At 37.8% G+C, this 227,502-nt stretch overlaps 9 protein-coding genes and 1 long non-coding RNA gene across 25 annotated transcripts; 5 read left to right on the forward strand and 5 right to left on the reverse strand.

Moving 5' to 3' along the window:
- The first annotated feature begins 25,947 nt into the window (after positions 1–25,947).
- On the forward strand, positions 25,948–40,363 carry VCAM1 (vascular cell adhesion molecule 1). Of its 3 annotated transcripts, none has more exons than XM_053985068.1 (8): positions 25,948–25,997; positions 27,583–27,673; positions 33,568–33,846; positions 34,527–34,844; positions 35,069–35,341; positions 35,954–36,220; positions 36,642–36,908; positions 39,386–40,363. In XM_053985068.1, the coding sequence occupies exons 3-8, from the start codon at positions 33,582–33,584 to the stop codon at positions 39,544–39,546; spliced, it is 1,551 nt and encodes a 516-aa protein (XP_053841043.1). In that variant the 5' UTR covers positions 25,948–25,997; positions 27,583–27,673; positions 33,568–33,581; the 3' UTR covers positions 39,547–40,363. The 3 variants fall into 3 exon arrangements, with proteins under 3 accessions (XP_053841043.1, XP_053841044.1, XP_053841042.1); XM_053985069.1 differs by lacking the exon at positions 25,948–25,997 and adding an exon at positions 27,088–27,145; XM_053985067.1 differs by lacking the exons at positions 25,948–25,997; positions 27,583–27,673 and adding an exon at positions 32,658–32,847.
- A 19,627-nt stretch (positions 40,364–59,990) lies between these two features.
- RTCA (RNA 3'-terminal phosphate cyclase) lies at positions 59,991–67,738 on the reverse strand. The gene is made up of 11 exons (XM_053985670.1): positions 67,532–67,738; positions 67,333–67,433; positions 66,301–66,444; positions 65,415–65,538; positions 64,879–64,937; positions 64,218–64,359; positions 62,958–63,082; positions 62,766–62,824; positions 62,100–62,194; positions 60,940–61,044; positions 59,991–60,580 (listed from the first exon to the last, which is right to left on the reverse strand). Exons 1-11 carry the CDS (start codon positions 67,574–67,576, stop codon positions 60,482–60,484), a joined length of 1,098 nt encoding a protein of 365 aa, XP_053841645.1. The 5' UTR covers positions 67,577–67,738; the 3' UTR covers positions 59,991–60,481.
- A 912-nt stretch (positions 67,739–68,650) lies between these two features.
- On the forward strand, positions 68,651–81,456 carry DBT (dihydrolipoamide branched chain transacylase E2). 3 transcript variants are annotated; one of them, XM_053985675.1, is made up of 12 exons: positions 70,906–71,021; positions 71,711–71,775; positions 72,745–72,868; positions 73,041–73,116; positions 74,013–74,194; positions 74,541–74,668; positions 75,400–75,643; positions 76,437–76,603; positions 77,381–77,458; positions 78,495–78,686; positions 78,834–78,905; positions 79,761–81,456. In XM_053985675.1, exons 2-12 carry the CDS (start codon positions 71,713–71,715, stop codon positions 79,926–79,928), a joined length of 1,494 nt encoding a protein of 497 aa, XP_053841650.1. In that variant the 5' UTR covers positions 70,906–71,021; positions 71,711–71,712; the 3' UTR covers positions 79,929–81,456. The 3 variants fall into 3 exon arrangements, with proteins under 3 accessions (XP_053841652.1, XP_053841650.1, XP_053841651.1); XM_053985677.1 differs by lacking the exons at positions 70,906–71,021; positions 71,711–71,775 and adding an exon at positions 68,651–68,706; XM_053985676.1 differs by lacking the exon at positions 70,906–71,021 and having other exon boundaries at positions 71,698–71,775.
- A 1,181-nt stretch (positions 81,457–82,637) lies between these two features.
- On the forward strand, positions 82,638–92,678 carry LRRC39 (leucine rich repeat containing 39). Its single transcript, XM_053984625.1, has 10 exons — positions 82,638–82,683; positions 83,604–83,677; positions 84,826–85,012; positions 85,869–85,974; positions 87,334–87,490; positions 88,039–88,175; positions 89,622–89,767; positions 90,143–90,295; positions 91,343–91,482; positions 92,501–92,678. The coding sequence occupies exons 3-10, from the start codon at positions 84,888–84,890 to the stop codon at positions 92,554–92,556; spliced, it is 1,020 nt and encodes a 339-aa protein (XP_053840600.1). The 5' UTR covers positions 82,638–82,683; positions 83,604–83,677; positions 84,826–84,887; the 3' UTR covers positions 92,557–92,678.
- Positions 92,679–92,774: 96 nt separating this feature from the next.
- TRMT13 (tRNA methyltransferase 13 homolog) lies at positions 92,775–98,429 on the reverse strand. 2 transcript variants are annotated; one of them, XM_053984621.1, is made up of 11 exons: positions 98,280–98,429; positions 97,924–97,970; positions 97,781–97,847; positions 96,919–96,981; positions 96,727–96,796; positions 96,196–96,302; positions 95,729–95,896; positions 95,380–95,452; positions 94,645–94,719; positions 93,356–93,770; positions 92,775–93,043 (listed from the first exon to the last, which is right to left on the reverse strand). In XM_053984621.1, exons 1-11 carry the CDS (start codon positions 98,427–98,429, stop codon positions 92,848–92,850), a joined length of 1,431 nt encoding a protein of 476 aa, XP_053840596.1. In that variant the 3' UTR covers positions 92,775–92,847. The 2 variants fall into 2 exon arrangements, with proteins under 2 accessions (XP_053840596.1, XP_053840595.1); XM_053984620.1 differs by having other exon boundaries at positions 92,991–93,077.
- A 20-nt stretch (positions 98,430–98,449) lies between these two features.
- On the forward strand, positions 98,450–111,455 carry SASS6 (SAS-6 centriolar assembly protein). Of its 2 annotated transcripts, XM_053984612.1 has the most exons (18): positions 98,450–98,528; positions 99,483–99,543; positions 101,113–101,192; positions 102,400–102,504; positions 102,804–102,975; positions 103,907–103,984; positions 104,965–105,084; positions 105,173–105,364; positions 105,569–105,763; positions 106,110–106,199; positions 106,291–106,470; positions 107,081–107,162; positions 107,540–107,649; positions 108,481–108,603; positions 108,958–109,046; positions 109,498–109,589; positions 109,676–109,778; positions 110,974–111,455. In XM_053984612.1, exons 1-17 carry the CDS (start codon positions 98,461–98,463, stop codon positions 109,762–109,764), a joined length of 1,926 nt encoding a protein of 641 aa, XP_053840587.1. In that variant the 5' UTR covers positions 98,450–98,460; the 3' UTR covers positions 109,765–109,778; positions 110,974–111,455. The 2 variants fall into 2 exon arrangements, with proteins under 2 accessions (XP_053840587.1, XP_053840585.1); XM_053984610.1 differs by having other exon boundaries at positions 109,676–111,455.
- On the reverse strand, positions 111,434–125,660 carry MFSD14A (major facilitator superfamily domain containing 14A). The gene is made up of 12 exons (XM_053984618.1): positions 125,431–125,660; positions 120,022–120,117; positions 118,954–119,016; positions 118,269–118,396; positions 117,091–117,205; positions 115,793–116,011; positions 115,387–115,500; positions 114,854–114,925; positions 114,270–114,382; positions 114,017–114,114; positions 113,327–113,490; positions 111,434–112,762 (listed from the first exon to the last, which is right to left on the reverse strand). The coding sequence occupies exons 1-12, from the start codon at positions 125,515–125,517 to the stop codon at positions 112,556–112,558; spliced, it is 1,476 nt and encodes a 491-aa protein (XP_053840593.1). The 5' UTR covers positions 125,518–125,660; the 3' UTR covers positions 111,434–112,555.
- A 5,567-nt stretch (positions 125,661–131,227) lies between these two features.
- Positions 131,228–151,554, reverse strand: SLC35A3 (solute carrier family 35 member A3). 3 transcript variants are annotated; one of them, XM_053984623.1, is made up of 8 exons: positions 151,488–151,554; positions 141,668–141,872; positions 140,663–140,817; positions 140,450–140,572; positions 139,177–139,348; positions 135,998–136,116; positions 135,356–135,489; positions 131,228–133,323 (listed from the first exon to the last, which is right to left on the reverse strand). In XM_053984623.1, the coding sequence occupies exons 2-8, from the start codon at positions 141,852–141,854 to the stop codon at positions 133,233–133,235; spliced, it is 981 nt and encodes a 326-aa protein (XP_053840598.1). In that variant the 5' UTR covers positions 141,855–141,872; positions 151,488–151,554; the 3' UTR covers positions 131,228–133,232. The 3 variants fall into 3 exon arrangements, with proteins under 3 accessions (XP_053840598.1, XP_053840599.1, XP_053840597.1); XM_053984624.1 differs by having other exon boundaries at positions 151,459–151,526; XM_053984622.1 differs by lacking the exon at positions 151,488–151,554 and adding an exon at positions 147,531–147,687.
- LOC128811210 (uncharacterized) lies at positions 147,999–154,555 on the forward strand. The gene is made up of 3 exons (XR_008438267.1): positions 147,999–148,309; positions 149,883–150,049; positions 154,492–154,555. It is a non-coding gene; the product is annotated as an uncharacterized LOC128811210 (long non-coding RNA).
- On the reverse strand, positions 152,088–226,997 carry LOC128811200 (hornerin-like). Of its 8 annotated transcripts, none has more exons than XM_053984603.1 (75): positions 226,881–226,997; positions 226,041–226,192; positions 198,723–198,918; positions 196,407–196,543; positions 196,048–196,139; positions 194,926–195,034; positions 194,267–194,293; positions 193,865–193,900; positions 193,056–193,100; positions 192,031–192,072; positions 191,830–191,871; positions 191,273–191,311; positions 190,451–190,486; positions 189,767–189,805; positions 189,110–189,127; positions 188,541–188,576; positions 187,102–187,143; positions 186,114–186,143; positions 185,849–185,884; positions 185,494–185,538; positions 185,153–185,182; positions 184,837–184,872; positions 183,591–183,626; positions 183,236–183,280; positions 182,879–182,908; positions 182,563–182,598; positions 182,124–182,168; positions 180,860–180,892; positions 179,380–179,400; positions 179,102–179,140; positions 178,941–178,979; positions 178,725–178,760; positions 178,565–178,600; positions 178,167–178,214; positions 177,547–177,576; positions 176,303–176,338; positions 175,621–175,662; positions 175,359–175,400; positions 174,440–174,478; positions 173,895–173,936; positions 171,471–171,512; positions 171,330–171,368; positions 170,888–170,929; positions 170,748–170,786; positions 170,365–170,406; positions 170,224–170,262; positions 169,782–169,823; positions 169,642–169,680; positions 169,471–169,515; positions 168,981–169,022; positions 168,322–168,360; positions 167,272–167,310; positions 166,543–166,581; positions 166,255–166,293; positions 165,931–165,969; positions 165,622–165,660; positions 164,930–164,959; positions 163,459–163,500; positions 162,902–162,940; positions 162,054–162,092; positions 161,759–161,797; positions 161,368–161,406; positions 160,965–161,003; positions 160,363–160,401; positions 159,883–159,921; positions 159,497–159,532; positions 158,741–158,770; positions 157,765–157,800; positions 157,271–157,306; positions 156,195–156,233; positions 155,735–155,773; positions 154,517–154,555; positions 153,924–153,962; positions 153,641–153,670; positions 152,088–153,253 (listed from the first exon to the last, which is right to left on the reverse strand). In XM_053984603.1, exons 3-75 carry the CDS (start codon positions 198,916–198,918, stop codon positions 153,155–153,157), a joined length of 3,201 nt encoding a protein of 1,066 aa, XP_053840578.1. In that variant the 5' UTR covers positions 226,041–226,192; positions 226,881–226,997; the 3' UTR covers positions 152,088–153,154. The 8 variants fall into 8 exon arrangements, with proteins under 8 accessions (XP_053840578.1, XP_053840577.1, XP_053840584.1 ...); XM_053984602.1 differs by having other exon boundaries at positions 178,941–178,982; XM_053984609.1 differs by lacking the exon at positions 198,723–198,918 and having other exon boundaries at positions 178,941–178,982.
- Between the last annotated feature and the right edge of the window lie 505 nt (positions 226,998–227,502).

A 227,502-nucleotide genomic window follows, 5' to 3' on the forward strand; every position in this document is an offset into this window, starting at 1 on the left:
GCTGTTGTTCTCATGGTGATGATACTTAGTGCTGTGTTTGCCTTCTGGCACAAACGTCTGCAAGAAGGTAGCTGTTTTCTGAATCCGTGGGCATCCACAAGCAGTATCACCTAAGTTGTGCTGTCTCGAGAAGAATGGACCCATGGCAACTTTGTCACAACAAGAGTGTGTTGCATTGGGTGACACAAACTTAGAGCTCTCATGAGGATAGTTTAATGATGGGATAATAACAAGGAAAAGACACACATGATAGGTAATAATATTAAAGGCCCTTTGGCCATATTTTATAATGCCCCACATACTTTGCTTGCTTTACCTACTGGAGTGTGAGTTTCCACAGACAATGCTTTAAGAGAAAGGGAATAATTTAAATTTTTTCCCAAGACTAAGACCTGTAAGGTATCTGTGATACAATGATGTATCTAAAAGTCCCATACCAATACTTTGTTCCCTGGCATAAATATTCTCCATAATCACAGAAGATTCTTGTTAAGGTCAGGATTTGAAAAACACAAAGAATGAAGGCCTCAAAAGGATTTTTTTTTAATTGACATCCAGAAAATGTATGAACATCTTGAAAACCGCTTTAGCCACTTGCAAGCACCTGTGGTAAAGTAAAATAAGTCTCCTTGAGTCTGAATTTTACAGAAAGCTTCTTCCTTCATACTGGAGACAGTATTCCTCTGAGTAATGGCACCAGAAAGATGTGGAGGACCAGCAAGGAAATATTGAACATATAAGATATGCAAGATTTATTTTATTAACACTGTGCACATACCTTGGAGAGTGAAGGAGCCACTATATCCTTGTTGTAATATCTCATCCTAATCACAGTGGCTGTGCTTTAGCTGTCTTTGTGTAGCAAATGGAGAAGGAAAACTGCTTCAACCTCATCTATCCCAATACTGGAAAATACGCTGGTTCACTTCCAAAATAAAGTTCAACCAAGGGCCACCTGACCAGGGTAAGACCCTGTTCAACTACAAAATAGCCCTTAAGCTGGAACCCACAGAAGAATGCATATTGCATCTCCCACCATGGCTAAAGGAACTCAAGACGCTTGGTAAAGCTCATTACTGGGCCCATAAGCAAAAAAAAAAAAAAAAAAAAAAAATCCAACTCTAAAAGAAAATAATTAGACAATGCCTCTCCCCTGCTTTTGGCTATGGAACACGTTAGTCTGAAATTAAAGCAATAACATGTTTCCAAATTCAATGTCCAAACCATCAGATAACTGGAACTTCTGGGCTTCTTCTCTTGTAAAATAGCATGCAAGTTAAATCTGAAATGCCTGTATTTTATATAGACCACGTTTAAAATGCAAACATGTATAAAAATGCTATGATGTACAAGACTCTAGACAGCTATCCTTATGCTATGCATCAATTCCAGAAAACAACTGGAAATCCCTTGGAAAGTTTGATGTAATTACATCTGACTGTAAATCTTTGACTGTTTTAATATACTCAGGTGACCTAAATAACATTACATAGAAAAAAGAATGAATTTAAAGTAATTAAGAAAGACTATTTGTCTCAAGATCAGTTTCTCTGAGAAATTACTGCTCTGAAAAGTCCTGTATGCCTTGTTCTACAGCCATAATCTTTGTATTTCCACATTGTAAATACTCCATGGTAAATTGCAATGGAAGCTCGGCTTGGCTCAAGTTCTCCTGGCTCTGTGGTACTGCTTCTTGGTTAAGGAAATGGATTTCATTCTGTTTTTGTCATTCTATGCTTTAATTTACAGGTGATTTATGTGTCCTCTGCTAATTTAATGGTGACTTTTCTTCAATGTGAATTTCTGTCATGCTCAAACAACTAATTTACCTACACAATTGCCCTTTCAAATGTCTCAACCAAACACTCTTTCAAGAGGTGTAAACAAAGATGGTGGAAAATCCTGTCAGCAATTCAAATGAGGTTTGCTTGAACTGAGTTGCTCCTTTCCTCTGGTGTTGTGCCAAGCAAGTTGTCTGAGCATGGCCTGAAGCTGCCCTTCCTAGACTGGCTGGCATTGACATGTGTTAGCTGGCTTCATGTGCTCTAGATGGGAGGTGAGAGCTCATTAAAGCGTTGAATTTATGATGCAGTAGTGATACAGCAGTACAGATCAGCCATGATGTTCACGTGCAATCGTTGCCTATTCCTTTGCTATTTTCTCAGGGCTTCTGGAAGCAAGGGCACGTAGGAGTTAGTAACAGCCTGGATGAATTGTGGTCAGTTGCACTGATGTGCTTGAAAAGTGCCATTTGGTATATTATGGCCCAAATAAATCTGCCACTCAGTTTGTGAATTGCTCATGCAGAAATACATGTGGGACCTGCTTTTTGAAAGTAAAATTGTCATGCCTCAAAATAATGCCCTGAGGCATGGGTTATTTGTGAAAATTGCTTGTAGAGGGTGTTCCTGAAGTTAGAGTTTGGATTCAATCTTTTGAAGTCACCCTTAATTCAAAGTAGTTCTAAAAAACTGTAGAGATGCTTTGTGGAATTAGGTAGCTACAGCAATATGAGTCTCCACCAAAACTGGGCAATCATTGTCCTCAAAATAGGTGTGTAAAAAAAGTACAGGCAGCAAGGTGAAGCTGGGGAATTATGACAAGGGGAGATGAAGAAGGCAGGACAGGGGCACTAACAGTTTGATCCTGAGAAACAGCACAGAGAAAAATCTGAAAGCCAGAAGAGGCCTGGGATTATGATAAAATTAACCATCTCAAATTCTTTGATTCTTTGTATATGAGGAAATACGATTCTATGCTTTTCTTAATAAATAAAAACATGCACTTGTATTCTCAACTTCTTCCTTTAACAAAGCATTCCATACACCAGCAAATTTTCTTTAAACTCTGAAATCAAAAAAGGTATGAGTTGCAGAAGCAGTCTTGTGGAGACTGCATTCAACAGCAGTGCTGGACTGACAAGCAGAGATAACATCTTAGCTAACCTCCAGATTCAGTCAACCATAAGCACATTGTGAACCTTTTTTTTCTAACTACCAAGTTGATGCTATTTTTAAAAAAACCCACATGCAGATTATTTTCAAATGAAGACATTTAAGTGTAGCATTTCATTAAAGAAAAAAGTGACAACATATACTTTAGCTTTCTATTTAATCTTAAATCACATAACTAGATTATTGCAATATTCTTTAAATTCAGAAGTCCCTTTCTCAAATGGCAGCGAAAATAGCTTTTCTCGTGACTGCTTAACTTCTAAGAAAGCTACTTTTTTTTGCTCTTTTATGTCAATCCTTCCCATGCACTGTCATCATTTTACCAGGGTAATAGTCTATTTTCTTTCCTTCTCTTTCCCTTTCTTCAGTATCTTCTGTAATTTTCTTCACTGAGGGAAAAGTTCTTGATTCTGCTGATCAGGGCACAACTGCTTGAGCAGAATAAGTTTTGGGAGACAGTTGTAAACTAAGACTAAAGAAATGATGGACAAATCCCACATACTTAAATTTCTATTTAGAGTGCATAGGTATTGAAGTTGGGTTTTACTGTGCAGAGCAGTGGACAAATCCTTTGTCTATATTTACAGATACTTGCATTTGAGTAAGGTTGTGTAAAAAAAGGGTAATATGAAAAAAAATTCAAAAATAGTTTGAAGGCTGGAGAAAAAAACCTTTTTGGCTCAAAAGTTCAATCGTCGTAACTTAAAGGTGACATCATTACAGAATAAGCACATTTATGCAGGTATTCAAAGCAGTCTGTTACCATACATGGTGATCTAATGATCTCTTCTGGTGTGGAAAACACGACCTTACAGGAAAAGAGCGCTGCTTGAAGAGCGTGGGCCACCTTGCCTGTTTATTGCCGAGGAGTTCAGTATGGTCAGGGTCCCTGTGCAGTCTGCCCTACACCGAGTCTGGATGGACATTCATGAAAATAAAGAACTGGAAACTATCCCGAGAAAAAACATTTGTGGCTGCTTTCTTGCCTGAAGCTTTGGGTTTCTGAAGAGGCATAATAACCACTCCAGGAAGGTTAACTGTTTGGAGTTCAGGGAAAACTGTAGGATGTCTAACCTGCAACCCCAGACGTCAGGCTTGTCATCAGTTCAGAGCCAAGCTTCTGGGAGTTGTTCAGGAGGAAGGCAAACTGCCAGCTGGAAGGGGAGCTCAAGCCAATCAAGGGAGCTCTGTAGCACCTTAGACTTCACCATGCTGAACTTATCCTCTTGTAAGACAATGGGTTGAAATAATGAATAATAAAAATGTGCCTCTGCCAAAATTTTTCAGCATCCTTTAAATGTCTCTCTTTTTTTTGTACTTTTGTGAGATTCATTCCTGCTTCCAAAGTTTTCCTGCTGCTCTAGAATTGACAGCTGATGAAAAGCATAATTAGTATTAATTACTAAAGAAACACAAAGGAAGGAAGAATGAATCTCATCCTTACTGGACAGAATCATCTCTGGTGGTTCAAGAGCCAAGGCACACAGAACAAGAACAGAGCTGCTGTTATTGAAAAGCTTCACTTAAGACCAAAGATGCCTTGTGTTCAGGCTGTCTTCAGCTGCTGTGTGGCAGTCTGAGGGCAGAATTAAAAACACAGCTATGCTTCAGGCAAGAGCTGCATCCCTCCTGATCTGTTCTGAAGCTGATGATGTGATGGAGGTGTAATGTTAGTTGCAAAGCAGCAAAGTGAGCATTAGCAACAGAGGAAAACTGTGAAAGGGAGAGCTTGAAAGACAAAGATGATGAATTGAAAAACAGTCAGTTTTATAAAACATTGTGCAAACTTTGCTTCATGTATGTTCCATATCCTCTGTGTTTTCTTCTGACCCCTTTGTCTGCCTTGCCTCTGTGTACCACAGTGCTAAGATAGCCAGTTTCTTCTCAGCCTGGAACCTCTGATACTGAGTATAGCCAGTTTCTTCTCAGCCTGGAACCTCTGACACTGAGTTTGATGTAATTTCATTAAACACTGTTCCTGTGATTCTCTATAAACTTTGCATCTTCCATTCTAAGGTTCAGTGAGATGGCTGTAGCAGTGTTGTCGCTGTGGAGACAGGAGCACCAAGGTTTGAACAGAATTAGTAACCAGAAATATTGTGAAGATATGTGAGTAGTGCTGCTTCATATCTATGTTTGAGTATTACTCCTTTGTCTTTGGTTGCATTTCACCCATGGCCATCTACACATACTGGAATAGCTTCATTTCAGGAGTGTCCTTTTCCACAAAAATATCTCTTTCAATTAATCCTGTTTTATAAAGGTAGGGATAAAATCTTGCAGGATTTGAAATGTTCAGCCATATTAGCTCCTCCAGTGAGTATAATTGTCCCTCTTTCATTCATCAGAGCATCTCTCCTTACTGTAGGTTACTTTTTCTCAGTTGGTGGCATTATTTCTCTAGGACAGATTAAATGAAAGAGTTGGTAGGTTGCAACATGGGGAAAAAAATAGCCAGCCTCACTATTGCTTCTATTTGATTTCAACAATGACATTTTTATACCTTTCACAATGGCTACTAGTTTGTTGTTTTGTTTTTTTTTTTTTTTATATGCTAATTAAATCAAGGCAGTAGAACTATTGTGATAAAAATAGAGGTAAATAGAAATATAAAAAACTATTCATTGTATATAAAGAGTAAATATAAGCTCTCGGAATTTCACAGCAGATATCTTGCTGGGCTCTTTGTTATTTAATGTAACTTATGTACATATGAATAGGATTAGGACAGTCACATGCAGATTTAACAAATGATGGCTCTGAGCTGAATTAAAGGCATGAATTAATTTTCTTTTATCTCATGCATCGTCAAATATTGCTGTCTACTGATTATCTATATAATACCTGTCACCTGATAGCAACCACGGTCGTTATGGTAATGTCAAGATTATAATTATAGTTCCTTCTGCAATGTAGTCATACTATGCTAAAAAAATCCTTGAGATGATAGTGTCCCTTGCTTGGTATCAGCCCAAACACAAATACATTTTGAGACTGAGGGGAAGATATTTTGGTACTAAGTTATTAACGTTCAAGAATTATGTACTTACATGTACATACATGTGTATTTAATTACAAAATATGTAGCCTTTTGAACTATGGCTTTATTTCATTTCAGATAGACAAAACTTGTCAGAACTTCATACCCCTTCACGAGCATCCCTTTGGCTGAGTTTGGGAATTTAGGAATGTTTTAAAAATGGAGTTATTGCTCAGAGAAATCTTCTTTGTTGGGCAGCATGCGTCAGAGCGGTAGATGAGCCCATACTCTTTTGTAGTAGAGCACGTGGTGCCCCAGGTGTTCTGGCTGCTCCTCCCAAAGTCTCTGTAGTGCCAGGAGCTGGTGAGCCCTAATGCCCAGAAGCTGATCTGGAGATCAGGACTCCTGGGAGACACAAGACTCCACAAGGTTGTGGGTGGAAGAGAGATTGTGGCTTCCCAGAGAATAAAATACGTCTGATTTCTGTAGAATGTATGGCACAACTCTGAGAAAAAAAAAAATTAAGTCATTATCTGATAGCTTATGCAAATTTTATTAATTCAGTTGGCCTAATTTATTTTCGATTTCAGAGACAATTTAAATTTAATTATAAAGAAAAAGTATTGATTCATAAGTATACAAATGTATAAACAATCTATTCCCAAATGTAAAAAAGGTTCTAGGAAAAGCATATTGAGGAATCTGTGTGAAAGCAAATTGTGGAGCAAATAATTCAGAATAAAAACCCACTACATGTAAAACTAAGAGTATTGTAGTCATTATCTCATTTAGTGCCATCTAACACTATAAATATTATGTTAACCTAATGAATAAAAAAGGTGATTATATGTTATTCTTATCTGTAATCTGAAAGCAATTGTGATCAACTTAATCAGGGTTGAATGGCCCATATAAGTTTATATCTGTAAATGAGATACCTATAGAAATACTGAAGTGTTCTTTTGTTTCTTATTCTTATCACTTACACAGTACTATACTGAAATACTATATTGAAATTTCTGTTAATTGATTTTGGGAACAAAGTTGGTGAACAGTTGTCATATAAATATTTGGTCATATTTTTACATCAATATTTGGTTTCAAACAGAAGTGTACAAAGCTGTTTATGTGCCAGCCATTCTTGGGCTGGCATAGGTACCTATTGTATAAATAATTTTATTCAGATAGTCTATGGACAAGCTTTTGGCAAGAATGTCCATAAAAACATTCAGTGATGCCAAGGCTGTCTGTAGCTGTTAACCAAGGGTGTCTGATGCTGGTGGAAGCTGTCACAGTACAGACAGCTGTGTCTGTCAGCTCTTTGGGAACAGGAAGGCAGCTGAGCTACAGCTGCTCTTTTACAGGGGCCAGCCAACATTCTGAGTTGTTCTCCCTTATACAAGGCCATTGCAAAAGGCCCCATCTCCTGCATCTCTCTAAGAGCTGCACATTTATACCATCTTTACATTCAGTAGCTCATTTATCCTCATCTCTTTGCAGACTTAAGGTGGTTTATGTGGAAAGGAATAAGACCAATGTAATCTTAATTAATTTGTTAATTATTTAGGGATTAAGGCCTTAATATACCCTGATCATTTAAGAAGTTTGGTTGATTAGTAGGATATAATGAAAAATCTTTATCTTGACATTAATTCTGAAATTAATATTTGAAGATTTAGCTGTTTTCCTGTTAGGTATTAACAGCATTAAACACTTGGCATTCCAGTAGCAAGAAGTTCATGTAATGGTGCCACTGGAGGAGCAAACCATACTCATGGGACACAGCAGGAAATATCTATCCATCCCTCCTGGTAGTAACAAGCACAGCAGTGAATTAGAAAGAAAGATTAAGCAAACTAGAATGGATCTTGTGTAGTCCAGCAGAAACTGCCAAGGATAGGAGTCAGACCCAGACCTGGAAAAGACTTTTTCTGTTCTACCACTGCAGCTCTTATACTCTATTTAAAGGGACTGGATTCGTTTTATGCTTGCATAAAGTTAGGTCCTGCTTATATTGCAAAGGCAAATGAAACCCAGGCATCTTTGAGTGGATCTCAGATTACATATGTGTGCAAGAAAGTCCATTACCCTCCCACCACATCATGTGAAGGGAAAGATACTTTTTCTAGCCTTTTTCCTTTCTAGGCATCTCAAGGAATGTTCCAAGTCTCTTCAAATTTTGCTCCTTTGAAAGCAGAGATTTTTCTGTAAGAAACAAATGCCTTCAGCAATATGCAAGGATTTAGCCACGTTGTCTTTGCTGTCCTGTGAAGTGTGTATTAGTATTGGTATGGTGCCAGAGCTTTTCCAAAGGCATTGGTAGCTTGTCTAGAGCATCAGTAAGGATCTTGATTTTCCCATTTTGAAGGGAAGCAATAAGACCTTTGCCAAAGGAAAATACATGCTTTTTTCTCACTTTTGGATTATCAAAGAGGGGTTTATTGTCAGGCTGCCATAATTCAGCTGTATATCTAGATAAATAGCCAACTAACTTGACAATTCTATTAAGATTGCTCCCTGGCCCTTCTTTTGCTTCATCACTCAACTGTGTTCCACACATGGAATTACTGAGGTCAGGAAAAGAGAAGCTAGATGGCACTATGGTCCAAAGGGTCATGCTGCTGGTGAGCAGGGTGAAGCTGTGCGAGTTATCTGGTCTAAAAAGCCTCTAGAATTCAATAAATATCAGCAAAAACAGGGTCAGAATTTTTGGAGTGGAATTAGGGAGAGAACAATTACTTACCTTTTGTGTTTTATAGCACAAACAGACCTAAGCATATAAATATGAAAAAGAAAGCAGATGTAAAATGGCTTTAAGATTGCCTACACAGATAAAGCTGTGAGAAGTAGTTTATGCATCATTGCCTTAACATAACTGAAACATATTTGTGATTTTTAAACATATGCTCAGATATTTCTGTTTATATACATTATTATTTATGGAAGTAGATAAGCTATGTACCACATGTGTGCAATTACAGAAAATCAACATACTCATCTGATTTGGTCCAGCAACCTAGCGGGGAAAAATAATGCACCCTGAAGCACTCATTAAACCTTCCTTTAATGACTTTAAGGGTAGAGGTAAAGGGGCCTACACTACCAAAGTATACATTTCATTCAAGCAAATATCTGGGCTAGTTATTGTAAGACACTAGTTAAGTTGTCTTTATATACATATATTTTCACTATTATATGTCAGTTTCTATAATCTCTACTTTTTACTATTTTTTAGTTAACAAATATATGTAATTCATCCATTTGAAACGAAAGTCAGATAAGAATATATTAATATAGTTTTTATTAAAATTGCAAGGCAAACTAAAGCCTTTACCTAACCAGTAATTGCTACTTAAGAGCACAAGTAGGCAGTTTAAGCTTAAGAACTCCTTAGAAAAACATCAACGTTATTAAAACACAAAAGAAATAAACAAAAACATCTGGAAGCTCTGGAAGTCTGCTCAAGTAGACAGTTTAAGCTTAAGAATTGCATAGGAGAATGTCAAAGTTGTTAAAACACAAAACAAATAAACAAAACATCTGTGAGCTTTGGAAGTCTGGGGAGGTCTTAATTTATAATTATTTTAAAGTCTCAACATTTGAAAGTAAATAGAACCCTGTCAGAGAAACAACTTTGCATCTGTAGTAAAGCCAGCCTCTAGGCTTTTTCATTTATATCTTTTGCTTATGCAGTGAAGGGGTCTGCACTGCAGCATGCCATGTTTGAACCAAGGTCTTTTACTAAAGAAATAGTCCCTTTTTTTAGAGGAGTTCAATAGTTGAGATGAGGTAGTGCTGTACAAATTACACAAATGTGCATCTGTCATGAAAGAGATACAAAAATTAACTGATTTAGTAGGATTTTATCATGGCAGAAGGTAGCAAAAAAATACCATATTGTTCCTTCAGAGTTCAGTATATCATTAATGTGACGGGAAGAGGTATGGATGAGCATGAAAATAATTTGGAAATGCTAGGAAATCTTCAAGGTTAGTAGTTGCTAGGAAAACACTTGCAGAACTTCTGCAAGCAAAATCCAGCAAAGAAAGGATGAGCAAGATGACTTTAAAAGCTTAATACAATTACAGAATTTTAATGCTTACAAATTTGCAAGCCAGCATATGAACGTCAGCAAAGCAAATTCATAGAACTGTAAGCCTACAAGGACAGTGTTAAGGAACAAGCAGGTAAACAAATAGGGCAAAGAAGTTGGAACAAAGAGGAGAAAATGGGATCAGAAGAAATGGGAGAGCAAGACACCTCCTTGGAAGTGAAAATGAGATAATGGACGTAGTCAACACTGTCAAGAAAACAGGAAGTTTATTGAAGAAGTTTCAGGAGAGGCTAGAAGAGAAGGAATCATCTGTGGACAGATGGGCACAGTGGACAGAGGGCACACTGGAGGAAGTTCAGAGGTTTGTAGAAAGAGTGCAGAGAGGTAGGTGTGTATTAATTTGGGAAGTGGGATTGCAAATTTGAAGAACCTAGTAGAAGGCTATTAGAACAACCAGTAGTAGCAAAACAAATATCCTTTAGGTTAGCAAATAGCAAAAAAAATCAGTTACTTTTAACATGGCAATCTGTTTAAAAATAAGAAAAAAAAGAAATTAATTTCACAGCATTTTTTTTTACATCTTCCTCCCATTTCAAAAAATACTGAATTTGCCAGCTCCTGCTTTATTGTGTATTTGGTGATTCTAAAGTCCTTTTTAACTCCTGTATTTAGTATTAGTATACTAGAAGGATGTACTTGAAGTTTAAATGGGGAAAATGATGCTTCCCAAGAGATGGAAAACATAAAAGGCCTCCATCAACAAAATGGTGAAGAGGTGGGATTTAGGAATAAAATTCAGAGGAAATGATAACCACGTCTTTCCCTTCTATCACCAACATGTGAAAAATTCTCATTTCTGTTAACACCTTTCAGAGACAACACCTACTTGCTGCTCTGCCCATTTGCATTGAATACAGAGATTCTGTGGATAACCCAGGAAGGGGAGCACCATCCAGTGAGTGCTACCATTCCTCCAACTTATATTCAGACATGGCAGATCATGAGCCTTGTCCTTAGTTAACCATAGATTTCTGCTGCTTCATAAAAAAATGCCTTAATTTGTAATGTCTTTAGGAATCACACTTTTTTTCCTTAGTGGGGACTGGACCATGCAGTTTACCATTTGGTTCTGGAGAACTGACTACAGGTTTTGGCATTCAAAAACCTAAGAAATACAGGCAGGCTGATATAGTACTTGTAGGGCTGGGAGTTTTGCTTTGTGCTGCTTCAGCAACAAGGAGCAGGACTGTCTGACCTGGCAATGTTTCTGTGTTTTTCTTTTTTTTCTTTTTGTCATTCAAGTGCTTTCCCCCTAGAATTCAAGGAAACTCATATTTTGTTTTTTCTGATGATGTGTCAAATCCTTTTAAAGTAGTGTGGATGTTGGCTGAACCTTCTGCAGGTTCAGTCTATAGTGGCTAAACTGAATGGAAGCCAAGGAGTTCTCTAATGTCTATTATAAGTCAAGGGTCATGTTGTATATGGAGCAAAATACATCTATAGTGACAGGAAGCAGAGTTTTCCCTATGTTTTAAATAAACAATAGCAAGTCCAAATTCTAGTTATTGGTGATAGGAAGATCTTTTTGTTCTGTGAGATTTCTGTTTCCTGTGACACTCTATAAGGTACATCTCCTTCACGTTTGCTGGCATTATTTGTGTTTTCTAAATGTGTGATACAGCACATTCTTAAAAATAACTGTCAACTTTGTATTTGTTTTCAAGAAAGTGCTGATACTAAATAAAGTACTAATTTTGGATTGCAGCAATAGCCATTCAATAGGCACAGTCAGCAAGAAATCCAGCATGACTGTTTTTGGATTTAGTGTCATAGGTTAACTGAAGATAGCATGAGTTGATAAATTTAATGTACTTTGAATCTGTGAATGTGTTTAAAAAGATGTTCTAAACATTAATATTTTTAAGCTGCTTATCACTCATTGAAACTGCTTATTTTACTTCACTATCCTTGTATTAATTTATTCACAAGATGGTTCATCAAAGCAGTGTATTTTAAGGGCCATATGTTTATAAAATACTAAAAGTACCAGGATAGTTAAATTTTGGCTGGTGACTGTTCACAGGAAGTCCAAGCAGGGTCTATGAAATAGGCCTAGAGCCTTGTGAGTCTTCTAGCAGAAGACAGACAGTACATGGAAGCATTAACATTTCTTGAAGTTGTTAATTGCTCTGAATAAATTAACGGTTATTTATTACAATTAAGATAATTTCTTGTAAATACCAGGAGTGCATTAGAAATATACTGCATTCTAATGGGATGTTGAATAGGCTCTTTTTTTTTACAGTGTATTGATTTGAAGAACAGATCAGAATTTGAGGTGATTATTATGAATACATTTATACTGCAATAGTCACTTGAAAATCACTCCTCTGCCATAAAAATTACTTTCTGGTAAATTAATTTGTTTAACATCCTTGGAAGGTGCCAAGTCAGTTATGTTTATTTCAATCATCTGTAAGTATATGCTGCTGTATAGCATTGCAAAGTGCATGACAAATTCCCAGTGCTGGTTCAGCGTTTCCAGAGACACCCGAAGCTGGTTGCCCTAATTCAGGTGCACGGTGTCTCCCCGGCTGCCTGTTGAGGAAGGCAGGTGGAGCACACAGTAAGAGCTGAGGCTGAAAGACCATTTCTCTGCTTACCTCAGTTTGGGATTCAAACCCAAACCTGCGACTGCATTTGCAGTTAAGGGACAGATTGTGGAAAGACACACATCCTCCTTTTCATCTCCTGTTGCAACTGCTAATATTGCTGTAATAATTTATGTGGAGTGACCCCCGTCTGCCTGCCCAAGCACTGAATGCAGCTTTCCCAAAGTTCCTCACCCACGAGCCGCCTTCCTTCCAGGACCCACAGTGTGGGGGAAGGACAGAGATTTCAGCTTGCCTCTCACTCTGTTTTTTTTGCTTTTCTTCTCTCTGTTTTCTCTCTGAGTGTAAGGTTTGACTGGTACTGAAGTTCTAAGCTGCAGTATTTTTATTATCAGCAGGAATGTCTAAAAGCAACTTGCTCCAGCACAGGTGAGGACTAAAGAAAAAGATGAGAATGTTCATAACTGGTGTAACAAGCCAGAGGAAAGAGCCCTGCCTCCCTGTGCCTGGTCTGGCTGCAGCATTTGCTGGAAGCAGGAGTTAATTTGACCATGTACATTCCTTTTCTTTTTCCTTCAGTTCTAGTCAAGTCTTGTGAAATACAAAAGTTATTCCAACATAAGTTAAAGAAGGGACTAATATCTAACAGAGATTAAGTTTTTGCTGAGAAAGAATAGTTATAAGCAGGAAATTCTGGAACCATAGGGGCCCCTACAGATCCTCACAAAATATGCAGAATGCAAGAAGATTTTTTCCATATTCATAAACATTGAACTCCATCCATGACTATGATATTAATTTTATATAAAATATTTTTAAGTAATAATGGTTGTGAAGGGGATTTCCACTTCCTCTTTTGCAAAGGTATTTCCACAGATTTCAAACCCTCATTAAACAGTGTCTGCTTTAGTACATACATACAAAACATGTTCAGAACTATTACAATGTGATTGCTGTAGTAAAAGTTTGTTAGAGATTTTTTACACAAAACCTGTAAGCCTCTGGGTTCATTGCTGAATGATCTGCCAACTACAGGGATGGTTTCTTGCATTTTTATGCCTTCATTTACAATTCTTATTTAATGACAGTAAGGATTCTTTTAGCAAAACATTTAAACATGTATGAGGCTTCTATTACGTAGTTAACTGGAACTAATACCCTCTACTGATGTTATGTATATATTTCAGTATTTTGCACAACTAATAATCAGAAATACATACCTGTGAAGTAACATCTAATTTTTTTTTTTTCAGTTTTGAGGTTGTGTGGTGTTCTGAGAGCCTGCGCTGAACTTTGTATCAAGAGTATTTTTTTAATCCTATCTTGTTTTGTTTCATTTCACAAATTCTACGTTTTATCCAATTTTTTTCTTTTTCCTTTATTCTCCTGGAGTAGGTTTCAGTTTCGATATATCAGAAATTTTTTTCTGAGTCCTAAGTAGGTGGGGGCATTCCAACAGATAACTGAAAGAAAGAATAGTAGGAAATCTTAATTAATTGTACTGATTTTGTACAAATGAAATAACTGAGTGACAGAGCAGGAACTAGGTGGGAAAAGAACAATAGTGTGAGCACACAATACTAAGTATTTGGAAGAAAGGAGTTGGAGAATTTAGCTAGTACTGGAAGTTACAGGACATGAAAGAGGTTAAATGCCTGCAAATATGTCTGTTATAAAATATCTTACAGTTCAAGTAGTTTTAATTATCAGGGCAACTGCAGACTACATTCAGTAGTTCCTGGAAGCATTAAGGGCTTGTGAAAATGTAGTCACCTGAGTGATCTTGCTAACTTTTTCCAGGTGCTGGTGAGGAAATGTTTGCAAAGGCATAAGAGAGGTGTTCAGCATACTGAATGAGAGATTGGCTGTAATTCAAAGTGTAAGAAACGGACTTTTGGAAAGGCATATTGGAAAGGAAATAAGAACATTTAGCATGTGATTTTGAGAGGACTGGAAAAAGTCCCAAGAGCAAGTATGGTGATAGGAAATGTGAGAACTGTCAGTGTAGAAGAGAGTCTTTAAAGAAAATAAAAGCAGTTTTGAGGTTACCCTCTGATTGACTGGGAAGACAAAATAAATATGCAAAGGAAAAGTGGGTGTGCTGAAACTAATGTATAAAGATGCAGGTGATTTCATAATGAAGAAGATAGTCAATCTGAACTACCGAAAATAAGATGAAAAGCTAATGACCAGAAAGAAGAATTTCAAAATAACTCCTAATTTACTGATAGCTGAAAAGACGTTGAAAGAGGAGAGCGCAGGTACTTAAGAGATGATACTGCAAGAGAGGTTCAGAAATTTTATATACTTGCTGTGACTTTAAATGCTAGCATTTGTAATTGTTCTACCACGGGAGAATAGTCAGAGTTTTGTATTTTATATGTTTGTAAAGACAGAATGTCAGAACAAGTTACCTTATTCAGCACATTGTCTTCACCATTCTAGGTTATTGTTGTTTGCATGGACAAAAGTGCCCAACAGTTGCAGAGAACCAGAGGATGCTGGGCCCATGATAACCAAGAAGGAATTACAGACATGTGATAGTGAAGGAGGAAATATTTTAAGTTCCTTTGAGTTGGAGAACAGTTTTGTCTATCTGGAGATCTAGATGCTTGTGAGAACATTGTGTAGATACTTCTCAAACAGTAGAATGTAAATTGTTTCAGTGCTTTGCACAGCTGTGCTTCCCCAGTTTTGACCTCACCAAAGAAACTCGGGGCATTTGCCATTGCAGTACTGCAAAACTTCTTGGCAGAGAGGGAGCTTCCTAAGGGTGCATTTGTCGTTGTAGCTATCTTCTCATAAGGTACAGGGGTTTTACATGTTTGTGCTCATTAGATATTTATACTGTGACTTCCTATTCTCCACTGCATCAGTGGAGACCACTGCCATACTTGGAAGGAATTTGCACAACATCAGACTGTCCAAGAGGAGAAGAACAAAAGGAAATTATTGTACATAAAATCATGTATATTGTAAACATGGTAAAAGGTAGGCTCTTATTTTTGTCACTGTATAATGTAGCCTATTGTTCATGGGACATCTAGCTGGCAATGATTGGTACCACAACTTGTTGCAGCAGAAGAGTCTAACGTGAGCAAAGTTTTGCCTCATAGCATAGATTCATCTGAGTTTGAACATGGAGATAACAGTAATCACAGAGTCATGAAGGTTGGAAAATATCTCCAAGATGAAATCTAACCTTTGGATATTCTGAAGCTTTTGAAATCTCCAGAGCATATACTTTTGTGTATTTATTGTAATCTTTTTATGGTGAAAAATATAAAGTTATCTGATATTAAAGAGGCCAAATATCAGTACTTTTTCCCTGTTGTAACTCCATACTACAAGTGTTACATCACACAAAATCCCCCACAGTTAGGAATCACTGTTGAATCTAAATTCTGCAGGAGGTTTTTCTCTCCATGGTCCAATTGTTGTTCTTTGCTTGATGAGCTCTCTGGATGGATTTTTAATGGTTAATTTTAAGATTTTCTTTCAGGAGCCCAGAGGAGCCTGTGCTGTGGAGGGGCTCACAGCAGGCACTGCTGGCTGCTTGAGTTCAGGCACCTGGGTTCTCCACAGGTGCTGGGCTGTTAGCTGTGAGTCCCTCCTCATCCAAGCTTCATTATTCTCAGATTTATTGTTTTATAAGATGGCCTGTAACAGAACAGTTCTTTATCAGGCCCGTTTCTAAAAAATGAGTGCTTTCTTTGTGTAACCAAAGGACTCCACAGCTGTGCTGTTCCAGCCGCAGTCTCTGCTCAGGGATGTCATTTCCCTTGAGCTGTCTGGAATTTAGGTTCACTTAGTATAGCAAAACATGGGAACTGCTGTCAAGGGAAATTGCTGTGAGGATCTTGGTCTTGCTTGGTGTTCTTTCCTTGTAGAAGTGGTTGTGGATGTGGGAAACGGCACAAAATGGATGTTACTTCTCATGTAAAAAAAGTTTAGAAGCTGGGTATGGCCTAAGGCTGTTTTTTTCTGTAGCTCTGTTATTATGTCTTCTTTTTTTAGTCTGTAATCTCAAAGCATTTCCTCACAATCATGAGGATATTATAGCAATTCCTATTAGTAACAGGATTTAAAAACCTTCTCCTCCCTTGCAGCTTATTCAGAGGATAATAGATGTACTGAATTCAGTATGTGTTTATATTGTACCTAGGCCAACATACTTGACGTAGATCATCAAAACATGCAAGACAACTGCCACTGATTAATTTATTGCTGTTTTCTACCCACTTCTCTGGAGCACCTCAACTCTATTAACTTCGATTGCCTAAGTTAAGCACCTGAATTTTCAGAGTAATGAACATTCCTTACTACTTTAATTAGGCAAATGACAGTGTTCAGTAACTTTAGGTGAGACAAAATGGAGGTACAAAGAGTCTCCTTTACAGTCCAACGCCTCGCTTGTTACCACAATCAATTTATCTCTTCTAGTATAGAAACAGAAGGTTTCCTGGGGGAAAAAATGTATGTGGGAACATACTAATATTCATATTCATATATTATATATAAATATAAATGTATATGTATACATATATACATATATTCATATTCATATAACATATTCAGTTATATTCTTTCCCTTTTTATAGCTTGTCGATTTGCAACCTTAATAGCAATTTTAAATAAAATATCTCATTGCAAAAACTTCTTTATAGCATGTCATACTGACAGAGACCATGGGAATGCAGCTCCAGCAGACCAGCTGTGCTGTTGAGCTGCAATGTAGGTGCATTTAGGACTATCCTGGTGCAAGCAAGAGCTGAGACAGGTTTATTTGTTCTGAAGGATTGATGGAGGGTGTGTGTGGTATATACACCATACTTGGCTAATAATTCCATTTGGAAATAACTGAAGTTTTTGGTAAAAAAAAAAATTAAAAGTAAAAGATCACAGAGTTGTGAGTATTTTAAGGAACATCTTAAAATAAGGAATGTCAACTATATGTTTTTGGATACAGGATATTAAAAATTATTTTGTAAGGGTAGCATTTATACCATGACATCTACTGGGGACTTTGCTATGACCAGTCTGTTCTTCATGAAATTTGCTAAAATACTGGTGATAAAGTTTTCAAACTTTTAAAAGGTTGAATGGGCAAGAACTGTAAAACACATTTTCTGCTGTATTTGTAAAATATGGATGTACACAGGCATTAATGTGTGTAGTAAATAATCATGACTCAAAGCTTAACAGATTGAAAAAAAAATTAAAATATCAAAAGGGACGTCAAGTATTTTCAGATTTTATCTAGGACATGATTCTGTAGTGATTTTTAAGGATGTTAGTAGTATGGAAAATTTACACAATCAAGTGGAGTTAATCTAAATTGCCAGAGGTTATCTCAAAGCCAAAAAGCCAAAAGCCAAAAAGCCTTTATGGGAAAAATACAATAATTCCCATCAATGTGCTTTATTTCATGGACTGTAAAGATAATGAGTGAGGACTGGTGAGGCTTTGTATTTTCTGAACAATTTTTTTTTTTTAAATTTTTATTTTTTTTAGGAAGTTTGGAGGTTTCATGAATGTCTGAAAATCGGATCAGTGCAGTAATGTAGGAGTGCAGGTCTAAGTGGATTTCATGCTGTTTCAGCCTGGACTTTGAAAACTATTGCTTGAGATTTCAGGGAAGAACTAATACACTAAGCAAATGAAGAGATTCTAGAGAAATTCTTATTTTACATCTTTATTTAGAGAATTCGTATTTTACAAGAAAAAAAAAATCTGAGGTAATTTGAAAGTCTTCTAAGATCTTTGGCATAACCTGGAAGGGCAGTACTTCCTAAACATCTATTCTCCAGGTTTCTTAGAAACGTGATTCAGTCTCTTTTTATCCAAGAGAGAAAATGGGCTGGAACAGAGATATGCCTTGGAAGGGACCCTGAGATGGATTTTGTTTAATCAAATGATGTCAATACAGATTTGACTATGTAATTTTTTTTTGTTTCTACATATAGCTATTGATGTGGGAGTTTCTAAGAAAGTGTTTTGATCAATAGTCATCTTCTCTAGAACAAGTTTGGAAGTACAAAGCACTTCCATTTTATTAACAGTATTTGATCCATGACTAATTGCTTTTATCCTGTGAAGCTGTGTTTCTGTAAATGTATCTTTATGGTTTTAATGAGTGCTTTTAAAGTCTATAACTAACCCTATAGCTATACGAACAAATTCTTCAAGAACTAAAAGATGAGTTTAGTTCAATGGTTCAATTTCCTTTTTTTGTGTGTGCTTTTAAGGCTTTTAGTTATTCCTGTAGGATCTCAGAAACATGAGGTATCCCACAGTGAAAATGAGAAGACAGGTTCTTATCTCAAGAAAGTTGACGCCAGGTTCTAGTTTGGCTTGTAACAGTGGTCAGTTTGGACAGACTTCACAGCTGGATGAAAGCTTAATTTCAGTGACAGATTTACAAACAGGATGTAGGGGCTGTTATGAGATGAGCTGCATTAAAGCAAATCTTTTAGCATTTAGCATCAGTAGCTAGATTTTAAAAAACAGGAAACCATTTCAGGGTGGAGACTGCAGAAGCACCTAATGTTCTTTAACATAATTGTGTGAATGCCTGTGTTTCTGTAACCATAGGTTTCTGTAACGGAGTTGGAGTTTATTATTTCAGATGGAAGGTCCTCCCTCCCTTTGCTCCCTAAAAGGCTGCATGTAAAAAAATTTAGAGGGGAACTTCCACTGACCTATTGCATTGTATTGTTTTTTCCTAGCAAAGGCTGCTTTTCTCGGCAGTCATTCATAATTTTGAAGTCCTTCCAAAGGAAGGCAAGGCTCTTTGAATTGGTCTAAAAGAATCAAAATTCAATAGCTAGTGCTAATCCTTGCCAATAATTTTCTGAAGTTATTTAAAATTATGAACTTTGAATACCTATTTGGCACAATTTACAGGGCCCTCATTAAGAAAGACTGATGGATGTTGTATGGCCAAATCATTCTGGTCACACATTTCTCCACAGAGAAGCAAATAAGAAATTTCAGTGCCTCTCAACTGCCTCGATTTTCCCTGAAATTAACACAATCTCTATTATTATTATTATTATTATTATTATTATTATTATTATTATCTCCGATGCTTTACTACATGACAATGCTGATAGACATTTATAAAAATATGACTAGAATATAAACTAAAAGACCCCAGCTATAATAATATTATAAGAAATTGAATGTTTTACACAAGGAGAAAAGTCAGCCAGGATATTGAAAGCAATTGGGTACCTGGATCAGGGAGATGAATTCTGTGTTCTGTTGGAGAACACACATGACAGTTATGTCAAAATCAAAAAAAGAAATGGGTGAATATTTATTGGTTTTCAAATAAAAATATTTTTCAACCATTTCTTAAAGAGAACTGAAATTGGGAATGACTTCCCTAATTGTTGGAATATGGATTTTATGTGCCCTGTAGGGAATACAGTACTTTTGAAGATTGATGTATGTTGTAGATGTCAGTGAACCCAATGGGAAGAATGATGATGTCTGACTCCAGTTCAGAAGGCTGAATGATTGCTTTATTATAATTATGCTATAATACATTAATATACTGTATAAAAGAGGGTACTAAAAACTACATGCTACTTTCTCTAACTAGCCTATCTAACTAACTCACAACTGGTGACCTTCTCTCGACAGTCCAGACACAGGTGGATCTGACTGGCCATCAGGGCCAAACAATCCACCATGATCCAACCAAGCATTTGCTCTAGTTAAGCAATTCTCCAAACACATTGCACAAGAGAAGAAACAAGGAGCAGAAATAGAAATTGTTTTCTCTTTCATTTCTCTCTGTGCACCTCAATGAAAAATCCTGAGAGAGAGAGAGAAATGTGCTTGGCACAGATGTAGTTCAGTATATAGATACATTTGAGTTGCCTAGAAGGATTCCAATAGAAGGAAGTCTTTTCTCTCCTTTTGCTACTACAGATAAGTCTTAAACTTTCCTGTGTAGTTCAATCACAATGTTTCAATTTCCTTTGAGCTTATTAGACAAGTCAAATGACAGTTTCCATCAGAAAGAGTAGTCCTCAGCCTCTACTTGTATGCATGCAAACAACTTGGTGATATTGGCATGCACCTGCAAATTGAGAAAAACATTTTTAAATTAACTGAGATTTAAATATATCTGAGATTATTTAAGCTATAAATTCCCTGTTGTATGGAGAATAGGACTAATAAATTAATTGTTAAAATGAGTCTTAATCATGACAAAATAGATGCAGATATAGCATTTTTGTGGCACCAGAAAACAAATTTGTGTTTATGTACCTTTAATAAAGGTAGCGTACAGAAGACATTTTCAAGAGTAATCTGCAGTATATACATAAATCGCTAAATAAACCTTAAATTCCTTTTTTTAAAAAAAATGTCTTTTTATCTGCCTTTCTATAACTTATTTCAATTTAAGGTCAAATGTAAAGGTCACAGACTAAATACAGGCAGTTCAAATGCTATAAATATCACAGCATGGATGAAATGAAGAAGATTATTTTTTTAATTTGAAGATTAGCATGAACTGTGATTTAATAAGTAAGAATTCCTCTCATTTCCAGTTAATGTTTTGTATTTCCTTGATTTAAGTATGCTGTGATTCCGGAAACTGATACGGTCTGATTATATGATAATTTGTAGGTGGGAAACTTTTGTAAAGTTTCTTCCTGTCTTCAGAGATAAAATGTTCAAATTAGACAAATTTATATGCACCAGTATTTACCAGTGTTTGTATGCATTGTTCATTCTGAATGGACACTGACTTCTAAAACAATTCTGTGGTTTTTCACTGTAGAAGGAATAATTGCAGAAAAGTGAGACAAGCTAAAGAAGGAAGTCATACCTCAAATAAGGAGACATAATCTCAGCAAATAAGGACATTATTTAAAGAACTGCATGGTGAACTTTGCCAGTTATGAGCAGTCTTCATCTTCTGCTGAAGCCACTGCTGTTGACTATTGCTGTAAGTTAGACATTGGGCCTACAGTAAAGGCAAATGTGGGAAATGATCTGTTCCTCAGGCAGATTTTGCCAGAGCACACTCTAGTCTTGCATTTCTGTTGTGAGAATGATGGGTATCTGTCCAGGTGGCCAGCTTTGGCAGGATAATAAATCGATGTTCTTTCTTCTCTGTCCCAGAGGAAGTGTGGAGGAGGGAAAACATCTTCCTTCCAGAGGATATTTGCCTTTGCCATAGTGATAGAAAAAGCTGATGAATAAATCAGCCAGAAAAAAACAAAAACAAAACAAAAAAACAGAAGGGTCAGAAAACTTATGGCAAAGGAAAAAACAGTGAGAATACTGTATATGTCAGGATTCTGGTTGCCATTTCATAAACAACCTTCTTCCTATTTTTGTGTAATTTACTTTAACATCCTGTTTCTTTCTTTATCCCATGTGTGACTTTGGGATTTTGAAAAGGGCTGAAGCCTTAGAAAGGTTTTGTTTATTGTCTATTGGGAGAAGGTGGAGTTTTCTCTGCTAAAATCGAGAAATGTTTAAAGAGAGATAATAGATGCTGCTATAATAAAAATGCCAACTTCCTCCCAAGAGGAGAATGGAAAGAAACATCACAGAAAGAAAAGTGATTTTGATTATATGTATTTACTATTTAATATATTTCATTTGAAACAACTTTGCATTTTGAGATCAATTTTGACATGATTTTCAAGCTGTTTTACAAAGCCAACCTCCACTCTTCAAGTAAGGATATGTATTCTTGTGATAAAGTTTGCAAAATTTTGTGCTGTGGCACAGCCAGCCTTCTGAACTACATCCATGCTTTGCCCTTGAACCCTGGGCTGAGTGGCCCAGCATAGCAAGAGCTCTATAAATTGTCCTGTTCCTCATGACTTCAGTTACACCAATCTGTGCTTGCAAAGAAGCAAGCAAAGCAGCTTCCTAGCCTTTCAGTCATTCCAGTTTGCAGTGTTAGTAAATGTGGTGCTTTCAGGATTAAAAATTATTGAGTAAGTCATTACACAGCTGAAGAGGACAGTGCAAAATCTAATAGGGTATCTTGAAGATTCTCTGTTTGAGTCCCTTGAGCTTTAGACTAGGCCAGAAAGCAAACCTAAGAAGGTGATACGATTAATTTGGGGAAATCTTATGGTTTACAGGTGGGTGCCAACAGGCAGCTCTGTCCACTTGTAGTGCAAAGTCAGCCGATGGTGACACAGCCAAACTGTGGTAACGGGACTGGGATGGCCTGGGAGCAGTGCACTGGCAGGCAGCAACAGCTGTGGGACAGTTCCAAACTTTGACAGAGGCTCTGTGCAATGCTGGGATGCTAAGAAGAGCTCAGTTGATAGAGTTCAGTGGCATTCTCGATTCATAAATGACAGAGATTATTTTGAAGTTGCAGGAGAAAAAGGTTTTGCAGTAGTAGTGTGAGAGGAGAGTAAAGCCGCAGAGCTGGTTTTAGAGAGGCAGAACAGGTGATTCCTAGTTCTAATTGAAATAGTGTTAATACTATTCATTTCTATTTTTCTATGCTGTTTAGGATAAGTTTTAAAAGGCTGCAAGCTTTAGAAAAACATCTGTAAATTTGTATTTCCAAATCTCTTAAATATTTCTCAAATTTCATTTGCTCATCGGATTTTTCTTGTATTGAATTATTATTTCTTGTATTGAATGTATCAGACCCAATGCAGAGACCATTTCTCTCTGAGTGATGTGTAAGCAATTGTATGACTTGTGCTTCCACCATTCTCAAGATTTTAACTTTTAATCTGCTTTTAGCCTGTGTCAGGGATGGGATCCTGGCTTGCAAAATTCTGACTCATCCACTGTAGGTATATTCTGTCCATCTCCATCTCTTTGTAACAACACACTCATGAGCACGTCCAAACAGGATTTCAGTCCCAAGACTGGAAATGGGGAAATAGGAGTGAGATCTCAGGTGCTAGCCAGCTTCTGGACTATTTTCCATGATTCCTACCCAGGTTTAGAGGAATATTGAATTAACTAGAAAAACATTCTTTGTCCTGCAAAAGCAGACCATTCTGTCAAATACTTTGGTGTACAGTTGTGTTTCTTTTAATATACGCTGGAAAAGATAATAAGCAAATAGTTCTAAATGTAAGGGAGAAACAGCAGCAGCACTTAATTATGAAAAAGTTTCCTTTTGGCAAAAGTAGTTAAAAAGTATAACCTCCAATGCAAAACATGTAATGTGTTTTGTAATATGTGGAAATAATAAGAGAATGGGAATATTCTCTATAATATTTTTTATCTTAACTCTATGTGCTACCACCACTTGTCCTTTTATTTGAGCTACTTCATAAGAAAAAATTTCTTGAAATACTTGAGATACTAAAGCAAGACTATTTAATAATGTTTTCAGAATTTTCCTTAATACCTACTTCCCATATACCATTTTTTCTGGTTTTTGTTCTTTTATCTATTTGCATTAATTATTGTGTTTTGTGGAGCAATTGTGATTCCTGTTTTTTTAAGAAAGATTTTAAGTTTTAACATAAAAAGAACTTATGATATTTAAAAGAGATTGTTTTAACATTCTTTGAAATAGCCTCTTAATATGTGGACCTGGAAATTTTACAAATGAATTTGTGACAGAGTCTGACATTCATGCACACCTTGACTAGTAAGTTTCTCAGAGAAGAACCTGTGAAATTTATCTCTGTATAAAGCACCGTTACATTGGCAGGAATGGCAGATTTCATTTCTCTTTAACAGCACGAATTTAAAGCTGCCTTGGGCTCCTGGGTAGTTCCTGCATATTCATATGGGAAGCATCAAGCTGCTCTCACTGTTCCTGAACACTTCTGTGTGTTGTAAACCCAGATGTGACAATCCAGGCTACACTCGCTTTCCCTGCAGGCTCTTGACATTCCACGAGCTCCGAAGAGCTCTTTGAATAATGCAGAGGTCTTGCTTTTGAGACACAGCCAGCAATTACAGCCAAGGTGAAACTGAAGTTCCAATCCCATATCAAGTTAGGCTTGCACTGTGTTTAACCCTCAGTGACTTTAAGGAGTTACTATGAAATTGTTGCAACTGATGTTACTCCATAATCATGAGATTACCAAGAAGTCACAGATGACGTCTCACTTGGTTTTATGCCCTATTTCTTCTAATTAGATCCTGACAGGATTTCCAGTTATTCACAATGGTTTGCTTTACAGCTATGTGCCAGAAAAGTGCTATTTACACTCAAGTCCCATAGGTAACTGTGTTTGCCAGTCAAAACACTAATGTGGTTGTCTGAGTTTTTGCTTTAATTTTCTGTCTAAAACAGACCTGGAAGGATAAACTGAATCTTAAATGGCACATTATAGAAATCCTTATGAAAATGGCTTAGTGCCATGATATGAAATGCATTCATTGAAACATTAGATTTTGTTAGGAAGAGTAAGAAAATGAAAGATCAAGGTAAGTTTACAGGTGATTCACAAAACCAAAACTAACTTCACAAGGAATGTTGTGCAGGATTGTCATCTCCTCAATTATTCATCTTTATAACTGTCTGCAGCTTTAATCTAAATTAGTATCATTTATCAACTGTACAATCCTTTAAAAAACTTAGAAAGTAGTTGTTTCTTTTATTAGAAAAGGAATATAGTGAGCTAGTAGGAACTAGTAAAGAGTGCAGATTAATTTAGTAATTGCTTTCTTCCTGGGTAGGTATGGAGTTTTGAACATATACACTGCTTACTTTTCAATCTTGTGATAAATTTCTCTTCATTCTTGTAATCATTCTGTACTATAGACTTCACCTGAAAATATATCCTCCTTTAAGTTAAATGTGCAAATCTTGTAGTAATCTTTAAATATAATTTTTATTTATTAATTTTCCAATTAATGAATTAGAAAAATAAATTTAAAGTAAATATTCCCATTAACAAATAAAATATGCAGGATAAAGTGAAACAATTTTTATTAAATTGTCTGAGATCCTAAATTGCTGATAGACTATATTTGCTATGTAACAGCATATTTTGTGAAACCATGAGCTACAGCAGGATCCATATGCTGCCCTTAGAGGTAAAATGAAAATCTCTTCATGCCACAAAAATTCAATAGTCATGGCACAAGAGAGCTGAGAGTGCAAGAAAGGCAAAGTCAGCAGCTGGATCTTGGTGCCATAGCAGGTGAATCAGTATAATAAATCACTTACAGTCTGATGGGTTTATATCAAACACTTTAAATCAATAAGAGAGAATTCCTAGAGTGCATTTCTTTTTAGTGGGAGATGTTTGTATTACATTCATTCAAATAATCTAGGAGACTCGGTGTAAGATGATTTGCTTAAAATCTTAATGAATTCATCCTCATACATCTTGGGAAGTTCCTGTGCCTGGACCCTGATGGTCTTGCAGATCCACGTCACCATGCTGCTGAGATCCTGAGTACTGAAAGGCACTACAGAGGTAAGATTAATCTTGAGCTCATGAGCCTATGAGAACTTAACTGGTTGATCCTTGATCCACAGAAGGATTCAACACTACTTTTGAAACATTTATGTCTTCTTTATCTGTTGAAAACTGTGGATTGCACAGGATTGTTCCCTTTCCCATGCGGATGTCCCAGCTTCCAAGTGAAAGTCCTGGCAGTAGGTGCATGATCATCCCACTTAGTCAATGGTGATTTCATTCAGCTCCAGGTTTGCCTGGAGCTGAGCTCTTGAAAGAGAGCTGCCAATATCCATTCCTCATGGCATGGAGCTGACTATAGTAAGAAATTAAGTCAAACAATGCAACATTTTTCCCACCAAGAGGGTCATTAAGCCATCGGTTACTTATAATTTGGTATTCACATACAGTTCTTGGGAAATTTCAGGAGAGATCCTTGGCTAAGAAGTATCAGAATGTTGGAAGTCAGGTATTTCTCGAACTAATTCAGTACAGACTTTTATCCTGCCTGAGAGCAATTTCAAACATGTGACACATTTCTCAAGTTGCCTCTCTTATCACGAGAGAGTAACATGGTCTGTGATAAAAGGTGACACAGCTATGAAAGTCATTCTTGCTCAGTTGTCTATATCAGACTACAGGGGCCGAGGCTTTGATGCCTAGCCAAGTAATTGTCTGGGAAGGGGAAATAAATTCCAGTAACTCTCATCTTTTTTACCCTTGCTTGTTGAGAAAAATTCAGCTGCTTATGGTTTTTATCACTTAGCCACTCCTACTTTGTCATATTCCTTTTGTGGAAGTGTTAATAAACAAAGCAGTTAAGATGATACCTAATTGTTTGGGGAAAAAAAAAGAAAAGAGAGAAATAGTCCAAGTGACAAAACAGCATGTTTTTTATTTAGGGTAGAGCACATTCAAGAGACCAAAGTGGGGTGCTAGGCCCTTAATAGAGTTGCAGCTTGTTTCAAGCATTACTTGATTTATCAGTATGTGTACAGGCACACAAACATACGTATTTTGCTACTGAAAAATGCTTTCTCTTGAATACATGTCATTTTGGCTTGATGGAAGTAAAAATTGGTTCATTCCCAGTTGTTTCTATTTGGATGGTCAGTTTCTTCAGGACTTCAGTCTACTTCTAGAGAGGGGAAGGTGACAAAATCTAGGTAAAAGAGAGATTTCATTTGTGTGTATCTTTAAAAAAAAAATAAACTGAGTGATCCCTGTAATTCTTACCTATATGGAAGATTTAAAAATTATGAATCTTGAATCCTGCAAAGTTAATTCATTTAATTACTTTCTGACATCTGTGTAATATTTCTACCTGTTAGTGAGCCAGTCCACTCAGGGACAACAAAGATAACATTTCTATAACACAAGGCAGCAGAAACACCCAGCCAAGCACAGTATTTCTGAATATAAACCATTGTAAGAGAATAAAAAAGAATATATTCTGGAAGATAAATTGAAGGGTAGTCCATTAGTAGCAGGGCAGTTTTCAGTAGCCTGTGTAGGAGAATCCAAGTTCTGCATTTCTTGCAGGTGGAATGGTCTGGTTTAGATCTTGCTTTCATCATTCACCTTTTTCTTTCTTGGTCCATAGGGACATGCATGTACCTCATCACTGAAGAGCAGGAAGGATGCGGGAAAGAGGGAAGTGACTGATGAACAAGTGTATTGCAGAGCTGCTGCTGGTGAGTAACAAGAAAGCTTGGTCAAAAAGTTCTCCACCACTGTCTTGATAAACTTCTTCTGGCCATATGAAATACAGGCTTTAATAAAGGACACAACAAGATTTAATTGTATTAGAATTTCCTGTGGAATGTTGGGGGAATTATGTAACTTCCTCATATTCCTTCTTAAATGTTTTCATCTGACGTTACCTTGCCATATCCTAAGTTCTAGCTATCATCTGCATTTTGACCCAAAGCCCACTCTATTTTTTCACTCTGTCCATTTTGAATGAGTTTTGTTTGGGGTTTTTTTGTTGTTTTCTCCAGTGAGAACAAATTATTTTGATATGCCTTGGTATATTCAGATCAAAATAAAAGTGAATCTGAAGTCTTACCTCAGAATTCCCAAAGAGATTTTGAATTCTCCAAAGCTTATATTTGAATTTTACTCTTGTTATACACTAGATAATGTTTCAGGAGGGAAACTTCTTTTTACCTATGTCACTATGAAGACAACAGGAGCTCAGCTATCCAAACTAATAAAGTTTGGCTTTGAATACAGAATTTGGTACTTCAAGTATGTGGATTTCAAGGCTATCCAACAGTTTCATTTTTAGATCCAGCACTATTAAAATCATACTTTCAGTTTTTTAGAAATAAAGTTTGGAATTTCCACAGCATGTTTTTTGCCAGTAACAGAAGACTAAGATAAAAAGTAGGGACTTTTTTCTCTAGTGGCTTTTATTTATTATTAGATGAAATTTTTGTTCTTTCTGTGAAGTGGACAATGCTTCCGAATAGAAGAAAATAAGAGAATAGCTATTCTGTAGTCTACTCAAGTTATCACACTTCTGTATTATTTTATCTGGCACCTTTGTGGATTCTGGTTGCCTTCAGACTAACCAGACAGGAAGTGTTCTAACTGAGAAGCTGGTGCCTGAGAAAGATAATGGAGGATGTAGATGCATTTCTTTTTGCATATGGTATTTAAGAAATTCCAGAAAAGGAAAAGAAGCAGATGATAAAACTTTCTTAAGATGTTTCTTTTTCTTTTTCTTCTTGCAATAGATGACAAGTTAGATGTGGAGTACAATTGTGAGGTGTGATGTGGGTTACAGGGTAATGCGTTGGTGTTCTTTTTGTAGTTAGGTACAAAGTTACAATTCCTGAAACAGACACAACCCTTTAAATAGATATGCATGTAGATCTCATCCTTCCCATCCGGAGATGAAAATTATAGGGAGTCAGTGATGCTCTCCTCCCCCTCTTGGCGCTATACAGAGGTTGTATTATTGTCAGGTGGTGAGAAAGCAGGTGGAGGGGGCCAGGAGAAGCAAAGTTTTGGGGAAGCTTTGGGAACCAAAAATGCAGGTGCTCTGAGGAAGAAGACAGTGCATAACCCATAGAGCAGGCTATTGAAGTTGCTGAGAACTGAAAATGTTGAGGCTGGCAGATCATTTTCTGCTTTATTAGCCATGTAATCAGCAGCCTTCATACATGTCCTCCAGCTTCATGCTTTTTCAGTTACTTTATCAAGATATGACCATATTAAAGGCATTACCTTGCATGTGGTGCCTGAAGGGCATTCCTTCTTTGCTGATGTGAGTTTTGCCTCTGAGATTAGTTCTCATTTGAGTTACAGCACAGTCCTCTGGCTCTTTTTCTTGAGGCATGATCATCCTGCAGAGGTATCAGACACTCTTTGCATGGGGTGGAAGTTTTTCATCCCAGCTGCTTCTGTAAAGCATCTGAAACTCTGAGGCTTTCTTTACTCAGAGCCCCAGTGCACATCCCAAGAATATCTTTCCTGAGATGTGTGAGGGCTGCAGTTTGAATGGGGGACCTAAGTATGGACTTGCTGTAACACCTCTTTGATATGAGGCTAAAGAACTGTTGAGTCAGACTTTGCTGCATCCTATTACCGGAATGTCAGATCAGATGAGTTTCTTTGTACCTTCTTTTTTCTTGTATTTCTTCTGTCAAAAGGTCAGAGGAAATTTCTCTCTCTTCACCATAGGTCCTTGGCCAAAAATCACAAAACCAGTGGTGAAGGTTTTAAGAATCCAGATTCTGCAAAAGGTTAGGTTTCCAGTTTCTCCTAATAGCCTCCATGAGACAGGAGGAGAAAATGCAGGAAAAAGTATATAAACATTGGATAACTAACATGTTGAATAACGTGCATTTTGTTCAAATAGTTCATTAAGATTTCAATAACTTGTTATCTCTTTTGCTTAGAGGAAGCTAATATAGGTATTTAATAGGATTGCAGAAGTAGGAGTTAAAGCAAATGATTAGCACAGTTCTGAAATGGTATCTTTTCTTAAATTCCAGACAAGTCTGATGTAAACTTTAGTTTCCTGAAGGACACTTGTATTTTCTTATGCCAGGCCGAAAATTGCGTTCAGTATTTCCAAACTCCGTTTTACAACACATAATGGTTTTATCTTTGTTTGTCCATCAAAGCCTTAGAAGTCTCTTTTGATTACTAGATGTACTGAAAAACATGTAGTTACATCCCAGTGCTTAATTCTTTCATTTTTTTTGCCTTTAGTAATATTCTTGTAATACTTGTTTCATTCCAGTCCTCATTACACTCTGCATGTGTCCAGATTTCTTCCAGTTGGTACTATAATACGTATCTCACTGTGGATGTAGATGCATCCTCTATTTTTACCTCCAGCATCCTCCTCTGTGCTGTTTGAATAAAAAATCAGATTATCTGAACTCTCAAGGTCAAGTGCTAAAACTTGTCAGCTGATCTCTGTTTGTTTACAGACAGAACAGACAGTTGTGAAAATAACCCTACTTGGTGCCCATCTTCCTATTTTGAGGTTGATGCTGAGGGTAGTAGGAGCAACAGAAATGTACATATTCTATTTAAAATACAAAGAAGGCTTACACTTGAAGTTGTTTAAAGAGAAAGTTTTTTAAAACTTTTCAAATTTTTGGCAGATTTGTACTTCCTTTTGTAATATTTATTGGCTAACTCTGCTCTTACCTGCACCGTCTGAGTTGAATTTGTCTGATCACTCAGTATAGTAATCCCTCTGGTAAGGATCCAGCTCCAGTGAAGTTAATGGCAGCTGCCCAGTTTAATTTACTGAGACCAGGATCAGAGTTATTTCCTATTTCATGTTATCTGATAAAGGACTTGATTAAAACTTTTCCAGTATGCAGAATAGCCTCCTATGTTTAATTTTTTTCCGTTTAGAAACTGATTTCCCAGAAACAAGGAAATACTGCCCTTTCTCCTTCAGCTTAGCTTCTGATGATTATTTAAGCAGTCCAAGCAAAGAGTTTCATTTTTTGCTTTTCTCTGACTACGATTTAAAAGTAATTATTTGCAACTTAAGTGAGAGAGTACACTTTCCTGCAACAAGACCATTTTCTATGCATTAAAATCACATTGTGTAGATGTGTTATTTCCTATCCTGGATAGCTCTTGGATTTTTGGATTTGATAGCAGTACTTCCAGAACAGTACTCTGCTTGCATTTTGTGTGTTTTGTTCTTCCTCCTCCTTCTCCACCTCCTTCTCTGCCTTCTCCTTCTTCTCCTTTTCCTTCTCCTCTAACAAAAAAAAAAAAAAAAAATATGATGGTGATAATAAAAAAAATATTATGGTAGAATCCACTGTAGCAATTTCATTGAATTTTAGTTTTGGTTAGGCATTTCTAGATGCTTCAGATTTCCCTGTTTTATTGCCTTCCGGGTAATTCTTGGATTGTCTTGGGGTGGTTTTTTTAATTTGTTGTTGTTGTTGTTGTTGTTGTTGTTGTTGTTGTTGTTGTTGTCGTCCCCAGCTCCCTCAGCTGCTCCTGGTGAGATCTGTGCTCCAGCCCCTTCCCCAGCTCCGCTGCCCTTCCCCGGCCTGGCTCCAGCCCCTCAGTGTCTCCCCTGAGGTGATGGGCCCACAGCTGGGCACAGCTCTCGAGGTGTGGCCTCACCAGTGCCGAGTACAGGGGCACAATCACTGCCCTGCTCCTGCTGGCCACACTATTCCTGATACAGGCCACGATGCCCCTGGCCTTCTTGGCCACCTGGGCACACGCTGGGTCACGTTCAGCTGCTGTCAACCAGCACTCTCAGGCTTTTTCCCACTGGGCAGCTTTCCAGCCACTCTTCCCCAAGCCTGTAGTGCTGTAGCCTGTTGTGAGCTAAGAGCAGGACCTGACACCTCACTGTACTGAACCTCATCCAATTGGCCTCAGTGAATTTATCCAGCCTGTCCAGACCCCTCTGTACTCTGTACCGGAGTTACTTAAGTAGTTGAATGAATAAAAAACTGAGATTTAGAAACCTTTATCCATTCTTTGCATTCACAGCATTTTCCAACTGAAAATTAAACACTGAAAACATTATTTTACTTTTTTTCCTAACATCGCTGCCATATTAGCCAGCAAGAGTTGTCCTCAGAAATATTCCAAACTGGATTTGTATATCCACTGTAAAGTGGCATTGGGAATATTAATTCATTCCATTAATTTGAAGAGTATGAGCCTGATTCAAGCTGATGAACTCAGATCTCCAGACTTCTGTTATCTGATCTTATTCTTCATTTTTAGAGATCAAAAATACTTAGGAACATGAGTAACAACACCTCTTAAACTGGTAGCAGTTTTCAAATGAAATACTGAGTCATGTAATGTTATTTACAGAGCTGAGCATTGTTAGAACTGTTCTGAAGACTCAATCCCAACAAAAATATTTTCATTAAAAGCAAAATTGAATAACTTTTTGTCTGAGATATAGTTGCATTCAATTACTTGAACTTACACACATTCTTTCATTTTATCAGTTGTTTGCAGGATCAGATCTGAAACAGATTTTTTCAAATGTTGTAGGCACTGTATTTACAAGTGTTACTATTAATTTTCCTGAGCTATCACAACAGCAGCAGAGGGCGCTGAGCCAACGGACACCGCCCGATATGGGTTTCTTCCTCCCTGCTCTGGACGGGGAAGTCCAGGGATTTCCCACTCTGCACCAAGGAGAGAGAGCCTTTATAAAGAGCAAGCTGGAGCTCTTGTAATAAACTGTTGCAGAGCAGCAAGATCTCACAGCGCTTCTTCACAGAAAACAGAAAGCAAACTTTTGAATTTACTTTCTTTACCCAGTAACAGCCATTACAAATGTTTAAAGAGATGGGAAGAACAAGCCAGGCTGTGCTAGTAATTCTGTGTGTGTTAAGGACTGGTAAGTTGGGGAAGGTGGGGGTTGGTGGTGCTTTTTAAATTTTTTTTAACTTTGTTAAGTGTAAACTGACCTAAAATTTGCTGTTTGATCTTTATTTCTCTTTTCTCCAATTACCTTTTCATTTCAGTGAATGCAACTGTCAATTAAGTAGCTCTGTCAAAATGTCAGGAAGCTTTTTTTTGACATTTACTTTGAGCTTTTCTGTGCTCTGCAATGACTCAGTCGTTTTCCTATTGAGTTTGCTAAAAGACAGTCTAGGAGACAACTGCAGTATATCACTGGATGCTTGATTTTTTACTCACTCCTGACAGTAGTAGGCAAATTTGGTACTAAATGTCCTGTTGAAAGTGTTTCTGCTGTTGTCTTTGCTATCTACCTGCTACCTCTCCCCTCAAATGTTACAAAGTTTTAGAACCAGATCCACCTGACAAAAAAAATTATATTGTGCCAATGCATTTATTTAAATTTGGTTGATGCCATTTTATACATGAAAACTGTCAATCATCTGAGTCTGTATTGTCTTTGACAAAAAATAGCAATGTTTATGGGGTGTTTTGAATATGTAAACCACTGTATGAGCTTTGTTAGTTTAACTTCCACACAACCATAAAGTAAAGAAATGAGGCATAAAGACCCTCATGTCACAGTAGAACATGAGAAGAAATAGGAAGATAAAAGTTGAGAAAGCTGCTGAACTGATGTGTGTTTTCTCTTTTGTAGTTAAAGCTTTTGAAATGGAAATTATACCTGCTGAAAGAATTGTGGCACAGATTGGAAGCACACTCATGCTCACGTGCAATACTACTGGCTGTGCATCACCAAGTTTTTCCTGGAGAACACAGATGGACAGCCCCCTTGGAGGAAAAGTCAGGAACCACAGGACATATTCTACATTGACTATGAATCCAGTTAGCATTGTGAATTCTCATTCTTATCTTTGTACTGTCATATGTGATGAGAGAGAGAAAAAGGAGAAGAGTGTCAAAGTTGAACTTTACTGTAAGTAAAAATGTAAAATTCTCTTTAAATAGTACATATTGATAGAAAACCCAAGAGTTGTTTTAGATATTGTGGTTACCAGTTAACTTTTAATTCTAGGATAATGAGTGTTATAGCTCAACATATACTTCCTTCTGAGATTCCTTTATATGTCTGTTCAGGACACTTTCTTAGACCTTTTCTGCTTAGCTTTCTGCATTGAAGATTGTATGTACTAGTATTATTTATTCTTATTTTGGTAATTCTTGAAAGCCAAAACATACACTGCCTGAATGCATTCCCAGAGCTGGGGGAATAAAAATCAAAACTTTTGTAGTTTGCAAGAGAATAATTCAGATGTCTAAACCTACCAGCACAGAAAACAGGATAGCACTAGTGTATAGATTGCTCTGAATGCCTATAGTTAAGCAGCTGTATCACTGCCTAGGTGCCATGCTGAATCTTACTTATCTTTTGTGGTCATGTTTCAAAAATTGTAGAAATAAACTTCCTGTTAGTATATGAACTGCTTATAAAGGACCTGTAGGTCTTCAGATCAAGATATGTCTTGTAATAATGTTGATAGAATGTCATGTTTTGAGCACCTCTAAACTCAAGATATTTGGTGTCTGGATCTTGCTGTTATGTTGACCCTACTGTTCATGTCTGCTAGTCTAAAGAAATTGATTTTATTCTTTTAGCTTTCCCCAGTGATCCTATCATTGAGATCAGCCCATCCTTAGTTGCTGGAGAACCAGCCACTGTCATCTGTAAAATTCCTGATGTGTATCCTTCTGATCACCTGGAAGTTTTCCTAAAGAAAGATGAACATGTTCTTCATGAGAAATATTTTTTGGAAGATGACAGCACAAATACAGAGACCAAAACTGTGACATATACATTTCATCCCATGGCTGAAGATGCTGGGAAAGAGATCACCTGTGTGGCCAGGCTACCAATTGATGATATGGATTTTGAGCCCAAAGAAAGAACATCTTCTCAGAAACTTAATGCAAATTGTAAGTATTTTTGTACAAGGGCTTTGGCTAGTTTAGCTTTCAAAGTTGCAAGCAAAACATCTTACTAAGTCTGGAAAAATTGTCCCACTGTGCTACTGGGATACATATTTTTCATTTTCTTCTTGGTATTCTGTGACATGTACCTCTAGAAAAGCTAGTGTTAGAGATGTGCATGTCATTCTTCATTTACATACTGATCTTGTCTTCTTTTTGTTCTCTTACAGTTGGTCCACAAAATACTGTCATTACTGCATCTCCAGGCAACTCAGCAATGGAAGGAGAATCTCTGAACCTCACTTGTGTGACTCAGAGTAACCCGCCAGCACAAATAGTTTGGAGTAAATATTTGGCTGAAGAAAGTATCCAGCATCTGATAAAAAACAATGTTCTTTCTATTCCCCATGTCCATTTCAATGATTCAGGACTGTACATCTGTGAAGTAATTAATCTGGTAACTAATAAAACAGAGAAAGCAACTGTGGACATTATTATACAAGGTACAAATCTGTTTGAGTTTCACTTGTATTATCCAGTTCCTAACTGGCTGAACTCTGTTAGGTTGGAGGATGCTGAAACACTGAAAATTAGGAAAATATGGGGCTTTCCTTGCTACATATTCAGGATTCAGCTTCAATTTAAGGCTGTTCCTCATGCACTGTAATTTTTCTTTCTATATTTAATTTTCAGCTAATTCTCTCAGTACTGCTGTTGTATGTGCACATTTCAATACATTTCCCCACAATGCAACACTAAAAGTCACAAAAGAGTCTGAGAAAGTGGTGGGGACACACACTGTTATTTCTGTAACACGCATACCAATTTCACAGGGACATCAGTCTCCTCTTTGAACTAGTAGTTTTAGTCATTAGTATTAAATTTAATAGGCATTTAATGGTAAAACTGTTTTGGACATAATAATATTATTGTTGTAATATTTTGTGATTGATTGATTGACTGCTACTGTTTTGACTGAGCCAAAAGTCTTAGATTGAGTCTGGGATCAAAACCAAAATAAACAGATTCTTGAGCTAGCAATTCCTCTTTCTTAAAACCTTCTCCATCTTTTGTACCTTTGCATTACTCTAACAGCCTTTGCTTTTGCCATGCAGGTGCTCCAGTCATTACAAAACTCTCCATTGAACCTTCTACAACAGTTCAGGAAGGAGAAAATGTTTCCATACAATGTTCTGCTGAAAGTAACCCTCCTCCCAAGATTATTTTAAGGAGAAAATCTGACAATGCAGACATAGAGTCTTACAGTGCCAGGAGTATTCTTCATCTTCCATCTGTGATGTTCCAAAATGGAGGAGACTATGAATGTGTAGCAGAAAATAAGTTTGGGAACAGTAAAAGTGAAATCACACTTAATGTCAAATGTAAGTATGTGTAAAGTTTTCCTAGTCATTAAAAATAATTAGTTAGTTCTTCAGTGATAAATATAACCAAATTAAACAAAACCCTCTGAGAACAAAGAATCATCATAGTCCTCTGCTTTTCCCTAAGAAAGGAGCAGTGCTGATGAACAAAACAAAGTCATGAAATCTTTAATGTAATGACAGTCTTTAGTTCAGATTTGAATGAGTGAGAAACTGATCTACATGGTTAGAAGTATTTGGTTAGAATGTCTAGGCCATGGAGGGTTTGTACAGAAACTCTGATAACATGTGCTTTACTTTTGTTTTGAGAATGAAAAAGAGATTAGCTTTGGGAGGGTGACAATCTAGTATCCAATAAGACATGTTGGATCCATCTCTAAAAAAATTCAGTGATGATTAACTATAGGACTCTTCCTTTCAGATGGACCAAAGAATACAATGATCACTGTTTTCCCTACTGCTGCTCTTAAAGAAGGAGAAACTGTGACAATGAAATGTACTAGTTCTGGTAATCCAGCTCCTGTGATCTCCTGGAAGAAAAAGAAGGCCACCGGAGAGTCTGAGAAAATTTCTAAAAATGCAACTATAACTATAGAGAACTTGAAAAGTCAAGATCTGGGGCTTTATGAATGTGAAGCTTATAATCAATTTGGCAAGGAAGAAAAAGCTGTGAAATTATATATTCAAGGTTTGTAGAACAAGATGGAAAACAAGTTTTTTGATTTATGTATTTTAGGTCCAGATCTTCTTCTTGAAGAATGAGGTAATTGTGTCTTTGATGTCAATGGAGTTAAAAGGTGGCTCTAATGTCACTAAGTGATTTAGGAAGCTTTAAACAATGAAGCGTGAAGTCTGCCTGAATACAGATAGATTGTGAAAAGTTCTTTAGTCGATGGGGCTTCCATCACTCCTTCCAATTGCCAAGTGAATGCGTGAGGGAAAGAAGGCATGCAGTGCCTGGAAGGAAATATCCTTCTAAGCAGGCCTCAGTGGATATCTGCATAGGAAAGATTCAAGGAGACAGTACATGCTGAAGCTCCTCTATGGAAGCAGCTCCTTGCTTCTTCCCTAAGCTTCAACTCTGTGTCCTGCTCTTACAAGCTGCATTTAAGCTACAAGAAATGCTGATTCCTCAGCTTAGACGGAATGATAGCAAGGTTTCATTTTCAATAGTAATAAGACTTCTCTGCTTTAGCTCTGCTGCTTCTGCCTATTGCATAGCAACAGTGTCTTGCTTAGGGATCACTTCTGCCACCAATTCAGCTCTCTTCCCTGTTCTTTACTATTTTTATAGCTGCACCAAAGAATACACTTTTGATTTCCCTCTCAAGCAAAGCGAAACAAGGACAAAGTGTTACTATTCCTTGCATATCTGCAGATGTTGCATCTCTTAGGACTAGTCTGTAAAAGAAAGTTGGTGATGCATTCACAACCCTTGAAACAGTAGATAGCAAATATACAACAGGCAGGGTTCAGCTAAGGGATGCAGGAAAATACACATGCATACCATTAATGAACTGGGGGAGCAGTCTCAGCACATAGTACTTATGTCAAAGGTTAGTTAATATAACTGCTGTGCAGAGTTCATACTAGGATTTGTTTTACACAGAGTGACATCTTCAGTATCATTAAGAATGAATTGTCTTTAAAAAACCTGACATGAGTTGCACAGGTTCTTGTCAAAGTGATAGGGTCTTAATGCTAATGAAAACTCCAAAATAGCAGATGCATAAAATAATTGCTTCTTCAAATTTTTTTCGTATTTCCACTTCATCTTTTGAAAACAGGATATAAAATTGCAGAACCTTGTGAAAAAGAAATACAGTTCTAGGACTCCTTTCTTTACCTTTTCTATTTCTTTTCTGCTGAAAGGGGACATCAGCCTCTGGGTTTGTTGGTCTGTGCCCTTTCATGAACTCAAACAAACAAACCATGAATTTGAAATAAGAAAAGGAGTCTCCATATAATGTAAAACTTATGCAACATACTCTATCAATTGATAAAATGTTCTTTTTGCCAGCTGCTGTTGGCTTCAGTGGATAGCTGGTGACAGAGCAGTGTCTAAAGCTACAGGCTCAACTACTACAGTGGGCCCATTAACTGGATTAGAATTTTGCATGTAAAAGCTGCTGATGCCTCATGTGTTTTGCTTCTGTTTGTTGCTAAATCCTACCTTGAATTTCTTTTCAGTTCCTCTCCAAAATATTACTGTGTTAGTATATCCATCAGAAAATGTTCAAGAAGTAGAAAATATCACTGTTACATGTAGCACATACACCCTCAGAGATGGTCCTGAAAAAAAAGCCCTTCAGGAGAAATTATTCTGCTGTCAGTGAATGGAAATTTTATACTCTGCAGTGTCACCAAAAATTATACACACATATATGTCCTTCATATTTTCATTAAGGTTGGAACATTACAGAGATTGAGATAGCTGTTGTATGTAGCTGGGTCTATTGCCTTAAACATATTTTGTTTGTTATTTTTAGTGAAATTTGTGTCAAGGTGAGCGCAACTAGTTAATAGCTGTGCCTTGCATGACAGTACTGTTGTTAACCTGAAAAAAAAAGCCTCACCCAAAATCAAACCAAACAACCTGGTCAGAATAAGCTGTATTTTAACCTCCTTTCAGTGTGCCTGTCATTGTCTCTCTTACCCGAGTTGGTGTGGTAGCTTTAAGGAAAGGGCCACAAAAAGGTGATTCCCAGCTGCATTTCTGTCCACATGCATGGACAGTGAGACTAATCCAGGGAAGGTTGTGTTTCACAAAAAATATAAATATTTAGCTTTTAAAACATGGTCTTCCCCTTGAAGGATGAATTTCAGGAGGTTGAAACATACCCAACTGTTTGCTGGGTATAAGATGTGGTATTCCTCTTGCATTCTTGGTGAATTTCATGGTATTCTTCATTGTAGATGATATCAGATAGGTTTGAACTTGCATGGACCAATTCAAGATCAAGATAGTGGCTAGGAATTAAAGTATGTAATATGAAGTTCTAAAGAAAAAAATGTAAGGAAAACACAAAAAGTATGCTTGGTGCATGAAAACAGAAATATGTTTCAAATGAAGGTCATTAATAACACTGCTTTTACAGTGATGCCCATGTATCTGTTTCAAACAATATTTACGCTTTTTTTTTCTCCTTTTGTCTCCATTTTCAGCAAGATTGGAAGAACCAGATCAGATGATACCATTGATTATTGCATTCTCATCTGTAGCAGCAGTAGCGGTACCTGCAGTTGCAATTTTGATCTATGTGTCAAGACAAGCAAAGATCAATGGATCCTACAGTCTTGTAAAAGCACTCAGGTTGAAAGTGTGATCATGTGAATACGAGTCTTTAGTTGATAATAAGCACATTTATTTATTGCTGTGACTGGTTCTACTCTTCAGTAACATATGGTAACAAACAAGTGACTTAAGAACAGCACAATGTGATAGCAAATGGGCTTATTTTCATGTTTTGATAAGTGTTTTGGTATTTAAATTAAAGGAAGAGCTAGAATCCTGAACTAGAAATTGGTAAATCATTTCTGTGTTGCAGCATTCTGAACGAAGAGTTCTGTGGAGAACTAGGTTTGTACATAGTGTATAATTTGTGTTATGAATATGTTCAACTAAATACCAGTTTGTAAAACTGAAGTCTAATTGCAACTGTACAGAGAAATTTTGTTAATTCAAATATATAAATCAATATTGCTTGAGCTGATCAGATGATTTTTATTTTGTATTATTCTGCAGCATGAATGTTTTTTAATATAATTTGTCTGGTTGTGGTAATGTTTGGAAAACGTTCTCTTTTGACTGATATTGCCATAAATTCTGTACCTTCAGTGAAGTTACACAATCACTGGGCTATGCATTTCTAACAAATTTAAATTAATTTAAGCCTTTCAGGCTCATTTGTAAAACATTTTATTTTAAATATTATTCAAAAAATGTCTGGGGTTATAATCTAGTAAGTTCTAGGAATGCTAACGTATTCTTGCTGGCTTCAATCATTCTCAGATCAATGTCAGAATTCCGTTATTTTGTGATGAGCCAAATCAGACCTTTCTTGTAAAATATCAACGGATTGTAAAAATGCTTTACAGATATCCACTGCAAAATAAAACTATGAGTAGATTTCTTTGACTAAATCCCCCTAGTGATGCATGTTTAAGATTATGCCAGAATACACATTACTGTGGAAGGAAGTTGTCCTTGGCAGCAGCAGTTGTGGGTGTCATGGGAAAGACACAAACAAGGCCAGCAGCCACAAGGCATAGGCAGGGGGCACAGGCAAAATCTGTGCACCTCAGCGATGGTGGGTGAGTTGGTTCCTGAAGAAATGCCCTTCCCAAGCTCCTCACTGAAAATCTAAACCACATGCTTGACAATTTTCCTTTTAACAGAGAGCCGGTGTTTGCATGCTTCACTCTGGTTAGTGCCTCTTTCACCACACACTTTCCAGAGCTGGCAAAATGGCTGTGAAAATAGTGAACTTCTGGTGCAGAAGCAAAGATGGAGGGAAGGAGAGGTGGAATTTGATATTTTTCCTCCTTACCTCCCTTCTCCTGACCAGCAGTGGTGCTTTGACTGATCTGGGTGTTGATGTTCAGCACCGAAGGCAAAGTTGTGGGAGATGCAGGCTCTGTGGCTGAGATGTTGAATGCTGATGCACTGTGGCCTGATCCACTGTGCTAGGCAAGGAAGGTGGGCCTGGCTCCTCCAGGCTTGCACACAAGAAGCTCAAGCAGAGATATGTGAAAAGAATATGTTTTTACATTATACACATGGTGACAACTGCTGCCAACAGCAATGCAAATGCAGGTGCTAGCTCTGGGATGAGGCTAGTTCTGGGATGAGGCAGTGGTGCACTTCTTCCATATTTTTTCATAGTGTGTTCAGCAGTGTTTTGTGCACAGTAAATCAGTTCATCCAGTCTATCTAGATTGGAAAGGGAGGCTTGGAAAGTGGGGGTGTAGCAGAAAAATGGGAGAGCAGTGTGGACTTGGCTTGGAGAAATGTGAGCATGCAGTAGGAGGGTGAAGAAAAGATTGAAGACAGAGGAGGAGGAGAGCTTTGACAGGCCCATGACATAAATTTCTTGGAGGTGGTGCCAGGCATATTTATTCAGAATAATGTCAGGCCTGTCTCAGTGCTGTCTTGTGAATAAACCAGAAAGTATGATTTTTTCCACTGTGCAAAACTTTGGTGCACACACATTTTGCCTAATCAGTGAGGTTCTGGTGTCTGTATTGCAGGAAGGACAGCTAGGAAAGATACAGGGAAGGAGGATTGGAAAACAGGGCAAATGAAAATGCCTGGGACTTTCCAGTTTGGAGAGAGAATGCTGAAGGAGGAGGGGTTCTGACTGATGTTTTCCAAATTGTGAAAGCAGTTGATAGCAAACAACAGATGCAAAACTGTTTGCTAAATTATGCAATACCAGAACTACAGGAAAAACTAAGGAGAAAGTGTTTTAATAAAAATAATAGAACGGTACTTTTTTACAGGGTGAATATTAATCTACTGAAAGCTGCTGCAGAAGGGTCAGGGGGATAACAATATCAATTGGTTCAAAAGCAGAATGGAAAAAATAATGGGCTAAAGGTCCATAAAAAAAACCCAAAAGGGAGTAGACAGAAATGTACTGTACAACATTCCTTATTCAATGGCCATTGATGCTGAGCAATCCTCAGGATATATACCAGAGAAAGTGGCCAGTATATGACATCCTGAAATAGTGTCTTTCACTGCTGTAGACATCCTGGGGTTGGTGTGTTACTGGTGAGACCCACCAAGGTATGCCTTGCCTTCTTACTCCTCCTGTGAGCAGCCTTGGGCCAGATCTTGCAGAAGGGGCATAAAAGTGTGCTGGTTTTCCCCCTCCTGTGGATTGAAAAGATGAAAGATGAGTGGGAGAGAAATAGGAGCTACCTTGCAACAGAGCTTTGGTGCTTGAGTAGTCTTTACTGGAAATTCCTCCACAAGTTTCCAGTATTCTTGCAGCTGTTGGTTTTGTCAGTATTTCTGATACAGAGAGAGATGTTAATGTCCACATGGCTTGTCTGCCCTCTCAGGACCTCCATTAAGGTATTAAGTGACTTAAGTCAATAGGAATTGCTGCTTGATTTCAACAAGGGCCAACCTTCCCCCCCGAAATATTAAGTGAATGGATAGAATTTCTAGTGCCCCTTTTAGGAGAGGTTGCTCTTGTGTTGGCAGTGAGCTTCCCAGCAGTGAAATCACACAGGAGGTCTTGCCAGGGGATTTCCTGCCCTACTGTCTGACTCTCGGTATTTTCCAGGGAACTTCATGATATCAGTACAAGCTTGTCCTATGAAGGTTTAAAGTTCACAGTCAAATAACTTCTCTTTTTATTTAAAACTACAGAAGGAATATTGCTTCTCCTTATACAGTTTCTCATCAAGAAACTTGCAGAGCCTCTGCCCTGGCAAAAAGTCATGAACAGCAGCTCCAGCCCAGCAAGTGTTTTCAGAGCTGCCTGGAGGTCTAGGTAAGAATCCCTGCCACAGGGCTGTCTTTATGATTAAGAAAGTGGTCTGTAAAGCAAAGAGCTGACAGGCCTTCTCAGGCTTTCTCTATAAAGTCACTTCACATGTTATAGATTTGCATTTTCCCCTGTCAGATCTTTTCTCAAGCATAGCTTTGTCTTTTCCTCTTCAGGAGTTTAGCCCAAAAATACAACTGGGCAATGCTCACATGAGTCCAGATTTTAACAGGTGGTGGCAAATTCTCACTCCCTGAAGTCAGTTCAGGATGTATTCTTTCATGAAAAGCTCAAACAGGAAAAGATACTTATCTTAAATATCTCCATGAATGCTTTCAAATAATTTTTTAGGTATACTGAAGGGGACAGTTAATATATGCCATGAGAGAGGTGCTGTTATCTGCTGGAGGTAACACTGGTGGTTTTGCATTTGAAGGGGCAGGCTCCTCCCTGTTTTCTGGGACTAGCAGGGCCTGACCAGGATATTTAAGGCCAAATGATGATCTGGAGTCTCTGAATGGGGCAGGCCATTCAGCTCCATGGACTTACTGCTGTGCTGGACCACATGATTTCTTTAATCAGCGTGTGCTCCGTGTAAGGGATCTGATCTGGAAGTTCCTCACAGACAGTATGCAATTGTCCTTGGTTATCAGTGGTGTATACATGGCCTACTTCCTAATCCAATTTTTCTCTCCTTTTACACCATTCTCCCCAAATGATAATTGCATGCTGTAATCAAATCATCTCTTATTTCTTTGATAAACTAAAGACGTAGGGCTGTTGGAAGCCTACATTTATCAGGCCTTTTCTACAGCAGAAAATAATCCTTGTAGTTTCTACTAAATCCCCTCTAGAGCTACAAATACCTTTTAACATGAGGCAAAAAAACTTTGTCAAAGCAACCAGTCTGACTTTTACCTAGACAATTCAACTTAGCAATCAAAACCTGACAGAGTTTTTGACACTATACTCAGTTTGAAGATCACTTCACATTTAAGAAAGAAGTGAGAGAAGTGGTTATATCAGGGAAACTCCCTCTCTTGTTCCATTGTCTGTTGTGAAGCTCAACAGTCTTTAAGCCTCACAATCTTTTGGGATCCACATGCTACATGAATATTATGTTACCAGAAATATGGAAATTCTTGTGAAAAGAGTGATGCTCCCAGGCATCTTAGTAGTATTTTGTTCCAAGTACCCACCAGGCACAAAAGCGGGGGACCTCCTGCCTGTCCCCTCTACCTGAGGATTCCTTCTGGTGCTGCTGAAGTACACAGAATAGCCAAATGTGTGGCTGTGAGATACAGGGCTGGGAAGTTCCCCTTGTTTATGAAGTCCTTGGTTCCTCTCAGTGGTTCTGCTATGTTTAAAGTTCATTGCAAATGAAACAAGAAAAACAGTTTTTTGACAGGTTGAAAATTTACCCTTTAAGGGCACCTTTTACTTTTTGCAATGCAAAGAAATTGGGACATTTAAATCTGAAGATTATTTTTTTTTAAAGGCAAACATATATTTTATAAATAGATGTGATAGGGGGGTCTGGGACTCAGTGCTTATGTGACTTGAAGGAGGGCAACAATTACTTATTTTTAATTGCAGTAATAAACACTACATCCATGTGTTAAAAGAGACAGGAGCATATGAAGAAAGTAAGATCATTTACTGTAATCCTCTTTGTTATGCGTGACTGTAAAAACTAAAATGTTCTGTCCTAATGCTGCTGGTTTTTTCCTCTTAAATATTTTTCCTTTCCTTTTTGAATGAGAGGCATATATGGGACATCTGCTCTCAGCAGCTGAAATAAATGGTAGCATATGATGTTCCAACACAGATGTCATGTCTTGAACACTCCCACGCATTTCCAACTGTTATATTTCATGTTGTTCTTTCGTATTTATTGGAGATTTCCAGTGATGGAGACTATCAGTTTTTACAGTGATGTAACTTTGAGACACTGTTACTAGTTGAGCCACAGAGCCTCTTTGCTAGTCAAACCTGGTTAAACTAGCTTTTTGCTAGTCAAACCCAGATTAAACTACCTTTTTACATTCCCAGGCACTTTGTGTACAGGGCAGAAAACAGCACTTGAGCCTTTGGCACCACTGCTAACATGCAGCTGAATAGAGAACTTCAGAGCATAGTGCTGTGATATTTACTTGATTTTCAACTAATGTGCTCAAACAACAAAATATTACCACAAATGGTGCATTTATTTATTATTGCTTGTTTCAATATCAAAAATACATATAAAATGGAGTTAAAACACAACGGCATTCAGTTTTTTAAATGACATTGAAAATATATCTACTATTTCTTCTGTTGATTTCCTGTTCAACTAAAACTGAATATTTTGTCTCTTCATTTATATCCAAGCATCAAAACAGATAAGTGAGGTAAGACAGCATGATTCTTCACTGTTGAATAATCATTCAGGCACTCATATCTGAAAACCATGCAGAAATAAATATTTTAGTGAGCTAATTTAGATTTTTGTAGATAAGCTCTGGGAAAAAGGAAAGAAAATTTCCTTCTTACAAACAAAATGAAGTTCCAGCACTACATTGTTGTTGAGGCTTTTGTTCTAGTTCATAATCACAATGGTCTTGGTGCTGATAACAGAGCAGGGATGGAGCAGATAGCAAGATTTTGTTTGTATTGATTAAAGATCACTTCTTTTGGGAAATTGTGACAATGTTGGCATAAGTCACTTTTCCCAAGTTGTCTGAGGGGAACTAAAAAGCAAGAACATAGCAGAATCAGGCTCTGCTTGCTTTGTCTGACAGCCAAAAAAGTGGTGTATCTGTAGAAGCAGATAAAGAAATTAAAAGAATGCAGGATAATGTATTTCCACATCTAAAGGTAATTTTCTAGGCTAAAATTCTGTGTTCAAAACACAAATGTACTGAAATATCCCATTTATTTTATTGTATGTATAAACCTTTTGCCAGAACTTAATTCTTCCCTCTCTTGTTTTCTGTTTAGTAGTGTTTGTAATAGCAAGCAGTTGAAGATCACTCTTTACCTGTAGACTGTATGTGATTATTCCTGTTTTCCTTACTGTGTCTAGCTCACTGTTAATTCAATAAAATGAGAAGCTGTAAACCTCCAATATTCTCATCTTCAAACATGAAAATCTACTTTATAAAAGCTGTTGTGCTTTTTAATTAGCAAAGTCCTCTTGCTGCAAAAATGAGAGACAGGTGAGTAGATGTGAGTTATGATCAAGGCACCTGTTCAGCCTTGGGCTTGATTTAATAGGGAAGAGCAGATAAATTCTTTGTGAGATTACTGCTGAATCACCCACAAGGTTTCTGCAGTCTTTTATGGATGCATATGCATAATTTTTGAATCAGACCATATTAAGAAGGTAACAAGATAATTGTAGAAAGACTCAGTGAAAGGGAAATGATGTTCATTATGATGTAGAGCATAAGAATGACCACACTATGTCAAGCCAAGGCTTTTAACCAGCAGCAGGTAAAACTGAATGCCTAAAAATGCTGTAAAATCAACAAGCATGGTAATATGCTCTCTAAATGCACTCCCAGCCTCTAGCTCCTTTGAAGCTCAGAGTTTCCTGAGTCAGAGTTTTCTTCACTGCATTTAGTAACATGCAAGGGGGTTGTTTTCTGTTCATTTTGTCACTTGAAATTGTGTAAATCCATAGCATGCACAATATCCTTGTTTTCAAGAGAAGAAGCACTGCTTTGCTGATTTTGATATTTATGCTGTTATGTTTGGGAGCTTTTGAAATTTCTGCCTTACACTGTTTTGGTTTATGTTCTTTTCAAAATGGAAGAAAGTGGGAGAAAGTTTGAGCCGTCTTTCAACACTGAGCTATCTAGATTTCTAGATAATGTCTGGGACACGAGAGAATGCAGTGTGAAGAACTCTGCACAGCATTGCCACAAGCTGTCAACAGCAGGAGAGAGGGATCTGGCAGTGATCCCACAACCTAGCTGGAGAGCTGAATGTTCAAGACATATTAAGAAGTAATTCTGCATACAATTTATATTGACAATTACTGTATTTAACATGGTACAGGTGAGTAATCAATTGCTTTCATATTTGATGAACTCTCACTTAGATATTTAATATTCAAATACAATGAAGCAGGGGATGGCTGTGACAGCTATGTTCAGGACTAGCAGGAGCAAGGCCAGCCACCACACCTGCTCTTGTTCTTTGCAAACAAAGTGAAAGCCCTTCCAATCCACAAAAACCCTGGGAAAAATTTTGAGGTAGGTAACTGGGATAGGAGAGACTAATGTTTTTGGTATGTAAAAAATCTGGACCAGAGAGTACTAATGAATTGCTGATGAATTGTTAAATGTCCACTCTTATTTTAATAAGAGTAATAATAAAGCATGGTAAAGACTATAAAACAGGTGAGAGAAATATTTGGATTCTTACTGAATTGGTAGAACAGTTTTAAAAACTTCTAGAATTTTGTAAAAGAATGTTTACATAGGTATTGTTTCACTGTTAATGACAAAAATTTAATTTCAAGGTAGCATTTTGTACAATTTATCAAAATGAATATGTGAAACAATAGGCCAATAGCATGAAGCACAGATGAAACAAGAGATTCTTTTGTTGGAGCCTCTGAAGAGTGTGTAATCAGAGCTCAAGTCTATGACACTTGAAAAGAAAAACTGTCAGTTCTGAACCACCAGATTAACATCCTTGCCTGTACTTAAAAGATGAATACCTCTTTTCAGTTATCTTTCCTGCAGTTGAACTGTCAAGAACAGACATCTTGAAAGCATGTTTTTTGAGTGTCTTAAAAGAGCCATCCTCGGGATGGAAAGAGTCAGAAGTCTGCAGTCTAAAGGAATGTAGTGCGGTGCACCTTCTAGGTCACCCTGAGATTATGGCCCAAATACAAATTGTACAAACAAGTATCTTAAATTTCATTTAATAGGCTTGGCCAACCTAATTCTTGATAATTTGATTTCCAAACATTCAAGAGGTCACAAATAGACTGAGTTAAAGCATGACTTTTTCAAAAATACGTTGATGGCAGGTTTAAAAAGCAACGTATGAGAAATTTTGTGGCAAATGCAGTCCTATTTTTCTGTGCCATTTAATCTGTTTTGCAATTTGAAGTTTTTAAGATGCAGATATATCTAAGTACTGAGGCTAGGTAGAAGGGAGAAGTGTGTTTCTGGACTGACTGAAGCCTTTCAATATCCCTCCAGTCATCAGAGATTAGAGAGAACACAGAGCCGGTTCCTTCTCAAAGGTGAACAAAAGACAAGGGGATATGGCCAAAACATGTGACAAGGGAAGTTCCAGTTGTACGTGAGCAATGAATACATGGTGAGGGTGGTTCAGCAGCCAAAACAGGACCTCAGCAACTGTAGGACCTCTGCCCTTGGGGGTTTTTGCAATTCAGCTGGAAAAGACCATGATCAGTCTAACTGTAAAGTTTGCCCTGCTTTCAGTGAAACACAGGACTTGATGATCTCCTGTGATCATCCCTGCCTGAATTTTTCTGTAACTATCCATGACAGAGGCTTCTATGAGATACCATTGTTTTTTTGATAAGGAGCAATGTAATTCCTATACAAGATCAGATGAAATATATTCAGACACTGATCTTTGGCAATAAGCAGCAACCAAAGTTTCACTGGAGGATGCAAGAAACATCCCTGAAGATAGATTTAGGACCAGCTGCTTCTACAGTATTAAGGTGGGGTTTTTTTCACCTGATATATATTGCCTAAATGCAGGCATAAGATTCAGTCTATCTTCCAAATCATGGCATAGTCATAAGTCTAAAAGTCCAGTCATTTCATGACTCCTTTTTAAGTGCTCTCCCAATTACTTCCTGTGGACAAGAGTTGCAAAGTTTAATAAGACACTTTGTAAACAGTATTTCCTTTGATAGGTTTAAAATACTTCTCCTTTTTGTCATTTTGTTTCTGAATAATGTCATCCTCTCTAAAACCTCTAGTGTAGTGTCACCTTTCATAAGCACATATCAGTGTAGTACTTTATATTCCAAATGAAGCTTCATCATTTACTTACCTTAAAGGAGCTATAATGTTTCTTGGATTGTTCTGCATCTTATTCCTTGCATTGCAATATTTTTGGGATATTGTTGTCTGGAGCTGACATGGCCTGGCTGATATTCATAGTTTCCAATCCCAATCACCCACAGTAAGCCAAAAAGAGGGTCTGCTTACAGAAAACTAATTTCTCACCCACCTCTCCCTTTTTTCTTTTCTTCTGGGTTTGTTTTTGATTGGATCAGATCCTGAATTGAAATTGCTATATGATCTTGTATTTATTTAGGCTAGTGCAGCCAAGGCAGAGGTGGTGACTATCAGGATGGAGACAGAGCCATCTCTTCTGCTCTTGCATCAGTTGAAAGTGTCTGTGACCAGTTGCTCCTGCTAGCTGACCTTTTTTAACCATAGAAGCACACTCAGCAGAGACTTCTACTGCACCTAGAGCAGTGATTTTTAATTGCCTGCTTATTAATAACTTCATCTAAATGGTCATTGTTCAACACGTCGGCAAAAACTTCCTGTAGAAAGGAAGTGGAAAGCAGTTGGCTGCTCTCTGGAAGTCTTTGATATTTATAAAGCCTGACCTGGATTTTCCAACTAAGTTGACTGAAAAATATTTTCCATTTCCCAGAGGAGTTTCAGTGTATTTGATAACCACATTTAGGATTTCCTTTAGAGTATCCTTGATTGAAAAGCATATGCAAGTAAACCTCTATCCCCAGAAAGAGTTTAAGATTGCCTTAACATTCTTTTAAGTGCAAAGACCTGTACTAAAGATTAATGAGACTGTCAGAGATCACACAGGATACAGCATTCAGCCCCTACAAAGGAAGATGTGATGATGGACTAGATCTCTCCCACAATTGCCCTGCAGTGCTTTGTAGCCATATCCCTTTTCAGCTTGTTGCAAATGGCATTTAGGATCAGCCATCCATAGATCACCAATATCACCAAAAGCCCATGAAAGCATAATTTGCTCAACATGAAAAGTTCTAAGAAGCTTTGCTATAAGGCAAGGTCAGAATGTTCTGGTTTTAATAAATAAGCATTGAGTAAAAGAGGTTTTCACTTCTTGTTCAGTATTAGTTACAGAAAATACCTCTTCTGCTCCTTTCCTGTTTGAAAATTCTCACTTGTACATCTGCTCTGAATTACAGTTGTGTGACCATTTCAGTCACATCCCATGAACTCCAGTGCTTCCCTGTGTTACTGGTGTAACACCTCTTCAGTGACTTCCACCTCAGCAACTGTATTAGCCAAGAGCCCAGTTGGGTGAAACAACAGGACACCAGCACAAACCCAGGGCTTGTGAACCACCCACCGTGGTGGTTCAGTGTCCACTGCCCCTGGAGAAGGGCTGCAGTCTGCAACCAGGACCTTTTGCTGAGGAACCCAGGGAGCAGATACAGTGCTGTAGATGAATGGGTGCTCTGAGCTGCTTTCAGCAGTTTTGCTGTACAAGTGATATATATTGGTATGTCAGCATCTTCCCAGCATTGTTTTGAAACAGCAAGTTGGTTAAGAACACATTTTGTTCCCGTTGTCTTGTATTATCACTCACTTGCTCAACAACAAAAAAATGCCAAAACCCCCAAAACTTTATGTCAAAATCCATGAGTTGAGCACATAAATCTGCAAATAGTTGCTGTTTATCTTCCTACTGTCTTGTCATAAAGAAATTGCTTAGGAAATAACTTTCCATGATAGTCTAGACTCAGCTGCTTTACACACATATCTGTGTAACATCAACATTCGTGTTGACCAACAGCAGTGCCTTTTTAGAGGAGCATAACTACAGTGTGTTCTGCCAGCCATCCATGCAGCTATTTCATCCCCTGACCTGAATGTGGGTGTTTGTCACCACCACGGACACTACTACTATTTGCTTCTAAGATGAAAGGGGGAAATAATGTCTCTATCTGCATGCAGTTGTAAAGCTGTGCCAGAGTAGGTTTTGCTCTGCTTATTACTTCTGCTGAGGCAGAAGAGTGCTCTTCCTCATATGGTGGTAATTTTAGTGCAGGCTAGATAAAGCATACGTAAAAGTAAAATGCTGGGAAAGAGACTATTCTGAACTTTGAACACATTTTCTTTAATCTCTTATTTCTGGGCTTTTTGTGGATATTGCGTATCTTGGTTTAACTGAAGGTCAGTTTATGCATCATGCATTATTGCATTTATGTGAGAAATTATGCATTATTTATGCATTATTGCATTTATGTGAGAAAAATCAGTCTTGTTCTTTTCCTGGATGAAGTTTGGAAACCTCAGGAATCTCATGCAAGCAATTTTGTGAAATTTCCATCCCAGCCTCCCAGCAGTTTAGATGAAGTCTTAGTCATATTCTGAAGAATATTCTGCCACTTAAACAAGGAGTACTAAAAGAAAAACACCCTTCTTTCAAGGATGTCTGTTGTCTATGGGCCAATAACTTATTTTGCTAAGGACTGAAAGGTAACTGCAAGCCCTCACAAATGTCCATGTATACAATGGGGATCCATTTTTGCTAGAATGGTATTTGACTGACTTCACTTTTTAGCTTCCTTGAGCCAGATCTCCCAGATAATTCATGCTGCCTACACATTAAATCTCACTTTGTCTAAGTTGGGTGAGCCAAGAACTTACCAGGAGGAGTGACTCAGACATGGGGATAGCCTGGTTCCCATGAAAGTCTATCCCTCTAGGCTCTGAGAGTGCAGCTGGCTCCAGGAACTTGACCATAAACATAGGCTCAGCTACAACATTATATGCACGAGCTTAATTTGCCTCAGTTTCATGTGATTTAAATAACAAATTGTTTGATGCACAAAACCCCAACCGAGCTCTGTAGGAGCATGTGTCTCTCTTCTATTTATGCAGAAAAACTGTGAATCTGATAATCCAGCATTCCTTCTATTTCGTAAGATGTCACGAACCACCATTTCTGCAGCTGTCTCTGCAGGCAGAGGCTGGTGCTGCATTTACTGGAACTGAGCCTCTGCACATTTGCACTGTAGGAGGGGCTTCCACACGTGCCCTTGAATGTTTTCTGCATCTCCAATTGTGCTTCTCAGGAAGTAAAGTGGTTTCACAAGGACCAAGGTTAGCTGGTGCCAGACTGTGCTGCTAATTCTGTAGTTTAACAGTACTTTAACATTGTAATGCTTCTCTAAGTAGATGTGAATGTGAGAGGAAGGGGGGAAAGGGAAATGAGGAAACTGGAAAGCAGGAGAGAAGATGAGAAATATACATAAAACAGGAAAGAAATTAACTTGAAAGCAGAACATGGAAAATAAAAATAGAAGCAGAAAGGGAAATTAAGAAAAAAAAAAAAAAAGAAGCAAAAAAGACAATTTAAAAAAAACCCTGATTCTATTTGTCATAAGTACTTGGCTCAGCTGCAACTGAGTCTGCAAGATGGAGACACTGATAGCCTGCAGTGCAGGAAATGGGCATTGCTCACTTCTTCACAGGCTCACATGCTACAACGAACGAACAAAAGAAAGAAAGAGAAGCTTAGATAATTAGGGTAATTTAAACCTGCTAGGTGTCAGAAAATTTGTAATATGTCATGAGATCCTATGGAAAATTGTGCACTTTTTGATGAGGTTTTCTTACTTTCTTCTGCTGAATTTTGTCCTTATTTCTCTTACCCATATTACACATCCAGGGAAGCAGTGGATCTCAGAAACAGCTTGTTTGTGATTTACTGGAAACATGAATTTCATGCACTCACATGTGGGACAAGAAGCTTTAAATAAAAATTGTTAGATTGTGGTGTCTGGCTCTGAGACAAATTTCTGGACAATGGGAGCCTTGGTTTGTGCTCCCAGGCTCACTGTGCAGCCCATGAGTAGTGGGGCAGGGAACCATCCAAACTGAGCCTAAGTGGGCAAGTTCAAACTTCTGTTCACCCTGCAGGAATGTCATTCCTTCTGTTTGTGATCCTGTATTGTGGGGGACCAACAGCCTTTTGATCAGAATGCTACAGTAGTCATTTAACAGTCAGAACAAGAGGTGGTAGGGTTTTCTTCTTTTCACAATATGTGTATTAAAGCATCTCCCAGGAAGTAAAAGACTCACATGTTAACTTCTTCCTCTGCCAGAATGGATTTAACTACCTTTCCCTCCAAACTGCAACATCACTAGCTGTCCAATTTGCTGTGGGACAGAGCCTCTCCTTTTATTATGCATGATAACCAGGATGACTGGGGTGTTCATATGGGAGAAACTTTCATTGGTTCTGTTTCAGGATCATTAAATAATCATTGGATAAAACACCTACTTTCTGTCTAAATATGAGCTTGGGCTTGACTCTTGACTAAATGGCAAAGCATTCTTTTACAGAGTACATATTAAATAATAAACAGGATACAGGAATCTGGCTTGCAGTCAGAGGACATAAATCTTGTCCTGGAGGTCAACATCCTATGAGACGGAAGCAAACAAATCTATCTAAAAGCACAGTTTAAAAACTTTTTGTGCTGACTGACCAAACTATGTTAAAAGGAAGTTAGTTCACCATCACATTGACCTTTTCCTCTGTGAAGGTGGCTATCATTGATTCTGTTACATTAATTTCTCACTGCAAGCACAAAGGGTTAATATAGAAAGTATTTTAGTTTAGTATTTGGCTTTTGTACTATCTTAACCCATTCTAAATAGTCTATTTCATTTTTACTAATTAAAGCTGTCTTCATTTTTACAGGTTTTACAACTGATTTAAAAAAAAAAAGGCAAGAAAACTTAAATATATCCTCAATTTCAGAGGAGCTGAGCACACTGGAAAAATTGTAAACTTCAGTGGGAATACAAAGAGCCACTTCTGGAATCAAGACTTCATACAGGTATGTAAATATTCTCAACTTTACCTGGCAGGAGGCTCTGTCCTATTGAAGGAGATAAACTTCTAATCCAATTAACTGTTTTTCTCCAGAAGTCCATCAAGTTTGAAAATATTTTTCCAGTTGTAATTAATAAGGTGAAAGAAATCAGCACATTTAAATGTTTCCATGAGATGGCTGCATAGGTATTTTCCTTTCCCTTCAACAAAATCAGCAGCTTAAATGGATTTTTTGTAGTTGTTTTTTGAAATAATTCCATTTTAGAACTGAAAAAGAGATAAAGGAGAAAAAAAAAAAAAGCACTAGAATTAAGAGGTATTTTCAAATGCTTTTGAAAGCAGAGACTTCTACATTTTGGAATGGAAAGAGGAAAAAAACCCAGCAGTGGTAATATTAAGAATGTTTCAGCCAAGTACTCAACAGTGTGTAGCAAGACCACTGGTAAAACAGAGGAGCTGAAGTTCAAAGCCCAGAGCTATGATGTGGGGAATATGTGGGGATAAAAAGATGAAAGGTTTCAATATACAGAAGGCCCAAGATTTGCTGGTCTTTACAAAATGTAATTAATTTTTAAGTCCTATTTTGAGTTCATCCAGTTCAGCTTAGTTTACAGAGTCTTTCTTTATAGTTTTACATCTGATAATTTGATTATGAAAATGAACTCTCCCACATAGCAGAGAATGCTAGCAATCCTATTCTGATAAGAGGTATTTATACAGCACCACCAAGTCACTTTAACATAAGGGGGCCATGTGCTTATCCTCATTTCTGATGACGAGTCCACTGTAGCTATCTAAGATTTGTCAGCACTTGTTGATATTCCCTGTTCTGTCAGGGTGAGTGCTTTCCAGTGCTGCTTCAGAGCACAACTTTGACTTACTTGGATATTCTGTGAATTTAATTGCTGTGAATTGAGACTCTTTCTTTGTGCTTGCAGCTTAGAATAGAGAGGTGCTGATAGAGAACCTTACTTTTAACCTATCTTTGATCAGGGAGAAAAGAAAAATCTAAGGAATCTTGAGAAACAGAGCAGGGGAAGAAAGGACGAACTTGTGTAAAAAGCAATGTAGATGGTAAATTTTCATGGCCAAAAGGTATATTGAGTGAGCATAAAACATTTGCTGTAAAGTATTTCTTAGCAAGCCATTTCAGCAAAGTAGAATTCAAAATCATAGTTGTCTGTGGAGTATTTGGGGGAGATGATGGTAGAACAAAAGTTATGGAAATGACATTTAGACTCACTGCTTACTCTCCCTTCCTTTCTTTCCAAATGATATAATCTAATAACCATTTTAATTTATGTCTATAGCCCAAGTTCCATCTTCAGTTAAAAAATGTAAATTCTCATAGTCATGGTTTCATCATTATAAAAGCAAATGTTTCCTATTATATTACAATGAAGCCTTGATTGCTGTTTCTAAAACCCAGTATACTGGAATTTGTCTTAGTCTGCACAGACATTTTCTGTACCGTTCTGTTAAAAAGTGAATGCTTTACTCATCAGATTTTTTTAATGGAATGCAATACCAATATAAGAAAGAAGGAACAGAAGCCTGACTTTGTTCTGATGCTACAAACATTAATAGCTGAGAAAACATATCATCTACTAGAGCATTTCTGGATTACAAGAGTTGGATAAACTTCAAGTCAGTTGGCGTTGTATAAATTAGAAGAGTGCAATGCATGTAGAATTCCATTTATAGAATGATTTTCATATGAAAAAAATCATTAAACCCTCTCAGAAATTGTCTTTTTATATAGGAATCATTTATCTGGTAATGAAAGTCTAAAGTAGCTAGAAAGATATTTCTGGAAGGAGAGAAAGAAAAATAACATTAGATGTTTACTGAGCTAATATTTGTTCTTTTTATGGATCTTTGAAAACTTGTATGGTGTGACATAAAATGTCTAAAATTCAATCCTAAAGAAGTTTTATGTGAAAAAAAAGATTCAGTTATTATTTGAAAGTGTGATTTTCAGATAAGAGTTCCTTGTTCTAGCAGATGTCCTATCATTATGGGATCCCAAATACTTTGGATTTGGAAAGCATTGCACAGGAAGCCTCCTGGGCAGAGAGACAGTTGGGTGGGACAAAAATTCAAAGTCACACAGCCTGCACTGGGATGTTCTCCATATGTGCACTCCACAAGAGCTTTTAGCTTTTAAGTGCACTTATCAGTAGGCTTCCTAAGCCTTGAACTTTGGTCTTCTGGGCAATAGAAAATCTGGGATTAAAAAAAAAATCTGGGTCTGCCCAAGTTTACGCAGGACTGCGTTCTCACTTGTTTTACCTGCCTTTATTGACTTTTCTGCAGTCAAATATTAGGGAAGCACTTTTCAGCTGACCTATTTTAATTCATTATTAGACAATGATATTTCTATTCTCTCCAATCACCAACAGATTTGATGTCTGTTTTTGCAGTCACTTCTTTTGAATTAAAGATGTAGCTCTAATTAAAAAATTTCTTCATTGTTCCCATTCTAAACATTTTGTGTTGGCAATTTTTTCCTGCACCTTTGTTTAGTGTCGTGTTTTATTTAACCTCTGGTTGATTTCAGCATTGTCACTTACAGATAACCTGTGCTGGAATATTTTAGAGAATTCTTCCACACTATGTTTGGATAATCATTAGTTGCCGGATAGGGATTTCAGGATCATAGGATGAGGTGGGAAGGGATCACAGGTGGGCTCTGCTCAAAACTGCTGCACAATGCAGGGTGAGGCCTGAGCTCAAGCTGGGTTAGTCAGGGCTCTGGCCAGCCTGAGCATCTCTCATTTCTGTTCCTTACCCTCTGCCACACACCATGGGCCTGACTCCATCTCCTCCCTCACTCCTGTGCTGGCCTTTTGCTGGTAGGTCTGAGCCCATTCCCTCCCCAGGCTGAGCGAGTCCCCTTCTCTCAGCCCCTCCTCACAGAGCTCCAGCCCCAGAGCAGCTTCACCACTGGTGTTCCCCTTGGATGGAGGGGCCCAAAACTGGATGCAGTGGTCCCAACATGGGCTAGAAAATAGTGAATATGTCACTAACGTTTCAGTGACCAGAACGAAACGCCCAGGATCAGAAGAGGGAACGGTCACCAGACAATCTAAGGGCATGAAAGGAGAAAAGGTTCAGAAATATCCTTTTTGAAAGGAACAGAGTTCAGTCAGAACCAGAGTGCAGTATTTCCTGGAGAAAGTTTTGTAACTGGCTGCATATAATGCCTGTATTATTTGTCTTGCAACTCCAGTCCCCACATACCTGAGTGCAGTGCCTCTGATCATTGCATTCATCCAAACACAGTTCTCTTTCATGCAAGTACACCAGAGACACACAGTTGGAGAGGATTTATCCCATTTCCTTGGTACATAGAACTTCTGAGTCATTGCCACTACTTGTTTGAGCAGTACTAAATGTAAGCATCTTAGTTGTATCTGTACACCCACACAGAAGTTTTTATATAAGATTCAAATGTGCCTCATTAACATAAGAAAACCCAGTGCATATTTGTGGAGCAGGTGCAAGCAATGTCTCATCTCTTCCTGAACAAAAGGTTAATACATTCTCACAAGTGACTTAATCCAACCTTATAGTTAAAAAATTTGTGATTGTAAATGGATAAAAATGAAAGCTAAAAAGCTTCAAGTAATGCCCTGTAAATATCAGTTAATATTCAAAAAGGACAGGATGATTAAAAAAAAGAGAAGTTACACCAGTAACTACCAACAATAAATTTGCACACACTGTAATAATTTTAAGAATTATTTATGCTGTAAAATTTAAGCTTAAATACATACAGCATGTGCAATGTAGGAGTGTGAAGTAACAAGGTCTGCAGCTCGTGTTTTGACTTGTAGATTTAAAATCAAGTGAATTGAAAGTAAATGTAAGCCTGGAGGATTTAAGTTTTATGGTGCAGAACTCCATTGAAAAGGGAAGGCAGGAATCTGGTAGAATATGAATTATACCAGTAGTCCCAAATTAATTTTATGGTTTTTATCATCTCAGTTCAAATTTGTTTGAGTATATATGTAATGAAGATTAATTATGACATATAGAAAAAGAAGAGGAATTACAATAAGCATTTCCTGGTAAGAGATTACCATGAGGTGACAGGATGTGAACTGGGCCTGGGTAACAAAATTCTGTGTGTGTGTATGTGTATAGCAGGGGGTAACAATTATATGGGGAATTTAATCCCATTGAGGAGTAAAACCTACTAGTGGGTGACTCTCATCTAAAGATTTTCTAATCCCGAGGAGAAAAAGGTTGCATGTAAATCCTTGTCAAATCAGCTCCAGCTTCCTCCAGTGCAGGAAGCAAAGCAGGGATGGCTTAGGGGACAGCCCTCACAGTGACAAGGCAAGCAAGGAAGGGGCAGCTCTGCAACCTCTCCCCTGCCCACTGCTGGCCCTGAGGTTGGGTCACAAGGAGCAAGGGATGGGTGCTGGACCAGGCCTGCCAGAAAACCAGCAAGGACTGCCAGTTAGTAATGACAGCTGCTCTTTGTAACAGACCTCAGGAGTGGAGCTCAGGGAGCAGCAGCAAGAGGTGTCAGGGCTGCTGAGCTGTTCTTTATTGCATATTTACCAACAGGAGGTTTATTTCTGGTGATGCCTTAAGTTTTAGCTTTCATGTTTTCCAGATTCAGTACTGCATTAGTATATAACTCTAAACTTCATATAAAGTGTCAGCAAGTTCTCTTCAGAGTTTAGTGAAACAAAACAATCCTTTTCCAGCCTGAGAACCAAGGACAGCGTTGGAGCTTCAGGCCCAAAAGTATAAACAACAATGAATTGAGGAGAGCAGTGTGGGAGAATGGGACTTCATAACCTAAACTGTAATGGGACAATTAACCCCAATACATAAATGGACCAAAACATAAAAGTGTGAAAACTCGTGGTCCATCTTGAGTGGAGCCACAGCTGGGCTCTTGTACTGCCGAAGGTGTAGCCTTTGGAGGCCTTTTTAATGAACACCTACTTTAATTCCTTTAACTCTGGCTAGCCTCTGTTCTAGGTATCCTCTCAAGGCATCGCTGGTAACCTGGGTTTGTCAATCTTTGTTAAATGTGTTGGCTGAGCATTTATCTATTTTTCTATGTCTGGAAGACAAATTGCACTTCAATTTTTCATGGTATTGTTTTGTTCAACTGAATTTTGTTTTATTTAGTGATTTTTTTTTATATTTTTTAAACTTTCATTGGTAACAAAGTCTGCACATTTAAAAACCAAGTCAAGTATATTAATCTTTTGAATACCGAAAACAGGTAAAGGTCCATTCAAATATGGTTTATAAGAGCTTCTTTTTCTTAAGCACAGATAGCAACTTCTTTGGGATTTTCTTTCAAGGTTTTTTTTTTAATACATTCAAAATTCTTCAAAAAGGAAACAGTGATATTCATTAACAGCACATACACAGCACAGCTGCGTAACTCAGAGAAGTGCTCTTCCAAGGATGTCGAGTCAGTGTCCCAAAAATACTTCAGCGGGTAACTATTGCCCCCTTCAGACTACTCCCAGTACCAGAGAAAAATAATTAGTTAGAAGTTAATAGCATTCCTTTGCACTAAGGGAAAAACCCTAAGAAGAAAGATATTGTTAAGTAGATAGTTGGTGAACTTTTTTGGATATTACCAAAGGTTTTTCCCAGTATTAGAAATGTACAGTAATGCATTAAGTAAGTAATTATCTTAATTAGTACAGCGAACAATACCTCAAGTTACATCTTTAGCAGTTAGATTCAGTAGTCACAACTGAGGAAAAAAAATCTTAGAGCAATGACTGCAGGATGGGCTGGGAAACTTGAAAATCAGTTCAAGCTTCCAGAGTGCATTTATACACTTTTGGTTAAGTGATTCCAACTCCGTGATTGGAGCCCATATGCAAAACAAATTGTGCCCTATTTCCCCTTTCACCTTCCTTCTACTCCAGAGAAAGTTTTTGGAGCACGATCAACACCAGCCTGGTAGAAGTTCTTCTTTACTTAATCCCAAGATAGTGGATAACACACCTGGATTTTATATGCCTACATAAATTGTGTGTATTTACAGTGCTCCATGTCCATACACATAGGTACTGTGTGTCTATATGTGTGTTCAACAGCACCCTAATCTCAGCTGAAATTAAGTACTCCCTTCAAAAAGAACGCCACCTCAGTGAAAATGTAGCCTCAGTTAGTATGCTAAGTGACAAGGACAGCTGTAGCTAGAAAATAAAATCATATCATGGACTTAATTCTTGGTGTCTGGGCTGTAATGTGGTACATTGATTTAGCTTGCCTGAGCATTGATTATAAAATAGATGAAAAAAAGAAGATTTAAAAGATTATCTTATGCATTGAGTCTTCTTTCTGTAGGGAGAAAAAGAAACTATGCTGCTGAAAAGTTATTTTGTATCCACCTTTCCCAAGCACAATCTGCTGAGATAACAGCAAATATAAATACCAGCCTGTTACAGCATGATACTGCTTTATTATTTAGCAAATGGCTAAGGAAGAACAGCAATACAGATTTCATGGCGCATTTCATTCCATGTACCTCATAACATAAAGGTTTCCAGAGAACAAAACTTACAGTTTTTAAAAGTGAAAGAAATACTGAACTAAAATAGTTATTTTCTACTTAGGTAAACTTCAAAGCCTCTAACTGAAGCTCTTGCATACATACAGTATATGCTATTTGCTGTCCTGTTGCTACTCATTTTGCTGCAAATAGTAAAAAAAACCAAAATAAAGTTTTCATTTTTCACATGACAGATTTTCACCATACCAAGGAAAAGCTTGACATCAATCTTCAAGTTAAATCACTCTGATGTGACAGAAGGCTCCTCCTCTTCAGGCAGATTATACATCCAATGAAGTGTAGTGCAATATATCACTGAGGTATGTTGAGTGTTGCTTTTGGCAGCTTGCTGCCTTTTCTTTCCTTTTGTTTTTTTTAACACTATAAGTTTGGGTTTATCATCCCCATTCCTTGGCACTCAATGATATAGGTATCATTACCAGGGTCTTCCTCTTCTGATTTTGTCACAGTAAATTTGGCCTAAAAGAGGATTAGAAATATATCACTAATTAAATTATCACATACAGTGGTTTAAATATTGAATATCTGATGTACAATAATTGTATTGCCACATGTTTATGTTTATTACAGCTTTGGCAGATTTAATTCAAAAAACCATTTAAATAAACATGGTAAAAATATCTAACCATTCTAAAAACCTTTAACTCTAGAGTATGCTCACTTTCTACAGGAAAACTCACAGGTAAATACTATAGCAATTGTTTTATCAGTGCCTGTCCTCCATGATCAAATTAAGCTCACACTGTCTGATGAACTGTACATTGCTAAGTTACTGGAAGAAAACTGAAAGGTAAAACTTCCTGAATGTTTGGACTCACCTTTGTTAGCTGCTCTGCAAAGTGTATAGCTGTTTGAGTATGAAGTGTAATTGGTCCACTTTTCACTCTAGACACTCCCTTTGCTAATGCCATAAAAATGATCAGCTGAAAGGGAGGGAAAGTAATTAAGTCATTCTTCAGATTCTAGGAACTTATTGATTTAAAAAAACCCAACTAAAACATGCAAAATGTCTGCAAATACAAAAATTTTGTCTTCCAAGTTTCATAAAAGTTCATGAAGCTGAGTTTGAAGAGTGATCCATGGCTCCAGAAATTTGGAGACTGCTACTGTAACGCCTATTACAGGAGGGCTACTTTTCCACAGTAGCCCCTGAATTCCTGTTACTACATTTAACTTTGCTCTCCCCCACTTTATTGCCCCAAAATTCCCCCAAGTCATGTTAGACTCCAGATTAGTAGTTTACCTATATGGAGAGAAACTCAGGAAGAGGTACTTCAATTCTAACACTTCCTGATCACATATTCACCAGACAGACATCCAAAAACCTTTGATTTGACTTAAAAATATCACTATAATAAGAATACTGCAAGGTGTGATTAACTCTGTGCAGTTCCCATACACAGTGACTCTGGTTGTGGCTTGTTCCCATCAATGGTACTTGCATGCTTTGAAAAAAGTAGGCTGAGTCCTAGACCCAAACACTTATTATACTACATAATATTAATGTGTGCACATAATATTAATGTGTGCTAAGAGCTAGCATCATCCTAGCTAAACGAGCCCAAGATTCTTATCAGTGGAGGGCCTTCATTCTCAAAGGAAATTAGGGGAGCAAGATAAGTGGGAGCATGTCCTAGATATTCTCTACTATTCCCTTAGTATCATTCTATACATGTAAGGAGGGAGCTATTATCTCTGCACTACATGGAATGCCAAATAGAAGCAAATTCCTGCCTCTTTCTTCCATACTTACTGAGGCTTAGAGAAAGGCAAAATCTGAGGGTGTTGATGCAATGCTAAAAGCATTCATGGTTCCTAAAAACAGTGTGTAATTTGCTAATTCTAGTGATGTTGTGACTACACATCTCTGAGATTACTAACATCTTGTTCCTTCCCTATTCAGATCTATATTGTTTACAAGTAGCGCATGCCTGTTCTTGCTACTTCAACTTCATGTAAACACATGTAGGAACCTTACTTGGTCTTGCAGAGAATCATCCACAGTTCCACCATGTTTAAGATTCTGAAGCAGCCTCTCAGCTGCTTCAATGCCAACCTTGTCAGCATTCTTTCCTAAGAGAGAAATCAGAAAGCTGAAAATTACTATTTAAAGTTTTAAAAGCAAAAAAAAAAAAACCAACCCAGAAGACAACCCTAGAAATTGTCAACTTTTCAGATCTTATTTTCTTTAAACCTAATGCTCTTGACTCGAATGTCTGCTTAAAAAACCCTTCCTATCTTATGCACATTTATAGTTCATACTTCCTAAGCAGTGGAAAGAAAGTAGCCTCATTTAATCAGAAAAACATTTGATTCAAATAATTTAAAGTCAAGATCACTTCCATTCATTTTAATCTAGACTCACTCTTGAGCAAAAACTTCAAATGTAAAACACAAAGTCTACGTTCCTAAAGTTCAGAAATACTTCCAGTGATTCTCTGTTCTGATACAAGTTAACAGTTCCGTAATTTTTGTAAATTTCCATTCACTATGTTTTAAATCTGCTAATTTCTGTTGTCCTTTATTTCTAAAAGCATATATTTAAAAATTAAACATCAGAGCATCAGATCGTTAAACAGATGATACTTCAGATTCCTATTTGTTATTGGTATATTAAGTCTCAAAGAATTCATGGAATTCTTACCTCTCTTGCCAAGTGATGACCCAGCTAACAAACAACCTGTTGAGGTCTCTGCAACAATACTAAGCAGAAAAGCAAAAATAATTCAAATCAAAATCACTCATATTACAGTTTATTTTCCAGATATGTAATCAAGATCTAGCTAATTCACCTACAAGATTAGAGGTAACAATAGAAAGCTTGGACTCATCTTACATTATTCCACTTCCAGTCCCAACAGCTTGATCATCAGGTTCTCTGACAGGTTGAATGTTAATGTAAAGGTCTCTGATTTCTCTTCTGATGCATCTCACTGCTGCTGCTGACATGTCTTTTGCCAGCTAACAAGACAAGACATAAACCCAGTAACTAAATTATGTAATATAGCAATACTTTTTCTTCATAAATTCAATTATTACAGTTAATCCCTGAATAAAGGGGCTACTTCATTAATTAGAAAAACAAAGGATTGTTATAAACCCCTACAAGCAAGAACTGAACGTGATTTTTTTCTGAAAGTTTTTCTACAAACTTAAGGTAACATTAAATCCTGTACAAATGACAGTTATAGAAATGTATGTAGAAACTTCAATATCAATAGAAATTCAAGAACTTTTCTTCATTCATAAAGGAAAAAGATTTTATTTCAGTCTTCTTGCAAAACATTCGATTCTAAAAATAACGCACCCCAAAACCAAGTGTAAAACCCCCCCACAATTATTATGTACAGAATGTACTCTGTAAGAGAGAATACATAAAATAACAATTTTACCTTACAAGCAAAGGGGGACATAAGAAGTTTACCCCATTCCTGTGATCTAATCATAGCTATATTCATGGGTTTGGAGATTTTAAGACAAAAACAAACAGTCCACAGCTTTTCAAAAAGTAACTCAGCTTCTCCTCTTCCTTCCTCTACTAATTCCTAGCCTGTATGTGAGAAGGAACCTTAAGGAGATCCCAGCACTCAGAACAGGAAGAATAGAAGAAGGAGATATAAAGGAGCAAATTTCTCTCCTTTTTATTTTTGGCTAAACCTACCCTTAACTTGTTCTAATACCCTTAGTAATGGTTGAAAAACTTGTTGTAGACTGGCCTCCACCTATTACAGTGCTCATAAATTTATGAACAAGGGCCCTAATTTCAGATTTAAAATAATCCACATGAATATGAAAAATATGTAATTCAGATATAAGATATCCTTCAATATATGCCGAAGACTTTTGAATTGTCCTATGAAAGATGAGTATTGGTTCTCATTTCCTGTTTTAGCTTTACACTGCTGTGCAATGAATGAATTTTAGGTATGTCCAATATAATATTCTACAGCCTGAATAATTAAAACCATTTAATAAGGTTACTTAGGTTGTGTAAGACTGCAAAAGACAGGAGAGTAGAGGAATGTTGAGCAGATTGCATGCAATTTTCTATAGCTACATAAAGTTGGATGCTACCAGAGCCATAATAAGCACTTACTTTGATAGGCAGTGCTCCAGCAACAAATGCCCTTCCATGAATCTTTGTCACTGTGCCACGTTCTGTTAAGTTTATTGGGCTCAGCTCTTTGACTGGAGACATCTGGACTACAACTTCACCACCCCCTTGAGGATAGTAGCCCCTGTTTAGAAACAGTCATTGGATATAATTAAATGCAATGATCACAAGGAGACCAAGAAAAGGGCCAGGGGGCTCTTCATATATTTCACTATACATTTTTATGTTCCCTGTTACTGTACATACAAATTTTCTTGATGTGTGCCTTAGAAACCCTTATAATGGAATTAGGCTCTTTAACAGTAATCCTCTGTAATTCACATCTTATTAAATTCCTAACCCCAACCTAACTGGCTCCTTGGAAAAAGCTCAGTGATGCACTGCCTATTCAGCATGCCCTCCCCTCAGGGGAGCCAACAGGAAACATTACACAGCAGCTGTAGACTCAGCAACGAAAAAAAAAGACAGCAAAGAATCCTATCCCATTCATCATATGGTGACAGTACACACAGGGGCAGCTAATGCAGATTAGTTCATGTATTATAAATTCACTGCTCAGTTTGATTGAGAGCCCCTTGTGTGTGCCTCTGCTCACACACAGCTTCCGTAAGGCCCAGTTCTGCTGCACGGCTCCACAACTCACCTCCTTTTTATGTCACAATTAAATGTGAAATTGAACTTTTCAACTATTGGCTTGAAAACCTGAAAAACAAACATATAAGAATTAATTCATTTTGCATTGATAATTTTCCACTATTTAATGAATTCTTAGAATAAAAAAAGAAAGCTCAACACAAAAATTTCAGTTGCATTATTAAAAAAAAAATAGCCAGTCTCATCCATATAGCTTATTTGACATTCCTTAAACTTCATTCTCAATGTCACTTTGTGTAAAAGGATTTTCTTACAGAAAAAAGAAGAGTAATTCACAGCACTTCTAAAAAAAGAATACATTTTAAGTGAAATTTTCTGTAGTAACTAAAACCAAAGAGACTATTTGCCTTTTGGGAAATTCCATGAAACACTGGTTTCTCTCTACATGCACTTCACTAATAGTGTTATATTCCATGCCTAATTCCATAATCACAAATAGACTTGCAGTAAGAGCAACAGAGAACAGCAGTTACATTGCATGCATATTGAAGGAAGATGCACCAAGGCAAAGGAATTTCTCCCTACCATGACTGTGTAGTCTATCTGAGGAGCCATCTCCGCATTAGTCCCCCCTTTTAAATGAAGCTCTGATGGGGAGGCAGCAAACAGCACACAGGGCATTGCTACCTGCATCAGTAGGCACACACTCCTAAAAGCAATTGTAAGACACTCAAATGTCATCCATTCATAATCCACAGAATTGCATAGAATCATTATATATCAAAGGCAAATGACGCTCTAGAACATTTACTTTTGTATTTTATTTTTAAAATTATCTATAAACTTATTAGTCTTAAAAGATACTACTTTAAAACTTCATGTCCTTAGCAAGCCTAAATATGAACGTTTTCATTTCACAATAATTGCATCTTTAATAGTTCTGTTTGAAATAAAGTTATTTCTCTTCCTTAATATATTGATGGGACCATGAAAACTGTGTTTAGGTAGCAGAAAAGGCTTAGGCAGCAGTAACACTTTAATACAAGGATGGAATATGTTCCCATTTCCAAAAGACCAATATGACATACTGTGCTACTATGAATGTAAGTAAAACATCAAAATTTACCTTATTATATGGCAATTATTTCAGACCTCATGCATGTGAGATACTTATCTCATTTAATGCATTTGGTCAGGTATGTAACACACTAATCTGAGGAAATTGCACCTGAATTTTTAAAGACATGGCCAACTGCTTTTTTCATAACATGAAGCAAGCATTCAGTTTTTATATAAATCATACTTTTAAACTCCACATATACTTCATGCATATCCTGCTTATACTATAGGTTCTTTGGTCATATAAATCTGGCTCAGGCCACACATATCCTGAGTCATAAATGTTCTTTCCACTCCCGCAATCTATTGTGGTAATTTTAAAGTTATCAGAAGCTGGTGTACAAAGACATACCCTGCTGTTTTTGTATCTGCTATGTGGGTTCCACCTTTGATCTTCCCAGGAGTGAAGGTTATTTCTGTTGAGCCAATTTCTCCACCATTCAGCTTCCCATCACACAAATCTCGAATGATCTCCAATCCAGACAGATGCTGAGGTCTTAGAGTGACAATACACAGTTAAAGACACATACAAGTAGACTACATGCTCATGTTACATTAAAACAACCACTAAACACCAACTAAAAAACTACAACTCCAAATTTCATATCAGACATGGATCAGAAATTCACTCTGGTTGCTACAGTACTTCTGAGTTCACAGGAGCCAAAGGAGCAGCATTCAGGCCATACTGGGATATGCAGGATTCTGGTATCCTTTCCACTAGAGTGGGCCCAAGAGATAGCTGAGATACAAGAGCAGCCGCTTGTCCTAATGTGATAAATGCTTGGACAGAAATGCAGTGGGATAACGATGGCAATACTGGCTGAGCCAGAACCGGTTGCAGTGCTACAAGAGAGTTAACAGGTTTGCTATGTACTTATCTTATGCTTGTTTCCATTTGTTAGGGTAATTTAAATAGGAAATACACCAACTGGTCTTAACAGTGGAAATACACTAACTGTAGCAACACTAGGATAAGCACTAACTGTTCTTAACACCGTACGCTCGGTAAGCTGGGTTTTGCTCAGGCATTACATGGGTGTGTTCCCTGTTTCAAACCGTGCTCCACTCAGCACCTGTGGAACCATTTCCGAGGCAGCGCCCGGGACGCGCCCTCACCCGCCCCGCCTGCGGCCCGGGGCGGGACCCACGCTGAGGGCACCGCCGAGAGAACCGAGCCCGCTTCATGCCGCAGCGTTCCCCCTCGCTCCTTGTGAGCCACAGACGGGATTTTCCAGTAAAAAGACTCTTTTAAAGCAATGGAAACACAAATGTTTCAGACGAGAGCAGCCGAGGCCTTGCGCGGCCGTGCCCCAGCCCGGGAGGGCCCCACACGCCGTAAGTGACGGCTGAGCGCCCCGGGACCGCCTGGAGAGGGTCTCACCTGAGGCCGGGCTGGCTCCGCCCGGCGCGGATCCGGCGCACCCGCAGCGGCAGCCCCAGCAGGCAGCTCAGCGCCGTGGACACCCGCAGGATCTGCCCGCCCTGCACGGAGAAACAGCGCTCGTCAGGCGCTACGGCACTTCCCGGCCAGCCCGTACAGCTGACCGGGGCCAGGTAAGGCGCGGCCCGCTGGCGCTCACCCCCTCCATGATCCCGCCGTCTATCTCCACCCTGTCTCCGTCCATGGCTGGCGATGAGCGGTGTCTCTCGCAGAGGCCGCGCCGATGGGATCCCGGCGGGGCCCTAAACACGGCGAGCCCTCGGCGAAGCAGCCCCGGGGCCAGGAGCGCTTGACGGCGGCGGCGCGCCCGGGATGCTGCGGTACCGGTGCGGGGGGCGGGCGGCGGTGCCGGGCAGGCGCAGAGCGGAGGCGCCGCCCTGCCCGCCCGCCGGGGGTTGGTCGGGGCGGCTCCGCTGCGGGGAGGAGCAGCCGGGGGGCCCGGCACTCAGGCAGGGGGCCGGAGTAGGTCCATTGTCCCTGCGGTACTGACCGCGTCCCGCAGGAGGCAATGCCTTTCCCCTGTCCTGAGGGCTGGAGCGGTAACAACCGCGGCACCTGGGAGATCAGAGCTATGGCTACAGCGCTGCGGCCGGACTGCTGCCCCCCTAGTTACGAGCTAGTTTCCTCAGAATCACAGAATGAATTAGGTTGTAAAAGATCTCTGAGATTATCAAGTCTAGTCTATAAGCGAATACCACCATGCCAACCAGACCATGGCACTAATTACCATGTCCAGTCTTTTCCTTAAACACGTCTGTAGTTGGTATAACCACCGCCTTCCTGGGCAGCCCGTTCCAATGTCTAATCACCCTTTCTGTGAAGAGAGTCTTCCTAATGTTCAACGTAAACCTTCCATGGTGAATCTTAAGAAAGACTATGCCCTGTCACTCGTCACCTGGGAGAAGAGGTCGACCCCCAGCTGGCTACAATCACCTTTCACGCAGAACCACAGACACGGGCGTGTTAGTCTGGCAGGCGCGCTCGGTACTTTATTACACGTGTATGGGGAACGGCCGGGCTCTTCGCGCTTGCCCTTCCCGCTACTGCGCCCGGGGAAGCCGCATGCCGCGCACCGCCACCCGCGGCTCGGGCCCGGGAGCCCCCGCACAGGGAGCGCCCTCGCGGTCCCTCCCGTGGGTGTGTGGGCTCCGAGCGCCGCCCGCGCCCCGCCGCCCCCGCCCGCTCCTGGTTGGCTGTGGCGGCGCGGCCGCCGCCGGTTGGCTGTGCCGGGGGTGTGTGCGGGGCCGTTCCGCCCGGGGTAAGATGGCGGCCGTGACCGCGCTGAGGAGCAGCTGCCGAGCCGCGGGGCGCCTGGTAAGGGGAGCGGGGACCCCGCGGGCGGCGGCGCTCCCGGCCGGCCGGGGAGGGAGCGATAACTCGTGGCATCCCCGAGCCCTGTTCCAACCGTCCGATGGGCACACAGCGCGCACCGCGCCTCTGCAAACGCGACGCGCTCCCGGACCCGTCGCCTCGGCGGTGTCCGGGGCCGGGCAGCGCCTCAGCTCCCTCCCCGCTGTGCGCTCCCCGTGCTCCGCGCAGGTGACCGAGTCCCCGGCCGTGCCTGGGACCGCCCGCCCCGCGCTGCACAGGGACCCCCAGAAGTGGCACCCTCTGCCCCGCGCTGCCCGTGCCCATGCTCCCTGTGAAAGAAACGTGTGCCTTTCTGTAACAAGACAGTGACATCCTCCTCTTCTTTTATTTCTAAGTCATCCCGTTATTGCTTTACCTATGCGTTGCTCTGCCATCACCGCTTCTCCGCCCACGCATCAGCTCCCTTTGCATACCGCATCTGCACGGAGACGGTGTGGATACACGCACAAAAAAGGGAAACGTATTTCTTTGAATCCTAGGAGCCTTGATACTTGAAAAGTAGTTGAGATACCTTACCATAAGAAGTGAATCTACTTGGTTGCCTTTTTGAGATACTCACAATTTCATGGCCATAGACTTAGTTCATGCTTTCTTCTGTCTTGTACTATAGTCTTCTTGCTATTGTGAAGAGCGTTGGTTTCCTATTATGTCACCCCTATTTTGTGGGATGTTAGAGAAGAAATAATTTTTGAAATTTAGAGACAAAATTAAGGATCAGTTCCAGTTTCTAGTATGTTTTTCTCTTAATAATTCATATTGTAATTTTAAAGCATAATGATGAGGAAGTTTTAAATGATACTTTTGTAATCCTGTTTTCAGCCAGTAACTTAGAAATATTTATAAATAATTTTACTAATTAAGAGCATTGAAAATAGCACTTTCTTTTGAGTTGTATTTCTAACCTTCTACTCTTAAATCCAGAGGGAGATTCTGGTAAGATGAAAACACTCATCTTATCTATGTGCATGCTGAACTACGAATTGGCTGGTTTATAGTGTGTGTTTCCTGCAAGCACGTTTTGAATCTGAGCCAGGGGCCTTTGTGTGAAGTGGCGGGGAAATGGCAGATACCTGGACACTGGGACATGTGCCAGGTATTTAGATGAGGGATAGCATTGGATTAAAACACATTACCAGGGATGTTGCTTTAGTACATAGGTAACTATATACTTGGAAATATAGAATATGTATGCAAAACACATTCAGTGTGGGGAAATGTTCATTAAAATGACTCAGTGGGACAGAAGTCAAAAGAGTGCAGCAGGGCAATATCCTTTAATGCAAAGTCATTGCCTGTGAGCATGAACTGTTCAATTTGACTTGGAAATTTAGTGTTACTCCATCAGGTAATCAGTTCTCTGCAGGCTGCTTAAAAATATTTTGGTCTGAGGCCAGCATACATTTTCAGGATCAGTGGTAATTTAGAAAACCAGAGTTGGCTTGTTCTTAAGGAAACAACCAAAGCTGAACCGGAGAGGGAAGGCAGTTCTCCCCCTGAGTGCACTCAGCTCCCCCCTTGGCTGGGGTCAGACCGCGGCTCTGTCAGCCAGGCTGGTGTGGCCTCAGTCCCAGCGAGGGATTGAGTGGGCCCTCAGCTCCTTTTTGCCAGAGTCATTCTGCACACTGGAGACTTGCACAGGAAAGGTGTTACCTTGCTGTGGCAGTGTTGCCTTTAAATTGCTGTTTAGTTTAACAGTAGCCACATTAACAAGCTTAGTACTAGCAGTTATGTTTGGGGTTTACTGATAGATTTTTCCAGACATCAAAATATGTATGATGGGTATGCTATGGATATTAGAGCTAATTTTGTTTTTTATGTGCCATTTTTATTTCCTTGTTTGGCATTACACAAGTATTATGGTGATTAAATGCTGAAATTGTAAGCACAGTCTCCTTGTTTAATGGATTATAATTTTTTCCTTGTTGGTAAGGAACACTGCTCTGTGAAGAGATTGTGTTCTGTATTATTACTTTAACATACTAGCACGCAAGCTTTTTGGTAGAGAATGTGCAAAACTGAAAACCAGAAAGACTTTGGTTTAAAAAATGCAGTAGTTTTGAATTATTCCTTCAGATATAATATGAAGCAGCATGGTAACTCTTCAATAACAACACCAGTCTCTTTTTTTGGCAGTGACATTACTAATTCATTACCTGCATTGGTAACTAAAGGTTAAAAACCACATGGAAATCATTGTGAAACTTCACATTTAGAAATAGTTCAGAGATTTGATGTGCTCCTTGTGATCATCTTCACAGGTAAATACTGAATGTTTTTCATTTAGGGTCATATAAAGAGAGAAGAGAGTTTTTGTAAGTTTGTGATAAAAAAGTTTAGTTTAACAATTTTTTTCAGTAACATTTCAGTAGCCTTCAACTGGGAAGAAACCCAGAATTAAAAATAGAAGAAAAATAGGATTGTGAAGATGTACAGTATATAACAGTTTTGTAATTAAATGTGAACTTTAAATGCATTCCTAAAGTACAACTTTTCATAGCTTAAAATTGCCATGTTACCTGATTGTTAAATATGGAAAATTGTTTAGAGGACTAATGAAAAGATTTTTCTATTTGCTTGTTATAGGAATTAGAAAAAAATATTCTAGATCAGTAGGTACCATCTTAGTGGCAGGCAACTGAAAGGTAACTCAAATTATATAACTTTGTTGTGTCCATCATGATAAACTGTGTGGTATAAATATTTGTTCCTTAAAGAAGGAGGATATTGAATATAGCTTGCAGTGCTGGGTTAAATAATACAGAAAATGAGTACATTGTCAGGTCAGAATTGTATGGCCTGCTGAATAATGTACTTTTTAAACAGCGAAAAGTGATAGCAAATAGTTGAACAGTTTGGGGTGTGGGGAGGGAAACAAGAAGTTTCATATGCTCTGTAATTACTGAAAGGATTTTTTAAACAAGAAGTTAAAATGAACTTTCCCATGCAGGTATGCTGTTTTCTGGCTCCTCTAAGAAGATAATTTCTAAATTTTACAGTTTTGAGCTACTTGAGGTACTTTGAGCTACTTGAGGTACATTGTAGCACCTGAATTCTTTTCGTATCTCTAAATTAGTTAGAGATAGTATCTACAGAGAAATTGTTATTTTTATAAATTTTACAGCACTCTTAAGGCAACATAACACCAGAATTACATGAAATTTAGTAAATTTTACTGGATAAGAATGTGTCTGAACTAACTTGTGTTGAGATTAATAAAATACCTGTTTATGTCAATGCAAGCACTACCAGCTTTGCTTATGATCACAATCATGACTGATTACAAGAGGCTTTAAAGCTTAAAGTTTTGTCTAAAGAATCTTTCAGAAAATTCTGTAGACCCTTTAAAGTTGATTTCTGGATAAATATAATTGTAACCATAAAAGAAAACCATCTCATGGCCAGTTCTTACAAAATATCATTGAAGCTGATTTGAGATTATGTTTACTTGAAGATGATTGCCTCCTATATAGGAACAAAAATGAAAGGGCAACTCTGGGCCCTCTGGTGTGAATTTCCTTTCTGATTAGTACTTCAGATCAACCTCTATTGGGATAAATATGCTGGTTTTCCATGCAGTCTAGGGAAACCTTCCAGCATTCATCCTGGATAGGAATATTTCAGATGTCTGATATGGTTGATAGTGTGTGTGCTTTTTGTGTGCCTGTCCTGATTAAGCTAGCTCCTGAGAGAAACAATAGCAATGAATCACTCGCCAAATCCTGTCATGATTTCTGTTAATTGGTTATGTCACTGTGGCTTTGATCTCCCCATGTGTTGTGTTAGTGAAAGAAGTTAAAAACTGGCGAAGCTTTGGCTAATGTAAAGGTTACTGTATGTTCAAGAATGTATTCAGGGTAATTGTGTTCCATAAGAACTTCTCTTCTATGGACTAGAATGAAACTATTTTAGTATGACTGTTACATGGGGAATATTAAATGAGCTCTCCCTCCATTGTATTAACCCTTGAGATTTTCTCCCCAGGTTTGCATTCATCGCGTTAGATCGTGCAGCAGCATTCGCTTTATAAAATCAAAGTATGTGTGCGTGTTTGACAAATCTGCCCTCAAGTTTAGTCATCAACAGCGATTACTCAGAACATCTGCTGGTAATCCTTTTCATAATAAAATAATTTCTTTTATTTTGCTATTTTATGAGTGTTATGTTAGAGGTTTGCATATGGCTGGTATGTAGATTATTTCTGATGCATTCAGATTTTTCTGTCTGGTAGCTTGTATTTAATATTAAACTTGCTGTATTTTCTTATTGTCTGTTTCAAGTTTCATGTGGCCAAATTGTCCAGTTTAAGCTTTCTGACATTGGAGAAGGAATTACAGAGGTGACTGTAAAAGAATGGTAAGCTCTGCTTTCCTGGAAATACACTAAGAAATCAGCAGGTAGTTTAACAGCTTTATCTGTATGATCAATGAGTTATGTGAGAATACTTTTTGGGTTACTAGTGAAGTTTCTCAGGTTTCATTTTGCACATTTTAAAACCTTGTACATACTGAGCTTTTTATTTTGTTTGTTTGCAGTCTCATATATTTGTGAGTGGAAAAATTGGAAGGAATGGGATGCACCTGTATATAGGCTTCCCCTTCACTGATTGATGTTTTTTAAGTTCAGGAGGCCTGTTTTTTGTTATGTTTACTTAGACTTACTTAGCTTTAGAAACTTTACTTAGTTTCAGAAACAAGTGGCTAGTCTAAAGAATCCACATAATTTTATCCTGTACCCCTCCTCTATTGCTTTTAGTAAAGGATTTGAACTTCTGAATTGTTTGTAAAAAGCCAGTGATGAATGAATTAAACAAAATCAAAGTGTACCATGAAGGAAGGCAGTGTTGAAAGGCCCTTTTTCTTTGTACAAATACCTCTCTTTGCATGGAAGACAGTGTTCCCTACTATCCATTTCCTTTCTGAAACTGATAGTATATTGACAAGTTGAAACCAACAACTTCCTTGCATTCAGATTAAGCTGGGTTCATTCTTATTTTTAGGTGCTTTATAATCTGACGGGAAAACTCTGCTTCACTAAAATAAATGTAATATATGTGTCATGATATTCATAAACATTTTGTCATTTCACCCAACAAAGAGTTCTGTGGCAGTCAGACAAAATAGCAAACATATCCAGTATGTAGAATTTGTTTTCTCATCTGGAATGCACTTCCGTGTTGTGGGACGTATATTACTGAACTTACCAAAGGAATACACAGAACAGGTTTTTACACTGACTGTCTTTCCTCCCAGGTACATAAAGGAAGGTGACAGCGTGTCTCAGTTTGACAGCATCTGTGAGGTGCAGAGTGATAAAGCCTCTGTTACTATCACCAGTCGTTACGATGGTGTCATCAGAAAACTCCATTACAGCATAGATGATATTGCTTTTGTTGGAAAACCACTAGTGGACATTGAAATTGATGCTTCAAAAGGTATTGTAAGCCATTTTTTTTCTCATGCATATTTTATGTTTGTTGTCATAAAACAATCAGTGGCAGAGAAGCTTACTTTTTCCTCCTGAAAATCTTCAAAGATTTTTTCCCTTTATAAAGTCAAGAAATTTGAATAGAGAAAGCTGTGATATTTATTAAAGTTTAAAATCTCCTAGACATTTCCTCTTGAATATTTAGCTTAAGCAGCAGCCTTTAGCAAGCTGTGTTCCCATCCACATTATCTCAAAGTAAATTGTAAAAACTTCAGCTGTCACAGAATGGTTGAGGTTGGAATTTAACAAATGCCTATAATGTAGTAAAGTTAATTTTTTCTTTTTGTTTGCAGGTGTTGCCTCAGAAGAAGATGTTGTTGAAACACCTCCTATGTCTCATGAAGAGCACACTCACCAAGAGATAAAAGGTCACAAAACATTAGCAACCCCTGCAGTTCGTCGCTTGGCCATGGAGAACAATGTAGGTTTGCTGAATAAGGTCCTGCTACATTTTACCCAGCTTTTATATGGCAGTTTGACTGACTAGAAGAGCACTGATCTAGAGGAAACACTTGTTTTCAAATACATTTTCCATGTGTGAGAACTGCTGTAAAAATGAAGAGGGCTGTGCTTTCTGATGATTATGGTGGATGGAAAAAGAATTACTGGGCTGAAAAGAGAGCTAGGAGGCTTTAGGGTGAAGACTGAGAAAACCTTTCTAGAATGAAAATAAGAAACTGTCAGAGGAGATTCCTGAGACTCTCTACAGAGAAAGTAGGAGGGAAAAAAAAACAAACAAAAACCTTGTTTTGCTTTTCAGATTTGTATTAGAGGAGGGGATACTAGGTGATGTTTTACATGCCTTTTTTCCCTATGAATATTCCATTGGTTTTGAAAGCTCATGATGCATTTTTAGGAGAGAATTAAATGACAAATAGCTTTTCTCAAATGAATATTTCACTATTGATCCTGTGAGGTAATTAGGAGGTTAATACTATTCATAATTCCTCCTTGAAGTATGCATTCAGATACCTAGTGGGACTTTTGGATGATTTGAACTATGTTGAATACCTAATGAACTATAGAAAGGAGCAGAAAACTGCAAATATGTTGGATCAGAAATGGGAATAATTTTTAACCATAGCTTGCAATATAAGGTATTTTTATGTTGCTGTAAAACTAAAGTGTCACTGCTTGTTATGTGATTTTCAGATTAAATTGAGTGAAGTTGTTGGGACAGGAAAGGATAATAGAATCCTTAAAGAAGATATACTCAACTACTTGGCCAAACAAACAGGAGCTATTTTGCCTCCATCACCAAAGGCTGAAATTGTCCCACCTCAGCGGAAAGCAGAGGCTCTGCCAGCTGCTCCAAAGGACAAAGCACGCAAGATCCCTGTACCTATTTCCAGACCCATTGCATTTGCAGGAAAAGATAAAACTGAACCTGTAACAGGTAAATCATGAAATACAAAGTCTTGAGACCATGGTCACAGTAGACTACCAGTACCTGTTGCTCTGTGCTCTGTTAGTAGCTGGTTCCTTTTGATGGGAGTGTGTGTTTCATGTGGTTGTTACTCAGGTGAGCATTTAAGAAAACACTCTCTGTAAGAAGCATCTCTGCTGAAATTATTTTATGAAATATTTGCTCATGTTTTGGTTGGATGGAGTTGGGCTGCAAGTTGTACTTGCTCATTCTTCAAGTGTATGTTGAAACAGGTAGGAATTCTAAACATGGATTTGTCATGGGAGGAATCATTATGCAATTAGTGGCAAAGTGCAGTGAATTTAAGGGTTTATCAGTGCTGAGTAAAAGCATACTGCACTATTATGTGAGTAGCATTCACACCTGTTATGGAGAACAGTGCCATAAAAGACACTGAGGTAACAAAAAATCACATTAAAAGGGGAAGATTAAAAGTTTTTTGCTTGCCTTCCAAGCAGGGTTTATTTGGAGAGGCTGGAAAGTGTAATGCAGATTATCATATTATGATTTCAAATTTATACATACATAGGAGAGAGATGCAGTAATATAATCTGAAGTATTACAGTCATCAAAATTGAGTTTTATGAACTGAATAATTCAGTAAGTGCTCTTCACCCTGTTGTTCTTTGGTTATGCTTTCGTTTGGTGTTTGTATGTTGTGTAATTTGGTTAATGGAAACAGATGAAATTTCTATTAATATACTGTCCATAACTTCACAGAAGCTCATTTTGTTGGTTTAAGAAGACAATGAATATTTTCCAGGTTTTCAGAAGGCCATGGTAAAGACTATGAGTGCAGCCCTAAAGATCCCCCACTTTGGTTATTCTGATGAGATTGATTTGACTCAACTCGTTCAGCTGCGAGAAGAGCTGAAACCTCTAGCTGAAATCCGTGGAGTTAAACTTTCCTTTATGCCTTTCTTCATAAAGGTGAGGCATGCAGCAGAGCCTTGTGTGGAGTACTTACAGAGGTTTTACCAAAATCTGTTAAATGATTGTTGTAAGTTTGGAGCACCTCTCTTATCATCTGAGTTATGGCAGATCACAGGAAAACTGGTTTTTTGTTTATTGAGCCACTTATCAATTTACAATTGGAATTGCAGCTAGAGTTATGTAATGTCATTGAAATTTTTTGAAATATTAATGGGAAAGGATAGAGTGCCTTTAGCATAATTTAATATGGAGGCTAATTTAAATAAAATGATATCCTTTTCTCCCCTCAAAGTTGTATGCAGGAGTTGCTTACTAAATACAGCACTTTCCATGTAAAAAAGATAAATAGGGAAAATGTGACTGAAGTGGCTTTTTACGTAAAATACATTTTATGTTGACAGCTTATATTAATGTCTGGTTAATGGTGTTTGAATTGCACAAAACAAGTTTTCAAAATTGTCTGTGTTTTTTGAGCTCATATGAAATGCATCATTGTTCTTGTTGGTGTTATTATTATAATTTTTGTATTGCTGATGAATCCCTTAGGTCACTGACTGTGTTCCCTTCTGTTGTTCAGAAAAGCAGGCACTTGCACTCATGTGCAGTGAATGTACAGACTAATCTGGTAATGCTATTGCACTCAGAGTGCTACCTCAACACTCATTCCATATTGTTATTAATCTAAATTTTCTCTTACTATTAGTTCTTTTCCATGGAGCTCTCTGCTTATAAAATATAAAAATCTATTTTGTTTTCTTTTATTATATTTAACAGGCAGCCTCTCTGGGATTGCTGCAGTATCCCATTCTTAATGCTTCTTTGGATGAGAACTGTCAAAATGTCACATATAAGGTTTGTAAACGATGGATGAATGTTGTGAGCAGAAAGTGAAAAGTAATGTCTAACAGGGGCCTTTTAGAATGTCTGAGCTAATTATAAGAACTAAAATTATGGTGTTGTGCAGGATAATAATTTGTGTGTTCAGATTCTGAGATCTAGATTTGATTTATTGTTAATCTTATTTCAGTAGTTTGTTAGGTAAGAGTCACTTTATTGTTCAGACTTGCCTCAAAAATGCATATTAATTTCCTATTTTTCACCTGAATATGGGCCAAGCTTTTAAAATGAGACTATTTCAAATATAATACAACAATTTTTGGTTTTTTTTGTGCACAGTTGTTCAACTGTTCCAACACTCAAGCCTTATATATTAAAGTACAGTCTTGATAAAAGTTATATAGTTTTTATACAAGCTGCTGGATTGGTAATTCTGGGAAGCAAGTATCTATTTTCTTAAGTGATGTGTACTTGCACCTTGCAGTACATACTTTTTTTGTGCTGTTTTATAAATATCTCTCAGAATCCTTATATTCCTTTCAAAAAATGAAAAGCAAATGATCTCAGTGATAAGAGTGTTAGCTAAGGTCATCTGTAATGGAAATGGAACATGGGAGTCTCCCTTTGCAGAGAAACTGCATAGTTCATGATTGAAAATTTGTGGTGTTTTTAGATGACTATACACACACCAGATACCTTTGTTTCTTCTTTTTAATTTCTGTGTTCTCCTCAAAATATGCTATTTATGTTTTGTTATACATATGGCCATTCTAAAGTGCAGTGTTTTCAATGTGAAGTTGATTCCAGGACTTTGTATTCTCTGAAGGTGGAATTGTCAACATCAAGTTACAGTTTGCAGATGTGAGGCTAATTTAAATAAAATTATATCCTTTTCTCCCCTCAAAGTTGTATGCAGGAGTTGCTTACTAAATACAGCACTTTCCATGTAAAAAAGATAAATAGGGAAAATGTGACTGAAGTGGCTTTTTATGTAAAATACATTTTATGTTGACAGCTTATATTAATGTCTGGTTAATGGCACTTGCTACAGGCTTCACACAACATTGGAGTTGCAATGGACACAGAGCAAGGTTTAATTGTCCCAAATGTGAAAAATGTTCAAGTCTGCAGTGTGTTTGATATTGCTGTGGAATTAAATCGCCTCCAGTCCTTGGGCTCTGCAGGCCAACTGGGAACAAGTGACCTGACTGGGGGAACATTCACCCTTTCAAATATTGGCACAGTAAGTACAGGGAAAATGAGAGCTGCTTCTGAAATGCAGCTTTACTGAAGTTTAATATGTGAAGAACAAAGTCTGTAGCAATTAATTCAAGAGGCAATCTGCTTAAAAAAAGTTGTTAAATAATATCCCTGCCTTTTTGTTTTCTAGATTGGTGGCACTTATGCCAAACCAGTGATACTACCTCCTGAAGTAGCTATTGGAGCACTTGGAAAGATACAGGTATATTAACTTTATCTCAGTGATGAGAGTGTTAGCTAAGGTCATCTTAATGGAAATGGAAAATGGAGTCTGCCTTTGTTGCAGAGAAAATGCATAGCTCATGACTGAAAAGTTTGTGGTGTTTTTAAATGACTATGCACACACCAAATGTTTAATTAGAAGTCTCTTACACCAAAGGTTCATATTTGTTTTCTAGAATCCTGTTATATTTCTCTCACATCTGTGTTTAGCCTTCAGGTTAGTAAGAAACAATATAAATACAGTTTTACAAGTTTTGCAACATGGTGATAGCAATTTTGCGATCAGCAGGGAGAAAACTTGAGAAATATTATGAAAATGAATTTTAATTTCATAAGCCAGGTAGCTGAATCCATACAGAATTTTGGATGCAAAGGCATTTTTATATTTTCTGAATCTCAGGCTTTAATTCTTTAGTACAGACGTTGGAGCTCAGTGCTGGAAATAAAATTAGTATTAAATGAAATTACTTCAATGTTCTTCCTCTGTGCATTTTTTAGAGGTGCTTTAAGGAAACTGCCACTTTGAGAACTAAGAGTAAAATAAACTATTCAGGAAGAAACTTTAGAGTCAGGAAAAGCTTTTACTACTTCAGTATTTCCATGATGGTGGAAATAGGCTCTGACGGTTTATTATGCAGGCTTGCAATATATTCTACTCCACAGCACAAACAGTAATGGAAAGGTCTTGATTTTTAGCATGGTGCTGCTGCTGTCTGTCTAATTCAGCAAAATGTTTTAATTTAGATCAACAAATTAGCAAGAACAAAAAAAGCAGATTTGCTAATATAAGTATTTAATTTAATAATTCTGGTTTTGTCCTTCCTCTGATTTTTAGGTTCTTCCTCGGTTTAATAGCAAAGGTGAAGTAGTTAAAGCACAAATAATGAATGTGAGTTGGTCAGCTGATCATCGCATCATTGATGGAGCTACCATGGCCCGGTTTTCTAACTTGTGGAAATCTTACTTGGAGAACCCTGCTTTGATGCTGCTGGACCTTAAATAAATGAAACCATGGCTAGAATATGCCTTTAAACTGTGGATTGGACTGAATAGTTATAAAAGCTGTCTCTGCTAACATGTGCCCTTTGCTACGTGCATTATATAATAATGTTATGTGGTTGAAAGTTCTCAACAGCTGATATCAGTCTCAATTAGTTGTTGCTTCTTTAATTTTGTATTGCTGTAATTTCATCTACAGCAGACTGTCAAACTGAGTAGGTCACATATTCTGAATATGGTGGTGGTGGAATGTCTTTATTTTGCCTTTTATAATAAGAATGATTGTCAGGCTGGTGTGACTGAGTGCCACTGCTCTACACCTGCAGTATTTAGAATCTGAAGGGAAATAGTGGAGGGGACTACTCATAGTTCTTCTATTTTGGACACATAAATTTATTTTAACAAATAATATCTGAATTCCTAAAAGGGATCATGCAAAAATCATATACAAATAAAATGCCTTTAATGCTTCTTCCGTAAGATGTCCAGAGAGCTTTTTGTTGTTTAACTGAGTAAACCTCTTAAGTCTTTTGCTAGTCCACTTTTTCTGGCAATTACTTGCACAGGTACTCTTTATCAAACTATAAATGAAGAGGCCATATTTATTCAAATGCTTACTGACAACACTGATTGATAACTATCAAGGCCTTAATTCTCTCTAGAATATCCTATATTTTTAAAGGCTGAAAGTAGTTTCAGCCCTTAACGCTTTCCAGTTGTTTTTGATGCTTTCTGCATCTGTCTGTTAAAATGAAAGGAGAAAGAAAGAAAGAGAAAACAAAATAAAAAAGAAGGATCTTGTTTTATTATTCTGTCATTAGGTAAGCCTGACAGTAAGCTGCTGATGATCTAAAAGCTTGGATTCTGTTATTGATAATCAGATCCTAGAATCTGATAGGTTAATCAGATTCTACAAAGAATGGATGTTAAAATATACTGTGAGATAAGGACTTCTTCTTAAACTCAGATACAAGGCACATAATGAATAGGTTCAAGTTAATGCCTTTAGAACAGGAAACTTATGTGGCTTTAAGGTAAAATAAACAGATCATGAAGATTGCACTGCTGATTTAATGGGAGATCTGAAGAAAACTGTTGGATACAAATACCTTCTAAACACATAAGTTTCACACAGACATGAGAAAAAACAGATACATAGCCTTAAAAATGAATTTGCAATGCACAAAATGGACATTTTCTCCTTTTTTTAGATATATCAAAAACAGGAGCATTCTTCAAAATGGTAGACCAAAGTTGTCTATTGCATTTAGCTGTGAAGATGTGAGACAGGCTACCAGAGGTAGAATCCCTGCTATCCATGATGCTGAGACTGAATAAGAGAAAAGCTGGTAATGTACAAAGGGGAGCGTGGTGCATCCATGTAAGGTGCTATTAATATTTCTATTGTGGTATAAGGGTCTTTTATATAAAAGTCATTTCTTGCAAAGTTTGACTGTTATATCATGCTTATCACCTATTTCATTTTTATCAGATTTATTTATTCCTAATAAAAAATGTAAAGCCACAAAATACTGGTTTTTCTATTTGTGAATTTTATGCAGGCAATCCTATATGGGTGACTCAAACTCTTTCTTCTTGCCTTAAAAAACCTCCTGTACTCAAGGCTACCAGAAGAACACAGCCTAATGCCTACTTTCCTACACGTATATTGTTGTGGTAAGGGTTTAGTCTAAAGGCTTAGGATATTTTTAAATCTGATGATCATTGAGGAAATAGAAGTGTATGAAAAAAAGCAATAAAATTACTTTGAAATACTTAAGACAGAATCAAGGAGAAGACTGAAAGCTAAAGTACTTAGTGTCTTTTTAAGTAGGTAATGGTATTCATGTATTTAGTTGTTTGGGGATTGGAGAGGGTTCTTTGCTATAAAGTTCTGTGTGGTAGAGTTATAACCAAATTAATGATACTTTAAAAATTTCACCTTCACATTTTATACTCCAGTTCAATTGGTTAGAACTATCCAGTTTTATGGCTTCTGCCTCAAATAGTGACCTTGTAGCTATTGTTGTCTCTGTTCCCATTTGTTTGAAGTAAAAGATTCTGACAGACTTGTTCTCCTTTTATCTTCTCCAAAGGCTATTTGAAGAAATAGAATGTTAAATATGTTTCATAATTGGAACCACGAGAAGGGGTGAGTAATAACCCCTCTGCACATCCTGGTAAAGATTACTTTTCTGTCTGAACTTTGAAAATTTGCAGTAAAATTCTTCAGCAAGAGAATTCTTCAGCATTGGCAAAAGTAATGAGTATAGTACTCAGTGATGTAATACCTTTTCTCATCTGTTTAGTAAGTGTTGCTGTTTAATAGCACTTTAAAGCTCAGTTAAAGAGAAACATTACTAAAGGAAGCCGTAATTTTTAATTCAATACTGGCCTTTATGTCTAATTGTCATTTTTAATTCAAAACAAACTTATTGTGTAGCATAACAATATTCCTTTGTTCTTCTTTGTTCACAATTTCTGATAATGGGAGTCCAGTTTAGGGGAGCCCAGTCACACTCAGCAAACTGGGAAGACTTCAACAGGGGTAAATGCTTAGGGGGGGTTGCAAAAGTGCCTCATGTGATGCCTTCTATTCTCAGCATAGGTTAAAATTAGAACTAGACTGACATTGCATTGGAGTCTGAGTGAGAGTTTTAAATGGCTTTGGTAATGCAGACAAGATTCATAATTTATCTCTGCTCTTGTCCAGAAAGCAATGAGTCACAGAAAATCCTTGGAAACACCAAATAATTAAGGTAAGTTGTTGTTAAACTCTGATGCTTGGAGGTGAAGTTGGGAGAGCTGATTACTTGGGAGTGAATTTGCAGTTGTTTTACAGCTACACTTGGGAATTCACTTCTGAATTGTTGGCTGTGATGGCAAGATTATTATGGTTTTTATTTTCTTGATGAATAACAAGATCTAAGAACAAGACCTTTTTGAGGGAATCCTGTTATATAATGAAATCCTGAAAATAGCCATATTTTTAGGTCCTTTGATATTTCATGGTTCTAAGGCAGTATTTGTTGAATGATATGCAAAAGAGAGTTGTCCAGAGTAAGCTTTACTAGAAATAAGTATTGGTTTGACTGTATAGTATGATACTGGGTTTGGTAGTACAACTATTAACAAATGTCTCTTTTCTGCATAATTTATATAAAAAGGTTTCTAGTTTTCTACCTAAAAGGGCTTGTAGTTCAAAAAATATCTTTAAACAACAAGAAATGATAGATTAGTTAATCACTTGATCTCAATAGAAATATAATCCTGGAAAAAATCAGGCAATTTGAATTGTAACCACTAACTGGAGCAAAGAACCTCATGCATACATAGCATTACTGTTGCATGTTGAGATGGGGACTGGGAAGGATAGTTACTGTGACCACTGAAAGAGAAGCTAATCCTTCAAACTAGTAAATGTGATCACATTTATGTGGGGGAGGGAAAAAGTATACAGTGCTATCTTTACAGGAAAAAAATCCAGTTCCTCTGTAGGAGCCCAAAGGCCAGACTGCACTGCCACGCTGGGGTTAGTAATCATTTGTGTCACTTGTCAAATCCTGCCATTTATCCTTAACAAACAGAGAACACATAAGAGTCATAAATATTAATGTATTAGACCAGATTCTTCTTTATTGAAGCTTTATAATTTGATTTTGTGCTGTCTTTACAACAGGTGGCAATCCTGATGTTTTACATTTCATTCGCCTACACATTTTAACTTGATTTCAGTATAAGCAGACTTTACAAGTAAGTATATTAGCAAAAGACATAGTAAACATAAAATAGAATGATTGACAGTTTGAACACAAAAATAGTCACTAAGCAATTGTGGCTTATCCATGCCACACAAAATTATAACAGAAAAAAGTATGAAAGTAAAGATTGGTTCTAAAAGACAGACCTGCAGCAATTATTGTGGGAAATATATGTATGAAAAGACATGAAATTCCTCTTTTGTTGTAACCTACTTGCTTGTTCGGAAGAAAGTTATCCTTACTTTCTTTAGTTTAAGGCATATATAGGACATTTTTCTTACTTGCCACTACAAGTATCAGTAAAAAGTTAGAAGGGGAGCATTCAGATCATCAGTGTTCAGAGTACACTGCTGCTGGTTTGAAGTTTAGCCCTGTAAGCTTATCTGAATATCAGTATCTTGGCTCCTGTAATGGCAATAAAAATGATTTTTAGAGGGATGCAGTTATTAGGATGAGTGAGTATCCTATTTTGCCTCTCTTCAGGACAATATGTATTAATTATCTCACTAAAGGATACACTATTTCTAAACTTTAGACTGAGTTTAATTTCACATGTCAATTCTGATACTCAGTAGGGATACACAAACATTCAAAGAGAAATCAGAAGAATTTAAATGCATTTTCCTAAAGGTAATGCATTGCTAACTATAAAATGCATTGTAATGAGTTAAGCTATGAAGAAAATGAATGCAAATAAAGTATACTAATTAATTCCCAGGAACAGTTCAGTTTCTATAAAGTGCAAAACTCCTTTTGTGACAAGTATTTATATCAGGTAGGTGTCAGAATGCAGGTATCAGAATTGAACTGCCTTAGATTGCAGGTGACAGTTTAATGCCTTCCTGGGATGGGAGCAAATGCTCAAATCTGCTTTTAATAATTATGGTCAACACTTAGCCTACCATTGAAGGAACTGAGAGAAGCAGTTGTTCACTGAATAAGAGGGCAGAGATTGCAAAAATACCATTTCTTGCTATAATAAAATTTAACTAGGTGCAATGATCTATTTTTATAAAGAGAAAGCAGTGGATAAAATCCTGTCAGTTCTTTATATTAAGTCATTTGATAACATAGTGAAGTGGGTATTGCAGTATGTTATTTTACATGTCACTGTCTCCATCTGGTAACCCATACCTGAAGTGGTGCATTGGGCCTGAAATTCAGTCAAATTCCTGCAAGCAAATCTGAACATGTAAAGGATCATGGCCGAAACTGCAGTTTGCCTGGGAACATTCTCTGCTGTGAAGACACTCTGGGAAGTGAGAATACACAAGATAAATGAAGAATTACAGAAAGAAAAGGAATTCAGGCAGAGGTCTGCAGGAAGGTAGGTAAATTGTAACTCCTTAAGTGTGTGTAAAGCTAGATCGTATGTTACATTTCATTGGACTGTAATTGGTTTCTTCAAACTCATGCAGACTCTAATTCCTTAGTTGTTACTCCAGCAGGATTCCCAGTGATTAGAATTTATCTAGTGTCTGTGATAAAAATATTAGTATATGGATTAAATTCCCTAAACTCAGATACTAAAATCCTCTGCTCTGTAAATATTCTAACCAGTGAAGATTTGTTATGCTTTCTTCTCCATTGAGGTATTAACAGGGTTGCTTGGTCTTCTGTCTGGCCAGCAATTTTATGAAATTTTAAGTGATTTAGGATTCTATTTTTGGTACTCTTAATTTATCAGATGTATTTGAAGTGGAACAACAAATTCAAAAGTTACTCATGGAGAATATAAGCAGAAATCAAGAGAATGACCTTGTCATAATTCTTGTTTAAGTCCCCTTTGGAAAGCAAGCTAAAAGAAGCTGATTGATCTATTTTCTTACACCTATATGAGGTAGACTGGAAGGCTTTCATTTTAGGAATCTGCTTGAAAATGTGCTTTAGAACTTAATTCCATATGACTTTATATTCTGTGGCCCTGCTGCAACATGGTGAAAGTGAATGATGTCCTCCTTCTGAATGTAAATTTGAAGATCCATAAAATAGAATTCCTGTAAATTACCTCAGCCAAACATTAAGGGCTTTTCTTCTCTCCAACTGATAGTATGTTAACATCCAGATAAAATTAATGTTCTTTGACAATAAGGTGTTTGTCTCTTTTTCCAGAAAATAGATAGGATAGTAATTATTAGTTGTATTCATTGTGGCAGCACTGGCAGATCTTTTTTCCCTTGTAGGCTACTGCTTGTCTGGGAGGAGAGAGCTGCTTTAGCAAAGCTCAAAGAAAAAGTTATTAATGAAGGTGGAAGAGCAATTTTAAGGATAGAGGAAGAAGAATGGAAGGTAGTGTTGATAGGAATGAATGCTGCTTGTGTTGAATGACTGATGCATTAGAAAACTAATATTTACAACTTTACACTTACAGTGTATTTGTGTTTACTATTTGTGTTCTATTAACTGCTCACTGTGCTTTGCTAACAGTGAATTAGGACACACTGTTGTGAGTGTAAAAGAAAGTTGGGTGTTTTTTAGTCCTGAATATTAAGCATTACTCTGCAAAAGCAAAGCCCAAAAGACTTTTCTGCATTAGAAATTATTTTCACTGCAGAGTATGATTTTCAGTATGTAAATTCTCATTTAACATTCACACACCAGAACTACTGAAATGTATCAAGATGAAAACCCTCTGTGTTTGGGTGCATGTTTATTTGTTGTTTATTTTCTCTTTCTAAGAGTGAAAATGAGCCAGTAGATTCCCAGGACACTATTACTGTTGTTTCTCATGTGCAGAGCTAATCTGCTGTTAATACTAGCAGAGTGAAATCAATGCTCAGAGCCATGCAGAAATGCACTGACTAGCTCCTAGAAAGGGATGAGAATTAGTTTGTATTGAGGTCAGTGAGAACATGGCAGCCAGACCCAGCCATACTCTGGTGGTCTGCAGGCCAGTGGTCCTTGTTCAGAGCTCTTTGCATAGAGACAGCGTTGTTTTTTATCCCTCAGCTCTTCTGTTCTCAGCTGCTCACTGTTTTTATTAACAGAATAGGAAATAGAATTTAGATCGCCCTTTCTGTGCAACAGTCTGTTTAGAGCAGTTTCATCTTCACTTATATGGATTAAAAAAAAATAAAAAAAAATAAACAAAAACAAGCCTGAAACTTGTCAATGACAGTAGTGCAGGTATCTAAATCCTGGGAGCCAAAAGAGGGCAAGTTCAATCTGTGATCAGAATGACAACCCACACTGGTGTTCCCTTTAGGATCATGGAATCATGGACTATGCTGAGTTCATTGAGTTGAACTCCTGGCTTTGCACAGCACCATCTCTAAGAGTCACACCATGTGCCTGAGAACATTGTCCAAACACTTCTTGAACTCTGTCAGGCTTGGTGCTGTGACCACGGCCCTGGGGAGCCTGTTCCACTGCCCAACCACCCCCTGGGGGAAGAACCTTTTCCTAATATATTGATGTAAACCTTTATAAAATGTAAACCTTTTCCTAATATGTATGATATTAAAATCATATCAGTTATGCTTGCTACTTCTAGCATATTTTAGAAAACAGTTATCAGGATTCATTTTGTAACCTACATGTTACAGTATAGTTTAAGAAAAAGGACAGACTGTTAGTGTTTCAAATCAAACTTCTGCCTCAGCCCATATTCTAAGTTGAATTTCTTCTGGATTGTATTTCCTGTTGTAGACATTACCTTCATGCTTATTGAAACTAATCCATCTCCAGGAATGGCAGCTTCACAGAACTAGTTTGCAGAAAATTCCTCAGTTTATTGGAAGATTTCACAGCCTTGTTGTTCTGGATCTATCCCGGAACTCAATTGAAAGTGTACCTAAAGAAATTGGTGAGCTGTGCTTTCTTTTATTTTAAGCTGCTTTTCTAAAAAAATTGATCTCGCACAAAAGTACCATTTTTGTGCCTTTTGCTTGTCTAACAATCCTATTGGGTAGTAAGAAAACAGATTATTTAAATCTCACAGTGAGATAGAGATCTCCAAACTGTAAATTCCCTGTAAACTAAAAATGGGGCTGGATGGAAGAGACCTATCTCTATGAAAGGTCCCCATGACAAAAAAAGGACCTGCTTGTACAGCAGACATCAGAATGCAGCTAGCAACGTGATACTGGAAAACAGACTTCATGTTCTGAGTCCATGGCAGGAGTAGCCTAGTCACAATTTTTTGGTTTTGGGTTTTTCCTTGGAGCACTCAACTAGATTGCAGTCCTGTACCAAAGAGTCCTGAGATGCTGGTATTTGCAGTTTGGTAATTTGCTTGTTCTGTTTTGTGAGAACACAGAGCATTTTTCTAACAGTAAAAGGATAAGGCAAAACAAATACTATTGTGCTTCAAGTAGAATAAACATGAACATTTCTCCTTTGTGCTCTCTGCAGGCCAGCTGACCAGCCTCCAAGAGCTGCTTCTCAGTTACAACAGAATAAAATCTATTCCTAAGGAAATAAGTAACTGCATCAGTCTGGAAAGATTGGAGCTGGCTGTCAACAGAAGTATCTGTGATCTTCCTCCTCAGGTTTTGGCAGACTGTTTAGTTTTGTTTAATGCATATTTTGAATTTATCCAAAGCCAATTATCATTACGTGTTGCATTTCTGTTTTCAGATTTGCTGTGAAGCTGTGATTTCACAGTACTCCACACTGATGTGAACAACCTTTCCATGACTGGTCAAACCAAAGCCACATGTGAAGCACATACATACACCTGAGTAGCTGAAGCAGCCAGTCTTTATTTTGGCCAGATAAATGACTTGGCAGTGCATAGAGGGCAGTGACACACTCCATATCAATTTGTTTAGGCTTGATATCATCACTGATTTACCCCCCTAAGAATCTGATGCCTCAGCACAGAGAAGTTCCCTTTTATGGTTGAGAGTACAAATTCATACCATATGCCAGGAGACAGCTGTAAGCATCTTTACCAGAACATATAGATCTGAAAAGGGGTTGTGTGATTTATACAACTGCCTTTGCAGAGGTGAACAATTGTTGTTCTCAAATGTTTAAAACAATTATGAGAGAATGAAAACAACTACTTACCTACTATTGAACTTCAATTGGAACAGACCAAAATGTGAGAGACCTGCATCTGTAACTATTAGTCTCTTAGAGATGACAAGTATGTAACTATATTTACTTGTTTTAATTTATTTAAAAAAACCGGTCATGGCAATAGTTGACACCAATCAGTGTCTTGAAAACTGAGTGAGTCCAAATAGCAAAAACATTGAATCTTCAAATGGAAATGTACACTATTAACCGAAATGCAGAATTTACAAAATCTATGTGGATCCAGGTTGCAGGGTGTAACATAGAAAGTTCATAGTTATGTCCAGTGGAGACTGCGGTGATGTGAACATTGGGAAGCTTTGGTTATGTACACTTGAGTGGCACTCAGTGTTTAGACAACTGCACCAGATCTGCTATAAAACATCTTTGTACCACTTGAACATTGCAACAGCACCTAAATGCATGATTCATTCAAAGGACTTAGGTGCTGTGATACTGTGTTGCTTTTTTAGAATGTCTTGCCAGGGTAGTAGACGTCACAGGCATGGAAGGTGTCATGGTTCACTGCAAAATACAATCCTTGCAATTTGATACATAAAAATCTAAATATTCTACTAACAAAAAATGGCATATTGCATGGAGTATGAAATTCTAAGGACAGTGCTGTCTTTAACATTCTCTTCCTTGAGGCTTGGGGCATATCTGTATTGTAATCAGCAGTAATAGCACTCACTACTGGGTGGTAGGTAAAGTTCTGCTGCCTTATCAGTTCCCAACCTATCTACCTTCCAGGCAAAACTGTTACTGTCAGGTACAATCAGCTACTGGAACTCAAAACCATTCTGTGTTTACTGGCTCCAAAATGTGTTGTAATGTTTCTCAACATTACTAAATTACTGCTGTGCAGCTGCAGCAGCTACACCAAGTTGCATTAAATCTCCCCTTCTTTTCAGCTCAGTGATTTAAAGAAGCTGTCACACATAGATTTGTGCATGAATCAGTTTACTGCCATCCCTTCAGCTCTCCTCAACATGCCAAATCTAGAATGGTTAGATATGGGGGGAAACAAACTCCAGGAGCTTCCTGATGCAATTGACAGGTAAATACAGCTCAAAGCTCATCTTAGTCTCAATTCCACTGCATTGAAATTCTAATTAATAAACACTACTTCAAAAGATAATTTTTATGTTAACCTCACTCCAAAGTCAAGATTTTATCAGCCCTAATGTGATGTTTTGGATAAGCTGGAATAATCCATTTAATTAACAATAAATTCAGTATCAACTATAAGGTTAAATATTTATTGTCAATCACATTTTTGAACAGAGATTAGGTGATTATCTTGGATATGGGGTTTCCTTTGAGACTTGTTGCATTATGAGTCCTTTATGTGGCTGAAAAAATTATTTATAGTAACGACTGAGAGGATTAATTCAATCAATCTTGATTTACTGCACAAATACCTATTTTTCAGAATGGAAAACCTCCACACTTTATGGCTCCAAAGGAATGAAATAAACTCTTTGCCAGAAACCATTGGTAATATGAAAAATCTTAGTACTCTTGTTCTTAGCAACAACAAACTTAAGGATATTCCAGCTTGTATGAAGGACATGACAAATCTGAGGTAAGAAAAAGCACCAGTAATATAATTGAAAATAACTAGAAAATACTTTTTAAAGCCCCCCTTGAGTTGTAGATCATAGAGTGATACTAAGGGAGAGGAAAAGGCATTACCACAGTTGTACAGATGGATACAATAAATCAGCATAATTACACAGATTCACAACAATTAAGGATCTGGTGAAGTAAGCTTTGTGTAGTGAAACTTAGTTAAAGAAGTAAATTACGATAGCTACAATCTCACATGAAAAGTAGACCATAATACATTTTCCTATTTCATAGCCTTCCCACTATAAGTGCCCTTTGATATCACACTCTAAAGGCAAGAGCTCACAGAAAAATGTGGCAGGCATTAAAATGACAAAAAGTAGAACTTTGCCATTGAGAATTCGAGCATTCAGAATTAAACAAAATTTATTAGGTTTAAGGAAATGGATGAAACTGTCATGTACTTGATATGAAAAATAAAAAATAACGTAAATTCTTAATTGGTAGAATTTGAATTACTCCTCAGTATACTGTGACAGAAACTTCCCTGTTGTTAGCATTTTCATTTGGATGATTGGATGCTGGCTGTTTTAGAGAAAGAATTCTAGTCTGCATAAACCATGCCTAGCCCAGGAAGACAATTCCTGTTCTCAGCTCTTTTGGAAGAACCTCCTTAACTAAATATGTACAAGCATAGGCCCAAGGATGGAACAAGAATAGAGACACAGGACTGGCTCCTGCCTTGCAAAGCTGGGAGGAGCCACTTGCACTGTTCTCATCCGCTCACCTGTTTGTGAAAGCTCAATACATCTCACACTGGGGTCAGAAACTGAAGACAAAATGATGAGGACCACAATGTTTTTTCCCACCACAATCAGTTACTATTTTAAAGCATCTTCTTAGCTTACTTAATACTACTGATAGAGTGGTGACTTTAGTATAACAAGAACTTAATTTCCTTTTGCTTAAAATAGTATTTGAGAAATCTTAATTCAGTTTCAAAAGAATTATTTTCTCTGGGCAAAACTTACTGCAAGATTAACTTTTTCTGGTGAATTCCTAGATTTGTCAACTTCAGAGACAACCCACTGGAGCTAGAGGTAACACTCCCTCCGTGTGAGAACACAGATGAGGAGGAGCAACAGGAAATGTTTGGCATTGACTTCATGCACATGTATATCCAGGAATCACTCAAGAAAGCAGGTATGGCTTTTTTATTAATTCTGGTCTCTCCACAATACAGCGAGGAAGAGAAGGATAAACTGGATAAATAAAATCTAGGATATTTATAAAAATGAAACATGAATAATCTTCTTAATAAATGAGTAATGTAAAAAAAAAAATCTGTAAACAGGCTGTTACTGAGGACAGGGACACTTTTAACAGGAGTTGGCACCGAAGGTTTCCAACAAACAGCATAGATTTTGGTAGGAACATACTGGAACCATGGAGCACTGTATTAAATGTGCCTGAGTTACCTACACCATAGATAAAAAGAAGCTGATGGCTGTCTTTTGTATTTGCAATTTAATCAGTTTATACAGTGAAGGTCTTCTAGCATCCTTTAATTTATGAAGCTCAACTTTTCCTATTTTTGGATGTTGTCCAGATGGTAGTTCCAGAGGAAGATTAAGGGGGAAATGTCTATGTTCCCAAGATACATCTTTTAGCAATGAACTATCAAAACCTGATAAACAGATGTTTCTCACAACTTGCTTTCCCTGACACAAAATACAGTCACTTAAACAAAACACCCCCAGTTTCATCCCATTTCTAAAACATTACAAAAATTTGCTGTTGTCTCCGGGGCAACAGTTTTAATGTTGCAGTAGGAGACCCAAATAAGCACTTTGGAACTGATTTTCAGTTGGCAGCTGTTACTTGCAGTGAGCACTTCACTGCAGATATAAAATGTTCTCTCTGATCTTCATTCTATGTTTTGTGAAGGCTTAAAAAAATGAATGTAATGTTCTTGATTTAGAACACTAAGACAGCTTTTTTCTTATCAATATTTCATGAATGAATTATCAAATTAGCAAAAATATATCAAGATGACACTTCAGACATAAGTTTTCTTTCTGAGTAGATTCTCTAGCAGCACAGGCTGATCAAAGTACTTAGGCCTACTTAAATATTTTAAGAAGAAATACAAAGCTATTCTGAACTTCAAAGTGAGAATAAAGTGTGTCAACTTCTCTTATTTTAACCTATTGTCTTTCAGGAAATGTGGAAAGTTGTACTTCTGATTCTCCTCCTGTCATGAATCCTAATGAATAAAGAATGTAACTGTGAATGGAAGAAAATATCAAGTACATTTCTTCACAGCAAAGAGGCTACAACAGGTTTCAAATATTCTTAGGGATTTTATTTTTCCACTGATGAGAACTGATTTGCGTATTTGTAATTCCCAGTGAAACTGGAAAGTATAAGACCTTTTCTTGGGTACAGGAAAGATGATAAAAGTTGTTTTTTTTTTTTTGTAAGAAATTAATTAGTTTTTAAAAAAAAAACCCAGATGAGTTTTAGAGGGTTTGGTTTTTTCCCTACCAATTCCAAATCTATCTCCTGTCATATAGTTGGCTCTGGTATCAAAGAAGGCTTTGGGACAGCTGTCAACAGGACATTCTCCAAGGACACAGCAGACTCTGTATAATACTGCAGTGCAGCCTTGTATCCTTGCTGCTGTAAATACTCCATCCGTCCGTGATCAATCAGCCGTTTGCAGAGGCAACCGATCTCCTTCCGCTCCTCAGCACTCAGTATCCTGCTTCCAGATAAAGGAAGGAAGCAATGACAAGCTGTCAGAAAATAGTTTTGGTAATTAACATTAGTAGTTAAGCTTAGAAAAATCACCAAAATCATTTTAAGTTCATTTCAGTCAGGTAAGCATGACTATTGAAATATTTTGAAATGTACATCCATGAAAATCCTATTTTTAAAGTAAAATATCTCTATAAGTTTAGTAATTAAATATTTCTGCAAAATTAGTCCTTTTGAGGACCCAAAACAATTTGATGTGCCACTATACATAGCTTTTCTGCTGGAGTCCATTTGCTAGGAAAAAAAATCTACATACCCTTGTAAAGTATCAGAACCACTTGCTGTCCTGCTGAGTGTGTGCTCATGTTCTTCTGTGTCATTAGTTTGATCTTCACTGTCTTCACTTGTAGAAGTTTTGCTTGTGGTTTCTTGCATGCCACAAGTGGCCCAACTACTCATTCTCTGAAAATAATGGAATTCTACTGGTCCCAGTCCTACTGATTTAAAGAACTCTCTGCCTACATAATGTGTCCAGTCACACTTGTGATGGCAACACAGAGCAATAACAATTCCAGCTACAGGTTTACGGTCTTCTGTGGTGCTTTCATTACCAGCAGATTTGTGAGGAGCCAGCTCTGTCTGAGCAGCCCTGCAGCGTTTTGGTGCAGGCTCTTCATCTTCTCCATCACAGCAAGTGGTGTAACTTTCAACCAAGCATCTCAAAGCAAGATCTGAGAAGGAACAAATACATCCCCCACAACAAAAAATATCCATGACATTATTTATACAGGCTGTATCGTGGTTGGGAATGTGCTTCCCACAAAGAAAAATAAAATTACACATCACAAAGTAAGCCAAAAAGCAAGTTCAATGATAACTAAAAATTACAAACATGCTTTGAAAACATGAAAACCCTAAATGTGGTTTCCCTGGAGCTTCTAAGAGCTTATCCTCTGAAATATTTGTTCTGCAAAAGTGAATTTAAAATAGTTTGGTTAAAAAATTGGCATATTGTAGGAGAATCTCCTCTCTGTAAAACACATGAGTATTTGCTCTAAAAGTTTGATATTTAGGACACAATCTATTAAATATGCACATGTACTTTTTAAATGCTTAACTTTGTCATCTTTGTCATGCTACATATAAAGGTGCCATATTTGAGATATCTTTCTCTACACAGTAGCCATATAACATTAGAAAAACTGTATTAGTTTAAAGTTATCAGGACAGAAACACAATCTTATTTGTGTTTGAGTTACATATTCAGACAGCCAATAAAATTTTAGAAAGAAAATTGTTTCAAAGAAGAAGCAAGTGTGCTAAAAAAAGTACTCTCAAATATATGACCCATGCCACCACACACTGTTCTCTGTTCTAATCTATTAAAGCCAAGAAGGGCTTCACTTCTGCCTAAAGTATCCTTACATCTATTATCCTTTTACTATTCCACTGGATTCTAGAGATATTTAGAATATAATTACTGTGTTCACCAAAAAAGGTTTAGAGGGCAAGAACAGCTTAAAAGGACAATTTGGAAGATCAGTGCATTCACAGTGTAAGGTTTATATCCTGACTTTCTGCAGTTCACACATCTGTAATTCATACCTGTTGCAGCACCACACAAATGCTTCCCAATTCCTACCACTGGTAGTTTTTTCTTCTCCAAGATAGGTACCTTATCTGGAGGGAAAAAAAAAACAACAACCAACAAACCCCCATCCAATCCACAACTACCCCAGCACCTCTGTTTTTTCTGAATCATATAATTACAGCACACCTAGAAATAAATGTTTGCCTTAACTAAAAATGCATTGATTGGCACATTTTGTTGAGACAAATTAAAAGAATAGGATGCAGTGGCTGGGAAGCATATTTAACCATTTCAGCCTTTCTATACTGCCTGTAAAAGGTAAATATGACATTAATGCATCTCCTGCTGACAGGTGCTCCCACGAATTCTGTAGTATTGATGGTGCATCACTTATGTGTAGAATTAAGCAAAACAAACAATGCAAGCATGTTTAATTCTGCAAGTGCTAAAAAACATTCAAAATGTATTTGTTTTGGTACTTTCTCACCTATAATGATGTCCTATGAGTGTATAAAGAGTAGAAAACTTTAAGACTCCACTTGAAGTATGTGTGTATCTATGTATATTCACACATGCCTGTGTGTACATATGTGTATACATACAGCATCAACATGTCCAAGCAACCACTGAGAATAATCCTCAGAACCAAGTACATTTAAGCATGTTACACACAAACTGACTGGAACCCCAATTCAAAATTTAAAAATAAGCCTCTCTTTCAGAATGACACAGGCCAAGAAGGAACTTACTTAAACATAAGTGCTGAATGTCTACTTGAAGCCTCTCAAATATAGAATCTCTCCTTTTGTGTTTTCCATCCACCTGTTTAAACAGAACAAGAGATTGCATAGGGCTGGCCACTAATAACTGTAATTTTGCTCCAGGTATTAATGTTAGACTTCTTTTCTTGTCAAATCAACATCTGTGAATTTCCAACATTAAACATCAGGATTTTTTTCTAATAAATTTGCTATTGGTGAAGTATGGAATGTATAACTTGTAAAATTTAAATGTATTGAGGATAAAAAATAAACACTAACAGCTTCAATGGCAATGGTTTAAAAATTATACTTTACTAATGTAACAATATCCTCTTACCTTGAATCTTGTGGTTGCCCTTTCCACAAGCAAAAACTGAACATTTTCAACATTCTCTAAGGCAATATCAACCCAATGAGACAGCTTTCCTCGCCCAGCTCCAAACTCAACAAAACACCTTCCTGGACCAAGTAAATGCAATTTTTCCATGTTACCTAAAATAGAAGCCTACAAACATCAAAAGATTATTTGTGAACCAAGAAAAATATATACCATTTGTTTTCTAATGCCTTATAGAAAAATTATTCCTTCACTGAACTGCAGAAGACTTTTTTAAGCTTTCCTTTCATTTAGGGATTAGGGAGAAGATGATGTGTGTACAGAGGAAAGGGATTATATCTTCTGTTTTACCATATCAGATTTCCTCTGTGGGAAGCAACTGGAATTATGCACCCAGTCACTCAAATTTACAGCAGCACAATTCCATGTCCGACCTCCTCTATAGTTATTAGTAAATCAGATCAAACCTGTTGTTTCAGGTGTTTGAAAGCAGATTCCCCATTCTTTGGGTCACTTAAGGCTTCTTGTAAAGCTTGGTGGGACAGTATTTGTTCCTTAAGATGAAGTTCCAGGCCTGGAGGCAAATGCAAAACTTTTAGGTATAGCTTTGAGTTTCCAAGGGTTCCTAGTTTGTAACAGATATAATTACAATTGTGACATGAGCTCAGTTTGTAGCACTAATAAAACAGTCTGCTGGGAGTGCAAATCTATCATCATATGTTTATAACAGATATATTACCTGTAGTGATATCTGAGTGAGAAAAAAAAAAGAAAAACAAAAGGAAGGAACACAGGATTGGAGTTTTATCATTCTTTCAATCTAGTTTACTTTTTGGAGTAAAATTTAGCTATTGGAGATCTACCTGATAATTATTTTAGATGTATTTTATGGCACCTATCTCACATTTTTAAAGGTATCTAACAACAAAAATAACAATGAAATATTTAATCAATTCGATTTAAAACATCTTATTTTTAATATTTAGTATTAAGCTCACCATTGCTTGCTTTTTTCAGCTTGATAATTAAATTCTGCAGCTCTTCAAGAGATAAAGAAGATAGAGGACCCTTTTTAAGGAAAAAAAGTAACACAAATAAATGTGAGACCTTTGAAATTTTCTGTATCTTTGTAGTCATAAATTGCAACATGTAATGTAAGGACTGAACCTAAAACCAAATAATGTACTCACTTGTTTTTCTGGTATTTCTGCTACATCTTTTAAACCAGCATTAATATCTTGAACAAAGTAGACCTTAAAGAAAAAAAAAAAAAAAAAAGACAACCAAAAGAAAATAAGTTTTATTCAGTTAATTACCAGGAAGCAAATAGCTAAATTCTTTAGTATTCTTATGGTAAGGTATGTAGCAATGGGAATCCACTGCAAAGTAAGAATTTCCAAGTAATTTTCCTTCCTATAGTCTGATCCTGAATCCCAGCCAGGAATGACTCTTCTGACACAGTGTTACAAGATTGAACATGTTCATAAGAGTGAAGCAGCCAGGGTTTACTAGACAGATTCCAGAGACCATTTTCAGGTTTCCCAGGGAATACTAAAGGTGCAATTCTAATAAGACAGAAAGGCAGGCAACAAAGAAGCCATCCTCTGCTTTCTTGAAAGAGCTGTTTAAACACATGTCCTGTTGCTTCTCTCAGCAGCTGCCAGCCAAGCTTTCTGTGGCTCACTGCCAGCCTGACTGGAGTGGGCATTTGGCTGGGATACCCAGAGCAGGTTTTGCTTTCCCAGGACAAGCTCTCACCCAGCCTCTGAAATGAATGGCATTGTGAGAGCCTCTTCCCTGGCTGTGTTTCTGAGAAAAATGAATTCAACATTTTTATTTGTAACCAGGAACTGAAAAAGTGTACCAAATTACAATGAGAAGGGTCAGACAATATGAGGGGACTGGAATGTGAGTTGCATTTCAGCAGTAGTGCTTTGCTAGACCTGCTGCCCTGCAGCTCACAGCTGCTGTCAGCACAGAAAATTCTCTGCAGGACTGTAATGTTTTAGGTCTTAAATCCGAGAGGGAGTGCTGAAATGATACTGCACTTACAGGCTTTGGCTTCTCTCTTGAGTTACATTTTTTTAAATGCTTTTGTAGTTGGTCTTCATATACAGTGCTAAAAGCCAAATGGAGAGAAAAGTAAGTATCATGTGAATACTGACAAAGAAGGGGAAAAGCATTTACATACTCACTGTTTTGGATCAAGAGGGCACGGAATTCTTTTTCTGTCATTTTGTTCCTAGTTAGAAAAGTTTAAGAAAACACTTCAGCGTGCATTCAGTGTTGTGTTTTAAAGAAGCTGTTGAGGGGCATCAGCTTCATAAAACATCTATTCAGAATGAGTTAGTTAATCGGAACAGAGAAACAGAGACGAGAACTGAATACTTGACTGGATCTTAAAAGAATAAACCCCTAATGTAAGGTCAGGGCTACTGCTGGGCTGAAGCGAGTGCCCGGCACAGAGGCTCAAGGGAGGCACAGGCGCTGCCACGAGAGCGGGGCCACCCCGCGCCCGCCCTCCCTCCCGGCCCGAGAAGGGTCCCTGCACCTCCTCGTGCCCGTGCTCGCCGCAGAAGCGCCTGCCGGGCGCCGGGATCATCCTGCAGAAGCGCCTCTTCCTCAGCACGAAGTGAGCGCAGCGCCCCGGCTCCGGCTCCGGCGCCGCCATCGCCGCTCCCGGCGGCCCCCGCGCCGCCATATTGCGGCCCCTCCCCGCGGGCCGGAGCAAGATGGCGGCGGAGCGGATCTTCGACCGGGCGGTGTCGGTGCGAGTGCGGGGCTGCGGCTGCGAGGAGCGGTGAGTGCGGGCCGGCTGCGCGGGAGCCTCTCTGCGCTCCTCAGAGGGGCTGCGAGCCACAGGCGCTTTCCTCCTGCCTGCTCTCAGCGCCGCTGGGCAGCGCTCTGCGGCGCTGCGCTTTGGCGTTGCTGGCCTCGGCACCCTCGGGGTGAGGGAGGGACCGGGTCTGGCGAGGCCTGGGGCAGCCGGCGAGGGCCGGGCGGTTGCCGTGGGTGCCTCGCCGAGGGAGTGAAGCCGGCGGGGTGCCGGCAGCGGGGGGAACTCGCACCGGGGGCGGAGGCGACCGGAGGGCCGGGCGGCTGCCGGGCCCGCGCGGTGTTTGGCGTCTCCCGGGCCTCAGCGTTGCCCTCCCGCCGCTCCCTCCGCACCGCGGCCTCAGGCCAGGGACCCGCGGGTTTGAGCCACCTGCGCGAGGGTGCGCACGGCGGTGGTGTCTGGGAAAGGCCAGACATTCCCTGTGTGAAGCGTCTCTTCAAAATAGGATGAATTTCGGCACTACGGATCCTGTCTGAGTTAGACAGTGTGAGAAGGCACGGAAAGGCTGATGTCTGTGGTGTGCGTTGTAGTATAAGTGACTTAGTACTCGATAAGAAATCATTGAAGGCAAGGTAGCACTGTATAAATGATTGTCAGGAGTTTGAGCAGTCGTTAATAAATTTCAACAGGCTTCTACAAAAGCTCTAGTTTCTGGACAAAGTTTCAAAACTTCTGCCTCGCTATTTAAAGTCTGGTGGATAACAAGCAAGCAGTAAAAAAAAAACCAGCTCTGCCTGAGGAGCTGCAGTGACTGAAACTCTTACATTTTAAGTGTAGTCATTCGTGGGAACTTTCTTAATGTTTCTGCCTAATTTTTATTTTTGAGATGTCATTGGTTCCTTTAATGAAGCTGTGAACACATGTTATTTGGAGAATGTTTTCTTGATTTATTATTTAGCTTCATGTTTTTGTACACAGGAGATTAAATGTTCGAGTGAATATTGAACTACTGTCAACTTCTAATCCTGTTCATAAAAAGGTTTGTAAATAAATCATATTTCTGTCATTCATTAGGCATTATCTGAATTTCATTTTATGCAAGTATAAGTAGAAAAAGGAAAAGCAAAGTGGGATTTTAGTGTTTGCCGTTTGACCTTTATTTTTTATACAATTTTTGGAGTAACTTAGTTGGTTTGGTATTGTGGTTTTCCACCCATCCCCTCAGCCTTTTCTAGCCCTCTATTTTAGTTTGGCTGTTGATGGGTCTTAGCAAGCTTGCATATTAAAAGTATTTGGAGATGCTCAGGGGAACATGAGTTGGAGCTTAGGAGTACCTTTAGTTCAAGGTTCTAAATTGGGAGTAAAAAAAATAATCTTTCTCAAGGAAAATGACAATGAGACCATTAGTGGAGATTTTGTCGTCTCTTCTGTTGTATGTCTGATTTGTCACCAAAGTGTTCATCCTCCCAGCATGATGTTAAGATAGGTCATGGGTTGGTTATGGTGTTGTTGTGTAAAGATTTGTTTGTATAGGACCACAGCAGGTTTTGGTCAGACTCTGCTGCTGGTGGCAGTGATAATGGTGCTTCCCTCTGAGCAGAAGCAGCTCAGTTAGAAGTGTGTGCTGACCTGTGTCAGGAGGAGCCTGCAAACTGGAAATGCAGTTGAGTCCATCAGGGAGTGAGCAGATCTTCCAATGCTTCATCAGCTAATGGGACATCACACCAAGCAGGCATTTTATCCCACCCCAGCTTGGGCTAGCATTCATTTTAACTGTCTGTGTGTGTAAATCCCTGAGTTTGTTTATGCAGTTCCAGCTGAGAGTTTTGTTGTTGTTACTGGCACCTGAATTACTGAAAAAAGTTTCAGTTATGTTTGTGTACAGTGCAGTGTCACACTTCATTATGTTGAAGTGTGATACTTTACTTTTGTACCTCTGCTAGGGGATATCCTTGCCACAGGGGTGAGCCTTGTTCCAGGAGCAGCTGCCTGAGCCCAGTGTACTGCATAACCCCATCCCTGGAATTGAAGGCTTAATGCTTATGGAGAGGGCAGGTTTTCCAAAACACTGTGTACACCTCCAGTGAACAAACGAGTGTCTGTTTCAAAGCTAAGCAGCATAATCCTGCTGTTTGCCAGATGGGATTCAGCTGTATCCAGTCTGCACAGCTCTGTATTCAAGTGTAGAAAAGCAGCTGGTGGTTTCATAAACTTCAGGAGCAGTGTGCTCTGAAAGACTTCCAGTTATGGGAGTGATGTATTACTAAACCATGAACAGTGGACTGCTAGTGCTACACTTATTTCATGAGGGGGAAAACAGAGCAAATAACTTTTTCTCTGAAAAATGATGGCTACACACTGAATTTCAAAACCTTTGCTGCTCAAAGTTTAAGGTTTTAACTTGGTTTGTTTTCGTGAAAGAGTTTTCCTTGTTTTCCTGGTGTAATATTTGAAGTTGTGTTAAATGGTAATCTTTTGCATGTTCTGAATCAGTTGCCACAATTATGTTGTATTTTTGACTAAACAATGAAAGCATTCAATACTGTTTGCAATGCTGGTTTAAAATATTTATAGTATTTTAATCTTATTTAAATGTACATCTTTTCAGGACTTAGCTGTTCGATTGACTGATGATACTGATCCTTTTTTCCTTTATAACCTTGTCATATCAGAGGAAGATTTTCAAAGGTAAGTGAAATTACAGTATTTTCTCTGTGAAACATTTCTAAATGGCAAAAAAAGAAAAAGGGAATATTTGTAGCTTCTAGTGGTCTATGTTATTAGAGTTGAGGTTTTGGCAATTTTCACTTGTGGGGTTTTGGCAGTGTTTTGTCAGTGTTGTTCTCTGACCAGTCACCAACCTGGTGAAACAGCCATGTTTAATGGAGGGTGACCAGCTCAGGTTACACAGAGGGACGCTGCAGGTATCTTCTGTTTATCCTAACTGCTTCTTACAGACTATTTTGTGTGTATGTGTGTGTGGGCTAGTTCAGGAAATAATTACAAGAAGAAAGTCTTGTTTGCATGGACATGGTTTTACAGACCTGAGCTGTATCTTAGGGGTTTCTTGCATAATTGTACTGTTGGGTGTCATTTACTTGCTCAGAATTTGAGCAAATCATCAAATTTGGATTCCAGGCATGAAAATATGAACAGTTTGGTTTTCTGCTCTTTGGGTATTTATTTATTTTATTTTGCTTTGTTTTGGTGTCGTTTCTTTGTGTGGGTTTTTTTTTTTTTGTTTGGGGTTTTGGTGGGGGGCGGGGGAGCGGTGGCTTTGGTGGCGTTTTTACAGAGGGAGGTGTGATCAGTGTGTGGATCAAAAGGCAAAAGCAAAGTAGTGCTTGCAGGAGAGATGTGCAGGAGTGTTTTGTTGCATGGAGGCACAGCTTTGTGCATGCACTGCGGGATGTTTCTGTCCGAGTTTGCTGTGGCTGTGGAGAAGGGGGGCAGAGATGGGCGAGTGGGGGATCGAGGTCAGGGCAGGGGCTCCCCTCCTTGTCCTGTGCTTGTTCCCTGTGCCTGTCCCATCACTGCTCCACACTGTGCTGTCAGGGTGATGCCTACTCAAAGAATACATTTGTTCCACAGCAACTTCTGGTTTTTAATTAGTGCAGCCCATTTGCAAGAACTGTTGTGATCAGAAGTATCCTCTGGGGGTTATTATCCAAGATGTGCTCTAGGATGACCCTGCTCAAGCAGGGAGGTTGGACCAGCTGACCCACTGTGGTCCCTTCCAGCCTGACCACTTCTGTGATTTTGTGATATGAGGACATACTTCTGGTTGAAAATAATCAGAATTGGTTCTTTCTACTAGTGTAAACAAAATATTTAATAGGAAATAAATTACAGTTCTCTATATCGTTAATGTTTTTTTTCCTGTCTGTTCATATAGTTTGAAATCCCAGCAAGGTCTCTTGGTAGACTTCTCTGCCTTCCCGCAAAAATTTATAGATCTGCTTCAGCAATGCATTCAGGAGCAGAACAAAGATATCCCAAGGTAGGTCACAAGTGTGTGCCACGTTACTCTGTGTGTACCTGCTGAGTTCTTAAAATGCTTGTCAGTCACTCAGACTGAGAAGAGTCAGCAGAAAAGGATAATCTGACCTGCCCCGACCTGAATATGTTGGTGGATGTGGCAAAATCTGAATCTTCGGAGGAGAATTCTTACTTGAGCAAAAACTGGACAGCCTTTTATTGCACATATAAAAATATATTTTATTGGGAAATAGATTAGGATCTACAGGTAGTTTCAGGAAAAAAAATGCTAAACATTTGATTATCTTGGTTTTTCCCTAGGTTTTTGCTGCAGTTAGTTTCCTCAGCACCTGCTCTAGATCACACACCTGTCTCTTTAAATGTAGTGGAGACCAACCCTTTCAAACACCTTACTCATCTGTCTCTAAAATTCCTGCCAGGAACTGATGCAGAAATAAAGAAGTTTTTGGCCAACTGTTTGAAATGCCTTAAGGTAAAATGGAAGTTTATTGTAACTGCAACTAAGCCTCAATGCTGTATGTACTTAAGCAATTTTTTCATTCTGGGAAATTCAGAAGTATGTACCAAATTGTATGCTCTTGTTTATTTTTCCTTTTAGCCCAGATATGTAATTGCATGCAGCTACTTGGGTGCATGCTGTAAAGTCGGAATTGTTGCCATCACCCCGGCAATGAAAATGTGCTCTGTATATTCAGGCAGGCAGTGCCATTGGAGATGTTTTACACACAGTGCACGTGGTGTGCAGCTGCTGAGTGCTCTGCTGCTGCGCTCCCCTGCTCACAGCCTGTGCTGGTGGCCAGAGCAGCTGCAGGACTTACTGGAACCTTCAGTCTCTGCTCTGCACTTGGCTGTAGGCAAGCACAGGCTGCTGGTAATTGTGAGCCTTGTTGGGCTTCAAAGGACTAACAGCTGTAAAAAGCCAATTAAAATTGGAATGTTGATGCAGTTTGGTAGCATGCTAGGTTTCATTTTGTGAGAAATTAAAGGTCTCATAGTTTGACTGTTGTCTGTTTCAGTTTCATTGCCTGACATTTGTCTCTCCTATTGTGCTGTCATGTTTCTAGGCAACTAATAAGCCATTTTAATAACATGGATTTACAGTATTTCAGTTGATCTCTTGTTTAGGTAACTCCTTTGTAAATATATCATGTAAATAAGGTACTATTTCCTTGTAGAAATTTAGTAAGAATTAAATTTGGGGTTTTTACATTGTGGGCTAATACCTTTTCTTTTGAATTTACTAATTATATCTTATTCAGTATGACACTTATTTAGTAAGGTGATCTTTTCACAAATACAGTGAGTATATGGGTGCCTAGGCAGGCTGTGCTGATTAAATGGGAGCTAAATGCTACTTGTATTTTGGGAGCTAAGGATTTGACTTGATGTCAATTTGTACATAGGAGGATAAAATGATGTTGGAAGAAAAGCTTAAAAAAACTGAAGAGGATCTTACCAGGCAACTGAGCTACACTCAACAGGTAACAGAAATTTTTAACTTTTGTGTGTTGCACTTTTTTGATTTATGGAAAATGTCCCTTTTTGTAGGCTGGTTGATGAGTCACTACCTAGCCAAGATAACTGACTTGAGACTGAGTGAAGAGAATAGTGTACTGTAGCTTTTCAAGAGAGTGAGTAAAGCCTGCAGCTGAAGAATTAAATTGAAATCTTGCAGTACTCAAGCAGAATTTTACTTTATTTTGTGCAGAGGTCTGTGTATGCACACACAAATTGAATACTAAATATATGGTCATGTGACGATAAATGATAAATATACTTCATATATTCCATGAATTGTTGGAAATTGTTTTATTTGGAAAAATTGTGAAACTCTGGTAAATGAATTGGAAGTCTTGGACTTTAATTACTCCATTTTGGATTTTGCAGTCAGCAATAGTAATTCTGTATTTCAAGAGAATGATTTGGGTCAGATTCTGCAATTATCAAGGTGACTTTTTTGACCATAATGAAACAGAATAATTCCATTAAAACTGTTAAGAATTATTTTTTGAATGGAATATTTGTTTGCCTCATGTCTGCAACTTCAGTTTGAGTTACTGGAATGCATTTGCTGAATTGGAATGCAGAATTACAAATCAAAAAAAAAGGAAAAGATGCTGCTGAAGAACTTTATTTCTTTTTTTCCCCCTAACAGAGTGCTCTGTGTTACAAGGGTAGAGAGCATCAGCAGACTGTTTTTTCACTCTTAAATAGTGGTTGGAGAAAAAATGCAATTGGAAATTAAGATTCTTTTATCCACAGCATTAGAACAGTGCTCTTCAGCTTCTCAGTGCCTTACTTTTCTTGCTTACAAAATTAACATATTTCAGCATCTAGTGCTGAAATTTAGACTTTTAAAAATAATTCCATGTCCTTTTAGTAAGTAACAGTGAAGAGTCACTTGGTATTGGCTGAAATGCTTACATTTTTAAACTTTATGTGCTTTGTCAAACTTAAACAGAGCTTGTCAGAGAAGAGCCGGGAACTTGACAAACTGAAAAATGAATGGACATCCTACACTACAGCTCTGAGCAACAAACACTCGCAGGAGCTGACCAGTGAGAAGGAAAGAGCTCTCCAGGTACAATGGTTGGAAAGAATGAACAGGATTCTTGTATGGGAATAGTCAGAGTCATCAAATAACTGCTTCATTTCTTTGCTTCTCACAGGCACAAACTCAGTACCAACAACAGCATGAACAACAGAAAAAGGAATTGGAAAATTTGCATCAGAAAAGTATTCAGCAATTGCAGAACAGGCTCTCAGAACTCGAGGTCATCAATAAAGACCTAACAGAGAGGAGATACAAAGGAGACTCCACAGTCAGAGAACTGAAAGCAAAGCTTTCTGGATTAGAAGATGTACGGCTTCCCAATACCCAAAATTAAGCTTACTACTGCTAGAGCATTAACTGTGCCTGCCTGGGCACGTCATAGGAAATACAGCATATTAAGTTCATTTATTTCCTCTTTATTCCATATTATGCTTACTATTTAAATATGTCTGTTGAAATTACTGTTATGGTTTTCTTGAAGAACAAAAATCAATTCCTTCCCAACATTTAGGAATGTCAAAGAGCAAAGCAGGAGGTGCTGTCCCTGCGCCAGGAGAACACAACTCTGGATGCTGAGTGTCATGAAAAAGAGAAGCTCATTAATCAGCTGCAGACACGAGTTGCTGTCTTGGAACAAGAGATCAAAGACAAAGATCAGCTTGTCACCAGAACAAAAGAAGTCTTAGATGCAACACAGGAGCAAAAGGTTTTTTCACTATTTTTTTTAAACTTTCCTAATTGTGGTTTCCATAGAGTAGCTGCTGACCAGTTTTTATGAATACAGCCAGTCAACTTTCAAATGTAGTCAAGATTCTAAATTATGGCATCAAAAGTATACTGGGTTCAGATTTAATCCTGTGGTACTGGAGTAATAGTTCATGGTATTTTTGGTAGGGGAAAAAAAGGATTAATCCAGATCCTATATAATTTGACTGAAAAGCAGTGGCTGGTTCCTTTGTAAGGATAGTGCTCTAAGAATTATGAACATTCTACTTGAAATCATAAACAATGTGTATCACAGCCTTATTATATTTTGTAATATTCTTTTCAAGGTGATACTGGAAGAGAGTATGGAGGAAAAACAGAGGCATGTTGAGAAACTGGAGACAACAATTAAGTCGCTGTCAGCTGAGCTCCTTAAGGTTTGTTTGAACATGGCGCTTCCCTTGTCCAACATCTCCCTTCTTCTTAGGTGTTTATTTTTGTAATATATGCCTTGGGTTTTTTTAATAGGCTAATGAAATTATCAAGAAGTTACAAGGAGATTTGAAAACACTAATGAGTAAATTAAAATTGAAAAATACAGTAACAATTCAGCAAGAAAAACTGTTGGCAGAAAAAGAAGAGAAACTTCAAAAAGAGCAGAGGGAATCGCAGGAGATGGGACAATCCCTTCGAATGAAAGAGCAGGAGGTATTGATGGGTTAACCTTGTGTGCTGGAAATGCTATTGTATGGACTTTGCTGAGTTTTGTGGGCTTAACTTAATTACAGAAATAAGGTCTTAAATCTTTCCATGCAATAGAATATACTCTTTTGCTTATTTAACATATTTATTTAAATGTGTCATCAACTTTCAGATTTTTTAATGTTAACCTCATTTGTAAAAGCCATCCATTTATAGAGAAAGCAACCAAAATTGTTTTAAGAGAACAAAGCAATGTAATGGATGAATCAGCACCTTTTAGAAGGCACATTCATGTGTAAGTTGGTGAAGGGAATAAGAACAGGAACAGAGTGAACCTTTTTCTTCCATCCCATTAAACAGGACATTCTCCTGTTTAGAGTCCTTGCACTATTTAATCATAGAAAAATAAAGGTCAGAAAGGATACTGGCTGTCACTTTGTCAAAATCCTAGCTGAAAGTAGGGCTTCCTTTAAAAGAATTACTATGTTGCTTTTGTGACAAACTGAGTTCAAACTTCTTTAATTTTAGAATAACTTCATAAATGCTTTGTTTGTTGTTGTTTGTAGTTAGTAGTATAACACTCCTGATAGTGTTGCAATTATTATGGGAATTACAGGTTGGCAAGCTACAAGAGCAGCTAGAAAGTACAATACAAAAACTTGAAGAAAGTAAGCAGTTACTGAAAACCAATGAAAATGGTAGGTTTATACAGCTTGATTTCTCCCTCTGTAAAAATGACCCAGTGATCTCACTGCTGCTGAAATTGATAGAAGCAATTTTTGGGGTTTTTCTGAAGAGCTGCCATTATTGTCATGAGTGGAAAACAAGCCTCTGGCTGTGTGGCCATGCAAGAGCCAAGAGCTGCACATAGGGAAGCCTTCCCTTGGGGCTGGTGCGTGGGGCTGTGGGGTGCTCAGAGGCCTGGAGGGGGAGGAAGGTTCATCAAATGGCTTTGCATGGTACTAGGGAGGAAAAACCCAGTGAGCTGTCACTTTTTGTGAGGAAGGGCTACTGGCCATTTCAAGCAGCTTGTAAGAGGGAGCAAATGGCTTGAGCTTTTTTTTCCTCTTTGCAGTTATCACGTGGCTGAACAGACAGCTCAGCGAAGTTCAGATGGCAAAGAAGCTGGACAGTCCTGCCAGTGCCCATGCTGGTGGGAAGGCTGCTGTTTCACCTCTCAGCATGGTAAGGTAGAGCTGTAAATAACAGGCTGAGGTGGGCATCAGCTGCTAAAATGCAGGGCCTTCAAAGAGGAAAAAAAAAGTGCTTTCATCTTCTTCTGGCCTTACAGTTTTGGGTGGGTGTGGTTTGGCTTCGTTTGTTTTTCAACAATATAAAACCCTGTTTGGTGCTTCTTCTTGCCCTAGGCCTTGTAGGTGAGACTCTTCTAAGCTCTTGTTTACATAAAATACACAAAGCAATAACAGAATTAATTTTTGAAAAGATGAAGTGCAGAGTGAAGACAAAAAAAGAAGGCTTTTTTATGTTGAGAGGTTAACTTAATAATTCCCTTTGTAAAGGTTAAAACCCAAAGTGTACTATTTCAATACTCTAACTAGTGATTTTTAGAAACAGGAAAGTCAGGGGCTAAGGAGCACTGCCTGCAGTCATTATTCATTGTTGAATACTGTAACTTGCTGCTTCTCAGCCTGTGCTGTACAGATCTCTGCTGTCACAGTGACAGCAGGCATTGATTGGCTGCTTGTTCACAGTGGAAGGACTGTTCATACAAAGAGGTCCCTGGAATTGTAGCTGGATATATTATGTGCTTTAATCAATGACAGGGGGTGTGGCTTATTATGACCTGAGAGTGCTCACCTCATTGACTTTTTTAAAGTTATGTTTTCCTTAAGCATGTGAATCTTGGAAAAATGATATTTTCTTCCCATCAGGAAGACTCACAAAAGTGTTGGCTTTGTAATGGCAGTTAGTTCTTCATTTTGGAATTTTTAATCTCTAGAGTTACTTGTAAAGTTATGTTTCTCATTTATGGATGAGTTTCTATTTCTTTTACAGCCTGACCGACCAGCCTTTCATAGCTCAGGAATCAGTCATCCCATTTCTCCTCTCTATGCCTTCCAGAACTTTCTGGAACCAATACACAGCAAAAATGGAAATTCCCAATGTCCAGTATCAAAGGCAGGCACTTTGACTTTTTTGTTTGCTTAAGAATGTATAAAATTGTATAAAAAATTATTTTTGTATAATATTTTATTTAAGTTGTATAAAATATCAAGGCACAACGTTTTGACTATTTCTTAAAGTGCATAAATATTTCCTGTATTTACCCTTAGGCTCTCTGCCTTGAGCATTATGACTGTTACTCATAGCTAATGCTTGTCTTTAGGCTGTTTCTCACAGGCTTTGCTGCACAGCAGGGCCAGTGAGATGTAGAAAGAGGAATCTCTGGGAAATTGGCTCTGTGAATGCCCTCGGGAGAGGGGAATCTCAGATCTGGAGTAACTCTTAACCTGCAGCTCTTTATCTCTGCAGGTTCAGTTGAACTCACAGCTTTTGAAACCCAGTCGATGTTCGGATGCTCGCACAGTGCCTGCAGCAGGTCACGCAGCAAACAAGGAGAAGTGAGTGTCAGCTACTGCAATTTAGTATTTTTGTTTTTTCATTTTATAAAGCCCTTTGTCATCTTGGTGTGTTTAGAACTGACTAAAGGTTCTAGTATTAGCCTGGTTCTGTGATCTGCCTTTCTTCATTACCATGATAATCAATTTTGTGTTGGTTTGTTGAAACCAAAGGAAGAGCTGTGCTTGCAGGAGTGGGCCCCAAGGAACAACAGTTCAGTGTTGCTCCTGCTGACAGATCTAAGCCATCAGTGCTGGGTCACTGAAAAAATTAGTTCTAGGCTGTTCTTAACCTGCTCAGTGATGGTTTAACTTTACATGCTAAAGGTCATGAAACACAGTAGTGCCACTTCTAGTGAAGGTTTTCCTGAGCAAGTCTGTAGCTGCCCTCGTTATAATGCACTGATGACAAACTGCATTTGCTTTAAATTTTAATTTGCCTTTCTGTTTCTAGTGGTGATCAGCTGGGGCTGGAATCAAAGTATTTCAAGAAAAAAGATGACAGCATTCCTTTACGAGGGCTTAGTCAAAACACACTTAACTCAGGTAAGTAGGAAACAGGTGTTATTTGAAATGTACTTGAAGGGCAGTGACAGCCATGGCTCAATGCAGTGTCCTGTGCTGTTCTGCAGAGTACCTGAGACCGTACTTGCCAGCCAAAGCACAGCCATCGCCAAAAGCTGCTGGAACACCAACCTCGGCCTATTTTCCTGGATCATAGACAGGGTTCTTACAGTAAGAGTCCTCTTTTAACCATTGGAGGGGATTTTTAAATGTCCTGCAATAGTGTGTTAGTAAAGTATCAATGTGAACTGACATACTTTTATGAGCCAGTTTTCTTTGAGGAAGGGATCTTGACTGACTTGGATGATGTGTCAAGGTGCTTGAGCCTAAGGAGAAGATAAAGCCTTAAGGAGCCCTAGTGGGAACAACACTGACATCACCAGGGCTGCGCAGAATTTTCTTAGTATATTGTTGACCTGTAAATCCTCCTAAAAACTCACCAAAGTGCTCTTTTTTGTAACTGGTGAAGTGTACATTCCCTGAGTGAGAGAATTACCTGAATTTCTATTTCTTGACTCCTTTTCAGAGAACAGATGAGGTGAAGGGAAAGCACACAAGAACTGTGCTGTGCTGTCCATTTTAGTAATGGTCAAGCTCACTAACCCTCCCTTACAGTTTAGCTTTAAAAACTTGCTTAATTTTGGAACCAGCTTATTTGAACTGCATATAGACTTACAAATAATCTCATACTAAAAATGCTAAATTGTTTCACTGAAGGTAGAAAATTAAAATTCTCAGTCTTGGTTCCCCTAACTTTTCTGTGAATCTCTCAGTATTACATTCCACAGGCCACCATGCATAAAACATTAAAAGGTGAAGTAGCTGACTAGTTAACTGTTGACAAGTATCAACATCTTAAAGTTACTTTATTTTTATAAATCATACTTTACAACTTGTAAGACTATACAGAAATTTTAGATACTCTTACATCTACGTAGCTTGTTCTACTGTCTGGGTTCAACTGCTAGGATCATGTAATAACCCCTTGGGACTTGGTGTCTCCTGCAGAATGAGCATGCATGGACTTATGCCAGGCAAAGTACCCTTACAATGACTATTCCTTACTTTTGGTAAAGATATTTCAGTCCTTTTACCTTAGTTACTCAAGTGCACCCAGAGGATTGTACATTTCAGTGGTTGTTTTGCTGTGTGAGATGTGTACATTTGTTTATAAATTAGCACCCTGTTAATGTATAGTGTTTGGTTTTGTCATGTATATGTTTTTGTAGAAATATTAAATATTTTTTATCAAAAGCTCTGATTAGTTACTGCTTCAGGAGTAGTACTAACCAACATCTCCACTGTACTGAATTCCCAGCTGAGGTAAGCACCAGACCAGCTCTATTTTATTTACCTTTTTCTGCAGTTTTCCATGTTGCTCGTTGTTCCCCGGCCCAGCCCCGCAGAGCTCCTCTCTCCTGCTGTCCTTAGGTGCCAGTGCCTTCATCTCGAAGTGCAGAGGAGCTGCTGGCACAGGAGTGTGGCAGCATCTCCCAGGCCACTTAAATCCAAAGGAAGCCACATGTGCTGTGGGCCTGGGCAGCCCTGGCCAGGCTGGCTGTGCGCAACTGACTCGTTCCTTGGAGCCTGGATCTGTGCTTGTCCTGTTCCACTGGGTCCCCAGGAAACAAGGAGCAGCTGCAGGCAGCCTGTGCTGCTGGACAGCAGGGACCCTTCCACTGTGCTCAGGGCTGCTTTAGCTAATATACAAAGCTCCATGCTGGATCACTACTCCAGATGACTTTTTCCACCTGCTGAAGTATAACACACATGCAACTACTGAACTTCACTTAAGGTTTGAAGAGACATTCACAGTTATTTAAAAATTCATTAAAATAGTCAACTTTATTAACAGTATATTTACATTTTTTTTTTCCTGTTCTTGGTCAACCATGGTGAATGTTCAAAGGTAAAAAAGCATTAAGCAATAACCACAAGATGAAAACATTTTAAACCTATACAATACTTTATACACAAATTTATACAAAGAAACACTTAAATAATACAACTGGACACAAAAATATACACTTTTAGAGAAATTCACATCAGTAATTGTATAAAGCTCTCTTCTGTACTAAGGGTCCTGAAAATTTAGGACTAAAACTTTAGCTCTGTAATGCAAAAGGGTTCTTGTGACAGTCCTCAAAGGCCACTATATAGCACATGACAGATTCAAGGCTATCAGCTTATAGAGTTCAGTCTGTGTATTCAAGTTTTGAGGTCCTTTATGATTACGCAAACATCAGAAATAGAGTGGTTTAATAAACGGTACAGAGGAAAGCAGAGGTTTAGAGCCAGTATTAAAATTTGTAGGCCCAAAACACCCACTTCGTATTTCAACAAATGTTTGATACGACTGTTTCTTCAAAAATAGAAAGAGTAAATGCACTTACATAAAAATAACTTTTACTGTTCAGCAAGCGTGCTCGTGTGATTTTTATATTAGTACAAACTTAAAAAAAACCTGCCATGTGACTTTTAAAAGAAATGATACCAATTCACCTCCCTACTTAAGTACATTTACATTAAGGCTTTGAATCAGCTGACCCAAGATTTTACAACATTAAAACGAATGGGTCCACATGGATGCCAGTCTGTCTCATTGAGACGTAGCATGACTAGAATTAAAGCTCACCACCGTAAGGAAACAGAAGGACACATGCTCATGCCTTGACTCTATTGTTTGTCTCTGAACTAAGAATGTAAGGTTTAGCAGTAACAGTATTTCATGGCAAGAGACAAGTATGTAACAGATTGTTTATAAAAGCAAGTAAGTTTTTAGTTCAATGGCAACATCTTTGGACAAAGTTCCTGTTTCAATTCCTACAGATTTCATGCAGAAAGATGCTTCTTAAGATTACCTTAAGAAATTACATTTTGATGGAGTTGGAATGTGTATCCGAGACTGCTGATGAAAGAAGAGTCCAAACAGTCTTCCTGGATTTTTGTCATACATTTGTATCTTGCAGTAATGGTTCTTTAGCTTCACCAGGAGCTTGTGGGCTGTGGGGATGGCCGTGGCTGCCACAGTGTTTCTTCCAGTTGCTGGATCTTACATTTAGGTTTGTGTGTTCAGGAATAAACAAGGCAACAAGTAGTGCCAACAGCACAGAGCATGCTCCAAATAAGAATGGGGGTCCAGGAATTATGGAGTTCTGAAAACAACAACAAAGCGTTAACGAGCCTTTCAACACACCGTAACAGCCTACAATTGCTAATTACCCACTTTCAAGAGCTGTTGCCTGACACACTAGTGAATACAGTGCAGGCTTTGAGAAGGAATGTGAAAGAACATTAATCTTAGGACAAGGGAGCACATGATTCTTATTAATCCTTGCCAACTTCCTTTTCTAGTACAAGATCTTCCTACTGAGTTTCCCCAAAAACTTAATAAAAAAAAAGCTCAGTAAAGGACAACAAAACAAAATAAAACATTCACCATTGCTATCTGTCCATCCTTCCCTCAAGGTATTCTCCTCACAAAGGTCACAGTTGTCTATGACTGTCAGCTGTAGCTATTTGAAAATTAAGCTGAACTAGTGCATGCAATTAAACAGATCAGTTGAACAGCCCTCCCGTAGAGGGACTTAGAAACCTCTTTCTACACCCTCCATTTACCGTCAGCACAACAAAGTACCACTGCATCAAACTGGAGAACTGATGAGCACAGGAGCCCTTCCTAACTTCTTTTGGAAGCAGTAAGTACAAAAGAAACGTACCTGTTGTAAATGGTATTGTGCAACCACACTACCTCCTGACGATGATTCGGGCATGGGCAGTTCATTCAGTTCAACGTGAAATATATAGAAAATAAAACCATAAAGCGCTGGTCCCAAACCGTTACACAGTCCTCGAATTCCTGTAATCATCCCTTGAACAACACCTGGGAAAAGTAAATCACATGTTCTTCTCTATTCATAGCTATATAATTAACTATTTCTAATGCCTTAATTGACTTGAAACTAATGCAGGCAGGAAAGTCCTAAAGGGTGTTGCACTAGGGTAGCAGTAAACAAGGGGCACAAAGAGCCTGTCATTATCATATATTCGAGTGGTTTTTCCATCAGCCTCTAGCAGAGGGCAGTGCCTGCCATGCTAAGCTAGTTCAGAGGCCAGGATGTGCACACTGTCTCACACAGGAGAGAGAGCACTGTGTGCAACAGTAAGGAACAGTGCATAGCATTTGCTGAATGTTCTGCAACTGTAAGACCTTGCTGAGTTTTCCCTCTGCAGCAGAAGTAATGGTACACACACAGTGCAACTCCCAAGCAACCTGGATTTAATGTGGTGCCCTAAGCTCAGGTATCTGGGCTACCCAGCCTGGCTGATGAGCACTAAGCCTAGACCCCAGTATGTCTGTCTGCACAGTACTCCTCAACTAGAATTCCAAGAACCAGGAGCAAACCTACCCTGCTGGTCGGCATCAGCAGTTCGTGAGACCAGGGCGCTGACAGCTGGGAAAGTGATGCTGGACATGGCGGCCACAGCGCCGGCTGCCCACATCATCCTGCAAAACACACCCTGCAGTGACTGCTCTGGGGCTGCAGCTCTGCCCTGGGAGCGCAGGGACGCTGGATTGGCTGTCCTGCACTCCCACCCTTCAAGAAGGGATTAAATGCAGACCAACCCTGCATCAGTCAAAGCAAAGTGAAATGTGCATACCATGGCTCTGACCCAAAGCCGTACCAGGCCAGCTGCAGGATTTGGAACCCCAGGCCCAGCAGGATGGTGTTCTTATTTCCAATGGACCGCATCAGTAAACTCAACACTATTGTCTAACAGAGAGGGCAAAAGTAAAATGTCAGGAAAATAACATTCTAAAGGTTAAACACAAGTAAGCCGATGAGTTAATGAATTAAAAAAAACAATGCCTGAAAACATTTTATTCTCAAATTCAAATACATGCAGAGATATTATTTTAAAGTAGTGTTCTTCAAAAGCAGTATTTGCCTCTACCAAAAAAAAAAAAAAACAAAAAAAAAACAGCAGTCATTTAGCAAGTTATAGGACTAAACCATCATCTCTTTTTTGATGCACAAAGGATTTAGTTTTCCCTTAATGAACCAAACACTTATTGTCAAGTGTTTTCATCTAAGTTAGAGTCTTAACCAATTTCTAGAGATCTAGAAAAAAAACAGAGACAGAAAAGCTGAGTTGCATTTATGGAACCACAGAGTTCTCCATTCTCCACAGTGCTTCCTTCTTTTCAGCTTGCCAAATCAATGACACACAGAGCAATAACTCACCTGTGCAATAATGGAAAGAATCCCAAGAACTGCTATAAATGCTGCAACACTTTCAGATGAAAATCCCATTATCTATATTAAAAAAAGGCAATTTGATTATTAACCATAAACCATCTGTCATGATGTTACAAACCCCCGTGAGGGAACACACAATGCAGAAGACCAGTATTATTCACTTCCTCATCTTTCTTGCATTACATCAAACAAATAAATGAAAAAAAAAGGGGCATAAATAAAAAACAATTAAATTGTTCCCTAAAAAATAATACCAGTTCAAGATATTGAACCTCACAGTTCAAGAATAATGCAAATAATTACAAAACACAAGAAAATGTTTTATAACTCATTCATCACTTTCTTCTCTTTTTGTCTAAAGAGATAAACAGAACAACAAGGGAACTTACATCAGTTGCTGGGAGCTTCTAAATTACATGAGTTATCTGTATTTTCCATAGTAGTTCAATAATACTGAAAATTTTCTTAAATCCTGTAAATTTACTTTTGTTCAAATTCACACCAAAATGTTACGTTACCTGTCTGAGGTATAGGAAGAAGCTGGAATATTGGCCTGCCTCTGGGAGGTAGGAAAGAAAGACTGTTATGCAGATTAGCAGCACAATGGAGTCCTGGCCAACTTTCTTCAGGGACTACGGCAAGAAAAAAGAATTACAAAACATTCCACCTTCATTTCCAAAAAGCATCCCTAGCTGGGCTCTGAGAAGCCTGACAATTAAGGAAGTTGTTATGTGGCACCACCAAAGAATTCCCTGTAAGTTTAGCAAGACTGTCAGCAAAAGGATCACCAATGAAGCAAGGTCAAACTTGAAGAAATTGAAGGCTTTGTTTTGCAAGCCTGAACTATTGTAAATTCAGTCTCTTCCCTGTGTCCAAAGCTCAGTATCTACAAATAACAACATATTCCCTATTTAAGTAGCTTACTGCAAAGGGGTCGGCCTGTTCCCATGAAATGGGTGCTCCCCAGGACGCTGGCCTCATCTTCTCTGGCAGCGATTCGGGTACAGCAACAAGGATAAAACAAATGTCCAACAAGGCTATTGCTGTAGCCAGCACCACCACCAGGCTGTCGCCGTACGCTCGGCCAAGGTAGGCACCGATAGCAGGGCTGGTGACTAAACTTGCTGCAAAAGTTGCTGAAACCTGAAATAAATAACAGCTGGTAAGATTTTCAGTGAGACAAGTCAGCAGTGTTATTACCCACATTTCCTCTTTTTCAGAAACCTAAACATTATAATCACACAGTGATTAACAGCAACCTTTATCCTATGCCTATGTGGTAGCAGCTGTGTATTTTAGACAATCACAATTTTTTAAGAAAGATTTTCTGATAACTGGACAGCAATGTGAGGCTCACAGCACTCTTGCATGTACTGACATAATTATGTATAATTAACTGTAGATTCTGCTGATACCTGTGGGAAGCAATGACCTGTATTTAACCTTCATATTAGTGAAATAGGCAATGTCATAGAGGGTATATTAAATGTAATATACTGGTTAATCCAACTCAGTAGTTGTCAGTTAATCAGCTGGCCTTGTGAAAGATACTAACTTAAACTGAAAGAACTTTCTCAACATATCTCAATCGCTGATGTGTACAGGCACAAAGAAACTATTTAGGTCTATATCCATTGCTTTCAGCTCTTCCTGCTAAATGGTAATGGATTCTGTAACTTAAACACAACAAATAATTCTGCTAATCCCTAATAACATGAGGCTGTCAAGGCTCCTGGGACCCGGCAGGAGATAACAGAGAAACAGAGGTGAGTTGTAAGAACTTCAAACAGACAGGTAACTCAGCTATGTCCGTTCTAAACAGCAGCTGAGAAGAGTGACTGGAGACACAGGCAGGGGCAGTCAAGTATCACACAATGGCAGTTCCAGAACAAAAGGTGAGATTTCTGAAACGATGACAGAGTAGTACCAGTGTGGGCAACAATGCAGGAATAACTAAAGATCCTCAAATTACATCATTAAGACTGTCAACAGCCGTTAAGACAGGCACAACAGCTTTTAACATGGTCATACTTTGTTTCATTTAGGAGCAGAATATTCAAGAGATACAAGACTGGATGACAGGAACAATTAAACAGAAAAAAACTGACTCCAAATTAAAATCAACTTGCCACAGAGGAAATAAAACCACAGCTTTGAAAAGCCTTACAAACTGAAGGGCTTAGTACTGAATACCCCAGGAAGAGAGCCCAAACAATACATACCAAACCATAGGCCATGCTCCTCTCATGTTCTTGGGTTATGTCTGCTACATATGCAAAAACTACAGAAAATGTCACTGCAAAAACTCCAGACACAGAGATTACAGCGAAGTACCACCTAAGAACATGATAAAAAAAGATTAGAACAGCTAAATAGAAACAAAAAATCTATTCAATCCAAGTGCAGTTAAACAGTAAATCACCTTGTCCAACTTATCTTGACAATTTATTGAGATAATCTTGGATAAAGCCAATGTGACTGTGGCTTGATAGAACTCTTTAACACATATGTACACCAAGTACAAGCAGCATGATTTTGTAACACCTACAAAAAGCTGCTGTGATTAAGTACTACTGAGAAATGAGGTACTCAGCTAATAAACTTAACTGGTCTATGACCCAAAGCAAATTAGGAACCTCAGTATTTTGAGAACTTGGTCACTGAAAGGCCTCCACATTAGCCATATCTGTATGCTATAGACACTAGCACTTGGCATTTGAAACCTTAATGTACTCTTAGAAAACAAGCTCCTTCTGAAGAGGGATGAGCAGCCTGTGTGACCAGGGAGGAAACAGGAAAGACTGACGGAGCTGCCTGAGCAGCTGGCACTGGCCTGTGTCAGTGCAGGCTGTGCCACTGCTCCACCCTCAGGAGCAGCATGGGTCAGGAGTGAGCCCAGGTCTCTGACTCCTGCCCTACGTGGGCAATGTTCCAGCCAGTTAATAGGTCACTAAGGTGCACCCAGCATGAAAGTTGGTCGATTTTAGAAATTGAGAAGCAAAAGTGTAAAAGTGCTGCAACATTGTACCTTACAAATGGTTACCTCATGCACCCACATTAGGTAAGGTTTTGATTTCAGTGTCGCTGGCTGGTAGCTGAGTGAGAAGTGTGGCCACAATCCAGACCAATACAGCTCACTGAACAGTGTTCTCCAGCTTTGGCAGATGTGCTGGACAGGGCTTACAGCACACAGATCAAAATCAGCAGCTACTGAAATTCTGACCAAGGCCTTTGGCCTCATGGCAGCTGCATCAGGTTGACTGCACCCCCAGCTTTGCATAGAAATAATACAAAACCCTCAACCTTCCATGAAGCACAAAGAGCATTTTATCAACAATGCTACACACATAAGCATTAGATAGCAAACCACAGCCAATCTGGCATGAAACAACTTACTAACCATGGGCTGATCTTCATTAGTGGTATTGGTGCACAGGTGAAAAATACTGTTAGCAGCAAGAAGGACTTCCGTCCCCACACGTCAGACAGGGCACCTATGAGTGGGGCACTGAGGAACGACAATAAGCCCTAATGGAACAAAACGTGCAGTTAGAACGAAGGGGTCAGACTCGTGCTGACCACAGCACAGTCTGAGAGCAGCCCGGGCTCTGGTTTCATTCAAGCCAACGGCTACAGTGCAATGCACCAAAGGCAATGTGGCCAAGCATCACTGATCTTCTATCCCATGTCTGACTACATCAAACTTGAGATCTGTCGTCTCAGAGCTACACAAAATTCAAAATGCAGATGGATCCAGTCATACAAGCAGTTTCATGAACTGTGTTTTATAGTCTACTGCAGCAACAAACTCCAAGTGAAAAATTATCCACTTTCAGCACCGTATGCATCGTTTGGGATTAAGGAACTACTTTTTTATTTGATGAACCCAAACAGTAGATACAGATCTTACTAAAAGTAAAAAGATGCACATCTGCACTTTCAGCAGTAATTTATTCCCATTTTATTCATAATGTGAAAGCCATATTGAAAAACCTCTCAACTGTTTCTCTCAGTTGGCAGTTATTTCTACATTCCTCCCACCATTCACTTTAAATTGCACTTGTGATTAACTTCTGTCAACTTACCTTTACTCCTTGAATTAGACCATTCATTAGAAATGTATGTTTTGGGAAGGTTTCATGCAAAACCTGGAGAGGAAATATGAATACAGTCATTTACACAATATGAACTACAAATATTGCTCATGATACATCCAACTTTATGATGCACAGCAGGGTTTTTTTTTTATTTTCATAGAATACAGAGGAAAAAATAGAAGAAAAAAGGGCAAACCACAAATAATGTGACTAATAATTAATTTGCATGGAAGGCACGTTGAGATTTCAGTGCCTGAAATATAAATAAACCACAAAGAACCTAGAAAATTATCTCTGACCAGATTCTCCAAATGCTACTGCTGGGGACTGGGGAGAGATAGAGGAGAGATGTCACCATCCTGAAGGGGCTCTCAAGTTTGGTGAGCAGAATCCAGAAATGCAGCTGTCTCAGTTTGATTTGTGTTTAGGTGAGAGGGATTCCATTCAGACGACGTGCAGTTCATACCCAAGACACTGCTGATGGGTAACATCAGCTTTTAGAGAAGCACCAAGACTGCTTTTAAAGTTGGAGTTGGAGATTTTTAAGCCTTCACTCCTTTTAGTTTGTCATCATGTATCACTCACAAATTAAATCCAAATTAAAAGCAACCAACTATATGAAAAAGTACCTTGGTACAAACACATTGGTATGACTGTTTCACTAATCATGGGGATGCTTTGACTGGTGTAGCAGACTGGTGGAACTGGTTACCACATTTCAAGTATATTTTTGTCCTTACATTTGTAATATGCCAATGTCTTGAAAGAAAAGATAATTTCCTTACCACCTTACTGGTTCCAATCAAAAACTATTTACATGTAAGCTTGAGTGTTAGCAGACCTGCATGTAAACAGTTGTGCTACACCATTACACTGCTATAATGAAATAAATGAAATTTCTGATACCATCTAAAAATATAGAACTTTTCACTTGCACAAGAGAGCAGCTCAGTGATATGTAATTTTCATTTAATGTAATTTAGAAGATGCTCAGGGCCTTTGCAGTAATTGTCCCACCTCCCATACAGCGAGAAAAAGCTCCCGAGGATCACCTACCCCTAATGTGGGAGCTGTCAGGAGTCCCCAGGCAAAAAACTCCAAGAAGATCACAATAACAGCGTGGTAGACACTGGGTGAACCTATTCCTTGAGGCTGAAATAGGAGAAAAGACAGGTGATTAAAACTTCTGATCATCTGTCAGAGTCATGAGAAATGCATCTGAACACTATAAACAGAACAATTAATAATGAAACAGAACTCAAAACTTGGGAATAGTTACCCAACTAACTGGTATGGAATTAAACTCTTTTTTTTTTAACCCTTTGATGCTAATGTCCTGAAATGTCCTACTCTTACTCTGCAGAATCCTTCGCTGCCATCTCAAAAAATAAACCATTTACACTGCCAATCTGGGAAACAAGGATGCTACAGGGAAAAGACTCTTCTTCAGACAACTAGTTTATTTTCCTTGAGAAAAGTGATTAAGTGTACACAAAGCCACATGGAACCAAGTTTCCATGCAGTGCTCACACTCAGCTATCCCCAAGTCTCACAGCCCAGCCTATCAAACAGCTCTTCTGTTACTAAAAGGCACCACTGCTCCATTCAAAACATATCTCTAAACCAGGAAAGAAACTAAAATAGTGGACACCAGAAGCAAATCTCAGGAACAGCACTGATCACTTTCCAAATACTGAGTGCAGGCCTATCAGTTACAGTGTGCTTCAAATGCAGGAAGAGATGCAGACAAAAGATTTGACAAAAGGAACTTGAAATTCTCAGTGATTTGGTAGAATCAGAAGTAGCTTTTGAAGAGAACAAAAAGAGAATGGGTAGGAAAACCTGCTCATCTCGTAGACTCTCTAAATGCTGTCAAACAACATGCCACAGTTCAACATTTGCAAATTAAGGACAGGGTTCACTGATTATTCTCACATGAAAGCAGCATGAATAACTCCTCAGAAATTTCCTATGTGTTCTTTCAACTTAGAAGCGCTGCATTAACATCTACTTTGCTGGTTTTGTGCAAAGGTGAGTTACTAACAGAGTGGCCCTGATGTGACCAGACCTGGCATTTACACTGAGCACGCACACAGGCTAAGGACCTCAGCTGCTTCCCAAGAAGACTCACTGGGATTTATCAATGTGTGTAAGTAGCTGATGGAGGAGTAAACACAAGAGCGGGTCTCTTCTCAGAGGTGTCAGTGACTGGACTGCAGGCACATACTGAAATACAAGAAATTATACTCGAACCTCAAGAAAGCAACCCTTCCCAAAAAAGGCTGCTCAGTGAAGTGTGGAGTTGCCAACCTCCAAACCCCACTAGACACAGCCCTGAGCAAGCTGCTCCAGCTGACCCTGCCTGGGGTAAGAGACTGGAGTAGTTGGATTTGTGATGTTGGAGGTGCCTTCCAGCCTCAAATACTACACACTTTTAAGTTGCAGTTAGGTAATACTAGAGTCTTTCTTTTATTAGCGGATTTATGCAAGTCATACCTAGCTTTTCTTTCCAGATTCCAATATTTCCAACATAGAGAAAAAAGTCTTACTGAACAAATGTAGGAAATAAATACAGAAAACCTGACTGCCTATTCACTCCTATTGCTAAATAAGACCATAATTTTCAAAAGTAACCATAAAAGTCTGTAAAAGGTGAAATACAAAAGTACCTCAGCACTGTGCTATTTTTCTTTCCCAAGCCCTCTTCAGTAAATACAGACATACCATACCGATATTTCTGCTATTTTTTTCTGCCTACTCTCCCAAGGATGTAAATTAACAGTCTTTGTAGGTACAGAGAGTGGCTATAATTATCCTCTCTTCCCACAATTCCTTTCCCTTTCCACCCACAATCCTTATTTTAGCTTTGGGTTAAAAATTTATCCAGTTCTGCACAAACTGCAAGTATCAATGTTAGCTGTTTGACTCAGTCTCATGAAATCAGGTTCACTCTGATAGCCCCAGATTCCTGTCACATTGCTGGCTCTTGACCCCCCGAGGCCTGACAGACAGTGAGGGAGGTGTCACAAACCATCCCACCCCTCCCAGCATGGCAGTCAAGAGCACCTCCATTCACAGCAAACACTAGTGACTCCAAGGCCATCTGTGCCTGTGCTGCCTTCATCCAGCTCTGGGCAGCACCGAGACCGCCCGCACAAAGTGAAACAGCAGAATGAAAGCAGTGGCTGTTCTGCACAGGGGAACTGCTGCTGACTTCAGAGGTCTCAGATGGGTCACTACTGCCCTCTGCCATGTCACCCAGCTGTAAGGAACACCAACAGAGCTTTCCAACACACTGACAAAAGCAGAAGTGACATTTAGATCCCTACGATGCAACTTCCCTGCTTTCTTGTTGCTAGTGCTCACTTATCACAGGTACGGTTATTTGTTCTTATCTATGAAAAAATAAGTCATTTAGTCACATTTAGATCATCACCTCTGTAGTCATTTTTAAAAGTGGTGGCTACTATCAAGTAGCAAGGATGCTTCTGAGGTGAGGTGAGAGAGCAAGGGGAGGATAAGCAGTTACACAGCAGCGTATTAAGGCACATTACAAGCATTTAGCCCACAAGGTTTCAGTCCCAGCCTGACACACTCTCGGAGCCCACAGGTGCAGTGCAGGTGCTGGGTGTCAAGCCCTGTCCCACCCTACAAACCTGCCCCACCCTACAAACTGCCCCCTGTGCTTTCCTAACGGGCTAACACAGTGTAATGCAATGGCCTAAGTGCAACTGAAGCAGAAGGCCCCAGAACTGGAAAGAAAAGACACAGAGCCCTTGTGTGAACAAGCTGCAACTGAGATGTTCCAATCAGAGTAACAGCAACCCTCCTCTGTTACCAGCAGCCAGAGCAGAGCGTATTTGTGCTGCACAAACAGAGCTCCAAGAATGCCTTTTCCTCTGGTTATAGAGAAAATGCCTTTAATCGAACATTTTGTACTGCCAGTCATGCCAGTGATAAAAAGCGTACATGCCAGGCAAGCCTAAGAACAGCAACAGAATAACCATCAAAGCAACAAAGATATCGTGTGTAAGACCACAGCTGCTGCTCCTCTGCTGGAAAGGAAAAAAGTACCAGATGAAGTCCTAATCTCTAGGTAATTTTATGACTGCTTCAAAAATGCATCATCATACATAAGATGAATACATAAAGGAAGGAAAAATTTAAATTGTTGGGGAAAAAGTGCTGAAACAAAAGTTGTGGCTGCCCCACCTCTGCAAGTGTCCAGTGGCAGGCTAGATGAGATTTTGAGCAACCTGGTCTGTGGAAGGTATCCTTGCGATGGCAGGGGGTTGGAAATAGATGATGTTTAAGGTCTCTTCCAACCCCAAACCATTTGTGATTCTGTGAAACCACATCACTGGTGTTACTGCCTCTCCTTTGGTGAAATCTGACAACACACACTCGAGTACAACACACCATTACACATTATTTCTGTGATACTAAAGCTACAAATAGAAAAACACAAAAATACCACCAAGCACCAGCCCAAGCTCCTGCACCACCCACTGCTTTGCCAAGGAGACCCAGACTGCAGTGGGAAGAGAGGCTTTGCAGAAACAATGGATGGGTTTTCCTTTTTGCTTGTTTGGGTTTTTTTTTTTTTGGTTTTCAATCAGAAACTCCTTCTGCCTGTGCCACTGCTTCATTAACCATCTGTACATTGATCCTAACTCACACAATTTTTTCTGATGTCAAACAGTTCCAAAATAAACCAATCAGGCTGGAAAGTTTGCACAAAGACGTTTAATTAATTACTGGTTTGCCAGTGGGAAACACTGAAGACACGGGGCCATTTTCAGATACCTGTTTCCCACAATGTCACACAGCACGCTGGGTAATGAATGAAGCAGCTGAGGACACTGAGCACTGAAGGCCAACTTAACATTCCAGCAAATATCAAAAAAAAAAAATCCATGTATGAAGTTTCTGCTGTTGTTATAAAGAACACTCTTATATCAAACTTCATAACTTAAAAATATGTATTTAAAACAAATAACTTCCCAAACATTTATTTGAAGGCAGAAAGTATCACAAGTGGAAGCTTTTGCTGCCTAACAACAATCTACATACCTTCATCTAATGTTTATGGCTCATTTTTACGTGTTTTCCAAAAATTAAATTAATACAGAACTCACGGGAGCTGGCACTCAGCTTTTGAAACTGGTGGCAGGCACCGAATGATGTACTAAAAGTATCACGGAATGCAGTTAATTGTAACATACTTTCTCCTCTCTCGGCAAAAGGAAGTTAAACTTGAGAGGTTAGGGACGCTTGGAAACACACTGTATCTTAATCAATGATACTCCAGAGAGAAATTATGAAGCACCATGTTCTCTGAGTAACAACATTTACTCTGCTTGTACTACTCAATCTAAAATACTTGCATTTAACATTTGTACAAGGTAATCTCATACATTTCTATCTTTACAAACAGCAGGAACACATCCTGGAAAACACCAACAACCAATACCAGATTTCATTTTGCTTCCTAACACTTCAGTAATCCACCCAGTTGGCCACTTCGATGAACAAGTATAGTGGCTCTCACACCTGTCTCTTCTCCATTTTTGTTCCAAAAAGACAAACTGAAGGGCCATCAGCAATTTAGTCTGTCAAGATGTCTCTTTATTTGAAATAAAGGCACTCTATTTAGAACAGGGCACATCGAAGCTATACAGTGGAAAAAATCCAGGGGCAATGATACATTGGAAGTAATGGCACTCATCAACAGAAAAAATAACCAACCAAAAACCACACCCAAACCAACTCCAAGCTCCAGCAGCCAAAACGGTTGACAACTTCCTTTCTTCTTCGAATTTATGCATTTACGAGGAAGCAAAACAGTGGGAAGAACTGCAAAACCTTTCTCCCAGGAGCCCTTTGCGGAACTGCTCAGGCGCTGGCGCCTGTCCCCGTCTCGGGCCCGTTCAGGCTGACCACGGGCACCGCGGGGACAGCGGTCCCTGCCCCGCCGGCAGCCCCGCACCCGCGCCGCGCTCCGCGGCCCTGGCCTTGCGCTGCCCCCGCAGCCGCCGCTCACGGGAGCCACGCTCGGCGAGGGTGGGCTCGGAGACGCTCCGCTCACCTCGGGCGGCCGTAACGACCCGCCGTGCCCCAGGCCGGGCGCCTGAGGCCGCACTCGCTCTCGCGACCCAAAACCCGGCCCACACGAGCAACAGACTGCGCTTACGGGCGGAGCAAAGCAGCCTGACACGCTCACAGGTGTTCTCGGGCAGGCGCTCCGCGGACACCGGCCCGGGCTGCCGAGCGCGGCTATCGGGGCTGGGCGGCCGTGAGGGCACCGCGATCCGCACAGGCGCGGCCGCCCGATGCCCGCGGGCCCACCGACCCCCGCCGGACCGGGCCCTACCCGTCCGGGGCCGGCCCCCGTACCACCACGGAGCCCGGGGCCCCCCGCCGCCGCCAGCCGTCCCCCGGGCCGCCCCGCGCCCCCGGCCTCACCGTCCCGCCGTCCTTAATGATGATCTTCTTGGCCAGCATGATGCTGCGGTTCACGGCGCGCTTCTTCTTCTTCCCCGCCTGGGTCATTTTACCATCGCACCCCGGGGGCGGCACCAGCGGCCCCTCCCGGCTCCCTTCAGGCCTCGGCTCCCTCCGTCCCGGCCGCCGCCACCCCTCACGCGCCCGCCGCCATCTTGCGCAGCCCCACCGCGCGCGCAGCCGGCGCTGCGCATCACGCGATCGCGCCATTGGCCGCGCGCCGCTCACGTGTGCAGGGCGCCCCCCGCCCTGCGCGCGCCGGGAAGTGCGGGCCGCGCCGGGAAGTGCGGGCCGCGCCGGGAAGTGAAGTGCGGGCCGCGCCGGGAAGTGCGGGCCGCGCCGGCAGCGCGGCGCCTTTGGGCGGCCCCCACAGCCTCGGCCGCTCGGCACCCCCAGCCTGACAACGCCACGGGCTACAGCGCCGAGCGCGGCCCCGCGGTAGCCGCAGGTTCTCATCCGCCCCCCCAGGCATCACCTGTCCCTCCCGAATCGAAACATCCGGCCCCGCTTCCTCCCTGCTGGAACTGCTGAGGCGCCCGGGAAAAAGGACCAAAGGAAGGCAGTTAGTACGGGATATACCTGACATTTCTAGAGCCAGAGTACACAAATAGATATAATCCACCCTAATGATCCAGCTTGGAGACAGATATCCTTCTTTCTTAATATCAAGCTTTAAACTTAACTTATGAAAGCTCTAACACCTTCAAACGGGCAGGTCATCCCAGGTTCTGATTTACAACAGCGCCTGCAAGTAACAAGATAACAGGGATCAGCTTCCGTAAACCACCATGCCAATTAGTGGAGAAAATCTTCCAGAAACATGCTGCTGGCATTATTAGGTTTTCTGCGGCTTATAAATTTATCCGCTGTTGATCTCTGGCATCACTAAGAAGCAACAACTGTCCATGCTATACCATTACATTCACGATACAGGCACAAGTCTCCATGGCTGTATCCATGTATCAGTCTGTTCTCTATGTTCTTAGTCCTCCGTCTTTCAGCCCTCTTGCTGCTTATTTCCATCTCCCCAGCTCCTGTGACATTCCCATTTCCCCCAAAACCTCATCTACACAGGAACAGCTTTTTGTCCCTACCAACAGTGGAACTTATCCCTGAGGTACAAACCGGCACTGCAGCTCCCTCGCTTTATCAAGCGGGTGTCAATCACTCACCACTTAAGATCGTGCGGGCTTAGGTTAAACCCTTAGCCTTAAGATCAAGCACCTCTTATCCCATCATAATGCTCCTTTTAAGGAGTTCAGAACTTGCCAACACATGGACCTACTCAGACCAATGGATCTAGACAAAGACAAGCCGACTCCAGCTCATGAAACAAAGAGTACATCTTGCGGGTCTGGGATGTTTGCTGTTATCAGTCATTTGTTTCAAGTATCAGGGTGTCACATGAAGAATTTGCCAATTCTGTCCCACTTCTACTTGAAAAGGAGAGAGGTCCGAAAATGCTGGCATAGTTTCAAGTCTATTCCTCAGAGTGCTGTTAGATTTTGGTGGAAAGTCACACACAGACATGTAGGTGACATGTAAGGGACTCATGTAAAAAGTCAACACTACAATGTCAGCAAAGTCATTTGGTAACTAGGCTGACAAGATGGTTTTGTATCCACACCTTCATATTAGACCAACACCTGTTATTGATGTCATTATCTCAAAATAAATGCATTTAAGTATCAAGTTTGCTCATGCAGACAGAGCAGATGATTCAAATAATGAGAATGTAGAATAAATTCAAATAATGAGAATATAGAATAAACTTGCTGTTGCTGTCATGAAATTCAGCCAGCTACATATTTTCAAATATTAAACTCCACTCACCTACACAAGTCCCAATATAATCTGCTCTAACATTATTTAACTTATATATTAACATAACATTAACCTTAATATTTAACATTATTTAAGACAAACTCCTGAGGAAGAGAAACAAGAATTGTCTGTTACATTTAAACACCTGCAGTGTTCAACCTTATACTAAATAAATGCATACTACTACCTGCTAGATGTAGAAGACATTACCATCATTTTGGAAGAGGGATGAAAAAGGAGAGAGACCTTATCTCCCTAGGGTATTCCAAGGCACAGGCACATGATGGTTTCACTAGTTTCAGGTAAGATTCCTCAGGGAGTGCCTTTACACCAGTCTTGAAGAACAATATCCCTAGATAAGGAATCATTAAATTGTTACCTAATGGCATAAAATTTTCAGTTTAGATCATGTTGCATGTTAATATTCAGAGCAGGGTAAAATTGACAAAAGAAACTGATAGAAATGAAGCGTCCTGAAAACTGCTGGTGAAATGACCCAGTTTTATTATATGAATCTGTAGAACGGGCAGAGAAACATGTTATCCATCATCTATAGAAATTGCTTGTGACCTCTGTTCAGGTCTTTGATATATTGTAAATTACAGCTTTTTGTAGCTCCTTACAGGGTTACAGTGTTTTACAACCACACCCCACACTGTAACTTGGTATTGATACTCAGGTGCTCCCTACCACCCCTGGTTCATCTGGGGTTTCAGGCCAGAAGAGTTTCACAAGAGCACTGCAAGAAGTCATGACACAATGATCAAAAAGAAGCATGTCTCAGTCAAAATTAAACTGCTGGCAACATTCAGTAAGATGTATGTTAAAAGATACCATTAAAAAACATCCAATAGCCTTCCAGAATTTATAGAAAATTATGCTAAAATTATATTGTGAAATAATAAACATTACTAAAATGTTGTTTTATTTCTGCAAAAATATGCATAAGGCAAGCCTCTCCTTTTAACAAAGTTCTCAAAGAGTTTTTAATCGTATTCTTAATAAAGCCAATGCATCATTTCAACCAGTTTATTACTATAGTAATTATCTACTCATATAGAAGAAAAAAATTACAGTATTTTACCTCAACATGGATTAAAAGAAGGACTGTGTTAGGTCATGTAAGATGCATTCCAGTGTTCAGCAGTGTCATACCAAAAAAAAAAAAAACAAACCTTTTCCAAACTGTCTGGAAACACCATATATTAGAACTATATTCAGTGTAATCACACACAAATATCAACATATAAAGAACTAAGACTACCTAAAAAAAATTTGCTACAATGTTTGTATAATATATTTGGGCTCATATATTGACAATAAGGACAAAGTTTTAAAAAAAAATCATACTCATGGCAGCATATACAAATATATGCTTAGCATATAAGCAATTCTTACTGAGCTAGAAATCACTAATGAAATTAATATGGCTAATTACAGTCAGAATGATGATGGGAGATTGCAGACAAGTTAATGTGCCATGTCTACTCTTGGATGCAAATGTGGAGCAGATATTCAGGAACCAGAACAAGCACTGAATGGCAAATCAGGACAGGTTATTTTTTCTTCTAGAAAGAGTTATAAATTCAGCTGAGAAACACTTATAAAAAGCCAAGAATTCAACTGAACAGAACTTTGGACAGTAACTGAAGCAGAAGATATGATTTAATCAAGTCCACATATTTTGTTGCATTTTGCCCCAAATTTTTCTTTAGTAAAATGTCTTAATTCTAGATACCTAAAAACATACAATGACCTTACCTGGAAAGAGCAGGACTCTCTTCCTGTGGAAAATAATCAGCATTAAAAATGAAAAGAACAATTAAAACAAAGGCAAAGAAACACTACTTGAACTTTCTCACAGCAATGCACCGTCTTAGGTAATGACACATTATACATTTATGGTATAATACCATGTTATACATAAATGTTACCTTTATAATACACAAAAAAAACCCTTACTGTTTTTTAATAACTCATTGTCACAAACATAGATTTCAGATATGAAAGGAATGAATAATCCTCAACACAATATCCAGCAAGAAACATTGTCACCAGGAGGAAAACGAGCAACAAATTCAAATTTGGAAAATGACCATCACTTAAATACAACAGAACATGCAGGGGTGATCAGGAAATACATTCAAATATGAAAGTTACTGACAACAAAAACCAGAAGAAATGAAATGTTTCATTTATCAATTAAAAAAAAAAAAAAGAACAAAATCTATTACAGTATTTTGCATTACAGCCACAAAAATAAGTTAGAAACACAAAAGAATTATGTACTACTAAGAGTCTCTAAGAGGCCTGTGTTCATGTACATGAAACACAAGCAAAATGAGACTGTTTTGTCTTTTTGAGGAAAAATAACACAATAGTTACTAAAACTTTGTAGTAAAAAACCAAAGGTGTTATACTATAGAAGTTGAATCTAGAACATTAATCTACCCTTTACTGAAACAAATAAAAAGGAAGGCTTTCTTAGAGTTTGTCTAAAAAAATGAAATTGAATAAAACTATACAATTATCTGAATTCTTTGAGAAAATACATTTTTGGGCACTTGTGGATTGCTTAGAAATACAATGTTGAAAGAAAAGTTTATCTTACTTTATTAGACTCAAGTTTTTTCACCACTGAAGTGATCTATTTTGCTTTGAAGATAGTCCTAACTTTATTGTTATTTGACCATTTACCATGTATCCCAGATATTCTCAAATAAAATTACCAAATATCCAAGTATTCAATAAATACTAGTACACCCAATATATAAGTCTAGAAAGAAAAATCACATAATTCAAGTTATTACAAATAAATAGCTAGCTATAACTTCTATAACTTTATAAATATTTAAACAAAATTCTGCTGAATATAGGTTAGCCTCCTAAATATACAACTAAACTAACAAAACCATTTCCTAAAAGTCAGAAAATAGTTCAGAAAGACAAGTTTATTTTTGGGAAGTTAAGACTCCTACAGCATTTGCTTTTAGGGCAAACTCAAAGCACATTATCCACTACTTCCCAAAACTCTGTGCTAGCTATTGCTCTTTGGTTAGTTAATGAATTATAGACTTAAAGCTACTTAAAAAAAAAATAAAGATCCAAATACAAAAGTATCTCTGTGAGAAAATGTGCATATGCTCCCCGGTGCAAAGGTTACAGAAATCAGTAAGCCCTCCTCAAATCCTTTCTGTTCTCACAAAACACGTGCTACCTGCCCTTGTCCAGAGCCACACCTCAGAGAAGAGCCTTTCCTCTCTGTGAGGAAACACAGCTAAAAATGCAAATTAATTTTTCCTTTTCAGCAACAAGTCTGTGACGAGATCTATCCTTCTGCTGGAAAACAGAATTGGACTGTCAAGTGAAAGCATGGAAGTCATTGATTTACAGACAGGAGTCACTGTTCCTTTACAGAAAGGAGCTACCGTTCCTTAGTACAGCAGGCAGTTTTCCAAAGCTGCATGGCATCCTATTCCAAAGCAAAGAGCACATACTCCTGGTCTTTCCTTTAAACATCCTGGCAAATATTGGCAGGTGAACCTGAAATATTAAAACCAGGCTACATGTCACAGAGCTCCAGCCACGTGGTAATTATTTGGCTTTTTTGGTCCCTTCCTGTACAACCGGCTTTAAAGTGTTCTCAACCTGCTTTTTATGTTTTTTGGAGACTTTTCTTGGGAAAGTAAGCAATTCTATCACTTGAACACTCCCACTACTGTGATTCATGAAATCAAAAGTATTACTGTGTAGGGCCAAACTCCAGTTGAGAGATTACTACCAACACTTCCCACCTCATTTCAGAGCCGTGCAGTTCCCATTCTGTACGTGGCACCGCCGTGAGCCGCTGCTCTACACACACATCTTACCTCAGGCTGCACTGCAGGAGGAAATGGCTAAATGGGACTTTTCAAAGATTGTGCCACATTGAATGTCACACACAAAACATTTAATAGTAACACAGAATGCCCATTTAGATAGTTTTGATTGCCAAGTAGCAAAGCTACTGCAGTTACAACATGCTGGGACAGATTCACAGTTCACAAAGCTTAGCAAGCCCTAGGCAGAGCTCTGATATTTCTTTAATGTCTTGCTCTGAGAAGACAAACAAACAAAACGTTGATAAAACATGTAATTGCCAACAGAAGAAAGACACTATTTTTACTTGACTGACATAAGGGGAATTCTTCCTTTCCCATTTACAATACTTCACTAAGAAATCTCAGAGCACTCCTACAGAATCTCCTTGTCAATCAGATGAGGTACTTTGGTAAACATTTCAAAACACCCTTCTATTACACATTTTCTTTAGTACAAGACAGATGTGAGAAAGAGCATGGAGCAGGTGGTGGCAGGGAACAAAGGAACAAAGACGTTTTTACCACTTGCCATTCTACTGGTAAGGGACTCCTAAAATGTGTTTATATAAATGCACCAACACAGGTGACACATGAGTCACCCTACATTAACATCCATTGTGAACCTGAAAACCAATTAAGACAGTTTTTTTGTTTATTAGTTCCAGATTTTTTTAGTGTTTCTGACTGTATGCAAATACTTCAAGTGGAGTGTTCATAACAGTCTAATTGATCTAATTGCAGCAAGATTTCTTTGTGAAGTTTTTTGTTTTTTTGTTTTAAACAGAATAACAGCATGCTTTTATATTTACCTATTGCACAATTAATTGTTTTTAAATTATATTTACTATTAAAATAATTCCACTACTAGAACAAATAGGTCCAGAGAACTCATTTTGGTCTGTTGGCCCAAGGACTCTCAGACCAAAATAATAATAATTTAAAAAACCCCACAAAAATCTAATTAAGCCATTACATAGAAATATATAGAAAAAGCCTGGAAGAGTTCATGAGTAAACAACACTTGTTTAAAAAACACCTCTGTAATAAAGTACAGTACAGTATACAGATGCCATACCATAATAACTCCAGATGGAGCTGTTACAGACAATGATAATGCCTTTAAAATGCTTATTATGGGCTCTTTGTTTTTTGAAATCATGGTTTAAAAAAATCTTCAGAGGCTATTTAAAGCACAAAAACTACTTCTAAGGTTCTACCAAAAAGTTGATTTATAATCAGTTTAAAAAAAAAAAAAGAATGAACATCACATCTGAGCAAGCACCCATCATAAACCTACTGCTGCTCCCAGGTTAGCACAGTAACCTCCAGCCCGTGTTCCCAGAGTTATTCCATCTGCTCCAACACTACAGGCTGATGAAGGCTGGAGTACTCCTCCCTTTGTACTTTAGTGAGAATGTTAACATTCTTACAATAATTTTATAGAAGCAACAGAATTACAATATTATCATTTAATAACAGATTTCTGTTATTAAATCAGCCTTCTAAAAATATAAAAATATTTGATATTGTGAAAGTGTCTTTCACTCATACTTCAATTTTCAGTTTTAATAAGGAGTACCTAATTACAACCATTACTTTAGAACTATGACTTTCAGCTCGTTTCACGTAAATAAACAAACAGTTAAAAACATATTTACTAAGATTAAATAGAATTGAATAGCAAAAACATACAATCTGACAATGTTGTCGTGTGCTCTTTCCAAGAGTGCATAGGACATATTTCTGCAGCAGTCAATACAGTAATTCTTTTGATGCAATCTCAGTCAAAGCTGTAAACATTCCTAATTGTAGTTTCTTGGAAACTTTTGGTTCCTTTCAAGTTTTTATTAGCAAGTTGCACTGGGCATTCCCCTGACATTTCCCCCCCCCCATCAGTTGCAGACAGCATCACCCTTCACCCGTAACCCCTCTGGCTGTTCAGAACTACTCATCAGCATTTCTTCAATATATTCAGGGCAGTCATCCTTCCCTTGCAGTGCACAGTGACACTTCCCACATGCCAGTGCTAGCAAGGCCCCCAGAGCATGATCTCGAGAAGCAGGTTGATGAGGAAGTCTGCTATGCCTTAATGGGATTTCCTGCAGGTTTGGGATCATAACCGTATAGAAAAGTAGCTGCTATTACAAGGATGGCTCCGAGGAAAAAGACACTGAATAGAACAGGGATGAAAAAGAAAAGTTTGTTTTAGTTGATGTTAATTTATTTATGCAACACAATCAAAAGAAAGGACATTTTTCCATGAGGAAAACAGGAAGATAAATTATATTTGTTGAATTGATAAAGAGCAAAATAATTTGTATGTATTTATTTGTATTGTATTTATTTTAGAGGGATGCAGAAAGTTGTTGATGTAAGAAACTTGTAACTACAAATTAATGTATCATTATACTAACATATTCTGAAAATTAAAATTACACTTTCATGGAACACTTTCCAAACGGAATCAGATCAATCTTTTTTTTCTTAAACTTCTACCTAAAGACGAGTGCAAAATGGAAGCAGGAGCTGAAGAAAAGCAGCTTCTGTGGTGGTTACCCACTCATTCTTATACCACATACATCATGTTGTTGGAGCTGTGTTTGCTTTGAAGCCCAAAGCTTATGTCAAAACAAATTACTGCTGCCCAAGAACCAGTTTGCGAGTCAGTAAAATGTAATTCTTGGCAGATACAGAAAGATTTGTCTCATGAAATCACAATAAAGGCATCTTTTCTATTATGACATTTTGGTCTTTCAAGTTGTTTTGATAGTTAAAGTCTGATACAAAATAACCAAAGCCAGCAGACAATCAGTACACATTTTAGAAAAGAATCTCTTCACTGACATGACAACATCAACAATTTCATCTTCTGAACCAAGTGCTAAAGAAACTGTGGCACATGACATGATAATCCTTCAGAGAAAACATTTAGCCTATTTTTGACACGGCCCCTTGCAACACATTCAAGCATTTAAGTACTTTACATCTATTACCCCTATCAAAACTGTTTGTTGATGTGACAGAAACAATTACACAGTTTCAGTTCAAATGCATTGTTAGCATAAGCAAGGTACTCCAGACTAAGTTTGATTAACTCAAGTTAGTCAAGTTTTATTAAATGGGATTGCTTCAAGTTCTACATACTTCTACTTGGCTGTATTTAATTTTCAACACGTTTGCAGAAGCTGTTAAGTTACTTATTAATTTTCCATTTGAGCACAGAGAAATTCTTAAAACATTTTCTGCATTTGTTTTAATGGAACAAATATAATCTACTTATAATTTATGTTCAATGTCTTCCACTTCTTAAGCCTAAACCGCTATTCCATTTCCTTTTTATTGAATGATTAAGTCCTGATAATACAGAATCACAGAATGGGTAGGGATAGAAGGGACCACAGTATTGCAAATATATATTTTTGGACAAAAAGATGTTTCTTTGTACCAGACTCAAAAGTCGTAAATATTATTCAAAATATTTTTATGTTATGAGTACATGTAACACATGCAAGGAGTGTTGGTCAGTGAAAAGCAAAATCCTACTCCTACACCTGGAAGTGGGATTATTAATTCTACACTCCATAGAGGAACGTGCACTGCCAAGACAAGCAGTGTTCTCAGCCATGCCATGTACAAAGCCTGCGGCACACAGAGCCACCACGGTCTGATCCCCAGAGCATCAGGACACTGTACGGGGCCTAGAAGAACGGAGCAAGCGATTCTTTTTCTTTCTCGGCTGTTCTCACTACTAAATGTGGCATTGCCTTTAGAAACAGCTCTGCCTTTGGGCTTCTGGGTGCCCTTGGGCAACTCAGTGCTGCAGCATCACTTCCAGGTGTGCGTGACCACAGCCACCTGCGTTAGAGCGTGCGCTGCGGGCGATGAAGGCAGCACAGCGGCCACGTCCCTGCGCCAGCCCCTTGTGCCGGGCCCCGCAGCGCCAGGGCTGCGGTGCCCCCGCGGGGCCGCAGGGGGGCGCCCGGGCCGAGCAGCGGCCCCGGACAGCGGCAGCAGCCGCGGGACCCCGAGCCAGCGGCTCCGCACCCGCCCGAGGAACTCACTACGGGCTGAGGCTAAACTTCGGCGTGCGAGCTGGGCCTAGACATTCTGAAAGCGTGGCTTGGGTGTGATGTGTGTTTTATTTATTTTCGCAATAGTTTTCAACTATTTTTTTTTTAGTACACATAGAAAATAATTCTTACCTTGTAGGGACAAAATCTTGCAGCCAGAAATAGGAGATCAGTGTTGACAGTATAATGGAGAGAGAAGTTGCAAATCCCTTTAAAATGTTGTCTGCATATTTTATAACAGCAGCAATCACCAGCCCTCCAAGTGCCTGGAAAAATAGTGAGATTTGGATTCATAAACTGATAATTTGACTGAGAGCATCTGTTTTAAAACCATGCACATACTTTAGGAAAAGCTTTTGTCTATGTTGAGGAGCAATACATTTATTTTCTATTAGGAAAACATACTGTTGAAAGTAAATATTGGAGTAGTACTTCTTTCCCCATTAAAGAAATTGCTGATCACATTACCACCATTAAATGAGTTGAAATGCTTGTACTGTACATTTTTAGCCACATGAGGAAGGGCATATAGAGAGACAATTTTAAACATCACAAAATAAATAATGCTTACATATTTTAATTTGCACAATACTTAATCACATACTTGCTACATGTTTTTCCAGATTTTCATTTAGAGTATGATAATAATGATATATCAGACTTTCAACTGTAGAATTCTCAGCACCTTCAGTGACACCCATTAGTTTCCCCACTTATTTATAGAAGAGTAAATCTCTGAGTGCCTTCACAGAAACATGCAACACAAGGTCTCACCTGTAGAACAACCACCACCCAAGTAAGCTTATTGTATCCTTGAAAAAATCCATTCTTTGACAGCTGTTCTCCATCATAAATGTAAACACCCATCAGTCCAAATATGCTACCAAAAAATCCTGAAAGTAGAAGATTGGTTTAAAAGCTTCAGGTGAAAAACATACAAATGGGTTCCTTGTCCTTAAAGGCTGCTCATGTATTTCTGATTTTAAAATTGGACTGTCACTTGCAACACCATCACATCCCAACACAATCAGTTTGCTGTTCTCTTTTAAAAGCTATTCTCCACACTTGAAACAAGTTTTATTGTTTCCATTACGATATCCTTATATACTTATCTTCCATTGCTTTCTACTGGAATTGAATGATTTTTGTTTATGCATATAGCAAAATTCACTTAAATGAAATTTTAGTTTTCCTAAAACTAGTCATGTCTGAAGGCTGAAGCCACCCTATAACCTGGAGAGAAAAACAGGGAAAACACTCAGTGGAAGAGAAGGTCTCTGGCACAGCAGGAGCAGCAATTAGCTGTTTGCCAATTCAGACAAGGATCTTTGAAATGGGATTCTCCTAAGCCAGTCTCAAACACGATGAATTTTTACTAGTAGAGACTTAATGTCTAAAGCTGAATCTGAGGTGAGACTGTGGAGTTTTTAATTTGGTGAGTGCAGTGTTCTTCTATCAAATGGGAAGCTTTTCCTAATCCCTCAAGCATGATGTAATGTAAGCAGCTACTCTGTGACTGATGTCTGCTCTAGTCCTGAGCAGGGAAGAGTCAACACTTTTTTTCTATTCCTTCTATGTGAAAATGTGATTTTCATCACATTTCTCAGCATCTGAAAAGGGCAGAATTGTTTTGAACAAAATAACACCTTCTGTTTGATAAGAAATAATTATTTTTGTTGGCAGAATTAAAAATGTATTTATCATTCAGATCATTTACTTGTGTTTTCCAATTGATCTTTTAAAATAAAGAAATACAATAACCTATTAATACATCCCTATTATGGCTTTGGTGTGCATTAAAAACTGATTTTTAAAACAATTCTAATTTATTTCCCCATTATTTTCTATAGTTTTAATAATTCTCTATGGATATGAAAATGAAAACCTGTTTGGACATACAGGTTTTTTGTTTGTGTTGTAAGAAAAGCTCTGTTTCAGAGCTCTTGCTTATGAATGCCTTGCTTCTGAATAATACAGTGTCTGAAGTGGGTGACTAACCTTGCACTTGAAGAAAGAAGACACCAATGTATTTTCTAAAACGTGATCTCACATTTTACGTATTTTGTGAAAGCTGTACTGTAAAAGCTGTATTTATTTTGATATCTATTTAATACGTATTGTTTAACTGTATTTATGTATTTAAATAGTTTCTAAAAACTTAATGAAATATGGCAACATTCTTTTTGAACTAAGAACAACCTCAATAATAAACACATTCTACTGAACTTCCTATTGAGGCATATTAAGCTCACTACAAGAGTAAATACAAAACTCAGGTGATCTGGTTCTCACTATAATCAGACATTTACGTCTTCACTGTCCTAGTCATTCATAACCTAAAAGAGTCAGCATTCAGACACAGACTGTTCTGATCTCCTTGTTTCACCAAGGATTACTGGAATACTCAATATATGACCAGGCCAACTATCAAACTAAGTGTACATACTTCTGCGTGCTATAGAAAAATATGAACAATATTTTAGAAGAGATTATTGATTTTTCAACAATTATGAATTCTTACTGGAAATTATTTCAGGTATCTGTTGCCCATGAAAGCACTTTTAGCATGGAAACCGAGAGTAATAATAATAATAAGCTTTCCTTGGCAATGGATTTTATATTGCAGTTCCACTCAAAACACCAAATCTTACCTTAAATTCTGGACCAATCCCCAGCTAGCAACCCTTCTGTGCCCCCAATAATTCCCTAATATAACGTTTCCTGATGTATTCCCAACACTCTGTTCAGGAAACTTAGTTTGAATAGACACTGTTTCCATAAATACAAGCAGATAGTAAGGAGAGGTTTTGATTCCTTCTACTATACTTGGGTTTCAAAATACTATGGTCATGTAAAAATGTTTTAATGTATTCAAAATTAACTTTTGCTTTTTTAACTGAAACCACTTATAGCTAAAACACAGTAGTAGGAAAATAAAGGAAAAGAAGATGGCTTATTTACTAACTAACTAATTACAAAAGAAGCCATACCATCTCCTGTTCTTATAGTACTGCACTGCATTCTACCAGACTCACTACACTGCTCTGACCCACTAAATCATCTCATGACTTAACTTTACACTGAGGATTTGATCCCTAGTCCATTCTAAGGTGGTGGGAAGGTCAAATTCTGCTCAATGCACTCACTCAAATATGCCATAGTTATTGCCTACAGGTGAAGACTAGAAGGGTTCCATTAGAGAAACAAGGACAACAATAAGTTTTGTCCATGTTGTAAAACAGGAACAAAAAGGTATTGTTGATGTCATGTTTCCAACCCTCTAAACTGGACAAGATTGCTTTGAAGGTAGGGAAAACTCACTCAGGAACACAGATCAACTCTGTCACCTTTAATATCTAGGGTATGGAAGGCCCAAGACTGCTTTGGGAATAGAAGGTGGTTTCTCACTGATAGGTGCACAGTAGCTACAGCTATTCAAATAGTTAAGATGAACTGGTCTTATTGCATATGCTTCTCCTCAGTGATTATGCACACAAAAGAAACTGACCTTTGGTATTGAAATAACAGTAAACAATCACCTCAACTTTGTTCACAAACAAAGAGGATTTTATAGCTTGCAGTTTTAATACAAAAAGCTGCCTATCCAGGCACAAGAGAAAAAAATATTTTAATTTTAAAACATCTCAAAACACTGACTTGGAAATGTATTTTGTTTTAAAATTCCTATATTCTCTAAAAAATAGTAAAAAAAAATTCAATTGACAGTTTCTGCACAAATGTACAGATACTCTATTAACAAAGTAAATTGAGAACTAGACTGAAATCAGAAAGTAACTGCTATAATTCCCTATAGCATAGTTTGGCTTTAGATTTTAAAATAACATATATGCAGCATACTAAAATGTTGGTGGTATTTTTTATTTATACATTTATTTTGCACAATTATCTTAATGCTTCAGAATGTAATATCTCTAACAGATGATTAAACTTACCAAGCTGAATGTTTCTGATCCACACAGACTGCTTAGTTTCCTTTAAAATTTTCTCAAAATAAACTCCAGCAAATCCACTAGAAAAGCACGCTATGAGAACTGCAATCAGGCCTACAAACTGTGATCCTGCTGAGTGCTCCTTAGCAGGTGTTGCTTGAGAGTCTGAAGGCCACTGGATGTAAAAATAATTACACAAAATTCACTGATGAAATCAAGTCATGAGCCTCTACAAAATGCAAATTTGTTTTCCACCAACAGTAACAGTTACTAAATACAGACAACCACATACTTGAAAAGTTTTGTATTTTGCACCATAAATACTTTTAAAGGACTGCAACGCTACAATTTTTTTCCTACATATTTGTAAGGAGTAAAATTATGCCTGAACTGGGAGAATACTCATCAATTTAAACAGCTGCAGGATTTATGTTTTATAAGCAAGAACTGGTTTTGAATCCCAGTGTGACTTATCATGGTCATTCTCTGCCACCAACTTGTGCCACCCTACCTTACAAATATAAACACCGTTAGAAAACTACTTACACCAGCTGTCTTTAAGGTAGGATGAATTGTCTTTTTCATGTGCCCCTCTTTGGTGATTCTGCAGACCAGTTAAATCTTGCAATGTGTCTAAGGCTAACTGAATGAAATGCAATGGACAAACTTTATGAGGAGTCTGTTAAATACTCTCAGAGTGTTTTGTTCTCATTTTTCATTACTGAATTTAATCACCATATCTTTTTTCAATTCCTTACGTTTTAAAATAAAGATTTCTAGGATATACTAAAATCTGCAAATAATTCTTAGAATAGCCTCTTATCCCATGATCCTACCCTCTGAAAACTATGAACTCTGGTACCTCCATAATTGAGAACTGAGGCCAATTTGCTTTTTGAAATTAGTCCAAAGTAAATTTGCCACGCTGAATCCACATGACAAAGTGAACACAGCCTGTACTGGCAGAGATGATATGTGAATTCCTAATGCCTGAAGAAACGTGCTAATAAAATCTGCTATCATTATTACTTGCAGGTTGCTCCAGAGGCCCTGTCACATTCTACAGTAGAGCACTGGGTTGCAAAAGAGGTGTTATCTTCTGCCTTTGAACCATTTCTGGTGTCCTCCAGACCTGTCCAGTTGTGATTCGTAGCTCCTGACTATACTCTGGTGCTCATGTGCAGCTGGCAGAATCAGAAAGCTGGATAATCAGTATAGAAATCCATGTTTCTTGAACAAACACATTAAAACCCACAAAACACCTGCTAATATTTACCTGCACAAATGCCACTCCTGTCATCAATATTACAAGTGACAGCCACTGGTATACACCCAGTTTCTTGCTCAACATGGACACAGAAAACAATGCTGTGGTGAGAATCTTCAGTTGATATGTAACCTAGAAGAACCAGGAACAGTTACTACTACTATGCTACAATTCATGGGGTTTTTTTTTTGAAACTTACAGAGAATTCCAAATATGCAATACCTGGTATGTGGCTGCATCTAGGTTTGACAATGCTACATATAGCAAGTTGTTCTGAAGAGTGTAAATTCCTGAAGGAATAGCAAGTTTAAGAGTTTCCATGGGTTTGTTAAGGATTTCATCACGTAGCACTCTGTTCAGAGTCCGTAAATTGCATTCTACCCAAAGAAACAGTAAAAGAAATAGACATTCACTAAAAGGAAAGGAGTGGAAAAAGGAGAAATAGCAATGTTCTGTTCTTAAACTGTTTCCCCTTTTTATAGCTATCACTACGCCAAGACCTGAAAATACCATCTATGTTTGCTTCACTTTCACAGGCCTTGTATATGTAAGGAAATATGGCTGCAAGTGTCTTCCTGCAGCCTGGAATATCAGAATGAAAAAAAGTATTCAAAATACTTTGAGTTAAACTTGCTGAAACTGTATCAATAATTTAAGATAATATATCAAAGAGTACCACCTAAAAAGTGCATATTTAGAATCCTACAGTCATCAATATTTATGCATAGACTGACATTTTTAAGCTGTTGAAAATCAAACAGAAACCAGTTTTAAATAAATTCAGTTTTAAATATACAAAATAAGAACTGGAGTAAATGTGAATATAGTTTTCTTTTTCTTAGCTTAAAACTATGATTCTTCCTGTAACAATGAAATTGCTTCTTCCCTTCTGCGTCTGCTGTTTATCACAGGTTTCTAAATTATCATTCGTGCTTTGGACACACTTAAAGCTTTTCATTTTTTCCTGCTTCTACATACAGATTTCTTAAAATGCCTGAGCAAACACAAACTTTGAGATGTTAGCATAAAATTCATTCCTGCACTCCTTAGTATCCATTCTCTTAAGCAAATATGCAGTATGATTATTGTCTTTCCAAGACTATTTCTTACACAAGGAGAAGGGAAATGCTTTGTTGTATGCCTGTACTCACATGGCTGCTTTGCAGTTGCCACTACAATACAGCATATTGATTAGGAAAATTACTTGGTGCAAAATTTGACACATACTGCTGTCTTTGTAGACTAATAGAACACAGGCCAAAATCTTCAGAAGTTCAGCAATAACTACTGCAGTAGAGGATAAGTAACGAGGTCCTTCTTCTTTCAGTGTCCGAGAATAGCGCATGGTCAACACTAAACTTGTGGTCTGAAAAACCAGGATGCCCAAGGAAAGGTACTTTAAATTGGCAGACATTTCTTGACTTTTTCCTTTCTGAAACAGAAAAAAAGGAACAAACCCAAAGGTAATATTGCAGATATTGGGAATCACCAATTTCTTTATGTAGGTGAAGGCTCAGAAGGTATTTTCAAGGTGAAGGTGTTTTCAAGGTGAAAGCTGTGGTACAGCAGAATGCCCAGTACTCCTGCTGCAGTGAGCTGTTCCCAGACTGAAGAGATTATCCCACTCTTCCACCTCTCCCAAGCCTGTCAGGTTCCAGTCTCTGCTTTGCCAGGTGTCACCGTGCCAGCAAAAGAAGGGTGAGGGTGGGGCTGCTTTAAATGAGAATGAGAGGTATGCCTAGCAATGAGGGGAAAGGAGAGTTGTGGGAAAGCAGAGCTGGAGAGGAAGACATGGGACGGAGAAGCTTTAGGGGAGGTAGTACTAAAGCTGTCCTGCTGATTATCCTGCCCAGAAAAAAATTCATTGAATATAGACAACTAGGTGACTGCAACTGCTTTCTCAGGCTGCACTGACTACCACAAACTTCATGTTAGTAAAGCTGTACCATCCTCATCTCTACCAGGAACTTCTACCAAGTTGATGCAGTTTTCTTTGCAATTTTTCACCAGTTTAAAGGATTAACTTAGTGCAGAAGACTAATAGAGACAGTAATTTTCATTTTGCAAGCACAAAATATGACAAGGAGATTTAGAAGAAGCTTGCTGCTACTCAGACTATCACATAATTTTTGCTATGCTTCATATGAAGAAATTTCATACACAGAAACTAATGTTCTGTATAAAATATTATCTTCCACTTCCTTTATTGCCCAGTTATTCAAAAACAGAGCCATTTTTATAATGTCAAAGTTAAATCAATAACTAGAAGTTTACAACTATTTTTACAAGCAGGAGAAGAGTAACAAGCCAAGACAATGCATGTGGTTCTCAATTTCAGAAGTGCAGACATAGCCCACTTGATGGGTGCATATGGCAGAGCTGTCCTCATGTTTTACACTGGCAGATGTAAAACACAACTTCTGACTCATTAGCTACGCAGCTCTGTCCACACTGCTCAAAGATGTGCTGGTACCTCTAAGTATTTGTGGCTAGAACTGAAGCAGTTTCTTGCTAACTGCATTTCTCTAGCTCATTTCATTGCTGGTTTTGTAGACATTTGGAGAGCTACACTCTTCAAGTATTTCTGATTTGTCCTTATCTTGTCTCTAAACATAGATTTTCTCCAGTGAAATATTCAAAGTCAAATTATTACCTATACAACACTGGCACTTAAAAGACATTGCAGTAACCTGCAAACAGGAGTGGATTATCAACAGCCACAAAGATATGACGTACACACTTGTATCCTACGCAATAAAACTGTACATCTCAAAAATCAGGCTGTTGTAAAAATATTTGTAAAAGCATATTGGCAAATAAGGAAAAAAAAGATGCCAGGATGCAGAAACTTAAGGAAGAAACACACAAGGTTTCAGTAAGGAATCTTAACAGGAGAACAACAACTTTAATGAATAAATTTGCTACAGATGAGAACAAGTAGGAGAAAAAGAACAGTTCCTGCAAAGTGATGAAGAAGTGACATGCACATTCAGAGATCATGCTTCTGGAGAAGTACCAGAAACACTAAGACAGAGGGAAAAAAAAGGTAAAGAAAAAGAAACCTACCGAGAGAAGACACAGAACTGAATTTCACTACAAGGCTTGCCTATGATACTAGAGAAAACTGACATTTATGTGAGCCAGCTTGAACAAACAATTTCTTTCACTGTTCCCATCTACCTAATTTCTTAGTATTCAGACCTGAAAAACTGGAAATAAAGAATAACATATTGTTAAGACAAAAAACACTGAATTTCATGAAAGCACACCTACAGATAAATAAGTCCTTAGAACTTTAAGTTGTAGGTTTTTAAACTTTTTTTGTTTTTGTTTTTAGTTTTCAAAATGCTTCTAAGCAAAATACAGCTAATGGGAACACACATTTCCCTCCTGACTCGGACCCAAATTTCTGCATGCTGTCAGCCTGTGAAATGACAAAGGGTTTTACAAATGTTAAAAATCATCAGATATCAATTCTGTGACCTTCAAAGCAGGTCATAACATTAAAAATAATGTTCACTTTTTTTTTTTTTTGTAAAATACAACCATCTATTTATGAAGCAGCTTCAAATGTAATTTTAAAAGTAAATCACTAGTATGTTGTTAATGAGCAAGTAGCAAAGCAATCAGCATGAAAATAAACCAACAAGCACAACACTTTAATAAGCCCATAAGCAAAGCCATAAAGAATCCATACCACATCATTAACTTCTGTCTTGTCTTCCTCAGAAGTCATGATAAAAAAAAAAGAACTTTCCCCAGACAATGTATCTCAGAAAGGCACCAGTAGCAGGAAGTATTTCCTTACTGTAAGTCACTAATGCATTTCAGAGTTCCAAAAGTGCACATAGAAGGGAACCTAAGTGTCCAGCATGATAGCTGAAATAAGGGTATTTTTTAAAAGTTGTCCTGTCAGTGGTCAACAAGACAAGCTTGTAGACAGCAAATGTGTGAAGTTTCATGCTGTACTTACAAGCTGGTTCACCGAGCAGGAACTAGAGTTCTGAAACGTACACATGCCAATAATACAACCACGCTCTCCTAAGCACACAGAACACCTCATCAGCTCTCCTGGTCCCTTCTCTTTTAAAAGACCTGCTTATCAGCTCACGGACCTCTTGTGCAAACTGGGAACAATCCACAAAAGGAGCAAAATATTGAACTTTAGAGAGTTGGACTGTCTTCAACTGCAGTCTCATAACACCTTTAGATTTACAGGTGACTGTCAGAGGTGTAAGAGCTCACTTGTAGCCATGAGCTCCTGCTACCCTCACAGCAACAGCCTGTGCAGTCCCAGAACAAATGAACTATTGCCTTCAGTAACAACCCACACCTGGATTGTCTTAAATCAACAATGGTATTGAAGTTCCCACTGCATTTCCTGTACAGAGCTACAACTTATTTTTCTTACTGGGCTTTGGATGCACTACTTGGTATTCTGCAGGATGCATCTGTTTGAAAAGTCAGATTTAGGTTTGCTAATTCAAAGACTGGAAGTTGAGTGGTGACATGAACTCTTTCTTTTGAACTGTACCTTACACCAGGGTGTGCTAAGGACCTGCTGTTTCCTGACTATAATACTAAGAAACTCATCTCAAAGCCTGGCTCGTTACTCTTCTCTTCTGTTAATCTATGTGAAAAAAAAAACCCAGTCCCTTCTGCATCATTTCTTCAGTGTGCCATGGACACACCCTGCAGCCACAAGGAAGGCAGCCCAACACAGGAGCCAACACACAGGAAGCCAAGGTGGGATTTACAGCCACGTAACATCTGGATTCAGTACACACAGCTGCGTAAAACTTGGATTCTATGTGAAGAGCTGTTCTCCTTGCAAGTAAAAAGGAAAAGGATCCTGGAAAGGTTTTCAGAACACAAATCAAAGCAAAGCAATCTATACAGGAAGTAATACTTTCATCTCAAAGTACCATACTGCCCAAAATCTAAAGATTAACTCCTCAAAGGTAGCAGATTTTTTAAAGTGGAAAATCACGTATTTCCAGCTCATAATATTAATTCAAAAATAAATACATTTATGACTTGCAGATTTTCATCTCCCTTTGTAATACCTCCAACCCAGGCTAAAACTTAATATTTTACATTTTATTTTTATTTCATCCCTACACTTTCCCTCCTAAAACACTGGTAAATTCTAATATTTGCAGATGAAATTAGGCCATTATCAATTTGACTTAATGAACAGCACACCAAAACTCCTTGATACTAATCAGAGTTTACTACAGAGCAATAAGATTATGGAACTTTTCTTAACCTTAAGATTTGCTCTTTAAAAGATCTGCTGGTATAAACTTCTGAAGTTTTCAGCTGATAAGTATCTACTGTTGCAAAATCCTGTGCAAAACTAAGGATTAGTTTATGAACTGATTTCTACTCTTAAGTTTATAGAAGGACTCAAAATCTTTGTAGAAACACTCAAAATCAGAATTACAGGGAATATCAGAGAAACTTATAGGAAAAACTCCAAGCACCCAACATTATCTGAAGAAGTAGATGAAAGACAAGAAGAAAATTAACAGTAAATTCCAGCAAGTCTCACAACAAAAAAGTAAGTTAAATTCACCAAAAGATTTGACAAAAATAACCTCTACTGGCAAGTATTTCTTTACTCCTCTATACTCTGTAACAAGTAAAGTTTAATTAAAAAAAAAAAGAAAAATAAACTAACTAGTATCATGCTTCAAATCTTCACAGTGATATCATTATGTGAATTAAATTCCTTCCAGTCTAACTGTGAAATGTTTCCACTGCTGACAGTTTTTTAGAGTAAAAAAGCCAAGTTACAGGAGTTATTTTTCTTTGGTCTTATTCCGTTTTAAGACTAATCAGTTTAACATTGCTCAACCAACAAAAGGCATTTGTGTACCAGTTAAAATGCAAAGCCCAACACAGAAGTAGAGAACCAGCCTCTCAAAACTGCCAAAGGCAAAGTTTAAATTTTTTGTGCTACTACATCAAATTCTCCACATGGGATCTGCTGGAAAATAAACACTGATTGAGTCTGCCTCTGTGCCATTCCAGTGGTACATGTATGGACACACCTCCTGAGCATTTGCTTTGAAATCAGGATAAGAGATTAAAGAAACAGGATGGTGTTCTCATATTTCTCCAATGAAATATGAACCTAGTGCTGATGCCACACCTATACAAATACAATAAGCTGTCAACAAAGGAAAAGCCCAGTTGGAAGGTGGAGTAAGAGATAACTCACAGAACCTGAAGAACCTATCTTTATAAAAGTTCTTTCTATGTTTTACTTACTTTCTACACACATTGCCCTCTTCCCTGTGCTGGGTAACACACAAGTAACACGTCATTTTCTGCAACACAACTACATTCCTCAGAGAAAGTTCCATTCCATAAATATTCTTGGTTTTTTTGGAGTGAATATAGCTTTGTATTTATCAGAAGTAGTATATAATACAGCATACACTTTAAGTATAGAAATAAGTGGAAGGAAGGAACCTCATGGAGTTCAGCAAGGCCAAGTGCAAGGGCCTGGGCTGGGCTAATTCAGGAACAGGCTGCCCGGAGAACTGGAGAAACTCCATTACTGTAAGTGTTCAAGGCCAGGTTGGATGGGCTTTGAGAAACGTGGTCTGTGGAAGGTGTCCCTGCTCATGGCAGAGAGTCAGAAACAGATGACCTTTAAGGTCCCTTCCAACCCAAACCATTCTATGATTTTATGACAAATATCCCACATGGTACAGAGGGCGCATAGACCTCTCCAAATCTAGTTAAGTGCTGCTGAACTGCGTTCTGAAGTAGATTTTACATACACACAAATAACTGCCATATTTGGACTGCTAAAATTTGACAATACATTTCTTTATCCCCTCACCACCACAAGCTGAAATCTGTCAGGCCACAGTAATTGTAGTAATACATGTCCTAAATATTTTGTATTTCTCACTTTAAAACGTCACTACTATGTTTTCCATTTTCCTCATACTGTGAACAGGTTTCTTGGTTGTTCCCTCCCATAAGCTATTTACAATTGTCAGCTATTCCTCCCCAAATACCTGGCACTTTGCAACTAAATCACTGCAAATAACTTCTTCATTTTAAAACTTACCTTGCTCTTTCTTTTGTTTTCCAGTTTGTTACTCATTTTTCTTGCTGGAGACATTATAAAGTGCACTAAGTACACTGTGAAAAAAAACAAAACTGTGCTTCTCTTGGAGCTTGTACAATTCTTCACAAGTGTGGTTAAAAGCAAATCCTCTAGCAAAGTCTGTTCCTTACTCTTTGAGAAGAAACTGAGGAACAAAGATTTTTTTCCATATGCAAGTTTCCTTCAGGCAGTATTTTCAATTTCTCAATTTACATTAAAAAAAAATCTTAACTAGTGAAAAGAATCAAAAACATAACTGCATTCAAATAGTATTTTTAAGACAAGGTGATCAAGTAGAACACAGTAGATAACTGGAGGACCTTGCTCCTGCAACGTCATCTTGCTCCCTAGGCACAACCATATCTCGTGTGCTGGTTTTGGCTGGGGGAGAGTTCATTTTCTTCACAGCAGCTGGAAGGGAGACGTGTTTGGGATTTGTGCTGAAAAGTGCTGATAACACAGGGACGTTTTCACTATTGTTGAGCAGGGATTACACTTTTTTACCTCCCACCCCACCAGTGAGGAGGCTGGGAATGCACAAGTTGGGAGGAGCACAGCCAGGAAAGCTGACCTCAAGAGACCACAGGGATATATCCCAGACCATATGGAGTCACACTCAGTACATAAAGCTGAGAGAAGAAGAAAGAAGGGGGAGGTTCAGAGTGATGGTGTCACTGTTCCACATGATGGAGCCCTGCTTTCCTGGAGATGGCTGAACACCTGCCTTCCCATGGAATGTGGTAAAAGAATTCTTTGGTTTGCTTTGCTTGCAAGTGCAGCTTTTGCTTTACCTACTAAACTGTCTATATCTCAACTCACAGGTTTTCTCACTTTTACCTTTCTGATTGTCTGCCCCATCCCACCAGGGGGGTGAGCAAGTGCCTGTGTGGTGCTTAGTTGCCAGCTGGGGTCAAAACACAACTCTTGGCCATTTTAAAACTGTGCAGATGGTTTTCAAAACTGGCAAGTGCACCTAGGTTCAGAGCAGTTACACATTAAATGGTAACTGTTAAAGATCAACCAACGATTTCTTCTCAACTTTGCTCCAAAACCTTGGCTTCTGCCAAAGATAATGGAGGCTGTATCAGTGATTCACTGGCCATATATATCAGTCAACCAGGAAATTCCATCATTGCCAAGTTTAACAAAGGGAATGCAATTACATATTAACTATTAACTAAAGTCTCATTTCAGAGAATGCTATAAATTCCTTGGGACTCAGGCAAGGTTTTCTTACATGACTGTAAAAAAAAAACTGCTCAGAAAACTGAGCAGAAAGGGAAAGTTGGTGAGTTACTTTATGAGCACCCAAAAGTTTTCTGTTTGTTTCTTTCTTTTGTGGGGAAAAAAAATAGCATTCTAATCTATGTATCAGGCAGGAAGAGTAAAGCATCTTAAAATGTGGGATCTGTGGCTAAGTGCTCTTTAAGCCCACCACCCTCATCCTTTACACAGAACCTAAGAATCCAGAGATCATGTTTTTTTGACTGATGAAAATTCGGTTTGATGAATATTATACAAATCACATATTGAGTATAAATATTCTGCATTCTGGAAATTCAGGCCCTCATTGAGCTAAATGTCAACACCGGCATTTCTTGTAAGATGAAGACTTCAACTCTGCCTAGCAGTGCAATAGTTTTATATTGACATAACAGTCATTAAGCCAAACTCTGCCTGCCAGCACAGAAATTTGATACAAGCTGTCTGAACTGCACCTCGTTTTCACACAGTACATACACTGTGTTCACTATATAGATCACAGTATAGACAGATCCCAGCAGCCACATTCAGACTCTGCAAGCAAGGAGCCATTCAGTTCTCAGTTTCAGTTCAAATGCCCACCCCTCCTCAAGCACACAGGAGTGCAATGCCATGAACCAAAGGACTGCTGGAATGCAGTTCCTGCAGATGTATCAAGCCAACGAAGGAGCTTGATTTAAGGTGCTGAAAGACTGAACATTGAATCCAGCTGGGGTTCAGCTGTAGCTTACACTTATGCTATTTATGAATTACCTATCAAGTCTGGGTGCTCAAGGCAACACAGTGTGTCAAACACCTCAGTCAAGGTGACCTACTTGGAATAGAGTAACACAAACTAGATCCTCCGGGGAAAATCAATCTGTAGGCACAGCAGCATGCTAGTAATTACAAATAAAATGGGACAATTGAACTGCACTGAAGAGGTATAAATGTAAGACAAGGTTGAGAAATCCAGTGGCAAAATCCTGAACTCCTAACTCCAGAACCATCTGACATTATCATGCCAGATCCTGAGAAGTACAGATGTTAAGAATCTCTCCTCCCCTCTAGAGACATCCTCCATTGATGTGATCCAGCTGTGCAGCCTCCTGAGTTCCAGCAAAGGCACGTAGACTGCACAAGCAGCTCCAACACGGTGGGAACTGAAGTAACTGGTGAAAAATAAGCCCAGGCAGTGAGCAATTCAAGGACAATGTGAGAGGAATAACTGTGTCTAGGTATGTGTTGTGCTCCCTTTAACACAGTCAAATCAGGAACTGGTTTAAGGGGACATGTGACTTGAGTTCCTGCCTTTTTCTCACTGTTGCACCCGGATAAGGAATTGGGCTGTGTAGGCATCCTGTAGGATTGCTGGAGGCAGAGTTACTCCTAACAATACATTGCTCTAAAGAAAGCAAATTTATACTTACTAGAACCAGTCTTTCCTCAAACCAGTATTTTTGCTACACATACTACTTCTACCAACCAGAACATCATGCATCCCAAACCAACGGATACTTATCACCATTTTCAACCACAAGTTCTTCTTACAGTGCCTAACACTGTACAAGGGAATAATGAACTCCAGTTTCCAAAGGGAGAGATTATTGTAAATCATTTTCTCCGCAACTGCCACCTCCCTCAAACTCACCCTGCAGCCTGTAGCTCAACTCAGTGAGCACACTGATAAGTTAAGTGCAGTGCCTACAGAGAGAGGCAGGCCCACAGATTTTGAGAAAAGCAGTCCATCACCTAATGTTAATTCCAAGACCCACTTTGTCATTCTGCACATATGGCCTTTAAAAAGCAAAGGTTGTCTTATATCCCAATCCTCCTGTGTAGAGACCACCATGAAAAATAAAACTTCCCACTGTGGTGCTCACTCAGTTTTAGAAAGGTTTGTTGCATACATTCTTTATGTCCCAAATAACACATTCCTCTTTCGCTCAAAGCTGTGTCAGTCTTCTTCACCCAATCATTACCTTAAAATATTTTAACTGGAATCCAAGTCTTCCTCCCTCTGGTCTAAAACACAGTTTATAGGATTTAATAAAATGAAACAACTTCGGGTACCTTCTGATATTTACCTTTTATCTTTCAGTTTATTCCATAATATACATTATTACATTTGTTATCTCTCTGTCCTCTGAGTTTCTGCTTAATCCATAAGTGCTGCACTGCTAGAGCATTTCTCATTTCAAAAACTTGTTATAAAATTATGATAACGATGCAAATACTCGTAAAATGCATTTCTGTGAACTTTACATGCAGCACCACATCACGCATAGTGAGCATCTCCTCAGCAGAGCACCAGCAAGGGAGTCACAACCTCAGCAGCACTGACACAGCTCTGGCCAGATCCGTGCCCCTTCCCAACTTCACACACGGCCGCTTCCCCACAGCAACTTCAACTTCACCCTCTCCTCCCTCTTGCCCAAAGCGCTCCATTTCCAGACATTTCTCTCGGTGTCTCTTCAATCCCATCCTTTCCCTCCCCAGCCTGCTCCCACAGCCCTGCTTCCCGCCCCCTCCACTAACCCCAGAGGTCTCCCCCCCCGGCACAGGCCTCCCTCCGGCGCCCCCCTCACGCACAGCCCCGCTCCGCTCCGCTCCGCGCGGGGCGGCCCCGGCCGGGCTCCGCTCCCACCTGCGCGCCCGCCCGGCGGCCCCGCTCACCGCCGGCCCAGCTCGGCTCGCTCCGGCTCCCGGTGCTTCCGGGAGCCGCGGTCCCGTCCCGCAAAGGCTCCGGCTGCAGCCGAGCCCCGCCCGCTCCGTTCCCAGGGCCGCGGCTGCAGCGAGAGCCGGGAGCGGGCGGGCGGGCGCGGGCAGGGCCCGGCGGGGCGGCCGTATGGGGGCAGCGGCGCGGGGCACGGGCGGCTCCCGGAGCCCGCAGTCCCTGCGGCCCGGGGCGCGGCACGGACCGTGTTCCGCCCAAACGGAGAGCGGGGAACTTCGCCAGCCGCTGACACGAGCGTTTTGTATAAACCCATCACAAATTTATTAGAGAATGGTAGGGCTGGTTCGAATTAAGGTACGGACCTCTCAAACAGAACGTTACTGTGTTGTCCGAAGAAACAAATTGTCCTCTGAATTTTGAAGATCGTATATAGGCATAACTTTGTGTTTCAGTTGCAGGTTGATTTACCGATGGTTGGCAAAGGGTAGTGCTGCACATCAAAACCGGGTGAAATCCTGGCCCCACGGAAGTTGGTAGGAGAGCTTGAATGGAAACCTCTCCCACCAATTCCAATTGTAAACCATGACAGAAAAGCACGCTACTAGTAATGGTAATTTTAATAGCAGGCACACGTTCAGTAACACATTCATTAGAAGTATACTTTAGGTGAATGCGCTTTGTTAACACCAAACAGAAGGTGGCTCTGAGAGCTCCAGAAGAGTTTGCTGCAAGGTGTGGAACTGCTGCTGAACTCACAAACGGGCCCTGGTATTTCAGCGAGCACACTGATGTACCTGCTTGTAGATGCACTCACGAAATGAACCTTTCAGATACACGAGGTATCACAGGTTGAACTAAATACTTGAAAAAAGGAAGCCAAGCTGGTATCAGTTTTATGAATTTATTTTTTTTTTTCTATTCCTTCCAAGGAAAAAGGCTTTCCTTTTCAGCAGATTTTAGTTTATCAGCCTAATCTGTGCCTCATATGCTTCTCTACAGAACTCTAGGTATTTGCAGTTGGTTTGAATGGAGTTTGTAGTGTCTTTGAGCTGTTTCATTTTTCTAATGAATAAAATGAAAACATTTGAAAAATGAAAAAAATTGGTCCTGTGGATTTTTTTTTTTTTTTTTTTTTTTCTTTGCAATCTCCATATTGAATTTGCATTCGATTACAAAAGACTAAAACCAATATTCTGATACTAGTTCAGCATCTTTCCTTCTGTCCCATGGAGAACTGCTTATCAGAAGTTTACATTAGCCTTACCTTACACCATGATTACCAGGCACAGTGCTCAGTTTGCATATAGAGCAATTTATTTCACCTTGTCCACTTTGGTTAATAACCAAATATTTCCCTAAGTATTCATTTGTCACACCAATCATTTCAGGTAGGTGTTCATTGCATTCCCTAAATCCTATAGGTAGGGTACCATATGCTCTCTTAAAATGATGCCTAAAACACTGACACAACTACTGATAACTACTAATGACTAAAACCAGAGGTAAACTAATGAGGGGCATGACATATCAGCTAGACATGCAACATAATAGCCAAGTAGCATCTGCCAATTTGACTTAATGGTATTTTTTTTTTTTTCTTACATTAAGTAATCTAATAATACAGATTATAATCTGTGTTTAGGATGTCAAGTAACACTTCAGAAGTTCATATAGACCATTTTGATACAGCAGCAGAGAGAGCAAAGGCACTCAATACACTGAATAACATCAGGAGTTGGGGAGTAGATTGTTTCCCAGCAGAGCTCTATAAAAAAAAAAAAAAAAGAGAAATTTGATAAAACCATTCCTAAATAGTTCTCTTTATTGCTATTATAAAAGCATTGAAATTTTCAGAGAAATAATTTCCTATTAGCCCCATCTATTATGTAGACACTTCTGATGTCAAAAGACCATGTACCACATTTATATCAACACATATTTTTCAGTGATAGTCAGAGTCAAAAGTATAAAACACCTATGTGATCCCACTTTTCTTCCTTTTTGTTAAGACTATTTCATTTATTATGTTGCACATGTGTTCTCAAACATTTATTCAGATGCAGGAAATTTGACAGATTTCAGTTTTCTGTGATATTTATAGGAAGAAACCAGTAGAAACTACAGAGGACAACTACAGAGGACAAGTTCTTACCACTTGACTGCCGCCTGAGTAAGGTGATTGCTGAAAACAAACAAACAAATAAATTTATAGAGGGGTTCCCAGCCAATGGTTTTGAACACAGTTTTTTCCTTGATCAACAAGATTTTAATAGCTTAACCCACAGCATGGTTTTAAGTTGTTCAAGAGGAAGGTTGAAGTAATACTAACACAGATTCGCTTCAGACCAAGTCATCCCAAAATTTCTCTACCCACCACCCATGTTCTTTGTTTACAAGTAAAAAAGATTAAAGTGCTGTGATGAAAGTATTCTTACCGGTTTCCCAGAGTAAGTGCTTCCTGAGCCAGAGCCACCCTGTGAAACAATTATGAACCATTTAATTTTGTCATACCAGGCTGCATGAACAGCGTCCAAAGAGCACACAGCAATCTTGAAAATGCCCTGGATATTAGTGGGTCTGATAGTGATTTTGATTTTACCATTTTCACTGCACTTTTCCCCCCTATTTTAATTGAATGGTCTCAAACAAACACAGCTATGTCCTTTTCATTGCATGAACAGTTTCAGAGGAATGGGTCAAAGCAATGTGTCTTGTCTGAACTACAGAGTTGGAAACTGAAACAATTACCCTGATATTTAAATACATCATTCTTATTAGAATGACCCAAGAATGTTCCTATGAGTAAGTAGCAGAGTATATCAAAACTTTGCTATGGGAGGAATAAATGCTGCCTCATCCTAATGTTCAAGCTTGAGCAAAATATTCCAATTTTTATTGGTAATTTTCCTCATACATTTACCATTGTAACATAATTTAAAATTTCATCCTCATTGTTGTTACCTATCTTAAAACCCAATATCCCCATTTCTAATTTGGTTGCAGAATACTGAAAGAAGGATATCCTTACTGGCTTTCCTTGATGACTGCCTCCTGAGGAAGAGGAACCCTGAAAAAAAGATATCCGTTTTTACTCTAAGTCTAATTGTGCTTAAATAGTCTTGCTATCTGTAATTAAAGACCACAGAAGAATGAAAGCTCTTTTGTATCCAGTCATCCAAAAATCCCAGGCAAAACCTTATCTGAAATACATGTATTTAACATTTTCTGTTATGTGTATTCTTTCGAATGTTGTATTGGACAATTTAATACAAAATTCTCAAGAAAAGGGAACTGGTTTATAGTTGTGTTTAATGTATGGAATAGGAAAAACAATAAGGTCCAATTAAACCATAATTCTCCTGGTATCAGTCTATGGTTACATTTGGGGAAAAAAAGACAGCACCAACAAAAAAAAATGCAAATTATAAGAGGCCTTTACTCTATAGCCCCTACTTAAAGAAAACTCTAATAAGAAAGGTAGTTGAAAATAAAAGTAGATACAGAAAAATTAGATGTTCTGAAAGCATCTTATTCAGTTTTCTGGTGAAGTGGTTCTGCTTATTTGAATGGCATTGCCAACAGGAAATGTTACAATCACTAAGTCTTTAAGAAATACCATCAAATACATACAAAAAATGTCTCACCTTTAGGATTAATGTATTAGAAAATGTAACATTTATGATCACTTTTTAATAACAAGTACATCTTTTCTATAAGATATAAACTAAAACATTTTTATCAACTGCCATTGAATGGCAAGAGTGAGGTCCAAATTACATAGTAAAAAGAGTAGTCTGAAATGATAGAAGTTGAAAATATGCATAGTTAAATGGCAACTATTATTTCCTTTAAAAAGGAAAAGTGTTTTCTTCAAAGCAAGACAGAACTACTTAAGACAAACACATACTAAATCAATGAAAAGCTGAGCTCTGAGCACAAAGTGTATCATTATTATTATAAATTTAAAGATAAATAGCTGTTCAGAAGTTCCTTACACACACAGATCCAATGGCCTCATTCTGTGATTACTAGAAGTTCAGCTACACAGTAAAGTGCTGTCTCAAAACTGCAAAAATAAATTTTGTGTTTGCCTTTGTTGAGAGTATCCCAGATAAGTAAATCATGTGCCACTCTTTGCATATTAAAGTAAAACTCTAACTGTCTAGTCCACAACTAACTTGGTATTGGGTTGTTTTAGCAGGTGTGTAAGAAGAGAGAAAGGTGAATTTGAATGTTTTGTACTTACTGGTTTACCGTGTTGTTTGCCTCCAGAAGGATATGAGCCCTGTAAGAAGTCAATCAGACTTGTATTAATTGAATGTAAAATCTTCTATCACTGTCTTGAGACAGTTTTTTCAGTGCTTAGGACAAGCTTATTTGGGTGTTCTTTGAAGAAAGAAAAGCTTAAAATTTACACTCTGTACTACACACCACAACAATGGCAATTTGAATCAAGAAAGCAGTGTTATGAAATACAGACTGGCAACTATAGTATGTTCAAAGGAATATTTTACACAGAGCAGTAACTCATTGTAACCAAATCTTTTATTCACCTTACTGAGGAAACTTTGATCCATATTACCTCCACTGTTTAAACTTAATAAAATGGCCAAATTAATGTATCTGTCAGCATCAAGTAACTGACCTGATCTAGAAAGTATGTTAGGAAAGAGTTTGAAGTGATGGGATGGAAAGAGAATACTCACCTGCCCACCATATTGGCTGCCTCCTGAGGGATAAGATCCCTATTAAAAAAAAATCACAGAAAATTAACAGCAGTTACTTTTTGTTTTTCTGTGCAGAATGAAACATCACAGGACTTTTGAGAGGAGATCTCAGTCATAATCTAGAAAGTATATTAATCTAACAAGATGCAGTGAAAGACTTCTGATCTAATGCCTCCAATTTCTTCAACAGCTGAAAGCAGTAAATTGGGCAGTCACAAAACACCTTCTGAGACTGTTCTGTTCCATAAAAAATGGATCAAAAGTGCCTTACATATGGCTCTATTCAAGAGAAAAAAAAATTACTTTATTTGTGATTTTCTACTATATCAGACATGTTTAGAGAGCACCATGTGTATTATTGTAAAAACATTGTTAATATTACCAAATAGGTAGTTTGGGAAAAAAAATTATTTGCAGCTGTTAAGAATCCTCTCCATTCTACATGAGATTATCTTTTTAATAGAGTGATACTGAACACCAGTGCTTGCCAGTGGAGTAAAAAGCAATTAATTTTTTTTAATATGGTAGAGTGAGACATTGCAAACACAGTAATACTAATGAAAACTAAGCTCCATCTTTTGAGTTAGACATGCATTTCATCTGTCAGCTATTTGCACTAGTGACTTTTCTGAATCAGTGGCAAACACTGCATAAGGTATATGTTTAACAGGAAGAGTCCTGAGGTGACTATAAAGAGGAAAGTAGTGTTATTGTGTGCGACACACTGGAATTTATATTTTTAAGCATTATCTATTGGTTTATTCTGTACCAAATTTTCCAAGTACTTAGTGTAAATATTAAAATAATCACTTGAAATATGAGGCATTCTGAGGTAAAACAACTAAAACTATGATCTATGGAGTTTCTTTATGTGGAAATTTGTTCATGCTACTCAATTTTGAGTAGACTCCAGCTACTGACAGTCCCTGTTTTCAAATATTTATTAGGAGTAAAATGACCCTAAAAACCTGTCAGTATATGTACTGCATGATATTTTTTCAGCTGATAAATTGCAAATAGAAGTAAGATCTTGAAAACAAAGAAAATTTGCTTGCCTGTCCACCATACTGATTGCTTCCAGGATATGAACCCTATAAAAAGAATGCAATTTTTTAATAATTTTTTTTAATAGTAACAAATTTTTAAATGGCAAAAAAAGATCCTGGACCTAATATAATATAAACAGTACTCATGATACTGATTAACTGGAAGAACTTTACACAGTTACTAATGCAGTGGCAAATGACTAATTATCCACACATCATATTGGTGGTTTATGCAGTGAGATTAACCCTGTGAATGATTCTTCAGTAATTTTTTAAGGTAAGAAAGCTTCCATAACTACAAACTTGGCTCTTATATATGGAAGGATATAACTGAAATGCCAAGAGTGATTGAATAAAAGCCCCCTGCACTCTCTGGAATTATTGTACCTATCTCTCTGACTAAACTGAACTCAATATTTAATGGCTGCTGGCAAATGTGACAACTGAGCCATGTTTATTCCTGAGGAACTAATCTGTGTAAATGTTAGAGACAAGCTGCCTACCTGTCCACCATGGTAGTTGGTTCCTGCGAAATAGCCCTGCATTCAACAGAAACAGCAATGTTTACTCTGCATTAGCTTCTGTGTCACACAGAGGAAATCCAAGAGAACACACTGACTTATTGCAATGATCGAGTCATTTACACTGCTTACTATTATTCTGATTCATCTTGATTTATATGTCAAGGAATATATATGTGTATATATATATATAATGTGTATATATAAGTGAGTATTATTATTATTATTCTTATATAATTTCTATTTATATAAAGTCTAATTTATGTGTTGTTTTCAACACTTTTGATTCTCAGAATTGGCATATATACCATGGGTTATATACTTGGGCATGTCATTTTTCTTGATTATGCAGACCAATAAAGAGAAGTAGTGATCCAAGCAATTTTGACTTTACTGAAAAAAAAAACAGGTAACTGAACCCTCCTTCAGAAGTAAATTAACTTGATCTCAGCAAAACAGTGTGGGGGGGTGGATTTTGTATGTTTGGGGGTTTTTGGCTTTTTTTTCAGGAATTCACAAAGAAATAGGAAATATACTAATTAGACAGAAAAATGGAAATAGCTTTAACTTTTCCAAATTTGTTTCTCTGCTCCATTGTGAAAGCATTTGGAGCCAAGATTTTAATCTAAGTTTCACTAGTTCAATCATACTGTTAATAACTATCATAAGAGCAAAGTCCAAAACCCCACAGGTACACCATGAGATATTTGTGAAACAGATTCTTAGAAAAGTCCCAGGCCTCTCTTACAAACTGAGTAGCTAGTTTTGAATACAATACTATGGTTGCAAGTCACTTAATATTTTTGCCTTTAGCACGTTCAAAATTGCTCATTTTAGCATAATGTGGAAAAAGATTTCACCATAGAACTTCAGAATTATTTCAAGTACTGTTCCTTGGGAATTTTCCAGTATGTGTACATACTATGAGAAAATATAGATAAAGACAAGCAATACTTACTGAACCTCCACCGGGGCACACACACCCACCCTGTACAAAACACAACCAAACTTACTTTCCTGGGTCTATGATTGGAATAGGCCTCTGAATTAGTAAATCAGACTCATATTCTGCTACTCTAAGAAAATGGACTATAAATCACTGCTCATCAACTTATCAAACTCCATTTAAAAAGGCAGTTTCTTTATCTCTCCCCTGCCCTTTTAGGCTGTGCACTTACTGATCAAATTTTTAAATAGAATCTTCTAAGTTCTCATTTAAAATTTACAGTAAAAACCTACTCACAAAAGGATAAATTAAAAATTCTTAATAGTAATACAGCTTATATTTTATTTTCCCTTGAGGATACCAGAGCAACTAGAATTTCCCCAGGGAACTGATCAGAATTCAAGAAGGATTTGGACAATACTCTCAGGGATGTGTTGTCATTCTTGGGGTGTCCTGCACACGGCCAGGAATTGGACTGGATAATCCTGATGGATCCTTCCAACTCAGCATACTCTATGATCCTATGGATACATGCAGTATCTTCACTCTTTAGATGACTTCCAGTGGAGGCCTATTAGGTAACTTCTACTCTGATAAAACTTAGAGGTGGGCAGGTGTTCACTATTCAGTGTCTCACTTTCCAGATTCTATCTGGATAAAATGTGTGACTGGAACTGTGTGACAGTTTTTGTGAAGGAAAGTTACACAAAGCAATTTGTGAGTATATGACACTAGCAGTACTGAACAGTGCAGAGAAAGAAAACATACCTGTCCACCAGACTGTCTGACTCCTGAAGAAAAGCCCTGGAAGAAACGAGTTACTTAATTACTTCTGTGTTACTCAGTAACATTTTCACTTGTTCTCTGTGGTTCTCAGTCTTTCAAATTTCTTCCATTTAAACATAACAGAAAAAAATTGGCTTCTTAAACTGTGATAGGTTGAAGAAACATTTCCATGCAGTGTCACAGGCCCCTGCATCATTTGCTCTTAACGTGATCTGATATACCAGACAGATTCATACTTAGCAATCCTGCTTCAGTCTGGCTTAAAGCTATTCTATCTCAGAATGTTCCTTTTTTGCAAAAAATACCGGACTGTTTTCCTGATGAACTGTGTATCCAAACTGCAAGTACCATGAAAGTAGAAGTTGTACCTGTCCACTATACTGGCTGCTTCCTGAAGAAGCTATACCCTAAAGAAATGAAAAACACATTTGTATTTGTTGCACATTCTTTAGCTTATGACCTGTCACAGAAAAACACATTTTTATTTGTCTTCCTTGGATTTAAGTGCCACAGAGACATGAACATTTACTATATAACCATACTGAAATCCACTGAAAGCCTTTACAGTGGCTGTTGTTAAAACAGAACAATGAAGTTTAAATCAAAGTCAGCTTCAGGCAGGTGTGAGTAGTGCTCTGCCTTGGACTGTGTGCTTACAGCAGCCTTCCATACTTTGCTTATGTGAGTGGCCTGACACAGCAGAGTCAGATATTCATCTATTCTGCCTAAACACTGTTTCTCTGTAAGATACTCCTTTAAAATTTCCTGATTTTCACCAAAAAAAAAAAAAAAAAAAAAAAAGGCAAACAATGGAGAAAACCACCTATAAACAGAAAAACAATTCTCACCTGTCCTCCATAAGGTCTGCCTCCTGAGAAAGATGGACCCTGTAGTAAAGGTGCAAATTATTTCTCAAATCAAAAAGCTTCTTTAAGAGCTTTTTAAAGAAACACTATTTTTTTCCTCAGTTGCACAATGAAAAAATGACAGGACGATAAACACTCAGCCTATTGCTTTATGTGTCACTCCATATTAGAGGCTATACCTCCAGGCAGCACTAGAACTCTGTCATCTTTCATTTCAAAGGGGCATGAGGAGTCTTAGTAACTCCTCACCTTCTCCCCTCTTCCTATTTTAAATCATACTGCTTTTCAGATATCAACTCTGATACTGCATTTTGCTGAAGGAAATGAGGTAGAGGAGGGATGAGTCTGCTTCCTTATTGTTAGAGCTAAGAAACCTTTACAGCACAGGGTAGGTTAGAGGGTAATACAAGGCCAGAACTGCATTTAAGATAAGAGAAGCAGCAGATCTCCATAGTTTTTGTATTGCTTCATAACATATATCTTTAGATACCTATCTGTTATCAGATAAATAGACTTTTCACAAAATATTTTTCAGTCAATTTTAAAGTACCAAGTTTTGGTGCAGAACAAGAAAAGATTCTCACCTGTCCTCCATACTGGCTGCCTCCTGAAGAAGGTGAACCCTGAACAAAAAAGAATTAAATAATCTCTATATCCATGTCATAGTACTCCTTTAAACCATGGTCCATATGAAGGAGTACCCAGTTTCCTTCACTCCAGAACTGGGAGTGGACTGAACCAGACTGTGCCAAAATGGCTGAGGTTCATCTGCATTTACCACGATGCATCAGAAATTCCATCTTAAAAACTCTTCTGTGGCTTGGGATCCCATACATTTATAACCATTATATACTTAGCAACAAATTAGATAAAAAATGGACAGAAGCCCCCAAACCAAACCCCAATCTCCTTAAAATGTTCTTGTACCCAGAGAACTGCTAAATCTCTTTGCTAAAGTAGTAAATGCTGTAAGGGAAGGATATTCACCTGTCCACCATATTGGCTGCCTCCTGAGGAAGGTGAACCCTGAAAATAAACAAAAAATGAAAACTGTAATCTTGTTACACCTGTTTCATAGACTCATTGAATCATTTCATGAGGCTTTAAAAATTCTGGTTAGCTTCATAAAGTATTGATTTATTTCAGAGAGACCTGATATCTAGTCCTGCAAATTTCAATTGAGTCAACCATGTATTTTACATACTATTTTTTCTTAGTTTTAGATCATGATCTTCATCTGAACTTGTTTTGTTTAATTACAGTAGCATCAGAACACTACAGAGAAAGATTTACTAAAAAGATTTTAGATTAAAGCTAAGATAGAATCAGTCAGGTGGACAATAAATAAACTACAAAAATGGGGACTATTAATGCTTACTTGTCCACCATACTGGCTGCCTCCATAAGAAGATGACTCCTGAAAAAAATTGATAATTAGTTATTTCTGAATATCTAATTCATGGAAAGAAGTGGCAAAGACACCTATATTTTGAGTTATTTGAGTGTTTGTGTGTAATTATCCCAAAATAAACTCTGCTTTTTTGTCTTCCTTGAATTCACAATATTACTACAGAGTATAGACCACTGTCAATTTTCTTGATATATTAAATTGAGATCCTTAATATAAGTCAAATATTTACGAAAACATATAAAATATTAAAGTAAGAACTTACATGTCCTCCATACTGGCTAGCTCCAGAGGAATATGAATCCTGTAAAGAATACCAGATGAGTGAATTACCTGCAGTAGGATTTCCTTAAATCAAAACATGACTCTGCCAGGACAACAGGAGCAAGAGAGCAAGGTAAGAGTGAAGACAGGTGAGCAGGACTTTCAGAATTCTTTAATAACTAAGATTTAAGTTGAGCAAGTAAATTTGAGATCCTTAGCAAGGATCCTTATAATTAAAGTAAATTTGAGATCCTTAGCAAGGGTGGGAGGCAAAGACATAGTGCTTTATTTGTGTGACATGTTGGGAAGGTTAAAGTGACATTCTTTCCTGTTCTTTTTCTGCTCACTTCTGGAGAATGACTTCTTTTTATTTGGAAAGCTGAATGCTGGGCCAGAACTAACAGCAAAATATTGAGGACTACCAAACAGGACACTGAAAACCATACTAAGAAAATTTACTGAAACTTCATAACCTCATACAATAAGAGGTCTCTTTAAAGAGGGGAGATTGGATTTTTTTTTCATAACGGAATTAGGTCAAATAGGAATAAAAATGGATGCATTTTGATTCATTCTTTCTTCATACTTTTTTTTTTTGTTTGTTTGTTTGGTTTTTGTTTGTTTGTTTGTTTTGAGCTTCATTTTGCAAATTTCATAAAGCCAAGGCACTATTTGCTAAAAAATCAATTGGTATAATTTTTAGGACATATCTAACTCAATGCTGAATTTCATTTGCTGGGCTTTTGTTCCTTTTACCCAGTTCCTATATAAAAATTGAATTTAACTGAATGAATTAACAATCATTTTCAGAAGTGGCAAACTGCCTCTCCTTTTGGAATGAATGGTTACCTGGCTGTTGTACTGGCTGCCTCCAGAAGAAGATGAGTCCTAGGGAAAAATGCAAACAGCAATTATTTTGCTCTAGAAGAAGTCTTTTGTAGCAAAACTTCTTGAAAGATAGTAATATGTAAATACTAATACTAAAGTTTCTCACAGTAAATTATCTAACAGGAATAAAATCATATAAATCCATGTCCTTGGGGGATATTTTTATATAATTCCAAGGAAGCCAATGGAATTGACTCCCAAAGTAAATATTTATACTGTTATCTACCCGTGTTTGTAACAACACTTTTCATTGTAAGACTTCTCTTTGAATGAAAATTATTTCAAATGGAAAGAGAAACTGGGATCGCTGCATGAATGTCCTGTGTGCATTTTTTAGTTACAAATAAAAAGAATGTCACTTGTGACAATAACCTGCTTTGATTACAATTAAAAATTGTAACCAAATACATTTTCACAAGTGTATGACTTCTATGAGGCACTGATTCTTTTTATCCTCCTAGCCATTATATTGATAAGCAAACAGAGGACACACTTAAAAGCTGATGAATATTTCTTACATTTGCAGAGGAATCACTTCTGACTGAAGTAGGGGATCCACCCTATAAAGGAAAAAAAGAAAAGAAAAATTAGTCTTTGTCTTTGGTCATAAACTATAAATGAAACAAAACCTTAGAATATCTGTTCCATGGTATGTCAAAGAAAGAATATCACAGCCTGAAATTAGTTACACTTATACTTCACTTACTTTTATCAATTTGCCAATAGAGAAAATAGGCCCTTTTTTGGCCCAGAAGACCATAAATCATGAAGTATCATATTGTATCTACCTATGATTCATTGCCTAGGAAATAAGAGTATTTCCAAGGTGCAGGAATGTCCTTTACATGCTACATGTTGATTGTCCACATATAGTTTGCTTTGAAAACAGGGATTACCCTATTTCATCGTCCTTAAATAATTTCATATGGATTTAAAAGCACAAGTGAGAAGTTGCTCCATTTTTTATTTTGTTTATGTTTTAAATTTTGTAAACACTGTTTTTTGATACAAATTTTTATGATTGGCCATTTTATAGATTGGATATTATTTTAGCTTTCTTTCATGATAGGTCCTTTGTCAATTAATTCTGCTGTTTAATGCGATTTTTTTTGGGCTTTTTGAGAAGAGATACACATCTCTGTAAATACTGTATAGCTGCTGACATCACTGCTCAGAAATGTAACTCACTGCCAGCTTTGGAGCTTCCTGGCTTTTATCAGAAATCATGTGGCCAGCAAGCAGCACTAGGCAAGTGATTGTCCCCCTACACTGATGGGGCACTGATGAAGCTGCCACCTTGAATCCTTGTTCACTTTTGGGCCCCTCACTAAAAGAAGGACCTTGAGGTGTGGGATTGTGTCCAAAAATTGGCAAAGGGGCTGGGGAAGGGTCTGGAGCACAAGGTTTGTGAGGAGCAGCTGAAGGTACTGGGGTTGTTTAGCCTGGACAAAAAGAGGCTCAGGTGGGACCTTATTGCTCTCTACAACTCCCTGAAAGGAGGTTGTAGCCAGGTGGGGGTTGGTCCCTTCTTTCAAGTGACAAGCAATAGAACAAGAGGAAATGGCCTCAAACTGCTCCAGGGGAGGGTCACATTGGATTTTAGGAAACAATTTCTTCACTGAAAGGATTATCAAGCACTAGAGAGGTTGCTGAGGAAGGGGCTGAGTCACCAGCCCCAGAGGTATTGAAAAGACGTGTACATGGGGCACTTAGAGACATGGCTAAGTGGTGACCTTGGCAGTGCTGAGTTAATGGTTGGACCCGAGGCATTCTCCAACCTAAATGATTCAATGATTCTGTAACACTGAATCTTGGCATAATAAGAAATAACTCCTGCCACACCAGAACCATCTAAGTCACCAAAGGAACAATGAATGTAAAATTAAGAGTACATTAAAATGATTAAGTTGGAAATAAATAAGATCTCACATAAATTTCCAGTTAAATAGTTTAGTAAAAGAAAATGTATAATGAACAAGTAGCACTTACAGGACTTCCCCCAGAACAATCACATCCACCCTGTAAAGAATGCAGAAATTATTCAAGATGTCAAGAGCACAGGACTGAAATGGGTCCTAGTTACAACTCAAATTACTTCTACCATCCCAGGCATGCAAACCATAAAGCTACATTTTAACTGCCCAGCTTCTAGAACTATTTCATCCTATGCAACTATTTCTGCACTTATTGCTCTGATGGGGCAACAAAATGCTAATTTTTCTATCTTAAAAATAATACTCAGCAAAAGGATGAATACAAAATTCTGTGTAGTACCACAGAAAGCAATTTTTTTTTTCTAAATAGGCAAGAGTACCTAGAGTACATTTAGTGTTGTTTCATGTTACAGACGATACAGAAAACAGGTGATTTCTACTCTGATAAAACTAACTGAGAGTGGCCAGAAGTTCACCATTCAGTGCCTCACTTTTTCACTTTTTCAATATGCATGAGCATTGTTTAATACCAAAGCAGGTGGAGAAGCTGAGATACACATGTGCCAAACAGTCACTGCTGGCTACTCTGGCTTGCAGGATGTCCAATTGACAAAAGAAAACAATGTGTTGCTGAGGCTTTGGGCAAAAAGGACAGTGGTGAAGGAAAACAGTTCTTGGAAAGATGAGAGAAATAAATTAGAGTGCCTGACACTAGCCCAGCTGAAGACTGGAGAAAGAAATTCATACCTGTCCACCAGACTGGCTGCCTCCTGAGGAAGGTGAACCCTGTAAACATTACATTCTTGTTTAAATTTTTTTCTGTGACACATGCATTTAAATACAAAGGTAGTAATGTCTTTTACTCTTTTAACTGTGTTTGAAAAGATCTGTTTGGTTGAAAATGCAATTTTATCTATAGAAAGATTAATGAAGGTAAAATAAACCACAGGGTAGTCTGGAAACTACCAGTGTTGCCAATCTGGTAATATTTTCTTGAAATACATACACTGGGGGGAAAATGCCTCACAATAACAATGAAGAAGAAAAATTTCCTACCTGCCCACCATACTGGCTGCTTCCAGATGAGGATGAGTCCTGAAAAAAAATAAAAATCACTTACTTTATATTTAAAATATATAAATTAATGCCAAATATTTATTACTTTCATTTTTCCTGGTGTTAAAACATCAGTTAATACATGATTTGTATTTTGATTACACTTGATTATGCTTGCATTTGGAATTTTACATAGAATTATGTAAGGAAGAATGAACCTATCTTTTTCATTCACAGATTAAAAATTGCTGTAATACAATATGAGGCCTCAAACTTCTGTATGACTGATACTTCAGATCAAAAATACAAAGATTTAGTATTTACCTGTCCACTGGAGTAGCTACCACTTTGAGAAGATGAGCCCTGCAAAAAGAAGACCCAATTTATTTTTGTTTGAAATGGCTTCTGGTGAACAAGACTGTTGTACACACACAATTTTAAATTTTTTTTATTTAAACAGTTTGCAATTTGATTTCACAAGACATGATGCCAGATGTCATGAGAAATTCTAGGAAATTAATGGTTTGGTGTCATTTACTCATTGGGATATTTTTTAAATAGCACAGCCATTTTGAAAGACAACTGCAAATAATAAATAAAATAGATGCTTACATGTCCACCTGACTGGCTGCCTCCTGGGGAATAAAAATCCTGGAAAAATGTATTTAAAATGAAATTACATGAAAAAACCAAACCCAAAAAACTGGAAAGATCAGAGTGGAAGAAAAACACTCCTCCTCACTTCTGCACATGTCTTAATTTTCTGTTATGGGTTGTTCAAGAAAAACAAAAAAAATCTACTGTCTTTCTATATAAAACAGCAAATGCCCTTCATGACTGTTCATAGTTGCTCTTTTGGTGGAAGATATTCTCTAGGATACAACAGCTGAAAGAGTTAAATCTCCAACAAAATATTTTCTCAGTCAGTGTAATTAGAATAAATACAATATGTGCCATGTCAAAATGATAGGGAAATGGAAGCCTTCATAAGTAAGTTATACAGCACAACAAGCAAAGGGTTGCACTTAGAATAAGTGCTGGAAAAATCATGGTATTGAAACTCTTTGCAGTCAATCAATGTTTTAAAAAGTGCAAGGACTTGAACAAGTAAATTGTGTTATCACATTTGTGATGTGAGTTTGAGATTCAAGAGCACACCTCAGCATCAGCTGGGATTTCTAGCAGTACTTAAACTCTTTAACCATGTCCTCATTCCTGCTGTGCTTGAGGGCTTTCTGTCCCACACTGGAACTGCCTCGGGGTTTCCACAGGAGATGTAATTTAGGTGCTGCCAAGCACTGGGGCTGGCACCTGGCACTACATAAAGGAAGGATTGCTTACCCGTTCACTCTGGCGGCTACCAGATGGTGAGGAGGAATCCTAAAAAATATCAGAATCTAGTTATTGCCATGGCAAATTGTATTATTTCTTTCTAAGCAAGGGTGGGAAGAAAAGGAAGGTACTGCTTGTGGGAAGGTTGAAGATGTAGGCTGTAGGATAAGCAGTCTACAAATTCTTTCTCTAGTCATTTCTGGAGAATGTAATTTCTTTATTTTGAAAGCTGAATCCTGATATAGTTAAATAAAGGAATGAGGTCACATCTCAATCTATTTTATTTCCTCCAGAATGTTTCAGGGGAAAACATCAACATTTGCAAAGCTGTTTTGATTTTTCAAAGACCAAGATGTGGTACACATCTGTTGCTACATCATAGTTTCTTTCAGAGGGATTTTTGGACCCTCTGCAGTATCATATTTTAGCTTTCTTGAATATCCATAAGAAGATTTGGTTCAGAAACTGCACTGAAGCTATTGACACAGTATACTTGCAACTAAAGTGCACATCTGAATTTGTAATTATTTTCAGAGAGCAATTTTCTACTAACCAGGACCCTGGAAAAGACTTTAAAATAGTAAAGTTTTATAAATTGCTTTAGCAGAGTTAATAGACTATATACTTTAGTCAGGAGAAAAGGCATCTTCTTAAGAAAAGCAGGCAGTTTTCACCACACTACATTAAAGCAGACCATTCCTATGCAGTATGTAGATGGAGGAACTTGAATCACATGTCTGGCATTGGAAAAACAAATGAAATGTAGTGCAAATTGGGGATTGAAAGAGGGAAGTAGTGATAGACAAATATTGAGTTTTGATGGAAATTGTGAAATAAAAAGAGCTTTCTTTGTAATTGCTACTTCTAACAACAAATTCAAAAAATGTTTGATTGATAGAAGTTGGAAATATTGTAACTGCATTTTTAATTTGTAAAGTCCTTATCATGTATAGCACGATCACCACGTGCCATCAGATAAGGTAAAGGTCCATGTAAGCACCTAGATACTTTAAAAGGTAGTCAATGAAGATAGTGATATTTTTGAGAAGAAATGCTTACACTGTCTTCAGTTTCACTGCCTCCTATGGAAGGTGAATCCTGTAAAATAATGGAAAAACATTTATTTTCATGTAAAAATGACTCTTACATGTTCTTAATTGTGGGGAATATAAAATAGAAGAATAAAACTAACTAAGCGCTTAGAATCTAAAATTTTACCTAAACTAGGGAATGTGCAAGAAAAGAAAAAATATTTAACTTTACCTGTTGCTTAAGCAGAAGTGGCTAGAAAAAAAACTTCCTTGCAAACATGCATTTTTATAAGAAAAAACTTCAATGAAGTTAATTTGCAAAGTTATCATTCTTTATATTAAAAAATCCCATTATTTAAACTTTCAACAGCTTCTCCATAAGTAAGGTATGTAAAGTAAATGCACAAAATATTTTTCTTTTGAATGAACTAACGCATGAACAATAAAGTTGTTAAAGCATTGAATAGTCACAGAGCTAGTCACAGTTAAAAATGGCATACGTAGTGCCTCATGCTCTCTACATTATGGAAACATTTTGAGTTGTTACAAAGGTAAAGAGAAACAAAAGTTAAAAGAGCATTTTCGTGGTCATGGTCACTTAAAAATAACCGAAGTATAGAATCCAGTACACATAAGAACCAACACAGCAAGCTTAAGCTTTTGATGTAGGAGACAAATAACATTTACCTGGCCATAACTCTCAGAACCACTATATACAGAAGATCCACCCTGTTCAGAAAAAATAAATAATTTTCATATTACAAACAGCCTTTTTTTTTTTCTGCTTACTGTAGGCATCTTCTTCTGGCAGATTAAAAAAACATGATTATTTACTGTTAAGCAACTCAGAGTTATGTCCCTGTAAAATACTAATGATATGTACTTTTTAAGTCAAATTCTAATTCCACTTTTGAAGAGACCTTTATCTCAGGTAACTCAAAGCTAGCATTGTTGAGAAGAATAACCCTTAAATGTTGGAGGCAGCTCACCTTTTACTGCCCTGTAAACTTTCAGGCTACTAAGCTAAAAGTATATACAAATTTACTCATTCCTCAAATAAAAGATCACTTTCACTAGAATATTGAGAGCTAAAATACAGATATAGCTGCATATTTACTTCACCCAGGGTATTGGCCCTCAGCAACATTTACACAAAGAAGAAGAGCAGAGTATTTACCTGACCATAGGATTCACTGCTGCCATCATAAGCAGAAGACCCTCCCTGAAGAGAAAATTAAAAAGCTTATTAATTTGATTATCCCAAGAAAGTGTTTTCCATCTTTCAGAAACATAATAGGAGGATAATAAAAGAAATCTGTTATCTCTACAAAGAAGAAAGAGCACTTACCTGTCCGTAAGATCCACCAGAATAGTAGGAAGGCCCTCCCTGCAGAGAAAACATAAACATTTACTGTTTTGTAGTTGAAAGTTCTCTCAAAGAATACTTTTAGGCTGCTCCTCAGCGGGCACAATGACCAGAATATTTACCTGGTTATCAGAGTAAGAACTGTGGGAAGAACCTGGGCCACCCTGAAAGAAAAACACAGACCAGCTATTTTCTTGCAGGTGAGAGTTTAAATACCTGCACATCTGATTCTCACTTTACCCTTTCTCCCAGTTTTGAGCTAATTTTTATGTGCCTAAGTAAAACTCAAGGCCATTGCTTTTAAAGTGGAAGAAATCTTCTGGTAGCAATTTTCTTGGCTTGCTGAAACTTGAATTCTGAAAAGAAACTGCTGAGACCCTTCTGTACTGCTCTCTGTTGAGTTTCACATCACCAGGTTACATTAGGGTTGATTAACTTTTCCTGTTCTAAGGGGTGACCGTCAGGTCTGTAATTTAATATGTCATAGCACCCATAATACTGGGAGTGAAGGAACCAGGAGGATGGGAGTCTGTATTGTCCTGGTGAGGGAGGAAGAACTACTACCTGTCCATAGGATCCTCCAGGATAGTAGAAAGGCCCTCCCTGTGCAGAAGACAGAATGGGTTACTGGTTTATATCTGGCTACTCCTTCAGGGAAGGTTTTAGATGGAGTCTCTGAATAGGGCATTTTATCTGAATGTTTACCTGGTTACCAGAATAAGTGTTGTATGAAGAACCTGGGGCTCTCTGAAATGAAAACACAGACTAGCTATTTGCTTGTAAACAGGGTGGTATCAATACTAATGTATCTAAATCTCAATCCAGGCCAGTACTCTTAAACAAGAAAGGGTTTCTTATCACTAATTTTTTGGTTAGATGAAAGATCATTCCATGGAAGTTGGAAGCACAATCTAGTCTTTTTCTCTGACAGACTTCATGTTGTAAGGTACAGACAGCTGATACAATTATTAGGTGTTATGATAGACTCAACTCTTGGGTGTTATATTTCACAGCAGCCACTACATGGGAAATATAGGAATGAAGATAAAAGAAATCTGTTATCTCTACAATGAAGAAAGAGAACCTACCTGTCCGTAAGATCCACCAGAATAGTAGGAAGGCCCTCCCTGCAGAGAAAACATAAACATTTAAAGTTTTGTAGTTGAAAGTTCTCTCAAGGAATACTTTTAGGCTGCTCCTCAGCGGGCACAGTGACCAGAATATTTACCTGGTTATCAGAGTAAGAACTGTGGGAAGAACCTGGGCCACCCTGAAAGAAAAACACAGACCAGCTATTTTCTTGCAGGTGAGAGTTTAAATACCTGCACATCTGGTTCTCATTTTACCCTTTCTCCCAGTTTTGAGCTAATTTTTATGTGCCTAAGTAAAACTCAAGGCCATTGCTTTTAAAGTGGAAGAAATCTTCTGGTAGCAATTTTCTTGGCTTGCTGAAACTTGAATTCTGAAAAGAAACTGCTGAGACCCTTCTGTACTGCTCTCTGTTGAGTTTCACATCACCAGGTTACATTAGGGTTGATTAACTTTTCCTGTTCTAAGGGGTGACTGTCAGGTCTGTAATTTAATATGTCATAGCACCCATAATACTGGGAGTGAAGGAACCAGGAGGATGGGAGTCTGTATTGTCCTGGTGAGGGAGGAAGAACTACTACCTGTCCATAGGATCCTCCAGGATAGTAGAAAGGCCCTCCCTGTGCAGAAGACAGAATGGGTTACTGGTTTATATCTGGCTACTCCTTCAGGGAAGGTTTTAGATGGAGTCTCTGAATAGGGCATTTTATCTGAATGTTTACCTGGTTACCAGAATAAGTGTTGTATGAAGAACCTGGGGCTCCCTGAAATGAAAACACAGACTAGCTATTTGCTTGTAAACAGACATTTACATAAACGAGTCTACTGTGAATTTCTATTCTTTCAAATAAAACTGTACAGCAACCACTAAAAGAGAATGCTGGTTCATACATTTTTTTAGAGATAAGGAAACCTGTAGCAGGTTCTGTTATTTCCTGTTCAGGTTGAAAGATTTGAAAATTGTACTAACATTCAGTTTTACTTTTTCTAATCTCAGAATCCCGTGTCATACCTTGGAGATCCATGTTTTTATAGATGATCATGACCTTGATGACCTTTTTAAAAACTGCCAGAATACTGGACTTTCAAAGTGTAAAAAGTATTTTGGAGAGCATATTTTTCAGCTCACCACTTAAAGGAAAAGACTATTTACCAGTTCCTGACATTCACTATAACTGTCACTTCCCCCTTATATAAAAAACAGGGGAAGTATTATTCTATGGTTAGGTTGCTTCCTCTGAGACTATTTGCAAACAAAGATCTTGTCTTTAAATGAAACTTGGAGAAAAAGCAGAATAATTACAGTGTGAGGAATTTGGGGTTCCACATACATAAACCCATTTTTCCTCTGAAACAAGATGGTTTAAAGATGTATAGCTCTGACTCTTAATTTATAATATTCCAGGTTTGAAGAGACTTTTGTGTAACTCACAGCTTTTAAATCTAGAAGAAACCTTTTTGCTAGAATTTTTCTCTTCTACTGAAGAATCTTCAAGGAATCAGAATAAACTGAGTTGGAAGGGACCCAAGAGGATTATCAGGTTAAACTCCTAATCCTGCACAGGACCAGCCCCAGGAGTCACACCATGTGCCTGAGAGCATTGTCCAAACACTTCTTGAATTCTGTCAGGCTTGGTGCTGTGACCACTGCACTAGGAAGTCGATCACACTCTCTTTTATGTAAGATTTATGAGTGGTAGTTTATTTGTACATATACACCTACCAGAGCTTGCTTTTTCACTATTATTAGAATGTAACCTGTCATGGACAATCTGTTTACATGCTACTGTAAGAACTGTAGCTGCCACATGTAGAGGGCCCTGGACAGAGAATGAAAACAAGACCATAAAAGCAAAGATCAAATCTACTGTTACATAATTTATCATAAATTAATTTGATCAGCTGATATGATTGCAAATTGGAAAAAAAGTCTCTTGTGTATCAAAGTTGACACAACTGCATTGAGAACTGGTTTTCTAATCTGTTCTATTTTGATATCTTATTTTCTTCATGATGAAAATTTCTTGTTGATAGCAACTAAATACACTCTCCTCAACCAAACTGGCTAGATTTATGTTAAAAACTTTTTTTTTTTTTTGCAACAATTAAAGCATACAAAGCAAAAAGTTTATTAGAATGAAAAAAACTTGCATAAAGATCTCCACCTTTTTCCTTATAAATAGATTATTGTACGGTCACATGACAAATAATTTTTTTTTTCCTCAATGATGTTTCAGTATTATTTATTTTAATGGACTAGTTTATATTTTAAAGCATGTAAACCATGATTGCTGCTTAGCCCCAGTTATATGAAAGAGGTGGTATTGTATCAAACCAGTATTGTTGCTATATTTTAAGTTAATGAGTTTAAGTTCAGAAAGCAGTAATTTCTTTATACAATTAGTTTGTTTAAATAGCATGGGGGTTTTTACAGAAAGAATAATTCACAAAATGCTTCTTATTGAAATTGAAAACTAAAAAAAAATACTACACCATTCAAATGGGTTTATATAAATACAGCTTCAATAAAAGATTCAGAAATATGTATCCTGATACAAGACAGGTTACTTTAAAATCCAAGGTGATTTTAAAAGCCAGAAGCCTGGTAGAGCTAGTCTATAATGCCCACATAAGCACATTCCTGGGCCTTTTCCCTGGCCCAGAGGCATTGCCTAAGAGAAAGGTTTATCCAGTGCAACTGACATTGGAATTTCAGTTTTTCTCTTTACAGGCAAGAAGAGTTTAAATGTTGATTTAAGAGATTACATTTTGAAATATTTATCAAATTCTGTCACAGTATTTTATTGCACCAGTGAGAAAGACAAGGAAACTAAGCTGGATGCAACTAAGTACTGTGGTTACTACAAGGTATATTGACTGGGTTTTGAACACAATGAATAATTGGCACATAATAGTCAAGTGACAGAGCATGTGGATCACCAAGAACAGTTACAGAAAATTAGTGGTCAAATGGTAATTATGCAGTTAAGTGGAACTCATTTTTTCATTTAATTGTATATAGTTCTACTCATACTAAGGAAATCACCATTAATGTTTACTGTTAACCCAATGTCCATATTTACAAGACAATTAATTCAAAATACTCCATTATGTAGAAGGAAGTATCAACTCAGAACTATAATTACCTGTGTGTGACCTCTGCTTCCATCAGGACAAATGCAACCACCCTACAAATTAAAAAAAAAAAAAAAAAAAAAGGAAACAATTATTGCTTTGTGGAAATTTAAAATAAAATCTTATTTCAGATGCAAAACTGTCCAGGGGAAGAAAGTCTGTGGGACTACAGAGAAGGTATGAGCTTTGGTATACCTAGAACAAATGAGGGGAGAGCACAGATGTGTGCTGTTAATGTTTGCTTTGAAAGTCAGACTGATAGTGCATCTCCCAGTGGGATGTCCCAATGACAGATGCCTCAGCAAGAGAGAATTCTAGGGTAGGAGTATCTCATAACAGTAAAACACATGTTATGTTGAAACAGTTCTAAAAAGTGATTTCAGAGAGCCATTTCTGATAAATTGAATATAAATAGGGACATTTCATTTACAAATTAATGGATAACACCACCAATCTTCCATGTAAAACTACTTAAACTCTGATTTCTGAATTTAATTAGTTTAATTAATAGGAAGCTATCTGAACAAGACTAGTCATAAATAAGGAAAATCCTGACCTGATTATTTGATCCACCAGTCGCAATAAATGATCCACCCTGTGAAGAAAACAATTATATTTTATTAAAGCATTTTATTAGAATCCAAAGTATAAAACTATGTAGTGAGAAACACTATTACAAACTCTATTACTTCACTGCACCAATTAACCTAACCTGTTGAATTTTTGTGAAAATATAAATTAAGATGAAACCTAATTACGTGACTTGATACAATTTGCAGGGAATGGGCATTAGGGAAACTAATTAAGAAAACTGTTACCTTCCAGAGCTCAGAGACTGTCTGCAACATTGAATTAACCTCCAAACTCTCTGAGACAGATGACTCTGCTACTGTTAAATCTACATAATATTGGGTGTAGCATGATTTCAGACCCCTGGGATGGATACCAGTCCAAGATACTAAGAAAAACAGAACAAGGTGCCACACTGGATCAGTTAAATTTCACATAATTCTCTACAATAAACACTGCTGCAGCAGTACATAATCTGACAGAATATGAAAGTTGGACCTACTTTTGTAACAGAAGTACATAATCCCTAAAATGTACCTTCTTACCAAATGCAAAATGAAACAATTATATATATGGCCATTACAATGAACAATGCAAGAATGTTTCTAAAACAAGAATCTGAAAATATATAGTTTGTGGTTTTCAAATTAACTTTACAAAATGTCATATAAAGAAACACCTGCAATTCTTACCTGCTTAGTGGGGTGAAGGAACAGAAGAAACTACATTTTCTGAGGCTAATATCACTATTTACAACTGTGAAAAATTATAACATTCTGGGGAAAATGCTGTCAAATCAAAACAGCATCCTTCAGCACAAAAAGTAACTGGAAGCTAACTTTCAAAATGAAATATAATTTATCAGAAATCCCCTTGATATCATGCAGTTGACACTACATTATTACCTGCATGTCAGAGTGGCTGCTATTTGAAGGAGAAGATGCATTCTGTGAAGAAAAAAAAAAAAAAAAAAAAAAAAAAGATGCATATCTGTAAGGGTAATAAAATAAAATACACAGTTCTATTTGGAAAGAAATACCTAACCCTAAAGAGAATTAGTTGGTTTTTGTGGGCACTAAATCCTTTTATTTTTGTAGGTAATACACAAGGAGCTATAAGCTTACTACTATCAGCAGTTGTTTAGAAAAAGGGACAGGAATGGTTTACCTGGACATCATAGGCTCTTCTGCTTAAAACATGTGATGTGTCCTGTAAAAAAATAGTAACATTTACAATGAGGAGATGAAAATTCTATGATCAGTGATGGGTCCTTTTTTCTTTCCATATTATTTGTTTATAAGAGCACCAGACCCGTTATTGTGTACCTTGAGTAGGAATGCATTATTATAAAATGAAAAGCTATTTGCACATAATGTTTATAAGGCTGCTACTGAGTCTGACTTGCAATGATAGAGTACAGATATCTGTATGTCCTATTATGAGCATAATAAAATAGGAAATGTTATTATTCCTTACTTATTATTCTATCTTTTCTTCAGCTAAAATGTTAGCTGTCCTTTCTTTGTATGATACTAATTTAATTTTAACTTTAGCTTGGACCAACTCTATATGTGCTTAATGAAGAACAAGAATTCGAGCTACCTGATACTTCAAAGCATGCTTTTCATGTCTCTTTTTTTTTTTTTTTTTTCATATATACACTTTCTTTAAAGAGATTCATCCGAAGAGCAAATACCCAAGTAATTTTATCTTACTTTTCCCTTATGTAGGAGGATACTACTATAAACATGACTAGGGCAAATTTAGGTATAATTAAGACAGATTAGGTATAGTTAGGACTAAAATCCTACAAGCAGGCAAAAAGTAAAAGAGAAAAGGTGTTACTTACTCGAGCAACAACTTTCTTCTTTGTACAACCAGAACGCTGCAAAGGAGCCACAAGCTTGTTAGTACTTTGTAGCTGTAATTATCTACATAAAATACTTTAACAAAAATCTACTACTTGTCAGGGTGATGTTTGGAAAAGGAAGATGTCCGGAGATTTTGTTTTATTAGCAGTAAGATTCTTCAAAAGCATATTCTTTGTCTGTTTTCAGTTTATCTCTTTCAATGGAAGTTCCTGCTTAGGGGAGTCTCCCTCAGCTGAACCACTGCAGTTTAATGTACAATCTGTATATGGATACTTTCTCTCTTTTTTTTTTTTTAGTGTTCCCCATCCTTCTTTGTGAGAAAGTTCAGATGCCAACTCTTTTACAAAGCAGTCCAGCCATACAGACTGGGTAGAGATGACCAAGGGATTACTAACATATTTTGTGTACAAAGGAGGAAGTGAGGAGGCTCCTAACCAGGGCTTGCTGATGAAGGAATTTTTTTTCAGAATATTTTGAATTGGACCTGGTGCAATGAATTCAAGGTAAATACAAGCCAAAACAAAAGATGTTTTCAGAAGGCCTCTGTACAGTCTAGAATACATTTGGTGCAGTACTTAAGTACTATAGAGGGAAAATAGGGACAGCAATGAAGCAGAATAGTGAATGGCTGAGAACTGAAAAGGCTGATGACAGGTTACTCTAGATGGCAGTAAGACAGAAGGAGGCTGTGACAGATGGAAAAAAGCTTTTCTATGAACAGAAACAAGTAGAGAAAATGTAATATATTTACACATAAATTATTTACACAACAGTGTATTTGCTTGGTCACAATCTATTCATGTTAATCACCATTTCTGCTTGTAGGACAGATGGAAAGTTTTGACAGAGAGAGTAATACTGGGTAATATCAGGCACAAATGTTACTTTAGCACAGCAGCACGTAAGTGACATTAAATCTGAATGAGTGAGAAAAGCCTGAGATGGATACATGCCTCATGTACACAGGTGATTAATTCCCAAATTATCCAGTCAAAGTGGATATATTATGAAGAAAATGTATTAGTATATATTCTTAGAAGTATTGTGCCATTTGAAGTAATTGTGCAGCAGCCTGGAGTACAGAGAAATAATTAACTTTTTGAAGGGTATTATAAAGCAATCATATACTAAAGGTCCACAGTTCTAATATAGAAGTGTTCAGTTGCAAACATTGTCATTAATAATTAGAATTTGAACATTACAGAACAAACAAAGTACTTACCTGACTATTGACACTGTAGGTAGATTCATTCTGGAAAAGAATACATTATTTCCCTTTAAAAATAATTATTTAAATAAAGCAAGCTTAAAGAAAATTAATTGTTTCTGATACTGCATGCAGACATAACAAAAATCACTTATTCCTTCCATTCTCCACAGCTTTGTCTAAATTGGAATTCTACCATTGCAGTCTAAAAAACATTGTAATAACAACCTTAGATTAGTACAAATGTAACATGAAATGCAGTGGAATATCTGTCACTTCTTCATGCATTCACTGTATATACTTAAAGATTTTCTTACAGTTTTTTTTTTTAATTAATGTAAAAATGTACCCTAAGATTTTGAGGAAAGTATCTGTTACTGCAAAGCCATTGAAGTATTTTTATTCATATTTCATTTCATCCAGTTAAATGAATTTAGAAGCATTAACTGTATCTGTAAACATATATATGACAATTTTCATCAAGAGAAGAGGCAGTTGCTGAAACAGCTGTTAGTGTAGAAACTCAGCATTCTTTCTGGATCATTCTGCTCCAAAGACTGCATCTAGCAGAGAAATATTTTCTCATCTACTTGAAAAATGTTGTGATGAAAATATATTAGAGGAAGCATACTCACATCATCACAAGCATTGGGATTATTATCATATGAGGAATCTTGTGAATCCTAGAAGGACATCAGATAGCAGTTATTTCCTCAGAAAAATGAATTGCTAAAAATACACTTTCATGTTTACTCTACAAGACAGAAGAGATGACCATGCAAAGAAGAAGCTGAGTTAAATTAAATTAGGATCTTTATAGCAAAAAAAGGAGCCAAATACATAGCTGCAATAGTGGCTGACAGGGAATGTCCCAATCCACAGTAAAGAAAAAAAAACCAACAAAACAAACCCAAACCACGAAGAGCACAGAAACAATTATGTTTTATTAGATCTTTGAGTTGATAGAGGGACTACAGAGTTGATTGAGGGACTACAAATATTATGTACCTAGGAGTAAGAAAGAATTACTTACTTGATTATCATAATAGGTGTCTGAGGATGATCCACCCTTTAAAACAAACAAAAAACCCAATCAAAATTGGAGGAAGTTAGAATATAGAAAACCTGATTTTGAGCAGAAGCTAAAGTTTATATGAAGTGATGTATAAGTAGTGAAATAGAGTATTACTTACTTGGCCACCACCATAGTTTTGCGAGTAGGATCCATCCTATAAAACAAATAAATATAAACTCTACTTCAGAAGAAATTATGATTTGGTTCAGAGGCTGTAAAGCTGGAATAAACTATTGCCTAGGATTCCTTTGAACAAATACAATTTTCAAGATATCTGGATAAATTATCAAACATTATAAAAATTCTCACCAGGAGAAAATCAAGGTCTACCTACCTGGTTGTCACCATAATATTGGGAGGATGATGATCCACTCTGCTAAAAAAAAGCAACAACAAAATAATTGGTATTTACATTACCCTATTGCTGACCAGATATTGATCAGTTGTCATGGAAGTTAAAACCATCATTAAACCTTGGTGGGAGGCAATACTCACTTGGCTACCACCATTGTTTTGTGAGGAGTATGAATCACCCTGTGAAAACAAAACAGCAATAGTCATAATGCTGGAGAGCTGAATTTTATCTGAGTGAATACAGCTATCCTAGGTTGCTGAGTTCTGTGGAAATTATGATAAAAAGTATGTTTGCAGAGAATGAGTTACAGACTGGACATGGAGAAATTCTGCAAGAATCTATATCCCCATGTGTAAGGAAACTGTGGATTAGAATTGCTTTAAACATTTTTACCAATGGATAATAAAGATCTACCTACCTGACCACCCTGTGATCCACCCTGTAAATCAAACAAAAAGGCTTTAGACACTCACTCTTTGGCCATGGAATATTTTTGATGAAAGCTATGATACTTGCTTAGGAAGAGTAAGAAGCAGAGGCAGATATGCAATATGATATAATTTTTAATGTAATAAGCACAGATTGCCAGTAATGCAATGGTAAATACTAGATGAGACATAAATCAAGGAACCTCAAACATTTAACTTTAAGTAATGTCTAGGGCACAGATGAGCTCCATTCTGAACACTTTCTAGAGAATGTATGGGGTTTTTTTCTCCTGTAGAAAACCTAATTTATACAAATGGAATGAATTTGTACAAATTCTCCTGGTAGCATTATTATACAGGAAGCTGTGACCTGTGAGATACAGTAGCTTTAAGGAAAAGGTTTTAAATAAAACACTCAGTATGTTTCAATGTGCTCTCTTTAGAAGAGGAATGTAACTCCTTCCAGTGAAATCAGAAGAGACATTTGTAGAAGTATTAGTGTCAAAAGTGCACAATAAGAATAGTGAAATACTGAATTATTTAAGTGACTGGGATATTTGCCATTCACTAAAATGGAACTGAGGCTTCATTCAGAACAAAGAAAAATGAAATTAAAAGTATCATTTTTCAATGTTCTAGAAGATTTCAGAACAAAATTTAAATGTTTTCTTTAGTCTTAAAAAGAAATAAGTTCTCTTAAAAATAAAAGCTGTTATAAAATATATACCTATTAAATATATAAATCTATCAAGTTATAATAAATTACATACAATAATTACACCACATAATAACAATACATTGTAGCAACATCTATGTTGTTTGCATATTTATAAATATAGTATATATTTATATTGCTAAAACACAGTGTTTGTTGAAGCAATATATTCCATTTTTCCATTTCTTTTGAAAACTCAGTAAGAATCAAAAGAAGTATTGTGAATAAAAAGGAAATAATCTGTTGCCATTTTCTGCCTAATTTTTAACATCACAGAGATGACTTTAAACATAGCTGACATCTTTTAGGATAGTGGTTTGTAGAGCTCCAACACTTAAACTTACAACAAATACACATGTAGCTGTCTATAGTTCACTACACAAACTTTTATTCAGGGACTTCAAGTGAAGTCCTAAAATATTTTCTGGCTTTTGATAGGAAAAGAGAGGCTGGTGAGCTCCAGCCCTGGTTAAAGTCATGCCAGTTAAGCAACTCTGCAGCAGACTTCTTTATAGAATCTAGCCTTAATGTCCTATAGAATTAGACATTTCAAAACATAATGCTAGGAAAAAGGGGTAAAAAAGACTCCAAAGACCCTCTGATACTCCTGTGTATAGGAAGACAGTGAGTTCTAATCTCAGAATTTGTAAGACTACATGAATTTGTGCAATATGAATCTGAATTTGGAACTAATTGAGTTAGTGGCAAAAGTAATTTAGGATGCATCTTAAAATAAGAGAAGAGAGCCGAATTACCTGGTGGCAGGGATTGCTATCATAGGAGACACCCTGTCAAAAACCAACCAAACAAAAAGGTAAATGCCATTTTTCTTGCAAAGTAATTAGTTTCCTTAAAATTTCCTATATGAGAATTAGTGTAACAAAATTCAACATATAACTTTACAGAGGGTGAGTTTAATTTTATTTAGCCTTTTAAGTGTGTAGCTTTACCTTCTGTCACTCTCATACCCCCATACAAACATCGAGGCACTTGCACACATATGATCAAAGGAATACTTGTGAGCCACGTGGAAAGAGGTAGGTTGGTAATTGATGTCTGTCTGTATCATCCCTTGCTTGGAAAAGATGAACTGTTGGTGGGGTTTTTATGGAAGTAACTGTTACTGTTGGGTGACCATCTATCTAAATGTGGCCATCAATCTCTTGCTAGATTCACCACCATGAATTTTAGGCAAGGTTTCTGTTCAGAGTCATTCATTTGCCTGTTTTGGGTATATTTTGTGATAACAGGATGAGGAACAGTACACAGAAAGGGTTCTACCCTGGTTGTCACCCTCCCATTATTACAGTACAGGTCTTCTCTTGATAAGTCAACCTGTGATACAGCTTAGTGCAAATAACACATTCTTCAGTGTTTATCACTTTCATTGCTGGTAATGGTGTCCTTGTACTGCTTCTTATGATGCTTTTGGAGGCATTTCCATTCATGCCTAACTTACTTTAATCCTAATATTTCTGATAAATACTCCTTAAAATGTCTGTATCTGTGATTATGTTTCATTCTGGTTGCTCTGCTTAATATATTTATTTAAATGTAGATTTACTGTTGGCCTCATCCATGATCCTTTCCCTGGGATCTCATCACTGAATACATTGTTTTTACACCATTGTAGACATAGACAAGTTGAAATGGAACCAGGATGAAAACTACAAATTTAATTATTGCTCCATTTGAGCCACTCTATTCCTGTTCTTTTCTATAGGAAATAAATGGACCAACATCCAAAAATTCCCAAGTGAAGACTTTATATAATTAATGAGTCGACAGATTAATCACTTGTTTGTTTTCCATGTGTAACTCTGAATGACAGCAGCCACTTCATATTAGTTACAATGGCCAACAATAGCAGCCTTTCTTGACCTCTGTGATAGGTAAGTTCATGTAACAATGAAAACAATAGATTTCAAACTACAAAAATTAAAAAAAATTATTAAAAACTTGTTAGTATTGCAAAGAAAGCTGAGTTTAGTTTTCAAATAGTTTGGAGAAAAATCTTACTTGTCCACAGCCACTGCTGCCAAAATAAGCTGCAGATCCACCCTGCTGGGGAAAAGAGAAAGAGCAGCTCATGATCCAAATATTCCCATTCTCTTTTCTCATTTCAAACACAGATAAAAATTTTCAAGGGCTTCAGCTGCCAGGCTGCTTCAAAGATAGAAGACCAGCTATATCCAACTGTGAATTATTGGGTGAAATACTGAGTATGTTGAATACTAAAGTGCATCAGAAAGCTGATAGCTGAATGCACTACTTTCTACAGGGAAAAGTGCTGCTTCGGGAAGCCTATTGCTGCCAGAGCCATATGAAAAAAAGTTCACAGGACGTAATTCTAAAGAGATACAATCTTATTTCAAGTTAGAAACCACTGGATTCTCAATGCATATATGGGAACATCACATACATGCTGTGTAATGACTAATGACTGACTGATGCTTACCTGTCCATTGGAACTGCCACCTTGAGGCTGAGAGCCCTGTAAGAAAGGCACAGAGTCATTTGTAAAAAGAGCTGCATAAGTGTAGCCCCAGCACAGCAGAAGCAGAATCCCAGAATACCAGAGAGAAAAAGGCCATTTCCATTAAAGGTTCCTCTCTACTCTGTTCCTTTTCCCCTCATGGTATTTCAGTGGCACAAACCAAATCAAGGACCACTCAGAAACATGGAGAAGGAAAAAAACCACCCATGCCCCAAAGCCCATTTACAGGACAGGCTCCTACAGGAAAGCTCAACACATTTCAGCAACAAAGTCTCACCTGGCCATAGGACTGGCTGCCTTGGTAACCCTTTAAATAAAGAGAAGATAATTACCACCTTGACAAGGAGGTTTCTTTATAGAAATATAGAATTATGATAATTTATGGAAATAACAGCTGCATGTAGGATTCCCTAAAAGACTCTTCCTGTACCAGAGGACACAGAGCACTATGCTAACAGCTGTGCATCTGTGCAACCCATGGTCTTATTCTCAGCAGAAGCTGTGGCCCAAATTGGGGCACAGACTGCTGAGGGAAACCTCATTCTCTAAAGTCTTCCACTGTAAAAACAATGTATTCATGCCAGTCACAGAGAGATCAGTGAAGAACTTTCTACAGGACAGCCAGTTTGCTTACCTGGCCGTAGGAGCTGCTGCTGCTGCCTGAGAAACTTGGTCCACCCTAAGACAAGGACACCATTTGGTTACTTCCCTTTCAGTAAGGGGTCCAGCCTGCCTTAGCAACAGCAAGAGCTACATCCTAAAGCCATGCAGGGCAGAATGCAGAGCCAGGCATCTCCTGGCTCTCCTGAGGGTGCTGAGTGTGATGGTTTCACACACTGGGATTCCAGATCAACGAGTAGCACTTGCATACATGTTGAATGTGAATAGACACTTTCAGAGAAAATGTCCTTTAAAGTTCAGATTCTGAGGGTTTGCTAAGTGCCTTTATAGTGCCATTTCTGAAATGCTCTATTCTGACTGATGCTTACCTGGCCATAGGAACTGCCACCTTGAGGTCTGTAACCCTGTGTGAAATTAATGATTTATTCACAGTTACTTTATTTGTGAAGCAGTTGCCTCTCTAATATCTATTTTGGGGGTAAGAAAACAAAATAAGAGAATGTACAGACTCTACTGCTTAACTAGACTTATTTTGGTATTTCTTATTCTGGAGCAATAGGTGATCACACTGTGTTTATTGAATGACAATTATAGAGTAGTTTTACAACTGTCTCAGACAGTATTCCAATCTTAAGAGAGTTTTTCAGGAAGAGACACAACATTTTCTTATTATGTTTACTTTTCTTTCTTTTTTTAGACACTGGGCTTGGATGGCTAATGCTGAATATTGGCTATTGCTGACTAGGTGAATATTGATTTAATATATTTTTATTTTCCATTGGCCCCAGTTGAATAATTACCTTCCTCTGAGAGAAAATTAGGGTGAGAAATATTTTTTTTTAAATTAAGACAATCTTATAAAAAATATAGTGCCGTAAAAGGGAAACGAAGCAATGCGTTTCAAAGTAGCAGGTCAAATGAATTAGCCAAGGATGACTGTATTAAAAAAAATTCTCAGTAATATAAAGTTATGTGATTATAATTTGCTGTTGCAATCTGCCTTTAATATAATCTCAAAAAAGTGCTATTGTTCCATGTACATGCAGAGCTGTGCCATAGCTGCCTGGCAGGGTTATGAAGACAGGGATTACCAAAAACTTTTTGAAGTATGCTGTCTATTTTTGCTATCTGACATAGAGATCCTGACAAAACACATAGCTATCTTAGGGCTGCTTTCTTGTACATAAAAATTATGAAGGGCAGTAGATATTCATTAGTTGCAGGCTTGAAGCTAAATTCTTCATTCAGCTGAGAATCTGACTCAAGGTTCTTTAATTTCTCAATGCTACTTCCCTGCTGACAGCAAAGCACTGACAATAAATTTGTATTATACCATCAATTGGAATGAGAAAAGCATCAAGTAGACTATTTCTACCAAAATTTATAAAGTTCCACACCTATGGAAAAGATAACATAGCAGCAGAAATCTAGGATTCCTGTATATATCCATGAAAAACACAATGGTCAAATTCAAAACAAAACATTTTAAATGGATTCAGAATACATTGGTTAAGAATTCAATGTGAGTTGAAGAAAGAATATTTTAAAATTTGTTAACTTTTCAGGGCAATGGCACTTCACTTTCTCAAATGTTCTATTCCAATTAACATTTACCTGTCCATAGGAACTGCCACCTTGAGGCTGAGAGCCCTGTAAGAAAGGCACAGAGTCATTTGTAAAAAGAGCTGCATAAGTGTAGCCCCAGCACAGCAGAAGCAGAATCCCAGAATACCAGAGAGAAAAAGACCATTTCCATTAAAGGTTCCTCTCTACTCTGTTCCTTTTCCCCTCATGGTATTTCAGTGGCACAAACCAAATCAAGGACCACTCAGAAACATGGAGAAGGAAAAAAACCACCCATGCCCCAAAGCCCATTTACAGGACAGGCTCCTACAGGAAAGCTCAACACATTTCAGCAACAAAGTCTCACCTGGCCATAGGACTGGCTGCCTTGGTAACCCTTTAAATAAAGAGAAGATAATTACCACCTTGACAAGGAGGTTTCTTTATAGAAATATAGAATTATGATAATTTATGGAAATAACAGCTGCATGTAGGATTCCCTAAAAGACTCTTCCTGTACCAGAGGACACAGAGCACTATGCTAACAGCTGTGCATCTGTGCAACCCATGGTCTTATTCTCAGCAGAAGCTGTGGCCCAAATTGGGGCACAGACTGCCGAGGGAAACATCACTCTCAAAAGTCTTCCAGTCTTGCCAGTCACAGAGAGATCAGTGAAGAACTTTCTACAGGACAGCCAGTTTGCTTACCTGGCCGTAGGAGCTGCTGCTGCTGCCTGAGAAACTTGGTCCACCCTAAGACAAGGACACCATTTGGTTACTTCCCTTTCAGTAAGGGGTCCAGCCTGCCTTAGCAACAGCAAGAGCTACATCCTAAAGCCATGCAGGGCAGAATGCAGAGCCAGGCATCTCCTGGCTCTCCTGAGGGTGCTGAGTGTGATGGTTTCACACACTGGGATTCCAGATCAACGAGTAGCACTTGCATACATGTTGAATGTGAATAGACGCTTTCAGAGAAAATGTCCTTTAAAGTTCAGATTCTGAGGGTTTGCTAAGTGCCTTTATAGTGCCATTTCTGAAATGCTCTATTCTGACTGATGCTTACCTGGCCATAGGAACTGCCACCTTGAGGTCTGTAGCCCTGTAAGGAAGGTAAAAAGTCATTTGTAAACAAAGCTATATTTTCTTAGTACAACAACAACAGAAAAGTCCATTTCCTCTTAAAGTTCTTCTGTACTATGTTCTTTTTTCCTTCATGGCATTTCAGTGGTACAAACCAAACTCATGGACCACTCAAAAACATCAAGAAGGTAAAAAACCAAGAGAGCCTCCTACAGAAAAGCTCAACATATTTCAGCAAAACATCTCACCTGACCATAGGACTGGGTGCCTTGGGAACCCTTTAAATAAAGAGAAGATAATTACCACCTTGACAAGGAACCTTTTTTAAAGAGCATGATGTTTACTGAAATACAGCTGTGTGGGGATTTTCAAAAAGCACCAAGGACACAGAGCAGTATGCTAACAGCCCTGCAATAGATTGTCCTATTCATCAGAAGCCATGACTGCCGACCTTGTGCATATTGAATACTCGTGATGTTGAGTAGTGGCCTCTCTGTGGCCCTGATCCCTAAAAGTCATACCTACCCTTTTGAAAGAGTTTTCTGGTTGCATGTAATGCTACAGAGAATATTGACAGACTTGCATGCCTCCTACCACCAGACCCCAAGAGAAGGGAGATCTAAAGAGCCCTCATACTTGAGTCCCTACCATGAATATTCTCAAGTTTTAGTTTGCAATAATTTACGATGCCACTGTGTGAGTGTTTTCTAAAATTCCCTCACTTTTTTTTTTTTTTTTTCACACAAGTAGCTTTATCTTCATGCTTGCTTAAAGCCATCTCCAGCATGGCTTTAAGCAATGCTGGAAGACATTGCACATAGTTCCGTGATTATGATTTTTCATCATTCTTGATATGGCTCAGCAACTACCCTTTACAACTTTTGGAACTTGAGGTCTAATATGCATGGGCTCTGAATCTATCAGTATGGGGCTGGTGGTGTGGTAAGGAGCCTAGAATTGCCTCCTCTCAGGGCTTTGACCATTATGCTCCGAGTGGAATACACTCATTTCATGTCAACCCATCAGACTTGGAAATGCTTTTGTGAGCATCACAAACAAAATCGTTTGAACACCAATATCAGATGGTATTTTCATGAGCAAAAGCCTGGGAAATAGAAATACCCGCACCTGTGAAATCTATTTTTAAATGCAGAAAATAATTTATTTGTAAGTTCTGCTGGCCCTGATTTAAGGAAGTCTATAGGAATATTTATAGCACTTTTAAAGTTTACTTACGTGCATATAAGTACTGCTGCTCGTTTGCTGTTTTTGTCCACTCTACAGAGGAACAAAAAAATAGGTTATTTATTTTTAAGAGGAATTGCTTATGCACTAAGCCATTTCAAGAAGCAATTCTGTTCTTCTATCTAATAGACAGTTTGAAAGCTACAAAGAGTTCATTACACCTTTTCTTGCTTTATGCCATCTTCATGTGCTACAAAATGTATATAAAAATCCTACACAAATGAAGTATTAAAAGTATTTATATATCTTAATATAATTTTCTTAATGAAAATTAGTTGTATAGTACATATTTGTGTCATATTGTCGTATTTGAAGTGAGTTAAAATAATTCTGCTTTTCAATTGTACCTCACAAATAGCCTTAAACCCATATCTATTTGTATTCACATTATGAATGATTTTTTTCTTTAATAAGCTTTTGACAAAGGCTTTGCTAAAGCAAGAATTGAAAAATCCACAGTTAAAATTTAACATAAGGAAAAGCCACTACAAAAATATTTTGATTCCCAGAAAATATGTGGATTATGAGAGGAATAAAATACTTTTTATATTTACACATTGAAAATAGTTAGCCTGTGTAATCAAAACACTGTACATTTAAAGTCAGAAATAAAATAGCAAGGAAATCTTATTCTTTTCTTTGCCAGCATTCATCTCTAGTCATGGAAGAAAACAATGCTATACATTTTGAAAGCAATGGTTTTGGAAAGACAAATTTCAGCTGGGGTAACCTGCTACTGATCTTTCAATGAAAGTGAGAATTTGTTGTCATAGTCTGATGGACTGGCATCCAATGGACTGACTAGCCATTAACAGTGGGATGGATGCGAAAATGACAAAGAACCCAGAGAAATATGTCTGAATTATATTCGTAGTACTTAATAAGCATGCTCTTAATGAGACTAGATTGCAATCAATTTTCTAAGTGCCTGGTTATCAAGAAGCAACATTACAAATACAACAGTTTACCTAGGCATTAACAGTAGGATTTTAGAAATGTAATTCTGAACTGGGTGTTTCCATTAGAAAAATGGACTGTTTAAATGAAAATGGAACTGTGCAGGTTGCAATTTATATTTGATTTTATACTAAGTAACATTCAAGCTTTAGTTCTAGAATTCTATCCTTCTTCCTGAGCAGTCTGAGATGGTCAAATTTTGCCAATTTTGAGAGCACAATGGAATTTGCATACAGAGGTTTTAAAATTTTTTACATGTAGAAAACAGCTGCAACAGTCTTTATTCAGCAACCAGCTAAGATATCCCCTTTGCTGTAGTCACGGAAATGCCCTACTCCACTACTCTAGTTTGTGGACATAAGATATCTCTAAGTTATCCACACTTCTTTGTTCCCTAAGAGAGGAATTATTACTTAGTTTACTAAGACAAATCTTCATTTAAAACTCAAATATAATGGAGAAGAAATGTCTACCTGTACTATGATCCTTGTAGCAGAGCTTCCCAAACTCTGAAAAAAAAATCCAGAAACAAAGAAACATAATATAGCAGATTTAATTGTTTAATGCAATGCACTTAAACAGAAAATACTAAGTTGAACTATTTAGTTTGTGAGAATAAAGGGAAAGGTCATATGTGTGATGTGCTGTGTACCAGTTCTTAACATCCAGCATGAAGCTAGTTTATTCTCAGTTCTGAGGGTTTGGGGAGGCAGACTGACTCTACTAAGTCATTTTCTACTCTCACATCTTCTGTGGAGAGCAGCAGAGCACAGGTTGTGTGCACCACCTTTCTGCACTAGCAGTCAGCTTGGGTTTTCCAAATGTGGGGAGGGAAGCTGGGGCACCATCACTCCTCTAACCAGTCTCACTGTCACCTGCACTGCACATACAAATCCACTTCCTCATCCAGGCATTTTTGTGCTGAATTCTGAGGCATGAGGGACAAACGTAAAAGAGTAGCACACACCATTGTGAGACAACTGGTTTGATCCCATAAGAACTATAATGATATTATAGGAATCAAAAGAAAAAATATTCTTACCTGAGGGAAGGTGTGACGCTGCAAAGAAACAGAAAAATCTTTCATTATTTTGTACAAGGGCTTGCCCAAACAGAATATTACAGCAGAGAAAGGGAAAAAGGGCCCGTATATTTCAGATGCAAATGGAATGTGAAAGAATTATATAAAAAGGATGGCATAGAATAAATGCATCTTAACCTTTATTCAACTTAGAACAACATGTTCTATTAGAAATTCAACATATCTATAACATTACATTATAAAAGCTCACTTCAAGCACCTGAAGGCTAAACTTAGTTTTAGTTCCAGAAAGTTCCAGAGTGGAAATGTTATAATTTAAAAAGGAGAATGGAGGTAAACTTGCAGAAGAAAATTGCAACAGAAACAGAAAATCAAAACTATTCAGGAACACATAGACTGCATATATGGAGAGACCTGGTGTCTGCAGCTAATCTATTGTCTCTGCAAGTATTAACAGCAATCACAGAACCACAAGGTTTTTACCTATCTTATTAAAACACACCTTCCCTGAAGGTAACTATACACATAGGGTAAATCCTGCCTGCCAAAAAATTGTCTCCAGGAATATTTCTGAAAATTAAAAATGTTGATACTTGAAAGCTTTTTGGGTCAAAGTTATTTGTATTTGTATGTGTATTGTAGAGAAAAACAGCTTACCACAGGTGGAAAAGGGTTGCTGTTGGCAACGACCACTACCTATGGAGAAACCAGAGGAAGCTGTTTACTCACCCTAAAGATTATTTAAATATTGCTAAATATGTCAGAAAAAGGAAGAACACTAAAATGTGTAAATTTACAAACTCTGGCAATAATGGTATGGAAGATCCATTTTATAAAATGGCGTTTTTATAAAAAAAAATTGATGCACATTACCAAGCAAATAATGATATATATTTAGACATAGTTTGCACAAGAGTATAAGCAGATGAAAGATTTGCCTCAAACCACATAATGACTCAGCTGTAGAGGCAGAAGCAGAATTTCATGTCTTGTACCATAACTACTGGCTTGTACTGTGTGCCCTTTTTTGATCCTCAACTTTCCACCCCAAACTAGAACATCAATTTATTTTGTCTTTATTCAGTATTATGCTAAGAAATAAGAAAAGACTTGATGTTGAGTTCATTCAAAAACACCCTGAATTAAGCCAAATGCAATAATTGTATCTTCTCCTGTGTTAATGTTCTCTCATTAGAAGCTCTCCCAGCCTCTAAGAACCAAACCAAATCAAATAATATAAATCAATCTGGGTAAAAACCTTGAAAAGTCTTGACTGAAACAACAGGAGTTATGCCAAGTTATAACTGTAAGAATATTTCCCCTTTGAACAGGACTGCTTACCTTCTTACTGGAATCTGAACTGCTTGAAGGGACAGACTGTAAAGAATACAGAATTCATTTGTTGCTTAGGTAAATGTATGGCAAATTAACTACAGCACTATTCTCCACAAGAATATTATACTAACATGATACCCATGAAGTACCAAACAAAGGAAAAGTCTGAAGAAAATTAATGTATTGGCAGTTAATAAATAAACAACTGCAATAAATCAACTGGTTTATTTTTTTTAAAAGCCCAATTATTTGCTAGTTTTAGAGTCCTGTATAAAAGCTGCAAATGTTTCATCAAATTGAAAGTTTGTTTGTAGGAAAAAAATCTATCTGTAGGAAAAAAAAATTAGGCTCTTCTACCTTCATCCAAAAAACCAAACCAAATACCAGAACCCATATGCTCAATTTAAAAGACCTACTACTGCAACAGAATCTGGAAAAACTGGGATATGTCATAACAAAAGAAATTATTTAAATGAAGCATAAAATTGCATAAACAACAGCCAAAAACCAAACCCCAATCTTTTAATTCTTAGTAACCATCAAACAAAGCACTGAATTTTGGAAAAGCATAGTAAAAGTAACTGGTGTCCATTTATAGAATAAATATAATCAATTTTTGTTGGAAAATAGAAGTAGGGATACAGCAACAAACACCAAATACGTAATTCATTTCATGAAGTTATTTCCAGGTATGATCATTACTAAATAATTTGAAGACAGTTTTCCTTTATCCCTTTCCACAAATTAAATTGTTTAGCAAATTTGGGCATAACTGCTTATCTTTTGAATAACTTAGGAAACTAAAAACATGTTGGATAGCACAGTTACCTGGCCATAAGTAAGACCACTGGTGGATAAGGATGCACTCTGAAATAAAAATATAAATCAGGTATTTATTTATAAAATAATTTGCTAATTATTAATTTGTTTTCACATGAAAAAGAAATAAATGAGATGGACAATACAAATTTCTCTACTAATTAAAGAATTAATATGCAAAGATTGTAAAGAACCCCTAATAATATTCCAAAATATGCAATATCCAAAGACAATAATTTTACCTGATAAAAAGCATTGCGCAGTAAGAATTCTGACATTTTAGTAGGGAAAAAAATTAAGAGTTTCTAATAGGTGATATTATGTATCACCTATGTGTACATACACACCTCGAAGCATAAATTATTAGGCTTTGAACTGGCAGTGTAACACCTTTTAATTTTGGGGTTAATTTCAGAACAATATTTCAAGATAACAGTATTTTCCTGAATATATTTAGGAAGACTTCAATAGCTCTACAGAACACAATCAAATGCAATTTTCAATAAGGAGATGAGTTAAGAAGCACAGTAGGAGACAATCAGTAAAAACATATATAACCAGCTTACATCTCTGCAGGCTTGTTGGCTATATGCACCAGCAGCACCTCCCTGAGACAAAAAATAAACCAGTTATTTCTCATCAGTATTTTCTATTTGTAGCAGAGACTCCCACATGAACATTCATTAAATAATGCCATTGAAAGCTGGGAGTTGCTATGAATATAGTTATGCTGGGAACAAAAAAGAGAATCTAAAAATAGTGCTTACAGGGGCACATCCACTCTTGCTTATTGTGTAGACTACTCCACCCTGAAATAAAAACAGAAGTCAATTATTTCCATATAAAAAACTCAAATGGTCAAGAGAGAAAAAACCCAATGCCATGCTATTTATGGCATGAAAAGCTGTGCAGCTGACAATGTGTATGTGCAAGCAAGGGATAAGCAAGTAAAGAGGTTACCAGTTCACTGGCACTGCCTGTAATGATTCTAATTTAGTGTGAGACATCATCTGTATTTCATATAAGTTTCATCAGCTTTGTTACTGGTCATGAAATCTTTCAAAATGTTACTGAATGGCTTGTATTTTATAAAAAAATTAATAACTTCAAGTAGTTATATGACAAGATGAGAAACACAACTCTTAGGAAAGAATATTTATTATATATTAAAAAAATACAAGGAAGAAAACCAGGTTTTAGCATATGTATCAAAATAATTTGTATTTCTCGGTATCTGGTAATTCATTACAAGCAGTAAAGATTGAAGAAATTGAATATTATCAGATAATTCACTAATAAATATAACCACTAGTAAGTAGTAAGAAATATGTCCTCGGTAACATCAGTTCAAGAAACTGGAGACATACCAGAAAGTATCTAAGAGTTAAAGAGAAAATAGGCATATTAATGGTAGTGAAGATAATCAACTAAAAACCAAGTATACATTGCTGTGATTAACGAAGTGAAAGTGGTGACAATGCAGACATGTATACTCCAGAAATTTTAAAAGGCTAACAGTGATAGCCCCAAATTTTCAACTGCAAATATAGTCCAGTGTTAAAAGCAATACAGCCATTAAACTGGAGCAAGCTATTGAGTTCAAGAGAGTGGAGGTAGTTGAACTCAGCCCAGGTACAAACACACTGTTTGCTGGATAAACACCTCTGCCATTCTGGGTTAACCAGCAGAGAAGATATTTCAGTACAGTACTAAATCACCTCACATTACAGAATTTTTGTCATTCAAGGTTACTGAAGGAAAATACACAAATGCTGGAATTTAGGACTCATACCTGACTGCCTGAATAGCTGTTCTGAGAGGAACCAGAAGGTCCAACCTGAAAAGAAACCAGACTGGTATTTATTATCTTGCTGAAAAATTATTTTAAATAAATGATTTTTAGGAAAGAAAGTTCTACTTGGTGGGAAAAGGAAGAACCCACAAAGTAGTTTTCTATTACTTCATTCCACCGATACTATTAAAATTATTTCAGAGATCTTTCAAGACAAATAATCAAAACCATGCCAATCCAGCTGTTATAAATAACATAATTCTGCTGCTTGCATCTTTTTGTATCTGACCTCACACACTTGATGTCCATCATTCTGGAGGAGATCTACACCACCACAATCATTAAAAAGCAGATGAAAACTTTTTACTAATATGGCTATGTAATCATAGTTGCTGTAAAAAAGCAAAGAAGGAAAAGAGGCTTCTTCACTGAGCTGCCAGTGAAAGTTTTCAAAGGAAAAAAAATCAAAGAGCTATATTTTATATCTAGATCATGATTTGCAGAAGGCAAGTAAATAAGTGATCTTGAAGAGCAAGAAAATACTAAGAACAAAGAGTGAAAAGAGAAAAAAGAAAACTTCTATTTATAGAGCTACTACAGATTAGCAGAGAGAACCTGCAGAAGGAAACGGTAACAAGGCTGACAACCCTTTAGACAGTTTTGGATTTTTAATCAACAAAGATTAACAAAAAGAAAATGAAATTGAGTTGTAAGGGGGATAAAGACATGTCTAGAAGTAATTTTTAACTAGGCTTTGAGATCTTGGGCTGTTAGCAGCATATCAATGTCTTTGGAGAAGGAATACTTACCATGATGCATCGGCCTGTTGAGTAAGTCCCTCCACGCTGCAAGAGAATACAGGTTCCAGTTACTGTTTATTGACTGGTACTACTTTAAACTGAAAATCAAGAATTAAACTGAAATCAACTGAATTCACATTGATGGTCTGAGTGAAGAAATCAAGGGTTTAATTGCTGACAATACACATTTTAACAATCTCATCTGCAAACTGATGTTAACTAATTCAAAATAAAAATACATTCAAAACTGAATAAAAAAATGAAAGCATAAATGACATTTTGCTAGGAAAGTAATTTGAATGGTATAATAGAATCTTCATGCTACAAGCATGAAACAACTGGACCAGTAGGAGAAGAATTGTAAAACTTGGGTAGCTGGAAGATGGGAAATTGAAGAAAAAGTGCTCTTACCTTGCTACATTCTAATTCTATCATAAGCTGTAGGGAAAAAAACAGAAGAGGAAGCATTACCAAATTATTCACAGAAAAAAAAAAAGCAGCTTATTATAGGAAACAGAAAATACACTTGGTGAAGTGAGAGATTTAAGACAGATGTTCACTCTTGGTTACATCACAAGTTCACATAAATCACTGCTGCAGTCCTATACAGTAGATTTGAGGAGACTTTCTTTACTTGAGCTGCCAAAGTTTAATGTGTTTCATAGAAACATAATTCTTGGCAAAAAAATGTTACCAACTCCTTTCAAGAATATGCTACGGTTACAGTTCCCAGGGGCTGAGGCAGCAGTTTAGAACAGCACAGTACATCAGAAGTACAGTACAGTTCTATAACCAATTCTATTTTCTTTTTTTCTTTTTTGCTTTAAGACATGGATTGTTTTGATAAATAGATTATTACTTTCCTCATTTCTGTATGAGAAAAACAGTATTAACTTTATTTTTTCATTATTTTTATAAAAGGATTAGGCGGTTAAATTAAAATTATTGAAAACATCTGATCATTTTGACTTAGTTAATGAATAAATGACAACAAGTGTATATCTTGTATTAAGCCAAAGATACTTTAATTACTGTACTAATTTCTATCATTCAAATACACAATAACATACCTTCCTTTTACTTTTTCCTGTCGCATTAACTGACTCAGAATGCGTAGGTGTGAGAGATTTGCTTTGAATTCCAACCCAAAAGTTCTCAAGATTTTGAACAACAGTTGCACTAGAGAGAAAACAAAATAATTTATTTTTTATCAATATACTTCAATATAAAATACTAAAAAACTCTTGTCCCCCTTTGCCCCCAGCTAAGAATATCCACTGTGTTCTGGTTTTAAGTGTATACAGGACAAGTTCCACAGAATACTTTTCCTTGTAGTGGCTTGTATTATCACCCAGCATAACTTTGAAGATAACTAAAACAGATGCTGAGAACAAGCAGAAGAGGGATAGACACTGTTTGAAGAAGCACTGACAGCAGTGAGGAGCATTGGCTCAAATGTTCATAGGAATTGTCCCACATATTCTGACAATCTGCATCATGACGGTGAACTGACTCTCATGGCAATAACGAGTGCAAGCAATTGCAGTTTTGTGTTCTTTTGCCTGTTCTTGGTCTTCCTCAACGTTTAATGAAGCAAGGCAAAGATGTCCCTATCATAAATCCGCACTTCAAACAATGCAAACTATCAAATATTTAGGTATTTTCCAATATACTTCAAGCATGCATTTGTTAGAGTGGGTGGTGTTTTACAAGGTTCACATCTGCAAGAAATGTAGCATTAAAAGTAAGCTAAATATGTCTTCCCCTGTTTTTAGAAATCACTTAATAGGTCATACACTAATTTTAAAATTTATATTAGAAGAATTTACATCAAGTTACTATTCTGCCACTGTTCAAAATGAAGAAAGGTATGAATTTTATTTTTTCAGGGAAGGAGTTACATTCATATTTTGTTGCCGTTGTAATTAAAGAATTCAAAGTCTAAAAAATAGCTACTCAAAGATCCATTAATAACATTATGCTTAATGGAATTATTTAAGTATATTAAAGTCTTTAGGGCATTAACAACTATATGTTGAAATGGAAATAATTTAATGAATATAGTGTGAAGTTACGGCAAACTATGAAAAAAAACTGTGTTGGAAGAATATCTCAAACAGCAACACAGGTCTATCTCAATATAGAAAGAAAATTTCAAGGCAAAAAAAAAAAAAAGAAAAACAAATATTTACATAAATTGAAGCTCTCTAACATCATGTGGAGCAATCCATGTTGTTGTAACTTTCTGTTTCACATCTGAATTAGCATTAATTACTGCTGAATTCTGCAATTAAAAAGAAATACAAATAATTATATAAAATGTAAGAGTGACTTTTAGCTATATTATTACAGAAACTACAACAGGTAACACTGCTACAAAGAGCCAGGGAATTTCTACATTAGGTTCATAAAGGATAGATGGAGTTCTTGAGAAAACTTGACCTTTTAAACTCTACTGATGAAATAGCTTTGCTGTATAAAAATGACCCCTACTTCTATTGTTTAAAAGAAACCCAGGCTTCAGTAAATATTCCAAAGACTACACACATACCGTCATGTTATGACATTCCAAGCCTTTAGTGTTTGGGTCTGTAATCTTAAAAGTACCAACAGGAACATCTCCATCTATTTCTCGAGCTTGTAGATTAAATCCTTTAAACCCAGCATCTCCAAGTGCTTCTAGAGTTACTGTGAAAAGAGCCATTTTGAGAAATGTAAATTTCATATACCACTAAAACTGCCTAAATGTTTACCATGCAATTTGCTTCACTCCAAGGCACAAGATTGCATTGTGCAGAATTCTGCACAGTGCAGAAATTACTTTAAGCCCTGTACCATTCTAAGAAAAACCATTTTAAACACCTTTCTTTATTATAAGGGGAATGACAATAAAGGTAAAGGAGAAAATTTGGAAAGGCGCTTCTCTGTAAAGTAGCATGAAATTTATTTACTAACAATTTCAAAAGGAATTCTGCTCTACTAAATGAGCAGTGGCCCTGCTAACAAAAAGGTTATTTATTTTCTGCCTAATCAGGCCTACAAAGTAAAAAATGCTACAGGAGAAAGAGAATTGCATTTATTTCTACCTCTGTTTTAAAATAAAAGATTCGTTTTTGCATAAGGCTGAAATGCAGAAACATTTTTTTATGTGTTAGAACTGGAAAGATAGAAAACAGTTTGGCTTCCATGTTCTACATTAAATATGAAAAGTTAATAATTATATGAGTTAATCAATATTACTCAAATTTTGTTACTGAAGGAGCTCAGAAAAATATGGTAGAGAACATTTTCATGATTTTTGTTTCATACTGAAATTAGATTTCAAAAGACATAACCAGATTTGCTATGATCGATTATAACTTTTCTCTGCTAATTCCATTAGTAGAGAATGGAATCAGAATAATGGTTTATGAACAGAGATATCTGACATCATTAAAAACAAGGGCAGATTAAGTGGGAATGACACAAAAATCAAGGCAAAGACCAATCAATCATACTTTGATAATTTAGTATTTCCAAACATCTGCATACACAATTAGCCTTCCAATTTGTCATGAACTTTCAGTCCTAATTCACAAATTTCCCCAGGTGTCCCAGAAGCAATGAGATGGAGCCCTTGAATGCAGGGCTAAATGCAGCAGGGATGACCTGTAGGAGTGGCACATGGCATTTCCCAGTGAAACTGCAGCAGACTCAATGGAAGGGGTCCTAATGTGGCTCCCTGAGACCATGTACTGGGTGCTTACAGTGGGCAGCACGAAAAAAGACTGCTAAAAAAGCCATCATTAGGGGAAAAAAGGGACAAAAAAGGCAAGGTTAGTAGCATCTGGGATTCAATATTTTTGTCATGATAAATCTCATTTAACTTGCTGAACAGTCTGCAAATACTTAAATCCATCCTCCGATTTTCTGTCAATAGTATTTGAAATATTTGAAGAGTATTTAAAGAGCCCTCCCATCCTTGAAGGAGCTCTTCACGTGTTTTCCCAAGAAGAGCAGCAGTAACAGGACTCTAAGGCTTCTCCATTCTTCTCCCTATACATCATTCTCCATGGAAGTACATCCATGCTACTAGGTCAAAGTAAAACAGAATCCCAGCTAGAGAGTAACTACTTGTGAATAATGCTTTTTTTTCAGCTACTGAGATCCAACAGACATGTGACAGGTCACAACTCTCTTCCACTTCCACGCTTCTTCTAGCATGAATGGCTAGAAAAAGAAGCATTCACAAGTTACTTGAAGTGTGACAGCACCATGAGATGGCATCATAGTGTGAAGAAACAGGGCTGTTAAGGTGCTCCATCCAGAGAGCAATTTGGGATTAGGAAAATAAAAAGGGAGTTTAAGCCACAATTGCTCCACCTCCTGCAATGTGATAAAATCTGGGATGCAGCTCTTAGATGAGTGACTCAAAATGTATCACTCTTAAGTAGTCTCATACTGCGTCCTGAATTTTTATTTTCCTGTAGGATGACAGCATGTGAAGAACTAATGAGTAGGATCCCTTTGTATTGCAGACGCTTGATTCAACAGCAAATAATCAAATACAAAGTTAAAGAGCAACTAATTATTAGTCCAGTTTGGCCAGCTGTCCCACTCAATTTTAATTGTGTCACAAAAATTACAGCATAAAGTTAAGATATATTTATTACATAAAGAAAAAAGAAAGAAAGAATGCATTTTCAGTTATACAGGTATGTACATACAGATATAAAACATAAAAAATAATAATATCTCAGGTATACATAAACAAGATTGAAGTTTAAAAATAAATTATCTAGACTGAGAGGGAAATGGGAAGATTTTTATGAAGATTGGTAATTCTGGAAGACACAGATAAAGATTTTATATCATTCAGATTGTTTACCTTGGACTTCATTTCCTGGCTCAAAGTTATCAAAAGATACAGCAATAATATATGGTGGTGCAGATGTCTGTGGTTCAGCTTCATAATTTGGTAACAGAGAATCACAATCAATTGAGGTATTTGTCTGTGGAAAACCAAGGATTCCAGGCAAAAATATCCCACAGAACAAAAAAACAAAGCAGGAGTGTCTCCTCATCTGTGGAACAAAAAGACAATACAGATCATAGTAACTTCTCTTAAGTAGTTGCCTTGTTTGGCAAATATCTGCTTTTCTCCGGGACAGGAAACAAAGCAAGCCTAGAAAGCTGCTCTTTCTTTACATTCATGTATTTTGAAGAAAAAGAATTACAATCAAATACTTATATACACTGACAGAAAAGTGCAATAAGAGACACAAATATTATAATTTAAAAATACTGAATTATTAATGGAAGTTTAAATTTTCAGATTACATGTCAGCAATCCATTAACAGCCATGTCTGTTGCATTACACCTTTGAACTAGAAAAGTCCTTAAAACAATGTCCCTCATTGTTGCACCAGCAGATTTAGCTCAGCTCCTTGGCTATGCAAGAACCCAGAGGGAATCCTTGCTCTCTCAAATTGTAGCTATAACCATGATTAGCATGCTCTTCTTTGACTGCTTTCCCTACTCTCACTTCCAAGGGACGGTCAAGAAATCTAGTTAAATGCCCCAGAGTACTCTTAAAGATTTTCAGAGTATTTGTTTCCTGAAGGATTTAACAAAAGATTTCTGCAAAGTCCTCTGGAACTTCTAAACATTTAAAAAATACTAAATTACTACTGCATACATCCTATTAGTAAACAATAACTACAACCAGCAAAGAAACTATAACCAGTACAGAAATTCAGAAAAAATAACTAAGAGACAAGACTGAAGTCCAATCTTCCAGGACTGTCCTTGAAGAAAAAATGTATTTTCTTTATCATTCAATGCTTGCAATGATGGTAAACTGTTTCCAAGAAAGAAAGGAAACATTTCCCAAAAGAATTCTCAGGTGTTTAATATCAGATTTTTCAGCCCATGATCAAAATCTAAATATTCAACTATAGCACTACATACTTAAAAGGCCATTACATCTTATGAACAACTCACTCTTCCAGCTACAAAATTGCTGATACAACTGTTCAATCTCCAGAAGTATTTAATAATGCTATTTTACATGCTGTCTGCTACAGGATTGCCTCATGTGACGCAACAGACAGTAACAGAAAGAATGGAGATATTTACTTGAGATTTTTTTTAAAGCATTTGAAACACAATATAAGAGATAGGTTCAATTTGTACCATCTACCTGTGTATCTTAATTCATGCATAACTGTGTAAGATCATTTGGTTTTGTATGTGCGAATGAAATAAGTAACAGAAGCATCTGGAAGTGGGGGAAAACCACACAACTCTGAACATTCATGTACTTAACTCTGAACTTCAACAACTTTTTAAAAAGCCATTGAGTCAACAAATAATAAAACAGGTGACAGGGAAACGTTGAAAGATTTCCAAGTAGGATGATGAATGTTTGCATGGTGTCACAACTACTCAGAGCACCAAGCAGGAAAGTGATAGATGCAAGTTATCGTGTCTTTAAAGCAGATGAAGACTGTTCCTCTCCAAAGCCTCATCAAAGTGTCGCTCTAATGGGATCCTGGTAAGCATCATGTTTTGGTATCAGCATGCTGGGTGCGGCTATCCAATCTCTTGTGACGATTTTGACGTGGCCCAACTCTAATTAAGTTTTAAATACAGCATGTGGGTGCTATTATATCAATAGATGCGGTAAACAGTGATTTAATATCAACACAGAACCAGTCTGTGTGTTGTTGAAATCTCTCTCTCTGACTCATGGAGAGATAGAAAAAAAAAAGTCTGTTTCTAATTAGATGTTTCATTTCAAAGCGCGAAGTCCTAGTTTAGCTAGGATTGGAAAATTGTCTGGAACTGCACTCTGCCATGAAAGATGGCCAGTCTGAAATCTTTCCTCTTTTTCTTGCTAGAAAAGAGCCAGAAATGCAAGTACAACGAGTTGAAACACGGCTGAGATGCCTTCTCTTTGCATCAGCTCTCTGATTTAATAGTTCAAGAGGTATTCTATGAGCCTCATCACGTCATCTTTTGGAACTAGCTTTCAGATGAGAAAGAGAGATATTAGCATTTTAAAAAATTCCAAGTCCAGACTTGAGGCAGAAAACTTCCATGGGCTCTGAGTTCCAATACATACTCCATGCAATCATGTTACCTTGCATCACATATTTTACATTTTCTCCATGAAAAATGTAAAGAAACAAAATTTAAATATTTATAAAATAGAAGCATGGGGAATTCGGGCAAATAAATGTTATTTGCAGACTTGTTATTGGATATAATGATGAAAAATTTGTTATTGGATATAATGATGAAAAATTAATTATACCCTCAGTTCCTTCCTCTGATGGAAAAATTATAATTATTTTTTTATCACAGATTCAAACCTTTCTCCCTGTGAGTCTATGTGGCCTCCACCTTTCCAACACCTGAGCTGCTACCTTAAGAATCCTCTTCCGTATTTAGTCTAATATGTCTTCAGGCCAACAATTAAGTCCCTGCTAGTTAGCTACTGCATTCAAAGTCTACTGGACTCAGGAAGAGGCACTTTGGTGGTTTGCTCCTCCAAAGCCTTGGGCAAACTTCTGAATAGAGACAAAAGTTGCTTTAAAAGCTTTTAAATATAGAGCATTTAATGAATATGATAAATACCTTTCCATAATTTGAAAAACACAGTCCTTGTAAGTCCATCCTGCCAACATTTTAAGACTAGCTCCTGTATGCACCTTTCTATTCCCATTCTTTATGAGTATTTTTCTCCTCCTCCTAGACACTCTTGATGAGCATCACAGACTTATTCTTTAGCCCTTGAGAATAAGCATCACCAGTCAGTGTGCACCCTGTCCACCACATCCCCACCAACACACCTTATCGACCAAGTGCCGGTGCGTGGGCATCCTCCGGTCCCTCTGTGGTCAGTGCGGAGGAGCTGCAGCCGGGCAGTGCCGGTGCCCCAGGAAGATGAGACAGAGGAGGTGGAAGGCTCGGCCAATCCGTGCCAAGGCGGGAGCCAGCGCGGCCAATCAGGGCCGGCTGTGCTCTGCCCTGGAAATTGGGACACCACAGGTGGGACTGTCCTGCCCAGAGCTGGCGGTGACAACGCCCTCCTCACAGGTGAGTCACACCCCTCTGACCTTTATCGAGGCATCTGGCACAGGCAGGGCTTCTGAAGGCTGGTACCCTAAACCAGTATGTTGACTAAAATCAAAAGAATTATGCTATACAAAAACCCCTTACTAATATTACATAACAATTCCAGTAAAATATTCTATATTAGTCCTATTAATCTGTTACCACAGAGTATTCTGTTGCTGCTTTTTCACAGTTGGAAAAGACTTGGAAAATTCTAATGATTGTCATACTTCCAAGCATTTTCTCAGAGCAAAGAGTTAATGAGGCTGTTTCTTCTCATGCACTTTGTGGGAATAATCTGAAGTTATTGCGACTGACCTGCACTCAAAACTAACATTTCTTTTACTCTTCAGAAGATTTTCACAAGGTCTCTACTGGAGACTGGGAGAAGTCCAAAAGCTGAATGACATATAGAATAGATGGGATCTACAATTATTTGTCTATTTCATGCCTTTCTAAATGCCTCTAAAACACTGACAGGCCTGGGGCTTTGACTACCTCCCTAGGAAACCTGTTACAGTGCATGACCAACCTCTCAGTAAAGAAATGCTTCCTAATGTCCACTCTGAACCTCCCCCAGAACAGCTTTGAACCATTCCCACACATCCTGTACTGGACACCAGGGAGAAGACATCAGCACCTCCCTCTCCACTTCTCCTTCTCAGGAAGTTGTGGAGGTCAATGAGGTCACCCCTCAGCCTCCTTTTCTCCGAACTAGACAAGCCTAAAATTCTTTAGTGCTCCTAACAGGACATTCTTTTCAGCCCTTTCACCAACTTTGTTGACCTTCTCTGGACATTTTCAAAGACCTTAGCAATATGACAGACATTCCTATTTAACCAAGAAATTCTGTGAATCTATGAGTCTTTGGTTAATGGAAATCCTTTAACCAAAGACTATTTATAAGAGCCTTCTTCAATTCCTTAATGTTCATGCATTTGAAATTTATTTAAATTCAAAATGCTCACACCATTTTAAGAAAATTAGCTATTTTTAAGATTCAGTGCATTTAACTAACTGTATTCTCTTTCAGTTAATTACCTTTAATTAATGAGTAGCATTTTGTTTATATTGTTCCATTATGAAATGCATTATTTCCTATCTGCTGGTGTCCATTTGGAAGGAGATCATAATCTTTCTTCTCATACTATACCACTAAACTTACCATTAATACCAATGTTATAAATAGCAATGCAAAATCATGCTGCACACCACAAATGCAATAGCATAGCAGTAACACCATCAAATAAATTACACAGTAAAGGAATGACAAGTGCTCACACCAGAAACACATAACCAAAGAGATGGGATCTTGCAAATGCATAATGCAAGACCTCCCTCACAACCAGCTAGAAGATACTGAGAGGTAACCAGAGGGATTAGAACATTTCTCCAGGCTACTTTGAGCAGCAGTGAGCACTCCATGAATATTTGATTTGACAGTCAGATAGATAAATGTCAGGCAGTGAATTGCTGTAATCTTGGTAATATGGTTATAAAGAAGCACAGATAACACAAGCAATATGGTTTTGTTGGCTGTAGCACTAATAAAATACTACTGTGAATAAGCTGGTAAAGACTCAGACCATTAGTTTACAATGTGAGAGTTGTAAACGTGCGTCCCTCTTACACAACGCTCTGCTTGCGGTTTATTACAAAGGAACAGTATTCCCACTGAATCAAACATAGGAGACTGATTCAGTATTAATTCACCTGTACTCTAAAATGCCAGTTTAAAAAATAAAGTCTTTTTCAGGTCCACACACTTGAAAGGACAATTTTGAGATCATAATTTAAATACCAGTTGAACAAGTGGTAAGCTCCCGACTCTAGTGAAACCATGATTACAAAGTTTGCTATGTACTGAAACTCCTGTGCAGAACAACACTACACTGTGTGCACATGGAATTCCCTGGTACTTGGAATGCCTTCAATGCAAATTCCCGTGGGAATATTAGCCTCTTTTTTTAGATCTCTGATTGTCTGTAGCCCATATGGAGTTACCTGGTCTTTCTTTAAAATAATCATGTTAGATTTGTCCCACAGACAGTGGGCCAATTCATTTTAGGAAGAAGCCAGGGAGCGTGGCAGAGAGGCCATAGTCCAGAACACTGTAAGGAAGGGGATATCCACAGGCAGTGGGTGAAAATTTTAAAAGGTACATGATGGACCCAGGGGAAGCCAAATACTCACATAAGCAAAAGACTGTCTTCTTGAATAAAGGACTGCAAACCCTGGCAGACTTTCCAGTACTACCTTGTTTCTACTAAAAGCTGTTTAAAACAAATCAGAGTAAGCACCCCACTTCCTTCTTCCTCACTGACATCAGGACCTCCAACCACTTTCATGACCCCCAACAGTTTTCTGCTTGCTCTCTGCAACAACTGAGCCAAAGATTATTTTTAATCTGGCAGTTTACATTGCAACTGGAAAGGTTAGAAAGCCTAAAAAACCTTCAGCTAAAGCCAACAGACATATATAAATAACATGGTAAAATAGGTGATGTTATTTTCATCAGGATCTGGTATCCTTCTCAAACTGCTTTGATGTTCCCCATAGGCAATAGATACACTCCTGAGTCTTGGCCTGGGCAGGAGAAATGGCAAACTCTTTGCTCAGATGCCTCACATGTGCTGGACACAATGAATGTTGCAACAGTAGCCACTCCAAAATGATTTCAGAGAAAATGTACATAGCAAGTGCTCTTACAGATATGAAGAGCTGAGTTTATAACAATCTATGTCTTTGTTACATACTCCAAACTGACTCTATCAAACAGTAAAAGTGAGTGGGGAGGGAAAGAAACTTCATTTCTTCCAAACACTATTTTTCAGAGTTCTGAAAAAAATCACAACTATTTCTGAACATCCTTGACTCCCCTTAAGTGCCAAGTGCCTTCCCAAGCTCTCCCAGTTTTTTCCTTTGTTTCTTCCTTGCTTAAACAGGGAAGGTCAAGAATAAGCCCTACAAATGACAGAAATGAAATTTATTCTCCTGACATCTATTTTGACCATCTGAGAAATTTCTGTAGTATTCCACATTTCATCTCCAAATGAAAGTGGCTTTCTCAGTGTACAGTATTAGTGTGAAAAGAGGATGTAATAATTGTATACTTTTTGTGTATAACTCCAGAGTACTCAACAGAAGTTATTTTCAAAAACATTCTAGTCTAAATTTAGTGGTAAGGATTCTTAACAGCTATGTGAATAATGATTAAATGAAAAGACGGATTTATTTAGTCTTCCTTCATAACCAGCATGTCTCCTGCCTTATACTAGCATGTCAGTATTTACATCCTGTTTCCCAGGACTTAAGGTATTGCCACATTTTTTATTTATAAAGGAACATTTTCCTTCCTATGCTCAATAAATAGATTCCCATCTTGAAAAATAGACCAACATATCATATAGTAATAGTACATATTGCTCAGAATAACTCTAGATATAAATATGGTGCTATTCTTCAAAAAAATTATATTGAAAAAATTGTAAAACCAACTCAAATTTGCATAGTATATTTTGCTCTCCCAAGGAAATATGTTAAATGTCTTCTTGATTAACATTCAACTCTGTGATAATTCAGCAAACCACATTTTTCTAGGGGAAAAAAGATATAAAAATTATCCTTTCCTACATATTAAAATTTTTCAACTCCTTGTTGTCTTTAATTTCTTGTCTTCACTCATGTTAGCACTTTTCCTGTCTGATTTAAATCCTGCCAACCTTTGTGTAAAAAAGAAGTAATTCTATAAATAACAAAATGGTTCACACCCTGAAAGTCCTAGATAGATGAAGTCACTGGGAGCCTTACATGAGAATTAGTGAGCAAAAAGCAGGTTTGCCTTGACTTGACATAAGAGTAGAAAGGGAGTGATCAAATGGATTACTTCTACCAAACCTTTTGTGTCTCAGTAGAGGTGAGGGTGAACAAGACTGCGCAGAGCGGATGGATACCATGCACTTACGTGCTGCGCAGGAGAAACACCTGACATGACCAGCACATACAGAGCAATGACATATGAACATTGCATCACGTTATCTCATGCATTGTGCAAGCTAACAAGTGGTATTGTCCCTATGTGCTTTTAAGGTGAGTGCTGCCTGGGTGTGGCTGCAAACATATGCAACACTTCATATAAGCCACAATGACTACCATTTGTTAGTGATTTACCAGACTCTATATTCAGATTTAAGTAAACCTAAACATGTTAATGGAATGGAAGAAATTATAGTAGAGGGATCCTGCTTCCAAGATATGCAGTCCATGAGAAAACTGAAGCCTTAATATTAACAATGAAAATTCACTGTTTTCCCAGTCATGGAGAAGATAAATGGTCTCTCTTATATGCATTACCTACTAGTATTACTGAAAAATTCTCTTTGACTGTAATTTGTATTTATAGATCCAGAATACTTCAAGTACAACTGAAATATGTTTACAGGCTATTTCTAAGTCCCTGTGGCCTAGAGAATTATGCACAGTAGGGTTAAGGCAGTACACATCTTTGCCTGTATGATCCACTGGTGAGTGAGCAGCTGGGGTTCAGACATGTAAGTTCAGCTTTAGAGTTTCTGCCAATCCAACAGTACTGGTCAAAACCAGCGTAGATATAAGATATAAAATTGGATTGTATAAACTCCCTTTGCTGGTGGTTGCCCAGACATTGAAAAATGTTGGCTGCTTAGGCTAACTGAATTTTGACTAATTTGGAGTGACATCATTACATGGCTGTAACAGATACCCATGAGACCTGCACCACTGTGTGATCAAAAAAGGCATGTATCTGTTATAAATAAGCATAGAGCTGCAGCTTCTAAGATTTTCTTTCAATCTCTCAGGCCAAGCGAGAGATGTCCTTGCTAGTGAACATTCCTTTGGAATTCAAAATCAACTTTAAACACTTGCTATTAACTCCTTCAAAAGTGTGACTAAAGGTTAAGTAGAGTACTTATCTTTGTGTCAATCTATATATGTTGTTCCTAGGTAAGAGAATGTGACTGTAGATTTGGGTAGTCCCAGTTTCATCATTTACAGAAGCCAAAAATCTGTCATTCTAGAAAGAATCATACTTTTTATGGGAAGAGAGGTTGTTTAATTTAGCCTAACTACATGTGCACAACTACTGGAGAGCAGAAAGGAAGCAGAGCAAAGAGGAAGGTGTGATGGGCTCATGTGGCTTCCAATAATATCCAATTCCCAAGAAATAGCCCGTTAATAATATATTTTCCAGGACAGGATCAACAAGGCATTTGATATTGTACAGGTTTCCAGCAACAAATAGTAACACTTCCACTGCATTCTTCCTGTTTGTCTCTGAGCACACCCTGCAAACAGCAACAAAGTAATCCCCACAGCTCCCTGTGAGGCAGGGAAGTATTACTGTTTACACCCAATCCTGCAGATGAGGAAACCAAGTCACGGAGGGATTAAGTGACTCGGCCAAGGTCATATAGAAAGTCTGCTGCCACTCATGGTATGCATCAGTCCTTGTCAGCACTCAGTGACACTCCCTGAAAAGTTCACTCAACTCCTTTCTCTGCATAGGCCAGCATCTTTAAGATTTCATAAGTATCATCTTCCACCCTAACCTTGACTGGAAGAACAAAATTCATCAGCCCAGCTCAGAGTCAGGCTGAGCATGATCCCAGCTTTCTTACTTTTTGATTAGGGCTCTTGATTATCTACAAGATTGTACTTTATTTTCACCTCTGCCAGAAATTCCTCCTAAGGGACTCCTCTAATTTAAATCAGTAGGTGGGCTGGATAATATCCATACAATAAATACATGCAGTAATTCTTTTCAAAGATTCATACATATTTCTCTTAGGACACAAACTTTCCCATTTCTACTCCTGCATTTAAAACCCTCTACCATCCTTTGCTATACAATATAAATCAGCTCAAATTTTCATAAATTCATGCCATACAATGTGGATATATCTATATATATATACACACGTACAGATAGCATATTACCTTCTGTATAGACAGTATTACACTATATGTAAGTATCTAGTAAAAAATAGCAAGAATAATCTAAAAAAGTTAAAACACACATCCTAAAGTGTTTCACTTTTACAGTAGCTTTCCAAACAAAATCTCTGATGTATTTTATGTGTAAGCACTAATGTGATGAATTTCACATCTTATTTCCTTGTGTTTGTGTATCAGAACAGTTAGTGGACTTAATAGGGATTTCTTTTAGGTGAGAAACTTAAATGAACTTCATGTGTGACCCATACAGTGAACAATGCTTTTTGCTCAGTTTAAACAGGAATCCTGAGATGCAGCCACATCCAAATCAAGAAGCCCAGGGATGAATCAGCACATTTAAGGCATGATAGAAGATCAAACAAAACCATTTCTTCTATGCTGTTCATACCAAGTTTCTAGTGCTATATCAAACCACTGCGGTCTTCCTTCCCCTCTCTCACCCTTTTCAAATTGAGATCTAGGATTTTTGCATTCTAGTGTGTTTCTAATTAAAACAAATCCTATGCCAATAATAGCATAGTTGTTCCATTATATTGCTAGAAAAGCAGCAGAGCTGCTCTTTTCTTTTACTTATTCAATAACTGAGCCTCTTCATTCATTCATTTATAGTGCTGCTCCAAAACCAGGAGTGTCTTTTATTTGAGGAAAAAAGGAATAATTTTGAAAGTGAAAAAATAGGCATGAGAACTGGAAGAGCTGCCATCTCTTCCTTGTTCTGTCACAAATTTCCTGTATGACTCTAACAAGTCATTAATTTCTATATGCCTCATCTAGAAAATGAGATAATGACATTTAACTATTTCATTGGGAGGCTTAATGGTTGTGAAATTTGCTGAGCTTCTTGGATGGAAAGAAGCTGCTGTCAGAGTAAACAGTAATAGTGTGATTATGTTTGCTGGGAAGGTTATAGGAGAGTCACTTTGTAACAATATCACAATTCTGCATTACATAGTCAAGATTGGCCAAGCAAGTGAGTCACTTAGTGAGAAATTTGTGTTTTCCTTTGTTTGTGGTATCTGTGCGTACTGTCTGAACCCCAAAATCAAGATGAATTTTTAATGATCTGTAAGTCTGTGGAAAGAGATAATGTCTCTAGAAAATAAAATATCCTTTCTCTACTGTTAGAATCTAATTGCAAACATCAGACTACAAAAGATTTAGAAAAATGCCTATGGGCCTTAAAATTTGCTATGGATTAGTACAACCCACCATTTGACAGATCAGTCATAGACAGTAGCACATAAATTGATTCTTTGTTGATTTCCCCTCTGATATTCTAGAAAGCGAAGGGACTTGAACTAATGTGTCTGACATTCACATACTCTTAGATGGGAATACATTTGTGGAGTCTGAATGCATTTGTGAAAAAATATCTAATTCATACAGTCAGTGGCAAGCACAGCAGCTTAGGATCTCTAAAAAGCCCCACATAACCTTTTTGGAGCACCCCTGTGGATGTAGGTATCTAATGTTAGATACACACACTCAGCAGTTCTAATTTCCCAGAACTTCACCTCTCCCCAGTGTCCCATCATCTCTCTTCTTCTCATCTGTATTTGCTGGGATTTGGATTTTTTTAGGTTTAGATTACTTTTACTGAGAAGATGATGGGGTATCAAATATGCTTCTAAATTGCTTTTGGTCATGAAAAATGTGATGACTATCTTCTACAACCTCAAACAATTCATGCTAACAAAATGATTGGTAACATATTTTTAGGCAACAACTTGAAACTAATGCTTCTGCTGCCACCACAACAATCCTCATTTCATTTGTGATAAGGGTTTATACTGGTCACCTAAATTTTCTGTGATGTTTTAATGTTGGTATAATGTCAGTGACCATGTGTATTTTCCCCCTTCAAATTAAAACATCACCTGAAGGAAATATATCTGTTTATATATACTGATTGTAAATAGCTGATATCCCACAAATGAAAAATCTTGATATCCACAGCAAGTGCCTTGAGTACAGGAAATAACAAGCCACCTTTTTACTTGAAAAAGAAACTTAATCAAGCGCTCCCTTTCATCAAATACATGTTACTAAATACCAAGGAAGAACAAAAGCATTGTACAGTTGAGAACATAGTATGTGAGAGACAGAGAAAGCTATTCTTGTATCATTGTCTACAGAAGATATCTCCAAAGGTAAAGCATAGCATTCATGGGATTATAGGTGTGTATTAAAATCATAGCAGAAATAAAGTCCAATCATAGTGGCACTACAAACTGTAGCACTGGTCCATTCAAATCAGAATGCTTTAGAAATTGAACTGAATTTTCTTTAGGAAATATTATCTGTGTGCAGGAGAGCCACAGTTCAGGAAAAAAAAATGAGATCTTGGAACAATTGTGATGTTTACATGCTCGGTCAAACACAGGGCAAGTAGCTAGATAAACAGCATTTAGGATTTCAGCACGCCATTTTGCAATGGTGTACTGAAATCTGTCCACAGCAGCACAGCCAAATAAGGATCCTCTCATACCTGTCACATTTCATGGTGTCATATCTTAAAGATCAGGACATTCCACAATATCACACTGGTGCCTAATGAACTACTGTATCATTGGAAAGTGAATAATTCTGAGTAGGGCCAAAAGGTGTAATTTAAATAGATTTGTAGCTAGTTGCACTTTTCAGTTCTATCACCAAGTGAGTTGGTTCACATCAATACAAGCAAAACAGAAGGCCAATTATGATATATATGTGTCCAGAGCTCTTACAGTGAGTGAGCAGCTTAAAATATTAATTCTGCAGCTAGTATATTAGGAAACACACATGATCTAATTAGTCAATATCCCTAAAGGAAGAAAAAAATACCATCTACTATAGCAAATTTCAAAAACTCAATCATAAATGAGTTGAAATAGGAATATATAGCACATATTGAAAGTGAATGTTTCTGCTTGGTAGTGTCTGAATAATGGTAACACTGTTAGTATCAGTACTTTAAATCAATGACAAATTATAAACTATTATGTTAAGACTAGAAATTAGATGCAGGAATACCTGAACAGACTGCTCCAATTCTCTTACTCTTTTCCACCTGGTTTTGTGGGATGGAAGGGTTTGTGTTCAGTAAACCCTTTGCAACAAGAAAAATCTCAGTACCTATATCTACTAAGATGCTCAATTCAGACTCTTGCAAGTCAAATAATAGAAGATATGCTACAGGAGACAGCATTAAATCTCTGAAAACTTTCAGGTTAATTTATTCTAAATTTTAAAACAATAAGATTCACCTGTTTTGCAGATAGCAAAAAAACAGATGAACTGGGGCAAGGCCTGTCCTACCCCTAAAACTGATAATCCATTAAAGCTGAGACTTTTTTTCTAGCATGTGCTTATACTCCAGAATCTCTAGTTTTAAAATTACACCAGGGCATTTAAGTCTCAAATATTTGCTTTTAGCAAAAGGAATGCAGTAACTACTGTGTCTAAGATGATCTCGCTAACAGGTCTGGACAGGTCTACACTTGCTTAGAACAATACAGAGATTTATAGCTGAGAATGAGCCCTACTTTTAACTGAGAAGCAGTGTCTGCCAGCAGGACCTAACACTCAGCGGAGAAAAATGTGAGCTTGGCATGACTAAGGTAGGCATTAGAAGATGTACAGCTGGGAGTGGATGAACTGGAATGGGCAAGGTCGAGAGTATTAAAATTTGGCCTATTTCTTCTAATGAAATGCTCACAGAAGGATTGTACAGGGACGAGCTACCATATAGTTGATATGCAAAAAACAGCAGAAGTAAACCACTCTTCAAAAAAAGTGTTAGGAAGAAGGTGTATGTAAATTTCATGCAAATTAGGAATTTAAAAAAATACAAGAAAATGGGGGTAGGCATTTAAAACATCGAAGGAAGAAGTTACGGTTTACTTATTTTTCCCTGAATCTTGCTTTTGAAATCTGTTTGGCTAGATGAGTGGATAAAGATATAATTCTGTGTATTGAGGCCAGCCAGCTCATTCTCAAACTCCCCAGGTGATTATCTTTCCATCCAATTCAAACTGTGTGAAATGATAAAGGACGTACCATACCATGCAGCTACAGAAACTATCATACCAAGACTGCAGAGCTCTTAAATTGGACAAACTCTCGTGCCTTGCTAAGAAGGCAGAAGCATATAAATATGGAAATGAGAAAAAAAAAAAAAAAAAGTGGAGAAAAGGGCCAGCAAAGTTAACTATTTTACGGGACTGGAGTGAGTTCCCAAAGTAATAGCTGCAAACAATACGTATTTTCCACCTTTACATTGGCAAAGCTTCAGGTTTGAGTGACCTGAAAGTAGCTCAAAAGGACTGAGAACACTGCTAGACAGTACCTTCATGTGCAGCTCTTTCCCTGTCAGCTTTTTGTAGGAGCAATTAGAGGTCTTTGAAAGTCATAAGCTTTCAATTTTCTCCCCATGTAAACCTCCATGCAGAGTTACAAGAGAAAGGCAGAGATGACCAAAAAAATGATCAGTGGCCTAGCTATCCTCTGAATCAAATTTGCCCTTTTTTCCTATCTCAGTGTTAAATCTTTAAGAGCAACAAGAGAAAGTTTATCATTTCAGAGCATAAAAATTAACTGCCATCATAATTCATGTTTGTAATATATGGCATTAGTAAGTACAGAGTAGAGAAATTCACTCTTCATTATTCATATATATAATAAACCTCAAATTGTAATGTCTAGGTGCTTAGCTGCAAGGTACCTGAAATTTTATAAATTTATAATTTATATTCCGGAAAAGTTTAAGTGATGTTTAATTGTAGAGGGCCACTTTGTTGGAAGGGTTCAACACAAAGTTCAAAGGCTGACACTGACCTGGAGCCCTAGAGAAATGGGATGGCCCTTAATTTATTATGAATTAATATTGTCACTAGTGGAGACACATCACACATTTTTCTGGCCTCTTGGTTAATGGTAACCTTGATTCCAATTCCCTCTTGTGGAAACACAAGCTAGTTGGACACACACATGTCTCAGAGTGCTGTGGCAGCTGGTTGCAGATGATGTGGAGATGAGAAACAATTAACAGAAATTCTGGGCAAATTCATTTTGGGACATGCAACTGATAGGCTTTTGCCCCACACAAAAAAAAAGGAAAATATTGTCAGCATTTTAAGTACTGAGAACAAGGATTATTATTTTTCCACTCCCGTAGGTTTGTTTGGTTGAATTTGCAATCCTGGATTCTCAATGCTTTTGGTTTTCTAGCTAAAGGGGAGACTGTTGCTGTAGAGCTTCCTCACACCAACATTGTGGCTGGACCAAAATCCAATGATCCCCATGGCTTTGGCTTAGGATGTCAGCCAAGCTGCTGCTACTGATCTGCAATGACACTTGTGGAAATGAAAAACTGAAATTCCTGTAAGCAGTTGAGAGAGACATTTCACATAATAAAAAAAAAACTTATTAGAACTGCTCATGTATTCTAAAAATGTGACTAATAATAAATTAGAGCAGTGTTTTGACTTATTGCTGGAACAGGAACTGTTTGTTCAAATGCCTTCAAGACACAAACTTCTAGGTGTGTTCATTTTAGTCAGTCCCTTTTGATCATCCTCTTGTGTATCAGAAACCTTGTGAAATTGTTTCTTTAATTTTTGCAATACAAGACTGAGAAACACAGGCTGCAGCATTACTAAAGTAGACCCTTTTCACTATGGTGAAGTTTAGAACAGTGCAACCATGAGTTTATTACTGCAACATGGGAGAAGGTTTAATCCACATTGTCCTACAGAAATAGGGGTCCAGTAAGGCCCTGAATTTCTGTCTAAACAAACACACATGGGATAATCTCCAAAATCAGGATAAAAGGAAAAAAAAAAGGGAGATCTCTGAAAATTGTGTCTATTTATGGCTCAGTTTCCAGTATTTAACAACCACAGAAACTCAGAAAATAAAATGGAAAGTGTAGCATTAATGGCACTCTGATTTCAACCCAGCCACAGCTATTTATTTTGAGAGAGAATATGGAAAGAGAAGGGAGGGTTTTGTGAGGGAGCCAAAGGAGTGCTTCATATTTCATCATATCCTGTTTTCAACAGTTTCATTAGACTTACCCTACAATTAATTTTTGGAGCAGATCTTGCAGCACCCTAAGGATATCTGCTCTTTCCTGGCTTTGTGCTGTAGAATCTCACACTGATAATTCTCAACCATAAACTATTTTCAACTTCATCAACAGTCTGTAAAGCAAATTATTTGCTGCATTCCAAAGTTCTAGATGACACATGAGTCTTGACTTGGAATGTTGGGGAGTTTGTAACACATCTTAGTAATCTGATCTTCTTTCTATTTGATCAACTATGATTTATTGATATTATTTTGTAGTTTAGAATGAGAAAAAATTGAATTTTTCAAAAATTGTTTACTTGACATGCAGAAAACCAGTGGATCATACAAAACTGAAGTGCTAATGAAGAATGAAAATTAAAAGCATAGCATATACTACATGAGGGCCTAATGTAATTTTCATTTACAAGGCTAAAACTATCTGTAGAGCATGTTCAGTGTATTGGAAAGACTAGAGGCAAATTAATAAGCACAGAATCAGCTATTTCTTACACTATTTTTTCTGACTAAAGTGTTTATTAATAAAAGTATTTAATAATGAAAGGTTGAATTTAATGTTAGAGAAAATGTATCATCTGAGCTGAAGTTTAAAGTAGCTTTCTTTTTGTGGTGTTGGATGAAAACCAATAGGTTCCTAAAAATGAAGCTTGGGAACCAGTAACAGCAATGTCACTTATAGTACCAGAGGACAATGGTAATTACACTTTCCACTTGTAAGCATATCAAAATTATACTTAGTGTTATGAAAACAGGAGGGTGTCTGCTTCAATCTATTTGCTAATCTAGATGAAGGACCCTTCTTTGCTCAGAAATGGTGTGACAGGAGAGGTGTGGATACGCAAGGAAGACTATTTATTTATATGGCTTGGGAAACACCAAGTTAGGTGTGCCAGGCTTGAGCAACACCTATTATCATTTCTGCAGATAGCTTACTGCACTGAAATCAGTCCTGTGATAATTATTGCACGATTTGATTAGATGGCATTGCATCAGAACTCCATCTTCTACTTTATATCCAAACCATTTTCGCAGTTCCAAAAGAAGATTAATCCCAAAGCACTTGATAGTAGTAGGATGGGAGAAAATGTACTTTCAGAAAATGATAAGGAAGAACATGAATGACTCAGGAAGAGGCAGGTGGCACTGATCAGAGACACAGCTCATGATAGGCTTATTCTTTAATGATAACATATGAGAAGTCTGGTGCATACCAATATCTGAATTTGGATAGGTTGGTAACTGAAAATAATAATAATTGTTTTGTCTCCATTTATTCATCTTTTTTTTCCAAGTATCAGAAGAAAAAACTTGCTTATGTGGCTTAACTAGCTAATTTATATAATCAAAGATTTCTCAATGACTTGGAACTTCCAAGAGCCATTTCTTGGATGTGAGCTATTTGCACATATTAGGCATGAGCACTGTGTAGCACAGCTCAATTTACTATAGCTGATGGTGAATAATTTCCTTATATCTTCATCTTGTGAGCTACTTCTAGACCATCCAACAGAATATTATTATGCAACAAATCATGTACTCATACTAACTTGTTTTCAAAACTGATGTATAAAATGGTTATTCAGGAACTAAAATTTCCATCTGCATCTTTAGCAAGCAAGTTATGTTTGGCTTATGAAAATAAGCCAAACGTAACTCAAATATACAACCTTTTTAAAAAAAATTATAGTAATTACTATTGGCTTACTTCTAGAACTTATGGTACTTGAAATTATGTATAAGACTAAAAATTCTGACTTATCATTTTTAAAAGATGACCACTTAAGTGATCTTTTCTGCAAAATGCAAATCTTGTCATACAGATGCAGCAATTGGAACCACAGAGAAAAGAATAACTGAAGAAAATGCTTTTATTATGGCCTCCTTTCTCAGAGAACTATTTCATTCTCACCACAATAACAATGACTTTTTAGAAAAAATATAGAAACAATAAGAATTACAACAGATTAGTTATTGAAAGACAGCATCCAGAAAAAGTCTGCTCCCACATTACATTTCTTGGAAAAAATTCTGTCATTGTTACCTGGTTACTTCTGACAAACTACTTATGCTAGCTTAATTGTTGGTTAAAAAATATAAAAATAAACCAGTAGAATATTTAGCCTTATAAATCAAGGAGATAGGTAAATATGTACCTACTCTACTCCTAAAGGCATCAGGATCTTAACTTAAGCTTAATTAAATAAGAATTTAGTAAAGAGCTATTGATAATTGAAGTAGAAAAACATGAATGTGATCACATAAAAGGACACTCCTTTTCCCTCCAACCTGAGAAGTTCCTAAAGGTGAAGAAATTACCTAAAATTGAAAAAGTCTCCCTACCTTGGACTGGATGTAGGAAACATGTTTTGTAAATTTGACTGTAGATTAAAAATCCAAATACCAAAGACTGAGCAAAAATATTTTGAAAACTTTGTCCAACAAACCAAGCAAACGTGTCGCTGTCAGCTAATACTTCTAACAAAAATTCAGTGAGTAAATTTTCCATCTGAGATGGAATCTGAGAATGTAAACTGTAATCCAGAGTAGATGACTGATTAGCTCCATCACAGGCAGCCCTCCTGATTCTAAGCAAGATCTGTCTGCACCTATGTAAATGCTTTAGTCTAGACCAGGAGTACATTTCACATCACTCCTGAAGCACTTATATTCATGAATTTCACAAAATCTATCTTATTCCCTGTTTTTTTAAGGTACTTTGCAGATGTCCTTCTAGTGCATCTAGCCTTGGCAATAACCATAATGTGCCAAGTTCTGCCTGATCCACCAGGTCCTTAATTATGCCAAGTCAGTATCCCTCACTAGCTGTTCACACTCTTCTATTGAGAGATAGTTGTCATATGCTATCAAGAAGGACTCTGCTATGTGTAAGTTAAATAAATTCCTGGTGACAATCTACTTTTACAGTTTGTGTAAATGTAAATGACTGTTAAAATATTTTAGTCTGGAAGTTGCTTCACTCGTTCATCTAAAATACCTTACTTTCATGACCTGAACACGAAGATTTAGTGAAAGACACTTAGTAAAAGATTTATCTTGTGTTTCTTTGCAGCAGCTACTGATGAGCTACAGTGAGTGGTAACATGGAGATGCTGCATGTATCTATTGGATTAAATTCCTACTAGACTGACTAATTTATTTCACTTGATAATGAATTATCATTTCCATCACTTTCACTCTTTAAATTTGTCAAAATAAAAAGACACTTATTACATAAATAAGAAAATGTTTGCAAGAAGATTTAAGCTTACTGGAAAATGGGTTATGTTTGCTTATGGTATCATAATCCACACAAGAGCAGCTTCTTGGGGCTTCCAGAGAAAGCCTTAATATAGATATATTAATTTTCTGATAGACACTTGGAAAGCCCAAGAGAAGCCCACAAAGAAACTGTTTAACTCTGGCCTTTCTCAGTAGAAGGAGTTGATGCTTATTGTTAAGTATTTACAGGTCTCCTCTAGCTGTGCCAGAACTGGGACATGTGTCTTGGCACTGAGGACTTGTCAGTCAATCAGAGTCTAAATAGTTCCAGAGGTATTCCCTGACTGTTTCCCAAGCCCTTCCTTTCACTCTTCATAGCAGTGAGAAGTTACCACAGAATGTGCTCTCATTTCACCTGGGTTGCACAGTTTTCCCTTTCAAATGCAGAAGGAGGTGAATTCCCATTCCTTCAGCAGTTAACACTATAAGGAATAGTCAGGTAACAATTTTTGTTCAGTATTTGTAACTTTTTTTCATGGTGAATTTGAAATATACTACAAGGAAAAAAACAATTCACTTTCTATAAATAGTCAGATCCTAGCAGCTGGAACAATGTCTCCCTTTTATTTCAAAATAATAAACATTGCTGGAATCATATCTGAAATAATTAGAAGTGCAGTATATTTAGAACATCTACGTTTTCAGGCACTTCTCTACTCACCATTCTGCAATTGTTTGATTGGGATAGAGTTTAATAGTTTAATAATCCTTCCGAACACAATCCCCACAATGCCCACAATTTCATTATCAGAATAAAAGAACCTGGCTTCTGTTTGGGATTTCCATTGCATGGTAATAGATAGTAGAAATAGAAGTACAGTAATAGAATGTGTAACAGACAAAGACTCAGAGCAACTAATGTAATACATGCTTTAGTGGTGCAAGTAGCTCTAGTTTGCAAAGACTGCTCACTACAGTTAGCAGAATAAGAGAAAATGGATCTAGATGCTGAAGACCAAGCATGTCTTCAGAGGCTTTTTGACCTATATATTTATTCATTCCTAATGCATTTCCTACAACATCACTGGCTATTCCATCAGACTGAACATGCTTTTCTTGTGTGAGCTGTGGCTTGTTCCAAATTCCTATTGGCAAAGTTAATTTGTAAACCTTCATACTCTTCTGGCAAGACTTTCAATCCTGAAGCTTGATTTACCAGGCCAAAATTTTCATTCCTATAGACCAAGCCAGAAAACTTTTATTCCTATAGACCATAATTTTAACTAAGCTACTAAATTGTTTTTTTTTTCTCAGGTAGTCAAGAATCAGGTTCTTTAGTCTCCCTTTTTCAAGATAAGGCAAAATGTTAACAATGTTAACAATGATATGTGACTTCCTAGATAAAGTAATAACATGAGAATACACACAACTCCTAGTATTTTGAAGAAGAGAATCTGTTTTGGAGGACAACGGGAATGGAATATACAAAATCCTGTCATTGTTTCTGTGTCACATAACCCTGGATATAAAGTGCACACAAAGACCTGAACATAGAAGAAAATGCAGAAATTAACTGAAGAGAACATAACAACAAAGAGCTGCAAACAGGTGAGGGATGAATATCTAAAAATGCCTGTTTACAGGGAATCATGACTTACTGGGTACCTTTTTGTGCAATGGAAAAAGGGAGTCCCTGGTGTGTTACCAAGCCAAGCAATTTACAAATCAGTAAAGTGCACGTGCGCTATACAGATAAATGCTGCTGCCCTCAAGACAACATATTTTTCTGAAATAAAGAAATAAGCTTCAGACTAGTACTATTCCCTTCCATATACTAGTCATGAAGATGCTTTGAACTTAGACTTTACTAAATTACAGATGACTAGCTCTTTAACTAAGGAAAAGATCATGTGTTTTTGAAGTGGTCGCTCTTGTCCTTGCATTTGATTTTCCCCTTGTCTTTTGTATTATTCATGATGTTAAGTCTAAATGTAAGATTATCACCTTTTAGAGGCAAGGACCAAGTATTAAATCTTTGAAGCACAATGAATCCTAATTAGGTATAATCAATAATAATTATAGCTGTGTAATGGAAAATAGGAAGGTGAGGAAAAGGAAATGGCTGAGATCATAATAATTACTTTCTATTAGGACTGGCAGGGAAAACCTATGTGAGAAGCTGGTCACCTGAGAAAACAGATACCTATTTATTTGGGTTTTCCTTGGAGTTGAAATAGCTAAGTTAAAGTATACAAATATACACTAAACATGATTTATAAGTTTAACAAACTCTGGAAGCAGAGTGCACTACGTGTATCTCTGAGGGGGTTGCTGTGGTAACCTCTTTGGAACGCAGCAATTACCGCCTACCTGGCAAATTGGAAGTGTGACATTCCTCTGCTACTAACTCCTCCATTTAGCCAGAGGTCAGGGAGGAGAAGCAGGTGACTCTCACGGAGGGAACAGTCAGAGCCACAGAGCTTTCTACCAGAAGGTCAAAGATGCACTAGGTGTTAAGCTCACAATATAAAACAGGGAATATATGGAATATGTGGAATGTGAAAGCCCTGTTACATCCATGAGATACAAAATAACTTGGACAAAACCAGAAACTGAGCTCCATGACATTTCTGATCTAATGTTTTATGTTCCTACAGAGTGCAGGTCTAGGTCACTCCTGGTCTTCAGTGGGATTTTTTTGTTAGGATGGCTCCACAGAGAAGCTGCTGACCATCAAGGCTTTATGGGTACAGAGCTCCTCACTGCTGGGCTAGACCTGTAGTGACTGGGTGTACAGAGAGCCAGGGTAACCAGGTACTGTGTAACATGTCCTACAAATTAAATTATAAGTCCTCTAATTTTTGCTCTGCACTAAGAATCTACTGCCCTGACTTCTTAGGGCCATCAGATCACTACAGTCAGGGGACTTCTGCTTATGAGAACTTTCTTGGATTCATCCAGTCTGATGTTCCATCTACTAAGTAAATTCCTTACAGAACGCATTATTTTTTTGTGATACATTTGAACACAATTATGATACATAATCTTCCTTATGGAGAAGTATTAATTTACTATAATCCATTACTATAAAGACCTTCAAGCTTAGTATGATGCTATCCTCAGTATGAAAGACAGGCCATTTATTAACATCTTATCACCCTTTCACAAAAGAATAGCATCCTTATAGCAACTGTAATTATAGATATACAGCAATATAAATATCCTTAATGCATCTTTTAATTAGGTTTAGTAAGTGAAAATATTTGGGAGAGTCAACAAAAGGTCAGTTGTCTAAGGACCACTTTGCAGTGATTCACTATTCTGTAGTGATTCACGAAGCACTGAGTGAGGATTTCTACAGGCACTCAAGAAAATACATTATCCCAGGTGCTACAGCCATGGTCACTGCTGAAGCACAAATGTGCCTTTGCAGCTCTGCTGTAAAAGGGTTAAACATCCACACCACAAAGGTGCTTGAAATAGTTCCAAATATGATTTCAAGCAAAGTAATACAACTGAGAATGAAGAAAGAACTGCAAAACAGCATAGGAAAAGGATAAAAAGGAAAATGGAAACCCATCCCAAGTCAGAAGTACCTGAGGAAGAATATACATCTCATAGATAGGTAGTCCACAGTATTTAGCAGTGGAGCTAGATAATTTCCACTTCAAATATAAGATTTACAGAAACAAGAGGGTTTTTTAGGTAATTTTTTTTACTGTTTCCAATGCCTTTTCTATTGATGTGAAAGTAAAACAAAGGTAGGAGTGTGTAGCTTCCAGCAACAGTAATAGAAATGTGTTTTTTTAGAGTAGTAGATAAACCTGTGGTCTTCACATCCAAAGATATAAATTATGGATTTTATTTTAAAATCAACCTGCATAGAAGTAATATATAGACACAACTTTCATTAATTAGTTCCTATATGCCATGTAATTTTCTGCAGAACATGGCATGGTGAATAACACCTCTAAAGGCATTCAATGAATATTTGAGCTGTTCCATTGTATAAAACCATATGATGATCCAACGAAAGCACTATTCTGAAAACTTTTGTGACACATTTAAGCACTTAATCTGCAGACCATGCTTGAAACAGAGCCCAGAAGGCTGTTGTGTACAGCTAGGTCAGACATCAGCATAGGCTGTGAGGTTTCCTGAAGGGTAAACATGTGCTGTGACAGATGTGAGAACAAAGGAACTGTAAATTGTAGGAGATTAGTATTTATTTTTTATAAACTAAATATTTAACTACAGGTAGTGCAATCTAAAGGCACATGCACCAGCAGACCTGCAGGCCTGCTGCAAAGCTTGGTGAGACTTGGCATGGTGTGAAGTGCTGTATAATCTCTGGCACACATACAGTGGGATTACAGATCAAGCACATACAGGTGGATCCTGACGACAGGGCAGACAGAAGCAGCTCCTGAGGATAGCAGTGCTCAGACAAAACATCAGTGTTACTGGAGCACTGTGGGAGTGACCTAAGCAGGCAGAATTAACACTCTACAGGTGGGAAACTAATTCTGGACTTCCTGTGTTTAAATGTCTGTGCTCTGCTGAGCTCCCCGCTGTCTAAAATGATGACCCATTACCAGTTACTCCTCATCCATATGTCAACAACAGGAGGGTTTTTTCTTTTAATAGTACCCCCAGCAATGGAAGCAGCATTTAGAAATCACATGCAACAGTGGCAGCAAAGTCAATGGTTCTTAGCTTAGAAGACAGGTTCAGCTAAGTAGGATTTGGGTTAGCAGCATTCTATTTTCAGCAGACAATAGTTACTGATTATTTGTGAGGGTAGTGAAAATGACCAAGCAAGAAACAAAGATCAAAACTTTCCAAAAAGAAGTGTATCTACCAGGTAGTACTACCTGCCATCCACTTTCCACATGTTCTGAAGCTACCAAAAGTTCTGCGAGTACAGTAATTACAATTTTCCAAGAAAGTAAGAGAAGGGCACAGAGATACCTACATACTATGCCAATGCCCCTTCAGCTAATTCAGAGCAATCCTTAAATTTTGAGCACAGGAAACATACAAGTGTGAGTGGGGTGTACTAATCCCTGCCACAACTATTTAGCATCCTATTTCAAAGCATTCTCATGTCAGTTTCCTGAAAAGAAATTTAAGTAACATAGTATTTAACAAAGCATTAATAGTGAAAAATGCTAAAGATGAAGTATCCTTGACTTCTACTGCTTCCCTCATGTTTGAAAATATATATACATCAAACAGATATGTGTTGAAAGAGTGTATTTATTGGCAGTACATTGAGTATATAATTATAGCAAATTAAATAGAGTACGCTGAGAATTAAATTTATGAGACAAAAGATACTATTACAGCAATTATTATTCTGAGTTACCTTCTGTATATGACATCAAAAGACTTTAAAATGTTACATTCAAGCACATAAAACCTTTGAGTCTGATGTAGTACTCACGTTTCCAGGGATTTTGATGACTTCTGGGTGAAATTCACACTAGCATTTTAGCTATGCTGAAGAAGGGTGAAAGATAGAGAAATTGAGTTCACTTTAAGAGACCATAGTGAACTGGCTGAAGAAGTGGAAATAGGGCTGACAAAATAATGCCAATTTTTCATTTCAGCCAAGTGAAAAATGTTTTTTCAGCCTCTACAGGAGTTCTTCTCCCCATGAGATTTCAATATTTTAAAAGTTTCTAGTGATCAGAAGTGAAAACCAGGTGATACTTGAAATAAGTGTGGAAATTTATCTGTGGTTACAACTAGTTCCTCAAGCTGCTCTTCCCCTTCAGTAGTCAGAGCTCCTGGTCAGGGCAGTGCTGCGTTTTGGTGTAACAGCAGTAGAGCCCTGTGGCTGTGCTGTCTGCACCACTGAAACACAGGGTCATACAGACAAGCCAGGAGGCCCACACTGAGGTAAACTGCAGCCTCCCCCTCTCCATCATTTTTGCTGTCCTACGGCATGCAGACACACCAGACATCACAACTTCCTCTCTTTCCTACTTCCTCCCTTTGAAACACTCCACAGGTGAGGAAACATCCTCCTTATCTCCTTTGGGTGTTCACCTAGAAGTCCTTCTCCCCTTCTGTCATAACCTGTCCTCAACCATCACCCCATTTCTGACATTCCTGAAGGATTTACTGACCACCAAGCAGTAGGGTTGCTCTTCAGACAGTCAAACATTAAGTTAAAATTCAAACACTGGGGTTCTGCCCTCCAAGAGATTATTTTTGAAAGAGCTATACTGCAGCTGTCTCTCTAAAGAAATATTGAAGTGCTCTATAATTTGAATGGCAGTAGACACAAAAACACCCACTCCCCACAATTAAATGGAGCCTTTTATGTTAAATGAAATCAGGGAGAAGAATAGGAAGCAAGATGACATTTAACATCAATGTTTAGCTTAGAGCAATTACTTCATAACCAGTAAAAAGAATCTGCTGAATTTTGGAAGAAATGCTTAATTACCTAACTGAAGGGTTCTTATCTCAGCTACTAAACTAATAAACATTCACTTTTTAAATATTATAACTTTCTGACTTCTCTGCTCAATCTTCCAGTACAGACAAAACATACTTTCTAATAACACAGGTACAAATTTCTAAATCCTAGTGATTTTAAGGAATTTTTGTAAGGTCTTATTTGAAAACATGATGGAAATAACCAGAGGAACACCTGCCTACTACTACCACTATCACCCCCCTGCCCCCTGATCCTCAACTGGGTTTTATTTGCTTTTAATATTCCTGAAGAGAATCTTTTCACCATTTTGATAAATCCAAAGTACAAAATTCTACCAGATTTTTGGGACTACAGCAGAATTTAAAGTATGTTTTGTTAGACTCCAGCAAAGGTACTTACAAGGAAGGCAAAACATCTCTCGGCATGAGGGGGAAACTGCTTCAAGGAAACTATTGTGACAATGAACCCCAGCACAGTACAGACTCCCTACCCTGGAATAAACAACTGTATTCCATTGCTACATCTGATTTATGCTTTTGACTGCTGTTTGCAAAGGTGTATAAACTGTCTAAAGACAAAATTATGCAAAAAATAAGCCTGTAATTATTCAAGGCATAGAAATTAAATTACTCTAGATTTACTCTGATCCAGGTGCTAGCATCTGGTTCTTAAATTTAACTGAATGGTTCCTGGAGGCCTTGGAAAAGCTCTGCAGTAACCTAACTCTTCCAAACATGAATCTGCAGCGAGGCCTGCAGCAGAGACCTCCAGCAGTACTAGCCAGATAGCCATTACAAGAAAACAAAACTAGCTCTTGAACAGCTGTCCCAGTAGGTCTGATTACAGGCTTTACAAATTACAAAATTATCTTGAACATGTGGGTGCTCCCATCCGGCTTCAGCAAGTGGAATAACTTCTAGAAAATGCAGCCCGTTAAACACACAATGAATGCCACTAAAAAATATCCGTGTAACAACATACTTAAGTTAAAATACCCACAATTATAGTGAAAGATTGCCCAGGCAGAATTATTTTCAGTTTTCACATTAAAATTTTGTACATAAACAAAGTATTTAAGGAAACGGAAAAAAATCGCCAGCAATTACATAAACATTAAATGAACTATGATGCAAATAATAAATAAATGCCTAACATACACCTGGTTTCATATCCTAGCATTTCCCATTTTTTAGAAGATAAATAGATTCTTGAATTTTGCAATAAAACAGAGACATAGATTACTGGATCTTTTAATACTGAAATATTCCTTAGCTCCAGTTACCCTTTAAGAAATCAAGCTGTCACTAAACCATCAAAGATGCATTCCTTTCCCACTTCTCCCACATGAGGATATATTAATGAAACATTTTCTAAACATTTAACAACTTATTATGATTTTGACGTGCGGGAATGGAGACTTGAGCGGTTAAACGCCAGCACAGCGAGTGCAGCTGAGCAGAAAGGCAGAGCCCTGAAGGGAGTGGGGGAGCTGAGTGGCCCGGCCCAGCCTGGGCCGGAGACAGCAGGGCCACAGGGGCCAACTGGCGCCACCCTCTGCTGCCACGCTGGAAATGTTAATTTGGATCTACAGTAAAGAGCTGCACTATTCTTACCCCATCCATCATCCCCAGCTCCCTACTGAGGTGCTCACCTCCAGCCCATCGTGCTAGTCCCTGGATTACCATACATACAAGTAAGATCCCTTCTAACATGTCATCCCTGACACTTTAATCTGGCAGTCATATCCACAAAATTTGTACACTAACTAACCTCAAAATCCTACCCCAAGTTCTCCTTAGGTATAATACTGCAACACATCTTGGCAACACTTAACCTACTACTGCCCTCCAACGACTGCTCTTGCTAAGACACTATTACCTCATTATTTAGCTGCTCTTTAGGGTGTGCACAAGCATCTGGGAGCCTTACTCCTGCATTTGGAACTGATTTCTCATTGCATACTATTAAAACAGGTTCCCCTCTCCAGGTCTAGGCTGCATCTAGGACCCTTATAGACAATGGCCATAAGATCAATTACAAAGAAATTTAAAAAACAGCCCCTGAATGTATCCCACAAAAGAACAGATTATTCAGCTTTCTCAAATTATGTGGTTATGACTCTAAAAAGCACGTTAAAAAAGACTCCCACTATTATAATTTAATCCTACTCTAGAGCATCTTGCTTTAAAATAATTGTAATTTTAAGTCTGTAAATCATGAGACTGCAAGTATCTCCCTTTAGAACTGATTTGAAGACATCATCTTATGTTTCGCACCACCACACAAAATTAAGCTCCAGTTTATTTGCCATTTATTTGAACTTAGAAATACAGAACTCTAAAAAAACTTACCTCCTTTAGTATCTGGAGTCCACATCATCCAAATTAAGACCCTTGCCAGGCTGCAGCATAATTCTCTTCTTTCATGGCCAGTTTCCATTCTCATTGCAAAAAGGCACTAGATGAAGCACAGTCTCTCTGTCTGAAGTTGTACTGAGATATTGCTGTGGCACACAAAGGGAAGGGAAGTGCTCATGGAGCTCACATATTGCATAAGTTTATGTGAATTGAAGTGAACAAGTTTATTATTTGTCAAATATAGTCAGCGGTACTGAACTTTGTGTAATATGCTGAGATTATTATTCATAGGGTGAACAGCTGCCTGTGGCCAAAAGGATGCAAACAGAAGAGACACACAGCAGAGATTAAGATTTCTGAGAGAACGGGTTCAAGGAGGTAGTACACAATGAGACAAACGTGTCACAGGCCAAGAGCCTGGAACAGCTCAGATGGCTCAGACTGCCACCTGACTAGCCAGAGTCTGCTTTCAATATTATTCTCAGGTTCACTTTCGTACCACCACACATTAATTCTACTTCAGAATCTGACCCTGTAAAAAACAGCTATCGCTAAAACAATTAACAGTCAATTTAGTGCCTCGTTCAGCTGCTCATGCTCTGAAATCAACACTCCCCATTAAAAATGGCCATTGGTCCACTGGTCACCCGCGCTTTGATGTAAAGTTCAGAACTGGGAAAGCTCTGTTTTAATTTAGTCAGTAACTTCTGAGAAATACCAAGTGCACAGGCAAATCTGGCACAACTTGAATAGACCTGATTCTCTCCCTTGTACCGCTACATTAAACAACAGGTGTACAAGCTCCCAGCTTTGCACAAACCCCCAGATGCTCACCCGCAAGTACATTTTCCTTGTTACTGTTTCCAGGCACATTCAAAAAGGAAAACAAGCTGTCAGCTGGGGCAGGTTCCCCAGTTTTCCCGAGGAGAGTGCGGCTGAGCCGCCCGCAGCCGGCGGTGTGCACGGAGCCGTCCGGCCGCTGAGGGCCCCGGCCGGGCTGAGGCCCCCGCCCCAGCCGCCCGGCAGCGGGAAGCTCTCTCTGCTGCGAGATCGGCGGGTTCTTGAGGGGCCCCACCTCACCTCACACAGCAACGCGGGCAGAGCTGCAGTGTCCTGACTGCAGGAGCTTTGCCAGTTTCCATCTGCAAGCTCCAGAGCAGCTTTCAAGAGAAACCTGCCAGTCACCAGTAACATTTCATCCATCTGTTCCTCGACTGAGCTGCTTGAGGTGCCATGAGAGCTGAGGTGGCAGCGCTGACCTTACCAACACCCTCCAACACCTCAGTGACTTGTCATTTCTACATTTCCTTACCCAGTTTTCAATAGAATATTTATTTAAAGTATATACAATAGAATGATAAACTACTTCCTAAAGAAAAAGCTTGAATAGAGAATTAGGAAAAAATCCTATTTTTATAAAGCATGGAATGAAATGGGGACATTGCAAAACATATAT

The sequence above is a fragment of the Vidua macroura genome, chromosome 9, assembly GCF_024509145.1.
Source record: "Vidua macroura isolate BioBank_ID:100142 chromosome 9, ASM2450914v1, whole genome shotgun sequence".
NCBI lineage: Eukaryota > Metazoa > Chordata > Aves > Passeriformes > Viduidae > Vidua > Vidua macroura.

What these genes read in the sequence shown, in the direction of transcription:
- LOC128811200 (XM_053984602.1), bottom strand. Translation starts at nt 198,918, where the DNA reads ATGAGGAGACACTCCTGCTTTGTTTTTTTGTTCTGTGGGATATTTTTG. An exon ending in GCAAGAGTGGATGTGCCCCT is followed by an intron (nt 191,872 to 192,030) that starts GTAAGCACTATT and finishes TTTTTGTCTCAG; the next exon opens with GGAGGTGCTGCTGGTGCATA. An exon ending in GCAGCAGCTCCTACGGCCAG is followed by an intron (nt 182,909 to 183,235) that starts GTAAGCAAACTG and finishes CTTTATTTAAAG; the next exon opens with GGTTACCAAGGCAGCCAGTC.
- SLC35A3 (XM_053984622.1), bottom strand. Translation starts at nt 147,584, where the DNA reads ATGTCTCCAGCAAGAAAAATGAGTAACAAACTGGAAAACAAAAGAAAG. An exon ending in AAAACAAAAGAAAGAGCAAG is followed by an intron (nt 141,873 to 147,530) that starts GTAAGTTTTAAA and finishes TTTCTGTTTCAG; the next exon opens with AAAGGAAAAAGTCAAGAAAT. An exon ending in ATTAGTCTACAAAGACAGCA is followed by an intron (nt 140,818 to 141,667) that starts GTATGTGTCAAA and finishes TTCTTTGGGTAG; the next exon opens with AATGCAATTTACGGACTCTG.
- VCAM1 (XM_053985067.1), top strand. Translation starts at nt 32,784, where the DNA reads ATGTTTAAAGAGATGGGAAGAACAAGCCAGGCTGTGCTAGTAATTCTG. An exon ending in TCTGTGTGTGTTAAGGACTG is followed by an intron (nt 32,848 to 33,567) that starts GTAAGTTGGGGA and finishes TCTCTTTTGTAG; the next exon opens with TTAAAGCTTTTGAAATGGAA. An exon ending in TCAGAAACTTAATGCAAATT is followed by an intron (nt 34,845 to 35,068) that starts GTAAGTATTTTT and finishes GTTCTCTTACAG; the next exon opens with TTGGTCCACAAAATACTGTC.
- DBT (XM_053985675.1), top strand. Translation starts at nt 71,713, where the DNA reads ATGCTGTTTTCTGGCTCCTCTAAGAAGATAATTTCTAAATTTTACAGT. An exon ending in ATTACTCAGAACATCTGCTG is followed by an intron (nt 72,869 to 73,040) that starts GTAATCCTTTTC and finishes GTCTGTTTCAAG; the next exon opens with TTTCATGTGGCCAAATTGTC. An exon ending in GTCAAAATGTCACATATAAG is followed by an intron (nt 77,459 to 78,494) that starts GTTTGTAAACGA and finishes CACTTGCTACAG; the next exon opens with GCTTCACACAACATTGGAGT.
- LRRC39 (XM_053984625.1), top strand. Translation starts at nt 84,888, where the DNA reads ATGGCCGAAACTGCAGTTTGCCTGGGAACATTCTCTGCTGTGAAGACA. An exon ending in TCTGTGATCTTCCTCCTCAG is followed by an intron (nt 88,176 to 89,621) that starts GTTTTGGCAGAC and finishes CCTTCTTTTCAG; the next exon opens with CTCAGTGATTTAAAGAAGCT. An exon ending in GGAATCACTCAAGAAAGCAG is followed by an intron (nt 91,483 to 92,500) that starts GTATGGCTTTTT and finishes ATTGTCTTTCAG; the next exon opens with GAAATGTGGAAAGTTGTACT.
- TRMT13 (XM_053984621.1), bottom strand. Translation starts at nt 98,429, where the DNA reads ATGGCGGCGCGGGGGCCGCCGGGAGCGGCGATGGCGGCGCCGGAGCCG. An exon ending in TCAAACACCTGAAACAACAG is followed by an intron (nt 95,897 to 96,195) that starts GTTTGATCTGAT and finishes TGATGTTTGTAG; the next exon opens with GCTTCTATTTTAGGTAACAT. An exon ending in GGGCAACCACAAGATTCAAG is followed by an intron (nt 95,453 to 95,728) that starts GTAAGAGGATAT and finishes CTGTTTAAACAG; the next exon opens with GTGGATGGAAAACACAAAAG.
- MFSD14A (XM_053984618.1), bottom strand. Translation starts at nt 125,517, where the DNA reads ATGACCCAGGCGGGGAAGAAGAAGAAGCGCGCCGTGAACCGCAGCATC. An exon ending in TCATTAAGGACGGCGGGACG is followed by an intron (nt 120,118 to 125,430) that starts GTGAGGCCGGGG and finishes CTCCTATTTCAG; the next exon opens with CCTCAAGGAATAGGTTCACC. An exon ending in TGACAGCTCCCACATTAGGG is followed by an intron (nt 119,017 to 120,021) that starts GTAGGTGATCCT and finishes TTTCCTCTCCAG; the next exon opens with GTTTTGCATGAAACCTTCCC.
- RTCA (XM_053985670.1), bottom strand. Translation starts at nt 67,576, where the DNA reads ATGGACGGAGACAGGGTGGAGATAGACGGCGGGATCATGGAGGGG. An exon ending in GTCATCACTTGGCAAGAGAG is followed by an intron (nt 62,195 to 62,765) that starts GTAAGAATTCCA and finishes TTTCTCTCTTAG; the next exon opens with GAAAGAATGCTGACAAGGTT. An exon ending in TTGCAGAGCAGCTAACAAAG is followed by an intron (nt 60,581 to 60,939) that starts GTGAGTCCAAAC and finishes ATCCTCTTTTAG; the next exon opens with GCCAAATTTACTGTGACAAA.
- SASS6 (XM_053984610.1), top strand. Translation starts at nt 98,461, where the DNA reads ATGGCGGCGGAGCGGATCTTCGACCGGGCGGTGTCGGTGCGAGTGCGG. An exon ending in TCAGAGGAAGATTTTCAAAG is followed by an intron (nt 101,193 to 102,399) that starts GTAAGTGAAATT and finishes CTGTTCATATAG; the next exon opens with TTTGAAATCCCAGCAAGGTC. An exon ending in AGAAGGAAAGAGCTCTCCAG is followed by an intron (nt 105,085 to 105,172) that starts GTACAATGGTTG and finishes TGCTTCTCACAG; the next exon opens with GCACAAACTCAGTACCAACA.